At 42.8% G+C, this 288,358-nt stretch overlaps 4 protein-coding genes across 9 annotated transcripts; 1 reads left to right on the top strand and 3 right to left on the bottom strand.

Annotated features, from left to right (window-relative positions):
* Positions 1-2,829: 2,829 nt before the first annotated feature.
* LOC142499405 (uncharacterized) lies at positions 2,830-14,304 on the bottom strand. Its single transcript, XM_075608729.1, has 3 exons — positions 14,224-14,304; positions 13,181-13,270; positions 2,830-4,782 (listed from the first exon to the last, which is right to left on the bottom strand). Exons 2-3 carry the CDS (start codon positions 13,209-13,211, stop codon positions 3,752-3,754), a joined length of 1,062 nt encoding a protein of 353 aa, XP_075464844.1. The 5' UTR covers positions 13,212-13,270; positions 14,224-14,304; the 3' UTR covers positions 2,830-3,751.
* An 8,703-nt stretch (positions 14,305-23,007) lies between these two features.
* On the top strand, positions 23,008-97,355 carry WDR62 (WD repeat domain 62). 3 transcript variants are annotated; one of them, XR_012802664.1, is made up of 32 exons: positions 23,008-23,198; positions 23,780-23,871; positions 26,646-26,708; positions 30,743-30,800; positions 35,107-35,277; positions 37,311-37,448; positions 42,017-42,199; positions 43,119-43,279; positions 43,491-43,680; positions 44,633-44,767; positions 45,263-45,429; positions 48,420-48,511; positions 48,799-48,924; positions 49,591-49,661; positions 59,083-59,204; positions 60,251-60,323; positions 61,688-61,799; positions 62,809-62,872; positions 68,694-68,816; positions 72,888-73,009; positions 75,070-75,122; positions 75,896-76,120; positions 77,762-77,916; positions 81,744-81,838; positions 83,824-83,976; positions 85,427-85,547; positions 87,427-87,529; positions 90,778-90,832; positions 94,216-94,971; positions 95,105-95,184; positions 95,617-95,772; positions 96,419-96,554. XR_012802664.1 is itself a non-coding variant. In XM_075608725.1 (31 exons), the coding sequence occupies exons 1-31, from the start codon at positions 23,082-23,084 to the stop codon at positions 96,659-96,661; spliced, it is 4,419 nt and encodes a 1,472-aa protein (XP_075464840.1). In that variant the 5' UTR covers positions 23,008-23,081; the 3' UTR covers positions 96,662-97,355. The 3 variants fall into 3 exon arrangements, 2 of the variants coding, with proteins under 2 accessions (XP_075464840.1, XP_075464841.1); XM_075608725.1 differs by lacking the exon at positions 95,617-95,772 and having other exon boundaries at positions 96,419-97,355; XM_075608726.1 differs by lacking the exons at positions 35,107-35,277; positions 95,617-95,772 and having other exon boundaries at positions 96,419-97,355.
* A 15,449-nt stretch (positions 97,356-112,804) lies between these two features.
* LOC142499406 (olfactory receptor 8D1-like) lies at positions 112,805-113,777 on the bottom strand. The gene has a single exon (XM_075608730.1). It carries the CDS (start codon positions 113,773-113,775, stop codon positions 112,819-112,821), a length of 957 nt encoding a protein of 318 aa, XP_075464845.1. The 5' UTR covers positions 113,776-113,777; the 3' UTR covers positions 112,805-112,818.
* Positions 113,778-153,668: 39,891 nt separating this feature from the next.
* On the bottom strand, positions 153,669-285,209 carry LOC142499404 (uncharacterized). 4 transcript variants are annotated; one of them, XR_012802666.1, is made up of 5 exons: positions 285,099-285,209; positions 160,685-160,752; positions 157,944-158,118; positions 156,159-156,232; positions 153,669-154,778 (listed from the first exon to the last, which is right to left on the bottom strand). XR_012802666.1 is itself a non-coding variant. In XM_075608727.1 (2 exons), the coding sequence occupies exon 2, from the start codon at positions 275,581-275,583 to the stop codon at positions 274,339-274,341; it is 1,245 nt and encodes a 414-aa protein (XP_075464842.1). In that variant the 5' UTR covers positions 275,584-275,742; positions 285,099-285,209; the 3' UTR covers positions 273,603-274,338. The 4 variants fall into 4 exon arrangements, 1 of the variants encoding a protein (XP_075464842.1); XR_012802667.1 differs by lacking the exon at positions 285,099-285,209 and adding an exon at positions 264,854-265,293 and having other exon boundaries at positions 157,940-158,118; XR_012802665.1 differs by lacking the exon at positions 285,099-285,209 and adding an exon at positions 264,854-265,284.
* Positions 285,210-288,358: the final 3,149 nt, after the last annotated feature.

Raw genomic sequence — 288,358 nt, 5'->3', positions numbered from 1 at the left:
ACTTGATAGAAGACAGATACTGGGTTGCAGTCCCGGATGGTAAGCTCACTAATAAGTGACGCTGTTGTTAACAATAACACCAGGAAGATTGAGCATAATAACACCCTATAGCGTACCAATTATCTAAATAAAGTCCTGAACAGGAAAACATGTAGCAAGTGATTGACTCGCTCTGAGTGCTGCACAGTCCATGCGATCCAAAAGTGAGGGGTCCCCAGGTGCGCTTCCCTCCAAGGGGCAGGCTAGTAGAGAAGGAGAAAAACTGGAAGAGCACTGCTGTAGGTATCAAAAAAGTAGAAAGGAGGGTGCGTATCTCATAAAAAGATTATTTATTGGTCATGGAAAAACAGGGCAATGGAGAGCCCTACCAACGTTTCACGCTTCACAGAGCGCTTTCTCAAGGTACCTTCTTCTTACCTTCTCTCTACATCCACAACAGGACTGAAGCACGCTGAATGCCGAGATCTCAGAGATGCTGCCGTTTGATCACGAGTGCTTTATTACATTTGCTTCAGCAGCCCATGCTGTCGGGTTGACGTCCGTGTTCCTACGGGCACGCTGACCGCCGAGACCCCAGAGACGCTGATCCCCTGCCGGTTTATTATGGGGCTAGATGGTGAGCAGGACTTTATTGGGCATTGCTGATTACTGCTATCATGACATTATTGTCTCGGAATATTTATTGAGATCGGAATTCGTGGTGTCATACCTGTAGCACCAGTTAGGTGGAGTTTTGCACTTCTCCTAATTTCACCTTATCTACAAATTGTAAGTGACTCGAGTATTCAAATACTGAAACGTGGCTTTTGAAGAAAAGGGTAGGGTAGGGTACGCTACAAAACTTATCTCTCTGCCTCCAGCAAAAAGTCCTACTATAAGGTCTGGATTTCTTAGTCTAGAATTTGAACCAGACTTTCCTTACTTTAAAGTCAGTGCTGTCATGTAATATAATAATGTATTTAAATTAGTAGAGCTAAATTGATAGCCTTTTCTTTAGCTGTAATGATGTCATTAAAAGGAGGGATGGAAACCATACTCCAGCAATAATAAATCTCTTCAATGTGCACAAAATATGAGAGTTATGATATAGCCACATAAATGTTAAATTGTATTTGCCGTATGGCAACTAACCCAGGCAAAGTTAAATTTCCTTGCACTAGTAGAGAAAGAATGAACTTTTGGGCCAGTATGCTCAAACAATTGGGGAAATATTCAGTCCTCAAGAAGGCAAGAGGACAACAGCATTGTAACCAGCTGGCAATTCTTGGATGACACGTGGTGACGGAATGAATTTAGGCAGGGTTTCAGTGTTATTGTAAGGTGCCATGTATTCACTTAAAAGATGGCTAAAAAAAACCCTCAGAGACAAGATTTTAAAAAAGGTTACACAAAATATAGTATATTACCATTACAGACGAACAGGAATTAAAATAATTTCTGCATGTTATCAATTCTTTACACCTTAGCAGTGTCACTTTTATAAGTCAGTGTTCTGTGACTACATTTGGTCAGAGAAAAAGGCAATAGAACTCCACAGTGAAAAGTAGCAGATAATTGATTTCACCCGCGAGGTTTAAAAAAAAAAAAAAAAAAAAAAAAGAAGAAGGATGATCACAACTTGTGTGTACGACCAAGGGATTCTTCTAAAATGAAAGACACTGGTACCATGACCAATTACTGGGAGGGCTTTCTTGCGACTTTTATACTCCTTGCATGTGCAATAATTGTGATTTTACTAGACGAGGTCACAAGAGTGTCAGTTGGTTGCAGAACAGTTACAGATGAATGTGAGAACACCACTACAGGACAGGAAGGGTTCTGGATTCTCTCCCAAGATCAAACACAAATTGGGTATTAATATTCAGGTGTGAAAATCAAGAAATCAAGTTAATCTTGGGGATACACTATGTTTGTGGAACTAATTTTATTCCCACAATCCCATAGGGGAAACCTACTCTAAGTAATTTGTGTACTTATCAGATACTATATATTGGAGCATTATGTAAAAATATTTAAATGACTTAAAATTTGCATGATGATATCAATGGTCTTGGCAAATCAACTCTCTCCCAGATCAATATTCTGTCTATATTTTATCCTGATTAATCAGATTGCTCCCTGATCAATACTCTCGATCCACTTGACCTTCCTTACTTGCACACCTACAATGCCCGTAAATCTGCCAATATACCATTTCGATTGTAAGCTCTCCGTTGCAGTCTCATTAGTTGCCTTATGTTACTATGGGCTTCCTGCTAGTCGCTTTATTTTATGTTTTGGAACTTTGTAAATAACTGCATACACCAGGGCTCTTCAACCAGTTTCCCAAAGGGGCTGGATTAAAAAAAAAAAAAAAAAGAAATTAGGAGTAGAAGGGTAACAAGAGTATCGTAATATAATTTAGGACACAGTTAGATACCTTGAAATTATATAATAATTTTAACATCAGTACTAACTCACACACACAAAGTTTTAGTGTGAACAAAATTACATTTACCCAACTGGGCAACTACAATAAAAAATTGGAAGCAGACATTTCAAGGGCTATCTCAAGTCACTTTGCAGGCCGCATTTGGCCCACCAGTTGTAGAGACCTGGTGTACACTGTATAAATAGAATTATACATACTCTGCCTATACTGATACCTCACTGATTTATGCACTGCCTATACATTATCCTGATAAATCTGCACTCCGTGATCAATAGTTTGCTTATACTTTATACTGATCAATACGCTCTCTAATCAATAATTTTCATACATTTTATAATCAGAAAGAGTATTGTCGTTGTTTGCAAATTCACATAGATAGAAGCAAACACGAGTTCTTAGATAATGAGTAGTTTATTGCCTTACAGCATAGAGTATGATCATACACAAAAGTCAAATTAGACACTCTGCAAGGGGAGGTCCCAAGCAGGCTTTATATACACTTATTTTATGTCTAACATGGGTTACTAGGCAGAATATAATGACTATTCCCTATTCTAAACCTATCATCTTAAGGGTCACTAAAATAATTAAAAACTGGGTTAGATCAGCTCAGTACAACAACAAAGTATAGTAAGATACATTTTATCTCATTATTCTGTATAACTGAAGAAGAATTGGTACTACTGAGCATTGAGCCATAGGCCTGGCCTTGAGGGTCTACTGCGAACAAAACTCATACTTGCAACAAGCACATTCTTTCTCACAAAAATTAATCAGGAACACAGCATGAAGAAATGATTACGAGACATGACAAGTCAGACAAAATGGATTGTGAATACTGCTAATAATTCATCTCCAGAGACCGCCTCAGTCCATTTCAACAGTATGTCAATTTCAACAGTATTGTTTCAGAAGATAACTCATATATAGGCAATCGGCTCTCCCTGACCAATACTCTGCCTATGTTGTATCTGATCAGTCAGCTTTCTCCCTAATCAATACTCTTTTGTACCGTTAATTCTCTCTGCACAGTCAAAAATGTATATTTTCAGCATTAAAACACACGCAAAATGAAAGGGGTTAATATTTTTTTGTTTAAAAGGGGTTTATTTCAACGACAAGTTCAAGTTCATAGGGAACAGCAAATATGATTGGATACAGAAAATAGCCAATAAAATCCTTTCCCCTTTGCACCCCGCTGCCCCTCAGTCCTCCGTCTACATCCGCCTCACTCAGTCCCATGAGGTATATTGGAGGATAAAAAACCGCAGCGGAGCAAATCTTCACCAATGCTGCACTCTGGTGTCCTGCAAAACGTCCCTAAACCCCATCCCTTCCTGTGTGTTGCGATCCTGCATGGAACCTCTCATGGCGTGTGAGACTGGTAGTGCTTGGGAAACTTTTGCCACACTCCGAACATATGAACAGACGGCTCTTTGCGTGAGTCCGCTGGTGTCGGCAGAGGTGCGCGCTACGGGCGAAGCGCATGCCACACTCGTTACAGGAATACGGACGGTCACCTGTGTGGGTTCTGTGGTGCACAAGAAGGTTGGAGCTGCATGAAAACCTCTTCCCGCATTCTGTGCACGAATATGGTTTCTCCCCCGTGTGACTTCTTTGATGTAGGACCAGGGAGGAGCTGATGGTGAAGGATTTTCCACACTCCGCGCATGCGTACGGCTTTTCTCCCGTGTGAGTTCGCTTATGAACCGTCAGAGAGTTGCTGCCAATAAAGGTTTTCCCACACACTGAGCAAGTGTAAACCTTCTCCCCTGTGTGGGTTTTTTCATGGACTGCAAGGTTGTAGCTACTGGCAAAGCCTTTCTGGCACTGTGTGCAGGTGTACGGCTTCTCCCCTGTATGAGTTACCTGGTGTCTAAGAAGATGAGAGCTGGTGAGAAACCTTTTGCCGCAATCATCACATGAATACAACCTCTCCCCTGTGTGTGTTCTCTGGTGTATAACAAGGAGTGATCTGTAGGTAAAGCGTTTCCCGCACTCTGCGCACGCAAACGCTTTCCCCTCTCCGTCGGGAACTTCCCGATCCGATTCACCCCAGTTACATCCACTGAACTTCTCATATTCCTCCTGCGCAGCCTGATGCCTTGCAACAATGATCTTATCTTTATTACTATTAAGATCATACGCCCCTTCTGGGTTATACTCCTGGGTGGTTGAATGTAGTCTTAAACAAGGAGCGGGTAGTCCACACGTGTCTCCCTGTTCGGCTTTAACTCCGCAGTCACCCGTCTCATTGCAATATGGAGAATTCCTCTCTTCTTTTCCCGTGTCTGAAGACTTAACTGGATTCTTAAACTCCCACTGCGGATGTTCACTCCCAGAGACACAATCTGTTTAAAGACATACACAGTGAACAAAGAAAATTAACCAATTTGAGGATACGGTTCCACCTAATAAAAAAATATATATATTTTAATAGCTGATATTTTAAACTAAAGGGTTATTAAACATATGTCCAGAATTAGGAATGTTTTAAGTCTTTATCTTATCAGTCATCATTGTATATGTTGAATTTATCCATACAATGGTTCCTATAAATATGTTGAAGAGGAATTTATGGGAAAGATTATGTATTTTACGGTCTTTCCACCCTACATATTTTATTTGTTATACTTTAAAGGTTCTCTTGCCTATTGTACAGTAGGGTGTCTGATTTCACCTCTCTAGATTTACCCCCCCCCACCCGATTCCTAAAGTGTGTACTATATTCCTACCAAAATCTACATGAATAGGTTTTATACAATCTTATTTCAGCAGCTCAGGATAAAACAGGATGATGCCCCTGAAGTGTGCATGGGAAACAGCCTAGTTAAATGGAGTAGCAGAGATTGCCATGGGAACACTACTCGAGGCTTTTGATGCCTTGATGAAAAAGTATGTAAGATATAGATATATACACACACACCTCTCTCCACTCTCCACCCCCTCCATTCACCTCTCTCCGCCCCATCCATTCACCTCTCTCCGCCCCTCCATTCACCTCTCTCTGCTCTCAGCCCCCCCCGTTCACCTCTCCACCCGCCCCATTCACCTCTCCCCCAACCCCCCGTTCACCTCTCTCCACTCCCCACCCGTTCACTGCTCTCAGCACTTCTGTCCACTCCCTCCCCGTTCACCTCTGTCCGCTCTTAGCTCCCCGTTCGCCTCTCCGCTCTCAGCCTCCCCCGTTCACCTCTCTGCCCCCTGTTCACCTCTCTGCCATCCCGTTCACCACTCTCCACTCCCCCGTTCACCTCTCTCCGCTCTCAGCCTCCCCGTTCACCTCTTTCCGCCCCCGCTGTTCCCCTCTCTCCGCACCTTTGACCGCTCCCCCTGTTCACCTCTCCGCCCCCCCATTCACCTTGCTCCGCTCTCAGCCCCCCTGCTCACCTCTCCGCCCCCGTTCACCTTTCTCTCCGCTCCCCACCCCCTTCACCGCTCTCAGTCCCCCCCTTCACCACTCTCCGCTCCCCCCCGTTTACCTCTATCCACTCTCAGCCCCCCCACCCCGTTCACCTCTCCTCCCCCCCCCGTTCACCTCTCCGCTCTCAGCCCCCCCATTCACCTACCTCCGCTCTCAGCCCCCCCATTCACCTCTCCCCCAAACCCCCGTTCACCTACCTCCGCTCCCCACCCCGTTCACCGCTCTAAGCCCCCCCATTTACCTCTCCGCACCTCTGTCTGCTCCCCCATTCACCTCTCTCCACTCTCAGCCCCCCCCATTTACCTCTCTCCGCTCCCCCGTTCAACTCTCTCCGCTCTCAGCCCCCCCGTTCACCTCTCCGCCCCATTCACCTTTCTCTCCGCTCCCCACCCCCTTCACCGCTCTCCGCTCCCCCCCGTTTACCGCTATCCACTCTAAGCCCCCCCGTTCACCTCTCCGCCCCCCCCCGTTCACCTCTCTCCGCTCGCAGCCCCCCCATTCACCTCTCTCAGCCCCCCCACCCCCCGTTCACCACTCTCCCTTTACTGCCTCTCTCCCCATTGGTCAGAGCAGGGTCAAACTCCCTTGTCTCCCCAAGCACCAAGCTCGGGAGAGCTTACGTGCCCCTCACATGAGCGCGGGCTCGCAGCGTGAGCGTGTACAGGAAGGTGAAGATTGAAGGAGGTAAGAACGCCAAGCGCGCTCAGCGCCAGCGTGGACTTAGCTTTAGTCTTAGCAGTAGCATGACGGAGGAAAGGGCGGATCTTAGCAATATTACAGGGGAAGAAGTGACAAGTTTTAGCCATGCCGTGAATGTAAATGGAGAAGGAATGGGAGGAGTCAAATGTTACTGTTCGCCAACGTGTTTTGGCAACAGGATGGATGGTAGTACGGTTTACTGTAATGTAAAAGTGGGGTATTAGGCCAGATGTATGGGAAATAGGAGGGGCTCAGTTTTACACATTAAAGTTTAAGACAGCAGAACACCATCCATGAGGATATAGCCAGGAGGCGTCCGAGACTTGGGACTGAATTGCAGAAGTGAGGGTCGGGGTGGAGATATATATCTATCAGTGATAGTATGTAGAGAGAAAAGTAGAGGTCCCAGAACAGAGCCCTGAGGTACACCAACAGATCAACAGGAGATGGACATGTTAGCAACAGGGCCAGAGAATGTGCAATGGGAGAGGTATGAGAACGAGGATAGAACTTTGTTGCGGATACCAAGGGTGTTTAGAATATGAAGGAGAAGCGAGTGATCAATATCACTTATCAAAAGCAGCAGAGATAGGATTAGTAGGGAAAAGTGACCTTGGGATTTAGCTTCATGTAGATCATTGGCTACTCTAGTGAGCACAGTCTCTGTTAAGCAAGCTGTACGAAAGCCAGATTGTAAAGAGTCCAGGAGGGCATCAGAATGAAGAAAGTTAATCATACGGGAGAACACGAGACATTCTAACATTTGGAAGCAAACAGCAGGAGGGATACAGGGTGGTAGTTAGTAAGGCACATAGGGTACAAGTTGTTATTGAGAATGGGTGTTACCCCCACATGCTTAAAGGAAGAGGGGAAAGTGCCAGGGGACAGGGAAGAATTGAAGATATGGGTGAGAGTGGGGACCAAGACAGGAGCAAGAGTTCTGATAAGGAGTGAGGGGATAGGGGATAGGATTGAGAGGGAATGGGGTACAGGGAGAAGAGAAAATCATCTTAGAAACGTCCAACTCTGTAACCGGAGAAAAGATGTCAAGAGTGGAAGGAGGAGATTTAGGTAGAAGCCGAGAGGAGCGGGAACTGAAAGAAGGAATCTACTTGTGGTTAGCATCCACCTTGCCATTAAAGTAGTGGGCAAAGGCTTGAGAAGTGAGGGAAGGATGGGAAGTGAGAGAAGGGATTCAATTACAGAGAAAAGACAGCGTGGATCCGATTTGTGAGTGTTGAGGAGCAGTAGTGTTGTTTGGCCTTAGAGAGAGCAGAGTTAAAACAGGAGAAGAGAAATGTATAGTGTAGAACAGTGTTTTTCAACCAGCGTTCCTAGGAACCCTTGTGTTCCCCGGGCATCACTAAAGGGTTCCCTGCAATTTTCTGGTCATTTGAAAATGGTATCAAATGCAGAAGGATTTACAGTGCATCTGATCACAGAGTTACTATTAGAGAAGGTTGGGGTTCCACAGAATTTCACTTAGGGTTCCTTAACCAAAAAAAAAAAAAAAAGCTGTGTGTGCTGTGCACGCGCATAGTAAGTGAAACTTCTTTGACTTTTGTCACAGAAATTGTATTTGTATTGGTGATGTTTTAATTAAAAATCAAAATACAATTTAATTGACAAAACGCAAATAAATTTGACTTATAATGCACGTGCTCGGCACACATCCCCTGTATTAGCTATTTGCACTAAGTGTGAATTCCTTGTGTGTATGTGTGTCAGTCAGTGTGTGTGTGTGTATCAGTGTGTGTATGAGAGTCAGTCAGTGTGTGTGTGTGTGTGTGTATGAGAGTCAGTCAGTGTGTGTGTGTGTGTGTGTGTGTGTATGAGAGTCAGTCAGTGTGTGTGTGTGTGTGTCTGTGTGTGTGTATGAGAGTCAGTCAGTGTGTGTGTGTGTATATGAGAGTCAGTCAGTGTGTGTGTGTGTGTATGAGAGTCAGTCAGTGTGTGTGTGTGTGTGTGTGTGTGTATGAGAGTCAGTCAGTGTGTGTGTGTGTGTATATGAGAGTCAGTCAGTGTGTGTGTGTGTGTGTGTGTGTGTGTGTGTATATGAGAGTCAGTCAGTGTGTGTGTGTGTGTGTGTGTGTGTATGAGAGTCAGTCAGTGTGTGTGTGTGTGTGTGTGTGTGTGTATGAGAGTCAGTCAGTGTGTGTGTGTGTGTGTGTGTGTGTGTGTGTATGAGAGTCAGTCAGTGTGTGTGTGTGTGTGTATGAGAGTCAGTCAGTGTGTGTGTGTGTGTGTATGTGTGTGTGTGTATGAGAGTCAGTCAGTGTGTGTGTGTGTGTGTATGAGAGTCAGTCAGTGTGTGTGTGTGTGTGTGTGTATGAGAGTCAGTCAGTGTGTGTGTGTGTATGAGAGTCAGTCAGTGTGTGTGTGTGTGTGTGTATGAGAGTCAGTCAGTGTGTGTGTGTGTGTGTGTGTGTGTGTGTATGAGAGTCAGTCAGTGTGTGTGTGTGTGTGTGTGTATGAGAGTCAGTCAGTGTGTGTGTGTGTGTGTGTGTATGAGAGTCAGTCAGTGTGTGTGTGTGTGTGTATGAGAGTCAGTCAGTGTGTGTGTGTGTGTGTGTGTGTATGAGAGTCAGTCAGTGTGTGTGTATGAGAGTCAGTCAGTGTGTGTGTGTGTGTGTGTATGAGAGACAGTCAGTGTGTGTGTGTGTATGAGAGTCAGTCAGTGTGTGTGTGTGTGTGTGTGTGTATGAGAGTCAGTCAGTGTGTGTGTGTGTGTGTATGAGAGTCAGTCAGTGTGTGTGTGTGTGTGTGTATGAGAGTCAGTCAGTGTGTGTGTGTGTGTATGAGAGTCAGTGTGTGTGTGTGTATGAGAGTCAGTCAGTGTGTGTGTGTGTGTGTGTGTGTGTATGAGAGTCAGTCAGTGTGTGTGTGTGTGTGTGTGTGTGTGTGTGTATGAGAGTCAGTCAGTGTGTGTGTGTATGAGAGTCAGTCAGTGTGTGTGTGTGTGTGTGTGTGTGTATGAGAGTCAGTCAGTGTGTGTGTGTGTGTGTGTGTGTGTGTATGAGAGTCAGTCAGTGTGTGTGTGTGTGTGTGTGTGTATGAGAGTCAGTCAGTGTGTGTGTGTGTGTGTATGAGAGTCAGTCAGTGTGTGTGTGTGTGTGTATGAGAGTCAGTCAGTGTGTGTGTGTGTGTATGAGAGTCAGTCAGTGTGTGTGTGTGTATGAGAGTCAGTCAGTGTGTGTGTGTGTGTGTCAGTCAGTGTGTGTGTGTGTGTGTGTGTGTGTGAGTCAGTCAGTGTGTGTGTGTGTGAGAGTCAGTCAGTGTGTGTGTGTGTGTGTGTGTGTGTGTGTATGAGAGTCAGTCAGAGTGTGTGTGTGTGTGTGTGTGTGTGTATGAGAGTCAGTCAGTGTGTGTGTGTGTGTGTGTGTGAGAGTCAGTCAGTGTGTGTGTGTGTGTATGAGAGTCAGTCAGTGTGTGTGTGTGTGTGTGTATGAGAGTCAGTCAGTGTGTGTGTGTGTGTGTGTATGAGAGTCAGTCAGTGTGTGTGTGTGTGTGTATGAGAGTCAGTCAGTATGTGTGTGTGTGTGTATGAGAGTCAGTCAGTGTGTGTGTGTGTGTGTGTATGAGAGTCAGTCAGTGTGTGTGTGTATGTGTATGAGAGTCAGTCAGTGTGTGTGTGTGTGTGTATGAGAGTCAGTCAGTGTGTGTGTGTGTATGAGAGTCAGTCAGTGTGTGTGTGTGTGTGTGTGTGTGTATGAGAGTCAGTCAGTGTGTGTGTGTGTGTGTGTGTGTGTGTATGAGAGTCAGTCAGTGTGTGTGTGTGTGTGTGTGTGTGTGTGTATGAGAGTCAGTCAGTGTGTGTGTGTGTGTGTGTGTGTATGAGAGTCAGTCAGTGTGTGTGTGTGTGTATGAGAGTCAGTCAGTGTGTGTGTGTGTGTATGAGAGTCAGTCAGTGTGTGTGTATGAGAGTCAGTCAGTGTGTGTGTATGAGAGTCAGTCAGTGTGTGTGTGTATATGAGAGTCAGTGTGTGTGTATGAGAGTCAGTGTGTGTGTATGAGAGTCAGTCAGTGTGTGTATGAGAGTCAGTCAGTGTGTGTGTATATGAGAGTCAGTGTGTGTGTATATGAGAGTCAGTGTGTGTGTATGAGAGTCAGTGTGTGTGTATGAGAGTCAGTGTGTGTGTATGAGAGTCAGTGTGTGTGTATGAGAGTCAGTGTGTGTGTATGAGAGTCAGTGTGTGTGTATGAGAGTCAGTGTGTGTGTATGAGAGTCAGTCTGTGTGTATGTGAGTCAGTCCGTGTGTATGTGAGTCAGCCCGTGTGTATGTGAGTCAGCCCGTGTGTATGTGAGTCAGCCCGTGTGTATGTGAGTCAGTCAGTGTGCATGTGAGTCAGTCAGTGTGTGTGTGTGTGTGTGTGTATGAGAGTCAGTCAGTGTGTGTGTGTGTGTGTATGAGAGTCAGTCAGTGTGTGTGTGTGTGTGTATGAGAGTCAGTCAGTGTGTGTGTGTGTGTGTATGAGAGTCAGTCAGTGTGTGTGTGTGTGTGTATGAGAGTCAGTCAGTGTGTGTGTGTGTATGAGAGTCAGTCAGTGTGTGTGTGTGTGTGTCAGTCAGTGTGTGTGTGTGTGTGTGTGAGTCAGTCAGTGTGTGTGTGTGTGTGTGTGAGTCAGTCAGTGTGTGTGTGTGTGTGTGTGAGTCAGTCAGTGTGTGTGTGTGTGTGTGTGAGAGTCAGTGTGTGTGTGTGTGTGTGTGTGTGTGTGTGTGTGTGTGTGTGTGTATGAGAGTCAGTCAGAGTGTGTGTGTGTGTGTGTGTGTATGAGAGTCAGTCAGTGTGTGTGTGTGTGTGTGTGTGTGAGAGTCAGTCAGTGTGTGTGTGTGTGTATGAGAGTCAGTCAGTGTGTGTGTGTGTGTGTGTATGAGAGTCAGTCAGTGTGTGTGTGTGTGTGTGTGTGTATGAGAGTCAGTCAGTGTGTGTGTGTGTGTATGAGAGTCAGTCAGTGTGTGTGTGTGTGTGTGTATGAGAGTCAGTCAGTGTGTGTGTGTGTGTATGAGAGTCAGTCAGTGTGTGTGTGTGTGTGTGTGTGTGTATGAGAGTCAGTCAGTGTGTGTGTGTGTGTGTGTGTGTGTGTGTGTGTATGAGAGTCAGTCAGTGTGTGTGTGTGTGTGTGTGTGTGTGTGTATGAGAGTCAGTCAGTGTGTGTGTGTGTGTGTGTATGAGAGTCAGTCAGTGTGTGTGTGTGTGTGTATGAGAGTCAGTCAGTGTGTGTGTGTGTGTATGAGAGTCAGTCAGTGTGTGTGTATGAGAGTCAGTCAGTGTGTGTGTATGAGAGTCAGTCAGTGTGTGTGTGTATATGAGAGTCAGTGTGTGTGTATGAGAGTCAGTGTGTGTGTATGAGAGTCAGTCAGTGTGTGTATGAGAGTCAGTCAGTGTGTGTGTATATGAGAGTCAGTGTGTGTGTATATGAGAGTCAGTGTGTGTGTATGAGAGTCAGTGTGTGTGTATGAGAGTCAGTGTGTGTGTATGAGAGTCAGTGTGTGTGTATGAGAGTCAGTGTGTGTGTATGAGAGTCAGTGTGTGTGTATGAGAGTCAGTGTGTGTGTATGAGAGTCAGTCTGTGTGTATGAGAGTCAGTCCGTGTGTATGTGAGTCAGCCCGTGTGTATGTGAGTCAGCCCGTGTGTATGTGAGTCAGCCCGTGTGTATGTGAGTCAGTCAGTGTGCATGTGAGTCAGTCAGTGTGCATGTGAGCCAGTCAGTGTGCATGTGAGCCAGTCAGTGTGCATGTGAGCCAGTCAGTGTGCATGTGAGCCAGTCAGTGTGTGCATGTGAGTCAGTGTATGCATGTGAGTCAGTCAGTGTGTGCATGTGAGTTAGTGTGTGCATGTGAGTCAGTGTGTGCATGTGAGTCAGTGTGTGCATGTGAGTCAGTGTGTGCATGTGAGTCAGTGTGTGCATGTGAGTCAGTGTGTGCATGTGAGTCAGTGTGTGCATGTGAGTCAGTGTGTGCATGTGAGTCAGTGTGTGCATGTGAGTCAGTGTGCGCGTGTGTGTGGGGGGGGGGTTGCCGGAGCCCTAGAAGAGGCATATAGATCGAGAGGAAGAGAGGGTTCCGTTGTAAAAGTTAACAAGTTTGTCAGTTTCAGAGGAAGGCAGGTTAGAGTTTAGGGTAGATATCAAAGCAAAGAGGTCAATGGAGTGAAGGTCTCAAGAGTAGTGAGTAGAACAGGGGAGGGGAATGAATGGTGGTAAAGGATAGGAGCTGATGGTCAGAGAGCGGAAGGGGGGAGACAGATATATCAGACAGGGAACAGTTTTTAGTAAAGACCAGGTATAAATAGTGACCATCCTTGTGGATGCTGGAATTGGTCCATTGGTGGAGGCCAAAAGGAGGAAGTTAAGGAGAGAGAGGAGGCAAGGAAAGTTTAATTTAAAAAAAAATCATTGTGAAAATTAGACCTTATATCAACATATTGAAAATCCTGGCATGTGTACCAACATACTACAGCATGTGGATTTGTTAATGTCTGCATGAGCCATGTGCTGCATGGGAAGCTCAGCAGCTAGGAATTACACAGGACACCATTAACCCCTTCCATGCCTGAAGGGCCAGCACACATAGCTTAATGAAAGGGCCATTTATATTGCTACATAAAAACAAACAAACGCTCACCTGGTGACCGGGGTCCCAGTCCACTCGCCATCTTCACATTCTCAAGTCTAAATTGCCCCACTCCTTTCGATGGTATGGGTATCTGCAAAACTGGTTCACAGTATAAAAAAAACGTAGGATTAAATCTTAATCTGGATCAATCAGATTCCTCCATGATCAATAATCTGCCTCTACTTTATCCCGATGAATAAAAAGAAAAAGAAAAACTGTGCATCAATTGTGTGAAGATAAATGTGATTAAATATAAACATTCCAAGTGAAAACATTAAATTAAGAGATAGTTTGATTACTACAAAATAAATCAGTGATAAGGTATCAAGTAAGTACAGATAAAACTCAAAAGTATATAGGAGTCTGCTGCTCATCAAAATAGCTCGTCAGCAAGGAAATGGTCATGTAAAGAATACAAGACAGCGAACGGTCACACAGTAAATCCCTAAACACCGGCTATAGGGTTTGGTTCGGCGGCTATCCACAGAGCGGTGGACCAGCTGATTATTCAAGTGGTAACATGTACCCTGAACACTTGATTGATTTATTCTGTACGTGCACATATCACCTTCTATTATAGTTGCAATATAGTTACATTTTACACTATGAGTCGTGTGCTGTCTTTTCTTTACATGTTTATCCTGATGAATCAGATTTATCCATGATAAACAAACAATCTGCCCATGTTTTATCTGATAAATCAGATTGCTCGCTGGATCAATGCTCTAAGTATGTTTTATCATGTCCGGGTGCAATACGAATGACCAAAGAAGTGAAATCAAATCCCACCTACAATCTGAATGACAAAAGGCACACAATCAGATTTTATATAGATCTGAATTTCAAATCCCGCCCACAATCTGCATGCAATATCAATTACAAAAAGAGTAAGTTTTAGGGACACAGTCTGGATTCTCTCTTGAGTTACAAAAGAGACATATCATCTCCCACCTACAATCTGAATACAATCCGAATGACAACAAGAGTCAAATAAGATCCATCTACAATCTAACGCCATACCGAATTACAAAAGGAGTAAAATGTGCATTTACCTGTAACCGCTCCAGTCCTGTATGTACAGTATAACACATGGGTGGAGCCGGAATGTGATCACTAAAAGGCAGAACATGCGTTCCAGTGCACTTACTAAACCTCTGCTGATTGGCTAACAGCTGTGTGGCTGCAACAGATAACCAGTTGGATTCTGGGAGTTGTAGTTCAATTCCTAATTGACAGTAATGGCTGTTGTGAGCTGCGGGACAGTGTTCCAAGCGATCATCAGCACATTATTATCATCAATGTTATTACCATTATTGGTATTGTTACTAATATTATGATCCTTATTGTTATTATTCGCATAATTATTATAATCAGTGTTACTATCACTATTATTTAATAATAATAATAATAATAATAATAATTATTAACAATATTATAACAATTATAATCTGTTTTATTATTTTTATTATTATAATAATAAATACTATTGTTATCATTACTATTATTATTATTATAATTATTAATATTATTGATATCATCATTATTCTAAGTTATTTCATCATTATTATTATTATTTAATACCATCATAATCTTTGTTATTTTTTGTTTTGTATTTATGATCATTATTATTAATAAACTTTGTTATTACCATTATTGTCACTAGAATCATCTTTATTATTATTATTATTATTATCATTTTTGTTATAATTATCAACATTTTGTTATCATTATTATTGTTAAAAATTAATACCCCAGTGACATATTTAATGGGTTAAATATTCAGTTATATACATCCGTGTGCAAATACATATATCTATATCAGAAAATAGCCGTGTTAGTCCAGTTGCGATAGTGCAGAATAAATGAGTTCAGTATTAGGTGATACCTTTTTTATTGGACTAACAATTTATGTCATAGGACATAAATTGTTAGTCCAATAAAAAAGGTATCACCTAATACTGAAGAACATATACATATATACATATATACATATATATGTATATATGTATATATGTATATCCACCTTTAAGACTCACCTTAAAACACATCTGCTTAAAGAAGCATATGAATAGCATTGTGGATAATCATGGACACATGACACATAAAGCTTGGCCCCCTGCAGACGCACTTACTAGTATTCCCTCCTACTGTCTCTGTACGTTCTCCCTACCTACCAATTAGATTGTAAGCTCCTCGGAGCAGGGACTCCTTCCTTAATGTTACTTTTACAGTATGTCTGAAGCACTTATTCCCATGATCTGTTATTTATATTAATTGTTATTTATATGATATGTATTACTACTGTGAAGCGCTATGTACATTTATGGTGCTATATAAATAAAGACATACAATACAATAAATATACATATACATATACATATATATATATATATAATCTGGAGCTCCACTGTGTCACTATAAATGTCAGTGCCTGTAACACTGCTCTCTAGAGCAGGCAGGGGAGCGCAAACTATGAAGCTGCGCCCCCCCCCCCCCCCCAAACCTTGTATTCGCATCAAATGACGCTGCGGGGTCACCTTTTGCCTGGAATATCCATTCACATGGAGCCCACATTGTGTGCTCATTTGCATGTCATTTCCCAGAATCCTTTGCCGCAGTGGGAGCACTGTATGCTAGGTGATAATGGTTGAATGGTTGAAAGGCAGAGTTGCAGACCTGTCTAAGACATGTTAATGTGCTCACAAGTGATATTCTTTATTGGCTATATGTTAACGGTGGAGGTTTTTTATTACCTTTTTCATAACTTAAAATGTATGTGTATATATATATATATATATATATATATATATATATATATATATATATATTTATTTATGAATATGTGTGGATATAGATACATATACAAAAAAGAAAGTGCACCAAAAATTAAATTAGCCCATTAATTAGGGTGAAATACAGTATAAATAAACAATTAGTAAGATTTCCCTAATCCATTGCTACTATTAAATCCTTGATCCCACATCGGATTAACAAGAGGTAGTGCATGGGCTGGCAACCTTTTTCAGCCACTGCCAGAGGCTTATTTCGGGAGGCGGGCAATTTTCTCTGCCTCCAAAGCCCTCCCGTGCTTGTTTGTGCTCTGCGGCGTGCTGTGGCGGAAGTTTGGGCCAGTCGCCAGTCAGAGAGTGTCTGCAAATGCAAAGTGTCTGCAAACTTGAAACATCCCGCAAAATTTAAACAGCAAACAAAATATTGCTAGTTTATACCATAATAACAATATATCAAAGATGTTACCAGATAAAGGGGCCACACGTGTCACTTTTATAATAACAACAAAGGGACTTTAGTAGTGAAACAGTTTCTAAAGGATCCATATGATCAGACGATACTTGTAAAAAGGTGAAAGCTATAATAGAAAGCAGAATCATAGCACAGATCCAGAAAAAACAAATGTTCCAGGGCAACTCCAGATTGAATACAAAAATATTTATTGTAAAATCAGCTCACAATGGTGGTGAAGAAACGCACCTACGCATTTCGTCCGAAGGGACTTTATCAAGGTGTGAGTACACAGTGCAAATACAAACATTTTAAAGAGATCAATTCACGCCAGAAACCAATGTGAGTGACGTAATCATCACGCGGCCCGAAAACGCAATAAAGAGTACTCTTCTCTGATCAGGACAAAGGAGTCTTATTCAGGGCTTATACATATCATAGAAAAGCTGGCACACTAATCATTCTTACTACTTGCATTCTCTCTGTGCATGCTCCACATACCTCGCTTCTTCCATTACTGTATCTCCTTTGTTTCGTGTTATCTGTTGCTGGGCCGAGCTGTGTGGGATGCATGGTGTAAATCTCACTGTCCTGTGTCAGGAATTCCAAGGTTGGCTTTTTCATATTGCCTTGTCTCTGAAACATTAACTCATTATTTGCTGGATCCCACTGGCCAAGTCGTAAACAGTCTTTCTTCTTATGAACAAACACAGTCTCTCTTCTTACCCAGAATCCTCTGAGGGTAAAGTCTAGGGGTGTTTCAGGTCCAACAATACTCCTTCCATATTGGCCAAAATATGGCAATATCAACTCTGTGAGACTGAAATATAATCTAGAGAGAAGAGAGATTGTGTACCACCTCTCTGCAGCGGCTCGTTGCGAGAGTGTGTTACATGGTATATTAAATGTTAGTATACAGTTTCTGAGGAGACCAAAATCCTATTCATATTATTAATAACATTGATAATTTGTACTTCATTCTCTATATGCAAAGATGGCTGAGATCAACATGTGACAATAGACAACACTTGAAATAGTCTATATACTGTAAGGCAAGAGAGGACAAAACAAAGGTGAAGGAATATGAGTGGACCGGAAAGTGAGAGAGACCCGGACCGGAAAGTGAGAGAGACCCCTACACTCTGCTTTATGCAGCTGACCTCGGAAACCCAGGACCTTTGTGAACTGTGTTGTCTCCAGCAGTATTTTGCTGAGATGCTCCTAAGCACCTTTTCACAGCCAGATTGTATTGTGTACAGTACCGTATGTGGATGATGTACTTTTACAAATGGCCACAAGAGTGCAGCATTACTATTTTTTTAAATAACTGTTAACTTTAATCCTCAAAGCAGGATTTAAAGCAGCAGTCAAAGCTGCATTTTTTCTCCCCTTTAATATGTGCATTAATACAATCCACACAATGATAAGTAATTAGCTAAGTTGCCGATCGATCCGTTATCCTGTGATTGATTGGCGAAAATTCGGCTCGGGGGTTCACTAAATGTCTGTTAGTGCAGCAGAGGAGATGCAAAGTTCTGTGGGGAAGATCATGTGACCAGGCAGTCACTAGATACAATTGGTGCCCTGCTAGAGAGGGGGCAGGGCTCAAAAAGGGGTGTGCCAGCGCCTGTTTCAGAAGAGGAAGGGGATGTGTCTTTGTAAATGGTTGCTATAGAGGTCTGGTCCCCTTGTCTTGCTATCAGCATACAGTCCAGTCCTTCTGCAGCTCAAGACATCTGTTCCTCTGGTCAGTCCAGTGTGGACGAAGGAAAAATCTGTCTGTCCTTCCTTGGTTCAGCCCCCAATTGTGAGACTACGGAATCCTCCCTTCCTGTCTCAGAACAGGCTATTTCTGAGAGAGCTCTAATCAGCCAGGTGGAGTTGGTTAATTGCTGGTATGCAATTAACCAGCACACTGCTGGATTAGAGGCAAGTTTGTTAACCGGGATAAGTCCCTGTTACAAGGACGATTGGGCGGATCTCCTGCCTCTGGCCGCATTCACCATTAACTCCTTTTCCTAAGAGTCCTTGAAGTGCTCTCCCTTCTTTGCAACACTAAGGTAGAACCTAACTACTGTTCCCCTGTGACTCTTCAGCAGCAGTAGGTATCCCTGCATCTGATACCAGGGCCACCGATCTGCAGTATCTCTGGAAGGGAATACACGTGACCCGTAGCATGGCAGCAGAGACCCAGAAGAGAAGCACAGATAAACACAGAAGACCTTCACCTGAATACCAAGTTGGCGATGAGGTCTGGACAGAATAATAGCCGAAAACCTATCAGGGCTACATGTTATATCCAGCGGTGGAAGGTTCACGCAAACTCCGTGTGGTGATGCAAACTCTGTGCAAGCACAAGGAGGTGTCTCGCTGATGAACTAAACCTGCTGCAAAGAGAAGTAGATTCCTTACCATGAAAGCAGTCACTATGAAGATGCAGTCTCTAATGAGAATGAGACAGAAATGTGTCCGCGATCGTACGCTGAAAAAGAAGTCACTGGCTATCCAGCGATACTCCCGTCGGAGTAAATTAAATGGTCAAGAAAGAGAGTCCCAAATCTACATGTCTGTCGACTGTAAAAGAGAGGTACCATGGGGTATGCTCTGCCAAGGTTGTACTGGAGCTCAATAAGCAGGGCTGCTGACAGATTTCACGGGACCCCGGACTGGAGTTACGTCCGGGCCCCCCATGTGTCGGCGGTATTTCGAGTTCCCCTGTGTCGCGGTATACCGAGCCCCCCCCCCATTTCACACCTCACGAGCCCCCTCTTTCCCCCCCCTCTTCCCATGTATTTCTCTCCCCTGCGTCTCACTCTTACTCCCTCTATCACGTCACATGGCCCAGAGGCGTAATTTGATGCCACGTTGTCATGGAGACGAGTGAACACGGAAGCCGGGTAAGTGAGCCGCGCCCCCCCAAAAAGGCACGCCCCCCAGTTTGCGCACCGTTGACCCAGCATACAGTGCTTCCACTACAGCAAGGGATTCTGGGAAATGACATGCAAATGTGCACACAGTGCCACATTTTGTCTTAACTCCATTATTACATGGAACCCATAAGTCAATGCTCTCTGTTTTAAACACAGCTTTTAAACACAGCCTGGGATCAGATGCAAAGCCAGTAAACCCACTAACAGACAGCTTTAAAAAAAAATTTTTTATTTTTTTTATTCCCTTCCCCGTAAACTCAAGCCGCTTCAGCGGCATGTGTGCTCTTGCTTGAGACTGTCCTCCCGAAGTCGAACAAGTCCTGCTACTCCTCCCAAGAATCTTCAGCCGGATGGCCAGGAAGTTCTGAGGGCTCCTTGACGCCGCCCTCCATCCGTGTTCTGGATGTCCTCCTCTTCCTTTCTTCGGCCAGAAGGCCCGCAAGAAAGTCCAAGACTTTGGTTTTTGGCCGGAGCCTACTCACCCAGGCCTTTTTCTCTCCAAAGAGAGACGGTGACGAGCCGTGCATATCTGCATCTCCCCCGAACACACAAACACAAAATAAGTGCTGTGTGTAAAGTGGGTGCACTGCTACAGCGACCATAGCAGGACACCAAGTGCTGCGTGTCTGTGCACGAGAACCACGGCCCAAAAGGCCAGGCAGGTACAAAAATATTCATCTTCCTCCCAGCCCGAAGGCCAAGGGAGGTGCTAGTGCAGGAAACGTAAAAGTCTCGCCCAATCAGTCCATGCAGGTGCCACGTGCACTAGTCATGCCAGTACAACCCGAAGGTGCAGCGACCTGGACCTCCGCCAGGCTTACAAGACCTGGGTTGCCCCAGACTTAAAAAGCTCAAGCTTCTTTGTGTCCGCCTTCCCCGGCATGGCCATCGAATCAAGTGCATTCCATGTAGGCCTGTCCTTCACAGGACAGACCCTACACTTGATCTTAGCCAAAAGGCCGAGAAGCGGGTGTGAGGTTGGTTGTACTGGCTTTGCAGTTGAAGACTTGGGTAGGTTTTCACCACACATTATTTAGGTTATGATGGGTGAAAAGGTGACTGAAAACGCTCCACCATATAGCATGTAAAAATAATTCTATGCTAGGTGGTAATGGTGAAAGGCAGGGTTGCAGACCTATCTAAGACATGTGAATGTGCTCACAAGTGATATTCTTTATTGGCTATACTGTATGCTAACGGTGGAGGTTTTTTGTTGCCTTTTTCACCCACCATAACTTAAAATGTATATGGTAAACCTACCCAGCCTAGAAATATTGCAAAGCAAATATAAACCAACCTCACACTGATGATACCCACTAAGGTTGAAACATGTCTGTGAGTGGGTTGACTTGCTTTGCTAGTCCCATGCTGTGCTTAAAAGCTGTGTGAACGGCGATGCATTTGCTTAAATGGGCTTAAATGGGCTTAAATGGGCTCCATGTGAATGGATATTCCAGGCAAAAGGTGACACGTGTTCTCATTTGCATGTCATTTCCCAGAATCCCTTGCTGCAGTGGGAGCACTGTATGCTAGGTGATAATTGTTGAAAGGCAGGGTTGTTGACCTGTCTAAGGCCGAGTCCATACAAGGACAGGCCGTGCTGAAGCGTGCGGACGCTCAGCGCTGAGCCCCTGCATCCTCAATGAGGATGCCTTGAGAGGGGGCTCGCGCAAGCATCCGCAGGTGTGCGGAGGCTTTGGAGTTTTCAGCCGAACGCCAAGCTGTTTTTCAGCGCGCTGCCGGCTGAAAACCTCCAATGAGAGTGGGGCTGCGTCCAGGCAGAGAACGGGCGTGTTGGCGCTTGTGCCCTGCTCGGCCGGGCATCGGCCACGACGTCACGGAACTGGTTCGCCCTCATTGGGTCGAACCGCTGACGTGACGCGCTTGCAAGCGGAAAATTAAAATTTGCTTGCTCTAAGCGCCGAGCGGAGCAGGCGCTTGCTCACGCTGGCCACACACATTGCCGCAATGTGTTTCATCGCAGCCAGCATGAGCGCGCCCGCTCAGTGCCAAAGTGGCCGATGCCTATGGCCTCTCTCAGACGCTTAAGTGCGCGCGCACGATTGTCACTCTTTCAGAATAGTGGATAACAGTTGTTACACTAGAAACTGCTAGAAATTGAAATTTGGGGCTCCAGTCGCGTCACGTGAGCTGGTTCAGCCAATAAAGGCGAACCAGTTCTGTGACGTGTTCATTACGCACCCCCAAACGCTGCGACCCAACTGATGCAGTTTGAGCGCAGATCGCTGAACTGCAGGAGTGCGCGGCGGAGGCGCGCACGCAAGCGCGTGGACGAAGCAGCCTGTCTGAGCGAGGCCTTAGGCCTCGTCCAGGGTGATGCTTAGCAGGTGCGCACGCTCACGCTGGACACGTTACTAAAATGCACGTGGCCTGCGTGCAAGCGCATCACGTGACGCGCGTCAATGAGGGCGAACCAGCTCTGTGACATTGTGGCCGCGCCCCCAGACGCGCACGCACCTAGCCGGCCAGGAATCGCCCGGCCGAACAGGGCGCCGCGCTGGAGCGCCAGCGCGCTTGTTTCCACCCTGGACGAGGCATTAGGCCTCGGGCATGGTCAGCGCCGTGCTGAGGCGCGCGGCTGCTCGGCAGTGAGCCCCTGCAGCCGCAATGAGAGCGGCTTTAGCAGGGGCTTGCGCACGCTTCCGCAAGCGTGTGGAAGCGTGTGTCTTAGGACAATTTTAGTTCCTGTGCTCGCCGGAGCGCAGGTCCGGTCACGTGAGCGGTTTGCCCAATGAGCGCGAACCAGCTTCGTGACGTCACAGCCCCCGACGCCCCCTGACGGCGCGCGGTCTAAGGCCAGGGAAAGCACCCGCTTTCCCTCAGCCTTCGCGCGCCACCGCACGGCTGAAGTCTCTATGGACTCAGCCTTAGTCTGAGTCCATAGTGCCTCAGCCCGTGCGGAGGCGCGCTGAGGCTGAGGGAAAGCGGGTGCTTTCCCTGGCCTTGGTTAGCGCGCCGTCCGGGGGCGTCGGGGGCTGTGACGTCACGAAGCTGGTTCACCCTCATTGGGCGAACCGCTCACGTGACCGGCCCTGCGCTCCCATGAGCGCGAAAATGTAAAATTTGGCTAAGACTTACGCTTCCGCACACTTGCGTAAGCGAGCCCCTGCTAAAGCCGCTCTCATTGCGGCTGCAGGGGCTCAGTGCCGAGCAACAGCGCGCCTCAGCACGGCTCAGCGCGTAAGCGCTGACCATGCCCGAGGCCTTAGACGTGAATGTGCTCTCAAGTGATATTCTTTATTGGCTATATGCTAACGGTGGACGTTTTTTGTTGCCTTTTTCACCTACCATAACTTAAAATGTATATACATATATATATATTTTTTATACCACACACACACACACACACACACACACACACACACACACACACACACACACACACACACACACACACACACACACACACACACACACACACACACACACACACACACACACACACACACACACACACACACACACACACACACACACACACACACACACCTCCTGTGAAATGTATTATCTCCTATTAACATATATTTTGGTCAGAAGTGGAACTGATTCTTTAATATCAGAATAGCCTGTCTCTTCCAGGATTGGAAGTTCATCGACCCCTCCCCCTTTCCCCCTCGCCGTCCAATCAACACCGCGGCCGTTAGAAGTGAGATTTGTGGCGCGCTTTCCATCTGTGAGGAGCTACTGTGACTGAGTGCGTTGGGACAGCTGGGCTGCTCATGTCAGACCTAACCACCTGTCAGGGCCGAGGCCCCACGAGACTCCCTCCGCCCGGGCAGCGCAAGGGTCTCCGGATCACGCAACCGTTAGTGACAAACAGCCGGGCACCCAGACAGGTATGGGGAGAGACCCTTGGGGTGGGGGGTGTTGAGAGGAAAGGGACGCTGGGGGTTTGAGAGGGGAGAGAGATGTACTTGCAATGGGGAAAATACATCGCAGGGCGCTGGAGAGGGGAGAGATGCACTAGGAGGGGACACGACATTGCCGCTTGGGGAGGACAGACATTATTTCAGTTTAAGGCCCCATGTAGATTATGTAAAACAAGAACGCGTTGGTAGTCCCATAGCGCGCTGTAATGTGGGACTTAACTGTACAGGACAAGTTAATGTTTGGTGTTTATGCGATGTAAACTTCCAGAAATAAGGAAGCAGCCCTGTGAAGCAGGGAAACCCGGTTCCACACGGTGTCAGTTCTCCTTGCAAGAAGGTGGTCCCTTTATTTCCCTTTTAGGCACCAGATTTAGTGTGTACTCTCAGTACCTGAAAAAATCTGGGACTGCCCTACAGTACATTGGCAGTGCTACTAAGAGAAACTAGTTAAGTATTCATACATGTCCAAAAATAACTTTGATGCCATTACTGTAGATAAAAATGTGCATTTACATTGCATTAATCCTATATACTTTTTTTTTTTTTAGGTGGAGCTTGAACAGGTGTTGGGAATTACTGTATCCAGCAACAGCAGTATAACTTATGACCCAAACACTGGATTAATTGCCTATCCTGCTGGGTAAGAGTTGTAGATATCATCTGTAAAACTTTGTACCATTTGGTTTAATCTAATTTGTCTGCCAAATACACAAATTACCAATATGAATGATAAAATGCTAATGCACCCAGACCAGTTGAGTAGTTCTCTCCATGTTTTGGCAGAAGCCAAATTGGTACCTTATGAGTCATAAGGATGGATGCTCTTTTACAGACCTTGGTAAAATGTCACAAAGTACTGCACCCAGTTTTATAAGCTACAAAAGGTAGTTCAAAGAATTTGGACGTTGTTTGGCATGCACCATTTAGATTGGAAGTTCTGGAGGGCAATGATCCCTAATTCCCGTTGTTTAAGTTGGTTTTTAATGTACAGATCAACCATGAGTATTGTAACACTTGCCTTGAAAAATCTGGGGCAATCTCCCAGTAATGCTGCAACATTTCTGAGATTTCTGCAGCCAGACTAATGGCCCATCGGATTAATACAGCGGGGGTCCCTGACACTCCCATTCCAACTGAATGGGACTGCCAGGGACCCCCACTGTATTAATTCGATGGGCCATTTGTCTGATGAAATGTCACAGAAATGTTGCAGCATTATTGGAAGATTGCCCCAGATTTTCCAAGGCAAGTGTTGAGATACTCGTGGCTGCATCTGTACTTCTGAACATATATATATATATATCTATATCGCTCTGTAAGTTCTTGCCAATTCGGTAAACTGCTGCATACGTTGGTGCTATATCAATACAGTGTTCGACAAACCTATACATTTGCACGCCCCGTGCGAGTGGATTTAATATCGTGGCGAGCTCCTATTGGCCCAAGCAGCACACGTGTGGTACTAGGTGGCGAGTAGCTTTTTTTTGTTCGGTGAGTAGATTTTTTGGAGATTTGTCGACCACTGTCTATACATATATTCTTACTAAATGTCAAGTGAATGTATGGAAGAGAATATTGAGGCAGGTTCAACAAAGGGAAAAAAAACTTGAATAGACCTAATGAAAGACAAAAGATGTCTGAAATGCTGTTGTACATGGGGTATATAATTGTCAGTTGCCTATTTGGCCGTGCTTATACCCAATGCGGCTGGACGCCCAACGCCAAAACAAATGCATGGTTTGCACTGAGCACGAACGAGACGGCCAAGCGCGCTAATTTCGAGCAGATCCAAGAAATTGATTTTCTGGTGCGACGGCTGCGTCACGTGAGCGTTTCAGCCAATGAGGTTGAACTGCTCACGTGACGTTATGGGCACGCCTCCCTGTTGCCTCCCGCCTGCAGTGCAGGTTTCTTGCGGCGCATCGTAATGAGGGAGCACGCGCGTGCCTGTCCGCCACCGGTATAAATAAGGCCTTGGTCCTCTGCTGCTTGCTCACAGAATATACAGCACTATACTTGGCAGACATAATTGTAGGTCACCTTGGCATTTGATTAAAACAGTTAGTTACTGGGCATTAAATAATTAATTAATTGCACATATACAAGACATGAAAAATACCATTAAATATTACCTGTCAAGTCCCCATCTGGCCCAGATCATAAAAGATAGTTGGTGCTGAAGAGCTGTATTAGTAGCAGAGCTCTCAAATCACCACTTTTTATGAAAACACTACCACAATGTTTAGCATAGCACTGTAACGTATACTCTCGCTGACATGATTGTTTGGAAGGGGTTAACAAGAAACTACCTTCCAGTTTTTTGCTTGTCTCCCTGTAGTTTATCAAGGTGAGCAAGCATACCCCCAAATTCTTCACAATGCCCCAGTTACTCTGACACCACCAGGATTAATTTAAGGGCTTACACCTAAGGAGTGCCTGGTCCACTAGAAAAAAAAATGCACACATTTAACAGAACCCAATTGGTAACACGAGGATAAACACCTTCATTTAGAGCTTAAAGACCGTATACATAACATTTTAGTTTTAATATAATTCAAATATACAGTGCTTGTACAAAAGAATTCACAATTACATACTGTAAATAAGACAAGACCGTATTTTTTTGCCATGTGAAACTTTGACTGGTATCTTGGATGCTTGATGGGTTGCCCAAGGGGATTGTGGGGGAAAAAAACACGCACGCACGCATTCCCCAAGATGAATCTGATGTCAGATATAATTTAATTTGTTAAACCCATTTTCTCTTTCACGTGTGCTATAATCTCAGATCATATATTCTGTAGGGGTATTCCCTGACAGTCACATCTGTCACTCCCACCCCTGGCTTTTGTCCTCTTATCCCAGGTTGTAAAACTGTCGGTCACTTATTTTTAGGGCCATAGAGCATAGACAGTCCAATGCCCCCATGACATTTGATCCTGCTTGCTCAGGTACTCCCAAACACAACTCCACATGGATTTTACTTTAAGCGATTGGAGTGTTTCTCCCCCCCCCCCTTCCTCCCACTCAAAGAACACACTGACTAAAAGGTTAACACCCCACAGAAGGTGCAAGGCAATTCACTTTTTGCTGGATACCATACAGCATGTACAATTCTTAAGGCTATATCATGACGAGGACTATGCAAGGCTCCGTTATCAATGTAGCTCTACTGCACCCATAGTCTCTTATTCTGTGCTAGTTACCCCTCATTTTTCTTCTGTCTTGAACTATTGAATTTTTTGGAGGTGTGTGTGTGTGTGTATAGATTTTTCCTTCAACTGTCGTCCTCACTCCTACACAAACGTGCATTAGAAGCCGTAAAATTATCTTATAAAATACTACATGACATAATTTGTATAATGCATTTTCTTTATAATCAATGAGTGTTATTGATCTCTATTTCCTTTTCAGATGTGTCATCGTGCTTTTATGCCCAAGACGGAACAAGCAAACCCACATTTTCAATACATCAAGGTGATGTGCATATCTACTCAAACATGTACAGTAGGATCAGTTGACATCTACCTTTTTAAATCATCGATGGGTTGCAAAAATGTTTTTCAATTGCAATCTCACTTTGCTCCATGATCTATGTTCAGTTTTGTTCAACTCTTTCATAAGTTGCATTGTTACCTTCTCTGCAGCGCCCTGATGAACCGTACCTAATGCACGTGGGTCAATATTGACTAGTGGTATTTCATAAGACCCCTTCTGTTGCCGAGAGACACCTTAAAGCAGCAATACAGGATTCAGTATGTATGTATGTATGTATGTATGTATGTATGTATTCGACAAACCTATACATTTGCACGCCCCGGGCGAGAGGATTTAACATCGTGGCGAGCTCCTATTGGCCCATGCAGCACACGTTTGGTACTCGGTGGCGAGTAGATTTTTTTGTTCGGCGAGTAGATTTTTTGGTGATTTGTCGACCACTATATATTTCTTTAATGACAAGATTGAATTGGGCTGGGGGAGTCTCCGGGGAATCCCTTCTTTCAGAGACGCTTACGTCTGTAGGGGGCGCCGGTATCTGCAGCCAGGGAGATAGTGTACCTAACATAATGATGGCGTTTTAAATGTCCTGTGGGCCAATTGGAAGCTGTGATGTCATCCGGTGTGGCTTCCTCTGGACCCGTGTGATCGGGACATTTTAAACGCCACAGAGATACCGGCACCCTCCACGGAGGTAAGCATTTCTGGAAGCAGAGGGTCCACGGAGACCCCCTGCTTCAATCCTGTAATAAAAAAGACACCCGTATTGCTGCTTTAAAACTGGCCATTAAAGTGAATTGGCCATAATGTCTTATTTAATAGCACTGCCTAGTAAATGTGCTTTAATGTTTCTTTATGGGGAATATCTCATCCGTTAGATATCTGGTAAGACATCAAGTTTATGGACAACTATTTATATGACTAAAGTACTTAATTGACATATGAATAGGATATTCATACCTGGTGGTAATCCAAAATAAAACTGGTCAACTCGAGGTCCTTTAGAGAGCTTTGACATCACGGAATTTGGCTAATATCCACGTGGCCAGTGTTTTTGTTGGTGTTCTTGTCCCTGTATCACTTTTATTTTATTTTTTTTATCTTGCATTGAATGCCTATGCTGTAAACTGCTGCTTGCACAAATAACAATTTAAATAAAATAAATACCTGCAAAAGATAAAAGGCTGCACATTTGTTTCTCGACTAGGGTTGTATGACCCGTCAAGGGTAAGATGCTGCTGTCCTGAAGACCTGAGGGACAAGCGACTGCTGCATGGTACTTGAGGATTCATTAATCTCCGACCAGGGCAATTGCAGCGTGATCCTGTGATATCTGCCATTGACTTGAATGGCAGTGAACATGGAATCTCTGTGTGATGGCCAGTATTGGAGCTTAGTGAATCCTGACCACTTTGCTTGTATTAGTCATACAATAATAATATTGTCTACTCTACTTTTACCTGCCCTCAGAGAATGTAGGAAGGAAGCACGTGTGTAAGGCCTTTCACACATTTGTCTGGAAATACAATGGGGTTTACTAGAAGTGAAATCTATATATTTTTTTTCTTTCTCACAAGGCCTGCCAGTTGTTGGGCAAACTCCCATTATTGTTTTTTATTTAAATTTTTAAAAAAAAAATTTCCCTGACATGTTTTTCAAACTTGAAGCTATTAGTGAGTTATACTTATTAAAGGAAATATAAAGATAAACCAAGTTGAAATAATTAAGCTTTACCAGTTTGCTCTGATCAGGTTTAGGCAGACACTTTCTGCTGAAGGTGTCTGCGGCTGGAGAATGAGTAAGCTGCTGCCGAAAGTAACATGAACCCTGTTCACATACAGCTTCATTGGCCGGACATAATTAACTGGGTGGTAAATCAGATTAGCCTGCAGGTGACCATACATGACCTGTTTCTGTCAGATTTCATAATACTCCTTTTAGTCTTCACACTTCATTTGGGTTCTCCTTTAACACTAGACTTTATCCATGACCAACCTGATTTTATAGACATTCTAACAACTCCACATCTGTGCCCACAAGTTCAACTTTCTTCTATCTATTACAATGTGAAAACCATGGAAAAGGCTTCTCCAACTGATGGTAGATCAGAATCATTGGCTCTTGTATAAAGGAGGCATTCGTTCCACCAAGGCCAGTTATTCATAATGATAAAGCTGAAATTATAAATATAAAGAGTCCTCATACTTCACCTGCACGGTAGGGTCCTTTTACTTTAGCTCCTACGCCCCCTTTTTAAAAATGTTTGCCACCTATTCCTGAGTGAGGATAGCATGCCCACCGCCCCACTTTCGATGAAGAAGGTGAAGTACAAGATGTTTGTCGTGTTTAAACCAGAACGATAGTCACAATTTTGTGTCTCTAAACGTTCAGGATACTAATAGAGTATCCAGATGGGTGTCCCGGATAACGTGTGGGGGTGTGTTTTTTTTTTTTTTTTTTTTTTTGAGGGGGGCACCATCCAGGTCAGGTGTTTTCTAGAGGACCAATCCGTGATGGATGTGGTGTTCCAAAAATAGGTAACACCGACTAAAAGGATTCTCTCATACTGTCTCAAAGTTAGCCCTACTTGCCACTTAGATTGTAAGTTCTTCGGGGGAGGGTCTCCATTTCCTAATGTTTACTTTTATGTCTGAAGCTCCTATTCCCAATATGTCTCATCTTGTCACGTGTACACTATACAAATACATAGATTTTCTTAAATCTATTATGTGATAAAGCAGGTTAATATCATGGGAATGCCCCAAAAATTGATGTTACAATTTCAAGTATCACTCGATGGACCACTATCAGGAGGATATATCATCATGTAGTGATTATTAAATAGAAGGGATTTTCCAGACACTGCTGCGTAGCTAGAACAGTCGGAATCTGGTGCAGCAGTCGAAGAGGATATCACAAGAGGCACATCAAGGCAGAGAGGATCCTGGAGGATATTTTTACTCGAGCGATGCACTAGATTTTTCTTTGTGATGTCACCAAGCTTCTGGCAAGGTTAGCCCAGTAAGTAGCGGCCCATAGAGCACACTGGCTAAGAAGTTGGGCAGCTGATAATCGGATACCAAGGGGAATCTGGTATCCTTACCTTTTCAGTTTCCTTCCTCTTTGAAACATTGGATTCACTCATAACAATGATTCCTGGGGGAAGAGATATAACCTCTTAGATCTACAAGGAGAAGGTTCCAGGAAAGCAGATATTACAGACTCCATTCAATGAAAGCTAGGGCAGACTCCTGGGTGCAGAAAAGTGTATCTCCAGAAGAGATTTGTAATGCAACCATATGGTTGTCACGGCATACAATTATTAGACATAACAGAGGATTTTGTAGAAACCATATTTGCCAGACGAGTTTTACAGGTGGTTTCCTATGGTCAGTAGGCGAGTGATCACTCCCATTATGTCATATATGCTTTGATATATCCCATTATGTTCATGTTACCATAGGGATGCAAAAGAAACGGAGACATTTAATTACAATAGTTCCTTCATGGCAGCATGTATTTTTACTTAATTGTTTGGTGCGTTGAGGCCTCTTTCTATTTATCATTTCAGCTTTGTCAAAATAGCTAACTGGGCTTGGCGTGAATGCCTGCTTTATATCTGTCAATAATATGATTCTACCGCTAGCTGGAGAACAAGCCAAAATCAGTTTGATAATGTTATTGCATGATCAGATAATTAATTGGCCAGCCACATAAGTGGCATCTACTTTATCACAGGATTTTGTAACTAGTTAGTATAGTATATTCTAACCGACAATAGCAGTATCATTGAGTGAAAATGCTCCAAAAATAAAGTACAAAAGGTAAAACGAGATATTTCATTTATCATTTTCTGTGAGTTGAGGATGCTGATTTATGTACTGCTTTGTGACTTGTCTTCTGTGGCCCAGAAGTAGTGCCAGATGATCAAATCTGGCTTTCTGTATAAATTGAGTGACGCCCCTTGCTGTTCAAGCAGTACTTGTTAACGTTATTTATTTTTTTCTCCCTAGAAAACCACTGAGTGCTTTGTCGTTCTCACCAGATGGAAAATTTATTGTTACTGGAGATGTAAGTGCATCCACTGTGGAAAAGCCACTGTATTGGTACTGGATGATTGTCATTTTAAGTTTGACATGTCTTATGACTGTATAACTTTGTAGAACAGGGGTGTCAAACATAAGACTATGGCCCCAGTTACTGCGTCACGCACGTGTCGGAGCACTTGGCAGCACGTGCACCAGTAAAGGGCGCAGTCTACGGGTAGCGATGGGATGCGCGGGAGGCCATGTAAAAGTTCTCAGGGATGGATATCTGCACTACCATTGGTTGCCAGTCAACCATGTGACCACGTCACCGCACCGAAAGACAATTCTTGTCTTCCCTTCCAGCGGTCACGCCATCGCGCGCACACGCCGACTGGGGCCTCTCCCATAGGGGGTTGTACTTTGTGTGCGGCAGTTGCAGCCACCAGGGACGAAGCTTAAGGCCTGGGCTACATGCGGCCTGCCGAGCACTTTCGTGTTGCCCGCAGAGCAGAACTGCGGGTGCAGCATGGGGAAGCGGCTTCATCACCTAATTGTACCGGGAGATGGGGGAGAGCTGTTGCCTCCCATGCTGCTACCCACCTCCACTGCAGCATGAACTATTCAAGGCTTGCCAGGCTAGTAGTAGTGCCCGGTTAGTGATCGCATGTTCCTGCGACTGACCCCACGTGTCACACTGATTTCACCTCACCCGCTCGGCTCCTAATCAGCGCCGTCGGATCTGCTCTGTGACACTGCTGTTGAGGGTAAGTAAGAGGGGAGGGGTTTAGGGAGAGAAAGGAGTGTAACATGTAGGGGAGAAGCTGGCAAGGAGGGAGCTTGTGGGTGAGAAACTTGCTAGGAGGGGAGAAGATTGCTTAATGCTGACATCTAGCATATAACAGTACTACTACAGTATGTATTATTTGCTGATTTTTAAAATGTATGGCCGAAGGAAGTATAATGAAATCTAATCGGGCCCGTCATATAAAGGGAGTTTGACACCCCTGGTGTAGAGCATACAGTGGTCATAATCCCCAAATCACTACACTGCATATCTTATCTATGGTTTAGAAATTGTAACTTATTAATTCTTCACTGCCTTATTATATGTCCCTGAATATGCACAAATCATTTTTTATATTGTAGCTTCTTTTGAGCATTTACATCCTGTGCTCCAGTTTGTGTTGTATGAAACCCTGGGAGGCTACTATGGGTTTATGGAGAAAAAACAAAAAAACAGAAATACAACAAAACAAAAAACGTTAAAATATACAAGGCTGAAAAGATTAAGCTAATTTATTAAAAAATAATAAAAATTGCTACAATTGGAAATAAAGTGATGCAGCTGGTCCGTTGGGAGAAAAAACAGAATCCTACTCGCAGAATAGAGAGAGTAATCAGGCAGATATCAGCTTTGTCCTCCGTTTGCAGGGGGGCCTCTGTAGATGCACTCCGATGCTGTCCACACACTCCTAGAACTGGTGCAGAGGGCGGACCTTGGGGAGAAGAGCCTCTTGTTGCTTGTTTTAGTCAAATACCAAGCCTGATAAGCTGCCCACGCTTGTTGCTTCTAATTAGCTGATGAACTTCTACATAAAACGACAGCCGTGTCCAATTGGCAACCCCTGAGGAAGTCAGCTGTTGCTGGTGAAACGCATAGGGAGCGACGTCATCGTGCTACCTTGAGGCTGCGTGTTGTATACAGAGTGATTCCATGGCTGATGTGTAAGATGAACGCAGAGTTGTGAGGTGTGCTGTGCTGGATTGGCTAAGTGCTTGAGCTGCCTTCTAATTTACAACTGGAGACCGGCAGTGTTGACGGTGTGTGCTGGGGACGGAGGGCTCCAGCAGTATCTACAGCAGCCTATGGAGGAGCTTAGCTAATCATCTTATCACTGGGTTATTCCCTCAGCAGACGGTGATTAAATACAGCCACACCACCAAAAATACGCTATAATAATTTTTATATTTGTGGTAATGCACCAGGGTGCGCACTATTTCTTTTCATATATAGATACCATCCATTATATAAAGTAAAGTACCCCTGGAACAATGTTACCCAGAGTTTGAGTAATGTGGGGTAGCGCAGGTAACACTTAAGGATCACATAAATGTAACCCCCCCCCCCCCCCTCCCAAATCACAGCATTTATTACTACTTTAAAATTACTTAGGCTGTGGATACAGTAGGTGCACATGGCGTCACACGCGCCTGCCCCAGAGGCGATCCGTGGCCTTGGGTGGGAGAAACGCGACGGGAAGGCGTGCCCGTGACATCACGTGACCGGTTCGCCTTCATTGGCTGAACCGCTCACGTGACCCGGTCGTCGTGCGACAAAATCAATTTTTTTTTGTCTGCCCGAGAATCGCGGTCGAGCTTCATTGTGCACACGGTTGCACGCTCTATGGCCTGCCTCATAGAGAGGTACGGCCTTTGTTCGCGCCATCGCGTGGAGTACTGCACCGACACACTTTATTCGAGCAAATACCCAGTATGTACCTGGCAGATACCTGGAATGCGCCGCTCCTCACCTCTGACAAGCCCCGTTGCGTTTGCCTTCCCAGCCTGGGTTCATGCCTGGCTGACGGGCGGCTGATCTGTTAAATTATAATGATTAGGATTTAATAGGCTGCAATGCTTCGCGTGTCTACCAGATGGCATAAATTCATGAATTGTAATGCAGTATATATATATATACTGTGCAGTATTGCAGCCAGCGGGAATAAAATGCTTCAATCCCTGCCTGGAAAATACCTCAATGCACTCGGGCAGAAAACAGTCACAAACCTCAATACACCCGGGTATACCCGAATTCGTGGGACTAGCCGAGCTCGAATAAAGTGTGTCGCCAGTGTATGGACGCGGCCTTAATTATTATATTGAGTGAACTTAACTTTTATATCCTGTATGAGCACTGAGGGTGCCCTGCATTCGTGCGTAAGGCTTATGTGAAAAGAAAAGAGGCATACGGGCATACCCTGGTTTAAGGACACACTTTAAGTACACTCGCGAGTAAGTACATCTCGCTCAATAGGCAAACGGCAGCTCACGCATGCGCCTGTCAGCACGTACTGAACAGCAATACCAGCTCCCTACCTGTACCGAAGCTGTGCGCAAGCGGGGAGACTATAGAGCCTGTTACAAATGCCTTAATTACATCAGTTATGCACGTATATGATGATTGAAGTACAGTACATGCATCGATAAGTGGGGAAAAGGTAGTGCTTCACTTTAAGTACATTTTCGCTTTACATACATGCTCCGGTCCCATTGTGTACGTTTATGCGGGGTATGCCTGTATTTTTCTGAATCTTTAAAAATCAAACACTAAAGTGGTTTAACACAAAATGACTCATGACTGTGAGTAAAATGAAGAAATGCATATCACTGCCATGTCAGCAGATAATAATGTAGCAGATGTGTAGCATTTGGAGGTGAAAACAACAAATCTCAGATATTGGAAATATGGATAGTCACAACCCGAGGGAATACAATCTGAAATTCTACCCTATGCTGCACTTTGGTCTCTTATTCCGTTCTTCCTTTTCTCGTGTTTTGATGTCTATTCCGATTTTAAGCAAGTTTGGCTCACGACAAGAAGCCTCTATCTAGTGTATTACAAGTTGTAGTGGTCAGTATACAGGAATGACCTTGTGCAGGCTGTGCTTTGCATACAAAACATTCCGGACCCCACATAACTTGCAGACAGACTTCCCCCCGATGAGCTAGTTTTGTTTATACACTTCTCCCTCCACAGCAGAGGTAAATGAGAATGTTCACAGGTAGTGTTGGGACCTGCATACTGGTCATGTTGTGAAGTGGCTGCAGGCTTATAACGTTGTGACCTAAGGGTTTAACTAAATTATCCTTATTGATGAGAATAGTAACATTGAAGTATTTAACTACATTATGTATTTTGCCACATTGGATGTAGCATTGGGTATTTTTGTCTTTTGATTATACACTTACCTGATGTAACACTGCATATCACAACATCCCACCACAGGGAACAATGATCTGGCCTACATACATAGTTGCAGAATTGTTTGGAAAAGGGTACCTGAGTTTAAGGCGGGGACTACTTCTTCTAGTTTTATCTTTTATGCTCCACCTTCTGCTTTAGTGCACTATTTTTCTTATTTTACACTAGTTTCTGGCCTATGTTTATTTTAGTTTGAGCCTTCCCTTTTTCTGGTTGGTCTCTCGGCCAACCAGATGTCGTATTACCTGATTCGCTGGCTTTGGCAGCCAATCAGTTTAAGGCTTAAAAATATATCTAGTTTTTGTCATAACCAAGCCACTACTTTGTCAAATGATCGATGTACTTTTTTGAATATATTATTTTGTAGAGTGGGCACAAACCGGCCGTGCGAATTTGGGATGTGGCTGAGAAGGTCCAGGTGGCAGAAATGCTGGGGCATAAATATGGCGTGTCGTGCGTTTGCTTTTCCCCCAACATGAAGTATGTTGTATCTGTGGGATATCAGCATGATATGGTTGTCAATGTGTGGGACTGGAAGGTAAGAATATACACTAATCAAATACTATCATACTGTATATACTGTTTCGATGGTTACTAGAAATGCTCTACCCAGCCGAGTACCTTTTTGCTTCTCTTGACCTTTTTTGGATACTTTTCCAACATGTGTGTACGAGTATTACAGATTTTCTAGTGTTTACCATTGTTCTACATATTGATTTTGTTAGCATCTAGATGTCAGCAGGTGTATCATAAAAAGTTGGATTCAGTGTTATGTTAATTAAAGAAAAAACCATATCTTAATCTTCTGAAGATTCATTAACATTGGTATTGTGATCAGAGACCTGGATACATTTAAGAAAAAAATATATTGAAAAAAAAAGTGTACTTGGTTATACCAGTCCCCTGAAGGAGTAAATTTGTCCACCGCCAGGCTGCAGAATTAGAGTTGGAGCCAGTGGTTTTTGTTTTTTCGCAGCTGTGCCAGGAGAACTCGTGTAAACAAGGTTTGCAAAGCACTATGTAAGGCAATGGGGTCCGACTTCCACAAGCAGAGCAGTGGTTAACAGCTTTGACGCGGTTATTCTGCAGTCGTGGCCTTTCCAACACTACTTTTTTGCACCCTGTCCATTTATTTAACAATATCATTAATCTAATTATGCTAAATGTTATGGGTTATCTCTTTTTTTATTTTTTTATTTTAACTTCAATTACATCACACTGTCGTAAAAGACAATATTACTTTTTCTTAAGTTTGAGGTATACCTTTATGGTTATCCAAATGCTGACATATATGAAAAATGTTACAGTAACAGTTCCAATATACTTTTAAAAACTATCGCAAAAGACGGACCACACTCGCTATTTACAAAGCTTGGTTGGATTGGTGCATGGAAGAACTCCCTGTAAATGGTTAATGCTTTTGCAAAGCTTTATATCTCCTCTGAACGCTTGAAACGTCCATTTGAGACCCTTCTGTTTCTCTGTGTTTACGTTGGCCAACAATTACTCTTGGATACATATGCATTTAAAAATTCACTATATAAAAGAAACTGAAGTTACTGTCCTATGTCTAAGGCTGCGCTTATAGTGCCAGCGACGCAACGTTGCTTCAAAACTGCCTATAAGCCAATCACATGGCCGTCTGCCTTCCCCTTGCTGACGTCACTCCTCTTGTAACCAGCGACGTCTCCAAACCTTTCTCAATGGCGACGGGTGACGTCATCAGTCGTGTCGCCGGCACTATAAGCGCGGCCTTATACAAGCATGGTACATCAGAGGACATATTTGGCAATGTTACTTTTTCTAAAATACAGTACCAATTGCAATTTTCATCAGTCCAGTTTAAACTAAGCTTAAAATTAAATGTAAACAGTTGCATCATTTGGTACCACTACAGCCATTGTTTCTAAATGCAAGATGGTAAAAGAAAAATAAGGGATTATTAAATTGTACTATTGCATGGAAACGCCTTTTGACTTAAGTGGGGCTTATGTGCCCTAATGCCCTTATCTGCAGCCTTGCAGTTAAATGAGTAACCCCTTTAATGTTCCCTCTGTGTGGGTCAAGCTGAACCAAAGCTTGTCATGTCGCAATGAGTGTCCACCCTGAAAAATTGCCCTACATAAAATACCTCTTAAAAGGATGGAGAGGGCCTATACAATGCTGCACCTTTACTGCTGCGGAATGGGACAAATGGTCGCTGCCGGCGGTCGACCACAAACGTACCCTCTGCCACAGCTCATATGCCGCTTGAACCTCTGCTACCGACCGTTCCTATAATAAGAACTTTTTAGTGCTTAGGGGGTTAACTTTAGGGGTTTTAGTGGTTGGTGTAGGGGGTTAACTTTAGGGGAGGGGGTAGTGTTAGGGAGTTTTAAGACAAGGGTTAGGGACGTGGCGGCGACAGGTCTTGGTGGTGAGGTGAGTTGCGGCCAAGCGCCGGCTGTCATTTGGTCATAGCGAAATGGCCGCGACCAAATGTCCCACACCATACTGCATGACCCATAACTTGGCAAAAGAGTTACACTTCCGATTTGGATCAAATCTGGTTTGCACAATTTTGTTTTGCAGATCAACAATATTGTGGCTAAAAACAAAGTGTCCAGCAAAGTAACAGCAGTGTCATTTTCAGAGGACAGTAGCTATTTTGTGACTGTTGGCAGCCGCCATGTCAAGTTCTGGTATTTGGAGACCCCAAAAAAGCTTCAGGTAAGTGTATATAGATATATTGATTCATTCACTGAGTGATGCAGGAAAGTCCGTCACACAAAAGTGATGATAACTAAGTAATAGCATTCAACTGCAAATGACAAACACTCTGGCTGAAAAAATGTTTTGCACCAGTGTCTGCTCTACATGCCTGTACCCCTGAGATGTGGTTTCCACAAAATATAGTAGTTATATTACAGTCGGGGTAGGAGGTAGGTGGCTGTCATTACTCTGGAGAGCTGAGTATTCTTGCTGTTTTGTAATCCAGTAGCAATCAGATGTTCAACTCTTAAGTTACTTCATACATTCACAGAAATTATACTGAAGAAATACCATTTCCAATGATGGTAGTAGTGTGATTACCAAAGAGGCTATACAACCCATCAGCTTGAACATGTTCTAAAATGAACAAGGCTCTCCAAAGCTTCCATTTTGACATTTAAGAGGTCACTGCAGATAAGTGTGACTGACATTTAAATATAAACCCTTTCAGTGCTCTGCACTGCATTGCTATCCTATCTGGCAGCAAAAGTGTATCAATACAACACTGCATTCGTGGGGTAAAAGTGCTAGAGCAGCTAGCATTGAAATGGTCTAGGAACATTTGTTTGAGGCTGATTTACCACGACCAAGTCGCTGCTGACGTTAAGCCGCCACTCGCCTTGCCACCAAGGTAAGCCCCTAACCTTACCCTAAAAACCCCTAACTTAACCCCTAATCTACCCCCTACCTTAAAAACCTTGCACCCTTGCCCCTAATACCCCTTAAGTTAACTTACCAATCGACCGGTGGCCGAATGTCCAGCAGCGAAGGGTCCCTTGGCGACCAAACGCCGAGACCGACTTGGTTGCGGCAAAAGTGTCGCAACCAAATGTCCAATTCCATCATTGAAACGGTTGGTCTCAGAAACCTGACATCATACTGCCTTCACCATATTTTGTGTTAAATGTAATTACCCAATCTATTTATATAGATATATAAAATAGATTCTGTTTTTAAGTATACCCTTTGCTTGCTTCATTCATTGTAACATCACCGGAAGAAGAGATCAGTGTATCTCGAAAGCTCGTTCAAATAAAAGCATTTCGTTAGCCACAGAACGGTATCGTCTATTTATTTTTGATTATTGAAGCTCGGCTAACACGATACTGATACCTCTACAGAGACACAGCACAGAGACACAGCACAGAGACACAGCACAGAGACACAGCACAGAGACACAGCACAGAGACACAGCACAGAGACACAGCACAGAGACACAGCACAGAGACACAGCACAGACTTTTCACTTGTGCGCACATTCACATGTCTTAGACAGGGTCTAAGGCCTTGCCCCCGCTGCCTACTACGCTGCACGGACGAGAGCCCTCCCCTCAATGGCGCCGGGCCCGCTGCGAGGGGGGGCCGCAGCGCTCGGGCGAGAGCTGCTCCTGCGCTCAATAGAATTGAGAGCAGGAACTCGCGTCGAGCGATTAGGCACGCCCCCCGGCGGTTCAGCCAATGAGGGCGAACCTGCCGGGTGACGTCATGGCCGCGCCCCCGTCACTCCCCCGCCACGACCCCCCCCCCCCCCCCCGGTCTCTCCTCCTGCAGTGAGCTGCAGACCGGGGAATCGGCTGAACGCGCCGCCAATATCACGGGTGCGCGTTACAGCGGCGTGACCGGGGCCTTAGCCTAAGACATGTGAATGTGCTCACAAGTGATATTCTTTATTGGCTATATGCTAACGGTGGAGGTTTATTGTCGCCTTTTTCACCCACCATAACTTAAAGTGTGTATGTATATATATCTATATATATCAAAAATGAATAGACTGTACCGTTCTGTGGTTAACTAAATACTTTTATTTGTGCGAGCTTTCGAGATATCGATCTCTTCTTCCGTGAATAAAGCGAGCAAAGGTTTAACTTAAAAACAGTGCATTTAGGAATGTTATCTGTGACTGAAACCTAACACCCCCCCCCCCCCCCCGTGTAGTATGTGATTTTTATGACTTGAGGTGTTTATATATGTGTATATGTGTATATGTGTATATGTGTATATGTATATATGTATCTATCTCATCTCTATATCTCTCTCTCTCTCTCTAGATATCTCTCTCTCTCTAGATATCTCTCTCTAGATATCTCTCTCTCTAGATATCTCTCTCTCTCTCTCTCTCGATATCTCTCTCTCAATATCTCTCTCTCGATCTCTCGATATCTCTCTCTCTCTCTCTCTAGATATCCCTCTCTCTCTCTCTCTAGATATCCCTCTCTCTCTCTCTAGATATCCCCCCCCCTCTCTCTCTCTCTCTCTCTCTCTCTCTCTCTCTCTCTCTCTCTCTCTCTCTCTCTCTCGATATCTATCTCTCTCTCTCTCTCTCTAGATATCTCTCTCTCTAGATATCTCTCTCTCTAGATATCTCTCTCTCTAGATATCTCTCTCTCTAGATATCTCTCTCTAGATATCTCTCTCTCTAGATCTCTCTCTCTCTAGATCTCTCTCTCTCTCTCTAGATATCTCTCTCTCTATAGATCTCTCTCTCTCTCTCTCTAGATATCTCTCTCTCGTTCTCTCTAGATATCCCTCTCTCTCTAGATATCCCTCTCTCTCTAGATATCCCCCTCTCTCTCTCTCTCTCTCTCTAGATATCCCTCTCTCTCTCTCTCTAGATATCCCTCTCTCTCTCTCTCTCTCTCTCTCTCTAGATATCCCTCTCTCTGTCTCTCTCTCTAGATATCCCTCTCTCTCTCTAGATATCCCCCCCTCTCTCTCTCTCTCAATCAAATCAAATCAGCTTTATTGGCATGACGAAAGAGCATTTCAGTATTGCCAAAGCGTGAACAATAGGGGGTGGGGGACAACAACCACACGAACACCAGGGATAGGGTACAATGATTGCAGGGCATATGGGTAACAGTTTCACATAGGGGTGTGGGGGTTAATGTACGTCTCTCAGCTTGTGGCAGGTGCTGATATAGTGTGCAGCTAGTTCTGCTGTGGTTTCATCTTCTCCCAGGAGGATCGCCACTTTTCGGTTCTCCTCTGTATTATCAAAGTTCTGGACAACAGCAGCTAGCCTCTCTAGGTGTGCACTCCTCACTTCAGAGTATTGTGTGCAACGCAACAGGAAGTGAGTTTCATCTTCTACCTCACCTAGCTCACATCTTTGGCACAGTCTCATCTCCCGGGGCTTCCAGTTTTGTCTGTGCCTGCCTGTTTCTATTTCTAGGCTGTGGGCACTTATTCTGTTCTGGCTCAGGGTCTGTCTCTGTTTTGGGTCTTTTACCTTCAGTAGGTAGGGTGCCAGAGTGTATTCTCTCTTTAGGCTGTGGTAGGTCTCCAGCTTCTTTGAGCGTTGGATATCATTTTCCCATCTTGTCACATACTGCTTCTTCATTTCGTTGGCGATTGAGTTGATTTCTTTTTTCGGCAGGTTGTTAATCTGTGTGGGGTTTTGTCCTTGGAGTGAGAGGACAAGTTGTTTGATGGCACAGGGTCTAGTGAGGAGGTCCTGACTTTGCATTGCTCTGTAGCAGTAAGACTGTGGATGGCTGGTGTTTAGGTGAGCCCAGAATGTCAGTGCTCTCTTCTGTATCGTGAGCAGTAGAGGAAAGCGGCCCAGCTCCGCCCGGCATGCATTGTTTGATGTACTCCTGTGTACTTGGAGAAGGTATTTGCAGAATTCTAGATGCAGTATTTCTGTTGGGCTGGTATCCCATTTTGTGGAGTCTGGGTATGTTACAGGGCCCCACACTTCGCTGCCGTACAGAAGGATGGGTGTGATGATGCTGTTGAATATTTTCTCCCAGATTCTTATTGGTGGTTTGAGGTGGTACATCTGTTTCCTTATTGCATAAAATGCTCTGCGGGCCTTCTCCTTCAGTGTATTTATGGCCATCTCTCTCTCGATATCTATCTATCTCTCTCTCTCTCTCTCTAGATATCTATCTCTCTCTCTCTCTAGATATCTATCTCTTTCTAGATATCTATCTCTAGATATATATCTCATTCTGTGTAGAGCATCATATTCCTATTCTGGACGACTACTATTTAATATAAAGCAAAGTGTGTGTGTGTGTGTGTGTGTGTGTGATATAGATAAACACATACACAATACAGTATTACTAACATAACTGGTCCGAAGGGCTGGTCACTGGAATAGGTAAATAAATAAAAAATCCATGAGAGTTGTTCTGTCTTGTAACTTAATGAAATTGTTAAGTTATCAGATGTCATTCAAAAGAGCAACATTGTAGATCAGGTTAGATGAACCCGACATTAGTCTGGAGATGTCTTTGCCGTCAGTTTGTGAGGCTGAGACAAACTGGGAGTTCTTGGAGATTAAATGGCGGCCATGGAGTTTCCCTGACTGTGACGATCCTTAAAATTAAAATGGATTGTCAGTAGGTTTGGACATTTCTTATATAGCAAATTGTCACTTATTTACAGATCAAACACAAAGATTTAACTAATTAAACATTATGCCATTTGTTTCATTTTGGGTTTCCTTGAGACTACTGACAAATTACCAGGTGCTTTATGCAAAGTGATACAATGTTATACCTATTGTTTCTCTTTCACAGATTAATGGAACCGTGCCTCTCGTGGGAAGGTCAGGGTTATTAGGAGATCTTCACGATAATGTCTTTTGTGGCGTAGCTTGTGGGAAAGGCGGAAACTCTGGAAGCACTTTTTGCATTTCTCACTCTGGAGTCCTTTGTCAGTTCGATGCAAAGAGAGTACTTGAGAAATGGATCAAGTTGAAGGTAATATGGACATTTATTCTCATATGGTACATTTCTCATTGCACCCCAAACAAGTAATATTTTGTTTTGTAAATTGAAAATTAAAATTGATTTGGTTCAAACCGGAGAGTAACATAAATCATAAGTCTTCTGATAAAAGCTCTCAGGGATGTTGTGTGGACACAATCATAACAAGGTATTTTCTTATAGTGATGTTTGTTGATTGCCAAGCGAGTTTGCATGAAAACAGGATATGAATGGAGAAGATCATGTGTGGAGACATGTTATTATATCATTTAAATGCAAACACTGCTTTTAACTACTTGTAGAAAAAAGTCAAAAAAATTTCCAAATGTTATTTGAGCGCTACAATCCTAATAAAAATGGTAGATTTGATACAATGTAGGCTCAAAGCGGTACACTTGCAGAGGAATCCCTAGGTTTGAAAATGCATGTACAGTAGAATTGTATCAATTAAGAACCTTAATGTTGGCCCACTTAAAAGGTATCACAACCTACAATTAATCTACTTAAAGCAATAATATATGCCTTTCCCCTAACTTATTTTTTTTTTTTTTTTACGTTTGTGCTTGATCAGGGTGTACTCACAGCTCTAAGTAACCCTTTTCCTGCTAAATGTAACCTGGCATTGAGATTGAACCTGGTTCAATTCCCAGTGTCGGCTCCTTGTGATCTTGGGCAAATCACTTTATCTCCTTGTGCCTCAGGCACCAAAATCATAGATTGTAAGCTCCACGGGACAGGGACCTGTGCCGGCAAAATGTCTCTGTAAAGCGCTATGCAAGAACATGCTATTATTATTTAAATGTCCTTAGACAAAAATATGTTATGTTGAGTTGATTGCTACTTTAAGGATGCATGGATTGCTACTTTAAGGATGCAGCACAGTAAGTTCCCAGTACATCTCTGCTCCTTCTAGGTACCATTGTCAAATTGTCTCTCTGTGACAGAGAAGTTTGTTTTTTGTGGATGCGTGGAAGGGATTGTAAGGATATTTAATGCTCGGAATCTTCAGTACATTACAGATTTGCCCAAACCTCATTACTTGGGTGTGGATATTGCACAGGGACTTGATCCAAGGTAATTGCAAATATTCAGGTAAAGAAAAATTAATATAGATACTTTTAACTAAAATACCCAAATGGTTTGCATGGGGAATCATGATTATTTCTTTTTTATTTTGGATAAATCAATTATATAACCATAACAAATTAATATAACTTTTATTACTTCAGCGTTTATTCTGTAAAATGACCTTGCAAAACATTTATGTGTGGTTTCTCCTTCCTAGTATGCTATTTACAAAAAAGACAAACTCAAGCTTTCCTGACACCACTGCCTTAGTGTATGATGAGTGCAAGAAGTGGCTATGTTGTGTATATAATGATCATAGTTTGTACGTCTGGGACGTTAATGACACCAAAAAAGTTGGAAAAGTGTTTTCAGCTCTTTATCACAGCTCATACGTCTGGAATGTAGAGGTAAGTCGGAATTAACCCATTCAAACTTTGTTAGATAAAAATAGTATAGCGGGCCAACAGAGAGAAATTGCTTTTGATTTATTTTTCATCTGTAAGAGTGGCTGTTCTACAATTATAAAGAATGGTTTGACGTTCCGACTTTCTTTTTAACCTGCTTCTATTCCTGTGAACATTTTGAAAATACATGTAAATGACCAAAAAGTAAATAGAATGTTCTGATCAGTAGACAAGTGTGTATGTGGATATAATGTAAGGCCGAGGGCATGGTCAGTGCTGACCCGCTCTGAGCCGCGCGCACGCTTACCAGTGAGCACCTGCAGCCGCAATAAGAGCGGCTTTAACAGGGGCTCACGCACGCTTCCGCAGGCGTGCGGAGGCTTAGGAGACAGATTTAAATTTGCGGGTGGAGAGACGGTCAAGTGAGCGGTTCGCCCAATGAGGGAGAACCAGCTCCGTGACGTCACTGGCCCGTCCCCAGACCCTCCCCCGGACGGCGCGCGGACTAAGGCCAGGGAAAGCACCTGCAGTCCCTCAGCCTCCACGCGCCTCCGCATGTCTGCAGTCCCTATGGACTCAGCCAGTGCCAGGGCATTTATAGTCACTTGCAAGCTAAACTGACTTGTTGCCTCCCAGTTATGTTCAACCTAAGAAGCTGCCTGTAAATGGGATTTAAATTAGATTTAGCAGAACTGCTGCTCCTTCTCCAGCCTTGGATGCTTTTTCAGGATGTGCCTCTGTAATTCTTATGAGCGCAAACTGATGTTTTGGGAGACATCTTAAAATGTCTGGGCGAAAACTGATGACACCATGTTTTTTTGTTTTTATTGATTTATTTTTTATTTGCGTTATAATAAATCTAGCTGCAAATTATGAGAAAATGTAAAGTAAAGGGGGTTGTGAGTTGCGATTTTCTCCTTTCTTCATCTCTCCTGTATTTTTTATATACGTTTAGGTCTACCCAGAGGTTGAAGAAAAGCCATGCCAGCCTTCTGGATCATTTTTGACGTGTTCATCAGACAACACCATTCGTCTGTGGAACACAGAAAGAAGCTCAGTCCCCTGTTTAAAGAGGAATATCTATAGTAACGTAATAACTTTGAATTCTTTTCTTGATTTAGCATTTTAATGGCTCATTATAAAAAAATCATTACATCAGATGAACGTTATGGGTCTCCCTCAAACATGGTAGAAATTTTTAAAAGTATTATGAAAGTTCAGATCTTTTCACATCCCTATTTTTGAATGTTTACTAATGTTGGGCCTATGTACAGGTATTAAAATATGTGATTTGTCTGGATGAAACATTAGGAGTGATCTGGCTGTTGACTGTAGAGCTGTCAATTACAGCTCTGCTTCGTAAAATCACTCTCACAGTACTTTGCATAGTGCACCACAACATCTTTCCACTTTCTTATCCGTCCATCTCACGCTACTAGGGTGGAAAAAGGGTGAATTATCTTGTACTAGTGAGCCTCAATTATATTTTTTGTGCTGTCTGTATATTTAAAACACACGCTGAATTGTGACACCAAATGAATCCTTAATGAACAGGTATCAAAACAAATTCTGTTTGTATTTAAAGGACTTGCAGAAGGTGATTTATGTTGATAACAACATCCAACACCTAAAGGATGTCACTGTTACAATAGAAAAATCTGATGTCAGAGATGTAAAATCTGGTGTGCGTGTGATAACAATTTGTCCTGATGGTCAACACTTGGCTTCAGGTGACAGGGGAGGAAACATCAGGCAAGTATATGTATAACTGCTACAGCTGTCAGTAGGCAAAGGATAATTTAAATAAGCAAAGCATGTGCATCAAAGTACTGTAGCTTATAAAAGAAAATGCATTTGAGCGCAATATCACATAATCGGATGGACAAAGTCAATTGTGAGGGTGTATTTTTTTATTTTTTATTAAATGAACCCTTCCGCTACTTATCATAGCACTATGTAAGGTTCCAGAAGCCTCACGGGATCCCGCGGCATTACATTTTAATGCCTTGGGTAAGGGCGCAGGGCCTCGGCAACCGCCCGTGGCCTCCCGCACCCCCCTGAAAAATCTTGCGCCCCCCCAGTTTGCGTACCCGTGGAGTAGAGTACCATCTTTGTCCAAAGATGGTAATTTCTTCCTGCGATATGACTGGCCCACTGTCATTTTAATTTCTTCACCAGTGTGAAGATGATACAGACTTGTTTGGTTTCAAACCCATTCATTCTTTTTCCTATCTTTTTGAAAAATATTGTGTATGTGTTTTTTTTTAATTAGAGAAACGGAGTTTGTGTGGAAATGATCTAACTGCTTGAGCAACTACAATTTAATTGCCAGGAACAGACAGCCCAAGGGTCACTCCAAAGCTCTTTGGGGTGCAGTATTTGGCCCACAGCCCAGTTGGATAGTGTGACGGTCGGGGTAGCTGGCATCACAAAATAAGGGTGAAGCCCAGCTAGCTACCCCTAAAACCGTGTAACCTGGGTGGCTGAGTAATGTGGATTTCAGCCAAATGTATTTAATGTCTGGGGAGGGAATGCAAAAAACACTTATGTATAAATATATTGTCTTTAAAACACTTTATTGCCTATGTTGCAATTCCCCAGTTTATTGAATCAGTATTGTCCTGTGATGAGATAAAAATTTCAGGGCTGCAAAATGTAAATTAAGTTATGTGAATGATTAGTATCATTTCTATGGAGGGAGACTCAGCAATTCACAAACGTAGTGGACTGGTTAATAGAATGAGTTGCCGGCTCTGAGCCCCGCAGGCAATGTTTCTCCTGGGCAGTTTCAAATTCTCCGCTTTCCAGGTCTGGAGTCCCTAAGCCCGCTCCCCTCCTCCCATTGTTTGTTAGCTTGCTGGTTCACGCTGTGATTGAGCAGGAGCGACGGGCAATGTTAAAGATAGCTCAGGTGGGCTATGTAAGGGGCCAGCGCTCACAGCGTAGCTAGTTCAGTGTCCCAATTGGAGCTGGATGTTAGTGGGATTTTGAGAGTGATCCCACGGAGCTGACGGAGAGAAACTGGCGGAAGATTCATAAAGTTGCTATTGCGCAAATAGCATTTTGGATACTTGGAGAAGAAGCGGACAGGGTAAATCTATTTGAAGCAGGTCCCTGCACTTAGTGAGGCTAGAGACTTCCCCCAGGTCCCCCGTTTGGTGAGTGTATGTGATATTGCGTATTTTGTGCATTTGCTGGTTATGCCAGAATAAACCCTGTTTATTCAATTACTTTGTCCTGTGCTTGGTGATCCTGATCCATGAAGGTTTTGGTGTTAAAAGTGCTGGTCTCCTGTGGCAGATAGTCCTTACCTAATGGACCACAAAGAACAAGCAAGTTCATAGCCAGTTATTTTATTTTGTACTGGCCATGAAAATTATCATCTGCAGCCTTTCTCTTCCTCTGTAATGAGGCACGAATAGCAATCCTTTTGAGTAGAAGATCTCTAATGAAGTCCGTTTCAGCAGCATTTGTTATTGTTTTCAGAGGTTAACTGTATACATTCAGTACCATGAGTTTAGGATGAGACCCAATGTATCTATGTGCTGCCACAATTTTGTTATATACCGCTGTGCTTCTGTGCAGTGGGTCTCCGTAAAGCACGTTTTAACTATTTTATACTCTTGGGGTGGTTGGGGGAAGGGGGGGGGGGGTGTACACGTGAGCTTTCACACTTTCACACTTTCACACTTTCACACTTTCACACTTTCACACGCGTCTAGCTAGTGTTTCTGTATTATTCTTTTTTTAAATTTTTTTTTGTTTCATTTTTTTTTTATTGTTTTGCATACATAACTTCACATTATACATTTCAATCTTTAACAATAAGATTGGTATTCATACAGGTACTTGGTCACATAAAACAGCAGTATAAAGAAGATTTATCTTGACAGTTTAATGATTTATATTAACTATATGGCTCTCCATATGTTTGAGTGTTGCATTAATGTGACTTCAGATTTATATCGTTAAAGTTGTCAACTCTTAAATTCTGCTAATTTTGTTGGATAGGATAGGTTAAGATTAGGGGATAGATAAAGAGAGGGTCGTGGGAGGAGGGACGGAGAGGGGAAAGGAGGGGGGGGGGGAGGTGGAGGCACACATAAACAGTATCCATGGTTCTGATCTGTTAATCGTGGAGTCCCCCTTTTTTTTTTTCCCTTCCCTCTCTCCCCCCCCCCCCTTTCTGGATTGAGGCTAGGCTGGGGTCCATAGATCCCAAACTTTGTGAAATTCCTCTAGTTTTTGATTAAGCTTGGCCGATAGTTGTTCCATCATTTTGACTTCTTTCAATCTTTTTATTTATTGTTTGTTTGGAGGGCACATTTATATTTTTCCAAGCAGCTGCTATTGAGCAGCGTGCTCCTGTAAGTATGAATCTAATCAGTTTTCCCACTGGAGAGGGAACCTCCTCAACAGGTTTACCTAATAAGTATATCACAGGGTCCAAAGGGATTCTCTGCTCCGTGGACTCCTGCAGCATATTTTGAATATGCGTTCAGAATTTTTGTGTGTTTGGGCAGGTCCACCATATACTGTATGTACCATATCTCCTCTCAGACCACACCCCCTCCAGCATAGATCAGGTGTGCCTGGGAAGATCTGGCTCAGCCTACTCGGGGTTAGGTACCACTGGAATAAGATTTTGTAAATATTTTCTTTTGTGGTTGTGCAGATTGAGGTTTTAACTGTATTATTCTTATTGTACTATTGAAATACTTTTTTTGTTTTACCTTTTTAAGAATATATGACTTGAAGATCTTTGATGAGTTGGTGTCGATAGAAGCTCATGAAGGGGAAGTTCTGTGCCTGGAATACGCCAAGCCTGAGACTGGTAGGTATTCGTTACCTAGCCAGCAAGAATTACAGCAAACTAGTTATTATTTTAGGATCAAATGTGTAGAGGCCACCCTCTTTATTTACCCTCACTGTTTTTTCTTAGAAATGTTACCATCTGTGCGTTGGCTTCTCTTTTTTGGAAAATCAGCATGATTTTCGTTTTTATTTAGGTCCTCTGAATGGGTTTGAGTTTTTGCTGGAGAGTTTCTTCATACAATAATGTGAAACGTTTAAGATTATATTTTCATAGGATAAAAATGTGGATCCTTTCAATCCCTACAGGTGTGACACTGTTGGCCTCTGCTAGTAGGGACCGATTAATCCATGTGCTGAATGTGGAAAATAATTACGTGCTTGAACAAACGCTTGATGATCACTCATCCTCCATTACAGCGGTGAAATTTGCAGGTAATACCAAGTTTTATATTCGGTTCTCATACAGTGCTGTATGTATGCTATACACAAGAAAAAAGAAACTGCTATATTTTTGTGGGAATTGGAACTCTTGGTATGAAGTGAGTTATTGTCCCAGAGTGCACATGCCCTGGTTAGATCTTAGAAAAAAGTAGTTTATTTTTGTAGAAATAAGGCCAATAGGTTTACGTGTAGATGTAATCTCTAGAGGTATTGTTTAGTTGACCATGCCTCTTGCTATATCTTCATACTGTACTTTGCTGTGAGAACTTGGTTATACTAGTGCTGATTTGCAGATTCAGCATCAAGTGATGGGAAACAATGCTAAGTAATTACAGCTTTCTAACATTCGTCAACTTAAAGTGCTTTATCCCTCTTTTTTTTCCCCCTTCTTTTACATTTTTCTTTCCCTCCTTTTTAAAAATAAATTTCTTCCATTTCTCTCTTAGGTTGTGAAGATATACTGTCTCGATGCTACTAGAGAAACGTATATCTAACCTGTATTCTTACGTACAGGGGTCTGTAGCCTTGTACCTTTTGGGTGGGAGATCTACATGTACATAGGAGTCAATGTAAATGATGCTGGCTTGGTTATTCTTGCTGCATTTGTCTCTTTCTACCAATCATCAGTTAGTTCTAATAATCTCCACTCCCTTTTAGGTGACAGAGAACAGATGCATATGATAAGCTGTGGAGCAGATAAGAGTATTTATTTCCGTCCAGCTCAAGTGGTAAGTGTGATTTTTATTATAGAACAGGCGTTTTAGGGCTCCTTTAAAAATCAGTGTTTGCTGTACTTGAGCGAGTGGAGTACTTGCAAATAACTATTCCCTTTGAAAGCAAGCTTACACCACCTAGGTGTAGACTAAACAATGTATTTACAAAATAAGGTATACAACAAGAAACAAAAAGTCCAGAGCAACATCCAATGTGACAAAAATACACAGTGAAATACCTGTATATCTCTTGAAAAAGGGTCATTTAGTTAACGCTTTGGCCAAAGTGTATAAGCCTGCGAGCCAGTTCAAGGCATGACCAATTTGCAGGTCCTAACACTAACTGATTAAAATTCTTATTTACCTCTAAAATAAGAGGAAGAATGGTCCCTGGATTGAACCTGTCACAACCAGACACATGAAAAGAAAACCTGCTTACTTGGAAAGTGGGGATGGGCAAGCTTAAACCCGGGGAAGGAGGAGCCATTGACCTCCAAAACAGCTGAGACCAGCTAGAAAAAATATTTTATTTTATTATAGAACAGGCGTTTTAGAGCTCCTTTAACGATCAGTGTTTGTTGTACTTGAGCGAGTGGAGTACTTGCAAATAACTATTCCCTTTGAAAGCAAGCTAGACCTAGGTGTAGACTAAACCATTTCTTTACAAAATAAGGTATACAAATATTTCAATATCCTTTTTTTTCCCCCTCCTTATGGAGAGTCAAGTTTGCCATTTTGTACAGTACGTGATGTAATTCTTAACACTGGACAAATCAGGAAGGCTAAAGTGTATTGAATTTCTGCTTTCTTGTTCTAGTTTGTGATGCCTTTTAGGGGATTAACGGGAGAGCTTATCGAAAATGAGAAAACGGTATATAGACCTGTGAGGTTTTGAAAGCTCTGTGCAGTATCATTACATCTATGATGAACTCTCATGATTGTCTCCTTAAAGAGTGGGTAAAACCTGACCTATGAAGGGCCTTGGAATGGCCCTTGGACTGTCTGCTTATGCTAATTTCTATGTAGTTGGTCAGCTTAGTGACGTTTTACACATTTATGCTCATTTGTAAGCCAAGGTAACGTAAATATATACTAAACGGATGTTACAAATCATTATACTTCTACACCTTGCCAGTATTTGTGAGTCTTTAAATGTATTCAAAATTACTGTGCAATAATCTAGTCGCCCTTCTACTCCAAAATTGGTTTGCACTTCCAGTCCTAAAGAAAAAAAATTGTTTATAAGACATGCCCTAAAATATATCACAATCTACAAATCCCCAGACCAATACGTCTATTGAAAACTACAGAACCCTTTTCCTTTACATGGTTTTAAAACTGCTCCTGATAAAGCAGAACCTGTGGGGTGTTAACGTGGAATTTCAATGTTCTACACTTGCAGTGTCATAAAGAACATTACTTGTATTTTACTCCCAATCCATCAGAAAGTATCATAGAATTATAGACTCCACCTCCTGAGGTAGGACAGGAAGAAACTTGCAACTGCTATATAAAGGGCACCTCACAATTGACCTGTGCAGGGTTTATTTTTGTCCTACCCAGTGGTAGGAGCTTGTGCAACATTTTGTTTGTTATATCAGGCTCCCTCAGGCGGTTTACAGCCCGACATAACACCTGGAGATATGGGGACCTTGGACACTCTGAAGGAGTGTACCAGTGAGTAAAAAAACTGACTCTGTAAGCAATAAAAACGGAAAAAATGGGGGAGCATGGGATTAGGAAAATACACAATGCAGGTACAAACAGTGTAAAGCTGATAACGTTCTTCTATAGTGGTTATGGGACCAAGTTTAAAATATATAATATACTTACACGGCCTTGTGAAAGCAAAAGCTAAAAATTGGTATCTTTCAGGTTAAAACCTGACTTCTCCAAATACTGGTGATGAAAATCAATAGGATATAAGTGATATGTTAATACATATGTACTCACACGGCCCAGTGTGAGTAATGGTGAAGGTGTTGGTATCTTTATGGTTTGTTCAACCCGTCCAAGCCTTTAGACCGGACGCAGGGAATAGCTCTCCAACGGTGCTTCAACAGGGACTCTCTCCCTGGTTGCTTGACGTCAGTGAGTGTCCCTCCCCGGTCCCGCAGTGAAAGGGGGACAAGTGATGCACGATCTCAGTATAGGTTTAAAAATAACATTTATTAATAAAGTGCAACAAAAAAGGAACTCGCATACACAATAATCTTCTGGCCTTTCCACGTAGCCCAGTCACGAGCCCTTGCAGCAGGTAGTTCCGCCCCGCGTCCGGGGTGCAGAGTGATGACACTTCTCTGCTTTGCTGTAGTTGCGGCTAGTAGGAACTGGGTACGGAAGCCTCCGTGGGACATAAAATGCCACCAATTCGAGCAACGCGTTTCGCCGAGTAATCGGCTTCCTCAGGCTCATTCTGCCAGGGGACCCAGACTCCTATCTCATTGAAAGCTGGTAAGAATCCTTGGGCCGCAATTATAGTAGGCGCTGCGGTGTGTGCGATTTCACGCGCTGCGCGAACAAACTGCAGCAGCCATATAAGCCCATCCATAGTGGGTCGATGTAGAGCAACAGCGCAAAAACATTTTCCAGCTACAAATTAATTTGTTTTTTCCGCGCTGCGTCTCACTTGAGCGGTTCAGCCAATGACAGCGAACCAGCCTGGTGACGCGTCCACCACGCCTCCCCAATCACTCCCTCGCAATGCACCCATCACTCGGTCGACAGGCGCACGACTCCATGCGCTCCATCGTATGTGCCTACTATAATCTTAGCCGGTCCCCAGTCACTTCGCAGGGCTGTGACTGCCGGTACTACAGCTGGCTGACGGGCTGGGATGAGGGGGGACTTAAATTGCGTCCACGCACGTGAAGCCGGGCAATGTCTGCTTGATATTTTCTTACTCAACACATGACAGGATCTGACATCACTGCCGGGTGTCGGAGCCCACATGAACTACGTACAGGGTTTTTAGAAGACTGCTCAGGCTGCAGATGAGCAATGAGTGGCGACAGACGTATACAGAGCAGATAGCGTGTGGATTTAACCCTTCACATGCTGACCGACTTCTGCCACAGGACAGAAGGGCAAATAGATCCCGGACGTAGTTACTTTGTTAGTGGCATCATTTGACAACAGATAGCTGTGTCCAACAATTGATAGAAAGGGTTTTTTCTATAGTTTGCAGAAAGGCCCACATAAAGATTAATGATCACGTCTTTGCCAGTGTGTTCAGTCAAACAAAGGAGACCTCGGTGAGGCGGTACAAAGGTTCAGGGTAGCTGAAGTAGTCAGCCCTGTTCCAAAGCATCAAGAAAAAGGAGCAATATATTTCATCATGTTGGTTCCAAATGCGAGAAGAGGATTCAGGCCAGTCTTGGATCTGAAATTCATAAATCAGTATGTTCGCCAGGAGCATTTCAAGATGGAGTCAGTCTTCAACACCTTAAATTCAGGAGATTTAATGTTTGTAATCTGAAGGATAATAAGTACATTCCCATCTGCTATGGTCTTCAGAAGTTCTTAAGACTTGCTATACTAGAAGAGGACGAAGTAAAATGCTTTCCTTTCAGGGTTCTGTCCTTCAGCCTTTCAGCCGCCTCCAGAGGTTTTACAAAGGTGATAGTAGCAGCCGCTATTGGGTAGCAGCGCATCTCGGCAGTGTCTTATCTATACGACTGGCTACTAAAAGCATCATAACAACATATCCTGTACATTCACATCCTGTATGATGTTGGATCATCAACTGGGAACAATGAAAGTTGACCCCAGCATAGAGCATGCAGTTTTTAGGACTACAATTTGACACGAACAACAAGAGGGTCTATCTGCAACTGGATAAAAATAAGTGATAAAGGTCAGATATTTAAAAACTGTCCCAAAGGTATCACTACATTGGTCCATGAAGGTGCTAAGACTCCTAGAATCAATACTGTTTGCATGACAACGCATAAAACCACTTCAGACATAAGTCTTGAATGTGAGACAGACACCTCAGGTTCACTCACTCCATACCAGAACTTTGCTACGGTGGTGGCAGCAGAAAGAAAACCTCTTAGAAGGGTTGTTCCTTAGACACCTGACGGTTTGTATTGGGTGCACACTGGCAGAAATACACGGTGCCGGGACAGTGGCATCAAACTGAGAAAAGGTTTCCAGCAAATCTCTTCTAAGCGCTGATAGCATTCTAAGCTCAATGGAGAGGCAAATCGATCAGAATTCAAACAGACAATGTGGTATCGGCCAATTATATAAAGCGCCCAGAGGGGCACAAGGAGACTATCGCTCCTAAGACGCCATGAGGATACGGTCATGGGCAGAAAACAGTCTCCATCTATCAGCAGTTCACATTAAAGGAAAGAAGAATGTTTTGGCAGATTTTTTTCAGCCGCCAGAAAGTTCTGCATTGTCAGACTGGACATTTTTGATCTGGTTGATTCCACTAGATTTGTCAGATTGTGAGAAATGTTGTGTAAGGCACTGCAAGAATGGGCATCACCAGAGCAAACGGCATTATTCCAGCAGCTATATTAAGTGCTTAGATCCAATCTGATCTTGGAACAATGTGGTTATGTAAGGTTGAATTATTAGGCAGGTAGAGTGAGTATTCTGCTACCAACTACTTGTTTACTAGGTTTTCTGGCTTTGTGTACGGAGAGAAAAAAATGGAGATCTTAATAAATATAATTAGGGATTTATCTCTCAAATTGCAATTCAGGACCGAAGTGCTGTTTCCTAAAATACTACTAGTGCCAAACACAAACCGAGAACTAGTTGGAGATTCATTCAAGGCCAAGAAAATATCATAGGAAGGCGAGATTAGCATTTTACAGATCTACCGTATACTGTATAAATTGGTGAAGGGACATCAAATAATTAATATTAGCCTGGACTGAATTGCTAAGAAATGGAAGAAATATGAAACACAGTAAAGCGACGGCTCCAAAAATGAGGTAAACCGATGATACACGAATAGTGTTATCAAAACAAACTTTGCGTGCGTTCAGGTTAACAAAAGGAGATCCAGAACCAGGAAAAAACGGAGCACAGCAGTTTAAAAAAAATCTAGGGCTTTCAAGTGTTGAGTTAACCGTTGATGATTTGATTTTACATAACAAAGGGTTACATTTTACACCCCAGGATAATTTTGAATTATTCTCCACTGTCCTAGATCTCCAGAGATTTGTCAGGAAGTTGTCACTTAAAAAGTTTTTCTCTACTCAAGATGTGGGTTTCCTTGACTCCTCCACCTGAGGACTTGGGCCCATTTTGGTCCAACTCCTCCGGTTGGCCATGTCAGTGAGTACCCACTTTCCTTCTATGATCAAGACGTTTTACAAGATCTTAGTGATCTTATTCCTGAACAACTAGAGGGTGATCCAGTGGATGCAATGGATCCTTTTTTCCTTTCTTACTTATATCAAACATTCTCCATTTAAGAATAAATCCTTTTTTTTCCCCCTGTTTATAATAATGGTCCTCATTTAGAGACATTCGAGAAATTGGTTGAACATGATCTCCATCTATTGGCAAGGTATACCATCTCATCTGTTGCACACAATAATATTTCTAAAGAAGAAAAGCTAAAATTGTACGAATTAAGAAAAAATAATAATCTTGCTATCAAGAGCGCAGATAAAGGTGGCGCTATTGTTGTCATGCTTACTGATGATTACAAAAAAGAAGTCATTTGACTGTTGACTGAACATAATTCATATTGTACACTCAAAACCAATCCTACTAATACTTATCTTGCGGAGCTCCTGGGTTTGATGGACATGGGGAGGGAGTTGCGGGTACTTAACCATCGAGAGGCCTCTTTTCTCTCACCAATGCACCCTGTCATGCCTATTTTTCACCATCTCTCAAAGATCCATAAGTCTCTAGTCTGCCCTCCTGGCAGTCCAGTTATATCAAGCATTGGGTCTTTGGGAGATAGTCTATCTAGGTATGTTGATTATTATTTACAGCCACTTGTTCAATCACTTCCTTCATTTCTTAGAGACTCCTTAGATTTGCTCACTGCTATCCAATGTGTCACATGGTCCAGCACGTACACTTGGGTTACGTTAGATGTCGCCTCCTTATGTACCATCATTGATCACAAACTGGGTATTAAGGCTATTTCACATATTCTCAATTCATCTGATTTATCCACAGCACAATGCACATTTCTATTAGATTCTATATTATTATTACAACACAATTATTTTCTGTTTGACGAACAGTGTTATTTACAGACAAGGGGGATGGTTATGGGTACTTCATTTGCACCCTCTTATGCAAATATTTTTATGAGTTACTGGGAATCTGTTTTTGGTGACACCAATCCATATCTACACATTATCTTTTATCGGCATTATATTGATGATCTGTTAATCATTTGGCAGGGAGATACCCAATCACTATTATAATTTTTCACTTACCTTAATACCAATTATTACAATTTACATTTCACATATTCGTTCCACAAACATTAGTTATTTAGATCTTTATATCGATATGAATTGTTGTATTCAAACTGACCTTTTTTGCAAATCTAACGCCCGCAACTCCTTCCTCATGGCCAATAGTGGACACCCCAAATCTCTTTTGAGGAGTATACCCAAAGGCCAACTTTTAAGACTAAAAAGAATATGCTCAGATAATTAACCATTTCTCAGTCAATCCGAGGAGCTCACCCGTAGATTTAAAGCTAGGGGATATGTTGGCCAGGTGATTCAACAAGCCTTCGAAAAAGCTCTACATACTGACAGATCAGATCTATTATGTATCAAGCAATTTCAGCAATAAAAGGGCCGTTGCATATCATTCGGATGTGGCTCTTCTACTTATTACCAATTTTAGCAAACAAGCTAACCAAATCCGCAGTATTGTGGATAAACACTGGGGTGTTCTAAGATTGGATAAAGATCTTAAGTTTACAAAGAATAACCCCAGGTTTGTTTTCCGGAAGGCAAAAACCATTGGTCATTATTTGTCCCTCCCCAAGTTTACTTAAAACTGACACTAAAAAGATCACAGTGTCAAATGGCTTCCACAAATGTGGTTTTTGCACAGTTTGTAAATATGCTCATTCGATTTAATCAGTTAAATGCTATCATACCAAGATAAAATATAAACTAAAGTCTTTCATGATTGTAATACTAATTATGTAATTTATGTGCTCAACTGCACTTGTGGGAGCAGGTATATTGGTAGAACGATTTGACCTTTAAAAATTAGGATAAGAGAACATCTTAGATCCATAAGAAATAGTGATCAGAGATTTTGCGGCTTGTCAGCATGGTTCTTTAAGTGGTTTATATTCAGTGCACTTGAACATATCCCTATGCCCATCAGAGGAGGTAATAGAGAAGCTACATTGAATCGCCGTGAAATGTACTGGATTTATACTCTTGGCTCTTGCCCCAGGTGGTATGAACACAGACTGGGAGTTAAAACATTTTTTGACATGATTACATATATTAGTCGAACAAAGCCATCTGCTCCCACTATTTATATAGATATCATGTATACGTGTATTTCCAACCATTTATAACATTTATGGTTATTATAGTCATTTTTTTTTGACACTCGATATAAAGTTCAATGATACATTGTTTATACATTTTTTCAGGTTGGATTATACATTTACACAGATCTCGCTTGTTATTTCTTGCACTATCTAGACCTCTATCTATATGATTGTGTAAGAGTTAATTCAGTGTAATTATAACTTAGAGCTGTTATGTCATTTTTGCTGTCATTTAGTTTAAACTTTTTGTTGCGTTTCTTATAGGTTCACCAGTAATGAGGTCATAAATGTTCCTTGTATTTATTATATGAAAGAACATTTATCTTGTGTTTTTAAGAATGATCATTTGTTATGCAATTAACTATTGCATTCACTGGAATATTCATATATAAATATTAGAAGTTCTTTAGACTACATATATTCTAATGACATGTTTAGTTAAGTTCAACCTATATTTCAGGATATGTGATTACATGCATATATATGTGTAGATGTAATTCAATCTAGTTGCCGTATATCTATTTTCTTATGCTCTGTTGGTGTTTTGATAGTATAAATCAGTTACTTTGAGTTTTAGATCATAAGAATCGGGATACAGAAACAATTATGCGTATTATGAAGAAAATGTCCTTTTTGTTCCATTATTTTTCTGTTTTCATTACATTTTGATCTATACATCACTCCTGAGTGATTTATGGTTCCTTCTATTTGTTTTTAAATGTATTGATATGTGAATATATTTTTTTCTACCACAAGGGGTCGCTACAGACTAGGCATTGAGCATTACCCCAAATTTACCATAGACATGGCGCTTTAGCATGTTACTTTGTTTCTGGTTGTGGGAATGTATTTAAACTGTAACAACTCTAACTAGCAGACACTTTCATAAAGCGCTATTTTTAGCGTGAAACAGAAAAAACCTGATCCTGTGAGATTCACGTCTCTATTTTTGTTGTGTTCAGATTAAGCCTTCTATTATTGGATTGCTTACACTGCCCAGAATCCATGATTTTGTTCTGTGGCCAGATGAACAGGTCATAAAGGAGCAGAGAAGTCATTAAAATCAACCAAAGTTATTTTCTGTTCTTTTGTTCACTATCATTCTAGTGTCAAAGCTATACAAGGGTAACAGATCAGCAGTGCTTCCTAAATTACTATTGAACATTGTATGCTACAATTTCTATTGAGTGATATGTAGCTCTTATATTGAATGCAGGTTTTACATCATCAATCATTTTTAAAAAAATATGTATTTATTTTATTTTTTATATAAACACTCACTCTTCCCAAAAAGTACACACATTCCTCACAGCTACCATCTCTTTGAATACCTTTCAGACACTAGCAGAGATGAACACAGTCCCTCACCTTCGCAGAATACTACAAATAAAACCAGGTGTTCCTGGATCGCAATCACGTGGCTGCGGTCAGGCCCCCAGTGGCAGGAACAGAGTTGAAGCACCCTTCACTTTCATGCCGAGCATATTCACCACTAAAGTGGATTGATAAACGTGAACTCTGTAGACAATTGGCAAAATCACATGACGTTCAGGGATGGTCATTAGGGACCCTATTGGGACGGCCCTGATGATGGTCCGTGAACGTTACAAGGGCACTCTAGGAGTTAAGCGGATAAATGGATTTTGTATTTTCTCTACCCATGGCACAATTTTTGTGGTATCCATGATAAAGATTTTCTAAAGATTTTGCAAAGTTAGAAAGCAGAGGAAAGGAGGTGTTCAAAGAAAACAAATCCATGAGGCCCCACGTTTATTTGTTTTGTGACTCCAAAAGGATTTCTTGTTACAATTTGGAAGCTCACATTTCTGATGAACAGATTCAAAGCAAATTTGTGTAAGCAGGGAATAGAAAACAAACTGTAACAGTCTTTATAAAAAAATTTTTTTTTTTTAAATTTAGTTTCCAGATAGAGTACATTTCACAAGAATGCATCACGTTGTAGAGAAAACGTCGTTGTATGACATGGATGTGGATATGACTCGGAGAACTGTAGCTGTTGCCTGCCAAGATAAAAATATCAGGTGAGCCTTGATCACTAGTTGAGGCCTATTCAATAAATGCGGAATTTGTACTTGGCAGAGATATATATATACATATATATACATATACAGATACATATACAGATACATATACAGTGTTCGACAAACCTATACATTTGCACGCCCCGGGCGAGTGGATTTAACATTGTGGCGAGCTCCTATTGGCCCAAGCAGCACATGTGTGGTACTAGGTGGCGAGTAGATTTTTTGGTGATTTGTCGACCACTGTATATATATATATATATATATATGTATGTATATGTATGTATATATGATAAGGCGATGAAAACATTGTTAATTGCATCAACACACCGCCTATCCATGTACATCACGTGAGAAAATAGCAGTTTGCCATGAAATGATTTGCAACATTCAGGGCTGGGACATTGAGTAAGATGCACGGTTAAAAAAAAGTGTTGTTTTTTTTTTATTTTTTTAAATGTATTAATCACATTAAAATGTCAACAGGATTTAAAACAACATGCTTGGAGGTAACAAAAAAAAATAATCAAGCTATTGTTGGGTTAAATTAAACTATTACAGCTCCTAGTGTTTAACTAAAAATGAATGTTAATGATTTATTCAAATCGGTCACCAAAGTAGCTTTAAACTATTAAAAACATATTACTGACATTTGGTGTGCAGTACATGGGAGACTGCACCTCTATTCCCTCATGTAGAATATTATATATCTCTATCTCTATTTGTGTGTGTTTGTGTAGGTAGATAAATATATATTCCCATCTATCACCATATATATCTATTGTGTGTATATGTATATATTCCCATACATTATTGAATAGCATGTGAATACTTAATTTTGAAAGATTTTCTCATTTACATGCCAAACGTGCATATCGCACAGAACAGACGAGCCAAAATGAAATCTCACTTTGTGCATTGATTTATAAGGGTGTTGGGTAATCACCTTGTTTATATTGCCCCTCTTATTCCTTGTAATGTTTGACCTCCAAATGGTAACTACTGTCTAATGGTTAGAATACTTACTCATATTTTATTATATACAGATTGTACAATGTTCTGACTGGAAAACAAGAAAGGTCCCTTAAAAGTTCTCCAGGTGGAGGAGCATTGTTAAAGGTGAATACAAAGGCTGTTATTTGATTGCATGTTGATCCCTCTCCATACCTGCCACCTGACCTTGTTTCACTTAAATCCAGAACTGGAATATTTTTTTTTAACTGGCATACCTGTTATGGTCCCTATACATCTACAGATGTAGCCCAACTTACTGTCCTTGTGGCCGCGGAGACTTTCAGCCCCTCTGCAGCCACAAGGACAGTAAGTCTTGTGGCCCGGAAGGATTAACGCTGCGGGGGTCCATGCTTTTGAATGGGAGCCACAGCATTAATCCTTTGCTTGATAAGCCATCCTGCAGGAAGCAAATACCGAAACTCCCCTTTCTGATGAGCTGCGCAGCAGTGTTTGGTTACTGCCTCGGCTGTCTGGATCCCTGTCCCCCTCGCTGAAGGTAAGAGATGCAACACCCTTGATGTAGATGACCGTATATGGCCATATACTGTAGCTTCCCCTCATGATGTAGCGTCACATAAAAGGGCACCTACATCATCCAGGTGGAGGAAAATACAGCCTGCATCTCATATATTCAGCAAGGGGGACACGGATCCGGACTTTAACCCTCCGGGGTCCCATTCAGGAGCATGGAACCCTGCAACGTTATTTCTTCTGGGCAGCTTACTGTCCTCTGGGCTGCGAGTACTCTAGCTGCGATGCTGCCGCACTGGCACAGTGACAATCGTGGCACCAAGAACAGGAAATCTTGCTACATCTGTACTTTTCCTGTTTAGAACAGATCTCCAACTTGAGCAACTTCCAAAGCAGATCAAAGATGAGCTAAATGCATAGCAGTGACAGTTGTTTTTGTAAAAGCAGTGATTCTCATTCATACTAGTGCTCCGTAAATATGGGCCATAATTTCCCAGAGAAATACTGTTTCTTGTTAAACTACGTCTAGATCGTGATTGTGTAGCAGTATCAGTTGTGCTGGTATTTTATTTCAATCTTTATTTCATCTGTGCCTTTCATTCACGCTCTCTGCTCACATTTCACTTTGATTTGATGTTTAGCCCCTATTTATTATGCTATGACGCAATCTTCCCGGTAGTAAAGGAAATATCCACTACATTCATATTATTGCGATTTAAAATCTTTTCCAGCACAGGTAGAGGTATTCACAGCATATTAAATAAGGGGCATTTGAATTCTGTTAATCGGGTGGATAATCAAAAATGATTGCTTATTTGCATGTCATTGCCCAGAATCCATGGCTGCAGTAAAAGCATTATATGGTCTGTGTGAGTGGGGGGGGGGGGGGCGGGGAGGAGGGGTAATTCAGGTTTGGGGTACCCGATTGAGAAATAAATGTGTTCTTTATTATTACTGGTCAAAAAATAGTGATTTGGTTTAAACTTCTGTTAATACAGGTGCAGATGGATCCATCGGGAACATTTTTAGCAACAAGCTGCTCTGATAAAATTATTTCCATCTTTGATTTTCAAACTGGGGAGTGCATTGCCGTCATTTTTGGGCACTCAGGTTTGTTTTATTATTCAATCCACAGGTTGATCTCACCTTCAATCCCTTCCCAAATCCTCTCAAAAGTTTGGGCAGATGCGGAGAGAGGCAGAGAGACAAATCCAGCACACAATGACAACTTTGAAATATAGATCATGCTGGGACATAAATGTAACTGGCAACAAACAAAGGGTTTCTTTGCAGAAAGGGCGTTGAACATGTTGCATTTACGACTTGTGCAGACTGCGACTGCAAATACTGTAGATATGTTAATGAAAAGATTAAAGATACGTTTTTTTTTTTCCCAAGGAAGAATATTGTAGATATACAAAGATATGCTAAACAAGTTAAAACATAGGAAGATCAATGATCAGAGTAAAGGAAGGAACCTACCTTATTGCAATCACATTAGTCTCTGTTTGGCAAATGCTTAATGTTTTTTTTGTTTACATGTTTTATATATGCTTTACTCAATATAATTGCTAGATTATTGCTATTTGAGTTACTCACTTTATATTTATAGAGGTTGAACTTGATGGACGTACGTCTTTTTTTTTTTTCTTCAACTTAAGCTACTATGGTAACATCGTAGATTGCTTACAAACTCTTAAATATGACATTGACTGAAATAATAGCAACTTTACCTACTATGTTGCAAATGTCATGTGGACTTTTAAGTACCTAGACTTAATGGGGAACAGAATGGTACGGTTAGGGTTAAAATGTCAAGAAATTGTCGTAATCTGGCACCTTTCGATTACCAGTTTGAAAAGCGTTAACCAATAAAGAGAGAATTATAGGCCTGGCTGCATGATTCTGTGTTCAAATTTGTTTTGTTTGTTTTTTTACCATTTATGTTTTTTTTGTGGGGATTTCAAGCTTTGATTGAAGTTTGCTGTGTTTATTGGAGTTCCTGGGTTCTTCCCAAGACACTTCTTTATTAATTTTATTAGAGCATTTTTATCTCTCGTTGTTGTTTGTTTCTTTTGTTCATCTCAAATGTAATTTTTTTTTGTGTTTTTTGATGCAGATATAGTGACTGACATGAAGTTTACATATGACTGCAAGCGATTTATCACGGTCTCTGGGGACAGGTTTGTTATGAAGATTTTGTTGTTCATTCCTGTGTTTTTTGTTTTTTTTAACACTAACAGGATTTCTTCTACATGTTTCTTTCAAACAGAGCTAACGGCACATTACTTGTTTGTTTTGTTCTTGAAGATTCTTTTTGTGTAAATTGGCACATAATGCCAAGTGTATAAAACTTGCCGTATTTAAGTCTGTACATCTGACATCTGATTCTCAGCTCAAATTTGCTTGGTTTATAACCTACTATATTTGAATTCACTTCTGTAGGCTGTACTTATAAAGGCACAGTCTCCACTAGGACCAAAATAATCTAATAGTAGTGGATATGTTCAAGGGGATCTCTCTGATTCAAGAACACTTTTTTTAAATTTTTTATAAAAAGTTGATGCCTATTTTTTCCCCCCCATTTTTTTCAAAAGTGGTGTGTAAATATGGTACAGTAAGCTGTAATAATAGAGCGGTTTGACTTTTAACTTCTCCTTTTGTGCGATATCACTGTGTACTGATCAGGAGTTTAAACGGGCAAATCGTCCTTCTACTTCAATATCTTTTCTGGCCCTCTAACATGGGCTAAGGATAATGAAAACACTTAATGGACAAGCACTCGTCCATGTAGAGACAAAACTGTGATGTACGGTTTATACAAATGTAGTTCTGATTAAGGAAGACCATTACATTATGTTGATGATTTTTTATTTTTTATTTTTTACATTTTTGGGCATATAAAGAGGATGGTTTCAGCTTTGAGTGAGATCTCACAGATTAGGTATTGTGTGGTTGTGTCATACACAAGATCCATACAGAAAGATGCCAAGTAGATAGAAGAAAAATTAATTTTATTCATCTTTAACAGACAGTACCAGGGACTTCAGAAAGGGTTGTGTCACCCGAAATTGACACACTTTTCATTGCACTCATGTTCAAGATGAATAAACGTATTTTTTCTTGCAACTACTTGGCATCTTTGGAGTCGTAAGTACCCACTTTTAGTGTGCTTTTTCTTACTCCTTTCTGTATGTATAGAAGCAGGGAAGCAGCGCTCCTGCTGTCAAACGTGGTGGTAGAAATAAGCCTTACTGCTGGATGCGTGGAGGTACTTCCAATTACTCCTGCGTGAAAACACCCTAGGGCATTTAAACCATGTAACGAAAAACAAAAAGGTGCACACAGCGCACCGGGGGTTAAATAACAAATAACACACAAAAAAATGTGTGCGTCTTTAAACAAATATACTAGTAAATAGTGAGTAAAGGGTGAACAATGTCACCAAAAAGTGAATATAAAACTCCATAATAAACACCAAAAACATATGTATAGGAAATGCTAACTGATATTTATTAAAAATACATATAAGGAAATGAGTGATTGATAAAAACCAATGACATAACCTTAACACACAGTAACAAACACAATTGGATAAATAAAAAATAAAACACTACAGTGAGTACATTAAACAACTAAGTAATAACTCGGTTAGAAACACACAAAGTATAAATAATGTTCCTCCGCTGATGTTATTGTCCGGACTGCACCGATCAAACAGCTGATGTTCCTTCGCTACAGCTCCCCGGCGCTACAGCCAATGGGAAGGCGCGCTAGACAGCCTCACGTGACCACCCCTGACGAAGCACGTAGTTGTGAAACGCGTAGAGGTCACGTGAGGCTGTCTAGCACGCCTTCCCATTTGCTGGAGCAGGAGTGCCAGGGAGCTGTAGCGGTGGACCATCAGCTGTTTGATCAGTGCAGTCCGGACAATAACATCAGCGCTGATCACAGCAGTCCTGCTTTTTGAAGTGAAACTTCTTTAGTGGCACCTCATTCGTGATGGGGCAAAAATGGATTGTGGAGACAGAAATGAAACGGATGTGACGTCAGTGCTGGCAGTTGAGGCCGGGCTGTGTTCTGGCTCAGCCCGACCCCAACACTGACATCACACCCGCTCCACAAATCAGATGCGCCGCCGCTCCTAATGGCCACCGCACCCCCCACACAGCCGCTGACATGCGGCGGCGGCGATAGCCGCGGCGCCGCTCATAACGGCCACAGTTCCCTGCCCGCTGCCTACTGCCGTGCATGCGCGATGGCGCCAGTGACTCCAATCACCACGGGAGTGGGGAGGGGGTGGCGCGCAGCCGCTATCTGCCCCCGGCGGGTGCATGTGCCGCGCATGCGTGCACAGACGTTACAGTGCGCTCCTGGCTCCTGCTCGGGTAAAGTGGAAAGCGGGGGGGGTTTGAGCGCGCCGCTTCCCACGCTTTCGGCGGGCCCGGTGCGGCCGCGTCTCAACCTTCCCCCACCCCTCTCCCCCCAATTACCCCCTCTATTCCTCCCCCCACACCCCCCCACCGGCATCATGGTGTTCTTCCGGGGGGGGGGGGGGGCCGTCACACTCACATGTGCCGTCCTCCCTGCCCTGATCCCCGGCACTGCGGGGCAACACAACCTGTGCCCATCCCTCCTCCTACCACACTGCTCTGCCGCCGTGCTCGCAGGTGCAGGGGGTTAGGGGAGGTGCAGGTGAGGTGGTGAAGGGGGGTGATGTGAGGAGGTGAAGGGGGGGTGATGTGAGGAGGTGAAGGGGGGGTGATGTGAGGAGGTGAAGGGGGGGTGATGTGAGGAGGTGAAGGGGGGGGTGATGTGAGGAGGTGCAGGGGGGGTGATGTGAGGTGCAGGGGGGGTGATGTGAGGTGCAGGGGGGGTGATGTGAGGTGGGGGGAGGTGATGTGAGGTGCAGGGAGGTGGAGGGGGGTGATGTGAGATGCAGGGAGATGATGTAAGGTGCAGGGAGGTGATGTGAGGTGCAGGGAGTTGATGCGAGGTGCAGGGGGGTGATGCGAGGTGCAGGGGGGTGATGCGAGGTGCAGGGGGGTGATGCGAGGTGCAGGGGGGTGATGCGAGGTGCAGGGGGGTGATGCGAGGTGCAGGGGGGTGATGCGAGGTGCAGGGGGGTGATGCGAGGTGCAGGGGGGTGATGCGAGGTGCAGGGGCATATGCGAGGTGCAGGATGGGTGCGCATACATCACACACGCGCACACTACACAGTCACACGCACGCGCACACTACACAGTCACACGCACGCACACACACACAGTCACACGCACACACACACAGTCACACGCACACACACAGTCACACGCACACACACACAGTCACACGCACACACACACAGTCACACGCACACACACACAGTCACACGCACACACACACAGTCACACGCACACACACAGTCACACGCACACACACAGTCACACGCACGAGGAATTCACGCTTAGTGCAAATAGCTAATACAGGGGATGTGTGCCGAGCACGCACATTCTAACTCCAAATTTATTTGCGTTTTGTCAAATTGTATTTTGATTTTTAATTAAAACATCACAAACACAATTTCTGTGACAAAAGTCAAAGAAGTTTCACTTACTATGCGCGTGCACAGCACACACAGCTTTTTTTTACTCTCCTTGGTCAGTATCTTGTCTTCCCCCTCTCGGTTTGTTTATTTATACTTTTTGTGTGTTTCTGTGCGTCACGTACGACCCCCTGCTAGCACGTGACCTGCATACGGAACAAGGGTTAATACCGACGCTCGCAAGCGTACCCACTCAGGGGTCCCTCAAATGGGTTGTATCTCTCCTCAAGCCATCCCAATATACCACCGCCACGAACAGCACACAAGTGAGCACGTGACTTTAGTTATGCAACCAGGGTCAATACACAAAGGCTTCTCTAGCAACCCCCCTTTCTCCTCTGCAAGGAACCAGCGAGTTAGTATTAACCCCCCACTCAATTGCACATCATAACCATCCACTGCCACCACCTGAGGTTATGCAGATATGATAAAAGATCTTAGACTAAAATATCCGCCAGGGCCTCAGGTCCCTGTTTATTATAGGAAACACTATGCACTCTAACACACAATCAGTTGTAGTAACATGTGCCTGAATTTAGCGAGTTATTCTCTCCAGCGTGCACAAAGTTCATTCAGAGCCCAAAGCATTACTTATTAAATGGTTTAATATATATAAAAATACAGTGCTTGAATTACAGAAAAGGTATTACAAAATAAACATACAATTACAATATAAGGCAGAGCAGCTTCTTAAAATAAATGGGGTAAAACAGAAAATCCTATACAGTACATTACCACATGCTATGGATTTTTCCCAGAGAGGCACTGGTTCAGAAGATGAGGTCTGCTATGCTTTACAAGCATGCCCCTGGTCAGATCTGATGTTTTATAACATGGCCCAGACTTAAGTACAATTCTTTCTTAGGGCACCTTCATGAGCCCACCCCTTCTACAGAATACTTTGAAGCTGCTCTTCTTTGATTAAAACAATTGACACCTTGAGTGGGCTATCCAGGATGGACCCCCGCCCCAAGTAAGTTCCTTTGAAATTCAGAGCAGACAAACAGTCCTGACCCGTTTCAAACCCAGCATTTGGTATTTTGTTAAACAAGTGTAGCTCATTAACCCCTCAAGCACCAAAGGGATTAAAATACCCAATATCTCATGACATTATCAGGACACTGTGTTATTACTTAGTTGTTTTATGTACTCACTTTTTTTTTTTTTTTTTTCATTTATCCAATTGTGTTTGTTACTGTGTGTTAAGGTTATGTAGTTGTTTTTTATCACTCATGTCCTTATATGTATTTTTAATAAATATCAATTGACATTTCCTATACATATGTTTTTGTTTTTTATTGAGTTTTATATTCACTTTTTGGTGACATTGTCCACCCTTTACTCACTATTTACTAGTATATTTGTTTAGACACATTTTTATAGAGCGCACGCTCAACCCTGTTATAACGCGAATCCGCTTATAACGCGATGCAAGCGTGGCTCCCAATTTTTGTATTTATGAATACTTTAAATCTAAATAGTCCTAAAGGATTATTATTGTTTATATAAGCTATTGACTCTACATATAGGGCACCACACAGTCTTCTACAATATGAATACTTCACAACACGATTATTGGTATCTTAAATACTTTATTGTACAATGCATGCAATTGTACATTATTTCTAACGCGATCCGCTTATAACGCGATGTGATTCTTTGGATCCCAAGCACAGCGTTATAAGGGGGTTGAGATATATATCTATGTATGTGTTATTTAACCCCCGGTGTGTGGTGTGCACCTTTTTGCCTTTCTGTATGTATCTTAAATCTTAAAATAACAAGGGTTTTTGTTTCTTTGTGATTTAAGTAACCTCCAAATTGACTGTGCGTGTGTGTGTCTATTGTTGTATAACACAATTGTGTTGCCTAATATGGAAATAAATACTTGAATGTAAGGTAGTCATAGTCATTCAGAGTTTCTGCTTTTTAAACATCAAGTACTGTAAATAATTCAGTAATATTTTGAGGCAAAAAATTGTCAATAAAATTTATTGGGTCATTGCGCCGTTTTCTTGATGAGCTAAGAGTAGAACCACACTAATCCATAAAATGATCTGATTATTTCTGGCAAGTGATCTTCATTCATTTTTGTTGCATGTGAATATCATTAATCATAAGATATGTAAACAGGAGAAGACAAAAGCACCATCAACTTAACTTCAGTGAGTTTTATTTGCCATGAAGTACCAGTAATTTATGATGATTAAAATTCACTGAAGTTATCTCCGTGATGCCTTCGTCTTCTGTTTACTTATCTTGTGGGGCATATGGTCGTTACAGGTAAGCCCTTTTTGGAGTAGTTGGCACAACTGTTACAACCTGAGACTGCATTTACATGGAGTTTCTGGGAGAAATCTTACCTTTCTCAAGAATATTAATCATTCCAGGCAAAAAAAAAATGTTTGTTTTTACTGCAGTTGCGTATTTATCTGGCTTCTGGATCCAGTGATGACTGCCTGCATGCAACATCGTTTTGATGAAATGGCTCCACTAGAGAAACACAAGATCGCAACAGATGGAGAAAGCACCGTTAATATCTGGTACTGGAATAGAACGAACATAGAAATTAAGATAACAACTTGTGGTGGTGTTAGATTCGATTAAGATCACACCTTAAAGGGCAGTTGTCCTATAACATAGGCTTAGTACAGTGTCCTGTAAAGCACACTTAAAGTCTTATTTTTATCCTAGCTATTTTTTTTTTTAAATCTTAATTATTTAAAAAGGTCCAAAGTCTTCAGTAGTCTCCATATCGCAACCATTGATATTTACGCTATTGTAACTGAGCAGAGGGAAAAATAGGTCAAAATACTATACTATAGTACGGTCAAGAAATTATAAAAAAGTGATTTTAGATTTTTAGTATAGCTTTGTGTCTGTACCAAGCATTATTTTTATACCCCTGTTTTATTGGCCTCAACCACCTTTGCTGGAAGGCGGTTTCACAAATCTTCAACCCATTCCGTGAAGGATTTACTCTCGTTATCCTTAACCACCCAACCCCCAGCTTCATAGCACAACCCCTTGTTATAACATTTCTTTCTTTGTCATCCAAACGGAAGTGCACTGCTATTGGGATTACTCCTCCCCTTTTGGTATGACAGATCTGGGCTTTTTTGGGACCGATATAAGGATATTTTAAGGGTCTCTGCCATAGGGGAGCCTTCCTTCAGGCTAGTCCTCTATGTAATTGGAAAGAGTGGCAAACCTCAGCTATAAAGTGTCTGGTGTTTTCAGTAATCTTATCTCTTTCAGACAGAAGATTCTCAGAGGTAGAATAAACCCTCAAAGGTAGACTCCGATAGCCAGACTGCCAGAGTATGACCCTTTCTTTAGAAGATGGATCAGAGTTCAGAGATATTGTGAACACAAAGAGGGAGAATGCCTTCAAGAAAGCTTTTTTTAACATTAGAAATGGCTTATAGACTGGCTATTCCTCGGCCTGCATTTACAGGGCTTTGAAAGCTTGCTTAGCAGGTATGGAAGAGGAGTTGGCCTATGAAGTACTGAGACAGAAGATTCTAACGATCTTTCCTGTTCTTAAAATGGCTATAGATTTCCTGTGTGATGCCTCTTTTGATATTGTTTGCTTAATAGAAAGAATGCTGACTTTCTCGATTACATTAAGAAGTGCTTTTGGTTAAGCTCTTGGGTAGCTCACTGTATAAAAAAAAAAGTTAAATTCTCTGCGATGGATTTGGCGCAAATAATAGAATTTCAGGAAGAAGAAGTAAATTCCTTCTACAAGATAGAAGGCAATTTAGGGCTATGCAATCTAGTTATTCATTTAGAGGCTTCAGTAGATAAACAAGAGGATGAGATGTTTTAGAAATGAAAGAGGTATGTCTGTCGTTTCGAACTAGAACAGGAAGATGACGTGATCAGGAATTTGAGTTTTTCACTATCCACCACAAAGTACAAAGTTCCCATTACAGAGGTTGTATATGTCAGCGGTGCCATTGAGCAAGATTCAGAGGAAGGCCTTTTTTCAAGTGTTATCAAGATTCTTTGAAGCAGGAAAAACTCTAGTACCAGAATAGTTCTTATGGACTTATTCAAATTTTTCTGGTTCCAAAACCTTGAGGAGACTTTCGTCCAGTCCTAGATTTACGGTTTGTAAACACTTCTAAAGAGGATTCACTTCAAGAAAGAGTCACCGATAAATATCCTGGCAAGAGAGAATTGTGTGGCCATAGACCTAAAAGATGCCTATTGGTCAGTCACCAAAGATTTCTTAGGCTGGCATTTAAAAACAGACAAGCTATTACATTTCTGTGGGAACTTTTCTTGTTGCCACACCAGACCTGAACATATTGAGACTAATGGCCTAGAAATAGAATGGACCACCATAGTTAACCAATGCTTATCTGAAAAAGTTGTTCAAACAATATTCTAGTCAAGAAAACAGTATATTTCTAGGATTTACGAAAGAATGTGGAAAACATTTATAGCTGATATCTACAGCTTCAGAGGGTGACCTGAAACTGCTTCAGTAATACAGATACTAGATTTCCTTCCAGTAGGATTTAAGAAGACCTTATTGTCCAGATAATTGAAAAATACTAATAGCAGCAATTGGTGCGCTTTAAGAGGTTTTTAAAAGGAACATTGAGAATCAATTATTATACCTCAATATTGAAGACATTGTTTCTAGTGGCAATCGCTTCAGCGAGAAGTGGGGGGAAACTCAAGCCCTTCTTATTTAAACGTCTATGAAGATAAAGTAATCCTAAGGCTGCGCATATAGTGCCCGCGACGGGTGACGTCGCCGCTAGCGAAAGTTATATTTCTCTTTGCGGCGGCGTCGTGGGTGTACTGGCATTTGATTGTTTATGGAGCTGTCACATGAGGCGACAGCCCTTGAAAAATCAAATATTGCCAGCTACAAAAATTCGCAACGCGACGTCGCATTGTTGACGTCGCGCTTATAAGCACGCGCGGCGGCAATGCATTTGTTTTTGGGCGACGTCGCCCGTCGTAGGCACTATACACGCAGCCTAAAGCAGCACCAAATTTCAAGTCCAATGGTTTTTCTTAATATCACATGCATCAGGACATTGTGTTACTATTTTTTGGCCTAAGCATTATAATGAGAAAAAGAAAAATAATTTCACAACCTCGAGATAGTAAGATGTCTTAATTCATACAGAAAATCGGTTTATCCTGTTTGGATTAAAACATTGAGATGAGGCTTCTAAAGCTTCAATTGCGATATGGCCAAGAGATACCATTACAATGACTTGCCACGTAGCAAACAAGATTCCACTGAAAAAATTGGAAGCTCATTTGACTAGGGCAGTCACATCTTGGGCAGAAAGAGTTGGGGCATCCCCTGATGAAATAGGTGGAGTGGCCACTTGGAGGAATTTCAGTATATTTCTTAATCGCTACAAATTTAATGTAGCATCGGCCAAATAAATATTCTGTTGGAAAGTCCTTTTAAGCACTAATTTCTTAAATACTACCACTTACTCTTTAATTGCTGAGGTCCATCCCCACAGTAGGGCACTGCCGTTTGGACGACGACAAAGAAAGAATGAATGCCTGTCAAATTCAATTTCTTCTAGCCCAATTACAATAGTGCACCAAATATCCCTCCCAATTTTTTTTTCGTTTGTTTTTTGTTTTTCTCTCTCGAAGTAGTGTTGCTAATCGGGGGTAGTATATATATATTTTTTGGAACTGCTATGTGATCACACTAAGGAAGGTACTGGATGCAGACCATATATCTGTCCAAACAAAGCTATGTGTTTGTACCTGTCCTACCAAAAGGGGGAGAATAACCCTACAGTAGTGCACTGCTGTAATTGGACTTGAACAAATTGCATTTTTGACAGGTAAAATTATGTATAGATGAAATATGCTTTACTCCAACACGATGTTGAAACCCTTGATATATTTGAAAATTTCAATCATATTCCACCTCTGCTTTCTCTTCCAGCTGCACATGTTGTACTGACGTCTGGTATAAGTAGAACACATATGATGAATACATTAGGCTTAGGAATGGTTCTGCTGGCTGGGGAAATGTTGTCGATTCTTTATAAAGCTCTTCCTAACAGAAACAGACAGAAGACAAAAAGCCCCCCAATTACCAGCACACTAATCGAAGATTCACATTTTAACTAATTTAGAAGTATGAACCACTAAATAGGATGGAGAGCTATAACCGTATATTGTTTAACATCCCGGATGCATATCTGGTATAGAATGATTATAAGTATGAAGGAGCGGCCCAGTGAATAAAGACACTGACCGATCACCATGACACTGAGTTTTAAGCAGTGGAAACTGCCTTGCGCCCCACTTCCCCCCACCTGCTCGGCCCCGGCGTCACATGACACCTGGGGTCATGTGACATCACGTCGCCATGGTAACATGACGTTATTTGACGCCGGGTTACCAGAACGCCGCGTCGCTGGAAGGGAAGTGTATTATAGAGGCCTCACGCGTCCCCAGGCATTTAATTTAAATGCCATGGGTTGAGAGCGCAGGACCTCTAACTACCACTCCCCACCCCCCCATAAAATCTAGTGCGCCCCTGATGTGCTCCGCTGACTTAAGGATCCAATAACTTTTGTGTTGAGATTTTACATTTTATTTTGCTCTAGGAGCGAAACCTACATTGCAGAGTTTGAGGACACGAGTCAAAATGGCAACCTATCAACAGATAAAAGTAGCGAGAGCGGTGAAATCTCAGCGCAGACACCTCAGAAAAACAGCTTTGAAGAAGGTACGCGTGTTCAGCTATAATATACTTTGACATGCCCTCTTAATGTGCTTAACTGTTGCTGCGATGATTGGGCTTGCAGATTCATTGCAGCGTGTGATACCTTTTACAGGACTAATATTAGAATTCTTCACATGTACAGTGCTTTCAAAACTTCTTGGGGTTCTTCATGTGTTTGGGCTTGTAATGTGATCAAAACTCCACATACTGTATGGGTATACACTGTAAGGAAAGATTTGACTAGAGGCAATGGTAAGTCTTTGAAGAGTACTGAGCCAGTTTAAATCTGTCACCACCTTGTTACAAGCCTCTGCAAAAATTGTATTTGTAAACTATTGCCTCTATATATATATATATATATATATATATATATATATATATATATATATATATATATATATATATATATATATATCACACATAATGTACTATGTAGTGTAGTTACTATGCAACTATGTATATTACATTGTTCAGGCACACGTCACTGCCCAATAGTTTACAAATACAATTTTTGCAGAGGCTTGTAACAAGATGGTGACAGATTTAAACTGGCTCAGTACTCTGATATATATATATGTTCTTCAGTGATACCTTTTTTATTTGGACTAACAATTTGTCATAGGACAAGCTTTCGAGAGTTCTCCTCTCTTCCTCAGGTCAGCAATAATGATTAACAAAGGAATCTATGCCTAAAACAGGGGTTCGGAGAGCAGGGGGATGTACTGTAGATAAGGTGGGGTGAGAAAGGGGTGTTTGAAGACATTGGAAGGGTAATAAAACGGTGACAAGGAACAGCATGGAGGGGAAAGGTTATGCTGTGGGGGGGGGGGGTGGAGGTGTGGATAAAAACATTGGCAGAGAGGCAGGCAGGCTAATTACAGTTGTGATAGTGTGTGAGAAACCCCATATCCGCATTAAGTCCTCTTGTTTTGGTGTCAGAGTCTTATCATTCTCAGTTCAAATGTGTTCTGTTCTTGGGTGCGTTTAAACATTCCATTGAGGATTTTGATTTTTAAATCATTGATGGAATGATCTTGTAGTGAGAAATTATGTCCCACTGGTGAGCAGTGTCTTCCTTCTTCGTGGTGGAGTATAGTGTCTGTGCATATTTATTCTGCCTTGAAGTTTTAGGCTGGTTACCCCAATGTAGCATCCTTGGTCACATTTGTTGCATTGAATCATAAAAAACTACATTCCTGGATGTGTAGCAGTATGATCCTTTATCATTGAGTGTTCCATGGTTGTGACTGGCTGTGGTCTTGGCATATATGTTTGCAGAGTTTGCAACGTGTGTTGTTGCACGGTTTTGTCTCTGTATCTTCCCCCCCCCCCCCCCAATCTCTCTCTACTCCCCCCTCTCAGATTCTTCTCCTCCCCCCTCTGACTCTTCCCCCGTCCCCGTCCCCATCTCAGATTTCTGTTTAGCAGGATCTCCATGTTGTGAATCCATTCTAGATCTGAATGGGGCAGGAGGGACCGTCCCCTGCAAAGCTTTTACATGTTTATCTTCCCCATCGCCAATACCTTGAGGTCTGGGGGATAGACACTTTATGTCTGCCGGTTCTACGTCTCTTATCAAACCTATTCTCCATAGCTCCAAGCTCCACTCACTTCTGCTGCAGGATACATTCTTCATATTCTTTGGTTCAAACACCTTAGAAATATATAACTACTTCTTACTTGATGTGTTACTTTCATTCTGTGTTTACCAATGTATCATACATATTTCACCCTTGTATATTGTACTCTGAAGTTAAATGGTGCAAAACAGCAATAGAATGTGTTTCCTATGCCCGAGTGCACTGGTAGCGCCAGTCAGATATGTGTATATTTAGATAAGGGTATTGGAAATTGAACCACCTTTGCAGGGCTAGTGTCAGTCATAGCCAGGACATTTTGTCAGTACATAATGCAACATGTATGTTGCTATACAAAGGTAAAATCTCGCTATTTTAACCCTTCCTTTTGCCCAATAATTTGCTGATAACCAATCTTTGACCCTTGAGGCTCTACAAATAATAAAATCTTGATGAAAGTGTAATACTTATGTCTATATTTCGTAGATCCAACCTTCCTCCAGACAAATGGGAAACTACCCTTATGGATGAAAAAACTGGTAAGCACATGTTGCCTCTTTTTTTATAGTGTACACAGGTAGGTTACCATTTAGATAACTCATGTCATCTCCTTGATGAAGGTCCGTGTTTGACCAAAATGGCATCTGTTTCTCAAACAAAACATAACTAGTTTTTTTTTAATGCAGTATGGTGTATCCAGACCTTTTGGATACTTCATACTGATTGCAGCAATACATAAGGCATAATACATACTTGAATAAAATCTTTCATTCATTCACATGAAGACAGACATTAGCATGTGTGGTGTTGATAAAAAATGAAAATAGTGTTGGAGGACACTGGGGGGGAAGTTACTGTCTTGTAAATTATAGTTTGACTATACCACTTCCATGACCCAGGGTATTTGATGATCATTAGTTACCGTCTTATTGACTTCTCTATAGAGGATACTGTGTGCCAATCTAGAATGGCTGTTCTTGAGAAGTCTTCTGTGGAAAAAAAATCATTATACTGTATCTGCATGCAATGCACTAAACCTGTGAACGTCAACGGAATCCGTGTCAGATACTGGATCAAGAGCCAATGGTACCATAGCAGTAATAACTCAAGTTTAGATTTACTATAAGGTAATGAGCCGTATAGCACCATATTGCCCATTCATTTGTATAGTAAAGAAAGCTAAAGTCTCCTATTCTTTCCCCCAATGGTGCATTGTGGAAAAGCCTGCAGCTGTGACTATTTAAAATCTGCTAGGTATAGGAATGTGGCAAAAAATGCAAAATACATCTCTACTTCATTTTCCTTCTAACAGGATGGAGACCGAGAAACGGGTCTTCAGGTCAATTCAAGACATAATTATCAGCCGCGTGGGCGCTGGGCACAGTGTGACACAAACAATTTAATGAGGAACATTTTGGAGACACAAGATCGGCGTTCTGCTTGGACTCCATATCCTGGAACAGCTGAGAACAGTTTTCTGCATGACCAAACAGCACTAGAAGATGTTGAACCTAAGAATTTGGAACATCTTTTGGCGGTTAGTAACATCTTAAAGGTGTGCAACCACACATAGTTGGCTTAAATACCCTTGGGCCCATCATGTCCTAATCAAAGAGACAATAAAGCTTTGAGGAGGACAAGAAAGAGAGGCTCTGCCTCTACAAGGTCTTGTTTAACACTGATATTAGACACACAGTAAGGTAGCAACCAGAGTATATCCAAATCCTTTCCAAGCCCCAGCTCGCTGTTTACAAATTAACTTGATATTATTAAACAAAAATGATGAGTGTTAGATTTTGTTTAAAAAAAAAAAAAGGGCATCAATCACCCAGATGTAAACGGGTCACTGCCGTTAGTACACCTTGGTCCTAGGAGGGACTGTCCATTTTAATTATGGAGATTGAGCTCATCAAGTCCATGCATAGCTTTATTTGCATAGGGTCATCCATGTACGTAGCACTTCTGCGGTTATAGATGCCACAAAATTAATATAAGCCCTTTAAACATAAAAAAGCATTTGGGAAAAGGGTCCCTGTCCAGACGAGTTTACAGTCTAAATGTAAGATGATGGTACAGTTGGCTGCAAAATATGTAGCAACATTTACTTCCCTAACCCTATAACCACTACACATAATGCTCATGTACGCAAACATAGCAAAACTGGAGTACAGCCTTTTTGATAAATTGATGGAGTCAAAATTAGGCAATTTCAAAGTTTAATCCACCAGTTTGTAATATTTCATACCGTTTCCCCAAAAGACAGAAGAGACCTGTTGGTCTCAGGATCCTCATAACTTCTTTTTCTTTTATATTATCTGACGAGTAGCAAGATCCCTGTATCGCATCCCAATTCTCTGGGACGATACTAACAAACAAGTTCAAATGTTTTTTGTTTGCATTCAAATTGCTAAGGACTTATTAGCACTTTATCCCTTCAGGGGTCTGTTCGCGACCACATGATTGCTAGACCAAGATCACGTGGTTGAAATCTGGAAGACTGGTGGCAACCAGTTGCTTCTGATGTTCTTTCGCTCGAAGGGTTAAAATCTGTACACGCAGGGGAAAATAAAAATTGTCCGTTCCATCCATGTACAGACTAGATTCCTAGCCACTAATCTGAAACGTCTATAAACTAGAGCAGGGGTGCGCAAACTTTATGCGCTGCGCCCCCCTGCCTGCTCAGCCCCAGTGCTCGTACCCCCCTTACCTAGGAACCAGCGTCAATTGACACAGTGGGGTCATGTGATGTCACGTGACCTCACGGAGTCATTTGATGCACGTTGCCATGGTGATGCGTCGCCCGAAGCCAACGTAAGTACGTTACAGAGGCCTCGCGCGCTCCCCGGCATTTAATTAAAATGTCTTTGAGGAAACGCTGGGCCTCTATAACTGTCGCGCCTCCCCCCATCCCCAAGAAAGTCTCACGCCCCCAGTTTTGCACCCCTGTACTAGAGTACACTCCATTCAACCGCCAAAGGCGAGGAGAAACGGACATGGACACTGTACTACCCACTGGCAGGGAAGGGGATAATGTACTGCTACCATGGTGACAGAAGAATCACAAACACTATGGTTAAAGTAATGTAGGCATCCAAAACAAAACAGGCCATGCAGGTTTTGGCTATTTCATCTGCTTTTCTTTTATTCACAAACCTTTCTAACATTGAATTCCTTGTAGACCGAGGATCTGAATCATGAATATCTATTCAGTAGGACCTTTATGGACGAGAGGTCCACTGTTTTAGAAGATTCTGAGGGGAATTCTGACTCTTCACAACCAAACGGGGGTATCATCTATCCTTCTGCTCTGCAGATATCCCACCCAGAGGAAAGGTTAGTTTTACTTTATTCTGACCAATGATGTACCGTACATAAAATAATAATGTAATAATTGGGGTTTCAAGAAGCTAATGATTCCTCCACTTAAAGCAACGTCTCTTTAAGATCTTATCTGATTATTACTCCTGAGTGTCTTATCGCGTGTTTACGAATATGCTTTTTTATTTTTTTTAACTGAGCCGGTAATAAGCTCATCTAGGAAATAATCTAATACCTTGTGATGTACCGAGTTCCCGGAAATTACCCGGTACCCGGCGCTTTTTCAGCTACCCGGACCCAGCCACAGGGGGCTGGGACCGGCACCGGGTTGGAATCAGTGTCGGGTAATTTCAGAGCAGCTGAAAAAGAATTCAACACTTACCTGCAGCCGGCGGTGGAGGGTGAGGAGGACCGCGGCGACATCGTTGGAGCAGCAGCAGCAGCAGACGTCCTGGTGGTGGTTAAAAAGTAACCAGGACTGGCGCTCAAGTGTAGATACTAACACAGTGAACAGGAGAAAATAGTACTGGTAACCAAGAATACTAAATAAATGAATGAAGTTACCCACAAAAATGCAGATGACAGGATGAATATATGCAGTATACCCACTCAACCTAGGAAAAAAAGGAAAGTCTTCGTTTCCCTTGAAGTAGGGAGCGGGAAACCATATAAAAAGAAGAGAAGGGAAAAAATAGTACAGCAGTTTTTGGCAAAATATGTAGCTTATGAGCAATAATCTGCACACATTATACTCACATGCAGACAGTGAGTTAGAGCATGTCACACATAGTGTACAGGAACAGTGGTCCCACGTGGAGGAACCTCTGGAAGGATAGGGTGCAAATAGAACAGTGAAAATCAGGCAGTGAGAAACTGGGAGGTACAGGTAAGATACAATCTCACCGCTCCTTCCTCTCTCAATCTCTAACGCGTTTCGGGCCGTCGCCCTTTGTCAAAGGGCGGCGGCCCGAAACGCGTTAGAGATTACTCATCCCATACCATGATGTCTACCATGGATTAAAGGATTTTTAACCTCATACTCACCGGTGTCTAGCCCCCGTACTTCGCTGCTGTGCTCCGCTTCGTTCCATCGTGGAAATCTTCCTGCTATTTACATTTACGTGATGCACGCTGACGGACCCACCACTTCTCAACTGTGAGTACCCCACTCCTTCAGTTACGTTTGGGTGTTTATACTATATTTGTGTCATTCTCCAGGGAGACGTTCATTACTGTTCATTACTGTGGCATATATCATGGGGTCAGGCATTCATACCTGACCCGTATTTAATACCACAGGTCCCCCACATTTTAGGAGATAGCAATAGACACACTGGAATTTCATATGCTCGAGAGTGGATTCAAAGTGGTTCTTCTAAGAATTGTTTTATTACTCAAGACACTATCACTTCTACAGTGATTCTCCACAGCTGAACATCGATTGTTGGAACCCTGTTTCCTACTACTTGCTATCTCTGGAGAGGAAGGAGCGGTGAGATTGTATCTTACCTGTACCTCCCAGTTTCTCACTGCCTGATTTTCACTGTTCTATTTGCACCCTATCCTTCCACCTGGTCCCCAGAGGTTCCTCCACGTGGGACCACTGTTCCTATACACTTTGTGTGACATGATCTAACTCACTGTCTGCATGTGAGTATAATGTGTGCAGATTATTGCTCATAAGCTACATATTTTGCCATACAGTGCTGTACTATTTTTTCCCTTCTCTTCTTTTTATATGGTTTCCCGCTCCCTACCACATCCATTCGTCCTGGTGGTGGTGACAGCAGCAGATGTCCTTGTTCAGCCGACCAGAGCAGCAGAACACAGCACACAGCTGATTCTGGTCCGAGCCGGGGAACCATGTGACCGGAGCAGGAGTGTTGCTATTGGACAGCCAGCTCCTCCCTGGCTGTCAAATAGGAACGCTCCTGCTCCGGTAACATGGACCCCCGGCTCCCACTTACATCAGCTGTGTGCTATGTTCCGCTGCTCCCGCCGGCTGAACAAGGTCCTCCTCACCCTCCACAGCGGTCTTCCTCACCCTCCGCCATCGGCTACAGGTAAGCCAATGCTACCCCGGCCGGGTACCCGGCCTGCAAATTGGCCCATTTACCTGGTACCTGGCAATCGTCAGGACTCAGTACAACACTAATAATACCATTATTATTGTTAAACCTTATTGCCTTATAGCTAATCCAGGGTTCACATTATGGCTGCTTTGTCAAAGCTTCCGGGCTCTGCAGGACAATAGGAAGCCGTGACATCACCCGGTGTGGCTTCCCATTGGCCCATGTGACGCGGGAGCTTTAAATGATAGAAAACTGCTGGCGATACCGGCATCCCTTTTGGAGGCAAGTATCTGGAAGCAGGGGGTCCCCAAGAGCTGAAATTAAGGGGGTTCAGCTCCGGAGCCCCCCTGGTTCAATTCTGTATTTAATTGTATCCCGCCATGGATTGCTCCTTTATGTGCCCTTCTGTGAAGTGGCTACATCTATACTATTAACACTCCTCATAGTACAAGTAAAGTAAAGATAGGTGCAAAGCTGCATACATAGAAAAGGTTAGCAAAAGATAGCTTAGGATTTCAGCTTTTCTAGTCCTGAGTAGTTATATATATATATATATATATATATTACTGAGTTAAGTTATGGTGAGTAAAAAAAGTGACAAAAACCCTCCACAGGAAAGCAAATATGCAAATATAGCTGTATGCTCATCTGCATGTCTAAGGCAGGTCTGCAACCCCGCCTTTCCCCATTATCACCCAGCACACAGCACTTCCACTGCAGCAAGGGATTCTGGGAAATGACATGCAAATGAGCACACAATGTCACTTTTTGCCTCAATAACCATTTTTAACATGGTTCCCTATAGGCTTAAGCTTGCTGCATGGTCACAGCTTTGAGCACAGCCAGGGTTAAGGTGCATACCCAGAAAACCACCCACAGACAGCTGTTTCGACCTTGATGGGTCTCATCAGTGTGGGGTTGATTTTACTGGGAATGCAAGAGAGGCTATGGGATAGGCTAAACCATAATACTGAGTTAAGTTATGGTGAGTAAAAAAAGTGACAAAAACCCTCCACCGGACAGGTCTGCAACCCTGTCATTCACCATTATCACCTAGAATACAGTGCTTCCACTGTAGCAAGGGATTCTGGGAAATTACATGCAAATGAGCACATTGTCACCTTTCGCCTGAAATCCATTTTTTACATGGAACCCATATATATATATTATATAAACACATCAGCTTAAAAAATAAAAACCACTTTGGAAAATGCAAGCAGACCTAAATCTTCATTTAAAAAAATCTAAATTAAGTGATCAGTACGGCTTTGGAAAACATTTAGATACAATTTCTATCATTTTGTTAACAGATAGTAGTTACAAGTTGTAGTAGCCATATTTGGTTCAGGATTAAAAGCAGATTCAATGTAGGTAGTGATACCTTTTAGTGGACTAACAGCTTTTGAAACCTCACAGGCTTCCTGTAACACTACACTTGAAGAAACCTATGAGGTTTTGAAAACTATGTACACTAATTTTAATTTATGTACAACTCTCTACAATCTGCATTGAATATGCTTATCAGATAATAGTCATTATCAGTACAATTTGCAGTGTCAAACCTGAATAATATACGCAATTCTCTTTTCATGGGATTAATACTTTTACTGGAGCTTCAAGTAATAAAATATTCATTGCACAAACCTCAATAACTGGAGACATGAGATATTGTTGCATTTGTTCATAGGATTTTCTTGTTGACAAATGTAGTGTAGTAATATTGAATTGTATAATGCACTGTCTGTCCTTGCTTTTTTTATTATTTTTAAGTGATTTTTCTGTGGAAGAACATCATAGATTTCAGGATGGTTTTGAGATGGGCGATGCCAATATAAACAACTTCCTGTCAAGCTCACAAGATGGAGGTAATAATGTAGAGCAATCTTTTTCAATCGGGTATCCTAGGAACCCTCGGGTTCCGTGCAATTTTTATGTTTCAAAATTGTACCAAATGCAGAGGAATTTACCAAATGCATCTGATCTCAGACGCGCTATTAGAGAGGGTTGGGGTTCCTTACAATGCATCTGATCTCGGACGCACTATTAGGGAGGGATGGGGATCCTTACAATGCATCTGATCTCAGACGCGCTATTAGGGAGGGTTGGGGTTCCTTACAATGCATCTGATCTCGGACGCACTATTAGGGAGGGATGGGGTTCCTTACAATGCATCTGATCTCGGAGGCGCTATTAGGGAGAGATGGGGTTCCTTACAATGCATCTGATCTCGGATGCACTATTAGGGAGGGTTGGGGTTCCTTACAATGCATCGGATCTCGGACGCACTATTAGGGAGGGTTGGGGTTCCTTACAATGCATCCGATCTGGGACGCACTATTAGGGAGGGATGAGGTTCCTTGCAATGCATCTGATCTCGGACGCGCTATTAGGGAGGGATGAGGTTCCTTGCAATGCATCTGATCTCGGATGCGGTTGGAGTTCCGCAGAATTTCACAATATTGTTACAGGGATCCTTAAGCAAAAAACGTGGAACACCACAGATGTAGAGAGTTGTATAGAGCGAATACAAGCTTAAGGCCTCGGGTGCTTTCCCTGGCCTTGCGGTTGCTTACCGCACACGCCGTCAGGGGGCGGGCACGTCACGGGCCGGGGGCGGGCCAGTGTCGTCACGGAGCTGGTTCGCCCTCATTGGGCGAACCGCTCACATGACCGGCCTGTCGCGCCCGCAAGCGGGGGAATTTTAAATTCCCCTAAGACCTACGCTTCCGCGCGCTTGCGGAAGCATAGGTGAGCCCCTACTAAAGCCGCTCTAATTGCGGCTGTAGGGGCTCAGTGCTGAGCGAGAGCGGGCGTTAGCGCGCTTCCGCCAGCAAGCAGGGAACATGGCCGAGGCCTAAGGCATAATACTGGTGTGACATGCTAGACACACAAGCCTCAACTGGATCGTCAACATGAAATACAGGGTATGTCTAATGCACTCTAACTTTAGGTTATGCAACTAAGTTCTTGTACAGTCCATCTTGGCTCACAATAACAAACATTTTGTAGCACACATGTAATTGGCTTTCCGAAATAAATGTAATCATGTTTAACCCTTTCACTGCCAGGGGCCAGCAACGCATTCCTCTACAATTTGTTACTGGCCCCTCAAGGCAGTAAATTAGTTAAAAAAAAAAATTTTTTTTAAAATGTAATTAAAAAAATTGAGGGTTAGATTTTGTTAAATGTTATCTTTTACAAACTGAAATTCTGTGTTAATAGTAGGATGTGATGTTATGTACCCTTGCTGCATCTGTTTGTGGCTCAATTATACGGTCTGTTCGTTTACTCGGAACCCAGATTATAAGAACAGGTAAATGAAATATAGGTAGCGAGTGGTATCAATATTGGGTTATGCTCAGTCAGATAAAAAGTCCATCACTCCAAAAACAAAATGACAGTTGGTAGATGAGGTTTAAAAAAGACATGCGGCAATCAAGTTCAACCTATACGAAATTTAGAGAACAGATACTTTATCCTATATCTGTACATGCTTCCAGAGGAAGGCAAACAAAAAACCCCAGTGACATATCATCCAATGATATCTCATAATGGGAAAAATTCCTTCCTGACAGGTAAAGGTTACAGCCCATATGCATTTTGTGGGTCACTCCAGCTGCACGAAGCCCCATGCTACTGCTTCAATGTCACTTGTGTGGGGTATTGTTGCAATAAATCTGTGTGAAAGGAAAACCTGAATTGTCACTAATGAAATTGAAACTAAATGTGTGGTTTCTTTTGGAGTTGTTTTTTTTAAGGGAGTAATTTGTTTACAATATACTTTTTGGGAAATAATGTTTCCCCTTAGCTTTTTAACTGCTGTTTTATAGCTGTTTAATCCTTTTTGTAGATGAAGATTCACGAACATCAGAATGCGGTTCTGAAGCAGAATCTGCTGATTTGGATAGAAACAATTTGCAGACTTCCTCTCTGTCACAAACACCTGAGCAAGAGGGATTCTTGATGAAACATTTTGACACATTAATTGATTCTTTTACTGAAGGTGAGGTTGTTATACCTCTGTTTAGTGTGGTATAGTAGATATTTACAGAAGTTTACCTCTGTTTAGTGTGGTATAGTAGATATTTACAGAAGTTTACCTCTGTTTAGTGTGGTATAGTAGATATTTACAGAAGTTTACCTCTGTTTAGTGTGATATGGTAGATATTTACAGATGCTGGCAATCAGAGTGACAATGATGCAATGCAGAAATGTAAAATATTGCTTAAGTTTAAAAACATAACCAAAGTTGTCTGTTCACTAAAGTCTCCTGGCTGCAAAACTGGGGCAAAAGAACGGCACCAGCTTTATCAACGGACAATCACCAATTGCTTTTAATGGGAGTCCCTTAAATTTGGTGCTGTTTTTCTATCACACATTTGTTTTTTTATCCATGAGACTTGAATAGACGCCACAGAGGAAATTCGATGTAAAACTGATTAGATCGAGTTTTGGAAAAGAAGTTAATCAAGTTCCTGATTTACAATATTTACAGTATATTTTAACTCTGGCTCTGGTCAGAAATTGCATTATAAACCGAGAACATTTTCACTTAATTAATCTGTAATTAACAATGATACGTAAACAGGAATTTTTATGCCAGTGATTCCCAAACAGGGGCTTGGAAGGTGTCTCCAAGGCAGGCCTGCACAACTCCGGTCCTCGAGGGCTGCAAACAGGCCAGGTTTTCAGGATTTCCCTACTTCAGCACAACTGGTTCAATTAGTGGCTCAGTCATACTGAGCCACTAATTAATCCAGCTGTGCAGAAGTAGGAATATCCTGAAAACCTGGCCTGTTTGCGGCCCTCGAGGACTGGAGTTGTGCAGGCCTGCTCCAAGGGGTTAGCAGGTGTCTCCAAGGGATTAGCCAAAATGGCGAATGATGGATCCCAGGCAGCATAGTGTGTTCCTGAGCCTGTGGGAGGATTGAATTTAGTAAGGTATAGCAGTCCATAACAGCAACAAAGTCGCTCCTCACAGTGCTTTACGTTGTGGGGTGACTTTGGAAGCTCTGGCAGTCATTGACTGCCACACCACCCATATCTGCACACACCGGAACCATTTGGGGCCTTAAGCATGCTTTCCTCCACGAGCACAGGACACTAAATGGCTAGTATTGGTCAAACTGTTTTGTTAGCAATAGTCTGAGTAGGCAATACGGTATATTAGTTAGGGGTTTGCAAAACAAATATTTTCTCACCGGGGGTCACAAAAAAGACTGTGAACCACAGATGGATATAATGGCAAATCAAAATGTTTTTGTTCACAAACGCATGGACGTATACTATAATCTACTCTCTTGCCTTCCACATCATACTGTGCTTTACGTGTTATGTCTCTTAAACTAGTAGTTACACGTTGTTCCAGAAACAATAATTGTTCCATGTTCTCTTCTACAAGTAAATTAAATAAGTATTTTATCTTTAATTGTTATCTAATGTATTAAATGCAGAGAAATTTGATAACTCGTTGAAAGATGTAAAGCCTTCTGAGGACAGTGACGAAGATTTGTTCCTGAATTCCCGTTTAAGTATTTCTGCCAGATTTCTTTCCCGTTGCCAAAAGAACAGCAGGTACAGCATTATGTTGAAGAGGTCTCTACACAATATTTGTAATAACTTTTTAAAGCAGCAATACAACACCCCCCCCCTTCTATTTTAATATTTAAAGCATGTGACCATATATAATCCTACATTCCTGCCTAAACTGGCAATCATTTGGTGTTATTGTTATAAATCTGTAAAAATCCTGATTGTGTGCATAACATAACGCAGTTTCAATCAATCCTTCAGTCCGTGTAGCTCAGCAGCTACAATGTATCCTGATATTACTAAGGTAACATTATCTACGGTTATCGTTTACAGCTTAAACTGCTGGGAACATTGGCAAAAAATTATCACACACAGGAAAGTGTTGCAAAGACCTTGCACTGCTTGGGAGGTGGGCTAAAACCTGGTACAGTATAGAAATAAGGATGTACTCATTAAAAATGACCATTAAGAGTTGAATTAAAAAAAACAGTCCCTATTATCTAACCGGTTATTCAGAACTGATTATTATTATTATTTTTAAACCCATAAGATTACACATGTTTTGCTGCTTTAAAGTTATGTTTTAGATGTTCAGTAATAAGCCATGTGTGTGCACCATTCTAAAGGGGGTACTCTCACTTTGATGATTAATTTTTATAATAACGTCCCAACTAAGATTGAATATATTACAGAGCTAAACACAACCGAACGCCACCTAAACAAGCAGGTGCAACTGTGGATGTAGTGTTCGTGTTCCCCCAGTTAATACAACATATTCCACTGTAACTCAGAACATCAGAGTTTCCGTAGGATTCAGTGTTAATGTTGGTGCAGTATATTCCAACATCTCACCAGAGAGGACAATAAAGCCTCTATAGCAGTGGTGACCCCTTTTAGGGGCTGAAGCACCTAGTCTATTGTCATCTAACCGCTCTCTATAACTCCTCCTAGTACCCCATGTACCATCTCATACTCTCGCTGTCTGTGGTGATCCATCTCTCTCTCCTTCTGCTGATATCTTCCCCTGTTCCCTCCCCTCCTCTCGCTGTTTTTCCCCCTTCCAAACAAAATTATTTATTATAATTTAAGTAAATCAATTAAATTAGTAATCAGTGAAAATCTCGCTCTTACAGTTTCATCACTTTTCAAGTATGTTTATTAATTGCTTTAAGGTGGTTTAAAGGCTTACTAACCCTAATGTACATGTTCATAACCACAAGGTAGGCATAAGAGAGCAAAGTCTCCATCTTTACTGACGGCACTAAATTAAGTAACATAGTAGGATGCATTATGTAATTTCCCTAAAAGACTGGAAGTGTCGGCAGATAAATGTCAGATTATGTTTAATACAATAGTATGCATGTGGGAAGCAAGAATAAGATTGCTACAGTAGCTACAAACTGAATGGAATAATATGTGGTCACTCCTTTATGGGGAAGATTTAGGACTGCTTGTCGAAATTATTTTAGCAATAGTGCGCAGTTACAGGCAGTACAGTAGCTACAATGGCTAATAGAATATGCCTAAAACAGGGTACAGATGGAAGAGAAAAGAGCATCATTTTAAATCCTTACTAAAATGACACCTTGAATATGGAGTACAGATTTGGGCATCTACTATATCCATAAAAAAAAAAACACATTCGGAAACTGGAAGGAGTAAGATAAGAGACCCAAAATTAAGAAATAGAATGGAAGGTCTGATTTTTGAGGAAAGGTGATCAAAATTAGGATCGTTTACATTTCTTGCCATTTTCTGGATCAATATAATTCAAAATATAGAAGGAATATCACAGACGATTACATTGAAACAGAGTTTAATAACCTTTCTTTGTTTTTCCTTTTCTTTTAAACCTCATCGACAGTACTTTGTAACTGTTCTAACTGGGTGACTCGGCCTTTCTTTTCCCTGTTATTGTTAGGCTTGCAAACTCAGTCCTTCCCTGCAGTCAACAGATGAGTGCTACAGACACAATGGTCGAGAGAGAAGAGGAGCAATTGAGTAATTCCAGGAAATCTACTGAAGTAAGAGTACTACAAGTAGAAACATCATCTGAATGTTGAGTCTTTGAGCCTTTCAACTTGCTGGTGTTGGGTTGCCAACATGTCGGGACTGTAAAATAAGCATTGCAATTAAATCAATAATTATCATTAGAAACATATGGTACAGCTGTAGCCAACTTTATAACCACTGTAGCAGAGAAACCCAGCCCTGACATTCCCTGGGGGTGGGGGGGGGAAAAAATAGTAGAGGCAGCCTGTAAACCAGGCCTGCCCAACTCGTAAAGTGAGAAGGGCCGAACTGCTCCAAGGAAAAAAAATTTGGGCCGCACGGGTTAAATCATCATTATCATCTCTCCTCCAGCACCTCTCATCATCATCATCCTCCTCATATCTCCCCAAGAACCCCTCACTATCAACCTTTACGATACTCCCCATCTATCTCTCATACCCCCATCTCTCCCCCTCACCTACACAATACCCCCCTCCACATCAAACACACAATACCCCCCTCCACATCAAACACACAATACACCCCTCCACATCCCCCCAGCCCATTCCATGTCAGCACCCCCCCCACAAGTCAGCATCCCCCCATGTCTCTCTTCCCTCAATATGACACTCTCTCCCCCTCCCCTAAATTACACTCTCTCCCCCTCCCCTCAATATGACACACTCTCCCCCTCCCCTCAATATGACTCTCTCCCCCTCCCCTCAATATGACTCTCTCCCCCTCCCCTCAATATGACTCTCTCTCCCTCTCCTCAATGACACTCTCTCTCCCTCCCCTCAATATGACACTCTCTCCCTCCCCTCAATATGACACTCTCTCTCCCTCCCCTCAATATGACACTCTCTCTCCCTCCCCTCAATATGACACTCTCTCTCTCCCTCCCTTCAATATGACCCTCTCTCTCTCCCTCCCCTCAATACGACGCTCTCCCCCTCCCCAAATGACACGCTCTCGCCCTCCCCTCAATATGACACTCTCTCTCCCTCCCCTCAATGACACACTCTCTCCCTCCCTTCAATATGACCCTCTTTCTCTCCCTCCCCTAAATGACACGCTCTCCCCCTCCCCTAAATGACACGCTTTCGCCCTCCCCTCAATATGACACTCTTCCCCTCCCCTCAATATGAAACTCTTTCCCCCTCCCCTCAATATGACACTCTCTCCCCCTCCCCTCAATATGACACTCTCTCCCCCTCCCCTCAATATGACACTCTCTCCCCCTCCCCTCAATAAGACGCTCTCCCCCTTCCCTAAATGACACGCTCTCGCCCTCCCCTCAATACGACGCTCTTCCCGTCCCCTCAATATGACACTCTCTCCCCCTCCCCTCAATATGAAACTCTCTCCCCCTCCCCTCAATATGACACTCTCTCCCCCTCACCTCAATATGACACACACTCCCCCTCCCCTCAATATGACACTCTCTCCCCCTCCCCTCAATGACACTCTCTCCCCCTCCCCTCAATATGACACACTCTCCCCCTCCTCTCTATATGACACACTCTCCCCCTCCCCTCTATATGACACACTCTCTCCCTCCCCTCTATATGACACACTCCCCCTCCCCTCAATATGACACTCTTTCCCCCTCCCCTCAATATGACTCTCCCCCTCCCCTCAATATGACACACTCTCTCCCTCCCCTCAATAAGACACTCTCTCTCCCCTCAATATGACCCTCTCTCTCTCTCCCTCCCCTCATTACGACGCTCTCCCCCTCCCCTCAATGACACATACTCTCCCTCCCCTCAATATGACACTCTCTCCCCCTCCCCTCTATATGACACACTCTCCCCCTCCCCTCTATATGACACACTCTCCCCCTCCCCTCAATATGACACTCTCTCTCCCCATGCAACTCACATCACTCTCTCCCACCCTGCCCCTCACATGTCAGCAGCAGCCCCCCCTCACATGTCAGCAGCCCACCCCCCCACCAGCCCGTTTTTCACACCCACCCCCCCACCAGCCCGTTTTTCACACCCACCCCCCCACCAGCCCGTTTTTCACACCCACCCCCCCACCAGCCCGTTTTTCACACCCACCCCCCACCAGCCCGTTTTTCACACACACACCCCCACCAGCCCGTTTTTCACAAAGCCCGTTTTTCACACCAACCCCCCCCCCACCAGCCCGTTTTCACCGGTACAAAGCCCCTCCCCGGCATGCTCTGACCTCCCCGGCATCCAGCTATTGGAGAAAAAAAAAATACTCACGGCTGCCGCATCTACCTCATGCTGCTGCTCCCCCATGCACCGCAAAACCCGGAGGGGGGGAGGGAGGAAGGGAGGAGGGTGGGGATGAATCGCCGCCATTTTTTAAAACTATTTTTTTAAACTTTTTTTATTTTTATTTATTTAATTAACTTGCGCCCGGCCGGAGTCATCGCGGGCCGCACAGAAAGGCCAGGCGGGCCGCATGTTGTGCAGGCCTGCTGTAAACTAATATTGAGCTGCTTGTTCCATGACAAGAAAAAAAATGTCTATGCCAGACTACCCTAGCGACTCTAGAATTCGTAAACTTCCTGCAGGTTTCAACAAAACTAATTTACATATCTTACCACAAATTTGCCAGCAGCAGACTGAATAAATTGAATTCATGGCATAAATTTATTTAAAGGTGCAGTACCAAGTAGCCAACCAGAAAACAGCCTTTGGTGAAGAATGTAACTGTTTAATGTACATCAAGAAATCTATCAATACTAATAGCAAAGACTTGGTTGCTTTAATTTTCTTAGAAATTCATTACAAATTATATTTCTCAGTGGCCTTTGAATTGGGAAGTGTTTTTCAGTTACATTTTTTCTTTGCCCTTATACCACCCACTCCTCATCAGACAATAAATGTGGAAGGGGTGTTCTGTCGTGGCAAACTCCTGTTGAAGACTGGTGCATTAAACAAAAAGAAGCAGCCAGAGGAAATCAAATCCCTGCCAAGTCTCAGCTCAGCATGTTTACTAACTAGAGTGGAGATATAACACAACTGTCAGTGCTAGTACAACAGTAGTCCAATATATGTGGATATTTACAAGACTGTACCAAATATTTTTTAAATGTCCAGAGTCTTGCTGCCCAGATGACTTTAGGATTAGGCTACTGGAAGACACCTTTTTAGCATATATAATTATACATTTTGTGTTTCTGTATTCTTTATGATAAATGCTTCTCTTAACCCGTTTCGCATACATTTTTTGAATACTGTAGGTCGTGTTATGCTTATTCATAACATCTTTATGCAAATTTTTTTCTATTGTTTTGAAGAAACCGGTTAATGACAAGACGGAGAGAAGGGAGAAGGTGAAATCAATGGAAACTGGTATGGTTTGTTTAATTGATAAATGTGTACAATTGAGTACCGTATAATCGGGTAACAATACAAAAGTGTCTAGAAATATACAAAACATAAACAATGTAATTGTCTCTTGCACAAAATGTTAACTTCAACATAATATGAAAAAAAAACATTTGCTGTACGCACCTGCCTGGGAGTGACGTCACGACGGTGATGCCAACATGGTGAGCCGGGTCTGAACGATTTTCCACACAAACGGTTGTATGGCGCTTTTTTACGAACTACTAGTACAGGGGTGCGCAAACTTACCTTCATACGCCCCCCTTTCTCCTCTCCCCTCCGGCTCGCGCTCACCCCCTGCACAGCTCCAGGGTCAAATGACGTGCTGGTTGCTGTGGAGACGTGTCGTTGGAGCCAAGGTAAGTTAAAAAGTAACAGAGGCCTCACACGATCCCGGCATTTATTTAAAATGCCTTCGGGGAAGCGCGACTTTGGCTGTGTCCACGCTAGCGCTGAGCGTGCGGCGGTTGCCACCAAGTTTATTTCGTGCAATATTAATGCTCATGTCCCCGCGGGCACATAAGTTCACCTAAGCTTGGTGCCTTGGGAGATACTTCAATTTGATTTTTGAGCGCAGAGCCGGGTCACATGACCGTGCTCTGACCAATGGGAGGAGAGAGGCACTATAGGCTGAGCGGAGAAAGATGGAAGGGGGGGGCGGTGAGCAGATAGCGGTGCAAGGAGGGGTGAGCGGTGGAAGGTGGGGTGGGGCGGAGGGAGGGGGGTGAGCTAAGAGAAGTGGACGGGGGGGGGGAGTGGAGAGAGGTGGAAGGGAGGAGAGAATGGAGAGAAGGGTAGAGGGAGATAATGTAGGGACAAACACACAGCCCCGATTCAGCCAATGACACGCCCCCTCCCTTAATAGCCACAGCCGATCGCTCATGCTTGGAGAGTTGGTAACGTCACCGCTCTCAAGCATGAGCGGACTCAGCGGCATCTTGGCCGCAGCTTTAGGATATAGATTTGTGAATAGATATACCTGCCACACACTTATACACTACAACCAATAGATGGCAGTGTTCCTATATGTGAACTGACTGCATTGACTCAATGACCCTGCAATCACCATAGAGGATTTTAAACACACTATAGTAAATATATATGTCATTAATTTGTACACTTGTTAATATGTCATGGCATATTGGTTGAATAAATACTATGTTTTTGATTTTAAGAGTAGAGTAGGAGTTTGAGCTATAGCTCAGAGATTCTATTTGTTCTCAACATCCAGCTGTAACCCATCTGTAAGAGTGCATTTATATGGGAATCTTTTGTGCTTCCCTGATTAGGGAAACATTTATGTGTTTTATGTCTATTCATATTCTCTTTGCACCTCAGTAACTCTACATCGTTGATGATTAAGAGGTTGAGCGGTAGGACATCTGTCTGTCTTTATATTTGCACCTGGATCAGATAAGAAACCTGGGTGTATGAGGGAGGTCATTTACAAAAGTCTCCTGACTGCAAACTGTTAAATCTGACACGGTTTTGCAATAATTTTGTCCCAAAGAAAAAACTTTGCTTTCAACGGCATTCCTTTTCTTTGATAAATATGATGCTATTTTCTGCACTCGTTTTGCAGCCGGGAGCCCCTATACAGTTTTACATTGCACACATCCTTCATTGGAGGAAATTGCATACAGTCAGATGAAGCTAAGAAATGGGAGTGAGAAACTATGATCCAATCACTCCAAAATATTGCACATTTAGGAGTTGCACTTGCTTCTCCTATAACTCCCCAAGCTTGTGCACCAGGGACAAAAGCAGTCAAATCTGAAGCAAAGTACTGTACATTGATGCTTATCCAAAATTGTCCTCCTTAGCAATAATTTAATATACAAATGCAGTTGATACATGGCTCCTATAGTGTGTTCAAACCTGTTACAGCACTGTTGCATTCGATGTGCTAGCCACAAATGGTCTACAGTAAATAGAACGTTGGTACTTTTAAAGCTATCAATGATATTTTAGAGATCCAAGATCTTGGCATAAGATACTAGCAGTATGGATACATCTGGAGTTGGAGTAATGCTGTATGCTGTATGCTGTATGCTGTATGCTGTATGCTGTATGCTGTATGCTGTATGCTGTATGCTGTATGCTGTATGCTGTATGCTGTATGCTGCACTCTCCCAGAGGCTTCCAGTACTTGCCACTGAGAGAGACTAAATACAGTAATGAGCTTGATGAACCATTTCGTCGGACCAGTATTGGTACAGCAGTTCCTATGAAAACTGGAAACACGACCAGGTTCAGTGTTCAGGTAAGTGTTTACCTAATGAAGGGCTACAGGTCTGCCATAAACATTGCAAATGATTATAAAGCCTCCCAAACGGAAGGGAATTGAAGCATTCTTATTTTAGAACCATGTATTCTTATGTCTCTGCAGGAAAAATTATTTTGTTGCTTCAAGTTCTGAAAGAGTGAGCAATTTCCCTGACACCATACTTTATCTTTATATGACCTCTAAATAGTGGGTAACTGCTATAAATTGCTGTTTTTTTTTTTTTTAGTGCTATTGAGTAACTATTCTAATAGTATTGGACTCTCCCATCTTATACCCCATATCCCCAATACCACCTAATCAAAGGAAAACCAGAACTGGGGAAGGGAGTTCTGCAATGTTTCCCCTTCTGTTGGGTCTAGGAGACTTGCAAGGGGGGTTCAATGGCAAGAGAGATGTACACAATGAAAGATACAGAAAGAAAAAATCAGATTGACAGAGAGAATGAAACATATACACATTAAGGTTGGTTCCTGCTAGATCTGCCACGGCATATTATCTTGTGCCCATTTTAGACTTTCCAAATTATGCCATTAACCAGTTAGACTAAGGTTCCTTATGTATATGGTGCAAAAAACAAAAATGACTAGGGTTTCAATCCAAAATAATCTCCTGTATTAGATTAGGTTGGATTATTGATGCCATTCTTTTCTACATATAAGGAGTATAGAAATATTATTCAAGATGCAGAAATGAAAAAAGTGGCACTCCAGTGGTCTTTCACAATTAAATAGATTTATTGGTACAGTAGTGATCACGGGAGTGAAAGAACACTGAAGTGCCACTTTTTTTTTTCATTTCTGCATCTTGGATTATCAGTGGTTTTGTGCTATTGCACTGGATCGCGTTTGTCGCGTTCCTGTGGCAGTTTCCTAAAGTACTGAGAGTGCACCACTTTCTGGACTAGAAATATTATTCTACATTTATTTAAAATGATATAGCATGTTTACTTTCAAACAAGGTTTTTAACTTTCAAATATAAATTCTGCTTTGAGTAACCACAGAATTTTTGGAATTGGAAATAATTTTCCCTAATGCTATATCTTTCTTTTTTTCTTTTCAGACTCATCCATTTTTCAGAAATTACGTGACAGTGAGACTGCAGCAAAGCGATTTACATTTCCTGGCTGTCTAAACAAGGACAATACATTAAGCAAAACCAGTAAAGGGAGATCTTACATGGAAGCCACTGCTAGCTCTAAGGCTAAAATATTCCGCTGCGTGTCAATGGAAGAAAATATGAATACAACCCAAGCAGTAGACCAAAAAAGGTTGTCTAATCTAGTCAGACCAGTGTCTAGCATTGACTTGTACTTCTTGGAACAGAACAAGAGTCAATTTGCAGAGGATAATGCCTGCAAGCTGCTCTTATCCTCTAGAACATCTGAACAAATGCCGTCTTCTGGAAACCAGGAAGCCAAGGCAAAATCTGCTCTTGGCATCTCCAGTACGTTGTCTGATAATATGTTAATGCCTCCTCCATCCACCTGTGGGATTATTCCTCGTTTAAAGAAAAAAGCTAAATCTGTCAATAACCTATCTAAACTATTAGGAAGGGAAGAGAAAAACAGCATAGCAGAAGTCCTGACCAACAAATGTGGAGAAACTACAAAGAGAGAGGTTACCACAGGCAACATTATACTAGACTCGCAGGACTTCGCCCAGAGACTATCTCCATCGGCATTTCCAACTCATGCATATCCCTCACATCAAATTGATGTTCCTCAGAATCCAGACAGGGAGGACCAATTTACCTTTAATGTCAGCCATATGTCGGAACCTGGAGCAGTCCCATCCCCCAGTAACATTAATGCATCTAGTAAGTAATGTACATTACATAGTCTTGCCTTAGAAGCATGTTTTACTTTGAGGTTTTGTTACAGTATTAAGGAAAGTCTTAACATATTGTGATTTGAGGAACTAAAGAACTATATTTTTTGCTTTGCGTTAAGGTGTTCTGTTGAGTAAATGTGAAGTGATGATTGAAGAGTTTCACAGCGCATTTCAAAAGACACTGCAGCTGTATAATGAGGTAAAATTTTAAAGTACACTTATTACTCAATGATACCGAAAAATAAATTGTACGTCTTGTGTTCTTGGTATTTGTCTATCTCTAGGAAGTCATAGGCACTCATATTTTAGTCCTATTCATTTAAACAGAGCTGATAAATTCTCCAGCCCAGAGAAGCAGCTTTACAGCATATTGAATATGGGCCATAGTGACAATCTTACATAAACATTCTAAATTTCCCCAATTGCATTTAAGACTGCCAAATTCAAAAATAGAATAACCCTTCCTTAAGCACAAGGACACACACACATACACACACACACACACACACACACACACACACACACACACACACACACACACACATACACACACACACACACACACTATAATGATGTTCCATTTTATATTGGTATTTCAGGCATTTGATTTATGTATAAAATGTTTTAATAGGAAATAATACATTGAGAGTTGGCTCTTGTTTTCAAGTATGTCCTGGACATGATGTTCTAACTCTAAAAGGAATTGAGATGTAAACTAACCACATTGCTGGTAACATAACTCAATCTTTTAAATGGGCAGTCCCTCATAGGACCAAAGTATATAACGGTGAGTGACATGTTTAAGGTGTTAAATCTTAGCGATAGATTTTAGTGAAAAAGTCAAACACCTCTAACTAATTAAAAAAAAAAAAAATCATTTTAAGTTGGTTTATAAACCTAGCGAGTTGAGGCTTGGTAGGGGTTTGATTTACTCTGGCTGCTGCCTTTTGTTTAATACCAATGTGTGTTCAGTAAGTGTTTGTGCAGGCAGAGCCCTCGTTCTTTCCCTCTCTTACCTTTACTGTCTCTTTGATAGACAGGGTGGGGTTAAGGCTAGAGGAAACACTTGATTTACAAAAAAAACAATTCCGAGGCCCCAAAGTTACAGTAAGTTTTGTGTGCATAAAGGGGAGAAAATCAGCCAGATATTAAAGCACAGTTACACGTGGTTAAGAGTGCCAAGTACATTGTTAAATTCCTTAAATAGTTTTGTCAGATACCAGGGATTGCAGCTTAAAATAATGTTGCTTTAATCCTTTCAGTGCAGTTAAACTACTGAACTGGTCTCTATGCATCTACTGTATTACTTCTTAATTTCTGCAATGTCAGCATTACTTTGCTGCTTTCCCTAGAAGCAAAAGTGAATTTAGGAAGTATCGGTCACTTAAATCTAAGCATCTAATTTACCATCCTGCTATATGTTTTCTCCAAAGATCGAATGTTCTGAAGGCTCTTTTGAGGAGAAGCTACAGATGAAGACTCTATTTTCTGAGGCTTTTGATCACATTCGTAGCGAGATGGATTTGGTGGGAAGTGCTCAGAGCACAAGCACAGCCTGTAACCACAGAATACCCTTGATAAGGGAGCAAGGAATGAGCAATCCTACTCTTCATTTACTGGAACATTATTCGGAGATGTTGCTGAAGCTGATGACAGAGAAGATTGACAGCAAGTGAAGAACACTCCGTGTTGAATTTTTTATTCATATCCCAAATGCATGATTTTTATGCTAAATACCCCTGCATTGGAAACTGAATAACCCCACCTTCTGGGTGTGTCCTAAACTCCTACTCATCAATTTCTGACAAGTTTAATGCCTGGGGAGAGATTTTTTTTTTAAATATGTATAAAAATACCCCATAACTTACTTTCTATAACACCTACAAGGATACCACCTTTGCAAACAACATTTTTTCAATTAAAATAATTGTGTGGACACCCATGTTGATAGGGTAACTTTAATGTTTACAGGGGAAATATGTATCTGATAGATAACATAGACCAACCTGTCATGGGATACCTATTTAATCAGCTGAGCTCCCTTGTAAGAAATACATATTTCACATCCTTGTGAATTATATGGAATCCCAAATATCTTACATTTAGTAAACTAGTACTGACTTGGAATGTCTTCCTGGTCACACTTCTTTTACCCAGATCACTTAAGGAATTCATTTTAAGCTACATAAAAAAAATGCTCTGGTTATTTCCACTTTCAGATATACAGAAAATATTCTACCGCCCAACCTATTTATCAGGATAATTGATAATGAACAAGCCAAGTTGGATTCGGAACAAGATCGATGAGGGTACATAAATGTTTGCCCAAGATGGGCAAACAGAAAATAATTCTGTGTGATTTGCACTCGTTTGGCTATTGTATGGTAAATGGAGGACTTCGTAGCCTCTGAGCATAATAGTGGAATCACAATAAATAGGTAGCCAAATTTCCCATGTACTGAAAGAAAACAATACAATTGTATTTAACATATATACTGTACAACAAATGGTGAAAAAATATTTACAGTGTGCATCTAAATTCCCCAGTGGTGAATGAGCGGACAAAGTAGATGGATTGCAACTTTTAACTTGCGCACCCCCCCCCCCCCCCCCCCCGGCCTCCTTACCTTCTGCCTAGCGCCCCCTCTCCGGCGTCAAATGACATCACAGGGTCATGTGACATTGCATGACCCCGCGCCGGTTACCATGGTGACGTATCGCCGAAGATCGGGTAAAAGAAGCTGCACAGACCTCACACGGTCCCTCCAGCACTTCATTTAAGTGCCTTGGGGGAGAGCGCGGGACCTCTGTAGCTTCCGCCCCCCCCCCCCCCCCACTTTATGCACCGCTGTGCTAGTGGATGCTGCCCTCTCCAGGATTCAATATATAAGCAGAGTAATATACCAAGAGTGTACAAAGTCTCCACAGATGTAAGTGGAGAAAGTAAATGTATCTGAGTTATTGTGTATCTAATAAACACAAATAACATCTAGGTAAAAGGATACAAAATGACCAACCTGAAGCAACATTATTAAGGTTGTTATATCAGTGTATACACTATAGGGATACAAAGTAACGGGTCTGAATACCCCAAATCTGCTTAACCCATACAGAAACTGTATAAGAGGTAGGCAGAATGAGTGCTAGTTCATCACAAAAGATGGTCTATACATGCACAGTCAGTAAATACACATGCACTCCAGGAGCAAGGATGTAAAAATGCACTGATGGCACAGATACTGACTATCATGAGACGTCGGGAGTAAATCTATATGTATAGTGTGAGGTAGATAAACTGAGCAGATATCTAATGCTGTAGCTGCCAAATAAAAAGGGATATTTTATTTGGCAGCTACAGCATTAGATATGTGCTCAGTTTATCTACCTCTTATACAGTTTCTCTGTGGGTTAAGCAGATTTGGGGTATTCAGACCCGTTACTTTGTATCCCTATAGTGTATACACTGATATAAGAACCTTAATAATCTTGCATCAGGTTGGTCATTTTGTATCCTTTTACCTAGATGTTATTTGTGTTTATTGGATACACAATAACTCGGATACATTTACTTTCTCCACTTACATCTGTGGAGACTTTGTACACTCTTGGTATATTACTCTGCTTATATATTGAATCCTGGAGAGGGCAGCATCCACTAGCACAGCGGTGCATAAAGTGGGGGGGGCGCACAAGCTACAGAGGTCCCGCGCTCTCCCCCAAGGCACTTAAATGAAGTGCTGGAGGGACCGTGTGAGGCCTGTGCAGCAGCTTTTACCTGATCTTCGGCAATGCGTCACCATGGTAACCGGCACGGGGTCATGCAACGTCACATGACCCTGTGATGTCATTTGACGCCGGAGATGGGGCAGAAGGTAAGGAGGCGGGGGGGGGGGCGCGCGCAAATTAAAAGTTGCAATCCATCTACTTTGTCCGCTCATTCAGCACTGGGGAATTTAGATGCACACTGTAAATATTTTTTCACCATTTGTTGTACAGTATATATGTTAAATACAATTGTATTGTTTTCTTTCAGTACATGGGAAATTTGGCTACCTATTTATTGTGATTCCACTATTATGCTCAGAGGCTACGAAGTCCTCCATTTACCATACAATAGCCAAACGAGTGCAAATCACACAGAATTATTTTCTGTTTGCCCATCTTGGGCAAACATTTATGTACTCTTATTTCCACTGTCGCCAAGAGATGTGGATATATGGTTTAAATCATCCCACAATCCCAGATTAGGTTGATCTTCTCCAACCCCATTTTAGACAAAGCAAAGAGGCAGGGTCATTCTGACCTGATCCCAAAAAAACATAACTATGTATGTTTCAGATGTAATTTGTACTCAAATTAACCTTTGGTGTGCTGAAGTGGTAGAATACTGAATATAGATAGGGCCTATCGTCACAATAGGGGATACACAAAACTGCAGATATTGCACACAATAAAGTTTTTCCCGACAAATTAATTTTTTGGCCTTTTACAAAAATGCTTCGTTTCATTCTTTATTAGCCAAAGGAACTTGATGCAGCTAATCTATTTTGATTACGTTTATTTCTCGCGTTCAAGGGCTAAGAAGCACAAAATAAACTGCTTTAAGAACAAGGTGATCTGAATTACTGAATAAAAAATGTAAAATGGCATGACAAGGGGTGAACAATGTCGCCCTTTTAAAATGAATGTGTTCAAAAAGACATACCCTTCCCTCTTTGTGTCTTGTTTGACATTGATATGAATGTACCTCCTTACCAACATATTATATTACATTGGGTAGGTTTTAACATGGAGTCTCTAGCTGTATATTATGCTGCGCTTGTAGTGCCAGCGACACGACATTTCGTCAAAACAAATGTATTGCCACCGTAGCATGTGCTTATAGTAAGCGCGACAGAGCGACGGCTTGGTCGCTATTGCTGGAAGTCATCTCAATTTGATTTTTCCAGCAACCGCAGCCTGATGTCGCCGGCACTATAAGTGTTGCCTTAGGCATCTTAAATGCTTCTTACAATGTCATCGTCATAGCTACAATCCAGAAATCTCAAACTGATTGGAGTATGTTGTAGCCAGGTGCTCAGAAGAAAGTCCTTCTGTAAATAAATTACATCCTGCTCTGATTTTACTACCTTACACAATTTAGTATCACCAGCAAAGATGGAGACTTTGCTCTCTATGGGCAACCTCAACGTAATTAATAAACATGTTAAAAAGCAGAGGTCCCAGTACCGATCCTTGAGGTGCTCCACTTACAACTTTAGCCCAACCTGAGAAAGTCCCATTTATGACAACACTCTGCGGTCCACCCTTCAACCAGTTTTCAATCCAGGTGCAAATATCTTTTTACCCAGACCAATTTCTTATTTTGTACACTAACCTTGTGTGTCACTATCAAAAGCCTTTTCAAAATCTAAGTGCACCACATCAACTGCATTAGCCTGACGAAAATTGTTGTAATGCCCTCATATTTTATAGTAAATCAAACTTGTAGACCACTATGGTCAGAAGAACACGCCACTCTGGAACACACTGCTCACTCGTGTCGGCACTCCGATTTTCAGTCAGGATGCTGTGCAACATTTCCTGGTATATGACGTCAGATGCTGGGGATGGAGAGTTGTGCTCTGGCGTCTGGGTAGAGATGGCCTTCCCAATCTGTTCCATGGGGTTCAATTTTCAATATTTTCCTCCTCAGGGAAAGCTCATTGTTGAGTGAAACACATTGGGTGAAAATATTTAACACTGTGGAACTGAGTGAGAAAGGCCATTTCCACCCTCTGTGCACAGATTCCCGAGCACGACTCTACTGTACGTCCCCAGCATCTGACGTCATCTACCATGTCAATTGCTATTTTAAATCCATCATTTAAAAATTGAATCCTTTAAAAGCATTCATGTCAGCGGTATAGCAAGGCGATTACTTCGCATCAATCGATCTGAGATGCTTATCTATATATACTGATTTGTCGGGCTCATCACAAATGCCTTTGTTTTTGCACAGCAGCCAGATGTTTTCAGTTCAATACAACTTCATATTCAGCTGGTCCGCAAAGAACCAATAAGACCATGGATGAATAATAAATACAAAAAACAATATGATTCCTGTTCATATTCAGTTTCTTGGGCTCCTGTTCAATACTTAACAGGGGATAGTGTCCTTACCCCCGTTAAAAGCAACCAACATCATTGGAAAAGTTAACTCTTTCCTAAAGATAAATTCTCCATCCCGACTCCAGTTTGTGCCTCATTGGGCTTCTAAACTCGGTCATAGACATAGTTCCATGGGCCAGATGCCATCTCAGATGGCTATAGGTCGACATTATTTAATACAGCAGGACCAAGTTCCGAACACCACGAGACAGAATTCCTCTGTTGGCATCCACAAAACAAAAGTCTTCATTAGTGTATCAAGCGTAAGAACCTTCAGAAAGGAAGGTCCATGGTCCACATACATGGATTCTGCTTTCCAGATGACAGTCTAACAGAAAAGGGGGGGGGGGGGGCACGGGGGACTTTTGCCAAAACATATTGGTCCAAAGTCAATGGTTACCAGCAGATACCAAGTTACTTATCAACATTCTGGAGATACGCGCAGTATTGTACGTGATTCAAACAATGAGTTCAGTTCTAAAGGACCTTCCACTCAGAATTTTGTCGGACAATGTCACAGCAGTGGCCTATATCAACCGAGAAGGGGGCAACCGTAACGTAAAACCTCAGATCTCAAAAATCCTGAAATGGGCAGAACAAACCGTTCCCCATCTTTCAGTGACCCATTTCCAAAGACAAAGATATAAAGGCTGACTTTTTGAGCAGACCAGCAGTCCTGCCAGGAGAATGGGAGTTGTGTCCACAGATATTCATAGAAATATTACATTGATGTGGCCTTCCATCAATAGACCTGATGGCTTCCAGAGCAATCAAAAAAGGTTGCTCCTTTTTGCTCTAGATGGCCAAATCCCAAAGCCTCTGTAAATCATGGAGGTTCCCTCTCATTCCATGATTACCAATGGTGATAACCAAAATCAGGAGAGACTAGGCAAATGCTATACTGATAGTGCCTTATTGGCCCAGATGGGCATGGTTCGCAGACTTAATGAACCTTTCTATAGACACTCCATGGATACTCCCTGCTGACGCAACGTCTGATCCTCCATCCCAATCCTGGATTCCTTCAGTTGGCTTGGAGGTTGAGAAAAGACATTTGAGAGCATGGGACTATTCAGACCAGGTGATTGATACCTTACTTCACTCCAGAAATGCTGTCACCTCAACTATATATTGTTATAGAATATGAAAAATGTTCTTTTTCTAGTGCCACAAGGAGAATCTTACTCCACTTTAGGCAATAATTCCTCAGATCCATCAGTTTCTACAACTACGATTTAAAAACGCTTAAACCAGCTTCATCAAAAGTACAGGTGTCAGCCCTGGGCACTATTCTTAATAAACAAATTGCTCTCAATCCAGATTTATCAAGGCAACCAAGAATCAAACCATGGATACAAATTCCCATGCCTTCATGGGAACTCAATCTGGTCTTGGAGGACTTCAGCTCTATTGGACATTTTGAAAGACCTGTATATTAAAACACTCACCTGGCAATTCCTAACCTCCTTAAATACTTCCAGGTCTCTAGGTTGAGTCAGATCCTCCTCTGGAATTCTGCGAGAAACTCAAGGTGCTGGGTGGATATTGAAAACTATTTTGCTCCCCGACAAAAATCAATTCTCTCCTATGGCTATCTCGTAAAGATAGACCAGCAAACTATAAAGCCTTCCTCCACCGTAAGGCACACTATCCATGTCGGACCATCTTAAAAGTAGATATGTCCTCTTCAAATAATTCAGGTATGATCCCCTTTTTCGGTAACCCGCTATTTGCCCCAGTCGTTGGGGGGGCCACCCTTTTATATCCAGGTTTAAGCTAGGCTCACTAGAGTTGATGACCTTATTGTTGGCACTCATAGGAGTTTCACCAATTTTTAAATGACAAGGGCAAATGAACCTCCACAATATTTAACTTTCTAAAAGTTAACATTTTTATATCAATCTATTCCTCACAATCCCCCTACTCCACAACCTACTTCGAACTCCTATATAAGTCTACGTACCTGAAGTGTGGGCTGATTTCACAGATATATCAAATACTACTAAATATCGACCACGCTAGCAAGTGTGCGTATATACTGAAGTGGGAGGACGAATTAGAAGACACAATAGATATTGATGCTTGGGATGAGATATGCAAAGTAACAGCTAAAAGCTCAATTTGCACAGTTTTCAAAGAGAACAATTATGAGATGCTATTTAGATGGTACCTAACCCCGGTAAGGCTACACGCTATTAATAGAGAATGGTCTCCTGTAGGTTTCAGAGGCTGTGGACAACTGGGATCCCAAACACGGTGGTATTCGGTGGTTATGCCAAATAATAACACATCTGTGGAAACATATTCTGTGTGGTTGGCATGGTGTTGTAGTGGTGTGAAGATGGTCAGCGCGAACCTCGTGGACCTCACGAATATAGTGGATCCGGATGCAGTATTAAGACAAGAATAAAAGAATAAAACACGATATTAGTGTATCATGTCCACATTGGGGGATTGGGGGGAAAAAGGGAGTGGGAAGGGGGAGTGGGGGGGTGGGGTAGGAGTGGACGGTGGTGGGATGGATGGTGGGTTCCCACTAACTAATCACAGAATACATAGAATATATGGATCCAGTGACTCACACGGGCTTGTGTGGTGTCTCTCCCTCAACGCTGACTGGAGTGGGTAAATACAGACTCATATACTGGAGTCTCAGATATACATTAAACTCACACGGCCTGATGTGAGTCCTTGCCCTCAGAGGGTAATGTCCTGTATGGATGGTGTCCTGTTGTTTCAGCAGAGTTGTCCCCCGATGGGTGTGGTGTGTGAGTGTCTCCTCTCCCCGTATCCCAAATGACCAAAAAGAAATGTGCAAACCAAAAGTCAAAATGAATTGAAAGGTCTTTAATGGGTTAACAGTGAAGACATGTGCATACACTATGCATACATGTTGTGGTGCTTAAAAAGTATAAAACAATATATGACACGATAACACAATGAACTAAACAGTATGTGATGTACTGAAGCAAACACAAAAAAAGACTCACACTAAACAAATATACAAAATCACTTGCCCAGCATCATCCGCTCAGAGCACTCCTGCACGATCTCCTCCTCCGTTTTTTGCTCCAACTGGCGCGTCCGGCAGCGGAACCGGAAAGGGGGATCTGAACCGGATGTCCTGCAGTGTGCTGGGTCCCTCTGTCAATGAGCTCCGGCAGGGAACTACGCGTTTCGCAATAAGCTTCGTCAGGTTCCTCCAAAACGGAGGAGGAGATCGTGCAGGAGTGCTCTGAGCGGATGATGCTGGGCAAGTGATTTTGTATATTTGTTTAGTGTGAGAGTCTTTTTTTGTGTTTGCTTCAGTACATCACATACTGTTTAGTTCATTGTGTTATCGTGTCATATATTGTTTTATACTTTTTAAGCACCACAACATGTATGCATAGTGTATGCACATGTCTTCACTGTTAACCCATTAAAGACCTTTCAATTCATTTTGACTTTTGGTTTGCACATTTCTTTTTGGTCATTTGGGATACGGGGAGAGGAGACACTCACACACCACACCCATCGGGGGACAACTCTGCTGAAACAACAGGACACCATCCATACAGGACATTACCCTCTGAGGGCAAGGACTCACATCAGGCCGTGTGAGTTTAATGTATATCTGAGACTCCAGTATATGAGTCTGTATTTACCCACTCCAGTCAGCGTTGAGGGAGAGACACCACACAAGCCCGTGTGAGTCACTGGATCCATATATTTTATGTATTCTGTGATTAGTTAGTGGGAACCCACCATCCATCCCAGCACCGTCCACTCCTACCCCACCCCCCCACTCCCCCTTCCCACTCCCTTTTTCCCCCCAATCCCCCAATGTAGACATGATACACTAATATCGTGTTTTATTCTTTTATTCTTGTCTTAATACTGCATCCGGATCCACTATATTCGTGAGGTCCACGAGGTTCGCGCTGACCATCTTCACACCACTACTGCCATGCTGAGAAGGACACGGTATTCCCTTCTCCAAGGTCAAGCAGCAACCACAAAATCAACTAAAAGGGCCAGTATATGTTTTTCTACACACCCTTTTGCACCACAAACACCAAAACCATATTTTATATTTTATCATTTTTTAACAGAGTAAGGCGTTACAACAACTTTTTAAGCCACAAAATTTAGGGAGCGCCCCAGTCCAAATAACCTCCTGGCATGGTGTTGTGCAGGCCCCTTACCCCAGACAGCTGGTTCACCCTACTGGGTAGACCCCCCTCTTCCCCCCCCCCCCAAGACCTGACCAAATGTGTATGTAAACTCGCCTAGCAGATTATCCTAAGGAGATGTTCCATTACGACCTTGTGGGATTGAATTGGATCAGACAAAAACGTCTACAGAGTATCTGTCCCCGTCCAGATTGGTTTCCTACGTAGGTAGTGCGTGCACTGAGAAAAATCACACTGTCACAAAGTTCAGAATGATAATGCTTCTCTTTATTGCTACAGCCCGCGTTTTTTATATAGGGGCTAAGGAGGTAGATTGTATGCAAAAAGGAGCTGTCTGAGGTCTAAAGGTTGTGTGCCAGTGCACAGGTCAGTGTCTCATTGGTTCTTGTTAGGTCATGTCCTTGTATGGTCTTGTTATTGCAGTTTAAGACACATCAGCTTTTGGGTGGAATTCCTGGGTTGGGTGCCATCTTCCATACTTGATGGGAGGGGTAGCTGCGGTAGCCATTTTGAGTAAGGAACATAGCAAGGTATTACAGATGAAGAAATAGGCATTTTATCCAATCCATCACAGAATTAGCCAGCGTTCCCAGATATTAACACAATCAAAAGTAGGATGTGGTACATTCTTTTTATGGAAAAAATTGCGGCATTCCTAATGGAAAAATCCCAGAAATTCTCACCAATATGAGAGCCATGGCTGGTTGAGCAGGAGATGAGGCCTAAGCCTATCATAGATCCAATGTGAGGTATTTTAAACGATAAGCGGCTGCAATGCAGGTTCTGGCCATTGGTTTATTACATAGGTTTTCGTGAAGTTGCAGGTGGGCCAACGGGCCCAGAAAAGTAATTTTTTAAGTGAAACTTCTTTGCTGGCACCTACCTGTACAAAATTTTGCTGGAGCAAATTACCTTCATGGTGACGGAAGAAAGGGAAGTAACTTCACTGTGGGCAAAAAAAAAGCTGTGTGTGCTGAGCATGCGCATAGTAAGTGAAACTTCTTTGACTTTTGTCACAGAAATTGTATTTGTATTGGTGATGTTTTAATTAAAAATCAAAATACAATTTCATTGACAAAACGCAAATAAATTTGACTTAGAACATGCGTACACATCCCTTGTATTTGCACTAAGCGTGAATTCCTCGTGTGTGTGTGTGTGTGCGTGACTGTGTGTGTGTGTGTGCGTGTGACTGTGCGTGTGACTGTGTGACTGCGTGTGACTGTGACTGCGTGTGACTGTGACTGTGCGTGTTACTGTGTGACTGTGCGCGTGACAGTGCGTGTGCGCGTGACGGTGCACGTGACAGTGCGTGTGTGCGCGACTGACTGTGTGCGCGACTGACTGTGCGTGTGACTGTGTGTGTGCGTGTGACTGTGCGTGACCATGTGCGTGTGTGTGTGACCGTGTGCGTGCGTGTGACTGTGTGACGTATGCGCAGCCCCCCTGCACCTCACACATCCCCCTAACCTATTCAGTCAGTGTGTGTATGTGTCAGTCAGTGTGTGTGTGTGTGTGTGTGTGTGTGTGTGTCAGTCAGTGTGTGTGTGTGTGCATGTGTGTCAGTCAGTGTGTGTGTATGTGTGTGTGTGTGTGTATGTGTGTGTATGTGTGTGTGTGTATGTGTGTGTGTCTGTCACTGTATGTGTGTCTCTCTTTCTGTGTCCTGCCCCCTCTCTCCTGACTCCCCCCCCTCAAAGGCAGGCAGAGCTGCGGACCCGCGGCGGCTCTGCCTGAGATTCTCCTCCTCCCCTCACACCCCCTTACAGACAGGCAGAGCTGCGGACCCGCGGCGGCTCTGCCTGAGACTCTCCTCCCCCCCCCCCTCACAGACAGGCAGAGCTGCGGACCCGTGGCGGCTCTGCCTGAGTCTCTCCTCACGCCACCCCCCCTCACAGACAGGCAGAGCTGCGGACCTGCGGCGGCTCTGCCTGAGACTCTCCCCCCCCCCCCCCCCCTCACAGACAGGCAGAGCTGCGGACCCGCGGCGGCTCTGCCTGAGACTCTCCTCCCCCCCCCCCCCCTCACAGACAGGCAGAGCTGCGGACCCGCGGCGGCTCTGCCTGAGTCTCCTACTCCCCTCACAGACAGGCAGAGCTGCGGACCCGCGGCGGCTCTGCCTGAGTCTCTCCTCACACCCCCCCCCCCCCCTCACACCCCGGCGGCGCTCAGTCAGCGGGACGCAGGAAAGTGGAGGTAGGGAGGAGAGAGGTTGCGCGGCATGGCAGCGGCCGTTAGGAGCGGCGGCTATCGCCGCCGCATATGTCACAGTTTGTGGGGGGTGTGGGGCTCGGGGGGGGGAGGGGGTGATTAGGAGCAGCACCGCCGCATCTGATTTGTGGAGCGGGTGTGATGTCAGTGTTGGGGTCGGGCTGAGCCAGAACACAGCCCGGCCTCAACTGCCAGCACTGACGTCACATCCGTTTCATTTCTGTCTCCACAATCCATTTTTGCCCCATCACGAATGAGGTGCCACTAAAGAAGTTTCACTTCAAAAAGGCCGTCGGCGGGCATCACTGTGGGCAAAAGAGGCCACACACCACCTTGGCGTGCATGCGCAGCACCGCTGGCTCGGCGCACATGTGCAGCACCACCAGCTCGACGCGCATGCACACCACCCACCGGCTTGGGAGCAGCAGCAACCCCAACGGATACCATGGAGGCCACACAGACACACACACACGCAGAGACACACAGGCAGAGAGACAGACCCACACTAGGAAATCATAGTTACTATAAATGTAGGAGTGCAAACAGCTAAAACGGGATATGTACCGAGCACGTGCGTTTTAAGGCTACAGCCCTAGTGAGTGCGCCGCTTCCACCTGAGCGATTTGAAGGAGTTCAGATCAGTTGCAACTGGGGGGCATAGCCATGCGACTGGTTGCCCTCATTGGCTGAACCGCTGCCGTGACGTGGCTGTCGCACAGCCACCGCGCCAAAAGGCAAATATCTTGACTTTACAAAATCTGGTGGCACCACTCGCGCTTGTTTACCTGCACACACTGAGGCCTAAGTCAAACTTCTTTGCGTTTTGGCACTGAAATTGTGTTTAAAAACATCGCCATCACAAATACAATTTTTTCTGTGACAAAACACAAAGACGTTTCACTTAACATGCGCGTGCTCGGCACAGTTTTTTTTCTCCCAATTTCTTTCATTTCTCCCCTATCTCTCCTCTCCCCCTCTCCAATATGCTGTAATTCAAAAGTTGTTATATGATGCAATTTTCTATGTTTGTAATTTTCCTGCACCCCACTCCGGGCTTTTTTTTTTGTATACTATGGAAAATAATTCTACAATAAACAGTTGAATTTTTTTCTTTTATTTACTCACCTGAAATCATGTAATTAATCATCTTCATACAATCTGCACATTTTTTTGTTAGTATGTGTAGGGAGTGCTTAATTTGCATTTGTCTTTTACGCCAAGAAAAACTTGATGGATAATTGTCGCATGTACAGTATGATGAAAGGTCCATATGGGGCCTGAAACATGGATAATTGTCGCATGTATGATGAAAGGTCCATATGGGGCCTGAAACATGGATAATTGTCGCATGTATGATGAAAGGTCCATATGGGGCCTGAAACATGGATAATTGTCGCATGTATGATGAAAGGTCCATATGGGGCCTGAAACATGGATAATTGTCGCATGTATGATGAAAGGTCCATATGGGACCTGAAACATTGTCTTTCCACTGTTCCTGGCTGTCACATTAAATGAAAAATTATGAACTTTTGAGTAGAGGTCTACTTTGTATCTCTGCCTTAGACAAACAATGTCTTCAAAGCACAGGTCTCTATGTTGTGTTGGCTGCACAAGCAGGATTCTCCTCGCCTGAGGCTGTTTCCCCGCACTTTGGAATTGTATTTCTGACGCACAACATCCAAACTCTGCCTCTAATTCCACCCCAGAGAAGCATTTTGTTCTCTATGAAACATGTTGACGCACACACTGCACAACACATAAAAAAGTATTCATACATTCGCGCACGTAGACACACTAATTTACTATTCTTGTGTGTCTATTTTTTTTAGATAAAATCGCCTATAGCGATGCTTTATAGTAGTAGAGTCCTCACAAGAGGGATGTGTAGAGCACAGCAGGCAGAGAAAAACGGGGATACGGCACACCCAGAATTGGTCAAAACCAATTTATTTGGGGATAGACAAGGGAGACATCAAAATAGGGTATGTGATGCTTTATACATAGCCACCAATTGGTTGAGCAGAAGAATGGCTCAGTGAGCAAAGACACTGACTGGTTCAATTCCCGATGGCAGCTCCATGTTACCTTGGGGAAGTCACTCTATCTCCTTGTGTCTCAGCCACCCAAAACATAAGATTGTAAGCTCATCTGGGCAGCGACAGTGTCTGTAAAAAAAATCCTGTGTACTGTGCACTATACTGTACTGTAATTGTGAAGCACTTTGAGTCCCATTGGGAGAAAAGCACTATATTAATGGTACTAGAGGTGTATAGATTACTATTTTCAAAACCGAAGTACCAATACTTTTAATTTATTCTTCCAAAAAATAGAGTGAAAGGTGTATTGACACCCTCTCTCTAGCTAGAAGCTCATTGGTAGATGCACTCCGGGACTATTAAAACATAGCATTTATTAAATGATGTTTCTGGTGAGGCACCTAGTAGTATCAGTTACCCTATCAATTGATAGGTACCTTCAGGTGGCAACATTGCACATTTATTCACTACATTATGCAGTAAATACAATACCATTAATTAGGCAATACACCTTGGGGTTCATCTTACCACTCCTGTTCCACCCCCACCCTATTTTTTTTTTTTAACATACAGGCATACCCCGGTTTAAGTACACTCACTTTAAGTACACTCGCGAGTAAGTACATCTCACTCAATAGGCAAACGAAAGCTCACGCATGCACCAGTCAGCATGTCCTGAACAGCAATACCGGCTCCCTACCTGTACCGAAGGTGTGCGGCAAGTGGGGAGACTATAGAGCCTATTGCAAATGCCTTATTTACATCAGTTATGCACGTATATGACGATTGCAGTACAGTACATGCATCGATAAGTGGGAAAAAGGTAGTTCTGCACTTTAAGTACATTTTCACTTTACATACATGCTCCGGTCCCATTGCGTAAGTTAATGCGGGCTATGCCTGTATTACACTTTTTTTCATTACATATATTCTTTAGTGTAGACCTTTTTTAGAACATCATTTAATAAATGCTATGTTTTAATAGTCCCAGAGTGCATCTACCAATGAGCTTCTAGCTAGAGAGAGGGTGTCAATACACCTTTCTCTCTATTTTTTGGAAAAATATTTCACTTAGCTCATTTGATGCACCCAATGCCAATCTAGACATTTGTGGGCGCAACTCATTATTTCATACTACATCATATACTATTAGTGAGCAGCATATCCCCTTAGTGTTTTTCTTTTAATTTATTCACTTAACAGTTGAACTTTCTTTTTAACAAAACATATCCTGTTATAACATAGAATATCACTGACAACCTTATACAATTGATATGTAGGTCCATTGAAAGGCATCACAACGGCTGGGAGTCATGAAAACTCGTTCTCCAGTATTTCAGCTGAATCTACGAAGTTTTGGTCTTAGTCAACAGTAAAAGTGTGGTCCTTTTTGGTCCAGGACCATCTTACTATAGTAAAAAGAACAACCGTATGTATATCTTTATTTATATAGCGCCAACAGTGTACAGTGCTTTACAAAGACAATACAGTACAGGAAATTATAATACAATAAGTGCAACAAAGTCAGAGAATAGGAAAGGAAATCCCTGGCCAGGGGATCTTACAATCTAAGTGTTATGTTGGCAGACTCCCAGGATGGGAGCGCGTGCGCTGGCGCTCGAGCGCCGTGATGTCATGCACTTATCTTGGGCATGCGATTCCTGGCCATCATGTTGCGTGCGTATTGGGGGGCGCGGCCATGATGTCACAAAGCTGGTTTGCCCTCATTGGGCGAACTGCTCACGTGACGCGCCAGCGAGTGGCAGAAACAAATGTACTTGTCTCTGCAAGCAGCTGAGCGCCATGTGCTCACGGGCATGCGCACGCTCACGCAGGCCACACACATTGTAGCAATGTGTTTCATCGCAGCAGCAGAGAGAGGACAGAAGGAATCTCCTTGGGGATGGCATCCACCTTACCTTTAAAGTAGTTGGCGAATGCTTGAGGAGAAGTTAAGGAAGGATAGGAAGTGGGAGAAGGTCGGAGGAGGAGGGAGTGAAGTACAGAAAAAAGATGGCATAGATTAGATTTCTGCGTGTTTATGAGTAAGGAAAAGAAGTGTTGCTTGGCCTTACAGAGAGCAGTTAAAACAGGGGAAAAAAAACATTTATAGTGCAGAAAATCAGCCAATGTGAGAGATTTCCTCCATAGGCGTTCAGAGGAGCTAGTGTAAGTGCAAAGGGAGAATATTTGTGAATTTAGCCAAGGCTTTGGGTTAAAGGGAAGGGTGTGCCAGATCTGAGAGAGGGCATATAGATCAAGCGAGGAGGAGAGGTGACTTGTAAGAGTTGACAAGTTTGTCAATTTCAAGGGAGAAGAGAGGTTAGTGTTTAGGATAGATGTCAGAGCAGAGAGATCAATGGAGCGGAGGTCTCGAGAGTAGTGAGTAGGACCGATTGGAGGAGGAAGGGGAATGATGAGTGGTGGTGAATAACAGAAGGTGATGGTCAGAGAAAGAGAAAAATCAGAAAGAAGTTTTGAGTAAAGACCAGGTCTAACTAGTAACCACCATTGTGGGTGCAGGAATTGGTCCATTGGTGGAGACCAAAGGGGAGGTTACAGAGAGAAGGCGAAATGCCCAGGATACTGAGGGAACATCATAATAATTGAAGCCCCCCTAGTAAAAGGATAGGCGAGTCAGAGGAAAGAAAGGAAAGTCAGAGAAAAAAGAGGAGGTAGAGGATGTAGAGGGTTGGCGGTCTGTAGATGACTGCCACATGCAGAGAGAGAGAGAGATGGTAGAAAAGTTAGACAGCGGGAACCTCAAAAGGAAAAGAAAGATACAGATGGAGGCATAGTGAGGAGGTGATAGTGGCAGCAGGAGGAGATCTGCCCCTCCACCTTGGCCACTGGGGCGTAAGTGTGAGTGAGATTGCCATAGGAGACCGCAGCCTCCACAGCAGAGACATATAGAGTATATATTCAATATTGGGTTATTTGTCTATTGTTGTATACTTGAGGTCACTCTCCCATTAGCACTCCAATTGGCACAAACAAATATATACAGTACGTATATAAAATACTATGGGTCTGGTTTTGAACTTGCAAAGATTGCATAGTAAAAAGAATAAACAGTATATATATATTTATATTATTATGTAAAGATATTTAGAGCCAAGAACAGATACGTATTCAATTTCCAGATAAAGCAAGCTTCATTGTTTCTAGCATATCCCGTTATAACTTAGAATAACCGTTACCATGGGTTTCAATTGCAGTGATAGCACCTAATATCACCAGAGGGAACAATAACGCTGGCTAAATCTCTACCTGTAATACTTTATACTGTTTTAATGCCCGCCTCAGAGCAGACTTTACATCTTTATTTTTCAAACTGTAAATCAATGGGTTGAACATGGGAACAATGGCAGTATATACAAGGGAAAAAAGCTTATCGGAATCCAATGAGAACATTGACGTTGGTCTCAGGTACAAGCATGAAAGGGTCACATAGAAGAGAATTACAACTGTAAGGTGTGAGGAGCACGTGTAAAAGGCTTTATGTCTCCCAGTGGCAGATCGGATCCTCAATATTGTGCTAATTATGTAAATGTACGAGATTAAGGTAAGCAGAAAAGGAGTGAGACCTGAAAACACAGCTTCAATTAAGATTGTATGCTCCAGCAGTGACGTGTTGTTACAGGAAAGCTTCATAAGAGCAAGGAGATCACAGAAAAAGTGATTAATCACATTGGATATATAGCATGAGAATCTGTAAACTATATAAGTAAACGGCAGAGTGTCTGTAAAACCCAGGACCCAGCAAACAGTGGCCAACACAATACAGACTTTACTGGTCATGACCACTGGATAACGCAAGGGGTTACAGATGGCAACATATCGATCATAACTCATGGCTGTTAGTATCAACAACTCTATGCCTACCAAGGACATAAAAAAATATAACTGTGCAAAACATTCTGAAAATGAAATACTGTTATCCCCAGAAATAAATGAAAACAGGATCCTATGAAGAGTGACCGTGGTGTACATAATATCCAGGAAGGACAGGTTGCATAGGAAGAAGTACATTGGAGTATGCAGCAGAGGGTCCTTGAAGATCAGTAATAAAATGGTTATGTTTCCACCAAGAGTTATCATATAAATGAGCAAAACCAGGACGAAAATTGCCACTTGCATCTCTGAGGAGTCAGAAATACCAGCAAAGATGAAAGACGTCAACGTTAGATTTTTCTGCTCCATCCCTCTTGCCATGTTTGCTGAGGAAGAAATAATAAAAGTTATTTGAGTGTATTAATTTGAGTTTTTCTCAGTAATGCTTCTGTCTTGACCTTACCAAAGAACACAGTGGTAATGAGAGCTACAGGAGGGAAAGTAACGCAGCAAACCCATACAGTAAATACCTGTTCCTTAATTAGGAGAGCAGGTGAGGGGAATTAGAACCATTATAAACTCTGGCCTGGACTTTCTATCCACCAGCCTCTGTAAATGTGAAGCTGTGGAATGGATCCTTTTACACTATTTCTGCACTTTCTGATCTAAATCGGACAGAAAGCTGCCTAATATCCTCGGACTATTTCACAATCTGTATTTCCCTTAGTGCACCTTATTTTTTCTATGTCCAGGGGTTGAGCGAATACATTTGTATTGTTATTTTGATCTTGATAAATACTTTTTTTTTTGCAAGGACAGATAATCTACTTGACTTATCTACAAGCAGGGCCCCCAACAGAAATCATGGGGCCCAGGACAAATGAAAGGAGCAGGCTCCCCCCCACCCTCCACAACCCATAGCGCACCTACCATGAAAAAAATGTTTTAAGCACACAACTTTTACTTAACTGTTTTCTTCTTATTGTAATACGGAAAAAAACCATTACAATGCAATCTGTTTATTACACCCCCACAATACATATAAAAATACACCCCCACCCCCCCCAATACATATATAGGTCCAACCCCACACATCAATAAGATAATGAATAACATTTGGCAAACACTTCACTACAAGAAGATAACAGCTTACCTTAACAACTGGGGCTGGGGCAGGAGGCTGGCACGTGGGGAGCTGGGATGGCGGACGCGTGCTCGCCATGGCGCTTCCTCTCCGTCACATGTTGGACGCTACTCATCTCACCCCTGCAGGCCGGACACCCTGCGCATGCGCACGGGCAGTGCTTGATGTGTGTGTGTGTGTATGTTGGATGAACTCACTAATCTAGAAAAAAAAACCCAGATGTGAATGACTAATTTCCTGAACCCCTTAACCAGTGTCTGGATGCCCCCGATGCACAATTTTCAAAGGCAGCCATCCCGCCTGGGATCTTACCTGATCCGCAGTCCCTCAATGTCCAGGTACCTTCATTCCTGTAATGATATATACTGGAGGGGAGGTGTTCCCTACCTGTCTTCTGGGTTAGGGGGGATGCTGCTGTCTCCCGTGGGAAGCTTGAGAGTCAGATCTGGAAGAAAGCAGTATAGGTTATTCCGGTATAGGTATAGGACAGTTAAGATATATAGGGTAAATAAGATATCCAGAGTGTGAGACAGAGAGTGTGTGTGTGTGTGACAGAGAGAGCGCGAGACAGAGGGAGCGAGACACAAAGAGAGCAAGAGACAGAGAGTGTATGTGACACAAAGAGACAGAGAGAGAGAGGGAGGGAGACAGGGTGACAGAAAGAGTGGGTGGGTAGAGGACTGACTGGAGACAGGGAGGAGGCCATAGGAGACCAGGGGGAGGGCTAGGGGAGACCAGGGGAGACATGGGGGGGGGCAGGGGAGGCCAGAGGTGAACCAGGGGAGGCCATGGGGGGCCAGAGGAGAACCAGGGGAGGCCGTGGGGGGATGAGAGGAGGGCGTGGGGAGACCAGGGGAGGGTGTGGAGAGACGAGGGGAGGGCGTGGGGAGACTAGGGGAGTCCATGGGGAGGGCATGTGGGGTCCAGGTGTGGGCGTGGGGAGACCAGGGGAGGCCAGAGGAGACCAGTGGGGGGACCAGGGGAGGCCAGAGGAGAGGCATGGGAGGACATGGGACATTGCTTACCTGCTCTGTGCTGGATAGAAGAAATGGTGACTTCACAGCTCAGAGTCTGGCTGTGAGCCCCAAAAAAATAAAATCCTGGCAACGTGCCAGCCAATCAGGTTGTGTGTGTGTGTGTGGGGTGGGGAGGAGCAGGGGGGGGGGTTCCGGCAGGGGAATTGTAGGGATAGTCAGCGGGCACAATCTGGTTGCCAGGGGCGACTGGAAAGCCGGATTTGTCAGCACTGTGCACTGGGATTATTTTTTTTAGACGGGCCCTGACTCACGGGCCCGGGACGCCAGTACCTTCTGTCCACCCCTGTTGGTGCCCCTGTCTACAAGGCATATTGCAATGTTAGATACATGATAGCAGTGTAATCTTCAGTGGAAGAGTTGCAGAGCACAGCAGCAGGGGGAAAATTGGAGCATCAAAAATAGGTAGGTGTATGGAACAACTCTGATGCGTTTTGGGCGTAACCTGCCCTTTGTCAAAGAGTATAATATAGTATTGTACTCTTTGACAAAGGGCAGGTTACACCCAAACGCGTGAGTGAATGGATCATTGATCAAGTCTGCATGAAGAAATCATTTTAACTTCAATGAACATATTGCATCATTTGGCTCTATATAAGGGACTTGAAGATACTTATACATGGATTAATCCTGTTCAATTTTCTGTTGCACTGATCTTGGGACTGCCTGGTCCAATTCTTCTCTTAGATACATGCTATGTTGGTCCAAATAAAAAGCAACTCATGCAATAAATAATGAGCTATTTTTAAGAGTAAACATACAACAAAATAAATAGTCCTGCACATATTTGTAGTCCAAAAACGTTTTACTATACAGTAGCAGTGCTCGTACACAAAGAATTACAAGAGAAAATGCCACTTCTTTGTTAGCATGAGCCCTCACGCACAAAGTTTATATACTTCTGTATTATTGCATAAGGCAGTTACAGAGCCAGGTAGAAACATATTTCTATAAAGTTCCAAAGAACGTTGCAGGGGATAGAAGCTTCCTCCATGAATTTCCCTGATCATAGATACATAAATACATACAGTAGGAGCACGTGCATTAAGTGCCGGTACGGTTTACTCCACCCATTCATGCGTTAATTCCCATTTAAATCATTGGGAGTGAACGCCGGAACGTGCGAGATAAATCGTACCAGCACCTGATGCATGTGACGCATGTGTAGTTTAGGTTGAAAAACAAGACGTCCATCGAGTTCAACCTTTTATTACATTCTTGCACCTCCACATCTACACCCACACCAGTGGATGAAAGCTGTTTGCAAAATGTTTGGCTGGCCAAACAAAAGCTCTCAAACTGTTATCACAGGATGAATTTAGTCCATTTTCTAATTGAGAAAAAAAAGATGAATTTTCTTTAATAAACAGGATCAAATAGGCCAGGCATTGTGACATGTATGTATTGAGGTGAAAGATTAGGCAATTGTAAGAAACTGATTTACTGTTTAAAGTTATAATCCCTGCCCGTCTTGTGAAGCCCTAAACTTTCAGATTTAATTTGTTTTTAGATTTGTGAGGGGCTTTTTAAAATTACTATATATACACACACAAGGAAGCTATTTGTACGTTTTTTGCTATCGCTATACTATTACCCCGTTATGGGTGTCGCTGGGGGGGGCTTGGTGTCGGGAACTCAACAGCAAGAGTTGTCTTGTCTCTTGTTCAGTATGAACATACTGGCTTAGCTAATAGAACCTCCATTGCAGCTCACTGTGTTCTGCGGCTCATCTTGACACTTTAGTATTTTAACAGGATAGAGATACTTGTAATTAGGGGATACAATTATGGGCTGTCTCTGTTTCTGGTCTATTTATTAAGCTCTGCAGAAAAATGATGTCATCAATTTGGTCATAGACATAATAGTTACATAATAAATGAGGTTGAAAAACAAGACATGCCCATCGAGTTCAACTTCTGTTAAATTTAGATGACAGATACTTATTCTATATTTGTATTTACAGTATATTGATACAGAGGAAGGCCAGCAAAAAACCCCCAGTGAAACATGATCCAATGATGTCGCACAAGGTGAAAAATAATAATCGCCGGGTGAAAGCAACAGATGCTCCGCTCCTCGTGTCGTCCGACAGGAGGAGCGGAGCATCTGGGGCTTTCACGCAGCGGTTTCGAACAATCCAGAGTGGCTAGTGTTCTCTTAACACACTCATTGCGCCAAACAGACTGGGAGTGTGTGAGTGCATCCCCCTACTTTCCCTGTTCTGGCATTGCATATTAAATGTACTGTAATTGTCATGTTCTTCTTATGGTTTATCATCTGAGGAGGACTTCAGCGTGCAGTTATCATAATCTAAATAACGGCATTTTGGTCATTTGACTAATACGGAGCAGCTGTGAGTGCTTCATTTCACTTACTGGGCACTGCACAGGATCACCTTGTTCACACTTATTTGCGTCTTCATTTTATGTATCATTTGTTCACACGTACTAGTGACTGTTTTTTGTAGGCTGCACAAAGTTTATAGAGTTATTTTGCACCAGCAAAACCACTTGCGCACGTGAGGGATTTCATTTGCGCTCCTTTATTGTTATTCAGTACTACTATTGAGACATATTTCCACCTTAAATTTTAACTGCAATGATCTACTATTCAACTGATTGCTCTGCTCAGTTAAATGTATTATTAAGTATCAGTTCCGATTCTGTCCGCTGGAAGAGATGCTGGAATCATGCAGGTTAAATCAGTCGGATTGCTCTACAGTCCAAAATTTTTTTCTATAATTGTTTAAATTCGGTCATAGAGAAAAACAATGTATTTACAGGAGGACAGACTCTGACTTTTTAAATTCCAGTCAAAGCCATAATTAACTAATGGGATATTCTTGAGTGTGCTTTTCCATTGCAATGAGATACCATAGATGGCTGCAGATAGATATACAGTAGTACCATATAGCACTAGTAGTAAGAAGGGTAATTAAAAATAGAGGTAAATGTAAGTTTGAATATAATCTGGATGCTGTTGGCTGAAGTACACCTAATATGTCATACTCCGTTGAATTTCACAACAAATGAGTTAAGGTACCGATCATTAAACAGGATCAAAATAAGAAGGGAAAAGATCAGCATTATAATGAGAATACATTGATCTGTAGATCTGAACGTGCTCACATACCTGCTCTGGTGTTTTGAATCCGATTTTGGAATGGGATTCATTTAGGGCTCTGAAAGTATTATATAGTGGTATACTTGGGGACATGTCTCTAGTGTTTATCATGAAAAACAGAATACATCATTAAGGGAATGATGACATCTAATTAACACAATACATCAGTATTATTAATTGAAATAATCCAAGGTCTGAACTTTACTGTTAGGACTATTCATTATAATTCCCAATATAGCACTAGTGCTGCACTGATACATACACTATGCAGGGGCTGTCCTAATTACACAGCTATAGTATGTTAAGGTACCTGTATGTATCAAGATGCTAATTAATGCATTTTTTTTTCTCCCATAAAGAGCACTGCGTTAACTAAAATGAACATAAATGATTAGGTGCAAATGGCCACTAAGGGATAAATCCCTTCTCCCCGCCCCCACCACACTTTGCATACAAGAGGGTCTAACTAGAGATGGACGAAACTGACAAAACCCATTAAGCGGAAGTTCCCGAGCTTTCCATTCAAAATCCTCACCGCGGTGTAAAATCCGTCTACGGATTGTTCCAGTTTCCATCTGTGTGGATTAATCCAAAACCGCTCTAGGATACAATCCGCACGGATTCTGCCAATCTAATCCGTGGATTCCGCAATCCATTGGAGCATTCTAAGAGTACAATCCGCGGAATTCTGCAATGCAATCGAGGATTTTAAGAGTAATATCCGTGGATTCCACAATCTGTTGGAGGATTTGTAAAAATCCCACGGATATTACTCTTAAAATCCTCCGGTGGATTGCAGATTGAGCTTTTAGAATCCTCCCACGGATTGCGGAATTGCAGATTGGATTCTCAGTGATAAAAAAAAAATTGTGTGTGGGCCGAGCACGCACATTTTAATTGAAACGTCTTTGTCTTTTGTCACAGAAATTGTGTTTGTGATGGTGACTTTTTAAATTAATAATCAAACCACAGACAAAACACAGACTTCGCCCGTAGCCCATCTGTACTTTCGGGAGGGTGTCCGACATTGGAAAGCTGCAGCTGAGATTTAGCACCTTCTTTCCCCGTTTGATTACATCACCTGCTCAAACGGCCGTAGAGCAGGAGGAGCGGTGCTGCTGTTTGTTCCCATATGTGACCCTGGGTGGTCTGAAAGCCTTTCCCAAAGCTACTTATGCAAGTGCATTACTTAGTGAAGATTGCTTTATAAATGAATATCACAATTACTGCTTTGTCTCTTTCTATGTTGGATTCCCCTCCCTCTTTGTTCTGAATTGATACTGGACCTACCACGCTTTGATGGGTGTTTGCAAAGGATTCTTGTACAGTATATCTACAAGAGTTGGTTACTCATAATAACCTCACCGCCTGATAGCTGCTGGCGCCACCCGGCTGCCCGGCCGATGATGAGGTACCTGGCAACTTGTGAGAGGCGGCGTCGTCGGTTACGGCTTCCCGGCCCGGCCGCGTGCGGGGGGATGATGAGGTACCTGGCAACGTGTGAGAGGCGGCGGTGTCGGTTACTCGGCGGGAAGCGGTGTGTCGAGAGGTGAGGTGGAGGAGAGGGGGCGTTTGAGGTGAGGCTGTGGCGCCGAGGAGCGGGCGCCGCTGGCCCCACGGTGCAGAGGCTGGGGTTTGCTGTGGGTGTGGGGAATGTGGGGAGAGGTGAGGCTATGGCGCCGAGGAGCGTGCGCCGCTGGCAGTGGGTAGCGGTGCAGAGGCTGGGGTTTGCTGTGGGTGTGGGGGGGGGAGAGGGAATGTGGGGAGGGGAGAGGGAATGTGGGGAGAGGAGAGGTGAGGCGGCTGCACCGAGGAGCGGGCAGCGTGGGTGAGTGTGACAAATGAGGCGTGCGGGGCGGGGCTGGTCCACGGACCAATCTGATTGGCCAGAGGGTGAGTGACAGACCAACTGACCAATCAGATTGGCCTTATCAGATTGGCCTTTGGGACAGACATACAACGTTTTGAAAAATATATAGGTAGATGGACAGGACTCACTGTGGTTGTTTCCCCTCATACAGAGGTAAAAGGAAAGGTTCACAGTTTAGTGTTAGGACCTGCAAATTTGGTTATACCTTGACGTTGGTGTGCAGGCTTTTGACGCTTTGGCCAAACGTTTAACTAAATAACCAAGAAAATGTTATTATTGAAGTATTTAACTTTATACAGGTAAACCCCGTTATAGCGCGGTCCTCGGGGTCCACCACGTTAGTAACGGGGGCACGCTAATTAAAAAAAAAATGGCCGCCGTGCGCCTGATCGGGAGGGAGGGAGTGAGGAGGGAAGGAAGAGGTGGCTGGAAGCCCTACAAATGGCGGCGATTCATCCCTCCTCCCTCCCAGCCCCCTCCCTCTCCCTCCCAGCCCCCTCCGGCAGCCGTGTGTTTTTTTTTCTTCAATAGCAGGCTGCCGGGGAGGTCAGTGTGTGTGGTTGGTGAATAGAGGGTGAAAATAAATGAAAGTGCAGTTTGTAATAGACATTTAGTATTACACATATAAGTTGCTGAATGTAATTAGAATATAGTAATACATGAATAAGGGTTCCGTTAGTAATCGGTATAACATAGTAAAAACTAGGAATATAGAAATGTATGATACAAGGGTACAGTATGTAATAGTTTTGTATTACATTATTACAGGGCTCAGTGTGTAATATGACATTACATAAGTACAAGTAAAACAGGACAATGAGGCTCTACGTATCGGCTGCGGACCTCACAATTTAACATGCACTTCCCTTATTAACTCTAATTGCCCAAGGCTTTGTCTTGTGGCCCTGCTTGCGTCCGTATCAGTACAGGGATTGGTTGCACAGAGCGAGTCGAGATGTACAGAACTTCTACTCGCGTTCGCTAGCCTTGGCGGTATTTGCCTATTTTCCCCCCCTGCGCAATCTGAGTTCCCCCTCCACTCATGGCCCTATGGTGACGTAACGATCAGTGCCAAGCACGTGATCGTGACTTTTTGGAGGGGGCGTGAACATGTGGTACCCCCTGCCCTCAGGCAATTGAGGGGTCATTTATACTGAGCAGATAGGATTAACAAGTGTCTTACAGCCAATGTACTTGGGTTGGTCGTAGAATGTACTCTGGGAGGGGACAGACGCTCTGTGTCTGTGTGTGTGGGTGGAGGGGGGCACAATGACGCAGAATGTACTCTGGGAGGGGGACGGACGCTGTGTGGGTGTGTGTGGAGTGGGAGTGTGTGCATGCAGTGTAGAGTGTGTGCAGTGTGTGCAGTGAGAGTGTGTGCAGTGAGAGTGTGTGCAGTGTGTACAGTGTGCAAAAAAAAAAAAAACGCGTTATAACGGGGTTTACCTGTACTTATTACCATATATGTTTTGGCAATTGGATGTAGCATTGGACACCCTGTCTTTTGTTGTATACATTTGCCACGCTCAGTAGCACTCCTTTTGACATAAATATATATATATATATATATATATATATATATATATATATATATATATGATGTGGTGGGTGTTGGAGTTTGAGCTAACTGGGAATGTGTGTTTTAATTTATATATAACTTTATTATATTTTTCACTATATTCACTTTCTGAGTGTTATACACACTTTGTCACATTAATCACTCACTAGTGCTTTTTGCGCTTGCACTCTGTTTGTATGCTTCTATAGTTTGGCAACAGTTTATGGATCTTACATGCAGGGCTGCCGACAGGGAGGAAAGCCGGGACAATTGGCTGCATGGGGTCCAGCTGTCGGTCCTCTAGTTGCCGCCGGAGACCCGGCTCTCCCCCCGCTTCGGGCCTTCCTCGCTGACTGTCCCATGCCGAGCTTATGATGCTGGTGCGCGTCGCCCTCTCTGACGTTAGCATGCGCCAGAAGTAAGCTGTGCTCAACTTCCGGCTTGTACTGGCATGAGAGGGAGGCCTGGCGCGTGCCGACATCAGAAGTTCAGTGTGGGACAATCAGTGAGTGAGGCCGACAGCTGGGGAGAGTCGGGCCCGGCGGCAACTAGAGGACCGGCTGCCGTGGAGGGCCAGGGCAGCAGATACCATCCCCAAAGTAAGTCTGTATTAATTTGGTGTTTTTAAAAAAATATTTATTTGGGGGGTGTGTTTTTTTGTTATATGTATTGGGCGGTGAGGAGTTTGGTATGTATTTGGGGGGGGGGTTGGTATTTGGCGGGTGAGGATTTTTTGTGTATGTATTTGGGCGGTGGGGTAGGTTTTTTGTGTATGTATTTGGGGGGCTAGTTTTTTTGTATTTGGGAGATGGGGTTTTTTGATATGTATTTTGTGGGGTGGGGGGATTATCTTGTTTAATTAAATGTTCAGTGCATTCTGCACCTACTGTTGTGTGTACTCAAGTTAACAGCTATAAAATTGGATATATAAGAATATTGTTAATAAGAAGCAGTCCTTCAAGAGTGTGTGTGTGTGTGTGTGTGTGTATCCATCCAAACGAAAAAGAAAAGCATCCCTAAAGAAATCACTCTGCTATACTAGAAAAATAACAACATTTATTAATAAACATCACACGAAAAGACACTCAAAATGTTAAAACAATCCTCAGTACCCAAAAGATTAGATCATATGCAGCTGACACCTAATAAGTGTAAGGTCTAGTTAACCTCTGAACGTACTGCCATGGACTGAGAATTCATCTGTACCACAAACAACCGGGTGTGGAGGCAAACAATTAGCCTCCCACCACTGTGACCGGCCGGTCTATAACAGAAACCTGCTGGAACAGTAATGCTCCCTGTGTGATTATACTCATATTATTATTATTAAAATACTGACACACTATCAGATATAACAGACAAATGACCGCGGGGTATAAGGCTGACAGGGAATATGAACTGGAGTTAAAATGTTATTGCACTAGACTGGCTAGAGTCCCCCACTGAGCAACATATAAGTGAGATCAAAGAAATGAATACTCAGCCTAAGCCAAGCGCTCAAGATTAGAGTTGCTAGGTCCAGTAGTACTATCCTGGTGTTGGTCAAAAACACAGGAGCAGTGTCAGCATCCTCCGGTCACGATTAGTCAGATCCCTTGGCAGACTTTAAGGCAGAGAGATGGATGTAGCAGCCAGAATGGGTCACGAGGAGTACAAACAAGAGAGAGCCCCAACGTGCACTTTTCGCCCCTTGCTTAAAAGTTAGTGACCAAACAGAGTCTATTTGAGGTCGCAGAGCCCGTGACGCTGGACCAATAGAGAGACAACAGCGATGAAGCTGCCACGCTGATACGTCCTCTCGCCAACACGCCCACAGGGAGGAGGATCCCATCAGCTGTGCAGCAAATGCCTATATAATAGAACAGATGCATGAATATACAGGGGGATACTATTGATACTTTTAAAAGCGGAACCTCATTAAAGTACCACAAATCACAGGCACAACCATAGTATTATATTAGCAGCAGAAAACACATAACATCAATACATACGCTGTTTCAATTCGAAGTCACATGAAACATAATATACCCTATTTCTAATCAGAGGCATGGAGATACAAGATGAGATCAAAATAGACGTACATGTAATCTTGCAATAGCAATGGACACAAGCTGCGGCCGCAAAAAATAATACTAGATACTCACAAAAATATATTAATTCATACTAACGGAATGAAGAGAGATGAGCCCTGCATGGATTAAATACCAACCCACAACAGCTTTATGAGACAAATTAAATGTTGTAATAAACCTCGAAGCTGAATGCTCATTAGCTCCCCTTCTATCTAACAATTGAAATGGACCATTCTAACCATTTTTCCTTTGATTTATTCAGTAGGGTCACACGATCCATTGGAAAGACACCCTACCAAAGGGGATATTGCTTCTCCTTCGCTTACTAGTAGTATCTGGGACTGTTTTTTTCATGTTATGTATTGTTTGTGTTGTGTTTGTCTCTCTCTTGCTTATCTATTGTACTTGTATATGTGTTGTCTGGACCCATATTTTCTATATTTAGCTTGCATAGTGGGCATCAGTTTGTATTCCACAATTAAGGTTATTGGTCTATTTTTATACTATTGTTTATGTAGGATTAGCGCTACTATATTGGTCTCGTTTTACATATATATATATATATATATATATATATATATATATATATATATATATATATATATATATATATATATATATATACACACACACTGCAGATACAGATGTAGATATATACAGTATAGTATATAGATATATAAAGCAATATATACAAATGCAGCAGCCATTATTTTAACAAATCTCGAAAAGGAATTTCAAGATATGCCCAAGATCCTTGGGAGTTGCGCCGCGACAGACAAATGGCCCGCTGGAGTAACATAGCATGGGTCCCTGCTGTGTGAGTCCTACCGGGGTCTGGCTCTCTGTAATAGACGCGCAGTAAGAGGCTGAATCAGTCACTCTAAATGCGCGCCTCTCACAGGCGATCGCGAGGGTTTTATTAAAATTCTAACATTACAGTAATGTTACTGGGGATCTCTGGAGCTGAACCGCATTGCTTTCAGTTCCGGGGACCCCCTACTTCCCGAGATACAGGCCCTGTTATGGGGTGCCGGTATCCCCATGTTAAAATCCTGTGGGTCACGTGACCGTGGGATCTAAACAAAGCAGAGGGGATACCGGCACCCCATACCGGGGCCTGTATTTCGGGAAGTAGGCGGTCCCCGAGGCTGAAATCAACTTTGTACAACTCAGGAGACCCCCTGCTCCCTGTACCCATTGATTGTTATAGTAGTGCATCATACCCATATAATAATATGGGCATGATAAGCCACTATAGCACTCAATGGGCACCCTAATCAAAATACATTAATGCTCAAAACACACAATAATAAAACATTACAAAACTCCAAAAAAACACAATTCACTAAATAAAAACACTAGCCAGCTAATGCAATTAATAAAGCAATAACCAAATCAACAATGAATTAATTAATCCAGTAACCAATCAAACCAATTAATTAATAAAACAACAATGAATTCATATTACCAGTAACCAAAGCAATTAATAAAACAACAAGGAAGTAATTAAAACAGTAACCAACAAAGACATTAATTATTTAAAAATATCGCCAAAACAACAATTAAAAGCATTAGCCAACACAACACATCATTAATTAAAAACGAAAATCAATCGCCAATTTTTTTTACAATAAAGCAGCAAAATGACAAACAATTACATCCACATAAACATACATAGAAAAAATCACCATCAATACAAAGCAAGTAATTAAAAACAATTATTACTGATTAATATATAATCAGTCAATGTGCAAATAAAAAATAAAAATACACATCCAATCGAAAAACCTGTAAAAAAAAATATACATTTCATACATTAAATATATTACTTACCTTTAGAAGCGCTGGCTCTCCGACTTCCGGGGAAACAGGAAGTTCACGTACCGCGAAGGCCTCAAACACCATCCGATGCCATCCGCCATGAAGATCCAGATCAGGTACCCAAATCTTCTTTCTTCTATCTTTAATCAGCTTCTTCTATCTTCATCTGTCATTATTTCTTGATCTTCTTAATCTTCTTCTTGTAATCCAAAAAGCCCCATGGTAGATCACAACCGATGTTGTCTCGTCGTCTTCTTGGGCTCAAATGAGGCGTCATGGCCTTAAATAGGGCTTGTGACGTCACATTTGGGCGGGAACTGGTTCAACAGCCATCTGATTGGCTGTTAAAACCATGTGCCGACTTTAATTTTTTTTAATGACGTTATTTAAAGGGAATGATGCCAGACAATCAGAATGGCTGTGCTTCATTTCCCTTTAACATGATGTTACTAAGCCGGCGTCACATGGTATTTCAGCCAATCAGATCGTGGTAACCAAAATTAACATCTAACTGGTATGACTGGGGTGATTTCCATCTAACAATTGAAGGAACTTTAATCAAATTAACATCTAACTGGTATGAGCTGAATACGCAGACCCGTCCCTTAATTGTTAGACAAGTGAATGTGTTCAAGTATATAAAGCAGGCTCTTTTGGCTGTGAGTAACATCTTAAAGTGTGGAGATAATTTTGGAGATTAATTTAGAGGTGAAGATTGGAGGAAGATCTTGACTCTGCACAACAACTATGCAGCTGTGAGAACTTGATTTTCTAAATGCTCTGATGCTTTGTACTCTTCCTATCCTCCAATACCTGGCCTGTCTCTCCTCCTGCATCTCACAATGCCCTGTTTACTGTTTCCTCACTCCTTTGTGAACATCTCTGTTCTCTCCAACTTCCCCACTCTCCACTGCACCATTATTTATACACCTCTCTCCCAACAACTTATTTACCCCTCAATAAAAAACACCCACACAAATCCTCTATTCACACTCTCTATCTACTCCTTCCTGCTGCTGGAGATCTCCCCTAGGCCTGAACCCAGACATACACACCTGAACACACCCATGCATCCCTGCCATCTCTTCCCCTGTAAATGGTGTTAACCTTCTGATCTAATACTCACTAACCTTAAAACTCACCCCACAAGTTAAGCATCCCAACAGCCTGCACTCATGGTTACTATCCCACACTCAGCCACTCCTACCACCCATTGTGGCCAAGCACTGCCATACACAGCACTTATTACCTCACCTGCTGTCTCTGTAAGTCTCCCATCAAACATCTTAGATTGTAAGCTCTTCGGGGCAGGAATTTCCTTTTCTATTGTCTGATTTTGCTGCACTTACTGTATTATTATAATTCCCTGTACTGTATTCTTTGTGAAGCGCTGAGTACACTTTTGGTGCTATATAAATAAAGACATACAATACACTTATAACTGCCATGGAGGATTTTAAGAAATGGAAAAATTCATTCAAACATTCACAGTACTTTTAACAAGTTTTATGTTTCTGCAAACCTTACCCTTATTTAACACATATTGCATTTAATGAATGTGTCATTGAACCTGATTATGGTCACAATCTGCACATTTACATTCAGAACAGTATAATGTACCATATATCCATGCTATAGCAAATCAAATATTTATAATAAAACGATTAGTAGAAATTGGAGATAGAAGTAGCACACAGGAGACTTTAAATGGAGTTCAAAAAACTTCTGCTGCATTTAGTACATCAGATCAGTAATAATGCAGTAACGTTTCAGGACAATCCTGTCCATTCCTCAGACCATACATAAAGGTGTGCTACCTCTATCTCCAATTTCTACTACATTTATGTGGATAAAGCCTTGAGACGCCGGGGTCAACAGAGGGGGAACAACAAGGAGGAAAAATCGTTTTATTATTTATATCTTTAAGCATAGGTGTGCCACGTATATACCTTCATAATAATAAAAAGATTGCAACCAGATTTACTGGTGCATAACTTACAAATTAAAATGAATGGATATGGATTCCACTGAAGAACAAAAATGCAAATGAGAAACAACCACTGATAGAAATTCTCCCTTGTGTACAAACATAAGCATGTGTAAAAGTACAAAAAGCAAGTAGAGTAAAATTGATTATATCACAAATGTCAGTGCCAATGGTCAACTTGTATGACAATCGATTGTAAGTGTAAATAGTCAGTCACTACTGTATATACAATGGATTTTGAATGCCTCAGTGTGCTGCCCCATACATCAGGAACACCAATCCTCTTCATAAGCGAATAACCTCAAAAACAAAAAGGAGGCGCAGACATGGCATAAAATCCTTTATGTGAATTTATTTAAAACAAATAAGAATGCACTCTCAGTACATAATGAAAAATTGCCCGTTATCAGAGAACTGAGTCTCCCACTGCTTCCGTTGGTGGCAAGGTTTGTCCTTCCGAAGTGTCCCAAGCATTGGGAATTCATGCAGCTGGAGCTTAGTGTGTCCACAGATGAGAAGATATTCTCCGGTCGAAGGGGCAACCTCAGTTTGTAGGCAGAAGCTGTCCCTCCACTCAGAGGAGTCTCCCAGACTGGAGACCTCGTTGCTGCGGCAACTGCCGAAGTGACGTCTCAAAACCGGAAGTTCGTCTTCTCTGTGTGCACTGGAGTATGGTGGTGTGACTGGTGCAGTGTTCCAAGGCTGAATGACCGGCTAGTATTCAATCAGATGCGGGCCAATGCTTTGCCAATTCCTTGCTATATCCTATGTGTTTCACCACAGCGTGTGGCATCCCTGACGAAACCACACGCTGTGGTGAAAAGCGACTTCGCAGCACTTGGGGCACTTTGGGATAACAGACCTTACCACCAACGGAGGCAGTGAGAGATTCAAATCTCTGATAACAATCCATTTTTAATTATCTATTGTGAGTGCAGTCATATTTGTTTTGAATCCATGCACGTAAAGGATTGTATGCCATGTCTGCACCCCCTTTTTGTTCCCTTCTTGCAAACTTACTGGAATATTTTTTTTTACTGGTAAGCAATTTTAACATTAAAATATTTGTTTGCATTGTACTGTATAGGAAAGAGTTACTGTAATGAAAGGAAACACCTGATTGCAATTAAGACATACCAGTTTTTATTTCTTGATGAATGATTTTAGATCCCAGTAGACGCTCGTCACAGAGGTAATGTCCCCTGGGAGATACTAACTACTGTATTTTAGCAATGTACAGTAATATTATGGAAGTTATATATAACTGTAACTTGTTTGTCTCATTGTAATGGGTCTCACAGTGACTCATTAAACGTGTGTGTTAGTTCCCACAGGCGACTGTCTTTATGGGAACTGTTTGTTTGATATTGCTTTAGCGTTACATACACAAAGAAAAGATAATAGGGCATCATTGGACAATTGCTCTGCCAGACCTGTCTGAGAGATGCACCACAAGTGGTATTTTTATTTACTGTACTCTATACGGTGGAGAGTTTTGTCACTTTTGTTTAACCACCATAACTTTTTTAATGTCTGTCAAATGGTAAATAAATAAATGGAATACTCTGGGACCTGTGTATCAAGGTAATTTTTTTTTGCTTTGAAGCACTGCAATTTAGTTCTATTTTCTGCTGTAATCTGCATCTACTGTAATAAGCTGATTAAATCAGTACATCTAAAGCAGATCATTAGTTAGAGAGGTCTATGTCACCTCAGACCTGGTCACATTTTCTGACACCAAGGGTTTAATTCTATATACGCCAGAGCATCCGATCGGGACGTTTACATCCGAAAATACTCAAGGCGTTCAATGGTAATCTTTCAACAAACTACCAGAATGGCTGCTTCGGTCTATAGTATTTAAAATAAGGTCCTAAGAGTCAAATAATTTGAACCATCATATTATAAGGTATATGTCCGTTATCTGACAATCCCTGAGGCACAAAATACATTATCTACTAAGACACGAAGGATAAAAATGTCTAAGTATTAAATTAACAAAATAACACTGTTCTTTTGCTTTAATACATAGACTCTGAGGAATTTGAATAACAGCCATTAAGATATAACCAACAGATGCAAAGCACTACTTATCTCTAAGAATATCCAACAATATAAAGGTGGTGTTACAAACACAGGTGCCGTCAAATTTATTGTTGCCTTGGTAATTGTGGGAGGTTACCTCCCCCTCCTCCCTCCACTGCATTTAATGGCTGCTCGCGTGTGACACGGCAGGGACCATGGAGTTTTAGCGTTGGTTGCAAAACCAGCCAATGGCGGAAGAACTAATTATAGATGAGATTACACCAGTAAGCCCACAAGTGTTCAGTAACATTTTCACTAAAAGACTCTTACGAAACATCGATTTAGAGAGAAGACTAATAGTCAATGAAGAAAGCGATCAGAGGAAGCTATCCTAGATCGAGAATTTGAAAAACTCAATAGACTTCTGATAAAGGATTGTAGAAAGTGGCTAGACCTAGTGTTTTTAGAAAAATACATCAACACTAATAGAGGCCTTAGGGTTTCCAAAAAACCTTTGTTTGATCTGGAGGAAGTAGAATTTAGCTGTGCCTGGGATGATATTCTAGACACATGCTCGAATAAATTAACGAAATTATTGATTCGACATCACACTCAAACTATCAAGGGCATAGATCTAGAAATTGATCTCATAAAACAGAAAATAGAACCTTTATTAGAAAGTGAGGGTTTTATTACTAGAGCTAAATAACTGACAGAAGACCTTGAAAAGTTAGAGAACATCATTCTTATTTCAAAGAATAAAAAATTTAGAAGGGATGAAGAAGATTATCGCCTAGGGAGACAAAAGAAGTGGGATAAGACAGGTAACGATAATAGAAGTGCATCTAGGGATAGGAGGAATTCTTCTTTTTTCACCAAACCCTATGGCCATTTTGTAAGTAACGACACTCCGTCAGGGAGATTTCAAAGAGGGAGGGGATACGACGGGTTTAGAGATCAAGACAAAAGTCATAAGAGAACCAGATTTGAAGAGACTAATTGGAGAAGAATAGGAGATGATACTAAAAGTAAGCAACCTGAGGGAAACTCGAGTGACCCACATAGGAAGGACCATAGAGAGTATGATCCGCCATCACCAGAGATTAGAAGGAAAGAACAGACTGAGGAACCTCGTCACCCCAAAATAGTTAAAGAGCTATCACCACCTGGCAAGGGGGAAAAAAAGAGAACCCCCTAAAAATCATAGGGATAGACTAAGGGAGGAAAGAAGACCAAGTATTACCATAAGAAGCCCTAAAGAATCTCTATCTAGGGCCGAAAAAAGGGAGCCACCCAAAGAACAAAGGGAGAAGTACAGAGGAGAAAGAAGCCCACGTATTAGTCATAAAAGTCCAAAAGAACTAGGAGCTAGAAGGAGAGAATCCAGCAGGTCTAGAGAAAGGGAAAGAAGGGCAAGAAGTGTCACTCCCCCGAGGGTGAGAACTGGTGGAGTACAGAGCAATGTACCTTTTTTAGGACAAGATCTGTCTCCACCAGTCCACACTCACTCAATATTCAGTTTTGAGAGATCTGGGTCCACATGGGCATACAGAGGAGAAAAATCGAAAAAGAAGGTTAGAGGACAGAGGGGACGAAGAAAACCTAAAAAAACAGGAAAATTAGGTACTAAATAGTATTTTTAATCTCAGTACAAAGAATTTGACAAGTACTGAGAACAATTTAATTGCTAAGGGGCTTAACTTTGCACCAACAACAAGGGCCAGTGGTTTTAGCCTTTTATTGATGCAAACAAATTTATCCGCCAACTAACGCTAAAGCGATTCTTTTTAAATAAGGACGCTCTGCAAAGAGAGAGTCACATTCCAGTTACGGGATTAAGAAGTTCAGCTATTAATAATCACATGATAAGTACTCCTTTAGAGGATTCCATAGAAAACGTAGCCTTTGTACATACAAATCTGAAAGAAAGGTCAAAATGTTACCCTAGTGGCAGCAAGGGGAACCACTTAGAAGTGTTTGCCCAATCTATTTTTAAGGATTTCGAGACCCTTGCAGGCAATAAAGTAAAATTTTAAAATAATCTTACAAAATCCGAAAGATCCACCCTTGAACTGCTCACAAAGGATGACACTATAGTCATCAAACAGGCAGATAAGGGTGGAGGAATTGTCATAATGGATCGGGCTTATTACATTACGGAAGCAGAAAGGATATTAAAAGATGAAGTAACATATGAAGTCATACAGTGGCGGCCGCCTTTATCCTCATGCGGCTGCCACCGCGGGAATTTTAAAATCGCGGAGGCGCGCGGCTTTTTTCCGTCAGGTTTGCCGCGCCGCTGGCGCTTTCAATGATAAGCGCCATTAGCGCTTATCTGATGATGCGGCCGCCGCGCGGGAAACTCCGGAAGAAACGGAGAAAACCCCTGCATTTATCCCGGCAAGTAGGAGGATAAAGGCGGCCGCAGCAGTAGGTTCAGACCCCACAGTTCGATATAAAAAAGAGATCTTAACATTATTAGAGAAAGGTAAATCATTGGGGATTTTAAAAGATACAGAATTTAAATATCTATTTTGTGAGAACCCAGCTATGGCAATATTTTATTTCTTGACGAAAATCCATAAGGACCCGTTAAATCCCCCAGGGCGACCGATTATTTTGGGTATCGGTTCCCTTACATCAAATATATCCGAATATATTGATGTATTTTTACAAAAATATGTAATTTTAGCAGAATCATATTTGAGAGAAAACACATATTCTAAATTGTTTAGCAGAGATCAGATGGGAGGATTATATTTTAGGCACTTGCGATGTAACCAGCCTCTATACTTCAATAAGACATACAGATGGATGCAACGCAATTCGCAATACTCTTGAAAGAGACATCACATTGAAATTAGAACAAAGACATTTTCTTTTAGATCTAATCTCATTTGTATTGGAACATAATGTGTTTTTATTCGATGGCATTTTTTATTTACAAAAGTGGGGGACCGCAATGGGGACCAAGTTCGCACCTTCCTATGCTAACATCTTTATGGCAGAATGGGAGTTGGAGCATATTTGGTCAAACAACCCATTCGGTGCGGACTTGGTCCTATGGAAGCGTTTTATTGATGACGTGATTTTTATTTGGAAGGGAGGAAGGGATAAGCTACCACTTTTTTTTTTTTTTAGAATATCTGAATAATAACAATTTAAATCTTAGATTCACTTCAGAATTTAGTGAAAAAGCTATAAACTTTTTGGATTTAACTATTTTTGTGGAAAAGAATGTAATCAAAACTAAAACATTCTTCAAGAAAGTGGATGCAAACAACTTCCTATTAAACAATAGCTGTCATCATAGGCAGTGGTTGGATAATATTCCTTACGGTCAGTTTCGAGGTATCCGAAGAAACTGCTCTTACGAAACAGCTTTTCAAGATCAAGCCGATATCCTTAAAAACAGATTTCTTAATAGAAACTATAACCCTGCTCTAGTAGAGGGAGCTCTTGCAAAAGCTTCTTCCCTAAATCAAAAAGATCTTTTAAAAACAAAAGTTAAAACTGATAATATGAGGCAAGGTGTACCTTTTATTACAAAATACAATAAAGATGCACATAAAATTATGAAAATCATAAACACTGGCATCTCCTTCAGATGGATGCAGTGCTGTCAGAGTTCACAAGAGAAGCACCTAGAGTGATCTTCACGAGAGCCAAAAATTTAAAGAATAGTTTAGCCCCTAGCATGCTGCCCAAATTAAGGATATCAGACCAACAAAACTGGCTACCTAAACCGGTGGGATTCTTTAGCTGTTTCAGTTGCAAAGCCTGCTCCCAAGCATCTAAAGAAAAAAAAAGTCTTTTAAATCTAAATCTACGGGACAAGAGTTTAAGACCAGGGGCTTTATTAATTGTAGAAGTATTTATGTGGTCTACCTCTTGGAGTGCCCATGTGGTCTCCAGTACGTCGGACGAACATCACGATCTCTTAGAGTCCGGGTACTGGAGCACATGGGCAACATCCGCAGGAGGTTGGCCACACATAGTGTATCGAGACACTTCGAAGTTGCACATAATGCGGATCCCTCTGGTCTAGTATACAGGGGGATAGAAAGCATCCCACAGAGCCAGAGAGGAGGGAATAGGCTTACAAGACCTAGTAAAGCTCATTATCCCTACATCCCCCTATCAGTTTTTCATCAGTAAATACTGACACCTACCTTTGGTACCTCTCTTTCACTTTGGGGGTAACTTCCTGGCAATGTACAGGTTATTAAGAATCTATATTAGTGTTAGGGACCCTTGAAACGTGGTCTGCCATGCAGTTGGCTCAAGGGCTTACAACAATTTGGCCAAAATGTTAAACTAAAAGACCATTTTATTTATTAGTTATTTATACGTGTATATTTAGGCACTGTACCGTATATAAGTTTTTCTGTATGTGCACGGAGCTTTGTCTGTGTTTTATGTTATGTCTCTGGTTTTAAATATATATATTGCCATGCTCAGTAGCACTCCTCTGTGAAACTTATATGCTTATATATATGTTGTGGTTATTTTGGGGGTTCAATATGAGCTTGTAGGTGTTCTGTATGTTGGGTAACTGAATATCCTGAGGACCTGTGTGCTTACCAGCAGCTAAGGGGGAGGCACGTGACTCCAGGAAAGAACTTTCTACATAGTTAAACCCCGAGAGACATTTGCTTACACAGGCCCATGTGAGTACTTAGAGCTATTTATTCCATTTCACCATCTTGGAGTAATTCACTTATTCCACTTCACCATCCTTGACTCTCAGTCATTGTATAAAGTGTTTTATTTATCTGTATATTGTTGTTGTTCTGTGCTGATCTGCACAGAACAACAACAATATACAGATAAATATCTTCTATTTTCAGAAATCATAGTAGGTGCTAGTGTGCAATTGTGTAATCAAAATCTAAATGCAATGTTACCTGTCCCTTATTCCCATTCATTTTCGTACGATCCGATATTCATACTATACAGTATGTCATGTTATTGAAATGTAACCCACCACTTATTCACCTAAAAACTTGAGATGACTAAAATGTACTTTAAAATAAGAAATATTTTTATAAGATAACAGCAATTGACTATGAAGAATGCAAAAATACAAATTTAATTGCTCTTCTTTCTGCGTCTTCCGCTGTCTGGCTGGCTCTTGAACATCTTCACCTGTCAAGAGAGAATATTGTATATTAATAATCGGCCATAAATATAGTATTGTACTCAGGGCAGCCAACAGAAATAATGGGGCCCAGGACAAATGAAAGTAGCAGGGGAGCAGGGCCCCCCACCCCCCGAACCCGTAGCGCACCTACCACGAAAAAATATTTTTTAGTGCGCAACTGTTACTTAACTGTTATCTTCTTAATGTAATACGGAAAAAAACATTACAATGCAATCTGTTTATTTTTATATTTTCAACAAAAAACAAAGATAACCAATGCTACATCCAATGTGACAAAAGGCCTGGGGGGGGGGGGGGAGTTGGTTAAGTATGGGCCTGGGGGGTTAAGTATGGATGGGTGATTGACTGTCTGGATGGGTGACTGACTGCCTGGGTGACTGACCTTGACCGGGTGGGTGCTGCTTCCTTGTCCACCAGACTCTTCCCCCCCTGCCCCGATCCCCGTGAGAGGTAGGCTCGTGGGGCGGGGGAGCGGGAGGTAAGCTGAAGGGGGGGGGCGAGACTGGTCACCGCGGTGCGGGGGAGCTGGGTGGGCGTGGGCTCACCAAGGCGCTTCCCCTCCGTCCCACATTGCGAGCGGGGGGGGGCGGGGTTGGGGGAGCGGGCACCCTGCTTTCCCTGTGCGCCGAAGCCTCTGCTCTGCGCATGCGCACAGGGAACACCGGCATTTTTTCCCCCTGATTTTGAATTTTTTTAAATTAAACGGGCACGGTCGCCCTAACTCAAGGGGCCTGGGGCGCCAACCCCGGCAGACCCCACTGTTGGGTCTCAGGTGATCTGTACTGCATGAATTACTTGTGTGGTATAGTACGTGTATTTCTGTGTATGAAGGGCCGCTGACAGATTTCCCGGGGCCCAGGATTGGAGTTACAACCCCCCCTTCAGTGGTATTGCGAGTGTCGTTTGTAAACTCAGAAACACGGGTTCGTGGATAAGTAGTTTATTTCCTGTACAGATTCAGATTATGATCATACACACAAAAGTCAATGAGGCTCTCTGCCAGGGGAGTGTCCAAGCAGGCTTTATATATGTAGCCATGCCATCTATGGCTACCAGTCTGCCCTCCTGGCAGTAAGTCATGATAAGAACAGGCCTGCCAGTAGTAATCATGGGTTTTCCCATGGCGTATATGTCCATGTGTCCTTCATTGACAGGGGAGGCGGTGTCATCTAGGCCTGAGTATACCCAATCAGGGCCGTGAAAAAAGTGGTTTTAGGCGCTCCTAGACAACGAGGATGCCCCAGGGTATCCGAGTACCCCGATGATCCAAGAAAGCTCAGAGGATGTTCCAGACCAGGTCCCCGCAGAGGAACCAGAGACGGTCACCGAGCCGGAGCCAGTCCGAGAGCAACCGGGTAAGGTGACTGCCTGGGGTGATGAGGAATCGCTGTTGCCAGAGGCACAGACGCCGGTACAGGCCCTGCTGATTGTTCCTGATGACTGGGAAATTATCCGGTGTCTCTCCCTTGCGGATGTGTCCCTACCTTCGTCCAGTACCAGTAGTCGGAGGCCTTCCGTGGTGTTCTGGCTGACGCCGAGTGACCAGACCGAGGTAACCAACCCTTCTAAGTGGCTCCGATCTACGGCGGAGTCCAACCGCGATGACGGCGACCGTGAGACCTGCGAGGCGGCGGAGCATCCCGTTCGTGGATGTGCCCAGTGGCCTAACCAGGGATTCGATGGCACTCCTAGAGAATTCCAGTGTGATGGTACCTTCTTGTGCAGAGGCCCACACGGAAACAGGTGTCGGCGATGAGGACACATCCGGTCTTTGTACGGGCATCGACGCACTACTGGTGCCGGACCTGGAGCTCTACCAGGACCTCGCGATATCGGCTAGTGATCACATCACCACCAGAGCGACCGCTGGGGCAGAGGCGGAACAGGAATCGATTCCCACTCTGGTGAGTACTGCTCCAACCCCTATCAAGGGAAAGGCCTTTATGGACTCTCTCCAGGAGCGCCTAGCAAGTAAGCACTAGGATCTAAGCAGCCATTTTGTTCACATCTAAGCAGCCATTTTTGTCTGTCATCCATTTTGATGTGTTTATGTTTCGGTCTGTGTCACCCATTTTGTCTTCTGTCTGCATGAAAGCTGCATAAAATGGAAGTTTAAATTTGAAATAAATATTTTTATTTTTCTTGCTCGCAGAACATTTTGTTGATAGTAAGTCATCTAGCTAGCTGCAAACCTTAAGAAGGAGATAAGCCATTGTGAAACTGGAATAAAGATAACAGTCACTTCTCACATTTAAAGTGGTAGAAATACAGAGGGAGGGTCTCATGGTCAAATGTACCCCTGTAATAAATATATAAACGACTTCCGGTGACGTCACCACACAAGGCAGTCTAGAATCTTAGCTCCCGACCCCTTCTATCAAGTAGGAGCTAAAACAAGCAAAAACCAACCCAAAGAGTTCGGAAAATATTCGGAACAGAACCAACTAAAGGCCAGGATGGCTAACAAGCAAAAAAAAATAAAAACGCAAAGCGTTTCAACGTACTTCACTGCATCGCAGTGATCGGCAGAAAGATCCCCAAAATGGCGCTGAAATCCGTGCGTCAAGCGCTCCCGTCCGCGAGCAGCTGCTGGAGGAGAAAGCCAGCACTGGACAGGAGATAACAAAAAAAATTCTTAGCTGAATACATGGATCGCATGTTTGAAAAAATGAGGAAGGGTTTAAAGGAAGACCTGGCTAACTCAATTGACAATCTCAAACTTGACCTCAACATATTGACCCAAAGAACGGAGTCCTCAGAAACAAAGGTGGAGGAGATTGAGGCTGGACAGTCCTCGGCCGAAATAAACAGATTGCATAAGGAAATTGCGATGCTAATAGGATGGACTTGAAGACCAAGAAAATCGGGACAGGCGTCAGAACCTGAGATTTAGAAACATACCGGAGTCCATAGCACCAGAGGCCCTAACTTCCTACCTGAAAGAGCTCTTCCAATATCTGGTACCGGAGCTGAAAGATATGGAGCTTGACAGAGCCCACAGAGCCCCTGGTCCCAGACAAGAGGATCCCAGGAGGAGGGATGTTATTGCTCGTTTCCATTCCACGTGACGAAAGAAAAAGTACTCCCTAAGAGCAGAGAAAGGAGCCAAATATCCTTCCAGGGTGAAGAGATTCAAATATATAGTGATCTATCCAGAACAACGATTTTCCGGCAAAGAGAGCTAAAACCCCTAACCCAACACTTAAAAGATCAGTGTTCGTTATAGGTGGGGATTCCCGTTTAAGTTAATTGGGCACGCCGATGGAAATTTCTTCACTATATCTCACCCGGAGGAAGCCCCCAGGTTCCTGCGTTCTCTGGGACTCCCTGCTATTAAGGGACAGGGGCAAGAAGAGGATGAAGAGGATCACAACAAACCTCAGAGACATAGAGGCCGCAGGTCGTCTGAGAGGCTTCCCAGTGCAGGTGAAAAGGATACATTAGTTATTTTCTCTATCTCCTAGCCTCCTGGAAGTGGTTGCTATGACAACCCGTTATTCCCCTGGCATAGTGGACTGTACCATTACCCCCTGCCTGTATTCACAGTTTCCTCAGCCCAGGCTCTGTTGCTGTGAGACACCCTCCATTTTCCTTCCTTTCAATCTCAGCAGGCTAAGCAAGCACTACTCATGCCTTACAGCTCTTGGTAAGAGTATTGTTTTTACTTTTTCCCCACTATAAGCATCTTACTGTAGAGAAGCCCTCTCTCACTACACCACCATCTACAAGTAACTTTGTAATCTGCTGCTTTTCAATAAAGTGAAGAAAAGACAAATAACTTGTGGAGCTTTTAAAAGGAAACTAGTTAAGCTGCCTGGCCATACTTTACCCAGCGTAAACCCTTTGGCTCCAGAAGAGTAGCATTTGTTTCCAACGCTCTGGATGAAAGCAAGATGAGTGTAGGGTACAATTTCTGTCCGTGGGCTTCCTGTAAAGATCACTATGTAACTCTCCATTTTCATATGTTAAGAGTACAACCAGATTAGAGCTGGCCTAGCCCATATGGGTGGCAACAGCAATTGACCGGGGGGTGCGCCCCCCCCCCATCTGGTCTGGTGGTCGCGAGCGCGATCGGGGAGTCAGTTAGGGCGGTTGGGTTTCAAATTAGAGCCAAGGAACAAGCAACTATCACTTGTTCCTTGGCGTTGGAGCAGTTTAGACCTCTCCTCCTCCTCTCCTCAATTTAGTAGGTTTAATTATTTTTGGTCGGCACAGTGGGCTCCCCCCCCCGGGGTGAGGGACCTCCCTCCCCCGTGGTGGGGGACCCTCCACCCCCCCTCTGGGTGTTTTTTTCCGGCTTTACTGGGGCAACGGTTGCTCGGGGGGGGCGGGGGAATGAGGTAGGTAGGGCCCAATAATGCCGGGTGTTTCCCCCCTTTCATATTGGCCGCGCTGTTTGGGTTAGCAACAGCGGCGGGGGGAGGAGGCGGGATATGAGGAGAGGGACTCCTACCTGGGCTTGTGCGTGGAGGAAGGCGCATGGCTCGGAGTCGGAGGTTTTCCTGGGTAACGCCGCCTTCCGAGGGTGGTCTGGGGGGGCTGGCGGCGATGAGCCCCTGTCCTTGTCCTCCACGTAATGGAAGAGAGGCTCTCCCACCCCACGCTTAGCCGTGCGGTTGGGCTAGCGGTGTGTGGGGAGGTGGGGCAAGGGAAGGAGTGTGATTTCCCCTGCTTGGGTTTGGGCAGAGGCGGGGCATGGGTCTCATGCGTGGTTCCGCCTCCTGAGGATGATGGGGGGTGTCGGGAGGGCTGGGGGCTAGGCTGTTCTTACGGCTGGGGGGGCAGTTGGTGGTTTGGCTGGCATGGGGGGGCTATTGGCCCCCCCCTCCCCCCCCGGGGATCTATTGGCCCCCCCCTTTTTTCTTTTCCACCCCCTCTACACAGTGTGATGTGGTCAGGTGGGGCTGTTAGTTGGCCATGAAAAAAAAAAAGTCAGCAACGCTTGGTTGGCTGTTAGGGCACCAAGGGGATGGAGGTTGGGGGTGTTAGGGTGCTCAGCATACAAGCATTAATGCGGGATTTTTGTGTTATTACAGCCTAAGAGCGGTTCTAAGACTAATTCAAGTGAACTGGTTTTCGTGGAAAGATCGGCCAGGCAAGAGTTCAAGAGTAGTTTGCTGGCAGGTTTTAGGTGGTCAAAGTAAACCAGTGTTTAACAAGCCATTGGCTAAGATACAGCGCTAGTAGCGATGTCCTTTCAGGTCAGCACCATGCAGCTTTTGGTGGAGGTGCACAACCATGAGGAAGGATGGTTTCAGAAGCAGATGTGTGCACTAGTGCTGAAAGCTGGGAGTGACCAAGGAGTTTTGGGCAGTCGTGAAAACACGAGAGGACAGGGCGGTTCCCATGCTACCTGCGCTGAGGCGTGGCCATCATCAAGTGATGAAGGGGGTCCTAGTAACGGAGCACGAGAAGCGTTGGTGGTGCAGAAGGGTATGTTATGGTGGAGTTTTGGAAATCACAGCCTATTTGGTTAAAGGCTGGGGGATTTTTGGGATGAGCCTGGAGGGAGGCGAGCATTAGGCGACTAAGGGTTCCCCTCTCCCCCCCCCCCAAAAAAAAAAAAGATGGTTGGTCAGTGTATATATATATATTAAAAAAAAAAATGTTGGGGGGTTTGGTCCCAGCCTAGAAGGTGAATGTAAGGTTGAGGATTGGTCCTTAAAAAAAAAAAAATTGTCTTTTGCAGTTTATTCAGGAACAAAGGTTAGCCCAATTGGGGATTAACATTTGCTTCCTCATTTACAGGTAAATCTGGAACGGCCGGGACGCGGTCGACCTCGCTTCATGGCGCTGGTACGTCGTCCACGGCTCGCAAGCGGTCCGGGCCTCGGGTTGAACTTGCTGTCAGAGGCTTGGAGGACAAGGGTCTTGGGGCAGGTCCCGACAGGCGGTTCGAATCACCGCCGGGGACTGGGGCATCAAAGGGTAAGCGTAAAAGAGTTGCTTGTTTGGGAAATAAGGGTGTTACTTTGCCGGGCATCGTTAGCTCCCCTGGGCCACAGGTGTTGGATTTGGGGTTACCGGGCGATGCTGAGGCAAGAATGATTAGTGCAGTGGTTAAGGGCGTTCAGTTAGCTTTACTGCTGATGACAACGTTATTATCTACTAAGCAAGCAGTGGGGGCATGCAAGTCAAGCGACTGGCATGGGGGGTCAGATTCAGTGCTTAACGGGGGGAGCAACCGCGGAACAGTGGGTGGAGAGGTGGCTCAGGTGTCGTTGGGTGTGGAGAGCACTGAGGGTTGTACCCCTAGCACAGTGCCGAAAGTTATTCAAGATGCGTTGGCATCGGCCACAGCATTGCCGGTGCAGGTGGCGGGACAAGGAGCTGATTTAGCGGCAGTAGTTAGTTTGTTAGGCTGTTCAGGAAGGCGGGAACGCCAGTTTCAGCAGAGGCAATGGCGCCTTGGCTGGAAAAATACCCCAATAGATGGGCAGCTAGCTTATTACGAGAGGGGTTTAGGGAAGGATTCAGGATCCCGTTTGATTATCAGGAGGGATCGGGGGGGGAGAGGAATTTGATGTCGGTCAGGTTGAATGGGGATGTGGCAAAAGAAAAAATTGATAAAGAGATTGAGTTGGGCAGAATCGCGGGTCCTTTAGTTTCCCCGCCCCTGGCAAACCTTAGGGTTTCACCATCGGGGGTGGTTCCGAAAAAGGAGGCGGGGGCTTTCAGGTTAATTCAACATCTGTCTTACCCAAAAGGGTCGTCAGTTAATGAGGGGATAGATAGGGATTTATGCTCGGTAAGCTACGCCACTTTTGATCAGGCGGCGGCTTTGGTGGGACGGATGGGGCAAGGGGCATTGATGGCGAAGGCTGACGTTAAGTCAGCTTTCAGACTCTTGCCGGTACATCCAGATTGTTTTCATTTATTGGGCTGTATGTTGGAAGGGCGTTATTTTGTTGACCTTTGTTTACCTATGGGTTGTGCATTGTCTTGTTTTTATTTTGAAACATTCAGCACATTTTTGGAGTGGGTGCTCTGCAAAAGGGTGCAGGCAGCAGGGATCATACATTATTTGGATGATTTCCTTTTCGTTGGTCCACAAGGGTCTGATTTGTGCACAAGGTGGCTTTTTCAATTTTCAGCCATGGCGCGCGAATTTGGGGTTCCTTTGGCGAATGAAAAAACAGTGGCACCCACAACCACTCTCAGTTTTCTGGGCATAGTAATTGATTCAGTGAACAGGGAATATAGGTTACCTCCTGAGAAGTTAGTTGTTTCGGAGAGTATAATCAAGGATTTCATGCTGCTTAGGAAGGCCTCATTAAGACAGTTTCAGGTTTTGCTGGGCCATCTGGTGTTTGCAGCTCGCATTATGCCGTGGCGAGTGTGTTTTCCAGGCGCTTGTCAGCAGCTACAGTGGGGGTAAAGCGTCCCAACCACTTCATTCGGGTCACAACTGAAATCCGGAAGGATTTGGCGGTGTGGCTCGAATTCTTGGAGAATTACAATGGGAGGACGTTGTGGAGGGGGCGTCCAGCGCGGAACGCTGATCTGCAGCTACTTACGGATGCGGCTGGGTCAGTAGGGTTTGGTGCATATTTTAATGGAGCTTGGTGTGCGGAGGAATGGCCAGAGGATTGGCGAGGGACTCAGCTTATCAGGAATTTGACATTTTTGGAACTTTTCCCGTTACTAGTGGCTGTACATCTTTGGGGGGACAAGTTTGCTAACAGGGAGGTTACGTTTTGGTCCGACAACCTGGGTGTGGTGGAGGCTGTGAATAATTTTGGTTCACGGTCCCCACCAGTGTTGGTTCTTTTGAGGCATTTCGTGTTACGGTGTTTACAGCTTATTATAGGATTCAAGGCTAGGCATGCATTATCACGTTTGCAGATGGAGCTGTTTCGGAGGTTGGCACTGGGGGCGGAGACCCAGGGCGAACGGTGCCCAGCAGTCTTGTGGGAACTGGTGATGGCGGTGTGACTGAATTAGTCAAGGCTTCACTCGCCCCGGGTATGTGGGGTGCTTATGTAGCTGCTTGGCGAGAATTTCGGGAGGCGGAAAAAATGGCGGGAGGAAAGATCTCGGAGGTAGACATTTTGCTGGGTCACATGATGAGTTTGAGGGACAGTGGGTTAGCTGGCGGATCCATAGGGAGAAGGATGGCGGATATATCGTTCTTCCTTAGGCTGAATGGCAGGGATGATGTGTCCAAGAGCTTTGTGGTAAGGAGGGTGCTAGCAGGATTGGTAAAAGGGATAACTAGCAGGGATGGCAGAAGACCAGTGATGCCGGCAATTTTGGAGGGTTTGTTGCGGGCCACAGACGTGGTATGCTCTTCCAGTTTTGAGGCAGTACTATTTAAGGCCACATTCATCTTAGCATTTTTTGCAGCTCTGTGAGCAGTTGAATTGGTTTGTGTATCCAAGAAGGGAGGGGGTGGCTTGCAGCTGGCTGACGTGAGTTTAGGAGAAGGTTTGGTGAGGTTGCTGGTACGGAGGTCTAAAACGGATCAAAAAGGAAAGGGAGCGTGGATCTTGTTGAAGGGCTTACCTGGAAGTGCGGTGTGCCCAGTAAAAGCGTTGGAAGATTATTTGGCCGGTAGGCCAGAACAAGGGGGTCCACTGTTAGTGCACAAGAACGGGGGGCATTTTCAAGGTTCCAATATTTGAGGGTCTTTCGGATGTGTCTCAAGCAGCAAGAGTTAGAAGGGGGGCAGTATGGAACGCATTCTTTTCGCATTGGGGCAGCACGCGTAGGGCTCGCGGTAGCAAGGATACGGAGGATTGGGCGCTGGAAGTCAGACAGTAACCGGACATACATCAGGCCGGATTTGGTAGGGAAGGATGTTGCGCTTGAGTAGACACCCTGCTGTTTGTTTTCTTTTTTCCCACCATTTCTTTGCCTCCTCAGATTCCGTGGTAATTTGGATCGTGGGGGACTCAATGGTACACTGGGCTGGGAAGAGGGCGAATTCGCGCCCCTACGGAAAGAATTTAGGTTTGAGTATGGAGCAGGTGGAGGTAACGTGGTGGGGGATGAGAGGGATGCGGTGGGGACGGCTTTTTCCGCTGCTAATTTCTAGGGCCAGGGGTAGGAGGGCACCGGACATCATCATTATTCATGTTGGGGGTAATGATGTGGCAAAATTGCGGTCGATTGATTTATTCCAGCAGATTAAGCAAGATTTGGCGCGTATGTTAACGTTTTGGCCAGGGGTGCAATTAGTTTGGTCCGATATAATATGCAGGTTGGTTTGGAGTGGTGCGCATATCCCGGGGAGAGTTAACAAGACGCGGAAGAGGTTAAACAGGAAGGTGGGGAATTTCTTGGTTCAATGTGGGGGTTGGGTCATTCATCACCCGCAGTTCAGTTTTAAATTGAGTGGCTGGTTTAGGGAGGATGGGGTACAGTTGTCAGATGTTGGGGTGGACATGTTTAATAATGATTTACAGGAAGGATTGGAAGAGGTCATAAGGGGTATGGCGGTACGGGTCTGATTTAAGAAGATTAAACAGGCCCGTTGGTGGCGGCAGTTGGGGGGGGGGGGGTAGGTGCTTGTTCCGCCAGAAGTGGCTCGAGGCTGGTAACCGGGGGGTTTGAAGCGAGGGGGTAGGTCACCGGGACGTACTTCCGGGTGCCCCCTTTGCGTTGCCCAGCTCTGAGCATTCTGGCACGGACAGGTGGTACGCTATCCCTATTTGTGTGTTTTATGTAGAGGGGTAATAGGAGAGGGGGGGGAAGTTCGCGCCTCCTTGGTCATAGAAAAGGGGAGCAGACCGAGACCGGTGATAACTCGCTTTTTGGACTGGGCAGAGGAAAAAAATATTCACAGCCTTTAAATCCAAAGGGTCAATCGATATAGATGGGAACAGAATCCTGATCTTCCAACATTTTTCTACACAGGTGTCACAACAACGGTAAGAATTTTCAGAAGTATGCACCGAGCTATACAAGAAAGGGATAACATTTGCGCTCCTGTGTCCAGCCAAGCTACGGATCCAAACCGACAAAGGAAGTGTATTTATGAACAGTCCAGCAGAAGCAAAAGAGTTTGTACATATGCTTAAGAATGGCAAAGACACGGAAGATACCTAAAAGACCAAAGACTTAGAGCTACCAAGTTTGAGAAGTCCTTAATTGCTACCCAGAAGGCTCAAAATAGAGGAACATTGGGACTATAGACAAGCCGGTAGCCCCCCCTCTTCGCATCTCTTCCCCCTCCACCCCTCCCCCCCCATCTTTTTCCCCCCCAACCCCTTCTGGGCTGTGAGGAACCAAAACATCTAAGAGCAAATAGATGAATCAGGATTTGTGATTGTATATCACAAGAATTAGGAAATTGATGTGTTTGTTTGTTATTTGTTACTGTGTATTAATATTGATTTGTTACAGACGATCTCTACAATACAATTCAGGCGGTCCTGAGAAAGTGATGAATCCCAGAGAATTTATGACTTTAAAGTGGCAGAATGAGAAAATGTATGGTAGACGAAACCCCCAGAAGAAGGAGGCCGACGGCGCGCATGCAGACATTTAAGTATAAAAATCGCAAAGCACACATCATAACAATACCCAATCATATAGTACACGGGTAACATGAATAAACTTAAATATCACATGGAATGTGAATGGGGTGCATTAGCCTATAAAGAGCAAAGATACTACAACATTAAAAAAATTTAAAGGCAGATGTGGCGTTTCTGCAAGAAACCCACTTAGACGAATCAGAACACAAAAAAATTAAAAAGATAATGGGTGCAGGAATGCTGGTCGGCCTCCTTCGATGGGAAGAAGAGGGGAGTTGCTCTTGTAATCAGGAAAGGGTTGCACTACAGTGTAAATAAGGTAGACCGCGACCGTAAGGGTAGATACAGTATATTATAGTGGATGTTACGCTGGCAGGAAAGAGGGTCATCATGGCTAATATATATGCCCCGAACAACCTCGACGCAAGTTTCATTTCTGAAATACTGATGAAAATAACTATATTGAACCAAACTACAGCTCAGGGGATTTTAATCTGGTTTTTGATGAAAAAAAATAGACAGAAAGAGTAACAAAAATGAGAACACAATCAGATACCAGAGAAACACACAGTCCTGAAAAAATTTAGTCATACGCTGAGCACCACAGATATATGGAGGCATTTGCATCCCACAGAGCGGGATTTTACCCTTTACTCCAATCCACACACATCCTTCTCTAGGATAGACCATTTTCTGATCTCCAACAATTTAGTAAATCAGGTCAGCAGAGCGGAAATAGGAATCCTAACAATCTCAGAACATGCCCCAGTGCTCTGTATGATAGGATGGAATAAAGAACTTACCTCCCAGGGCGGATGGAAATTTCCAGCCGCTTTGGCAGCAAACAAATAATTTAAGTCCTTTCTGCAGACAACATGGAAGAACTTTGCTACTAATAACAAACAACATAGAGAACAGGAAAATCTATTCTGGGAAACCGCTAAAAGCAGTATTAAGAGGAAATATTATAAGCTACAGTATGTAAGTTTCAATAAAAAGAAGGCAAATTAATCAATATTAGCAGCTGCAACGACACTCACAAAGGCCGTTAAAACCTTCAAAACATACCCCTCAAAAGGGAACAAAGATAAATTTCTACTAGCAAAGAGAGAGAATGAGCCGATTATACATGTAGCCATGCTGTAAAATGGCTAACAGTTATCTCTCCTACTGACAGTAAGGCCTGGTAAGTTGTGGGCATGCCAGTAGTAATTATGGAGGTTTGCCCTCACACCCTGGTGAGGTGCCCTATGTGAGGATGGGAGTGGCTACATACTCTGAGTCCACCCTTAGTGACATCAGAGATGTGCCCGCCCCCTGACGATATAAGGCACAGCACTGCTCAAAAGTTAGGTTCGGTTCTGCAATGTTATGCAAGGAGTAAAAGTAGTTGGTGTAGTTAGACACTGCAAAGTGACGAGACTGTGACCAGGGACCTGGCACAGGAAAGACATCCCTGTGGGGATAGGGAATCCCCAAATCAAAGACAGAGATATACCTTTCATAGGGAAGCAGCTGAATAATTATGTGTGGCTAGAAGATCACTGTGAGGGGCAGTTAGCCCACAACCGTCAATAAAGATGTTCCTGATTAAAGATACTCTCGTGTGTAAGTGTGGAGTCATTACACCGAGAGGAGCACCACGGAGGAGTTCCTCACCAGGACCATCGACAGAAGGGATCCTGATGAGGTGGAGGCGCTGCACTGGATATAGGTAGGACTCAGCACACTACCTCAGCTGCCTGTCTGGGTTGGCAAATCCCCACACACCATCATGCGGGAGAGTCAGGAGTCCTGTTGCCAACAGGTGCACCACCAGACATCACACTGTAATGGGGACTGGTTAGACCACAGGATCCAATATGAGATTGGGTGGGTCAGGCCAGTCCAGAAAACCCGTTACATTCATTATTGATTAATTTCCTTGTTCCACTAGTTGAAGGCAGCATGCAAACTACAGTGACTTTAACATCATTATTTTTCATGTATTTGACACTCTACATAGGTTATTACTATTCATGTCTAGTGGTATAAATGTTACATGTGAACAATTCCTTTTTGTATAGTTATGTATATGTGTTTTAATGTCGCCATCTGTATACATACATGATATACTATATATTCCCCCATACACAGCATATATCTATATCCATACTGTTACTCTCCCTCTGTGTACACACACAACACATTCGCTATACACACACAAAATGGTGGTACACAGAACATAATAAACGCACACACCACACCTCAATTTGAAAATGGAGTTGTAACAGTTATCATAACCATGAACCCCATCCCCCCACCCCACCCACATATCAACATAATGTTACGTACAAATGTTGCATTAATGGAGGGGAGGAGTCCAATTGTGTCTGAGTTATTGTCCAATCCCCTGTCGTGTAACTGTTAGGCCTCGTTTAGGGTGCTTCCTTTGGAGGCAGTGCGTGGGACATGAGGTACAATGTATTTAATCTGAACTGTGGTTGTCATGGTAGCAGCTGGCCTGTCTCCGAAGTATGGAGTTTATGCAGGCTAAAGTTCAATGAAGCAAACCATACGTTTATTTAAGCTGCTGCAGCGTCACTGTGACCTAGGCAGCCAATTTCATCATTCTTGAGAATGAGTTCAAGAGTGCAACTTCTATCCCTAACCTGGCGTCTGTATCCCCTCCCTGCCTCCTCAACACTTGATTAAATCTGCTGACAGTATCAACACACATTGGCCATCACACTGCCACCCTCCCTCAGTAACGCACTCCCTCCAACTCCTGGTTTTGCCACCCTGAACGAGGCATAATGCTGAATGTATGAAATAAAAAACACATTTTAATGTTCTTGAATGTGCCACATTCATGCATGATTAGAACACATAACATGATGTAATCCTACTTCAGTGCTGCTCAAATAATGATGAAGTTACCCACATAAATGGTATGTTTCAATAAAATTACATGTTCACGTCAGATGGATCAATTAGTGGCTGAGTTTTATTAATTTCTTCTTTGAGGCAGCTGTGCACAATTTTCTTGTGAAGCAAAACATGCACTGTTTGCTGCGTTATCACCCTGGGGTTCTGCATGTCTGTGAAAGCAGTCTTTTTAAAGATGGGTGTATTATGACATCTTCTGACTATCATTCTACATTTACACCATGATGTCTATATTTTGATGTACACCAATGTATGTTTTATTTTATGTGCCACAGATTTCAAATTATTTGGCATATTCTAAAAGTTTACACTATTGCATGCATTGATGAAAACTGAATTTAAAACATTCATGATTGTACTACATTATTCTATTCTATTTAAAGGCAGGACCAGTTCCACAATTCACCGTCAGTTATGGGAGGATATTCGGGTTTCGGTCTCAGCATGTGGAAATCAGGTCCGGACATTGAAGAATTGTAAAAAAAAAATTTGATAATATACGGAGAAATTTGAAAAATGCCATTCAATTTGGCCGCAGGCATGCTTCCGGGACTGGAGGTGGACCACCAGCATCACCTATTACATTCACCCCTTTGGAGGAGATGTTGAGGGAAAAATTATTACCTGTTGTCATCTCTGGATTATCTGGAGACAGAGACATAGGCGTTTATCCACAAACTTTTCCACAAGATGATTAAAGTCTATATATGTCATGTTGTTTATAAGAATGATTATTATAATGTGACAGTTGAGAAAACATTAGATTCATGTTTATTTTAAAGTAACATATAGGGTATTCAAAATCTGGCCAATAACCTTTTTATTTAAATTTCTTATGATAAAATAATGTTTGAAATTCATTATCGACTAATTTGTCACAAACGTAAGTAGTTAGGGTTAGTTTTTTTTACTCTGTAGGTGCATTATTGTGTGACCTTACACATGATATTTGTGAGGATGTGAATAATTAAAATAACCCTTTATGCAATCCACTACATGTTATTTTTCTAATATATTTCTCATTAACCTTATAACATTCAAAATTGTAATGTTGATTATTTTTTATTTGTTACATTCATATAGTTACACCTGTGCCTCAGAACAACGAAGAAGAGGTGGTCACATCCGATTCATCTTTTGCATTCTCACTTTTGGAAGGTGAGGCTATCATGTTTTCATTTTAGAATGTGTGTTATTTTCATTAACAAAAACACTATGTTTGAACATACATAACATGCACATGTTGCTGATATGGTCATACTTATTTATATAAACCTGACTTATGTAGTTGCACTAATAAAAATAGCAACACCACATCACATAGTTTGTGAATTTATGTGTCACAAATAATGCAAGAAACATTATAACTGTTGCTAGTACAGGCGGTCCTCGTTTTACGACGCTTCGTTTTACGACGAACGGCTTATCCGACGCTTGTCAATGCATCCCTATGGCCCGTTTTACGACGCCCGAACGGCTTATCCGACGCTCTTACGACGCTTTAAAAAATTGCTACAAATGAACAACCAGACGGCTGCAGGTAGGGAGATCATTCTGAACAGTCTGTGTGAAGGTTTGGTGGTGTATTTTAGGCCCTAAACCATGGCTGATCAAAGCAAAAAGCAAAGTGCTGTTACTCCAAAATGGAATAGAAAATCTATAACTTTGGAGACCAAGCAAAACATCATAAAGCGCTCTGAGAAAGGAGAGACGAACACAGAAATTGGACGTTCCTTGGATATACCTCGCACAACTATTGTGACTATAATCAAAGACAAGGCAAGAATCCTGGAACAGATCAAGGGCTCAGCACCTATGCAAGGTACGACAATAAGGCAACGTGCTGGTCATATTGCTGAGGTGGAAAAACTCCTCATCATATGGCTGGAAGATCAATCCCAGCGTCATGTGCCCATTAGTTTAGCCTTAATTCAGGCCAAGGCTTTGAGTCTGTATGAGGACATTAAGCAACAGCATGGAGAAGGGGCCACTGAGGAAACGTTCACTGCAAGTAAGGGCTGGTTTATGCGGTTTAAAGAGAGGGCAAACTTGCATAACATTAAAGTGACCGGTGAAGCTGCTAGTGCTGATGAGGAGGCAGCTAAAACCTTCCCTGTTACATTGGCCAAAATTATAGAGGACGGTGGCTATTGCGCACGTCAAGTGTTCAATGTTGATGAGACTGGGCTATACTTGAAGAAAATGCCCAGTAGAAGCTACATTGCAAGAGAGGAAAAATCTATGCCCGGGTTTAAAGTTGCAAAGGACAGGCTGACTCTTCTGCTTGGATCAAATGCTGCAGGTGATTTCAAGCTAAAACCTTTTCTTGTTTATCATGCAGAAAACCCTAGGGCATTCAAGGGTTATGCAAAGAACACACTTCCAGTGATTTGGAAGTCCAACCGTAAGGCATGGGTAACAGGGAGCCTTTTTGAGGACTGGTTCCAGCATCAATTTGTTCCAGCTGTGCAATTATATTGCATGAACCAGAACCTCGATTTCAAAGCATAGCTGCTCCTGGACAATGCTCCTGGCCATCCCGTGTACCTGGATGACCATCATCCAAACGTCATGGTGGTGTTCATGCCCCCCAACACCACCTCACTGATACAGCCGATGGACCAGGGGGTTATCGCTTCCTTCAAGGCCTACTATCTTACGCGAACATTTGCCCTGGCCATCAGAGCAACCGATGTGGAAGGTGGTCCAACCTTAAAATAATTTTGAAAGGGTTACAACATTCTTCATGCAGTGAGAAACATCGGAGAGGCATGGAATGAGGTGAAACAATCCAATCTAAATGGAGTTTGGCGTAATTTGTGCCCGGATTTTGTGTCTGATGTCCAAGGCCTTACAGAGACTGTTGCAGAAGTTACAGAAACTGTTGTGCAAATGGCCAGAGATCTCAACTTGGAGGTGGAAACCGAGGATATTGAGGAGTTGCTCGCCTCACATTCTGACGAGTTGAGCAATGAAGACCTCATGCAATTAGAAGAGCAAAAAATTGCTGAAGAGGAGGCCCACCAATCTGCTGATGTGGCACAGCCACAGCCACGTAAATCTTTGTCAAGCAAAATGTTGGCTGCGGCATTCAAGCACATTGATAGCGCACTGGCCATATTTGAGGACAATGACCCTAACATTGAACGGAGTTCAACAGTCAGTCGTGGGGTGTCTAACCAAATCAGCTGCTATAGAGAGATCTACACGCAGAAAAGGAAAGGATCTGTCCAGACTTCAATGAAGAGGTTCTTCAAGAGGCCGAAACCTTCAACTGCACCTACATCACCTCCAAAAAGTCAGTTGTCTATTGAAGATTCCCCCCCCCCCATCATCTTCCTCCAATAATTGATGTGTTTTTTTTTTGCTCATGTACATTTCTGTACAGAATACAGCATAGTTTTATTTTTATAGTTTTATTTTACAGTTCTGGAATCAATAAATATAATGTTTACATCATAATCTATGTGTGTGCAGCATATCTTATTGCTTGAGTAACATTTTCTGTGTATTTTAGCATTAAAAATGCCTTCAGGAACGGAACGTTTAATTTAAACAGTGTTCCTATGGGAAAACGGGTTTCGCTTTACGACGCTTCGCTATCCGACGCCATTTTGAGTAACGCATTGCGTTGGATAACCGAGGACCGCCTGTATGTAAGGTCACTATGAATTTTACCCATCTCAAATACATATATTGGTACATATTTGTGGCAATTCAGTTATTTCCTACAGTAACTTTAGTATTGTATGTTCCACATGACATACACTGGCGACACACTTTATTCGAGCTCGGCTAGTCCCACGAATTCGGGTATACCCGGGTGTATTGAGGTTTGTGACTGTTTTCTGCCCGAGTGCATTGGGTTATTTTCCAGGCAGGGATTGAAGCATTTTATTCCCACTGGCTGCAATACTGCACAGTATATATATACTGCATTACAATTCATGAATTTATGCCATCTGGTAGACACGCGAAGCATTGCAGCCTATTAAATCCTAATCATTATCATTTAACAGATCAGCCACCCGTCAGCCAGGCATGAACCCAGGCTGGGAAGGCAAACACAACGGGGCTTGTCATAGGTGAGGAGCGGCGCATTCCAGGTATCTGCCAGGTACATACTGGGTATTTGCTCGAATAAAGTGTGTCGGTGCAGTACACACAAGTAACTATTTTACTATGAAATCCTACTAGAATTGGTATAGTACCATGTCATTGAACATGTTGTATGTCTCATGGTCTTAGAAATAGGACAAAAAAAATACCTATAATTTTCATCTAATATTACATAATATACATGTGTAAAAAATATTACTATGTTAACCATACTTATGACATGAAACTGCAGTGGGCACAATCTTTTACTACGCTGCCCTGGAAATGGTGTTTGTATAGGGTTTTCTCTGCTTGCAGTGGTGTTCTTTGTGCATGCATACACAAGCAACCCATCTTGTCCTATATTAATTTTTTTTTTGTCTCCAGTGTGAAGAAGCATGCATGTATGTAACTTCAATAACACTATTAACTGTGTGTACTGTATGTGTGTTGATTGTTAGTCCTGTGGATTGAAAACGGTGGTAAATAAGTGTAACACAATGTGTGCTTCTGTAGTCTGTATGGTGTCCCTTGCACTGTTGATCCTTGTATGAAGTTAACACACATCAAAATTACATCAGACACTTAGATAATCCATGGCAGCACTGTTCTTTTGGAAATGATGCTGTACAGCCTGTGTTTGTGCTTTCATACATCGTTATGTCACAACTACCACATCCAGCAATATAATGTTGCTAATGAAATATGTCACTACTATGTATAGACTTTAAAATAACTGCTATTAACTTTCAACATATGTTCATAATGTATGTTGCAGGGTGTGTCAGAAACACTATTTCTAATAGTGTTTATGTGCATAATTATTAACATCATCACACATGTCACCATTGAGTCAAATAATTATGTTTAACTGGTGATGAATAATGCAACATACAAACAAATCTAGGAAAAGAATAGTAATGTTTTATTTTTTAAGATGTCAAAATGGTTCATTTTTTACAAACACATGGAGACATGAAAACATGTTAAGAATGACAATTGTTAATGTGATTTTTTTGCATCCAAAAATAGGCATTGCATCTGAAGAACATCAGAGTCCAGTACTAACACAACCACGTCCATTAGCACCTGCAAATAATCAACAAGACAGTTTGGCAGCAATTGATGCGTCCGAATCAAGGATGAGCTTACTCCAAAAAAAACACCATCAGGAATTAATGGGAGTACACCAATGTATGGCATTAGAAATGCACCAAGTTCAACAGATAATAATTAAAATCCCAGAAGAATTGCATGTAATGAATAAGACATTCAGAACGCTTGTGACCACTCTACAGCAAGTGAATCATCTTCTTCCACACTCTGCTCGAAATGAAGGATATTTCAGCGGCAACAATGAAGGTATTTTCCATGGAGGCATTTTGTCATGGAACAAGAACTGCATTTCTGATTCACCCCCCTCTCTCCTTTGCAGCTTCTGCCTGTCAGTTCTTATTTTCAGCTGCATGGAGTCTGCACACACATACTGTGCCTGTGTGATATGCAACAATGTTGCATTTCTTGCCTCTGGGCATGTAATCAGTGAGCTGCTACTGCAGCCTCTCCAATCCTCCCAGGTAATGGGCTTTCCCATTCCCCCCCCCCTTGTCCTTGCTGACAGTTAGTATAGTCTCACTTCCCATCTAGTGTGACCCTTGCTCCTCACTTCCTTTTCACCCTGGACTCTGAGTGAGTAACTGCCTGCTATTTACCCCAGCAAGGCCTTTTTGTTTTACACTGTCTCATCATTGATACACTGCACACTTCAGACAGAGAAGCACTCTCTCCCAACATTACATCTACAAGCACCCATCTCCCTGTGATTTTCCCTCAATAAAATCAAGAAAGAGAAAAGGACTTGTTTGTGCTTTGGAAGAGGTGAGACATGAGTTAAGCTAACTGGAGTCATTCATACACCATTCGTGACCCTGGCTTCGGTATACATTTTGTCTCCACAAACAGAGGTGTTAAATGTATCTAGTGATTACATATCCCAAGTAAGAAGCTTTCATCTGGAATCACCAACGACAGCTGAACAAATGCAGACATCTAGTACAGATGATAATCTTACACACGCACCTAAAAGGACAACAAAAAGGAAAAGGTCAAATACAGAAACACAACGACATTCACTTACCTGGAAGACATTGACCAATAGTGCTCAACACTGTACCCAGCAAAAAGGTATCCATGTCTATAACCAGCCTCAAAGTCTTACTGTGTCTACTTAGGTCCAAGGTACTGATGTCTATAACCAGCCTCAAACTCTTACTGTGTCTACCCAGGCCCATGGTACTGATGTCTATAACCAGCCTCAAACTCTTACTGTGTCTACCCAGGCCCAAGGTACTGATGTCTATAACCAGCCTCAAACTCTTACTGTGTCTACCCAGGCCCAAGGTACTGATGTCTATAACAGCCTCAAACTCTTACTGTGTCTACCCAGGCCCAAGGTACTGATGTCTATAACCAGCCTCAAACTCTTACTGTGTCTACCCAGGCCCAAGGTACTGATGTCTATAACCAGAATCAAACTCTTACTGTGTCTACCCAGGCCCAAACTGCACCTGTTGTTACACAGGCCCACACTGCACCTATTGTTACACAGGCCCAAACTGCAGCTCTATTTTTACAGGCCCAAACTGCACCTGTTGTTACATAGGCCCAAACTGCACCTATTGTTACACAGGCCCAAACTGCACCTATTGTTACACAGGCCCAAACTGCACCTGTCTTTTCACAGGCCAAAACGGCATCTGTCTTATTACATGGCCAAACTGCACCTGTCTTTAGCATGGGCCAAACTGCATCATTGTTTACCCTTGCCCAAAGTGCACCTGTCTGAACCGTGGCCCAAAGTTCACCTGTCTGTACCCTGCAAAAAATTCCACCTGTCTATAAGGATACACAATTTCTTCCACTGTCTACACAGGCACAAAGTGGACTTGCCTGTAACCAGCCTCAATTTGTTCCAGTGTATAGCCAGGCCCAAACTGGACTTTACTCTAACCATCCTCCACATCTTCCAGTGTCTACACAGACACAAAGCGGATTTTTGTACAGCCATCCCCAACATCTTACAGTGGCTACCCAGGCCCAGAGCGGATTTTTGTACAACCATCCTGAACATCTTACAGTGTCTACCCAGGGACAAAGCGGATTTTACTACAACCATCCTGAACATCTTCCAATGTCTACCCAGGGACAAAGCGGATTTTACTACAACCATCCTGAACATCTTCCAGTGTCTACCCAGAGACAAAGCCCATTTTTCTTTAGCCATCCTCAACTTCTTACAGTGTCCAACCAGGGCCAAACTGCAGGTGTGTCTACCCATCCTCAACTTCTTACAGTGTCCAACCAGGGCCAAACTGCAGGTGTGTCTACCCATCCTCAACTTCTTACAGTGTCCAACCAGGGCCAAACAGCAGGTGTGTCTACCCATCCTCAAATTCTTACCGTGTCTAACCAGGGCCAGAGTGGTGCAGCAATTGTTCAGACACAAACTGCAGCAGTCATTATTCCAAAGAAATCTGTAAAAAAAAGAGGTGTTAATCCACAAAAAAATGTACGTGCACCATCAAACAGGCCACTTACCCCTTCACAAAATAAATAAAAATAAAATTAAGTACATTTCAAATCTTTTGTTTTGTGTTTTTATTTTGTATAACAATGTAATGTTCAGTTTATGCTACAAAAGTATGTTGTGAATAGGTTTTTTTTTTACAAAGGCTTTTTTTTGGTGTTACACATGTAATAGCATTATGACACAAACTGTACATTTGTACAGGTGTAAATATATCAATGTTCATCACAATGTACACCAACACTCATGAGCACATATACTAGTATAATGACCTACTGTACATCTTATACAGTCTTTATACATTATTCACATACATTGTATGTGAAAAACATATGTAGTCATTACACATGCTACAACATTGTTTAAAACTACATATATTTTACTTCACATTACATGATGGTCATATTTTTGGCTGCCTTTAAAAAGTCATATGTACATTCATTAATAGTACACTTTATATGCCATATGCATGCAATTGTTAAAAATATTATTTTCATACTTACAACTAGTTTCTTAAAAAGTTCTTCACATAGTTTGTGTTACAAATGTGTTCATTGACTGATGGTTATAATGAATGTGTGTGTGTATATGTTATATATATCAATATATATATAAAAATAAATATATATTTATGTGTAAATATATATATATATATATATATATATATATATATATATATATATATGTGTGTATAGAGATACCTATATAGAATATTTAGTTCTGTTAAATATATGTGTATATATATATCTTTTTATGAACACATACAATCAAACACGTGTGGGATCTAAAATTCCTTAGTGTATATTGACCTTCAGTATCTGTGTAAGTACAAGAAGTATGTCTCAGTTCTTCTGTATGTATGTTATAATGGCTAGTCAAACACATGGTTCTTAGTTCACACGCTCATTAAAATTAAATATAACAATTAAAACAATTTCATACAACATTAATTGGGACAACATAGAATAACTAATCTTAATTATTTACATAAACATGTGTTAGTGAAGTATTTGTTGATGGTGGGTTTTTTTAACACCTGCTTGTGGGAGTTTTGAATGCAGAAAAACTGCCTTCTGTTTTTTAACCTTCAAAATTACGTAACATTGATAAAAAGTATCAACTTGTTTATTTGCTTGAAAACCTTATAATTTCTCATTACTCTCAGCAATTTACAACGGACAAGACATGGCGTCAAGTGTTAGACATCAAATGAAATTTTTAATATTTGAGGCCATAGAATTTCAGCAAGATAAGAAAGCGAATTTGCGTCAAATTTATGCTTTCATACAAGACAAATATAATGAAGAACAACAAACAAGAAACCCTAAAAGATGGAAATTATCAGTACGCTACAACTTAACAAGGAATGAATGTTTTCAAAGAGACTACCCCCGGCCTGGAGAAATTGTCACTTGCTGGAAAGTTGCTGATTCTAAGAAGATTACTTTAGAACATGGAACATATCTCCTGATAAACAGTTATTTTTTTACCTAATCCCAATTACAATCAACGGCCACAGAGTGCTGTCTGTTACCCAAACCAACAGCAGGGCGTACCACAATCTCAAATGCAATGTGGAGGTAACTACAATGCTATGCTGCCTACTGTACATGGTACAAACATGTGTGTATTGGAAACCACAGAACCTGTGTACCTGCCTCAGTCCGTGTCCTGGCAAATAAATGGGGAACAACCATATGACGGCGTAACAGACATGTATGTGCCTCAGCATCCCAGGATTGATTGGGATTCGCACAATCAGTTTCTGTCTACCATCAGCGACGGAGAGGGACACAGCGCCGGCAGCAGCTGCAGATTCCAGCAATCTCGTTTCTAAATAGAAAGACAAAGGTAAACATTGTTAACATTAGCCCATTACTAAACTATGACTAATTGTCAATAACAGCATCATGTACACCATTTCATCAACCCACGCTAAAGACTACCATGTAGTGTTAAAACACACTTATTGTATAATGTGTACAACTTTAGGATTGCTGTGCAAAATAAACCTGCATTCGAATGACACACATGCAACGTTCAGTTACATATCAGTGATCCGGTAGTTGGCTAATTACACACATATATATATATATATATATATATATATTTATATATATATATATATATATATATATACACACACACGAATATGTTAATAAAGTAGCTTACAATTACACATTGTCTATGGTGTTAGTCGCGTCCATCTGTGACGTGGCTCCGTGATCATGTGACAATGCTGACTCATAACTATGACGATAAGCATGTATTAGACAATATGATGTGAAAACGCTCTCTCACTTGCGTGTGCACACGCATAATGTAAACATGCTCAAGCACACAACAACAGTATTGTGAAACGTTAGGACTTACAAATGGTTAATTAATAACATGCATCAGTGTGGTACGCGTGGAGTTGTGCGCATGCACATTGCTAACCGTTATGTTACTTGACCGGAGATAGGGCGAGCTTGTGACGTGAGGGGGCGTGTTCAGATGTTAACGGGGGCGTGTCCAATGATACGTCTCAACTGAAACACATAACAAGGCAGCGGGGCCACTAATGTGTGTCATATGCGCGTGTGGGGGTGTGGGGGTGTGCGCGTGCTAACCGAGAGCTGCAGTATGTGAGTGAGATACTGATATAGCGACGGGAGGGGGCGTGATTGTGCATGTCCGGGGGCGTGGCCATTACATGACGCGACAGAGTCGCAATTATTGTGTGAGATGACGGTGGGGGCGTGGCCACGCACCAGTCGAACACTTAGAAAAAACATTTATAACACTTTAAATAAACCGCTGCACTTGCACATTCAGTGTGACGGCCCATGATGTGCCTACCAACATTGAGTTGCGGTGTTTACACGCACAGCGCAGCCAGCGCCATGCACGCAAACATCAGTGTTAACGCTACTGTAATTTGAACAATGTGTTAGAAAATTCTAATACAGCGGACATGTTAAATGTGCACGGACGCATGTAGATGTCCATAAGTCACTGTGTGCCATGTGTTACAGCGCCCTATGCACACACATGCGAGCGGTATGCAAGTCACTGTGACCGCACCATACCAGTACTTGTAATGGAACAATATGTGTACCTTATGCGTGAACATGTACAGTGATGAACATGATAATACAACATATTCATAATCTAATAAAAATTGCGATGCAAATGTACAAAAGTCTGTCCTTTGTATTTCAGAAAAATCACTATGACATGGACTCACAATGAATGCATGTTCCAGTCAAGACAAACAGAGTTTGCTGATTTTAGACGTGTCACATTTTCTATGAATGGTCCTATGTTTCCAAACAATGATGCTTATGTAATTGTGAAGCTTATTTCTGCTTGTAGTAATTGTAACATCATGAAATTAGTATTATTGTTGTTACATTTAGTTCTTCCTAACATTCATGACATTTAAAATCTAAATACATATAAATGTATAATTAACTTTTTTAATGTTTCTGTTAACTTATGTTGACGACATGTATTAGTAAAGCTTGCATTACGTATATCATTTCTATAAATTGCACATATAGCTTTAACTATAACAAATCATTAGTATGTTGTTTTTGTAACATCATGTTTATACAGAAATCAATAAAATAAGGAGACACATGCATATTGTTTTACTACATCAATGTTGCTATAATTATGAGCAAATATTTGCTAATGTTGAGCATTACACATGACAGCATGTAACATTTGACAGCAGAGATTACAGAACATACATTAGGTACAATGTTTCACTATTTGAAGTTAGTTCATACACCTTTTTATGTTGTCTTACAAACACGTACATAATATGTAATGTTACAACACATATGGATACATAAGAGATCAATGGAATCCTAGCATTTGATAGTAATGAACATTACAATTAGTTAACGTGTGGACAACTAAGAACAAGCACTTACATGTGTACAGCACACGTTAGGAGAATGATGCTGAATACTACATAAATATGTATTTTCAACACTATGAAAGGTTTACATTGTATTTACTTAGTTTTAGTCACATACAGCAGCAAATGAGATTAACAAAGGCTACACACATGAAATTTGTTCATTAACACCAAAAATACACACAACGAGGTGAAATGATGTAGAGTTTGCCAACAACACACTACTCATGTTACATCACCTGTTGCTGTATCCACGTATTGGTTCATATATGCATCCCTTAAGCATGGACTCATTTTTTGTGCAGTTATCGTATTTTAGAGCACAAATGAGCATGAATGTTGTCATGTAAAGTATAAAAAAATTTACACAAACATATGACTGAAAACATTTACACATTAGAACTTTGTCAATATTGATCATTAATGCATACATGATATAAGCAAATACTGTGACATTAATTAAAAATGACATATTAAGAATATACATACCATATCAAGATGTGCTTGACCAAAATACACAGATGTTTAATGTGAGGAGCAGGGTAAGAAACACTATCCTATAATGATAAGAAGGTGACACGTTATGAAAACACACTTTCATGACAGAATGTAATAAAATCCATATCTATGTTGTTGGTTACCTGAGAAATAGGTGTCGATCACATTCTGACGTGTTTCGACACCACTGGCTGTCTGCTCATTGTCACCTGCAGCAATTAGGGGATGCTGTTCGTCAAGCCCCTCCCCAATGTCGCCTTCTAGGTTATGACGCAATGCAATATTGTGCAGAATGCAACAACAAATGACAATGTCAGAAACCTTCTCAGGCTTATACTTTAATGTACCACCAGTTTTATCTAAACACCTGAACCGACTTTTCAACAGTCCAAATGTACGCTCGATAACTGACCGAGTGGATATGTGTGCAACATTATATCTGTCCTCTGCAGGTGATTGCGGATTAGCCAATGGTGTCAAAAGCCACGGTCGGATACCTTACCCTGAGTCACCTAAAAGACAACGTGAAAATTAATATAGAGATTAAAAATTTTCTTAATGTTGTCACATATGTTTGAAGGTCTATTTCCAATATTATTGTAGGCAAAAATACAACAATTGTACATTTCATGTACCATGTGTGAGATGATATGTAATCATGGACATATATCATGTTCACACAAACAAATTTAAAACCAATAATAAGTACTTACACAATCATATGTAGTATATGTTAAATTTGCATTTAATGTAGAAATAAATGTTGTATTACAATATGTGAAATCATATCTTTACAAGAACACATGTATTGATGGCCACTTGTGTTGTACTGTTATTGTGGGTGTGGGTGTGGGTGTAGGTGGACATATTACTGTATGAAATATATATACCATGCATTATTAGGCGAATTGGAACATTAAACGAGCACAATCATTATGTGAAATCTAAGTTACCATTATCATAACAATTTTTTTTAAATAGAACAATTATAAACAGAAGCAATTAAAAATTATGACATATGTATGTTAGCACTTCACAATATGTACTCACCCACCAGCCAACCATGCCCAAAATGCCCATTTTCAAATGTATGGAAAACTGATGAGTTTCTAAGGATAGATGAATCATGGCTGGAACCACAGAATCTGGCTACAACATTCATTATCTTCATCGTTGCATCGCATACCACCTGCACATTCAGGGAATGGTAGTGTTTCCTATTACGGTATGCATGCTCACTCTGACTAGGTGGGATCAAGGCAACATGTGTGCAATCGATGGCACCCATCACACATGGCATCCCTGCTATGTTATAGAAGCCATTTCTGACTTCCAGCCACTCTGTCTGGTCACTAGGAAACTGAATATAATTCCTAGCGCGTCTAGTCAGTGCACATAGAAACTGGCTAAAGGCCCGCGAGAATGATGACTGCGAGACCCCGCCCACTATGCCCACAGTTGTTTGAAAAGACACAGAAGCCAAAAAATGTAATGAGCACAGCATTTTAACAAGACCAGGGACTGCACGACCTCTGCTTGTTACACTATCCAAATCTGGTCTTAGTTCTTCGTAAAGAGCTAAGATTGCTGCTGAACTCAATCTATAACGACTTATTATCTCCTCCTCACTCAGCCCATCTAAAAGTGTTCTTTCACGGTACACACGTGGACGGGCTACCAACACGTGTCTCCTCTGTCTTCTCCTCCTATCCCTCTCCTGTCCCTCTCCTATCACTATCACATCCTGTCTATTTTGAGCCTCCTGCAAAACAAGCATCCGCCTTCTCATCAGCAAATGTCTGGTCTGCATATCCATGTCGACGTCACGAGGGTTGATTGTTCCTCCTTTAAATACATATGTTATTATGTCACGTGTCAGATGCCAATTAACCTGTTGACTACATATAATCGCTGTAGCAAAACTAATTACTGTTGATAAACAATGAGTAACTGTTAATATGCACATAAAAACATGCGACTAATATAATGAGCCATGTTTGATAATGACTACACAAAATGTGGAACAACAAGCTTACAACACAATCAAAATCCATTCAATTGCTATGTACACAAGTGTGTGCGATTAAATTTGTTAACAATAATTTTGTCACATATATGACAGCACATAGCACGATGAAGGTGTTTATTAGCAATCATTTGAAACATTAACACACTTGATTGTGCTTCACATAAGATCAAGGGAAAAAAAAAAATATTAACATATCCATATCTCATTTGTGATTTAATTGCTGTCTGAAGAACAGTAGGAACATGCAAGTGTAGCAGTGCATTGTGTCAAACGTATTAATGGAATGTTATTGTGTGAACATAATTGGTAACACGATTGTTTCAGTACTAAAGACAGGTATTCACTATAAAAACATGTAAATATTATAAACATGCATAATGTGTGACTTCAGACATGCTTTTAACATTAAAATCATTATGAAATACATGCAAACATTCACTAATATGTAGTTGCTATTACTATAATGTATTTCATGTTTCTTAACTATATAATTTGTTATCTTGACACACATGAAGCATCTTATATGAAGTGAAGTGTTCCTTTAAGACACTAGCCAAAGACTTAACATTAATAAGACATTGATCTATTCTTTAATTATTCATAGCAGTGAAAAATCACATATTTAAAACATTATACACGTAAAAGGTTACACTATTCTGACAATTACATGAAGTACTTAATGTCACTAATCATGTTTTTATAACACAGCACAATGAACAATACAAAGTAATATGTGTTAGCCCCATTGACATCATGCTATCAAAATATATATCAACAAGCATTTTTTTTCAAAGTGCCCATCCGCCGCTCATCCGCTGCCTCTCAGCAGCAACTTGCCATCTTTTTCTTGCGTGGCTGATCCGCCAGCAAAACGCCATTCTAGAGTGGCGAATAGCTCCGCTTAGCTACTCGCCTCTACTAGAATACAGCGTGGCGGAAAATGTTTCATTTTTAGGCGGAAAGTGCCTTCTCGCCTCGCCACCGGCGGAAAAAAAAAAACGCCAGACAAACTGGCGTTTTTTTTAAATCTCGCCCCTTACTGAATACGGATAGGCTTTTTTGGCGGAAAAGTGGTGAGAAGTGCCTTTCAGCCGCTTACTGCATGATGCCCTTAGTGTCAGTAGCAACTGTTACGGTAATTTGTGATAGGATATAATATACACCAAATAACTGGGTTGAATTGAACACGACTTAGATATAATAAAGAGTTTATTCCTTAGATAGGTGGACACACAAGATAGTACAAACAGACAAGAAATAACACTTACTTAGGGATTGGGATGATGAAGTAATCAGGAAACAGGATTAACAATTCATACAGCAATCAGGCATCAAGTAGTTGGTAAAATTGAAGACAATGAGCATAGGACTGACACTGGTTTATATGTAATTCCAGTCCTATACCTTATCATTGAGTGCAGGTCATTGGAGACCAATCACCTGCACCCAATCTCTAACGTGGAAACATTGATAGATCATGCCCCCAGCTAGTTGGCACAAGCGTACTTCTGACCCTGTGGGTCTCATTTCTTTAGCCCCACACAAAAGTCAGGGCGCCTACATGTCAACCAGACCTGGATCTGGTCAGGAAACCCTTTGTCTGTAAGTTTGAATTACAGCACTTACAGACCACTCAAGCCCTGCGTTTCTCCGCCCTAATGTATACAGCCAGAGTGGCTGAACCTTTGATCAGGGGGTTTGTTGTAGACAATGGGTCGCCCCCCTGAGCATTTACATTAAACAGATTCAGAAACCTTCGCGGGCTTTTATCCCAGCTTTGAAATACAATACATTTTTCAATATAAAGATATATTAAAATAATCCGTTCGGCTGGGCCAAGCAGGCTGAAACTTGCCAGTCCCTCATGCCAGAGGTGACTCTCCATGGTGGCCGAGCCGGAGATACAAAAATACAGTTTAAAACCCTTATTAACTTTAAGGCAGGATTCTCCGCTCTAACTAAAATAAATCTCTGCTTTTCACTCTCCCATTGAAATCAACGGGCTCCGCCGCTATAGGCTTTCAATGGAGCAACTCCGCCATTGAAGTCAATGGGCTCCGCCGCTATAGTCTTTCAATGGAGCAACTCAGCCATTGAAGTCTATAGGAAAACCACAATTCTTTACAGTTGCCCATACTCCGTCTGGTTGATCGGAGAGGGCTGGAAATGGCCATGAAGTCATGCCGGAACAGTGACTACAAATCCCAGCCCTCTGGTCTGCACAGAACCGGAGATATGGGCTTACACATTTTACCCTTTCGGACTTAGCCGTTGTTTCGCGCTGCTCTTCCCTCCTCCATTGGAGTCAATGGAGCGACCCTCTTGGCGAGCGCAGCCCTTTACGGGGGCCCTTAATCCTCGGACACGGTGGTGGTCGAGTGTGGGGGTTCCTAGGATCTAGGGGCAAAACGAATTTTATTTCTGGGTGCCCTAGAACCTAAGTTTCCCACGCCAATTGTGTTTGAACTTGAACTAGTGTGATAAAAGCTCTTTTTCAGATATTGTATCCGCTTCTGCGGTTTGGATGGCTGCCAACCCGTTCCTGGAGGTCGGCGTCGAGGTATCCCCATTGAAATGAATGGCTCCATTGACTTACAATGGGGAACCGCCGCTGCTCCTCTCGAGCGACACCTGCTGGTCTTCTATGGAAACGGGCCCAAACCGCCAGATTCCATAGCATTGAATGGAGCTGCAATGGCGACCTATGGGAAACTGCAAAATGGAGTCTGAAAAGGCGGGAACATGGAACAAAGGGCTATAATCACTTCCTAACTATTAACCCTTCTCCTCCCGAATGGATCCCAGTGTGTGTGTTGGTGCAGACACTGGAATGGTGACAATACATTATTACAGGGGAATCCCCATTTGGATGTTGCAGCAAGGTAAAACCACATTCCTGGACCGCAGTCCATTTAACCCCTTGCCTCCCTGGTGAGGTCAGGGGGTGGCCATATGGGGTGCAACCCCTTTAATACCGGGCCAATCCCCCTCTCCCTCTACAACAACACGTTTAAATCAAATGTTACATCAAAGGTGTATAAAATCAAGACACATATTGACTGTCATACCACATTTGTCATATTTGCTCCAATGCCCCTGTGGCCTACAATATGTGGGACGCACGGGGAGATCTGAGAACGGTGAGTATATGTACATATTTATAATGTCAAAAAGGGACTCAACTCATAGTGTTCCCCATCATTTTCTGATGCATCACAATCAGGACCCCAAAGGTCTTATATGTCAGACCATAGAGACTCAAACAGGTAATTGGAGAGGGGGTGATACCTTCAAAACAATCAGTAGGCTTGAAGCCTACTGGATTTACAAACTTAAAATCCCCTCCCCTGATGGATTAAACATAAATTTTGACCTGGGTCTCTTTCAGACAGGTTGAAGAAATCTACTATCCTTCTCATCATTCGCTTATCATCCTATGGTGGTTGAGCGCAAAATAAACCATCTAGAAACATATCTTTGGGCTTTTTCTATCCTAAATGTTGCAAATATTAACCCATTTGTAGGCCCTCTTTAGACTACCAAAAATAAATATACAGATATGAAGGCTTATGTGTTTACTGACAATAGAATATGCTTTGGTGCGTATTTGTTAGAATTTTTTCCACTCCTTCATAAAATTAATCAATTAATTTAATCTATAGGTAGTACATTTGTTTTTTGGATTTGTAAGATTTTTTATTAATATATGGTATATATAATTTTATGCATTTATATATTAGGTAACTTTATGATTTTAGATTTGTTATTCATTAGTGTTGTGTTAATTGTATTTTAGAGTCTTGTTTATCTGCTGATCATGTGTGATACGTCCAACAAATCAGGGGAGCTCGTCTCGTAGTTATGAAATAAAGAAACACTACATAGTGTAATACTGTTATGAATAAATTTGTGCAAACAAAGCTCAAAAATGAATACTCACAATATAGCAGTCAAATTCAGGCAGTCATCCAACTTAAGGGGTGAATGTTCCCTGTGTATACAGCAGCCACCAGCCCCCAACCTCCAAGGAGAAAAAAAGAAGAAAAGAGACCATATAGTGCAGATGATATTTAGTATTAAAAGGGGATTAAAAAAATGCAGGCTTTTACACTTCATATGATCGAGGTAGGCAGTATGATATTATAGGTAGTGGGTGCTCATCTGGTCGCGATCCTTTTGAGTTCCTCACTATCCTCTGCTCCACCGCAAAACTCTCGCGTCCACGCCAGGCACTCCCGTTGCGTCACTTCCGGTTGTTCAGCGAACTTCCGGATCTGATGGCAGGGGTGGACCTCAGTTGTTCTTCCTCTTCGGTATGGGCTGAAACACTCTACATGTTTCGCCGTTGTTACGGCTTCATCAGGAGTGTCTGTTGGCTGCTAAACTGAGTATTAAATACTCTAAGGCCCTCACTCTCTGTAACATTCTATTGGCCAAACAATTATGACTCACAGGCAAACAGAGATAGTGGCGTTGATTAGGTGCATACACCTCCATTCATTTAAAAAGGGGGCATTGACTTCCGGTGGGCGGGCCTTAGCAATGGCTGCATGTTAGAAGTTCTGCCCAAAGCCCCCTGCATAATACCCCCCCAAAAAACACAAAATCCACCCCAAAATATCAACAAAGCAGGAGGGGAGCAAGAAATTAAAACAAAGCAAACAAAAAGAACAGAGCGATTCACCGGGAGTCAGATCGGGCAGTCTGCCAAGAAAAAAGGAGGACCGGAGAGAGCTCAGAGGCAAGCCACGCTGACACAGGGTTAAGGAACCAGCTGCAGGAGGAAGCAGGCTGCCGAGGACAACCTGACAGCAGAGCCAGCAAGGTGGGAGGTCTAGTAGCGGAGAGTCACGGACAGCAGTACAGGCACACAAACACAAGCAGGCTCACAACCGAGGGACACGCTTCAGACCCCCCTCCTCCCCCCCTCCCAGACACAAGAGAAACCAGGAAGTGAGTTCTCCAGGCAGCAGTGCGAGGGAGGCTGGGGTCTGCTGCTGGACAGAAGAAGAGGTAAGGAGGGAGCCCCTGGGAATACCCCCCTCACCCACAACACTGAAAACAGCACTGAAAACAGACCAGCTGGGCAGTCCAGGAGCAGGCAAACGTGTAACAGGGTCAGGGGGGAGACAGGAGGAGGGGAAAACATAAGGAAACATACAAAATACATTTGGCTGCTACTATCCTGTGTACCTCAAGAAATCAGTGATCATCGAAATCATCGCCAAATAGATCTGAAAGAGTTAATACACCACCAATACCCCAAGAACCGGAAATGACTTCGGCGGAGGCCATAGCCAGAGAGGTGCTAAAGCTGGTCTCCCCTCTCTTCGAGGAAAAAATATCCGAACTTAAAAATGTAATACAGGAGACGCTCGCACGGGCAAAGACTAGAAGAATTGGAGAGCAGAACCAGGGTTTGTGATACAGAAGTACAGCAGCTGCAAAGCAAGCTAGAGGCACAATCTAAAACCATAGTATCTATACAGGAAAAACTGGATGACCTTGAAAATAGAAGCCGTAGAAACAACCGGCGCATAATAGGGATTCCAGAAACTGTGAGGGGGACAGGCCTGACCCAGATGCTATCAAAATGGCTGCCGCAGGCACTGGAATTGACAGGCCCAGCAGAAGATCTGAAGATTGAGAGAGCTCACAGATTAGGACCAGAAAGAGACCAAGACAAAGCCAGACCGAGACCGGTCATCGTGAGGTTCCTAAACTACGCAGAGAGAGCAAACGTGCTAGCAGCCTACAGGAAAAGGTCCGATCTGCACTACAAAGGCAACAAGGTAATCTTTCAAGATTTCTCGGCCCAAGTATCACAAAAAAGGAGAGAGTTCTCCCGATTATGCAAAGAGTTATACCAGAAAGGGAAACAATTTGCATTTTTCTACCCGGCCAAACTGAGAGTCACAGAAGGCTCCAAGACCTTTCTATTTGAGTCACCAGAATTAGCGCACGCACACTTTAAAGAGGGACCAAATCCACGACCAAACGATTCATGAACTAAACAAAAGGCAATCTTGGCAAACCTAGGCCAGCAAAAGACAACTACGTCAGCCTGGTTGGTGAGAACCCACAAGAATTGCCACACAAAGCCCACAAACACAGCCTGTTGCTGCTTGTCAAGCTGGACCAAACACGACATGACAGGAAAAGTCCACCAAAACTCAACCAAAATCAAAACTTCTTTCAACTCCAAAATACCAAAAACCCGGAGGGGGCCGCTCGCTGGGACGGCTCACCTCCAATGGAAAGCAAACAAAACAAAGATTATAACCCCACAGAAGGAATTTGATAGATGCAGCCTCAAGATGACGCTAAAGTAGAAACCGAGGATTCCCAAATCCGGATAAACAACCTCAAGATGGTCTCCTGGAATGTCGGGGGCCTGAATTCACCAGCAAAAAGAAGGAAGATACTCTCCCACATCAAAAGATCCAAAGCACAAGTGAGACACACCTCCTGAAGGAAGATACCAAAAGACTAAAAGCACCATGGATCCAAGAAATAATCGCGGCACCATATACGGGAAAGCAAAGAGGAACTGCAATACTAATAAACAAAAATGTGAACTACACCATCCATAAAACTCTGAAAGATCCGGGAGGCAGATATCTCATGGTCGACATCACCATAGAAGACTCGAGACTGTTGTTGGTTAATATATATGCTCCGAACTTGCCTAACCATTTGTTTTTCAGAGATCTCTACCAAAGAATTTTGGAGTGGGACGCAGGGACCGTTGTTGTAGGAGGTGACTTCAATGTAGTGGAGGACTGGACACTTGACAGATCAGGAAACAAAAGAGTACCGCACCACTCACACGCACACCGGGGAACTTTAAAATCCTTCAGGGAGAACCTAACACTGGTAGACCCCTGGAGAATTTTAAACCCGCTAGAAAAAGATTTCCCTTTTTTTTCCACACGCACACAATATGTTCTCAAGAATAGACCGGTTCCTAATCTTAACCAATTTAATGCAGAGAATAAACTCGGCTAAAATAGAAAATATAATAATTTCAGACCATGCACCAATATGGATCAACTTAAGACTCGGTAAACCCAAAAATATCTCGCGAAGCTGGCGCATGCCCACGTATCTATCCGACTCAAAAGAGTTCAAAGCGTATCTACAAAACCAGTGATCCAATTATGAGATGGACAACCAGCAGCATACTGTAGAACCCATTCTGTACTGAGAAACATCTAAAGCAGTACTTAGAGGCCATATAAGTGCTTACAGTATTAGGAAAAACAGAACCCTAAACACCAAACTGAACAACCTAAACACACAGCTAACACAGGCATTCCAAATATACAAGGCAGATAATACAGAACAAAATAAGAAGCAGTATTTAGAAACCAAAGAGTTGTATGAGGCACTGCTGACTGAAAGAGCACAAACCCAACTTATGTATCAAAAAAATATCTATTTTAGATGGGGCAATAAACCGGGGAAATTGTTGGCCAATCTAACAAAAGAAACCATAAGTACTAATCAAATAGTGTCCATTAGCACCAAGGAGGGTGGCAGAACAACAAATGCCAAAGAAATTTGTGCAACATTCCTAAATTACTACAAAAAACTCTACACAACAATCCCAGATGAAAAAGAATTAGGAGAAAAAGTTATACAAGAAGCAAACCTTCCTCAGATCTCCCAAGCAAATAGAGAGGCCCTAGATCAACCTATAACAACCCTAGAAGTACAGGAAACTATAAACACACTTAAAAATAACAAACCACCAGGACCAGATGGCCTTAGCGCAGAATACTACAAATTATTAAACCCAGAAATAGCAAAATCATTAACCAACGTATACAACCATATAAGGGAGGAAAAACAAATGCCGCAAAATTTGAATCTAGCGAAAATAATTGTCATCCCAAAACCAGGCAGGAATCTGGAACAACCCTCGTCACACAGACCCATTTCCCTCTCAAACCAAGATTTTAAAATTCTAACAAAAATTTACACAAACCGTCTAAAAAATATACTCCCCAATATTATATCTCCAGAGCAAACAGGTTTTGTCCCCGGGAGGCAGTCAGTTACGAGTATAAGATCAGCTGTGGCCGCGGTGGTGACAGCAGGACAGTCCAAAGGCAACAACATAATAGTAAATCTCGACGCTGAAAAGGCATTCGACAAAATTACATGGGCACACATTACCAGGACTTTCCAGGCACAAAACTTTGGGGAGAATTTTACAACATTAATCCAAACTATATACAATTCCCCCAAAGCCTATATTACAGCTAATACACTAAACTCAGAACTTTTCACGTTACAACGGGGAACAAGGTAGGGCTGTCCCCTATCCCCAATGCTATTTGATATAGCACTAGACCCCCTAATTCGACACCTAAAACAGATGGAGGAATTCAAGGGCATTCAAATAGGTGGCAAAGAACTAAAAATCGCAGCATTTGTGGACGATATGCTCCTTTTCATTTCAAACCCTCAAAAGGCAATACCCGCTATTATAGAAGCAATACAAATGTATGGCAAAGTCTCGGGCCTAACCATCAACTATGAAAAATCAGAGGCACCAGCTCTAGACTGCAATCAAAAGATAGAGTGGAAGGGCCCCTTCCCATTTAAATGGGCAAAAAAAACACATCAAATTTCTGGGGGTACTCATCCCGAGTGATATCCATCAATTATATAATATTAATATTAGACCCCTGATAGAAAACATCACACAAACGCTCCGAAAATGGCAAAACTTAAGCGTAACATTTCTGGGGAGATGCCATCTGGTGAAGATGACAATCTTCCCAAAAATCCTATATATACTGCAGATGTTGCCAATTATAATAAGAGACAAAGACGAAAAAGCTCTAAACAAAGCATTTCAAATTTTTATATGGAAAAACAAAAAGCCTAGAATTAGTATGGCAAAACTACAGCAACATAAAAGAAATGGAGGTGTAAACCTCCCCTCACTTAAAATGTACAACTTGGCCGCTCTCTTGAGATATGCGGGAGACTGGATAAACCACACAAACTACTTCACAATAAATGAAATTGACCAACAAATGAGTCCAGATATAAACTTGGCATATTTGTTACATACTGTATGCCTTCTCACGAGGTCCCAAGAGCCATAAAAGAGAACCCATTACTATTCAGCACATATAAAGCGTGGTATAGAGCCAGGAAAACACTCTCTTTACAAAGGAACAAATCGCTATTTCTACCATTCACTAAGAACCTGCGGTTTCAGGAAGGGAAGGCGAATTACCCTTTTGATGCCTGGGAAAAGAAGGGAATCCGTGGAATAGGGCAGCTCCTACATAAACTAAATCACACAATTTACTCATACCAGGAACTGAAAGATAAATACGCACTACCTAACACAATTCTTTGCATACCTACAGGCCAGGCATTACGCATTGACATCACTAAACGACTTACCAACAGCAGATAGAGACAATCAACTTGATGCTCTCTTCCAAAGGGCAAAATATGGGAAAATCTCAATATCAAATTTTTATCAATGTCTGAAGAAAACATTACGTTTTGATGGCAACACACCGGGAATGGGAGCTTGGTTAACAGACTGCCCAAACCTAAATATGGAGACTATCATGAGACAGTTTGAGAAATCGTTGAAAATCATCCCATCCACAATATACCAAGAAATGCACTACAACATTTTACATAGAACATATACTACACCCAAATTCAGATACAAAGCAAAATTATCGCTAGACAGTAAATGTACAAAGTGTGCAGCCCCACTGGCAGATCTTACGCACTGCCTATGGAACTGCCCAGTGGTCCAAGAGTTCTGGTCACGAATTGGCGAGTACTGCAAAGATTCCCTGAATACAATAATCCATATAGATCCCGAATATGCGACCCAATAGGACTATGGACGATACCATAAGACTACCATAAGACTAGTGAAATAAATACCTCAGGATATCATAGAAGTGTAGGGGTCGAACAGGAGTGGCGAAAAGAGTACAAACATACTGTAGGAGGGAAGAGCCCTTATATAAATGACTTGGTTAGTTTGTCAGAGGGTCAAAACAGATGAAGCAAAAGCTGGGGTATACTATAAAGAGGGAATAAGTTGAAGGTAAAATGATATAACGGATTGACATAGTACAAGTAAATGTTTACAAGTTAAGTTGAAGGTTTAAGTGTTACTATATTTAAACAAAAAAAAAAAAAAAGGAAATAATGCAAATCAAATATTGTATAGAACATAAAGAGATACCTGTATAAGAATCTGCTACACTATGCATGTTAAAAATATACTGTATGTACAAGTCTGCAGCATTCCCAATAAAAATATTTTACAAAAAAAAAAAAAAAAAGGGGGCATTGTTTATACATTTTGCCTAAATTGGCACATATAATAAAAACAACCTCTTTTTATGATTCCAAAAAAGGAGGTACAATTTATACAAATAATAGCCTAATATGGCATATAAAAAACAGCATAAAAAATTATATTAAATTTTTATAAAATATTAAAATGATAAAAACTCAAATCTAAATTTAACTTTATTTTTAACTTCATTTACGACGATAGTGGTATTTCTCAAAAAAAAGGAGACAAAAGAAAACATAATTAATAATTAATATAATGTCACACATAATGTATATTTATAACATCATAAGAAATCTTTATATATCAATCCTTAAAGAAACACTCCCAATTCAATGTCCACATTGAGCCCCCTGGAGTTAGGGTTTTCAATGTGAAAATCCAATAGGTTTCTCTTTTTGTTAACTGAACATTGCGATCCCCTCCCCTCCAATGGGGTAAAACTTTTTCCTGGACCGTAAATGTCAACCCTGTGGGATTTCCTTGATGGTACTTAATGAAATGTTCTGACAGGAGATGTGTATTAAACCCCCCGCCTGATATTTCCTAAGTGTTCTAAAATTCTAATTCGTACATCTCTTGAAGTTTCCCCTATGTATTGTAATCCACAGGGACATGTGATCATGTAAATTACATGATCAGTTCTACAGGTGACATGTTGTTTTATATGGTATTTTTCTTTTGTCAGTAAAAGTGAATTTCTCCATTGTCCTGTGTTTACAAGCTTTACAAACTGTACATCCATAAAAATCTTTAACTTTAGGTAACCAATTGTTTTCTATGTTTTCTTTTATTTTAGGTAGCGAGCTGGGAGCCAAAAGATTCTTCAAGCTATTGGCCTTTCGGAATATAACTGTAGGCACTTCAGGAACTATGTTACCTAATAGCGCAGGCCTGCCCAACTCAAAGTGAGAAGGGCCGAACTGCTCCAAGGAAAAATTTGGGCCGCACGGGTTAAATCATCATCATCATCATCATCCTCATCTCTCCTCCAGCACCTCTCATCATCATCATCATCCTCATATCTCCCCCAGAACCCCTCACTATCAACCTTTACGATACTCCCCATCTATCTCTCATACCCCCATCTCTCCCCCTCACCCACACAATACCCCCCTCCACATCAAACAAACAATACCCCCGCCACATCCCCCCAGCCCATTCCATGTCAGCAGCCCCCCCCCTAAGTCAGCATCCAATGTCAGCATCCCCCCCATGTCTCTCTTCCCTCAATATAACACTCTCTCCCCCTCCCCCCTCCTCTCAATATGACTATCTCCCCCTCCCCTCAATATGACACTCTCTCTCCCTCCCATCAATGTGACACTCTCCTCCTCCCCTCAATATGACACTCTCTCCCTACCCTCAAAATGACACATTTTCTCCCCCTCCTCCCAATATGACACTCTTTTCCCCTCCTCTCAATATGACACTCTCCCCCTCCCCTCAATATGACACTCTCCCCCTCCCCTCAATATGACACACTCTCCCACTCCCCTCAATATGACACACTCTCCCCCTCCCCTCAATATGACACACTCTCCCACTCCCCTCAATATGACACACTCTCCCCCTCCCCTCAATATGACACTGTCTCCCCCTCCCCTCAATGACACTCTCTCTCCTCAATATGACACACTCTCTCTCCCTCTCTTCAATATGACACACTCTCCCCCTCCCCTCAATATGACACTGTCTCCCCCTCCCCTCAATGACACTCTCTCTCCTCAATATGACACACTCTCTCTCCCTCTCTTCAATATGACACTCTCCCCCTCCCCTAAATGACACTCTCTCCCCCTCCCCTAAATGACACTCTCTCCCCCTCCTCTCAATATGACACTCTCCCCCTCCTCTCAATATGACACTCTTTCCCCCTCCCCTCAATATGACACTCTCTCCCCCCTGCAACTCACATCACTCTCTTCCCCCCCTGTACCTCACATCTCTTCCCCCCCTGCACCTCACGTCAGCAGTCCACCCCCCCACATGTCAGCAGCCCACCCCCCCTCACATGTCAGCAGCCCACCCCCCCTCACATGTCAGCAGCCCACCCCCCTCACATGTCAGCAGCCCACCCCCCGCCTCACATGTCAGCAGCCCACCCCCCCTCACATGTCAGCAGCCCACCCCCCCTCACATGTCAGCAGCCCACCCCCCCTCACATGTCAGCAGCCCACCCCCCCCACACGTCAGCAGCCTACCCCACCACCTCTGCACTAGCCCGTTTTTCACACCCACCCCCCACCAGCCCGTTTTTCATACCCACCCCCACCAGCCCGTTTTGCACACCCACCCCCCACCAGCCCGTTTTTCACACCCACCCCCCACCAGCCCGTTTTTCACACCCACCCCCCACCAGCCCGTTTTTCACACCCACCCCCCACCAGCCCGTTTTTCACACCCACCTCTTAGCTCAGCACATCCTCTCCCCGGTACTAAGCCCCGCCCCCGGCATGCTGCTTTTCTGCTGCTGCCCCCGCGCACCGCAAAACCCGGGGGCTGGGAGGGAGAGAGCTGGGAGGGAGAGGAAGGGGGCTGGGAGGGAGAGAGGAGGAATGAATCGCCGCCATTTTTAAAAACTTTTTTTTTAAACTTTTTTTTTTTTTTAATTTATTTAATTAATTAACTGCCGCCCGGCCGGTGTCATCGCGGGCCGCACAGAGAGGCCAGGTGGGCCGCATGCGACCCGCGGGCCGTATGTTGTGCAGGCCTGTAATAGCGCATCATTCCGAATAATGTGCCAATGTTTTCTTATGATGTTGGCAATTTTATATGAATCTCTGTTAAAATTTGTCAAAAAAGAAAAACTGAATTTATCCTTATTGTTTTTATTAGATGTTTTTTCAATATTCCTGTCTGTATATATAATACATTTTCCCTATTGAGGTTTCGTGCTTTTGTCAAGGCTGTTTTTAAATTGTCCGGATTATACTTTCTATCCAAGAATCTATTTTCCAATATCCTGTACTGTTCCTCAAAGACATTTAAATCTGTGCAGTTACGTCTTACTCTTCTAAACTGGCCATATGGCACATTGCTTAGCCAACTGGAATGGTGACAGCTAGAGGGCAGGATGTAATTATTACTGTCAACCTCCTTATAGAAAGTTTTAGTTTTCAAACATCCTTCTTCCACAAAGATGGTCAGGTCAAGGAAGTTGACAGACTGTCTACTAAAATTACACGTGAATTTTAAGTTAGAATCATTGTCATTGATATAATCAATAAATTTCAGAAGACCTGCTTCTTTACCTCTCCAAACAAAAAACACATCATCGATAAAACGCCGCCATAGGACCAAATTTGCACCCAGTTCAGGAATAGACCAAATATAGTCTTCTTCCCATAGTCCCATGAATAAATTCGCATAACTGGGAGCAAATTTGGTACCCATGGCGGTTCCACGCTGCTGTAAATAAAATGTATCCTCAAACCAAAAATAATTGTTACGTAAAATAAAAAGGATACTATCTAAAATGAAATTAGCGTGTTCATTGGGTAAATCATCATCTTTGGCTAACACTCTATCGCCTCAAATCCCTGATTATGTTCTATCGATGTATATAATGAGGTAACATCCCCAGTAACTAGAAAACATTCCTCATTCCATTCTTGATTTTCCAGAATTTTCAATATACTGTATCTGTTGTGTCTTTTAGATATGACTTCAACTTCGGTACATATTTCTGGAGATAAATGTCAATATATGCTGACAAATTTGATGTTAAAGAGTCAATACCAGCAATGATGGGCCTGCCTGGAGGATTAGTTAGACTTTTGTGTAATTTTGGAAGGTAGTAGAATATCGGTTTTATAGGATTTTCTTTCCACAAAAATGTATATTCTTGCTCTGACAATATTCCATTCATTCTACCTTGATCTAATAATAACTTCAATTTTTCCTTAAATTCACAGGTAGGATCTTTTGACAGTTTTTTATATGTCATACTATCTTCCAAAATTCTATTAGATTCTTTTATGTAGTCACATCTATTTAAGATGGCTACCCCTCCTCCCTTGTCAGCCTGTTTTATGACTATATCTCTATTTTCTGTTAGATCTTTAAGGGCTTCTCTTTCATTTTTATTTAGATTATGACAGTATCTTTGATCTTTTTTCTTTAATTCTTCAAAATCTTTCATAATCAATTGTGAAAAGACATCTAAATGTTTCCCTTTTATATGTTTAGGATAGAATGTCGATGGAAGTTTAAGACCTGAATGTTTTAAATAAAGCTGTGTATCTGCTTCTTCCATGTCATTTTCTTTGATCTTTTTATTTAAGTTCTCTTGTGTTCTAATCTCTACTTCTTTATTTTGAAAAAATCTATTTTGAAAAAATCTTTTAATGGTAAGTTTTCTTAGGAATTATTGAGCATCAATAAAAAGTCCAAAGCTATTTGGGCCCACTGTAGGGGCAAACTTTAGACCTTTGGAAATAAGACTTTCCTCATATTTTGTTAACATATTAGAACTTAGATTAAAAATGCTGTTCTTTATTTTATCATCTTTCTGTTGTATCTGTGGTTTCTTTCTCCCTCTTCTTGTTTTTGGGTCTTTCTCCATCAGTGGGTGAAACCGATTCGAGGAAGACCCTTCCCCTAAAAAATTCCTGTCTTCTCTTCTAGATGTATTATCTGAGAACACGTTTTCCTTACTTGCTTCTCTCCTTTCTGCTCTATTTGCCCTATCTGAATCTCCTGCATGTGTATTATCTTGACTGTTAGTCCTTTTTGGTTTTTTTTCTGGGTGTCTCCCTGGTTTATCTGAAGATTTATAAAGCACTTTTCCCTGTTTAACTGGTGATCTTTTCTCCCTTTCAGTGGTTCTCCAATTACCTCTATCTTGATTTATTTTTTCTGGTATTTTCTTTTTCTCTCTCTCTTTCTCTATCTCCTTCTTATCCTCAATTTTATCTTTTGACTTCTCTATTCTGATTCCTTTTTTGAAAATTCTTTTGAAAATTGAGTCTTTTAATGGGTTTTCTAGGTGGTCCATTAATATAGTCCTCCTTATCCCTTTTATATTTGTTTGCTTTATTTATAATGAGTTCTTTCTCCAATTGATCAATTTTAGTCTGTAGTTTTTTTATCCTTTTCTTTAAAGGAAGCTGTTTCTGCTAGCGTACCAATCCTTTCTTGAATTTCATCTACCTCCTTGTCAATTTCAATCAAGTGTTTTTTCTGTTGCTTAATTATAAGGCCCATTAAATCATGAGAACTTTTTTCTAGGATTTGGTACCATTTTTCCAAAAAGGATTCATCCTCTAGGTCAAAAGAAGGATCTTTATATAATCTTAGCCCTCTTGGAATTCTACCACTTAGGAGATACTGTTCTGTAAAAGTTAGATCCCAGAATTTTTTGGTGTCTCTAATCAGCAGTTTTTCCAACTTTTCAAATTCTACTTCTAAAATATTTTCATCTCCTACAATGGGAGCATTATCTATATTAAGAATACTGTTGAAGTCAGCAGTACTCAACAGTCTCCTTGAAAGAATGTTGGCAAAACTGCTATCTATATCTGTTTCCTCCATGTCTATAGGGGTGGATGCTGTTTTTTATATGCCATATTAGGCTATTATTTTATTATTTGTATAAATTGTACCTCCTTTTTTGGAATCATAAAAAGAGGTTGTTTTTATTATATGTGCCAATTTAGGCAAAATGTATGTAAACAATGCCCCCTTTTTAAATGAATGGAGGTGTATGCACCTAATCAACGCCCACTATCTCTGTTTGCCTGTGAGTCATAATTGTTTGGCCAATAGAATGTTACAGAGAGGGAGGGCCTTAGAGTATTTAATACTCAGTTTAGCAGCCAACAGACACTCCTGATGAAGCCGTAACAACGGCGAAACATGTAGAGTGTTTCAGCCCATACCGAAGAGGAAGAACAACTGAGGTCCACCCCTGCCATCAGATCCGGAAGTTCGCTGAACAACCGGAAGTGACGCAACGGGAGTGCCTGGCGTGGACGCGAGAGTATTGCGGTGGAGCAGAGGATAGTGAGGAACTCAAAAGGATCGCGACCAGATGAGCACCCACTACCTATAATATCATACTGCCTACCTCGATCATATGAAGTGTAAGCCTGCATTTTTTTTAATCCCTTTTTAATACTAAATACCATCTGCACTATATGGTCTCTTTTCTTCTTTTTTTCTCCTTGGAGGTTGGGGGCTGGTGGCTGCTGTATACACAGGGAACATCCACCCCTTAAGTTGGATGACTGTCTGAATTTGACTGCTCTATTGTGAGTAGTCATTTTTGAGCTTTGTTTGCACAAATGTATTCACAACAGTATTACACTATGTAGTGTTTCTTTATTTCATAACTACGAGACGAGCTCCCCTGATTTGTTGGAGTTTCACCTGGTGCAAGACGAGTGGAACAGTCTTTATCAAGGGTTGCAGTTTGTTTCGAAGTTTCTTAAATTTTTTTCTTTAGATCACTTGATTGCTATTATTATCACATTGTTTTATTATTCACACGTGTGGTTGAATTGTATATTTTCACATTTAGGGTGTGTTAGAGCGCTATTGTTCGTTTATGAAGTGAAACTTCTTTAGTGGCACCTCATTCGAACTGGGGCAAAAATGGATTGTGGAGACAGAAATGAAACGGATGTGACGTCAGTGCTGGCAGTTGAAGCCGGGCTGTGTTCTGGCTCAGCCCAACCCCAACACTGACATCACACCCGCTCCACAAATCCGCCGGCACCGCTCCTAACGGCCGCTGCTCCCCCCACATGCAAAGATTGTTTCCCCTTGTTGCGGCAGTTTGTAATCTCCAATGAAGTTGATTTCTCTAAATCTGTTTTTGAAGATCACCTATCGCAGATTATCAAGTGGTTTGAAAAGTTCTTTCAGGAAAATGATATGGACAAATTCGCATGGATTCAAGACCCATTCAAAGCCCAAGCTCCATCTGAATTTACTTCTTTAGAAGCAGAAAATCTTAGCGCTATCTTGCGACAATACACTGAAGACAAAATTTGGCAGCATGGATCTTACTGAATTTTGGCTATCAGTAAACGATGAATATCCGATGTTAAGTAGTAAAGCTCAGCGAATCTTAATTCCATTTGCAACATCATATTTGTGCGAAGCTGGGTTTTCAGCGGTCGCTATGATAAAAAGCAAATACCGTGCGAAAATCAACGTGGAACAGGAAATGAGGGTGGCTGTATCGTTTGATTCCGAGATTTGAAAAGATGTGTAGTGAAAAACAGGCTCATCCATCTCACTAATAATTTCCATCAATACATTGTTTTTGTGGTTTTTACATTTGCGTTTAATTTTTTTAATTTACCATAACCGCACCAAGCCACCAACTCCGCACTGCAACTGTTAGGTATGTATATACAAATTTGGTTTCACTTTGGGCGCTATGGAAAAATCTTGATCGCCTTTTGGGAGCCTTGAACCGAAAAAGTTTGGGAACCACTGATCTTCTAAATCATGGATGTTAATTGTCAGCGGTGCCTTTGAAATGTCTCAACATACAGTGCGAGAATTTTCCAGTTATAACGGCAATCCTTATTAGAAGGTTGCTTGACAAAGAAAAATCTTCATAGACCAGCTCATCTGCCAGCTAAAGATGATCCTTCTTCTGCTATAAGGCAGCCCTTTGTTACAACTACAATGGACAGGGAGAATTAAAAGTATAATAGACAGGCATTGGCATTTAATCAATAAAGATCCAGTACTGGGAAGTCACATATCAGATCGCCCAAAAGTGATTTTTAAGAAAGCGGTAAGCATTAAAGCCAGACTGGCACTGAGTGTTTTTAATAAAAAAGGCACGAGATCTCGGAGTTGGCTCACTAGACCAACTGGATTTTTTTAGTGCCACATATGCAAGGCATGTACACACGTGTGTAATGAGAGGACTAAATTCACCTCGCATTCTACAGGGGAAGACTTCACTACAAAGCATTTTATTAACAGTAGAATGTCTTATGTGGTGGTATACCTTTTAGAGTGCCCATGTGGACTCCAGTATGTGGGACGTACCTCGAGACCTCTCAGCATTTTTCTATATCCCATGCAGGTAATATAGCAGGACTAACCTATAGAGAGATTGAGGCAGTACCCGCAAACTGGAGGGGAGGATTTTTAATTTAAAAAAAATCTAAATTTTAATCTCAATTCCTATTTTGACCAGTTAATACTGGGTATTCTCGAAGTCCAAATCTTATATTTTACACTTAATTTCTTTTATACATTTAACGTATCACCATACGTAGATTGTATTATTCGCTGTTTTTAATTTAATTTCATATATGTGTTTGATTGTTCACAAACAAATTACATACCAATCGCCTGGTTTACAATGTAGCATTATGTATGTCGCAACAACGTATCAGAGACTGAGAAAAGACCCCACCTTTGATTATACAGCGGAGTTAAAAACACTATTAGATGGAGGTAAAGATCTGGGATTTTGAATGATAATGAATATGCTTTATTATTGAAGCTTAAACCAAAGATACTTATCTTCTACTTTCTCCTGAAAGTCCATAAGAACCTAGAAAATACGCCAGGAAGGCCTATCATATCCGGGATAGACTCATTAACTTCTAATTTGTCATCATATATTGATTATTATTTACAGTCCCACGTTAAGAGACTCAGATCATATGTGAAGGATACTACTGCCATCATTAACATATTGAAAGATCTAAAATGGAAACAAGAATACTTGATGGCGGTAATTGATGTAACATCGTTATATACCTAAATTGAACATAGGAAGGGCTGTGAAGCAATTAGGATCATCCTAATGAAAGATGGAAGTGTGTATGAGTCACAGATTGACTTCCTAAGTGAGTGTATGAATTTTATCCTTAATAAAAATTATTTCTGGTTTGAGGATACGTTTTTCCTTCAGAAATGTGGGACCGCCATGGAGCCTAGGTTTGCGCCGAGCTATGCCAATCTCTTTATGGGAGATTGGGAAGATCATAACATTTGGGCTGAGATGGGGCCCGGCGCAGACCTAGTACTCTGGCGGCGATATATTGACGATATTATTGTGGTCTGGCAAAGAGACATAGATGGCCTCACTAAGTTCATAGCAGGTCTAGATGACAATGATAGAAATCTGTGCTTCACATCCAAAATTAGTAATAAAGAGGTGGATTATTTAGATTTGACTGTGTACTGTCGCGGCCGAGTTTATTCTAACACTTACCCGGTCTCGGCCGCGACAGATACCGGGCGCGCGCCGAGGTGTCCCGTGCGCGCGCCGGAGCCTCGGAAGATCGGTCCTCTGATCGGGGCATCCCCCTCCCCTCTCCGGGTCCGCCGGGTCCCCCACCGCCATCCCCCACACTACAGCAACCCAGGGCTCCCCGAGCATGCGCGCCATGCGCGCACGCTCCCGATGAAGCGTGACCGCGCACCTGCCGATGGAAAAAAACGAGCAAGCCGGGAAATCTCCCTGCTTGCGGCACCAGCCAAGTTAGAATAAAGTGTGCCGCCTCTGTATATTGAGGATGAAAAGGTTAAAACTAAATCCTTTCTTAAACTTGTTGATACTAACAATTATATCCTCGGATGAGTTGCCACCATCCTAAATGGATGGATAATGTTCCATATGGGCAATTCCGCAGGATAAAGAGGAATTTTACTGACGAGGGAGTTTACGCAAACCAAGTAGAAATTTTGAAGAAGAAGAGGTTTGTAGAAAAGGAGTATAGCGAGAAGCTACTTGTAGACTCCCTGGAGAAAGCTTCTATAAAAAAGCTCTAACAGGTAATATGGTATAAGATACATTTACGAAAACATAGGCCCCTTTATAAGGTGGCTTGTGCGTCATAAAAATAACGTAATTATATAATAAAAGAAACAAAATGAATATATATAAATCAGCAAAAATCATACCTGCTTCAGTAACCTTTCCTCTACATTACTATTGATACTTTGTTTCAGGGTTACGATGTGAGAAACTGTGCTTATCTCAGACTCCAACTAATTCTACCAAGGTCTCCAATTCTTGTCTGGACCTTTCCTCTACCTCCCATTACTACCACAAACTCCTTTCCCATCACCCCATCATTTGCAGCTGGTAAAAGATATCGACAGAGCTCAAACATCTTGCTTCTCACGTTCAAACACACAAGCTTGCTTTGCTTCACAGAAATCAGCACATTACAACATGGAAGACAGACACAGCTTATAACAAACTGAATGACAAACAACTTATAGCAAACAAGACAAAATGGCTGAAAAGAATAGTCTGCCAAAATGGCTGCTTAGATCTTAGTGCTCTTTACGTCAGACCCCCCTAATGACCAATTTTCTCAACATTCTCAAGCGCTACTCTTTACACTTTCCGGTGGGCTGGACACTGGGAAAGGGACATCAGGGTATTGGTGCCTAGCACCCAATGTACTTTGGGACACTCAATGGTGGTACTGGGCGGGGTGTTCATTATACTGGGAGGTGGTGTTATGTTATATGTGCTGTCAGTAAAGGTTATTATATACTGTGTGTTTACTATTACTATTGGTTCCTGTGAGGGGCTTCTCCCACTATGCCGGGATTCCTCGCAGGTGGAGGCGCTGCACCGAGACGATAATTATACCACCCCAGGCTCCCTGTGGCGGAGGCTTGGGACCTCTGTGAGCCAACAGGTAACAGCAGTACCGTTAGTCTCTTTATTTAGGGGAAAAGAGGGTTACATATAAATGTATTACATTTAAATGCTTATTTCCAATTCATATTTGTGCACCCTTTTTGGATGTTGTCGTGTCTGCCACGAGGACGAGTTTTGACAGACAACCACTGATCCATACAGACCACAGGTCAGTCCAGAAAAGAATTAAAAAAAATATATGTGTTTCTTTTCATTCCTTTTTTCCAACTGTTTTAGAACACACACACACACACACACACACACACACACACACACACACACGAACACACACACACACACACACGAACACACACACACACACACACACACACACACACACACACACACACACACACACACACACACACACACACTCCCTGTGCCAGAACTCTGATTTAGGGTGTAAATGTATTGCATTTACATGCTGATTTCCTGTTCATATTTTTGCACCCTTTTTCATGCAGCGTGAGCACTCACAACGGAAGTTGTCATGTCTGCCACGAGGATGAGTTTTGACAGACCACCACTGATCTATACAGACCACAGGTCAGTCCATGTAAATGATTATCTTTTTTTTAAATAACATATATAAAAAAAACTGTTACATTAAAAAACATATTTTCATGTAGATCCTAATGTAAAAAGAAAGATGCCTAAACAAAAATGCTCCTTCACCGACGAGCAACAGAGAGCCTGTTTTTGAGTGAAGTAGGGGGAAAGTGACAGCAATGTATTTTGCAAGCACTGCAAATCGACATTTTCCATTAGTCATGGTGGAAAAGCAGATATCAATAATCATTGTCAAACAAAAAACATAAATTATGGATCAAATCCGCAGGGGGGACAGCAGCAGTATTGCAAATTTCTTTGGTAATGCAGCTTCTAGATCAGCTGAATTAGATTGAGGTTATTGATCAATTGGGGGTATTGTTGGGCTTGGGGGTATTGTTACATGTATTGTGGGGCTCAGATTACAGGAGAATGCCGGGCCGGAGATTGGAGGAGGATAACAGCAGAGAATGGCTTCTTCAGCTTTTGATTGGAGGGTAGTGTTGTGGACATGCCATCGCGCAGAAGAGACGCCACCGCGCAGTGTACCCATACCCAGTGATGTCACTGACGTGATTGACTGTCACGAGATCAAGACAGAACTTGAAAGCTGAAAAGAGCTGCTGCTTTTGAAGGATATCTACCCATCTCCTAGAAGAGCTACTAAAGTAAACAACAAATAATAAACAACCCCATATTTCCCCAATCTTACAAAGGCTGTAATATACACAAGGTCATGAATGTCACATTTTTTAAATGTCTTAATTTTTTTATTATGTACAGTACCGAAAGTACATTTCAGATTTCAGGCTGCAAAGTTTTATTTCTGATAATGAAATCCATTTACTTAATAGAATTTGTTATGTTGAAGTTAAACTTTAAAAAAGGCATCCTTTGTCGTTTTTTTCTTCTTTATGCTGCTCGTCTAGAAATATAAATTTATTACATATTAATGCTGATTTCCAATTCATATTTGTGCACCTTTTTCATGTAGCGTGGACGCTCACAAATGACATTGTCGTGTCTGCCACGAGGACGAGTTTTGACAGACCACCACTGATCCATACACACAGGTCAATCCAGATAATAATTTTTAAAAATGTTTATTTTCATTCCTTTTTTTCAACTGTTTTAGAAAACACAAACACTGTATAATCCCTGGGCCATACCTCCGATTTAGGGTATAAATGTATTGCATTCAAATGCTGATTTCCTATTCATATTTGTGCAGCCTTTTTCATGCAGCGTGGGCACTCACAACGGACATTGTCATGTCTGCCACGAGGACGAGTTTTGACAGACCACCACTGATCCATAAAAATATTCAGAATAGAAGACATCTCTAAATGGATCCTATATAGAGATCCTATAAGCCTGATTTTGGGAGCAGAACAGGGGAAGATAGCTGAAAAAACAAGATACCCTAGGCTTATTCAACCAATTCTGTTGATAACCAAGAGATGTATTGCCCTAAAGTGGATAGACATAGAACCACCAACTTTGGATCTAGTAGAGCGCAAAATGCTGGACCTGTTCAAATTGGACAGGTTGGATGCATGGTTTGACAAAGTGCAATTCCTGCACGAAACGCATCAGAGGTTCTCTTCAGGATCCTTGTTTTTATTTTGTATGCTGCTAAATGCTCAATAAAATCATTTTTGCTACTGTGATCCAGCATCCGTCAGATTTCCTTCAATTGGAACGCATCATGTATGTATTGACACGCAGTGCACCGCCTATACCCTCCCCGCTGGGAGGGATCTCCTTTCATATCCACGTGGGGCTGATGCATGCTGGCTTAAGTATCTTATCTTATGAAGATTGTGAGTACTCCTTTATGACTTTTTTTCATCAATATTGAGTTTGGAGGTCTAGCTCTAAGGGTATTTTGGACTTCTGTGTTTAGGGCAACAAGGTCTCCCTTATTATAGGGGACTCCTGTTGCCTTTATATACCCATATATTGTCCTTACCTGTTAATTGCGAGCATCAATGACCATGCTTTGCTAGCTTTACTCACATTTATATACCTGAAGGATACAAATACATATCTATCTACAATCAAGATCCTACATATTGATTATAGTTATAATGACTATTATCTTTGATGCCTGCTTTTAGGATTACCCCCCTTGAGCACTGGATTAGGGGATTTCTTCTCCATTTTTTTCTCTGGATGCATGGTTAGAAGGGCCATCCTCAAAAAATAGGATGATTGAGCATTGGAAACAGTTCCTTACAAACACCCAATTTATTAATAGGAAAATCTGGGAGGAAATACTAGTAACTAATATATAAGGTACACAAGGATTCACCAGTATAAAGTGTTTAAATAAACTAGAGAGATTCAGTTAGAGTGACTTTTAGTTAAAGTTAAAATTTAGAAAACGATTTTATTTCTTTTTTGTATTTTCTATGTATGTTTTATGTGGAGTTGGGCCTTCCTCCCATATAACAAAAATGTAAAGGATAGGAATAAATTGTATCTTCTGAAGCAGGAAAAAGGGCCGAAAGAAAAAGGGAAGAATATAATAAATCACAACCAGGTATGAAGCCCTTTCAAGATCGAAAGCTAAGCATAGACAGAGAATTGAGAACAACAGACATGAGTATAAATTATACTATGTGTATTGTATAACCAAAAGCTGTATAAGTAGCAAATGCACCAATATAAGATATGATCAATGCTGTACTGTGAAAGTTGATATTCTATGTGTGTGTGATCGGAATAAAGTTTAAGAAAAAAAAAGGTCAAATCAAAACCCCCCTTGACTGTTTCAGAAAAGTATTCCAGGATGTCGTCAGTGTGCAAGCGTATTTGTGACTTAGCAAGCAAACTCAGTAACGAAGATTTGAATCGGAAGCTGGCTTTTATGCAGCAGATTTTCTTGAGCTGGAATGAAGAAGGCTTTCCATCCCAAACAAGGAAGCTGTGGTTGTATATGAAGATTCTAGGATTCCCAATTCAATAGAAAGCGAACAGACAGCCAAAGAACCCCCCACTGATTGAAAATAAACACCAAGGGGCCTATGCAGAGAGGAGCGCCAATAAAAGTCGCCATTGTTAGAAAAGCTCAAAATTGTGGCGTATTTATTGTAGCATATGCAGAAACGACAAAGTGGCAATAAACTCTCAATGTGTAGTAATGGCGAGTGCTAATGTCGCCATTACTGATGGAGGTACTTAGATTTGGCTACAATTTGAATCACTGTGGTTCTATGTTGCGCGCGCAAGTCTCGCGAGACTTGCATTCAAGTAGGCGGGCAATTTGTAAAGTACATACCAGATTCATGTCAACGATGTGTGTTGGCCGATCACAATTTGAAATGATGACGTGACTTAAAGGAAACGGAAGCACAGCCACTGAGAATGGCTTTGCTACAATACCTTTTAACATGACGTCATTACAATTGACATGCCCGTAGTCACACCGGCCGATGGTCAGTCACAGCGTGGGAACTAGATTCCAGCTGTTATTGTCTATAGTATAGACTGTGACACTGTTTGTGTGGACGATAAAAATTATGTCACTGCAATAATGTCACATGCAACTTTAGCGAATCAGATACGGGATGTCATTCACACGCTAACATTGGGTAACGTACCATGTGAGTTAGGACTTGTTTATTATCATGACGTAATGTTAAAGGCAATAGGAGCAAACGGCTTATGATTGGCTGTGCTTAAAGTTCCTTTAAGTGACGTCAGCAGTTGTTGTATTTGTCGGACAAAACACATCGTTTGCATGGAATAAACAGGCCCGTGCGAATCAGGACGGAAATGTCACGTCATAGGCCTTTAACAGCCTATGTCGTCACATTTGAAAGCCAGTCGACAATGAGGAAGGACCACCTACAAAATAAATAACACATGGCCGTGGACAAAGACGGAAATAATAACCTAGATGCACGTGGAATCATTCGGACAACTTATGAATATGGATAACTCTGTACAGATCTGTGGATAGTTTCTATTTTTCTTTGTACAGTATTTCTTTCTAATGATGCTTCCTGTCTATAGTCACTCTGACTCGTTGTTTACCACGTTAGTCATGAGCTCTACAGGAGTTGATGGGACAAACACATGGTAAGTGTACATAAGCATTTGTTAACAATGCTGTACAAGGTTTGGAATCCACCTTTTTTTTATATGTACTATTCTTTAATTTGCATAAAGTTTTTATTTAACATCAATCTATTGTTATGTGGGTTTATTGCAATAGACATAGTTGTTGCCCACTTACCTATGGTGTTTCAGGTGTGTGATTTTATGTGCTTCATTGATATTTCCATTTGAAACAATAACTACATGCGTGCATTATGTTTTCACCTATTACATCGGTGTGATCGTTGATAATCGATGTTGTATTTCAGATGTCGTTTGACGGTACTGTCATGTTTTGTATGTTTGTCGTAACGGAAATTTAAATAGAGTTTACAAATATTTAACGGCTTGCATAACTTACCCGCTATTATTTTAAAATGGAGTGTACATGTATCATACTGCACCGACACACTTTATTCGAGCAAATACCCAGTATGTACCTGGCAGATACCTGGAATGCGCCGCTCCTCACCTCTGACAAGCCCCGTTGCATTTGCCTTCCCAGCCTGGGTTCATGCCTGGCTGACGGGCGGCTGATATGTTAAATGATAATGATTAGGATTTAATAGGCTGCAATGCTTCGCGTGTCTACTAGATGGCATAAATTCATGAATTGTAATGCAGTATATATATATATATATATATACTGTGCAGTATTGCAGCCAGCGGGAATAAAATGCTTCAATCCCTGCCTGGAAAATACCTCAATGCACTCGGGCAGAAAACAGTCACAAACCTCAATACACCCGGGTATACCCGAATTCGTGGGACTAGCCGAGCTCGAATAAAGTGTGTCGACAGTGTACATGCCATCAATGAATGCTACTATACTCTGAAGGGCGGTATTGATTAGTATGTGTCCGTAGCTTTCTGATTTATGAGTTTTGCTAGCACTGTGACGGTCAAAAATCAACGTCATTATTCACGTTGCTCATGCATTGACAGCGTCTTTTATGATTGTTCCCCCAATGTATTCATAGCGTTATGAGTAGTTACATTGTAATGCAATTGTGGTATCGCTTCGTTCATTAATGCATATTGTGTGCCTATTGTTTCAGTCTTTAGTGCATGTAGGGAGGGCAGATATTTTGCGTACCGCATTTTTTCATTTGCACTTCAACATGTATTTGTACATTATTTCGCACTAGCAGTGTGGCAATATGTTTAATTATACACATTTAAAAGCAACGAAATATGATTACATGTGTGTTTATATTTCAATATATATCAGTACATGATGAAGACTGACTGAAAAGCCATCGCAGAGGATGGGTTAACCCATTGTTCACCTATGCATTTGCAAGGTACAATACTGATTAGGGTTCTATTTTTCATTGTATTGCCTTCCGCGATACTTTTCCCTGTGTAAACACACATGTTGCGCATTACTATGTTCTGCAACAATTGCTGTTCTATAGTTTGTAATTCTAACAGAAACCATAAATTTGTTAACTCTCTTTTTTGTAAGTGCACATTACAACATGTTCTGTACCAATATCCATTTGACTCCCCTGGTACATACCTGTTACAAGCTCATTCAATAACACCACGCATCCACACATATTTAGCGTGTGGCAACTCACAAGCAAAAGGGCACACAGAGAACAAAACAACATATTTCAACAATACCAAACATTTTATTACTTCATATGTGCTAGTAACGCTTTCACCGTTGTATATCATAGTTTTGAACCCGTAACACTGACAAACTCCATTGTACACACGGAACGGAAAGGTTCAAAGTACTAATCCATGTATTACACTGTGAAAAGAGAAAAAAAAAAACATTACTTTACACACACTTTAACCTCTGTATAACAACATAACAACATTTTCTGACCTTTGCTTACCTTCGAAATACGTCTCTATGACATGTCTTCGAGTCTCCACTCCACTTGCTGTGCGCTCCTGCTCAGCAGCATGATTTTCCATTTCATCTTCCTCTACACCCTCTGACACAGCGCAATTCACATTGTGACGTAACGCCACATTATGTAGGATGCAACAGCAGATGACAATCTGTGACACCTCTTCAGGCTTATATTGTAATGCGCCTCCAGATTTGTCTAAGCAACGAAAGCGACTTTTCAGTAGTCCAAAAGTTCTATCACGCAACGAGTTGCTATATGTGCAGCGTTGTACCGCTCCTCAGACAAGGTGCTCGGGTTCAGCAGCGGTGTTAACAGCCAATTCTGTACACCGTAGCCAGAGTCACCTAGAAATAGGAAAACATAATGGTTGCATTGTATAATTGTGATATAGTAACCATTATGTATGTACCTCACAAGAACACATACTACATATATAGACATTGAACACACGCATGTCAATATTGCTCTTCCACTGCACACACTTACCCACAAGCCATCCAGATGGGAAAAATCCTGTTTGGAAAGCATTGCTGACAGAGGAATTTTTCAATATTGATGCATCGTGGCAGGATCCAGGATATCTGGCCACAACATTCATCATTTTCATTTGATGGTCACATATGACCTGCACATTAATTGAATGGAAATGTTTCCTGTTACGAAACACATGTTCATACATATTTGGAGGTATTAATGCAATATGTGTGCAGTCAATGGCTCCCAGAACACATGGAAGGCCTGCAATTCGGTAAAATCCATTACGCTGGGCAAGCCACCCTGTGTGCTCATTAGGAAAATGTATGTAACTTCTGGCACGTTTACACAGTGCATTGAGAAATAATGATAGTGCCCTTGAAAAGGCTGACTGTGAAACGCCACCGACTATCCCAACGGTGGTCTGAAATGACCCTGATGCAAGAAAATGCAGTGCACAGAGAATTTTAACTATACCGGGAATGGCATGACCGCGGTTTGTTAGTGTCTAGATCGGATCTTAACACTGCATAGAGAGCAAGTATTGCTGATGACGACAACCTGTATCTGCTAACTATGTCTTCCTCGCTTAACCCCTCCAAATATGTACGTTCCCGTACAAAACGTGCCCTTGGCACCACATTTCTCCTTTCCTGTCTCCTATCCTCTCTTATCCGAAGCCTCTCCTCTCGTCTGGCCTCCATCATGGCCTGCATCCTCCTATTTCGTCTGGGGTTTCCCCACTCCTGCACCCTCTCCTGTGCTATAACATGTCTCCTGTCCTCCACTGTGTCCACTAGTATTTGATCCTGTCGCTGAAGTATCCTCTCCTGCCTCCTCATTCTATCCTGAAATACTAATCTTCTTCTTCCTAAAATAAAATGCATTATCAGGTCATCCGCCATGTCCATGGAACAGCTCTGTGCATGAGATGAGGTAACTGAAAGTTCACATTCACACAAGTGAGGTACAGTGAACAAAACAAACTTTATTTAAAAGCACAGCACAGACAAAACATGTTCCGTTTCATTACAGTCATTACAGTTAGTACATGGTATTATACATGTGACATAATTATTAAGAGCATGCAACATACGAGGACACATTGCAAACATTCCAATTGTTAAACACATATTTTTCCCATGCTAATCTGTATTAACATACACAATGGACGAGTCACACAGATGTGAACATCACATACATGTCTGTATTATATTCACTGTATATTATGTTGCCATTCCATTGCCTTTTGGTTAACCGCATGTCAACATTGTAACAACAAGTTTCAGAATTATGTTACGTTCCTATACTAGCACATCTTATGAAACATGTACCATAACAGCATAATACAAATATATATCTATGCAAAACTCACTTTTGCTGTATGTGCACTCAGTAACTATTGAGTTGACACTAGCACAATGATGACAGTGTTCTAATGCTTGTTGGGTCCATTTTGTTGCAGGTAACAAACGTGATCAGACAATCGTCTTCAGCAGTCATGCTTTTGGTTCAATAAGTTGTGATTTGCGCATAACTATAATGAATGTGCTGTTATGTTACGTACATGTAATGCCACTAAAAAAACGTATGACTGGCTACTTGAACATTGCCCGCAACAACACAATGACACATTGCCTAAATATACTTTCTGTTTCTGTTCTGTCATCATACACAACATTAGCTATGTTAACAACATGACATTTTTGATCTACTAAGACACATAACTTAGAGAACATAAAATAGTGGCCAGGCGCACTGCAGCCGGCACATGTCCCAGAATATTGTATGTGCAACGACCCGCTGCAAAGTTCACACACAACACTGAACAGTGCAACGTGTGCATTAGGTAATCATACAGTAAACCATCTTGTAATCATGGAGATATTATTATGCATGTATGCCTACTGTTGTAAAAGATATAGGACTGCAAGTCACGGGGCAAGTTACAATTATTTATGACGCAAGCAGCATCACATTGGGACACGGAATGTAACTATATTGAAGGATAGACACATTTTATTCAGGATGCTTTGTGAAAACTTGATGCCATTCAAGGAACGGAGTCAGGGAGGGGGGGTGAGTTAAGCTGCAGATTTAATTGCTTATGCTACCGATCAGCTGTTGCCCTTGGTGGGAGGGAGTGGGAATGGTGAGGGGGGGTTCATTAATGCAGCATGAAGAATGCTGGCAATAATGTGTAATTGGACCTTCATTTCACTATTTTGTACTTGCATTCATCACATAATTGGAGGGGACAGGGTCAACACATAGTAGACGTATTTTACACACGTCCGCTGCTGAATCATGTGTTATGCTAACTGACAGCACTTTCCATGGAACGGGACGGCTACTGCCGTTTTTTCCTGGCGTTCAAATTTGGCGACTTCAGCGCTGAAACTTACTACACACATGGCGACAATATCAAATTCTCCTTTCCTGCATAGGCCGCAAATATAGACATGGCGATCTGGTACAAAAAAACGCTTCTCGCCAACACTTTGGCGGAATCATGCCACTTTAAAAATCTCCTGGCGAAAAATTCAAAACTCGCCACTCTAGCCCGCCTCTCTGCATACAGGAAGCAACTTCTGGCGAATACATGCCGAACGGCATGTATTCGGACCTCTCTGCATAGGCCCCCAAGGGTCACCAGTTTCACCTTCTGTAGTGCAACAAAAACCAGATTTAAGTTAAATTTTCTTTCGTAAGCAACGGAAAATTGTGGAAAACGTCAGGGGGCTTCTCAACGATCATACAACCGAAAGAAGAATTTGTCCAATATTAAGGTGACGGATGTTGAAGAAAAATCATTGAAAGTGGGTTCAGCTGTTCTTGATACGGTAATTGCGAAAGCTGCGGAATTGATTAAACTAGGGCACGGTCGCAGTCATCCTCAGGAAACTCGCAAGGCTTTTTTCAAGTAGCTCTGAGCCTGTTGTGCAGATTATACCTTTTGAAAACATGTATGTTACTGTTAAAACCAGTGGAGCCAACACAGTTTGTACTGTGGCAAAAAGCTAGATGTGGCTGATTGTGACAAACTTTGTAATAGGTTCATGAGTTTGTACTTCAGGGCGGCTTCCTTGTTGACCTTTCCTGAATCGCCTGGTTCGTGCATTGAATTTATTGCCTGGCCCACAACTGAATCAAACTGATCTCGGGAACAGGCACTGAAAGCTGTAGCATGTGCGGTTGATTTATGTAGAGGGGCTGATCAAAGTTCAAAAGTGTATAACCTTGGCAAAAAATTATCCGAATATGCCATGCACTGCTTTAGGCACTCGCATTTTTTAATCTTTCCATCGTCGAAAAAGTTGGAGAGGATATCACAACTTAGTTGAGTTTGAATAGCATTTTTCTGCATTTGCAAACAACCTGATACGGGCTTGTCAAAAATGATTAACTGCCAAATGGGTGATGATTGGTATCATCCAGAATGCATGGATGTGCCTCCTACACTGGCGACACACTTTATTCGAGCTCGGCTAGTCCCACGAATTCGTTATACCCGGGTGTATTGAGGTTTGTGACTGTTTTCTGCCCGAGTGCATTGAGGTATTTTCCAGGCAGGGATTAAAGCATTTTATTCCCCCTGGCTGCAATACTGCACAGTATATATATATATACTGCATTACAATTCATGAATTTATGCCATCTGGTAGACACGCGAAGCATTGCAGCCTATTAAATCCTAATCATTATCATTTAACAGATCAGCCGCCCATCAGCCAGGCATGAACCCAGGCTGGGAAGGCAAACACAACGAGGCTTGTCAGAGGTGAGGAGCGGCGCATTCCAGGTATCTGCCAGGTACATACTGGGTATTTGCTCGAATAAAGTGTGTCGGTGCAGTACGTCCCATCCTGTTTGGCATGATTTGAGCTACCCTTGGGTATTCAAATTTTGCAGTGATGAGCCTCACGCTAAAAAAAAATATTGAACCATCATGTGCCCTGCTCCCCTACACTAGATTTGCCGCTATTTGGTCAAGGGGGAATATTTACAGCTGCTGGCAAAAGTATAGTGATGCAAAACACTTGCAGTATTGACGCTTGCTTTACCCCCTTTCACGTGCTTAATATTGAATCATCATGGGCCTTAGAACGTTACGTATATCGCATGCAAATAAGTCTGTGGAAAAACTGGGAGAAGCTTTATCTCTGGCAAGTTTAGGGCGATTCAGTGAAGCCAAACTGTGCTGGTTGAATCACATAGGAAAAACCCTTGTAGGAAATGTGATTGACGCATGGGGCGATTTGGATAACAATTTTACTTCATTTTTTCCTGATTTCGTTCAGACAAAAGTTTACAGCGTTTGCACAAATTCTGTGTGCAACTTTTTGGAATATGAAAACATTGAAAAGGGTATAGCAGTGGTTCCCAATCTGTGCGCCGCGGCGCCCTGACGCTGCGCGAGTTTGTGGTGCATCGTCTTCATTTTCAGTTCTAGCGTGCGCTTATTAAACTTCAGTAAAAACTTGTCCATTTTTAATCATTTCGTTCCGAAATAATAAGCCACTGACGAGACCGCGCAGTATAGTTTCGCCTCAAGACGTAAACATAACGTGTCATCACGTTTATAAAGCGGAAATATCGTAAATATGATAAGTTATTTGGATTTTGGCTTTACATCAACAAATGTCAACAGTGAAGAGAAACCGCAGTGTGTACTGTGTTTGAAGATTTTGGCGCCAGAGTGCATGCTTCCGAATAAGCTAAAACGCCATTTACAAACCAAGCATTCAAACATGGTTGGTAAACCACGCAACTTCTTTGCCAGAAATGTAAAAGAATTAAAACAGTAAGGTACGTTTTCTCACCATTTATCAATACCAAACAATGCTTTGCTAGCATCATACAAGGTTGCATATAGAGTTGTGAAGTGTAAAAAGCCCCATACTATCGCAGAACAACTAATTCTACCGGCTGCTATAGAGCTGGTGAACATTATGATCGGCGAATCTGCCGGGAAATTGCTTTCAAATGTGCCTTTGTCTAACAATACTATCAGTCGCAGAATTAAGCACATGATGGAGGATCTCAATGATCAGTTAATTGAAAAAATAAAAGGAAAGGAATTTGGCTTGCAGCTGGATGAGGCCACGGACAATAATAAGGATGCACATTTGATTTGCTATGTACGGTTCGTAGATGGCAATGACATTGTGGAAGACCTGCTCTTTTGTAAAAGTATTACTGCAAGTACAAAAGCTCAAGACTTGTTTGAGATCCTGGATACATTTATGGTTGAAAATAATTTGGAATGGACAAAGTGCGTTGGTGTCTGTACTGATGGTGGACGTTCGATGTCTGGTCGTTACGGAGGATTACAGGCGCTTATTCGAAAGAAAGCTCTGGATTCAATGTGGACCCATTGCATCATTCACAGAGAAGCACTCACATCAAAGTATTTGAGTCCTCCGCTGAATATGGTTTTAGAACGTGAGGTGAATGTGGTAAATTTTATAAAACCTCGGCCATTGAAAGCAAGGTTTTTCTAAAAATTGTGAGAGGCTATGGGAGCCGAACACACATCTTTGTTTTACTACTGCCACTCACGATGGCTCTCTCGTGGCAATTTCTTATCCCGTACGTTTCAATTACGGCAAGAAATGTACATTTTTCTTGAAGAAAAACACGAGTATGCCAACCACTTTGTGGAAACTGATATTTGGTGAAACTAGCATACTTGTGTGATATCTGACAAGTTAAATGCGTTGAATCTATATCTTCCGCTACCAGATGACTACGATGTGGTAACATTGTGCTGATGTTGCACAGAAATGCTCTAATTGTTCTACATTGATGTACGCCTAATACTTACCATTTTAACACAATATAATTGTATTTAAAATGCTTCACTACTTGCGTTTTGCGCTTTTCTTTTGTTTTTTCTCAGTGTATTGGAGTGCCGAGCGACTCTCAGATTCAGCAGCATACGCCACAACAATTATGGTTTGATTACTTGCTCTCACAGTAGAGTAACACACATATTGCACATTATACTAAAGTTATTTTTAGGTGCACTATAACACTAATTAGTGGAACACTATTGTAAGGTGGATTTTGGGTTGCGCACTTATTCTTTACTATCTATCCAACTATTGTACCTGTACCACGCCCAAGTGGGAGGACATTGGTTAAACAGCACAAGCCTAGGGTGTTAAAGAGGACTGCACAGTCAGGATTAGATTAGTTTGAAGAACTAAAATAATTCTTACAATAATAGAATGGACACCATTTACTTTAATATGTTGCACGTACAGGCATTTACCTACTGATGTTAACTGGTAGGTCGTAATTCAATGTATTTTCTGAGTCTTTATTCAACCTCTGTTACCCGTAAATGAACCATAAATGGTGTTGAATTAAGATTCCAGTTTATGCAGGTTAATATCCATTATAGTGTGTAATTCGGTAACCTAGAGAGATGATTCAAAAGCCTGTTTATTTTCTATTTTAACCAACTTTTGAGTATTAATTGCTTAAATCTCTCCTGGATTCATACAGAGCTGAAGTAATTATCAAACTGATAGAATACATACTCACGCTTGACGACGTCAGCTTCAACAAGGAAATGTACCTACTGTACAACTAATAGGGACTGCAATGGGCAGCAGGACGGCACCGCAATACGCCAATCTTTTTATGGCAAATCTTGAACAGATGCCTAACTACATGCCCCCACAAACCATACAAATATTACAGATACATTGGTCTGTTTATAATATGGACAGAGGGCAAAGAAAAACTAAAACAATTTTACGAGTCCTTGAATTAAATTCACCCATCAATAAAGCTCCAAATAGATTATTCGGCAAAGTTAAAGAACTTTCTGGATACAACAGCAACACTGAAGAATGGCAAACTACACACATCTGTATACAAGAAACCCACAGATGTAGTTGCCTCCATAACACTCATACAAAGCGAGCCATCACACAGACAGGCTATAAAGGCAGCCCTTTGTTACAATTACAATAGACAGGGAGAATTCAAAGTATAATAGACAGGCATTGGCATTTAATCAATAAAGATCCAGTACAGGGAAGTCACATATCAGATCGGCCAAAAGTGATTTTTAAGAAAGCGGTAAGCATTAAAGCCGGACTGGCCCTGAGTGTTTTTCATAAAAAAGGCACGAGATCTCGGAGTTGGCTCACTAGACCAACTGGATTTTTTGAGTGCCACATATGCAAGGCATGTACACACGTGTGTGTAATGAGAGGACTAAATTCACCTCGCATTCTACAAGGGAAGACTTCACTACAAAGCATTTTATTAACAGTAGAATGTCTTTTGTGGTGGTATACCTTTTGGAGTGCCCATGTGGACTCCAGTATGTGGGACGTACCTCGAGACCTCACAGCATTTTTCCATATCCCATGCAGGTAATATAGCAGGACTAACCTATAGGGAGATTGAGGCAGTACCCGCAAACTGGAGGAGAGGATTTTTAATTTAAAAAAAATCTAAATTTTAATCTCAATTCCTATTTTGACCAGTTAATACTGGGTATTCTCGAAGTCCAAATCTTATATTTTACACTTAATTTCTTTTATACATTTAACGTATCACCATACGTAGATTGTATTATTCGCCGTTTTTAATTTAATTTCATATATGTGTTTGATTGTTCACAAACAAATTACACACCAATCGCCTGGTTTACAATGTAGCATTATGTATGTCGCAACAACGTATCAGAGACTGAGAAAAGACCCCACCTTTGATTATACGGCGGAGTTAAAAACACTATTAGATGGAGGTAAAGATCTGGGGATTTTGAATGAGGATAGACTCATTAACTTCTAATTTGTCATCATATTTTGATTATTATTTACAGTCCCACGTTAAGAGACTCAGATCATATGTGAAGGATACTACTGCCATCATTAACATATTGAAAGATCTAAAATGGAAACAAGAATACTTGATGGCGGTAATTGATGTAACATCGTTATATACCTAAATTGAACATAGGAAGGGCTATGAAGCAATTAGGATCATCCTAATGAAAGATTGAAGTGTGTATGAGTCACAGATTGACTTCCTAAGTGAGTGTATGAATTTTATCCTTAATAAAAATTATTTCTGGTTTGAGGATGTTTTTCCTTCAGAAATGTGGGACCGCCATGGAGACTAGGTTTGCGCCAATCTATGCCAATCTCTTTATGGGAGATTGGGAAGATCATAACATTTGGGCTGAGATGGGGCCCGGCGCAGACCTAGTCCTCTGGCGGGGATATATTGACGATATTATTGTGGTCTGGCAAAGAGACTTAGATGGCCTCACTAAGTTCATAGCAGGTCTAGATGACAATGATAGAAATCTGCGCTTCACATCCAAAATTAGTAATAAAGAGGTGGACTATTTAGATTTGACTGTGTATATTGAGGATGAAAAGGTTAAAACTAAATCCTTTCTTAAACTTGTTGATACTAACAATTATATCCTCGGATGAGTTGCCACCATCCTAAATGGATGGATAATGTTCCATATGGGCAATTCCGCAGGATAAAGAGGAATTTTACCGACGAGGGAGTTTACGCAAACCAAGTAGAAATTTTGAAGAAGAGGTTTGTAGAAAAGGAGTATAGCGAGAAGCTACTTGTAGACTCCCTAGAAAGCTTCTATAAAAAAGCTCTAACAGGTAATATGGTATAAGATACCTTTATACCCTAAAAACGAAAACATACACCCCTTTATAAGGTGGCTTGTGCATCATAAAAATAACGTAATTGTACAATAAAAGAAACAAAATGAATATATGTAAATCAGCAAAAATCATTATACCTGCTTCAGTAATCTTTCCTCTACATTACTATTGATACTTTGTTTCAGGGTTACGATGTGAGAAACTGTGCTTATCTCAGACTCCAACTAATTCTACCAAGGTCTCCAATTCTTGTCTGGACCTTTCCTCTACCTCCCATTACTCCCACAAACTCCTTTCCCATCACCCCATCATTTGCAGCTGGTAAAAGATATCGACAGAGCTGAAACATCTTGCTTCTCACGTTCAAACACACAAGCTTGCTCTGCTTCACAGAAATCAGCACATTACAACATGGAAGACAGACAGCTTATAACAAACTGAATGACAAACAACTTATAGCAAACAAGACAAAATGGCTGAAAAGAATAGTCTGCCAAAATGGCTGCTTAGATCTTAGTGCTCTTTACGTCAGACCCCCCTAATGACCAATTTCCTCAACATTCTCAAGCGCTACTCTCTACACTTTCCGGTGGGCTGGACACTGGGAAAGGGACATCAGGGTATTGGTGCCTAGCACCCAATGTACTTTGGGACACTCAATGGTGGTACTGGGCGGGGTGTTCATTATACTGGGAGGTGGTGTTATGTTATATGTGCTGTCAGTAAAGGTTGTTATTATATACTGTGTGTTTACTATTACTATTGGTTCCTGTGAGGGGCTTCTCCCACTATGCCGGGATTCCTCGCAGGTGGAGGCGCTGCACCGAGACGATAATTATACCAGCCCAGGCTCCCCGTGGCGGAGGCTTGGCACCTCTGTGAGCCAACAGGTAACAGCAGTACCGGTAGTCTCTTTATTTAGGGGGAAAGAGGGTTACATATAAATGTATTACATTTAAATGCTGATTTCCAATTCATATTTGTGCACCCTTTTTGGACGTTGTCGTGTCTGCCACGAGGACGAGTTTTGACAGACAACCACTGATCCATACAGACCACAGGTCAGTCCAGAAAAGAATTAAAAAAAATATGTGTTTCTTTTCATTCCTTTTTTCCAACTGTTTTAGAACACACACACACACACACACACACACACACACACACACACACACACACACACACACACACACACACACACACACACACACACACACACACACACACACACTAAAATCCCTGTGCTAGAACTCTGATTTAGGGTGTAAATATATTGAATTTACATGCTGATTTCCTGTTCATATTTTTGCACCCTTTTTCATGCAGCGTGAGCACTCACAACGGAAGTTGTCATGTCTGCCACGAGGATGAGTTTTGACAGACCACCACTGATCCATACAGACCACAGGTCAGTCCATGTAAATGATTATCTTTTTTTAAAATAACAAATATAAAAAATACTGCTACATTAAAAAACATCTTTTCATGTAGATCCTAATGTAAAAAGAAAGATGCCTAAACAAAAATGCTCCTTCACCGACGAGCAACAGAGAGCCTGTTTTTGAGTGAAGTAGGGGGAAAGTGACAGCGATGTATTTTGCAAGCACTGCAAATCGACATTTTCCATTAGTCATGGTGGAAAAGCAGATATCAATAATCATTGTCAAACAAAAAACATAAGTTATGGATCAAATCCGCAGGGGGGACAGCAGCAGTATTGCAAATTTATTTGGTAATGCAGCTTCTAGATCAGCTGAATTAGATTGAGGTTATTGATCAATTGGGGGTATTGTTACATGTATTGTGGGGCTTGGGGGTATTGTTACATGTATTGTGGGGCTCAGATTACAGGAGAATGCCGGGCCGGAGATTGGAGGAGGATAACAGCAGAGAATGGCTTCTTCAGCTTTTGATTGGAGGGTAGTGTTGTGAACACGCCATCGCGCAGAAGAGACGCCGCCGCGCAGTGTACCCATACCCAGTGATGTCACTGACGTGATTGACTGTCACGAGATCAAGACAGAACTTGAAAGCTGAAAAGAGCTGCTGCTTTTGAAGGATATCTACCCATCTCCTAGAAGAGCTACTAAAGTAAACAACAAATAATAAACAACCCCATATTTCCCCAATCTTACAAAGGCTGTAATATACACAAGGTCATGAATGTCACATTTTTTAAATGTCTTAATTTTTTTATTATGTACAGTACCGAAAGTACATTTCAGATTTCATGCTGCAAAGTTTTATTTCTGATAGTGAAATCCATTTACTTAATAGAATTTGTTATGTTGAAGTTAAACTTTAAAAAAGGCATCCTTTGTCGTTTTTTTCTTCTTTATGCTGCTCGTCTAGAAATATAAATTTATTACATATTAATGCTGATTTCCAATTCATATTTGTGCACCTTTTTCATGTAGCGTGGACGCTCACAAATGACATTGTCGTGTCTGCCACGAGGACGAGTTTTGACAGACCACCACTGATCCATACACACAGGTCAATCCAGATAATAATTTTTAAAAATGTTTATTTTCATTCCTTTTTTTCAACTGTTTTAGAAAACACAAACACTGTATAATCCCTGGGCCATACCTCCGATTTAGGGTGTAACTGTATTGCATTCAAATGCTGATTTCCTATTCATATTTGTGCAGCCTTTTTCATGCAGCGTGGGCACTCACAACGGACATTGTCATGTCTGCCACGAGGACGAGTTTTGACAGACCACCACTGATCCATAAAAATATTCAGAATAGAAGACATCTCTAAATGGATCCTATATAGAGATCCTATAAGCCTGATTTTGGGAGCAGAACAGGGGAAGATAGCTGAAAAAACAAGATACCCTAGGCTTATTCAACCAATTCTGTTGATAACCAAGAGATGTATTGCCCTAAAGTGGATAGACATAGAACCACCAACTTTGGATCTAGTAGAGCGCAAAATGCTGGACCTGTTCAAATTGGACAGGTTGGATGCGTGGTTTGACAAAGTGCAATTCCTGCACGAAACGCATCAGAGGTTCTCTTCAGGATCCTTGTTTTTATTTTGTATGCTGCTAAATGCTCAATAAAATCATTTTTGCTACTGTGATCCAGCATCCGTCAGATTTCCTTCAATTGGAACGCATCATGTATATATTGACACGCAGTGCACCGCCTATACCCTCCCCGCTGGGAGGGATCTCCTTTCATATCCACGTGGGGCTGATGCATGCTGGCTTAAGTATCTTATCTTATGAAGATTGTGAGTACTCCTTTATGACTTTTTTTCATCAATATTGAGTTTGGAGGTCTAGCTCTAAGGGTATTTTGGACTTCTGTGTTTAGGGCAACAAGGTCTCCCTTATTATAGGGGACTCCTGTTGCCTTTATATACCCATATATTGTCCTTACCTGTTAATTGCGAGCATCAATGACCATGCTTTGCTAGCTTTACTCACATTTATATACCTGAAGGATACAAATACATATCTATCTACAATCAAGAACCTACATATTGATTATACACTGGCGACACAGTTTATTACACTGCGGCCAGATCCGCAAGCCGGGAGATTTCCCGGCTTGCTAGTGGCCGCCCCTCGGCGTGCCGCGCGTCATAGACGCGCGGTCACGCGTCTTCGGGAGCGTGCGCCCCCTGCACGCGCGTCCAGGGGCTCCCCGAGGGACAGCGGCAGGGGGTTCCGGGGGACCCGGCAGCGGTAGGGAGAGCGCCCCGATCGGAGGGCGCTCTTCCGCTGCTTCGGCGCGCGCCCGTCACTCTCGGGCGCGCGCCAGGCTACTGCTGCGGCACAGAACGGGTAAATGCTCGAATAAACTGTGCCGCAGCAGTAGTTATAATGACTATTATCTTTGATGACTGCTTTTAGGATTACCCCCCTTGAGCACTGGATTAGGGGATTTCTTCTCCATTTTTTTCTCTGGATGCATGGTTAGAAGGGCCATCCTCAAAAAATAGGATGATTGAGCATTGGAAACAGTTCCTTACAAACACCCAATTTATTAATAGGAAAATCTGGGAGGAAATACTAGTAACTAATATATAAGGTACACAAGGATTCACCAGTATAAAGTGTTTAAATAAACTAGAGAGATTCAGTTAGAGTGACTTTTAGTTAAAGTTAAAATTTAGAAAACGATTTTATTTCTTTTTTGTATTTTCTATGTATGTTTTATGTGGAGTTGGGCCTTCCTCCCATATAACAAAAATGTAAAGGATAGGAATAAATTGTATCTTCTGAAGCAGGAAAAAGGGCCGAAAGAAAAAGGGAAGAATATAATAAATCACAACCAGGTATGAAGCCCTTTCAAGATCGAAAGCTAAGCATAGACAGAGAATTGAGAACAACAGACATGAGTATAAATTATACTATGTGTATTGTATAACCAAAAGCTGTATAAGTAGCAAATGCACCAATATAAGATATGATCAATGCTGTACTGTGAAAGTTGATATTCTATGTGTGTGTGATCGGAATAAAGTTTAAAAAAAAAAAGGTCAAATCAAAACCCCCCTTGACTGTTTCAGAAAAGTATTCCAGGATGTCGTCAGTGTGCAAGCGTATTTGTGACTTAGCAAGCAAACTCAGTAACGAAGATTTGAATCGGAAGCTGGCTTTTATGCAGCAGATTTTCTTGAGCTGGAATGAAGAAGGCTTTCCATCCCAAACAAGGAAGCTGTGGTTGTATATGAAGATTCTAGGATTCCCAATTCAATAGAAAGCGAACAGACAGCCAAAGAACCCCCCACTGATTGAAAATAAACACCAAGGGGCCTATGCAGAGAGGAGCGCCAATAAAAGTCGCCATTGTTAGAAAAGCTCAAAATTGTGGCGTATTTATTGTAGCATATGCAGAAACGACAAAGTGGCAATAAACTCTCAATGTGTAGTAATGGCGAGTGCTAATGTCGCCATTACTGATGGAGGTACTTAGATTTGGCTACAATTTGAATCACTGTGGTTCTATGTTGCGCGCGCAAGTCTCGCGAGACTTGCATTCAAGTAGGCGGGCAATTTGTAAAGTACATACCAGATTCATGTCAACGATGTGTGTTGGCCGATCACAATTTGAAATGATGACGTGACTTAAAGGAAACGGAAGCACAGCCACTGAGAATGGCTTTGCTACAATACCTTTTAACATGACGTCATTACAATTGACATGCCCGTAGTCACACCGGCCGATGGTCAGTCACAGCATGGGAACTAGATTCCAGCTGTTATTGTCTATAGTATAGACTGTGACACTGTTTGTGTGGACGATAAAAATTACGTCACTGCAATAATGTCACATGCAACTTTAGCGAATCAGATACGGGATGTCATTCACACGCTAACATTGAGTAACGTACCATGTGAGTTAGGACATGTTTATTATCATGACGTAATGTTAAAGGCAATAGGAGCAAACGGCTTATGATTGGCTGTGCTTAAAGTTCCTTTAAGTGACGTCAGCAGTTGTTGTATTTGTCAGACAAAACACATCGTTTGCATGGAATAAACAGGCCCGTGCGAATCAGGACGGAAATGTCACGTCATAGGCCTTTAACAGCCTATGTCGTCACATTTGAAAGCCAGTCGACAATGAGGAAGGACCACCTACAAAATAAATAACACATGGCCGTGGACAAAGACGGAAATAATAACCTAGATGCACGTGGAATCATTCGGACAACTTATGAATATGGATAACTCTGTACAGATCTGTGGATAGTTTCTATTTTTCTTTGTACAGTATTTCTTTCTAATGATGCTTCCTGTCTATAGTCACTCTGACTCGTTGTTTACCACGTTAGTCATGAGCTCTACAGGAGTTGATGGGACAAACACATGGTAAGTGTACATAAGCATTTGTTAACAATGCTGTACAAGGTTTGGAATCCACCTTTTTTTATATGTACTATTCTTTAATTTGCATAAAGTTTTTATTATTAAACATCAATCTATTGTTATGTGGGTTTATTGCAATAGACATAGTTGTTGCCCACTTACCTATGGTGTTTCAGGTGTGTGATTTTATGTGCTTCATTGATATTTCCATTTGAAACAATAACTACATGCGTGCATTATGTTTTCACCTATTACATCGGTGTGATCGTTGATAATCGATGTTGTATTTCAGATGTCGTTTGACGGTACTGTCATGTTTTGTATGTTTGTCGTAACGGAAATTTAAATAGAGTTTACAAATATGTATGTTAACGGCTTGCATAACTTACCCGCTGTTATTTTAAAATGGAGTGTACATGTATCATACATGCCATCAATGAATGCTACTATACTCTGAAGGGCGGTATTGATTAGTATGTGTCCGTAGCTTTCTGATTTATGAGTTTTGCTAGCACTGTGACGGTCAAAAATCAACGTCATTATTCACGTTGCTCATGCATTGACAGCGTCTTTTATGATTGTTCCCCCAATGTATTCATAGCGTTATGAGTAGTTACATTGTAATGCAATTGTGGTACCGCTTCGTTCATTAATGCATATTGTGTGCCTATTGTTTCAGTCTTTAGTGCATGTAGGGAGGGCAGATATTTTGCGTACCGCATTTTTTCATTTGCACTTCAACATGTATTTGTACATTATTTCGCACTAGCAGTGTGGCAATATGTTTAATTATACACATTTAAAAGCAACGAAATATGATTACATGTGTGTTTATATTTCAATATATATCAGTACATGATGAAGACTGACTGAAAAGCCATCGCAGAGGATGGGTTAACCCATTGTTCACCTATGCATTTGCGAGGTACAATACTGATTAGGGTTCTATTTTTCATTGTATTGCCTTCCGCGATACTTTTCCCTGTGTAAACACACATGTTGCGCATTACTATGTTCTGTAACAATTGCTGTTCTATAGTTTGTAATTCTAACAGAAACCATAAATTTGTTAACTCTCTTTTTTGTAAGTGCACATTACAACATGTTCTGTACCAATATCCATTTGACTCCTCTGGTACATACCTGTTACAAGCTCATTCAATAACACCACGCATCCACACATATTTAGCGTGTGGCAACTCACAAGCAAAAGGGCACACAGAGAACAAAACAACATATTTCAACAATACCAAACATTTTATTACTTCATATGTGCTAGTAACGCTTTCACCGTTGTATATCATAGTTTTGAACCCGTAACACTGACAAACTCCATTGTACACACGGAACGGAAAGGTTCAAAGTACTAATCCATGTATTACACTGTGAAAAGAGAAAAAAAAAACATTACTTTACACACACTTTAACCTCTGTATAACAACATAACAACATTTTCTGACCTTTGCTTACCTTCTAAATACGTCTCTATGACATGTCTTCGAGTCTCCACTCCACTTGCTGTGTGCTCCTGCTCAGCAGCATGATTTTCCATTTCATCTTCCTCTACACCCTCTGACACAGCGCAATTCACATTGTGACTTAACGCCACATTATGAAGCATGCAACAGCAGATGACAATCTGTGACACCTTTTCAGGCTTATATTGTAATGCGCCTCCAGATTTGTCTAAGCAACGAAAGCGACTTTTCAGTAGTCCAAAAGTTCTATCACGCAACGAGTTGCTATATGTGCAGCGTTGTACCGCTCCTCAGACAAGGTGCTCGGGTTCAGCAGCGGTGTTAACAGCCAATTCTGTACACCGTAGCCAGAGTCACCTAGAAATAGGAAAACATAATGGTTGCATTGTATAATTGTGATATAGTAACCATTATGTACTGTATGTACCTCACAAGAACACATACTACATATATAGACATTGAACACACGCATGTCAATATTGCTCTTCCACTGCACACACTTACCCACAAGCCATCCAGATGGGAAAAATCCTGTTTGGAAAGCATTGCTGACAGAGGAATTTTTCAATATTGATGCATCGTGGCAGGATCCAGGATATCTGGCCACAACATTCATAATTTTCATTTGATGGTCACATATGACCTGCACATTAATTGAATGGAAATGTTTCCTGTTACGAAACACGTGTTCATACATATTTGGAGGTGTTAATGCAATATGTGTGCAGTCAATGGCTCCCAGAACACATGGAAGGCCTGCAATTCGGTAAAATCCATTACGCTGGGCAAGCCACCCTGTGTGCTCATTAGGAAAATGTATGTAACTTCTGGCACGTTTACACAGTGCATTGAGAAATAATGATAGTGCCCTTGAAAAGGCTGACTGTGAAACGCCACCGACTATCCCAACGGTGGTCTGAAATGACCCTGATGCAAGAAAATGCAGTGCACAGAGCATTTTAACTATACCGGGAATGGCATGACCGCAGTTTGTTAGTGTTTAGATCGGATCTTAACACTGCATAGAGAGCAAGTATTGCTGATGACGACAACCTGTATCTGCTAACTATGTCTTCCTCGCTTAACCCCTCCAAATATGTACGTTCCCGTACAAAACGTGCCCTTGGCACCACATTTCTCCTTTCCTGTCTCCTATCCTCTCTTATCTGAAGCCTCTCCTCTCGTCTGGCCTCCATCATGGCCTGCATCCTCCTATTTCGTCTGGGGTTTCCCCACTCCTGCACCCTCTCCTGTGCTATAACATGTCTCCTGTCCTCCACGGTGTCCACTAGTATTTGATCCTGTCGCTGAAGTATCCTCTCCTGCCTCCTCATTCTATCCTGAAATACTAATCTTCTTCTTCCTAAAATAAAATGCATCATCAGGTCATCCGCCATGTCCATGGAACAGCTCTGTGCATGAGATGAGGTAACTGAAAGTTCACATTCACACAAGTGAGGTACAGTGAACAAAACAAACTTTATTTAAAAGCACAGCACAGACAAAACATGTTCCGTTTCATTACAGTCATTACAGTTAGTACATGGTATTATACATGTGACATAATTATTAAGAGCATGCAACATACGAGGACACATTGCAAACATTCCAATTGTTAAACACATATTTTTCCCATGCTAATCTGTATTAACATACACAATGGACGAGTCACACAGATGTGAACATCACATACATGTCTGTATTATATTCACTGTATATTATGTTGCCATTCCATTGCCTTTTGGTTAACCGCATGTCAACATTGTAACAACAAGTTTCAGAATTATGTTACGTTCCTATACTAGCACATCTTATGAAACATGTACCATAACAGCATAATACAAATATATATCTATGCAAAACTCACTTTTGCTGTATGTGCACTCAGTAACTATTGAGTTGACACTAGCACAATGATGACAGTGTTCTAATGCTTGTTGGGTCCATTTTGTTGCAGGTAACAAACGTGATCAGACAATCGTCTTCAGCAGTCATGCTTTTGGTTCAATAAGTTGTGATTTGCGCATAACTATAATGAATGTGCTGTTATGTTACGTACATGTAATGCCACTAAAAAAACGTATGACTGGCTACTTGAACATTGCCCGCAACAACACAATGACACATTGCCTACATATACTTTCTGTTTCTGTTCTGTCATCATACACAACATTAGCTATGTTAACAACATGACATTTTTGATCTACTAAGACACATAACTTAGAGAACATACAATAGTGGCCAGGCGCACTGCAGCCGGCACATGTCCCAGAATATTGTATGTGCAACGACCCGCTGCAAAGTTCACACACAACACTGAACATTGCGACGTGTGCATTAGGTAATCATACAGTAAACCATCTTGTAATCGTGGAGACATTATTATGCATGTATGCCTACTGTTGTAAAAGATATAGGACTGCAAGTCACGGGGCAAGTTACAATTATTTATGACGCAAGCAGCATCACATTGGGACACGGAATGTAACTATATTGAATGATAGACACATTTTATTCAGGATGCTTTGTGAAACCTTGATGCCCTTCAAGGAACGGAGTCAGGGAGGGAGGGGGGTGAGTTAAGCTGCAGATTTAATTGCTTATGCTACCGATCAGCTGTTGCCCTTGGTGGGAGGGAGTGGGAAGGGTGAGGGGGGGGTTCATTAATGCAGCATGAAGAATGCTGGCAATAATGTGTAATTGGACCTTCATTTCACTATTTTGTACTTGCATTCATCACATAATTGGAGGGGACAGGGTCAACACATAGTAGACGTATTTTACACACGTCCGCTGCTGAATCATGTGTTATGCTAAAACAAATATAATCACTGCGCTTCTCCATGTAAAGAGCATGCAGCTAGTGAAGGAAATGGCCATACAAATGTGCAAAACAGAAAGTGAATCCCTGCGCTTCTCCCATAGGGATAGCAATCAATGGGGAATATATATATATATATGTATGGTGTAAATATCTATAAGAAAAAAGGAGACTTTTGGTATACATCCTTTGATCAAATAATGCCAAGCCTGCTAACCACGTCAAGGTAAGTCTCTTTAGCAGGTCCCTACGCTAAATGCATACTAGTGTTATGTGAAATAAGCCCAGAAGGGGTTAAAATATGAAAGCATATGCTTGTATAACCTAGTGCAATTAAAAACTGGTATATACCAGTACAGATACTCACATGTAAGTGAAGTGGAATAAGGGGACCTTGCTAGGAGATTATATACCTAGAAGAGGAGGGGCTGGCCTGCCACAAACTGCTCAATAAGCAGTTGCAGGTGATTGGCTAAATATATTCAATTACACCATAGTAGTGTTGCCCTCTAGGAGCGTGCTGCAAAGGATTAAAATCGGCCCAACAAATAATGTAAAACAAATATAATCACTGCGCTTCTCCATGTAAAGAGCATGCAGCTAGTGAAGGAAATGGCCATACAAATGTGCAAAACAGAAAGTGAATCCCTGCGCTTCTCCCATAGGGATAGCAATCAATGGGGAATATATATATATGTATGGTGTAAATATCTATAAGAAAAAAGGAGACTTTTGGTATACATCCTTTGATCAAATAATGCCAAGCCTGCTAACCACGTCAAGGTAAGTCTCTTTAGCAGTCACATAACACTAGTATGCATTTAGCGTAGGGACCTGCTAAAGAGACTTACCTTGACGTGGTTAGCAGGCTTGGCATTATTTGATCAAAGGATGTATACCAAAAGTCTCCTTTTTTCTTATAGATATTTACACCATACATATATATATATATATTCCCCATTGATTGCTATCCCTATGGGAGAAGCGCAGGGATTCACTTTCTGTTTTGCATCATGTGTTATGCTAACTGACAGCACTTTCCATGGAACGGGACGGCTACTGCCGTTTTTTCCTGGCGTTCAAATTTGGCGACTTCAGCGCTGAAACTTACTACACACATGGCGACAATATCAAATTCTCCTTTCCTGCATAGGCCGCAAATATAGACATGGCGATCTGGTACAAAAAAACGCTTCTCGCCAACACTTTGGCGGAATCATGCCACTTTAAAAATCTCCTGGCGAAAAATTCAAAACTCGCCACTCTAGCCCGCCTCTCTGCATACAGGAAGCAACTTCTGGCGAATACATGCCGAACTGCATGTATTCGGACCTCTCTGCATAGGCCCCCAAGGGTCACCAGTTTCACCTTCTGTAGTGCAACAAAAACCAGATTTAAGTTAAATTTTCTTTCGTAAGCAACGGAAAATTGTGGAAAACGTCAGGGGGCTTCTCAACGATCATACAACCGAAAGAAGAATTTGTCCAATATTAAGGTGACGGATGTTGAAGAAAAATCATTGAAAGTGGGTTCAGCTGTTCTTGATACGGTAATTGCGAAAGCTGCGGAATTGATTAAACTAGGGCATGGTCGCAGTCATCCTCAGGAAACTCGCAAGGCTTTTTTCAAGTAGCTCTGAGCCTGTTGTGCAGATTATACCTTTTGAAAACATGTATGTTACTGTTAAAACCAGTGGAGCCAACACAGTTTGTACTGTGGCAAAAAGCTAGATGTGGCTGATTGTGACAAACTTTGTAATAGGTTCATGAGTTTGTACTTCAGGGCGGCTTCCTTGTTGACCTTTCCTGAATCGCCTGGTTCATGCATTGAATTTATTGCCTGGCCCACAACTGAATCAAACTGATCTCGGGAACAGGCACTGAAAGCTGTAGCATGTGCGGTTGATTTATGTAGAGGGGCTGATCAAAGTTCAAGAGTGTATAACCTTGGCAAAAAATTATCCGAATATGCCATGCACTGCTTTAGGCACTTGCATTTTTTGATCTTTCCATCGTCGAAAAAGTTGGAGAGGATATCACAACTTAGTTGAGTTTGAATAGCATTTTTCTGCATTTGCAAACAACCTTATACGGGCTTGTCAAAAATGATTAACTGCCAAATGGGTGATGATTGGTATCATCCAGAATGCATGGAGGTGCCTCCTACGTCCCATCCTGTTTGGCATGATTTGAGCTACCCTTGGGTATTCAAATTTTGCAGTGATGAGCCTCATGCTAAAAAAAAATATTGAACCATCATGTGCCCTGCTCCCCTACACTAGATTTGCCGCTATTTGGTCAAGGGGGGATATTTACAGCTGCTGGCAAAAGTATAGTGATGCAAAACACTTGCAGTATTGACGCTTGCTTTACCCCCTTTCACGTGCTTAATATTGAATCATCATGGGCCTTAGAACGTTACGTATATCGCATGCAAATAAGTCTGTGGAAAAACTGGGAGAAGCTTTATCTCTGGCAAGTTTAGGGCGATTCAGTGAAGCCAAACTGTGCTGGTTGAATCACATAGGAAAAACCCTTGTAGGAAATGTGATTGACGCGTGGGGCGATTTGGATAACAATTTTACTTCATTTTTTCCTGATTTAGTTCAGACAAAAGTTTACAGCGTTTGCACAAATTCTGTGTGCAACTTTTTGGAATATGAAAACATTGAAAAGGGTATAGCAGTGGTTCCCAATCTGTGCGCCGCGGCGCCCTGACGCTCCGCGAGTTTGTGGTGCATCGTCTTCATTTTCAGTTCTAGCGTGCGCTTATTAAACTTCAGTAAAAACTTGTCCATTTTTAATCATTTCGTTCCGAAATAAGCCACTGACGAGACCGCGCAGTATAGTTTCACCTCAAGACGTAAACATAACGTGTCATCACGTTTATAAAGCGGAAATATCGTAAATATGATAAGTTATTTGGATTTTGGCTTTACATCAACAAATGTCAACAGTGAAGAGAAACCGCAGTGTGTACTGTGTTTGAAGATTTTGGCGCCAGAGTGCATGCTTCCGAATAAGCTAAAACGCCATTTACAAACCAAGCATTCAAACATGGTTGGTAAACCACGCAACTTCTTTGCCAGAAATGTAAAAGAATTAAAACAGCAAGGTACGTTTTCTCACCATTTATCAATACCAAACAATGCTTTGCTAGCATCATACAAGGTTGCATATAGAGTTGTGAAGTGTAAAAAGCCCCATACTATCGCAGAACAACTAATTCTACCGGCTGCTATAGAGCTGGTGAACATTATGATCGGCGAATCTGCCGGGAAATTGCTTTCAAATGTGCCTTTGTCTAACAATACTATCAGTCGCAGAATTAAGCACATGATGGAGGATCTCAATGATCAGTTAATTGAAAAAATAAAAGGAAAGGAATTTGGCTTGCAGATGGATGAGGCCACGGACAATAATAAGGATGCACATTTGATTTGCTATGTACGGTTCGTAGATGGCAATGACATTGTGGAAGACCTGCTCTTTTGTAAAAGTATTACTGCAAGTACAAAAGCTCAAGACTTGTTTGAGATCCTGGATACATTTATGGTTGAAAATAATTTGGAATGGACAAAGTGCGTTGGTGTCTGTACTGATGTTGGACGTTCGATGTCTGGTCGTTACGGAGGATTACAGGCACTTATTCGAAAGAAAGCTCTGGATTCAATATGGACCCATTGCATCATTCACAGAGAAGCACTCGCATCAAAGTATTTGAGTCCTCCGCTGAATATGGTTTTAGAACGTGAGGTGAATGTGGTAAATTTTATAAAACCTCGGCCATTGAAAGCAAGGTTTTTCTAAAAATTGTGAGAGGCTATGGGAGCCGAATACACATCTTTGTTGTACTACTGCCACTCACGATGGCTCTCTCGTGGCAATTTCTTATCCCGTACGTTTCAATTACGGCAAGAAATGTAAATTTTTCTTGAAGAAAAACACGAGTATGCCAACCACTTCGTGGAACCTGATATTTGGTGAAACTAGCATACTTGTGTGATATCTGACAAGTTAAATGCGTTGAATCTATATCTTCCGCTATCAGATGACTACGATGTGGTAACATTGTGCTGATGTTGCACAGAAATGCTCTAATTGTTCTACATTGATGTACGCCTAATACTTACCATTTTAACACAATATAATTGTATTTAACTTGCTTCACTATTTGCGTTTTGCGCTTTTCTTTTGTTTTTTCTCAGTGTATTGGAGTGCCGAGCCACTCTCGGATTCAGCAGCATACGCCACAACAATTATGGTTTGATTACTTGCTCTCACAGTAGAGTAACACACATATTGCACATTATACTAAAGTTATTTTTAGGTGCACTATAACACTAATTAGTGGAACACTATTGTAAGGTGGATTTTGGGTTGCGCACTTATTCTTTACTATCTATCCAACTATTGAACCTGTACCACGCCCAAGTGGGAGGACATTGGTTGAACAGCACAAGCCTAGGGTGTTAAAGAGGACTACACAGTCAGGATTAGATTAGTTTGAAGAACTAAAATAATTCTTACAATAAGAGAATGGACATCATTTACTTTAATATGTTGCACGTACAGGCATTTACCTATTGATGTTAACTGGTAGGTCGTAATTCAATGTATTTTCTGAGTCTTTATTCAACCTCTGTTACCCGTAAATGAACCATAAATGGTGTTGAATTAAGATTCCAGTTTATGCATGTTAACATCCATTATAGTGTGTAATTCGGTAACCTAGAGAGATGATTCAAAAGCCTGTTTATTTTCTATTTTAACCAACTTTTGAGTATTAATTGCTTAAATCTCTCCTGGATTAATACAGAGCTGAAGTCATTATCAAACTGATAGAATACATACTCACGCTTGACGACGTCAGCTTCAACAAGGAAATGTACCTACTGTACAACTAATAGGGACTGCAATGGGCAGCAGGACGGCACCGCAATACGCCAATCTTTTTATGGCAAATCTTGAACAGATGCCTAACTACATGCCCCACAAACCATACAAATATTACAGATACATTGATCTGTTTATAATATGGACAGAGGGCGAAGAAAAACTAAAACAATTTTACGAGTCCTTGAATTAAATTCACCCATCAATAAAGCTCCAAATAGATTATTCGGCAAAGTTAAAGAACTTTCTGGATACAACAGCAACACTGAAGAATGGCAAACTACACACATCTGTAAACAAGAAACCCACAGATGTAGTTGCCTCCATAACACTCATACAAAGCGAGCCATCACACAGACAGGCTATAAAGGCAGCCCTTTGTTACAACTACAATAGACAGGGAGAATTCAAAGTATAATAGACAGGCATTGGCATTTAATCAATAAAGATCCAGTACAGGGAAGTCACATATCAGATCGGCCAAAAGTGATTTTTAAGAAAGCGGTAAGCATTAAAGCCGGACTGGCCCTGAGTGTTTTTCATAAAAAAGGCACGAGATCTCGGAGTTGGCTCACTAGACCAACTGGATTTTTTGAGTGCCACATATGCAAGGCATGTACACACGTGTGTGTAATGAGAGGACTAAATTCACCTCGCATTCCACAAGGGAAGACTTCACTACAAAGCATTTTATTAACAGTAGAATGTCTTATGTGGTGGTATACCTTTTGGAGTGCCCATGTGGACTCCAGTATGTGGGACGTACCTCGAGACCTCTCAGCATTTTTCCATATCCCATGCAGGTAATATAGCAGGACTAACCTATAGAGATTGAGGCAGTACCCGCAAACTGGAGGGGAGGATTTTTAATTTAAAAAAAATCTAAATTTTAATCTCAATTCCTATTTTGACCAGTTAATACTGGGTATTCTCGAAGTCAAAATCTTATATTTTACACTTAATTTCTTTTATACATTTAACGTATCACCATACGTAGATTGTATTATTCGCTGTTTTTAATTTAATTTCATATATGTGTTTGATTGTTCACAAACAAATGACACACCAATCGCCTGGTTTACAATGTAGCATTATGTATGTCGCAACAACGTATCAGAGACTGAGAAAAGACCCCACCTTTGATTATACGGCGGAGTTAAAAACACTATTAGATGGAGGTAAAGATCTGGGGATTTTGAATGATAATGAATATGCTTTATTATTGAAGCTTAAACCCCAGATACTTATCTTCTACTTTCTCCTGAACGTCCATAAGAACCTAGAAAATACACCAGAAAGGCCTATCATATCCGGGATAGACTCATTAACTTCTAATTTGTCATCATATTTTGATTATTATTTACAGTCCCACGTTAAGAGACTCAGATCATATGTGAAGGATACTACTGCCATCATTAACATATTGAAAGATCTAAAATGGAAACAAGAATACTTGATGGCGGTAATTGATGTAACATCGTTATATACCTAAATTGAACATAGGAAGGGCTGTGAAGCAATTAGGATCATCCTAATGAAAGATTGAAGTGTGTATGAGTCACAGATTAACTTCCTAAGTGAGTGTATGAATTTTATCCTTAATAAAAATTATTTCTGGTTTGAGGATGTTTTTCCTTCAGAAATGTGGGACCGCCATGGAGACTAGGTTTGCGCCAATCTATGCCAATCTCTTTATGGGAGATTGGGAAGATCATAACATTTGGGCTGAGATGGGGCCCGGCGCAGACCTAGTCCTCTGGCGGGGATATATTGACGATATTATTGTGGTCTGGCAAAGAGACTTAGATGGCCTCACTAAGTTCATAGCAGGTCTAGATGACAATGATAGAAATCTGCGCTTCACATCCAAAATTAGTAATAAAGAGGTGGACTATTTAGATTTGACTGTGTATATTGAGGATGAAAAGGTTAAAACTAAATCCTTTCTTAAACTTGTTGATACTAACAATTATATCCTCGGATGAGTTGCCACCATCCTAAATGGATGGATAATGTTCCATATGGGCAATTCCGCAGGATAAAGAGGAATTTTACCGACGAGGGAGTTTACGCAAACCAAGTAGAAATTTTGAAGAAGAGGTTTGTAGAAAAGGAGTATAGCGAGAAGCTACTTGTAGACTCCCTGGAAAGCTTCTATAAAAAAGCTCTAACAGGTAATATGGTATAAGATACCTTTATACCCTAAAAACGAAAACATACGCCCCTTTATAAGGTGGCTTGTGCATCATAAAAATAACGTAATTGTATAATAAAAGAAACAAAATGAATATATGTAAATCAGCAAAAATCATTATACCTGCTTCAGTAACCTTTCCTCTACATTACTATTGATACTTTGTTTCAGGGTTACAATGTGAGAAACTGTGCTTATCTCAGACTCCAACTAATTCTACCAAGGTCTCTAATTCTTGTCTGGACCTTTCCTCTACCTCCCATTACTCCCACAAACTCCTTTCCCATCACCCCATCATTTGCAGCTGGTAAAAGATATCGACAGAGCTCAAACAACATCTTGCTTCTCACGTTCAAACACACAAGCTTGCTTTGCTTCACAGAAATCAACACATTACAACATGGAAGACAGACAGCTTATAACAAACTGAATGACAAACAACTTATAGCAAACAAGACAAAATGGCTGAAAAGAATAGTCTGCCAAAATGGCTGCTTAGATCTTAGTGCTCTTTACGTCAGACCCCCCTAATGACCAATTTTCTCAACATTCTCAAGCGCTACTCTCTACACTTTCCGGTGGGCTGGACACTGGGAAAGGGACATCAGGGTATTGGTGCCTAGCACCCAATGTACTTTGGGACACTCAATGGTGGTACTGGGCGGGGTGTTCATTATACTGGGAGGTGGTGTTATGTTATATGTGCTGTCAGTAAAGGTTGTTATTATATACTGTGTGTTTACTATTACTATTGGTTCCTGTGAGGGGCTTCTCCCACTATGCCGGGATTCCTCGCAGGTGGAGGCGCTGCACCGAGACGATAATTATACCACCCCAGGCTCCCCGTGGCGGAGGCTTGGCACCTCTGTGAGCCAACAGGTAACAGCAGTACCGGTAGTCTCTTTATTTAGGGGGAAAGAGGGTTACATATAAATGTATTACATTTAAATGCTGATTTCCAATTCATATTTGTGCACCCTTTTTGGACGTTGTCGTGTCTGCCATGAGGACGAGTTTTGACAGACAACCACTGATCCATACAGACCACAGGTCAGTCCAGAAAAGAATTAAAAAAAATATGTGTTTCTTTTCATTCCTTTTTTCCAACTGTTTTAGAACACACACACACACACACACACACACACACACACACACACACACACACACACACACACACACACACACACACACACACACACACACACACACACACACACACACACACTAAAATCCCTGTGCTAGAACTCTGATTTAGGGTGTAAATATATTGCATTTACATGCTGATTTCCTGTTCATATTTTTGCACCCTTTTTCATGCAGCGTGAGCACTCACAACGGAAGTTGTCATGTCTGCCACGAGGATGAGTTTTGACAGACCACCACTGATCCATACAGACCACAGGTCAGTCCATGTAAATGATTATCTTTTTTTAAAATAACAAATATAAAAAATACTGCTACATTAAAAAACATCTTTTCATGTAGATCCTAATGTAAAAAGAAAGATGCCTAAACAAAAATGCTCCTTCACCGACGAGCAACAGAGAGCCTGTTTTTGAGTGAAGTAGGGGGAAAGTGACAGCGATGTATTTTGCAAGCACTGCAAATCGACATTTTCCATTAGTCATGGTGGAAAAGCAGATATCAATAATCATTGTCAAACAAAAAAACACAAGTTATGGATCAAATCCGCAGGGGGGACAGCAGCAGTATTGCAAATTTCTTTGGTAATGCAGCTTCTAGATCAGCTGAATTAGATTGAGGTTATTGATCAATTGGGGGTATTGTTACATGTATTGTGGGGCTTGGGGGTATTGTTACATGTATTGTGGGGCTCAGATTACAGGAGAATGCCGGGCGGGGACGGAGATTGGAGGAGGATAACAGCAGAGAATGGCTTCTTCAGCTTTTGATTGGAGGGTAGTGTTGTGGACATGCCATCGCGCAGAAGAGACGCCGCCGCGCAGTGTACCCATACCCAGTGATGTCACTGACGTGATTGACTGTCACGAGATCAAGACAGAACTTGAAAGCTGAAAAGAGCTGCTGCTTTTGAAGGATATCTACCCATCTCCTAGAAGAGCTACTAAAGTAAACAACAAATAATACACAACCCCATATTTCCCCAATCTTACAAAGGCTGTAATATACACAAGGTCATGAATGTCACATTTTTTAAATGTCTTAATTTTTTTATTATGTACAGTACCGAAAGTACATTTCAGATTTCAGGCTGCAAAGTTTTATTTCTGATAGTGAAATCCATTTACTTAATAGAATTTGTTATGTTGAAGTTAAACTTTAAAAAAGGCATCCTTTGTCGTTTTTTTCTTCTTTATGCTGCTCGTCTAGAAATATAAATTTATTACATATTAATGCTGATTTCCAATTCATATTTGTGCACCTTTTTCATGTAGCGTGGACGCTCACAAATGACATTGTCGTGTCTGCCACGAGGACGAGTTTTGACAGACCACCACTGATCCATACACACAGGTCAATCCAGATAATAATTTTTAAAAATGTTTATTTTCATTCCTTTTTTTCAACTGTTTTAGAAAACACAAACACTGTATAATCCCTGGGCCAGAACTCCGATTTAGGGTGTAAATGTATTGCATTCAAATGCCGATTTCTTATTCATATTTGTGCAGCCTTTTTCATGCAGCGAGGGCACTCACAACTGACATTGTCATGTCTGCCACGAGGACGAGTTTTGACAGACCACCACTGATCCATAAAAATATTCAGAATAGAAGACACCTCTAAATGGATCCTATATAGAGATCATAAACAAGATACCCTAGGCTTATTGAACTAATTCTGTTGATAACCAAGAGATGTATTGCACTAAAGTGGATAGACATAGAACCACCAACTTTGGATCTAGTAGAGCACAAAATGCAGGACCTGTTCAAATTGGACAGGTTGGATGCATGGTTTGACAAAGTGCAATTCCTGCATGAAACGCATCAGAGGTTCTCTTCAGGATCCTTGTTTTTATTTTGTATGCTGCTAAACGCTCAATAAAATCATTTTTGCTACTGTGATCCAGCATCCGTCAGATTTCCTTCAATTGGAACGCATCTCGAATGTATTGACACGCAGTGCACCGCCTATACCCTCCCCGCTGGGAGGGATCTCCTTTCATATCCACCTGGGGCTGATGCATGCTGGCTTAAGGATCTTATCTTATGAAGATTGTGAGTACTCCTTTATGACTTTTTTTCATCAATATTGAGTTTGGAGGTCTAGCTCTAAGGGTATTTTGGACTTCTGGGTTTAGGGCAACAAGGTCTCCCTTATTATAGGGGACTCCTGTTGCCTTTATATACCCTGCAGCAGTTGATTCTAAGCAGAAATGCTTTTAAGTAGAAATCTTTAAAGTAGTATGGAAGTTTAAAAAGGAAGTTCGGTCCATTGATCTGCCTCTCATCTCTTGTCTTTTCTCAGGTAAAAACATCTCAAATTGTCTGTGTGTCCTGCAATCATCATACCCTGCTGTGTCTTAATTTAATTCGTCTTTCAAACCATTTGCTGTAATGTCCCTCACATGTGCTAATTAAGTTGTTTAGTCCAGCCAGGTGACTGTGTAAGAGTATATAAGTAAACTCACAACAGCCATTGCTGCCTGCAGCAGTTGCTTCTAAGAAGAAATGCTTTTAAGTAGAAATCTTTAAAGTAGTGTGGAAGTTTAAAAAAGGAAGTTCAAAAAGAAGTGGAAAAAGTGGACCCCATCTACTGCTTCTGATTCCTGCATTTGAACTACGCTGGAAAGGAGTATATCATCCCAGACTGCACATCTCAACATATTGCTGTGATGCCGCCTTTACTTTTTATATTTGCTGTAACCTCAGTTATTTTCAAATTATGCATTTCCTTCCACCAGCCTCATCATGTCTCTAACTCTATTCATATTGCGCCATCTCTCCTTACTTCCCCACTTCTCAGTTCACATGAACTCTCTTACCTGCGCCCTCTGTCACCATACAGCTATACCTCCTGCACTAAAACACACCCCTACAAATCATCCTCACACATTCTCTTTCTGTCCATGCTTCTCCTCGCTTCTGGGGATATCTCTCCCAATCCTGGTCCCTGCCTTATTTTTACTTGCTCTCGTCCTCGCCTTCCACATGCAACTTCTACTCCTTCTGGTGTAAACCCCTCCAACCTCATACCCATCCCCTGCCACCCTCCCTCCTCTCTCCCTTTCTCCTGTGCCCTTTGGAATGCTCGCTCCCTCTCTAACAAGTTCCTCTCTGTGCATGACTTCTTTCTCTCTCACTCTCTGCTCCTATTTGCCTAACTATAACTGAGACCTGGCTCACTCAGTCTGACTCTGCTCTGGAAGCTGCCCTCTCTTATGGTGGCCTTTCCTTCTCCTACACTCCGCGCCCTGATGGCAGGGGTGGAGGCGTGGGGCTCCTGCTCTCCACTCTCTGCCGCTACCGAACCGTTCCTATTCCTCCCTCTCTTGCTTTTCCCTCCTTTGAGGTTCACACAGTCCAGATCTTCTCTCCTCTCCCGGTCCATGTGGTGGTCATCTATCGCCCACCTTCCTCTACTCATCTCCCTTCTGCCTTTCTCTCTCACTTTGAATCCTGGCTCTCTTTCTTTCTCTCCTCAGACTCCCCTGTTCTTCTCCTTGGGGACTTCAATTGCCACATTGATGACCCCTCTCTCCCTTGGGCTTCCCGCTTTCTTTCTCTAACCTCTTCTTTTGGCCTTCAACAGTGGACTGAAGCCAGCACCCACAAGGATGGACACTACCTAGACCTGGTTTTCACTAAAAACTTCTCTCTCTCCGATTTCTCCATTTCCCCTTTTCCTCTCTCTGACCATCACCTCATCTCATTTTCGCTCTCTCGCTTCTCATCTCCACCTCGCCCTTGTTTTTGCAGAAACCTGCGCTCTATTAACCTCCTACGCTCCTCCCTCTCCTCTCTCAGTTCTGCTTAAGACCCTGACAACCTGGTCAGGAACTACAACTCTGCCTTATCTTCCTCTCTTGATCTTCATGCCCCGCTTTCTCTCTGCCGTCCTCGCCCTTCTAACCCCAGACCCTGGAAAAACTCCCACACACTCATGCTGCGTTCCTCCACTCGTTCCTCTGAACGCCTCTGGAGGAAATCTCATACGCTCGCAGACTTCATTCACTACAAATTTATGCTATCCTGTTTCAACTCTGCCCTCTCTCAGGCTAAACAAACCTACTTTTCATCACTAATCAACACACACAAGTCTAACCCACGCCGTCTCTTTTCTGTCTTTGACTCTCTACTCAGACCACCCTCAGCTGCCTCCTCTTCTTCCTCCATCTCACCTCAGGACTTTGCTGACTTTAAGGAAAAGGTGGAATCCATACGGCAGAACATCCCATCTGTTGCCTCCTCCCATCCCACAATGCTTCCCAACTCGCCTCCTGCCTTTCTTGACTCTTTTTCCGCTATCTCAGAGGAGGATGTGTCACTGCTGATCTCCTCTTCTCCCTCTACCGCTTGCCCTCTTGATCCCATTCCCTCCCATCTCCTAAAACCTCTTGCTCCTTCTATAATCCCTATGCTCACACAGATCTTTAACTCTTCCCTCTACTCTGGTACCTTTCCATCCTCCTTCAAGCATGCAACCGTTATACCATTACTCAAAAACAGCAAGCTTGACCCTACCTGTCCTTCTAACTATCGACCTGTCTCCCTCCTGCCTTTTGCCTCCAAACTCCTTGAACGTCTTGTATTCTCTCGATTGCTACACTTTCTCAACACCTATTCTCTCCTAGACCCTCCACAATCTGGCTTCCGCACTGCTCACTCTACTGAAACAGCCCTCACTAAAATAACTGACGACCTCCATGCTGCCAAAGACAGAGGTCATTACACTCTGCTCATATTACTCGACCTCTCTGCAGCATTCGACACCGTGGACCACCCTCTTCTCCTTCACATTCTCCATACTCTTGGTATTCGGAATAAAGCTTTATCCTGGATCTCCTCTTACCTCTCCCATCGTACTTTCAGTGTCCCTTTTGCCAACACCTCCTCCTCCATTGATCTCTCTGTGGGGGTACCCCAGGGCTCTGTCCTGGGACCCCTTCTATTTTCTCTTTACACACTCTCTCTAGGTGACCTAATCACATCTTTTGGGTTTAAATATCACCTCTATGCTGACGACACACAAATTGAACTTTCAATCCCTGACCTTACACCTGCTATACAGACCAAAGTTTCTGAATGCCTCTCTGGAATATCATCCTGGATGGCCATCCGCCGACTGAAACATAACATGGCAAAAACAGAGCTCCTTATACTTCCTCCCAAACCTGGCCCTACTACCTCCTTCCACATTGCTATTGGAAATACGATCATTCACCCAGTAGCCCAAGCACGCTGCCTAGGGGTTACACTTGATTCCTCTCTCTCATTCTCCTCTCATATTCAAAACGTTTCTAAAACTTGTCGCTTTTTCCGCCGCAATATCACAAAGATACGCCCTTTCCTCTGTTACTCAACTGCTAAAACTCTGACTCAGGCCCTCATTCTCTCACGTCTCGATTACTACAACCTCCTGCTGTCCGGCCTTCCTGCCTCTCACCTGTCTCCCCTACAATCTATCCTAAATGCTGCTGCCAGAATCACTCTACTCTTTCCTAAATCTGTCTCCGCATCTCCCCTCCTAAAATCCCTCTCCTGGCTTCCGATTAAATCACCTATCTCACACTCAATTCTCCTGCTCACTTTTAAACCTTTACATTCTTCTGCCCCTCCTTACATCTCAGCCCTAATTTCTCGCTATGCACCATCCCGACTCTTGCGTTCTTCTCAAGGATGTCTTCTTTCTACCCCCTTTGTATCTAAAGCTCTCTCCCGCCTTAAACCTTTCTCACTTTCTGCCCCACACCTCTGGAATGCCCTTCCCCTCAATACCCGACTAGCCCCCTCGCTATCCACCTTTAAGACTCACCTTAAGACACATCTGCTTAAAGAAGCATATGAATAGCACTGGATAATCATGGACACATGATACATAAAGCTTGGCCCCCTGCAGACGCACTTACTAGAATTCCCTCCTACTGTCTCTGTACGTTCTCCCTACCTACCAATTAGATTGTAAGCTCCTCGGAGCAGGGACTCCTTCCTTAATGTTACTTTTACAGTATGTCTGTAGCACTTATTCCCATGATCTGTTATTTATATTATTTGTTATTTATATGATATGTATTACTACTGTGAAGCGCTATGTACATTTATGGCGCTATATAAATAAAGACATACAATACAATACAATATACCCATATATTGTCCTTACCTGTTAATTGCGAGCATCAATGACCATGCTTTGCTAGCTTTACTCACATTTATATACCTGAAGGATACAAATATAACATATCTATCTACAATCAAGATTCTACATATTGATTACAGTTATAATGACTATTATCTTTGATGCCTGCTTTTAGGATTACCCCCCTTGAGCACTGGATTAGGGGATTTCTTCTCCATTTTTTCTCTGGATGCATGGTTAGAAGGGCCATCCTCAAAAAATAGGATGATTGAGCATTGGAAACAGTTCCTTACAAACACCCAATTTATTAATAGGAAAATCTGGGAGGAAATACTCGTAACTAATATATAAGGTACACAAGGATTCACCAGGATAAAGTGTTTAAATAAACTAGAGAGATTCAGTTAGAGTGACTTTTAGTTAAAGTTAAAATTTAGAAAACGATTTTATTTCTTTTTTGTATTTTCTATGTATGTTTTATGTGGAGTTGGGCCTTCCCTCCCATATAACAAAAATGTAAAGGATAGGAATAAATTGTATCTTCTGAAGGAGGGAAAAGGGGCGAAAGAAAAAGGGAAGAAAATAATAAATCACAACCAGGTATGAAGCCCTTTCAAGATCGAAAGCTAAGCATAGACAGAGAATTGAGAACAACAGACATGGGTATAAATTATACTGTGTATTGTATAACCAAAAGCTGTATAAGTAGCAAATGCACCAATATAAGATATGATCAATGCTGTACTGTGAAAGTTGATATTCTGTGTGTGTGATCGGAATAAAGTTTTTAAAAAAAAGGTCAAATGAAAACCCCCCTTGACTGTTTCAGAAAAGTATTCCAGGATGTCGTCAGTGTGCAAGCGTATTTGTGACTTAGCAAGCAAACTCAGTAACGAAGATTTTCTTGAGCTGGAATGAAGAAGGCTTTCCATCCCAAACAAGGAAGCTGTGGTTGTAAATGAAGATTCTAGGATTCCCAATTCAATAGAAAGCGAACAGACAGCCAAAGAACCCCCCACTGATTGAAAATAAACACCAAGGGTTACCAGTTTCACCTTCTGTAGTGCAACAAAAACCAGATTTAAGTTAAATTTTCTTTCGTAAGCAACGGAAAATTGTGGAAAACGTCAGGGGGCTTCTCAACGATCATACAACCGAAAGAAGAATTTGTCCAATATTAAGGTGACGGATGTTGAAGAAAAATCATTGAAAGTGGGTTCAGCTGTTCTTGATACGGTAATTGCGAAAGCTGCGGAATTGATTAAACTAGGGCACGGTCGCAGTCGTCCTCAGGAAACTCGCAAGGCTTTTTTCAAGTAGCTCTGAGCCTGTTGTGCAGATTATACCTTTTGAAAACATGTATGTTACTGTTAAAACCAGTGGAGCCAACACAGTTTGTACTGTGGCAAAAAGCTAGATGTGGCTGATTGTGACAAACCTTGTAATAGGTTCATGAGTTTGTACTTCAGGGCGGCTTACTTGTTGACCTTTCCTGAATCGCCTGGTTCGTGCATTGAATTTATTGCCTGGCCCACAACTGAATCAAACTGATCTCGGGAACAGGCACTGAAAGCTGTAGCATGTGCGGTTGATTTATGTAGAGGGGCTGATCAAAGTTCAAAACTGTATAACCTTGGCAAAAAATTATCCGAATATGCCATGCACTGCTTTAGGCACTTGCATTTTTTGATCTTTCCATCGTCGAAAAAGTTAGAGAGGCTATCACAACTTAGTTGAGTTTGAATAGCATTTTTCTGCATTTGCAAACAACCTTATACGGGCTTGTTAAAAATGATTAACTGCCAAATGGGTGATGATTGGTATCATCCAAAATGCATGGATGTGCCTCCTACGTCCCATCCTGTTTGGCATGATTTGAGCTACCCTTGGGTATTCAAATTTTGCAGTGATGAGCCTCATGCTAAAAAAAAATATTGAACCATCATGTGCCCTGCTCCCCTACACTAGATTTGCCGCTATTTGGTCAAGGGGGGATATTTACAGCTGCTGGCAAAAGTATAGTGATGCAAAACACTTGCAGTATTGACGCTTGCTTTACCCCCTTTCACGTGCTTAATATTGAATCATCATGGGCCTTAGAACGTTACGTATATCGCATGCAAATAAGTATGTGGAAAAACTGGGAGAAACTTTATCTCTGGCAAGTTTAGGGCGATTCAGTGAAGCCAAACTGTGCTGGTTGAATCACATAGGAAAAACACTTGTAGGAAATGTGATTGACGCATGGGGCGATTTGGATAACAATTTTACTTCATTTTTTCCTGATTTCGTTCAGACAAAAGTTTACAACGGTTGCACAAATTCTGTGTGCAACTTTTTGGAATATGAAAACATTGAAAAGGGTATAGCAGTGGTTCCCAATCTGTGCGCCGGGGCGCCCTGACGCTCTGCGAGTTTGTGGTGCATCGTCTTCATTTTCAGTTCTAGCGTGCGCTTATTAAACTTCAGTAAAAACTTGTCCATTTTTAATCATTTCGTTCCGAAATAATAAGCCACTGACGAGACCGCGCAGTATAGTTTCGCCTCAAGACGTAAACATAACGTGTCATCACGTTTATAAAGCGGAAATATCGTAAATATGATAAGTTATTTGGATTTTGGCTTTACATCAACAAATGTCAACAGTGAAGAGAAACCGCAGTGTGTACTGTGTTTGAAGATTTTGGCGCCAGAGTGCATGCTTCCGAATAAGCTAAAACGCCATTTACAAACCAAGCATTCAAACATGGTTGGTAAACCACGCAACTTCTTTGCCAGAAATGTAAAAGAATTAAAACAGCAAGGTACGTTTTCTCACCATTTATCAATACCAAACAATGCTTTGCTAGCATCATACAAGGTTGCATATAGAGTTGTGAAGTGTAAAAAGCCCCATACTATCGCAGAACAACTAATTCTACCGGCTGCTATAGAGCTGGTGAACATTATGATCGGCGAATCTGCGGGGAAATTGCATTTCAAATGTGCCTTTGTCTAACAATACTATCAGTCGCAGAATTGAGCACATAGCGGAGGATCTCAATGATCAGTTAATTGAAAAAATAAAAGGAAAGGAATTTGGCTTGCAGCTGGATGAGGCCACGGACAATAATAAGGATGCACATTTGATTTGCTATGTACGGTTCGTAGATGGCAATGACATTGTGGAAGACCTTCTCTTTTGTAAAAGTATTACGGCAAGTACAAAAGCTCAAGACTTGTTCGAGATCCTGGATACATTTATGGTTGAAAATAATTTGGAATGGACAAAGTGCGTTGGTGTCTGTACTGATGGTGGACGTTCGATGTCTGGTCGTTACGGAGGATTACAGGCGCTTATTCGAAAGAAAGCTCTGGATTCAATGTGGACCCATTGCATCATTCACAGAGAAGCACTCGCATCAAAGTATTTGAGTCCTCCGCTGAATATGGTTTTAGAACGTGAGGTGAATGTGGTAAATTTTATAAAAACTCTGCCATTGAAAACAAGGTTTTTCAAAAAATTGTGAGAGGATATGGGAGCCGAATACACATATTTTTTGCACTACTGCCACTCACGATGGCTCTCTCGTGGCAATTTCTTATCCCGTACGTTTCAATTACGGCAAGAAATGTACATTTTTCTTGAAGAAAAACACGAGTATGCCAACCACTTCGTGGAAACTGATTTTCTGGTGAAAGTAGCATACTTGTGTGATATCTTTGACAAGATAAAAGCGAATCTCCCTACAGGGAGGCAACATGCACATTTTTAAATTGGCTGAGAAGATTTCAGCTTTCAGAACAAAAATTACTATTGTGGAGAATAAAAATGAATGAAGACGGTGGCAAAGATTGTTTCCCCTTGTTGCGCCAGTTTTGTGATCTCCAATGAAGTTGATTTCTCTAAATCTGTTTTTGAAGATCACCTATCACAGATTATCAACTGGTTTGAAAAATACTTTCAGGAGGAAGATGATATTGACAAATTCGCATGGATTCAAGACCCATTCAAAGCCCAAGCTCCACCTGAATTTACTTCTTTAGAAGCAGAAAATCAGAGCTATCTTGCGACAATACACTGAAGACAAAATTTGGCAGCATGGATCTTACTGAATTTTGGCTATCAGTAAACGATGAATATCCGATGTTAAGTAGTAAAGCTCAGCGAATCTTAATTCCATTTGCAACATCATATTTGTGCGAAGCTGGGTTTTTGGCGGTCGCTGTCATAAAATCAACGTGGAACAGGAAATGAGGGTGGCTGTATCCAGTTTGATTCCGAGATTTGAAAAGATGTGTAGTGAAAAACAGGCTCATCCGTCTCACTAATTATTTCCATCAATACATTGTTTTTGTGGTTTTTACATTTGCGTTTAATTTTTTTAATTAACCGTAACCACACCAAGCCACCAACTGCGCACTGCAACTGTTAGGTAAGTGTATACAACTTTGGTTTCACTTTGGGTGCCGTGGAAAAATCTTGATCGCCTTTGGGAGCCTTGAACCGAAAAAGTTTGGGAACCACTGATCTAAATCATGGATGTTAATTGTCAGCGGTGCCTTTGAAATGTCTCAATATATAGTGCGAGAATTTTCCAGTTATAACGGCAATCCTTATTAGAAGGTTGCTTGACAAAGAAAATCTTCATAGACCAGCTCATCTGCCAGCTAAAGATGATCCTCGATGCATACATCCAACTATTGAACCTGTACCACGCCCAAGTGGGAGGACATTGGTTGAACAGCATGAGCCTAGGGTGTTAAAGAGGACTGCACAGTCAGGATTAGATTAGTTTGAAGAACTAAAATAATTCTTACAATAATAGAATGGACACCATTTACTTTAATATGTTGCACGTACAGGCATTTACCTACTGATGTTAACTGGTAGGTCGTAATTCAATGTATTTTCTGAGTCTTTATTCAACCTCTGTTACCCGTAAATGAACCATAAACGGTGTTGACTTAAGATTCAAGTTTATGCAGGTTAACATCCATTATAGTGTGTAATTCGGTAACCTAGAGAGATGATTCAAAAGCCTGTTTATTTTCTATTTTAACCAACTTTTGAGAATTAATTGCTTAAACCTCTCCTGGATTCATACAGAGCTGAAGTAATTATCAAACTGATAGAATTCATACTCAGGCTTGACGACGTCAGCTTCAACAAGGAAATGTACCTACTGTACAACTAATAGGGACTGCAATGAGCAGCAGGATGGCACCGCAATACGCCAATCTTTTTATGGCAAATCTTGAACAGATGCCTAACCACATGCCCCCACAAACCATACAAATATTACAGATACATTGATCTGTTTATAATATGGACAGAGGGCAAAGAAAAACTAAAACAATTTTACGAGTCCTTGAATTAAATTCACTCATTAATAAAGCTCCAAATAGATTATTCGTCAAAGTTAAAGAACTTTCTGGATACAACAGCAACACTGAAGAATGGCAAACTACACACATCTGTATACAAGAAACCCACAGATGTAGTTGCCTCCATAACACTCATACAAAGCGAGCCATCACACAGACAGGCTATAAGGCAGCCCTTTGTTACAACTACAATAGACAGGGAGAATTCAAAGTATAATAGACAGGCATTGGCATTTAATCAATAAAGATCCAGTACTGGGAAGTCACATATCAGATCGGCCAAAAGTGATATTTAAGAAAGCGGTAAGCATTAAAGCCGGACTGGCCCTGAGTGTTTTTAATAAAAAAGGCACGAGATCTCGGAGTTGGCTCACTAGACCAACTGGATTTTTTCAGTGCCACATATGCAAGGCATGTACACACGTGTGTAATGAGAGGACTAAATTCACCTCGCATTCTACAGGGGAAGACTTCACTACAAAGCATTTTATTAACAGTAGAATGTCTTATGTGGTGGTATACCTTTTGGAGTGCCCATGTGGACTCCAGTATGTGGGACGTACCTCGAGACCTCTCAGCATTTTTCCATATCCCATGCAGGTAATATAGCGGGACTAACCTATAGAGAGATTGAGGCAGTACCTGCAAACTGGAGGGGATTTTTAATTTTAAAAAAATCTAAATTTTAATCTCAATTCCTATTTTGACCAGTTAATACTGGGTATTCTCGAAGTCCAAATCTTATATTTTACACTTAATTTCTTTTATACATTTAACGTATCACCATACGTAGATTGTATTATTCGCTGTTTTTAATTTAATTTCATATATGTTTGATTGTTCACAAACAAATTACACACCAATCGCCTGGTTTACAATGTAGCATTATGTATGTCGCAACAATGTATCAGAGACTGAGAAAAGACCCCACCTTTGATTATACGGCGGAGTTAAAAACACTATTAGATGGAGGTAAAGATCTGGGGATTTTGAATGATAATGAATATGCTTTATTATTGAAGCTTAAACCCCAGATACTTATCTTCTACTTTCTCCCGAACGTCCATAAGAACCTAGAAAATACGCCAGGAAGGCCTATCATATCCGGGATAGACTCATTAACTTCTAATTTGTCATCATATATTGATTATTATTTACAGTCCCACGTTAAGAGACTCAGATCATATGTGAAGGATACTACTGCCATCATTAACATATTGAAAGATCTAAAATGGAAACAAGAATACTTGATGGCGGTAATTGATGTAACATCGTTATATACCTAAATTGAACATAGGAAGGGTTGTGAAGCAATTAGGATCATCCTAATGAAAGACGGAAGTGTGTACGAGTCACAGATTGACTTCCTAAGTGAGTGTATGAATTTTATCCTTAATAAAAATTATTTCTGGTTTGAGGATGTTTTTCCTTCAGAAATGTGGGACCGCCATGGAGACTAGGTTTGCGCCGAGCTATGCCAATCTCTTTATGGGAGATTGAGAAGATCATAACATTTGGGCTGAGATGGGGCCCGGCGCAGACCTAGTCCTCTGGCGGCGATATATTGACGATATTATTGTGGTCTGGCAAAGAGACTTGGATGGCCTCACTAAGTTCATAGCAGGTCTAGATGACAATGATAGAAATCTGCGCTTCACATCCAAAATTAGTAATAAAGTGGACTATTTAGATTTGACTGTATAAATTCTTTCTTAAACTTGTTGATACTAACAATTATATCCTTGAATGAGTTGCCACCATCCTAAATGGATGGATGTTCCATATGGGCAATTCCGCAGGATAAAGAGGAATTTTACCGACGAGGGAGTTTACCCAAACCAAGTAGAAATTTTGAAGAAGAGGTTTGTGGAAAAGGAGTACAGCGAGAAGCTACTTGTAGACTATCTGGAGAAAGCTTCTATAAAAAAGCTCTCTAACGGGTAATATGGTATAAGATACATTTATACCCTAAAAACTAAAACATACGCCCCTTTATAAGGTGGCTTGTGCGTCATAAAAATAACGTCATTGTGTAATAAAGAAACAAAATGAATATATGTAAATCAGCAAAAATCATTATACCTGCTTCAGTAACCTTTCCTCTACATTACTAATGATACTTTGTTTCAGGGTTACAATGTGAGAAACTGTGCTCATCTCAGACTCCAACTAATTCTACCAAGGTCTCTAATTCTTGTCTGGACCTTTCCTCTACCTCCTATTACTCCCACAAACTCCTTTCCCATCATCCCATCATTTGCAGCTGGTAAAAGATATCGACAGAGCTCAAACAACATCTTGCGTCTCACGTTCAAACACACAAGCTTGCTTTGCTTCACAGAAATCAGCACATTACAACATGGAAGACAGACAGCTTATAACAAACTGAATGACAAACAACTTATAGCAAACAAGACAAAATGGCTGAAAAGAATAGTCTGCCAAGATGGCTGCTTAGATCTTAGTGCTGTTTACGTCAGACCCCCCTAATGACCAATTTTCTCAACATTCTCAAGCGCTACTCTTTACACTTTCCGGTGGGCTGGACACTGGGAAAGGGACATCAGGGTATTGGTGCCTAGCACCCAATGTACTTTGGGACACTCAATGGTGGTACTGGGTGGGGTGTTCATTATACTGGGAGGTGGTGTTATGTTATATGTGCTGTCAGTAAAGGTTGTTATTATATACTGTGTGTTTATTATTACTATTGGTTCCTGTGAGGGGCTTCTCCCACTATGCCGGGATTCCTTGCAGGTGGAGGCGCTGCACCGAGACGATAATTATACCACCCCAGGCTCCCCGTGGCGGAGGCTTGGCACCTCTGTGAGCCAACAGGTAACAGCAGTACCGGTAGTCTCTTTATTTAGGGGGAAAGAGGGTTACATATAAATGTATTACATTTAAATGCTGATTTCCAATTCATATTTGTGCACCCTTTTTGGACGTTGTCGTGTCTGCCACGAGGACGAGTTTTGACAGACAACCACTGATCCATACAGACCACAGGTCAGTCCAGAAAAGAATTAAAAAAAATATATGTTTCTTTTCATTCCTTTTTTCCAACTGTTTTAGAACACACACACACACACACACACACACACACACACACACACACACACACACACACACACACACACACACACACACACACACACACACACACACACACACACACACACACACAATAATCCCTGTGCCAGAACTTTGATTTAGGGTGTAAATGTATTGCATTTATATGCTGATTTCCTGTTCATATTTTTGCACTTTGTTTCATGCAGCGTGAGCACTCACAACGGAAGTTATCATGTCTGCCACGAGGATGAGTTTTGACAGACCACCATTGATCCACACAGACCACAGGTCGGTCCATGTAAATTATATCTTTTTTTTAAATAACATATATAAAAAAAACTGTTACATTAAAAAATATATTTTCATGGGAAAGTATTTGGGAAGCAGCCTCAGGAATTTCCATATGTACCACAATCAAGGAAAATATTTATAAAATACTGTTCCGCTGGTATCTTACCCCAGTTAGAATAAATCAAATCTACCCCCTGGCCTCCGATCTATGCTGGAGAGGCTGTGGACAAAAGGGAGACATGGCACACATTTGGTGGACATGTCCGGCAATTCAGAAATACTAGGAAACCATAGTCTATAATTAAAGAGGTCATAGGCCTCACCATACCTATTGATCCGCTGACCTACTTGTTGGCCAGGCCAATAGAGAATATTGACCGCCCAACAAGGAAATTAATCTCCTTCATTCTCACGGCGGCTAGATGTGCGGTGGCTGCCTCATGGAAGAAGGTGCCTCCCCCCTCCAAGCAAACAGTCATGAAAAGAATCCAGGAGGTAATGCTCATGGAGCAACTTTCAGCCTTCTTGAAAAGGACTCTTTCTACAAAGTATGGGAACCGTGGCTGATACGTCCAGCTAATTAACCCTGCCCCAACTCCCCCCCACAACTAAGGATGATCAGGTCAAAGGAGAGACTCCATACGGGACACTGAGGAGGATGGGACACCCCCCACCCTCCCTGTCCCGCCCCTCCTACCCTCTCTATTTCTGTTTCTTCCCCCCCCCCCTCACTAGCCCCTACGGTCCGAGAAGGGCCGGGGGCATGTTGAGACTGTGTCAAGGAAAAAGAAAAAAATCCTGTATTAGGCTAAGATATAACTGTCACACTGTATGCTGTATCAATGCCTAATAAAAAAAATTGAAACAAAAAAAAACATATTTTCATGTAGATCCTAATGTAAAAAGAAAAATGCCTAAACAAAAATGCTCCTTCACCGACGAGCAACAGAGAGCCTGTTTTTGAGTGAAGTAGGGGGAACGTAACAGCGGTGTATTTTGCAAGCACTGCAAATCGACATTTTCAATTAGTCATGTGGAAAAGCAGATATCAATAATCATTGTCAAACAAAAAAACACAAGTTATGGATCAAATCCACAGGGGGGACAGCAGCAGTATTGCAAATTTCTTTGGTAATGCAGCTTCTAGATCAGCTGAATTAGATTGACGTTATTGATGAATTGGGGGTATTGTTACATGTATTGTGGGGCTTGGGGGTATTGTTACATGTATTGTGGGGCTCAGATTACAGGAGAATGCTGGACGGGGCCGGAGATTGGAGGAGGATAACAGCAGGGAATGGCTTCTTCAGCTTTTGATTGGAGGGTAGTGTTGTGGACACGCCATCACGCAGAAGAGACGCCGCCGCGCAGTATACCCATACCCACGTGATTGACTGTCACGAGATCAAGACAGACAACTTGAAAGTTGAGCAGAGCTGCTGCTTTTGAAGGACATCTACCCACCTCCTAGAAGAGCTACTAAAGTAAACAACAAATAATACACAACCCCATATTTCCCCAATCTTACAAAGGCTGTAATATACACAAGATCATGAATGTCACATTTTTAAATGTCTTAATTTTTTATTATGTACAGTACAGAAAGTACATTTCATGCTGCAAAGTTTTATTTCTGATAGTGAAATCCATTTACTTAATAGAATTTGTTATGTTGAAGTTAAACTTTAAAAAAGGCATCCTTTGTCGTTTTTTTTCTTCTTTATGCTGCTCTGGTCTAGAAATATAAATTTATTACATTTAAATGCTTATTTCCAATTCATATTTGTGCACCTTTTTCATGTAGCATGGACGCTCACAAAGGACATTGTCGTGTCTGCCACGAGGACGAGTTTTGACAGACCACCACTGATCAATACAGACCACAGGTCAATCCAGAAAATAATTTTTAAAAAATGTTTATTTTCTCTCTCAAAATAGCAGTAGAAGAACAGAGTTCATCAATAGTGCTCTAAATGACTATGGATAATGAAAATAACAATGTCTATACAAATATTCTTGATAGAAGATGTCTTGATGCAGGCTAATGATGTACAGGTGAGTATTGGGTATATAGGTGAGCGCTGTGTAAAGGACATATATATTGAAGTCCTAGAGGTGTTGTGAATGAAGAGTGTTAAGCTCCATCACATCACTCCTAATGAGGACAATGTCACACACGCTTGAACCACCCTAGTGTATACCTCCAAAATAGAATAAAGGATAAACTCACATGAAAAAAGCCTGGTTTCTTCTTGTTGGTGGCGTGCATCCGGAAAAGTGGTAGATAGGTGGGTATTCTGCTGGAGGCAGTGTGTCAGAGCACAGCCATAAATGATCAGGAAAGCAGCTTGTGGTTAAAAGATATTCTTTATTCGGACATCATGGTGCAGTCAGGAAAATGGAGGGAGCTCTTACGCCAACGAGGCGTGAAACGCGTAAGAGCTCCCTCCATTTTCCTGACTGCACCATGATGTCCGAATAAAGAATATCTTTTAACCACAAGCTGCTTTCCTGATCATTTATGGCTGTGCTCTGACACACTGCCTCCAGCAGAATACCCACCTCTCTCAAAATAGCTAAAACACCGGGCCCAGATGGGTTCACTAACGCATATTATAAAAAATTCGCAGCATCCCTCTCCCCCTACCTTCTGGATATGCTCAATTCTTTCTTAGAAGGTGAACCAATCCCAGGTACTATTTCGGCCGCCAACCTTGCCATCATCCACAAGGAAGGAAGGAATCCGCTACAATGCGGTAGCTATAGACCGATCTCCCTACCTCAAGCTTTTCAGTAAGATCCATGCAAACAGACTGAACCCTATTCTCACCAGATTGATTCATATAGACCAAGTGGGCTTTGTCTCAGGAAGACAGGCATCTGACAACACCCGCAAAATTTTCGACATCATAGACCACGTCCACCTTAGCAAGTCCCAGGCCATTATCCTAAGCCTTGATGCCGAAAAGGCATTTGACTGAATCAAATGGTCCTGTCTTGACCAAACCATGCTTCGGTTCGGTTTCTCAGGGCCATTCCTTGAAGGGGTACGAGCCCTCTACAACAACCCCACCGCTCTCCTAAAACTCCAGGGCGGGCACTCAAACCCAATAACAATCAAAAATGGAACTAGACAGGGATGCCCTCTATCCCCCTTACTATTTGCCATATCGATAGAACCATTGGCAGCCCGGATCAGAGCCGAACCCAGCATAAAAGGCATCCCAATTGCAGATAAGGAGTATAAAATCTCCCTCTTCGCCGACGATGTCATTCTGACCCTTGCCGACCCATATACCTCCCTCCCCAATCTACAGAAACTGTTGGACCAATTTAGTCTAGTGTCCGACTATAAAATAAATATGGACAAGTCTGAGGCGCTCAATATCTCCCTCCCAGACCCTGCATGGAAACTTCTGCAAGCCAACTATAAATATAAATGGAATAACTCCCACATTAAATACTTAGGAATAAAAATAGCTAGCTCATACAGCTCGCTATATCAAGCTAATTACCCCCCCTCTTCCGCCAGATCAAAAGAGACCTGGAGACTTGGCATACCCACCAGATCTCTTGGTTTGGTAGAATTGTGTCCACTAAAATGAACATCCTCCCCGGCTTACTTTATTATTTTCAAACCCTCCCAGTCCCGCTAGTAGAGCTTCGGAATATGCAGGCTCATATCCTCTGTTTTATATGGAGGCAGCGCAGACCAAGGGTGCCGCGATCGGTGCTGCTGGCTTCGAGGACGAGAGGGGGTTTGGGGGCCCCGGATGTGGTCAGATATTACCAGGCGGCCCAGCTGAGGCAGGCGGTGGTCTGGAATAATCCCTCGACCTCCAACTGCTGGTTGGAGATAGAAACCCACCACGCGGCCCCCACCCCCCTCCCGGCCTTACTATGGTCTCAGGCTCACAAAGAAAGGAGGCCCCTGAGATTTGAGCTTGGGGCGATGAGGTGCACGTGGTCTACTTGGACTAAAACCAAAGGGAAACATGGCTTAGCTTCATCCCCCTCACAACTCATTCCCATCTTCGGGAACCCGGACTTCACAATTTGTGCTCCCGTACCCAATTTGGTCAATTTCGGGACCAAAACATCAGAGTGGTTGCGGATCTGCTGGAAGGCGATGAGGTTCTGTCCTTCCAAGAACTCAAAAATAAATTCTCCTCCCCGGACCTCCCCATCTTCAAATACCTGCAGATAAGGCACTTCCTGCGAGCCCTATCTCCAAACCATAAATTCCCAGCATGCACCAGATTCGAAACCCTCTGCCTAAAGGGGGAATACTGGAGAGGATTAATCTCTGAAATCTATAGAACAATAGAGGCCTCCCACCCCCCACCCTCACATACATATATGCAAAAATGGAGTGCGGATTTAAACGTCCCAATAGATATGGAGGACTGGGAGGATATCTGGGAAGCTGCCACCAAAACGTCAATCTGCTCAATCACCAAAGAAAATATATATAAAATCCTATTCCAATGGTACCTGACCCCGAGTAGACTGAGCCAGATCTTCCCAGGCACCACAGATGTGTGCTGGAGAGGATGTGGTCAAAGGGGGGACATGCCTCATATTTGGTGGGCATGCCCAGAGATCCAGAGGTTCTGGACCAGGATCCAGTCTCTTGATCGAAACCCTAGGACTGGAGGTCCCCCTGGACCCCCTGACATACTTGCTGGGAAGACCAATTGAAGACCTCCCCGCCCCAGAGGCCAGACTGACCTCGGCGATCCTAACGGCCGCTAGATGCTGTGTCGCGGCGGCCTGGAAACAAATAAAAGCCCCCTCCAGAAGAACAGTAATAAAGAGAATAGATATGGTCATGAACATGGAGAGACTGACAGCCATGCTGAAGCAGAGAATGCCTCAGTTTTACAATACCTGGGAACCCTGGCCAGGCTCAGGCGCGCCTTCTCTACTACAAGTCCTGGTCCAGATATGATTTCCCCTGGGCTAGGGGGGGCCGGGAGCCCCACCCACTCCAGCCCCCGCTCCCTTTCTCTCCCCCCCTCCTCCCCTCTTCATCCCCATGTCATTCCCAACTATCCACCCGACCCTCGTTGTCTCCCATCTTTTCACTACTAAAATAGGGAAAAAAAGGTTTATTGAGTGTCTCAAAGTACTTCACTGTCATGTGCCTATGACCTATAATCATTTACTATGCTGTGATTGTTATCTGTATTTTCTACATGTATGTACCTTGCAAGATGCCAATAAAGGAAAAAAGAAAATTTAAAAAAAAAAAAAATGTTTATTTTCATTCCTTTTTTTCAACTGTTTTAGAAAACACAAACACTGTATAATCCCTGGGCCAGAACTCTTATTTAGGGTGTAAATGTATTGCATTCAAATGCCGATTTCCTATTCATATTTGTGCAGCCTTTTTCATGCAGCGAGGGCACTCACAACGGACGTTGTCATGTCTGCCACGAGGACGAGTTTTGACAGACCACCACTGATCCATACAGACCATATGTCAGTCCATGTAAATGATTATCTTTTTTTAAATAACATCTCATATAAAAAAACCTGTTACATTAAAAAACATTTTCATGTAGATCCTAATGTAATAAGAAAGATGCCTAAACGAAAAGCCTCCTTCACCGACGAGCTACAGTACAGAGAGCCTTTCTGTTTTTGAGTGAAGTAGGGGGAAAGTGACAGCGATGTATTTTGCAAGCACTGCAAATCGACATTTTCAATTAGTCATGGTGGAAAAGCAGATATCAATGATTATTGTCAAACAAAACAACACAAGTTATGGATCGAATCCGCAGCGGGGACAGCAGCAGTATTGCAAATTTCTTTGGTAATGTAGCTTCTAGATCGGCTGAATTGAACAGAGCCGCTGCTGAAGGTCGGCTTGCGTACCATGTTAAACACAACCACAGCTTTCGGTCAATGGACTGCACATCCATCTTAATTAGAAAATGTTATGATGAAAAATTCTACTGTGCTCGAAGACTGAAGCCTTGGTTACGAATGTATTGGCGCCTCTGGCAATAGAAGGCCTGAAAAGTGACTTCAGAAACATCGATTTAGTATCTGCAGCGATCGATGTTTCAAACAGAAAAGGGGTGAAGTTTATACTTATTGTCATTCACTACTTCAAGTACGGCGAGGGAGTGAAAGTGAAAATTGTAAACTTCGGGGGGAAGAAGAGGGCAGGAAAAAAAAACAACGTCTTCTTCAAGCTTAATGAAGCTGTGTCTGGCAACACGTGATTGGTGTTGGATGAGCAGCACACATTGTTCACAACGCAGTACAAACGGCTGCTGACTGTCTGCCCATTGACATCGAGTCGGCTGTTGTAAAGATTTACAAATATTTCCATATTTTTACTGTTCGCACACAAGAATAGAAAGAATTCTGCCACTTTGTAGATTTGGAATATCAGCAGCTTCTGGGTACTAGCAACACTCAATGGCTATCACTGATGCCAGCACTGAAATCCTATTTTTCCTCACTAGGAAATGACCCAACAACAAGTGGCATTTTTTGAGAACCCCGTTGGGGAAGCCTGGCTCTGGTTTTTGCACAATCAGCTATCCCTGTTAAACGACACAATTAAATCCACGGAAAAACAAAATTCAAGTGCAACTGATGTTGCTATAAAACTGATAAACCTTAAAGAAAAACTGATAGAAAGAAGAAAGGTGTACTTCATGCGTCTAAAAGGTGAAGAGTCTTCTTTGCGCTCCGCAGGATGAAGGTACAACACAAGAAAGTCAATTCCTTCAAACTACTCAAACATTCTATGACATCAACGTTGATTACCTGAATGAATGGGGCGAACTTAATTGAACTGCACATTTTTACATGGTCACTGCTAAACGACGTCCCTGCTTGGGAAGATGTTGAAAATTCGTTACAATTTGTAATGTCACGGTTGCAAAAATGTGAGATCAGTGAAACCGAGCTATTTGATGAAACAAACTGCGTAATAAAATACACAGGCGAAAGGATAGCAAAGTGGAATGAGGAAAAAATGCCAGCAGAAGAACGGTGGGTAGAGATTTTCACTCATTTCAGAAACAAAGGCATTACATTCCAAAGCAATGGCCTAATCATTCAGTTTGTAATGTGTCTGCCCGGATCTAATGACCCAGTGGTGGAAAGGATATTTTCCATCATGAACAACACCTGGACAGATGAGAAAAATAGAATGGAACTGGCAACACTAAAAGCCTTGCTCATCACGAGAGTCAACTTCGATCAAAGCTGCACTGAATACCATAACCAAATGCTGAGAAACAGGAGTGTGCTGGAGAAGATTCATTCCTCTGACAAGTACTCCAGTCGCCAACAATAGAGGTAAGATTCTATCATTTAATTACACGATGTATTAATATAAACCAAACCGTCATTTTGCTACACGATTGTGTTATGGGGACGTTAGAGAATAACCATTATAATTTTTTTTTTTTTTAGTGCTTTCATTTATTTTTTAAATATATATATTGATTAATTGAATTAAGTTTCATCTTTTTTGTGGGAGATGGGGGGCATAAGAGATACAGAAAGTAAAATTGGGTGGTGAAGGGGGGGGGGGAATCACCATATCTTCACACTTAGGTACATTAAATACAATACACGTGGTTAGGACTTACAGCATTAACAGGTATACTCAAATAATAAATTACTGTTATCAGGAATGAGAGTACAGATTGGGTTATAGTTTGTTGCATCTATGCCAGAACATATGATACAAGTCTAACTTTTTCCCAGAGGAGGGAGTCCCTCACCTCTTCAGCCACACACCAGGAACGTTGGATTGCTTACAGACGCTCGGAGAGGCTGACACAGTCGTGGATTGCAGGCACCGATTTATCTAGTAAGTACCGCAAAGATGCTTGAGCAAGGGCCTAGTGCTTTATACGTAGCCCCCTCAACAGAATGGGATATTTTAGTCTCATACCTTGTGTTTTTTCTCACTTTTAATTTGACGGTTTATCATTGTCTGTGGTTAGTTTTTGGTGTTAGAAGGGGTTTTTATCTGGTTTCCTTTCTTTGCACATATCCCTGGGCCTTGATTATCTTGATGTCTGTGTGGAGTATTGAGATACTAATCTTTCTAACCATTTCCCATAGGATGCTAACCTTAGGGCACATCCACCAGATGTAAAGAAAAGTGCCGGAGCCCAAAACGCCTCAGTTCCTCATGAAACAGTGAAGTTAAAAAAATGCCTTCAAAATATGTGCTGGAGTTGTCTCCTATTTCTCTCTCTACCCTCTCTATGAGACAGAGGCCCGGAACGGGGTCGTAGGCTCCTTAAGGGCTGCGACGTCCTGATTGGTGTGTGCTGGGGGGTCAGCTTCTCACATAGAGTGGTGAAGGCTGCTTATCCCCTCCCATGTAACGGGAGGGGGGAGAGGGTATAAAGAGTGGGTCCTCAGAGGGGAGAGGCAGCCTCCAGCAAGACCACAGCTACACTGTTTACCAGAAAGAAGATCTCCCACCCAGGGGCCACGTAATGTGGGGGAACATTACCTGCGCACAGGGACAGGCGTCCTACTATTTTACCAGGGGTGGGATTCAATGCGACCCAGCCCCTGGATCCTGCGTGGGAACCGCAGGCTGGGTCCTCTCAGTTTCCACAGGAAGCTGCGGCCAATGACTGGTCATCTCATGCCTGGGATTTCGACCTGAACCCCTACACCCTTTCAATGGCGCATAGCGAGAACAAACACTGCATCCAGTCGGCGCACGCTATTTCCAGGTCAGCGCTGGGTGCTGACCAGAGCGACAAGATTCTGGGTAAGAAAATAAATCCTATTTCAAGTACTGATAATAGTGTTTCAGACAGTGACATTTCTGAGTCAGAGAGCGCAACACAATTACACAAAACCCCTATGTATACATTTCTAAAGAAAACAAAAAAAACAAAAAGTCCCATACCATCTGTAGGCTTTACCATATTATATCAACAACCATGGCATTACTCATTCAGACCCCCTGGATGGCGTAAGGAGGGATTTCCGTTTCTATGAATTTGACAATCTATTGATAACGTGGGACAGAGGTACCTGCCTAACCCTATCGTAGCAAGATGATCATCATCTGGAGGATATGGGACCAACGTGTGCACTCGCGCATGCGCAATGACGGGATACCTAGATCCCGGAGGAACCAATCGGAGATCGCGTCATGACGTAATGACGTCATTGGGAGGACTGAGGGACCGTGATGATGATGAGCGCTCGCGCATGCGCAGTTGAAGGGATACCGATCACCCCCTGATGTGGATGTACGCATGACTCTCTGGGAGGTGGGACTGTCTACAGATGATGTCATCTGAAGATGACGAGGACCCGGATGTGCGCCTTCAAGCGCAATACAACATGGACAGAGACTTTACACTGGGGAGTAACCGGATGTTTTTAAGTGCTTTCACCTGGGTTGGGGGCGATATATGTTGGACATTTTCACTGTTGTTGTTATCTTCACTTGAGAAAGACCACTTTTTGTTGGTTGAAACGTTGTGTATTTGATTAATAAATTCTTTAAAATCCATAGAGCCCTGAACCCTCCGTTTTTTGTTGACTTTGGAGTCTGTCTTTCACAGGGACCCCCCTGGATCAGGAGCACCGGTAACAGCAAGTATCATTAGATTTTCATTCGTGGTGTGCAGCATTTATTCTAAAGAGACAGCTAGCGCTGATCAAATGGTCACTTAAGGCTAGGCCAAGCGGGGCAACGCAGGAGGCAGTGGAGGAAAGCAAGGCCCCAAAAATAAAGAACGACAGCATCAGCACCATCGCAGCAATGAAGGGGAAGGGGGCGTACGCCTACGCTATGGCCTCTCTCTCCAGCCAGTTACACCCAAAGTGAGAAAAGCAATAATAAAAGGAAAGCTCATGGACGTATATGACCTCTCTCTACTGAGGGGTTACAGGCCAAGAAAAAAGCAAAGGCTGCAGGCGATGAGAGCGGTAGCAAGTACAAAACAATGGACAACTGGCTAAGAGGTTACCTAGTGTCAGCCAGGTGCCTGCTAGAGAAGCACCCAGAGGGTCTGATCGTCCTTAAATACATAGAACTTATATACGACACATAAAACATATGGGGGAGCAGTGTGGTACGAATATGATGAGTTTAGGCACAAGATGCATGGGAACCCCGTTTTGAATTTCGGTACCAAGTCAGTGGCGGAAGTTGGGGGGTAAGTGCTTGACTGTCTGCTGTCGTCTAGTGTCCTCAAGTACATCATCTTCCGTTGGGGCTACTCCATTATCTCCCCCTGAACAAGAAAAACGAGGTAGAGGACATCGAGCACGTGGCGCAAGAAGGCGAGGAAGAGGACGTGATAGAGGTTTATTTGTGGCTGGGCAATATGTGGAGAATATGTATGCACCGGCACATTACATGCACTACGCCCCTGCACCGTACGCACCTGCCCCCTACGCGCCATACCCACCGGCACCTCTAGCACATGCACCCGCGCACCATGCCCCTGCGCCTTATGCACCCGCCCCTGGCGCACAGGCACCAGCCTGGGATCCATTAACGGCAGCCCCACTGCCCCTGGCTGCGGGGTGCCCCCCAGTGTCCCGGGCCCCCCCGGCAGATGCGTCGGCGCCAATGGCGCCGGGAAGCATCGCCGATCCGGGGAGCAGCAACAGGAGCCGTGCAGCGACCAAAAGACCCAGGACCGGTCACCCACGTGCCCAAGCCGCAGGATCAGGTGAGCATGATAATGCAGCATTGGAAAATAATGAGGATGATGTTGATGTTAGTGATGGGGGGTCGGTTAGGTCAGGGTCGGACTGCGAGTCCCAGGGGTCAGACAGTGACAATAGTGAGAGCGCAGGAGCGAGCAGCGAGTCAGACGCAAGCAGCGGCGCAGACAGCGACGAGACCCCAGGGGTAAAACGCATAAGGAAACAGGTAGAAGGGTTGAGCAAGGTGGCAAAGCGGAGTAGGATAGATAAGGCAAAACGCAAAGCGCGCAAAGACAAAGGGGCGGTTTCCACCCACAGCAAGGAGGATTCGTTTGCAGTCGAGACTAGCTCCCTGTACACACACCTGCCCAGGAGAACACAGAGAGACATAGGTAATAGGAAGTATGTGGATATGTTTAAGCTGTCTGTAAAGGGGCGAGCAGAGAGGAAGCGCGCGCGAGAGGCGTGCGAGAAAGGGCAGGTAGTGCGGAGTAATGCAAACTGGATTCTGGGTTTCACTGTGTTCGGGGACTGTTTCCTTTCAAAGCATCCAAAACAATTGCATAATGTGATGAAATACCTGAATGTGATACAGACTATACATGACGAACACGGCGGGTCAGCGTGGCGAGATTATGATGAGCAGTTCAGGCAGAGGTGGCAGGGGGATACACTGTTGAGTCTGGGGAAGATGGACATGGAATTGTGGATGAGGCTAGTGGGAAACAGGAAACAGGGGGGGTAACGTGCCCTTTCCCAAGGGGCCGGGCGGTCGGCCCGGGTGTCATTCAGCAAGCAGGGGCAACAAAGGGGAGTGGTGGGCATTTAACGATAAATACTGCAAACGGGGGGCGAGTTGCAAGTTTAAACATGTGTGTAGCCAGTGCGGGGGTAGCCACCCCGTTAAGAAATGCTTCAAAGCCCGGGGCAACCGCAACCAGGGGAGAGGAGGGAAGGCACCTAACACAGGCCCCAACACCGGTCAGCCTTAGCGGTCTGAGCTATTGGTTAAGGGGGTACCAGACCGGGAGAAAGCAAGGTTCCTGGAAGGGGGGTTTAACATACCAGTGGGGGGGAGGGGAGGTGGTACAAGCTAGGGGAGTTAGCCGAAACTTGAAATCCGCTACAACACACAAACACATAGTTAAAGAAAAAATAGAGGAGATAAAATTGGGGCGTATGGCGGGCCCATTCATATCCCCCCCTATCGCCCAGTTAATTATTTCCCTGCTGAGTGTGGTGCCAAAAAAGGACCCGGGCAAATTCAGGCTAATACAACACCAACACCATACAATACAACACAGGGGGGGGGGGGGGTCTGTGAATGATGCCATAGACCCGGAACTATGCCGGGTACAATACCAATCATTTGACACCGCCATAGGGATAATCAAAACATATGGGGAGGGAGCACTATTGGCAAAAATCGACATAGAATCAGCCTTTCGGCTGTTACCTTTGACCCCCAGCAGCTTCAGATTCACAGGGTGTAAATTTGAGGGTGCGTATAACATTGATAGATGTCTCCCCATGGGTTGCGCCATTTCATGTGCCTACTTTGAGGCTTTTAGTACTTTCTTGCATTGGTGCATAGTCAGTAAGACAGGGACTAGCACAGTTGCGCACTATCTGGATGACTTCCTGCTGGTGGGTTCCCCGGGTTCACTGCAGTGCAACAGTTTGCTGGAGAGTACTAAGGGTATCATGAGGGAATTGGGGGTTCCCATAGCAGAGGAGAAAACTGAGGGCCCAACAGAAATAGTAATTCCTCGGCATAGAGATTGACACGCTGGCGAGGGAATCACGCTTACCTGCAGACAAAGTCAGAAATCTTAGAATTAGCCTAGGTCAGGGAGGCCAAGAAGGTGACCCTGAAACAAATGCAGTCACTGCTGGGTCTGCTAAACTTCACCTGCAGAGTAATCCCCATGGGCAGGATATTTAACCGCAGGTTAGAAAGGGCCACTGCGGGGGTAAAAAAAGCCCCAACACCATATCCGAATCACTAGGGAGCTTAGGGCAGACCTGGAGGTATGGGAGGGTTTTCTCAGGGAGTTTAATGGGAGAAGGCTGTGGGTTACGGACAGCGAGACCAGCGACGCCTTGCAATTATTCACTGACGCGTCAGGGGGGCACGGGTTCGGGGCATACTTTAGAGGGGAGTTATGTGCGAGTCCATGGCCAGCTGACTGGGTGGAGACGGGGCTAACTAAGAACATGGCTTTCCTCGAGTTGTTCCCCATTGTAGTAGCAGTAGAGTTATGGGCCAAGGAATTAGCAAACACATAATATTCTGGTCAGACAATTTGGGGGTGGTGGGGGCAGGGAACGGCCTATCGGCAACGTCACCACCAGTGAGTGATAAGGTTGTTGCGCAGGCTGGTTCTGCAGTGCATGCAGGGGAACATAAACTTTAAGGCAAAGCTTATACCCCGGGAAGTGTAATGTAATTGCAGATGCAATATCCCGCTTTAACTGTCTTGCATTTAGGCGGGCAGCCCCAGACGCGCAGGAAAGAGGTTTGACCTGCCCAAATTATCTGTACCAGCTAGGGCAGAGGGAGTGATGGCTTTGGTGCAGCAATCGCTAGTCCCCCGCACGTGGAAGACGTATAACAACGCATGGCGGCAATGGCGCAGTTTCAGGAAGGCCTCCAAGGGGAGTGGTAAGGTTAGCACAACCCATCAGCTAATCAATTTTTTACTAACCCAGAAGCGGGCGGGCATGTCACGGGCTAAGGCGGGGGGTACGCTAGCGGGTATTGCATTTTTCCTGAAGTTGGGGGGGCAGACAGACATCACCAAGGACTTTCTCCTCAGGCGAATACTGATCGGGGGATAAGAGGGAGCCGGTAACGGTGGAGAGGTTACAGAGCTTGAACAAGGCAGCAGTCAGTATGCGCAGGACCGTTCGAAATAAATTTATTTAAAGCGGCTTTCACTTTTGCCTTTTCTGGAGCCTTTAGAGTAGGGGAACTGGTAGCAGCGTCAAAAACTAGCAGGGACACTGGCCTGTTGCTAGGAAATGTGATTATAGGGGAGGAGACAGTAGCATGCCGCATACACAGGTCAAAAACTGACCAAGCAGGGAAAGGGGCCTCGGTGCACCTGAGGCAGCACGAGAATAGGAAGGTGTGCCCGGTGAGGACGGCAAAGCGCTACGCCAGGCAGCGATCGCAAGGGGGCGAGGTTTTCCTGACACAAAGATTCAACTCCCCTACCCAAGTTTCAGTTCAACAGGATTTTTAAACGTTGCCTGGAGGCAGGAGGCATAGATGCCACCAATTTTGGGACCCACTCATTTCGGATTAGGGCTGCAACGGTAGCCTCTGAGCAGGGGCTGCCTATAGCGCAGATTAAGGAACTGGGGATGTGGAAGTCAAACGCCTACAAAGGGTACATTAGGTCCCAGCAGGGGAGTAATTAGATAATCGTGCAGTTCTAACATGTTTTCTGTCTTCACAGTGGGAGAAGCAGGCGCAGCGCGGGAAGTCTGGCTGATCGGTCATTCTTTCATGTACTGAGCCCGGGAGCGGGCGGCGAGCACGCTGGGTCTGCAGCTGGGAATCCCACAAGGGAGCATGAACATACGATGGCTGGGTAAGAGAGGAATGTGCTGGAGAGATTTGGTGCCAACCACCACAAGCGAGCTAGCAGTCTACGGCAGGAAGCCCCACGTGATAATGATCCACCTGGGCGGGAACGATATGGTGGCCACCAAGTCTTTAGACTTAATCCTCCAGATACACGCCGACTGCGCCAGATTTAAAGCCCTCTGGAGTGACGGTCATTATTTGGTCAGAGATTATACCTCGGCTGGTATGGAGGGGGGCGCGCAGTTGGGTGGGCATAGAGAAGGCAAGGCGAGAAGTTAACAGAGACATCCGTAAGTTCATCCTCTCTTGTGGGGGGCTGACTGTGAAGCATGGGGAATTCGAAGACAGGGGGCGCAGTTGGCACAGGAGGGACGGGGTGCACCTAACGTATGAGGGCCTGGATATTTTTATTAATAACAACAGGGTCACAGCTTGGTGTGTGGGGTGAGTCCCCAGTAAGTGGCCTTAATGGGTCCTCCGGGTGGCGGAACTGTCAGGCTAGTCATCGTAGGGACACCATAAATACCTGAAATGGGGCTCCACCCGATGCGGATGGGCCGCCAGGTAACGGTCCCCCGGAGAAGATCGTGCGGGCTGGAGGCGCCGACGCAGACGGTCGGTCGCTGTACCCCTGGCACCAATCTTAGGTAGCTGGGCTCCTCCCGCCGGAAGATATCAAGAATAGGGATGACAAAGGACTAAGTTTATGGCTGACAGTTATTTGATAGTATTGTTAAGCAATAAAGCTGTGACCATTTTTACTTCCACAAAAAACTGTGTCGTCTAAGTTTGTAGGGTGGGGTAAGTAAACCACGCAGTAGGCACTCTAGGCCGTTAAGAAGGGCAGAGGTTCCAAAATGGACCCGTCGCCCACATAATGGCCACCGTGCGTCCAGTGTTTGCATGGCTTGGCTTTCTCCTCCCTTCCCCCTCACCACGAGGTGGCGTGGAGTTGCGCGCGCAGCAGCGGGGGGAGGAGGGCGGGCTAAACGCGTCGCGCGCGAGGAGTTCATTAATCCTGTTTTTCCCACCCATCCATCCCATGAAAAATGTTATGTCTAACCATTTCTTATGAATCTGTTAGCAGATCCATTGTTACAGCGTTGGCGGAACTGTCCGGCCTGTCATCGTAGGGACACCGTAAATACCCGAAATGGGGCTCCACCCGATGCGGATGGGCCGCCAGGTAACAGTCCCCCGGAGATCGTGCAGGCGGTTGGTTGCTGTACCCCTTGCACCAATCTTAGGTAGCTGGGCTCTATCCTATGCGGGTAGGCCCAGGCGGCCATGAAAAGGGGGACCTAGGGTGAACGGATGACGGAGCCGTGAGATAAGGGGCGAGAGTGTCCCTCACGGCGGAGTGTGTGTCTCCCGGTTGACGGTAGAATAGGGCGGGCAGAGGAAGGCTCCTCCCGCCGGAAGATACAGAGAATAGGGATGACAAAGGACTAAGTTTATGGCTGACAGTTATTTGATGGTATTGTTAAGCAATAAAAGCTTTGACCATTTGTACTTCCACAAAAAACTGTGTCGTCTAAGTTTGTAGGGTGGGGTAAGTAAACCACGCAGTAGGCACTCTAGGCCGTTAGAGAACCTGGCTCAAAAACTCCCGAAATTGGCTTTGGAAATGTGGGCCAAAACAAAACTGAAATATAAGTTTTCATCGACCAGCTTCCAGTGACTGAGCGCCTGATTAGAACCAACGCTAACACCACCCTAACACCTGTCACTAGTTTTTTTTGTTTCAAATTTTTTTATTAGGCAGTCATTACAAAGTATTGGTAATACAAACAGTATATAAGCCTAATGCACATTTTTATTTTTTAACTGGGAAGAAAAGAAAAGAGTCTCAACGTCCCCCTGACCCTACGTGGTCTACCGGGGCGGCGTGAGTATGGAAACAGAAAGGGAGTTGGGAGGGGAGGGAAGGTGGGGGAGGGGGGGGGAAAGGGGGCGTAGTGGGGGGAGGCCTTACTCCCCTTCTCCTTGACAACTCTGGCTTAGGCCTTGGTTCTATTTGTTCCCCAACACTGCTATGGGGCGTTTCGACATAGGAGCGCCATTTGGGTTTGCCAGGGGTCCCATATATTATTGAATGAGGTAGTGGACCTTTTCAAAAAGGCGGATAGTCTCTCCATATCCATCACTTCTTGCACCCTTTTTATTATTGTTTGTTTAGAGGGGGGAGACACTTTCACCTGTCACTAGTTTTAAATACCTGGGCTTATGGTTTCACTCCCACTTAACATTCGGGATGCACATTGATACCCTGACAACCAAGACCTATGCCAAACTAGGGGTACTTTACAGGAACAAATCCTCCCTAAGTCTCCTGGTCAGAAAGCGTATCGCACAGCAGATGCTAATGCCAATTATTGACTATGGGGACATAGTATACGGCTCGGCTCCTCAAACCCACCTTAGCAAACTTGACACCTTCTACAATTCAATTTGTTGTTTTGTTCTCCAATGCAACTACAACACACATCACTGCGAAATGCTCAAAGAACTAGATTGGTCAACACTAGAGTCTAGGCGCAAAGTTCACCTTTCCTGTCTTGCCTTTAAATTCTTCATGGGCAAGCTACCCAGCTACCTGAACAAGCTCCTCACCCCTACCACTTGCAGCACTTATCACCTGAGACCAGACTCCAAAAGACTATTCATGGTCCCAAGGCTCAACAAAGTATCCGGACGTTCCTCCTTCTCCTTCCGTGCACCCCAAAACTGGAACAACCTACCAGAGACTCTCACATCCACCACCAGTTTAAGTTCTTTCAAATCTAAGGCTGTCTCACATTTTAACCTGGTCTGTAACTGTTTCATACGCTCATAATATATATTTTCTTTAACTGTGCACGCAATGTCTTGTATATAATGTACTTATACCCTGTTCATTTAAGTAACTGTACTTGTAACCATGTATTATTTGTTTTACTCTGTGCCCAGGACATACTTGAAAACGAGAGGTAACTCTCAATGTATTACTTCCTGGTAAAATATTTTATAAATAAATAAAACTCCCAGCTCACACATATTCTATCATTCGAATTTCCCCCCATGGTGCCACACAAAAAACTTGAATAAGTTAAAAAATAGAAATTTGAAGATCTTATATTTTCTCCAAAAAGGGAAAATAATCAAATTTTAAGATCTTCAGGTTAAATACAATGCACCAGACCTTCATCTATTTGAAAATGTACAGATTAGGCACTACAGTATCTTTACCATATCTCCAGGAAGCTTGACTTCCCAGAAATCTCCAATTTCAAATCGCTGTGTAAGAGAGGGATTTACAGTACCAGAATAAAAAAGAGGGATTTACCAGAAAAGTGTGATTACAAAGGTATATCTGGGGAGACTTCCGGTGACGTCAGCGCTAATGGCGGCTTAGGGACAGAGCTCCTGAGCCCTCCGGATAGAATAAATGCATAAAAAGGCAATAAATCAATAAAAAGAGGGAAAAAAAGGAAGAATACCGTAGCGCAGTGTGGTGGGCTGGCTCCGGTTTCGCTTTGGGTCCGGTGAGGTCTGATCCGGCGCCCTGAAGAGAGCGAGCGGGGACCGCGGGTCCACCACTGCCCCTGGAGCGCGTCCGGTCCCACTGCAGACTGGAGCGCATTGGATCGCCGATCGCGGCGCACAGCCGTCCCAGAGTGTCGGGGGAAGCGAGGAGGGAGCCTCCGATAGCCCCGATGACTCGGGAGAAGAGAGGAGGCGGCGGTCCCCGCGTGCGGGCCCCCCTTCCTGTGGAGTGCGGGGACTCCCTGCTGCAGCCGCCGGAGGCTAAGTGGAGGACACGCGGCCCCCCCGAGAAATAAACCCATCTCCCCCCCACAAGGACGGCAGGAGGCAAAAAGGTAATACCTAAATACCCAGACTCAGAGCCCTGCCAGGGGGGGGGGAAAGGAGAAAGCAGGGGAAGAAGGCACAGGCCCCAGAGGCAAGATGAAGAGGGAGGGAGCGGCCATCTTGGAGAGTCAACACGTGGAAGCCCCAGAGCCCCATAGGGGTGCCTAAAGAGCCTCTAATAAAGTAACTGTGAACCCCATTCAAAGTCAGGGGGAATAAAGCGGAGCCCCCCTACTGGGCTATGAGCAAGAAGGCAAGAACCCCTGCCCAGCAGTGTGGGTAGTTATTTCAAGGTGGCAAATAAACCCCCTGCTAGAGCCGAAATGAGTAAAAGTGGAGGCCCACAGCGAAGCCCAGCAGGCACCCCAGAAAGACCATAACGCAGCGCTGAGAAAGAGGCGCATGACATGCTTCCGGACGCAATGAAAGCGTATCTGGAAGAACTATTCATAAGAATGCGTACGGGGTTTCAGGAAGATCTGGCCAGAGCTATTACAGAGCACAAGTCTGAAATGAATACCTTAAAGGAAAAAACAGACACTATCCAGAAAAAGGTGGAGGATGTGGAGCAGTCTTATTCTCTCGCGGAGGACGAGATAAACAGACTAAACTGTGAGATCCGGGCCCTAAAAGAAAATGCGGAGGAACAGGAGAATAGGGACCGACGCCCAAATCTCCGTGTGCGGTACATCCCGGAGTCGGTTGAGCCGAGCCAACTACAGCCCTGCCTCAAAGAACTGTTCACAGACCTGGTCCCTGATCTCACTCCGGACCAGTTCGAGTTGGATCGAGCACATAGGACCCTGGGTCAAAAATCGGAAGACCCCAGAAGAGCCAGGGACGTAATAATCCGATTTCACTCTTACACGACAAAAGAAAAAATCCTCACAGCTAGCAGAGAAAGGGGGACCATACAGTTCCACAATTCCCAACTGGAAATTTACAGCGACCTGTCTAAAGCCACAGTGGACAGACAAAAGGAAATGAGACCCCTGACGCAGACTCTGCGGAATCATAAAGTGCGGTACAGGTGGGGGTTTCCTTTCAAATTGGTGGTGCAGAGAGGAGGGAAGTTCCATGCGGTATCTTACATGGAGGATGGTCCCCAATTCCTGAGGGGTCTCGGTTTGCAGCACAGAGAAGAAGAGGAGGAAGCGGAGCCCGACAGACCTGAGGAGGGACAGAGCAGCCGGACGCAGGCGAAAACTCCAAGGGCCTCGCAACGCTTGGCTTCCCAGAAGACCCTAACGGAAGAAGAATGAGGACAACCAGCGGAGCCGGGGTGCTTAGGTTTCAAAGCAAGGTTAAAGTTAAAACGTTAAAATGTTTATGTCTTTTAAAAACAGAAGGGGACAAAATTTGCTATGTTAATGCAAAGTTATATCTCTTCAGTGTGTTTTTTTTCAACAGGTTGATCATCCCTGACACTCTGGCACCACCCCGTGGCCAAACGGAGGAAGTGGTATACCCAGGTCTCTACAAGTAAAGAGATAGGGAGGAATGGAGGGATAGCCTCCAGGGGCTTAGAGGCCCTGGGGGGTTCACAGAGTTTGCGACGGGCCAAATTAGCGTACCACTAGACGTTAAAAGCTATGTTTTATATGTATGGTTTGATGTTGTTAGCCTTATCGGAGAGCTCTGGGCTTGCCCCGGCGGTTGCCAGGACGCGACAAATTGGAAAGTCTCCAGAGGGCAATATGCCCAACTCTCTCACCCTTAGCGCGGTGGGGGTCTCTACTTTAGGGCTCGTTTGTAGCCAACTTTTTCTTTTCTTTTTCCTCTTGCCTATTCTCTCCCCTACCCCCCCCCCCCCCATGTCATCCCCTGTCCCCACCACCCCTTCTATCCAAATGAACAACATCCGAGTAAGACCCGGAAGACCTAGAGCATTAAAGAGTTCCTGTTCCCCACAAAAGTTGAATATAGGAAATCCCAGCAAGAAAAAGAGTAGGTTCCCCTTTCACCTTGGGAAAGTGAAGGGAAGTAGAACTATCCTCCTCAAAAACAAAAGAAAAAAATGGCCAGTAAAACAACTATAAAAATAGTGTCCCTAAACGTTAAGGGGTTAAACTCAGTAAAGAGAAAGCTAGCCCTGCAAGAGCTTAAAAAAACGAATGGGGACATATTATTTCTACAAGAGACCCACTTCAACACCTCATCACCCAATAATACGTTTGCTAGAATTTTCCCACAAGCGCACTACGCCTCATATTCAACTAAAAAAAGAGTAGCAATTCTTTTTAAACACAACATCCCGTTTATTTTGGATAAAAAAGTGGCGAACCCAGAGGGTAGATATCTAATCTTGTATGGTTCTCTTTCAGGAGTTAAAATTACTTTGATCAACGTCTATGCACCGAATGAAGGCCAGTCAAAATTCCTGAGAGATTTATGCGTGAGCCTGCCTGCGCAGTCCAACACTGCACTACTCCTGGCAGGAGATATGAACATGGTAGTATCTCCAGAGCAGGATAGAGCAAGTGTAACAGCTACCCCGCACCCACGCACCACGGTGAAAAATGCCAAGGAATTTAAAAACACACTAAAATAGTTTTTACTAACTGACATCTGGAGGGCACAGCACCAGGGACAGAGGGATTACACATTTTACTCGCCCCCGCACCAGACCTACTCGAGGATTGACTATTTATTAGGTACCAAAGACATTCTACAAGCATCCTCCCAGTCGGATATAGGGACAATATCATGGTCAGATCATGCTCCTGTCTCACTGATACTCTCTCTCCCCTTCTCTAAAACTACTCGGTACAATTGGAAATTAAACGACTCATTAAATCAAGCAGACATAGTGAAGGATGTTAAACAAAAATTAAGAGATTATTTCAGGCTGAATAAGGGCACAGTAGAGTCACCAGCTATGTTATGGGAAGCCCATAAGGCGACAATAAGAGGAACGATTATCTCCATAGCATCATATAAGAAAAAAGCTAAACAAAAATTATATAACGAATTGACGGAGAAAGTACAGCTCCTGGAACAAAAGCATAAAAATAATCCCTCTAAAAAAGTATTCAAGCTATTGGATAAAACAAGATCTGAACTTAAACAGGTCCAACTGGACGAGGTGGAGAGAGCGTTAAGGTGGACAAAGCAGAAATACTATGATAAGTGAAACAAAGCAGATCGCCTATTAGCATCTAAATTAAGAGGTCTCAGAACCAAATCTCAGATTTCAGCCATCCGGACTAAGACCGGAGAAAAAACATTTGACGAGAAGCAAATAGCAAAAGAGTTCTCAGATTTTTACTATAAATTATACTGTATAACTTGAATTTCCCGAAGAACCAAGCATCAGGTTTGGAAGCTATTTCTAAATATCTAGAAAAATGTAAGCTCCCTGCACTGTCAGAAGGAAATGTTTCGGAATTGAATAAAGACATAACTCAAGAGCAACTATTAGATGCTATTGCCCAATTGAAAGCGAGTAAAACGCCAGGCCCAGACGGTTTCTCAAATCAGTATTATAAGAAATTTAAGATGATATCACCATATTTGCTGGATGTATTTAACTTGTTCCTAGATGGGGAGGCCATTCCGTCATCTATGTCCAAGGCAAACCTAGCCATCATCCACAAGGACGGGAGAGACCCATTACAATGTGGTAGCTATCGCCCTATAGCCCTTCTTAATTCGGACCTAAACCTTTTTAGCAAAATACTAGCAAAAAGACTCACTCCAATTCTCCCCAGCCTAATACACATAGATCAGGTAGGGTTTGTCTCGGGAAGACAGGCCTCTGATAACACTAGAAAGATCATTGATATTATCGAACATGTACATCTCTCAAGCACGAAAGTTATCTTATTGAGTCTGGATGCTGAAAAAGCATTTGACAGAATAAGGTGGGATTTTTTAGACCAAACATTGACTAAATTTGGATTTAATGGCCAGTTTTTGGAGGGAGTAAGAGACCTCTATAAAACTCCCACAGCAGTCGTGAAACACCCAGGAGACTCAACCCCTATACAAATTAAAAATGGTACTCGTCAGGGGTGCCCCATATCTCCGCTCCTGTTCGCCCTCTCCATAGAACCCTTGGCGGCTACAATTAGAGATGAAGAAAACATTAAAGGAATAAGAATAGGAGAGACAAATTACAAAATATCACTCTTTGCAGATGATATTATTCTAACCCTGGCCAACCCCTTGACCTCCCTCCCAAATTTACAACATCAATTGGATCAATTTAGCAAAATATCGGGTTACAAAATCAATACGGATAAGTCGGAGGCATTAAATCTTACACTGACAAGACCCGAAGTAAAATTATTACAAATAAATTTTAACTACAAATCGAGCTCAACAAGAATTAAGTATCTGGGAATACAGATATCTAGCTCCTACAAAACCCTATACCAGTATAATTACCCCCCATTATTTGAGAAGATTAAAAAAGACCTCCAGAGCTGGAATGAATATCAGATTTCTTGGTTAGGAAGAATAGCCACAGTTAAAACTAATATTCTACCAAGACTTCTATATTACTTCCAAACTCTACCAATAGACATTCCACTAAATGAACTTAAAAATATCCAAAACAGGATCTTCCAATTTATTTGGAGAAATAAAAGACCAAGGGTGGCTAGATCAATCTTGCTAGCACCAAAAGGATGCGGAGGACTGGGAGCCCTGGATATCATTAAATACTATCTGGCGGGCCAACTAAAGCAAGTCATAATGTGGAACAATAATCCGGCCATGTGTTGCTGGCTTGGGATTGAGTCTACCTATGCGAGTCCTCTCTCTCTCCCGGCCGCGTTATGGACCGAGAGGGGGGGAGAGACCCTAGCGGGAAAATTAAAACTGGGAGCAATGAGATGTACACTGGCGACACACTTTATTCGAGCTTGGCTAGTCCCACGAATTCGGGTATACCCGGGTGTATTGAGGTTTGTGACTGTTTTCTGCCCGAGTGCATTGGGGTATTTTCCAGGCAGGGATTGAAGCATTTTATTCCCGCTGGCTGCAATACTGCACAGTACATATATATATACTGCATTACAATTCATGAATTTATGCCATCTGGTAGACACGCGAAGCACTGCAGCCTATTAAATCCTAATCATTATCATTTAACAGATCAGCCGCCCATCAGCCAGGCATGAACCCAGGCTGGGAAGGCAAATGCAACGGGGCTTGTCAGAGGTGAGGAGTGGCGCATTCCAGGTATCTGCCAGGTACATACCGGGTATTTGCTCGAATAAAGTGTGTCGGTGCAGTACATGGAGGATATGGTCTAGAAACAAGGGGAAGCATGAGTTATCATCTCCTCTTCCCTCTCTATTGACCCCCTTAATCAATAACCCAGAGTTACCTCCAGGCTGTACTCCAAGGGGCCTTGAGAGATACAAAGAGCTAAATATGGTAATAGCCGATGATTTTGTAGCTGAAGGTAAGATTTTACCATTCAATGAGATTCAGAAGAAATATCAAAATCACTAACCTCCCAATCTTCGGCTTCTTGCAAATTCGCCATTACTTACAAACAATTACAAAAAAACTCAGCTTTCTCGTCACTAACAAGATTTGAGAAAATATGCAGAAGAGGCTATTATTGTAAAGGCCTGATTTCGGAGATCTATCTGGGACTGGCGATTAAAGCTACACACTCTAACCATAGCTATATGCTAAAATGGGCAGCAGATTTAAACCTGGATATAGATAGGGACGACTGTGAGGATATTTGGGAAGCAGCTTCTCAAACGTCAATTTGCACCACAACAAAAGAAAACATATATAAAATTATTTTCCATTGGTACCTAACCCCGAGTAGGCTGAGTCAAATTTTCCCCGGATCCTCAGATTTGTGCTGGAGAGGATGTGGACTCAGAGGAGATATGGCTCACATCTGGGGGGAATGCCCAAAAATTCAGGGGTTCTGGATCATGATACAAACAATGATACGAGAACTCCTGAGGCTGGAGATAGAGGTTGATCCACTGACCCTGGTGCAGTCTAAACCAATAGAGGGCCTACAATCCCACGAGAAGAAAATGATAAGCCACGTCCTAACAGCGGCCAGATGCTCGATTGCCGCAGCATGGAAAAAAAATAAACGCCCAGTTCAGACAGACAGTGCTGAGACACATCAGAGGGGTAAGAGTAATGGAACTCCTCTCAGCGCAGTTAAACCAAAAGGTAGATAAGTTCCACAAGGTTTGGTCAGTATGGCCAGACAATTAGCAAAGGCACAAATGGGTCATATAAAAATTCGGAAATAATAAGAACCTACCCCCCCCCCATCTGCCCACTCCCCACCTCTCCCCGCCCCCCCCCCCCCCCCCCCACCCTCTTCTTTCCTACTTTTCTCTCTACTATCCTTGGATCTCGTTAAGAGAGAAATGACGAAGCGGCTGCTTCCCTAATAGGCAGTAAAGGAAAAAAAAAAAGAAAAGTTCTGTAAGATACAACGCTCAAAAATTAAAAAAGTAAGAAATGAAGACAGCAAAAAACAATAGATGTTGTAATGGAATGTTTATTAAGGATTCTTGCTGTAAAGGTTGAATGTGTTTCAGTTATTTGTTAAAACTTGTTTTGTTATAAGATGTCATTCTTTCAAAAAACAATAAAAAAAATTGAAACACAAAGGTATATCTGGGTTTGGAATCAGCTGGGAATACGCCCGATCATGCTTATATGATCAGGTGGGCCAAAGATCTAAACGTAGATATAGATAGGGAGGACTAGGAAGACATATGGGACAATGCTGCTAGAACTTCCATCTGTACCACGACCAAATAAAATATCTACAAGATACTGTTCCAATTGTACCTCACCCCAAAGAGACACAAATATTTTTCCAGAGGCCTCAGATCTTTGTTGGAGGGGATGTGGACAGATGGGCGATATGGTCCATATATAGTGGAACTGCCCAGCCATCCAAAAATATTGGCCTGTAATCCGATCAATTATCGAGGAGACAATGAGGTTTATAATCTCCCTAGACCCTCTAATTTATTTGTTAGGAAAACCAGTGGAAGGGGTAAACCACGCCACAAAACGCCTAATTTCACACATACTAACCGCCGCTAGATGCACGATAGTGGCTGCATGGAAAAACCAACAACCCCTTTCAAGATCAACTGTAGTTAAGATGATTAATGATGTAATGTTAATGGAGAAACTCACAGCCTTTCTAAAACACCACAAAAAGTTTTTATAGGACTTAGGACCCAAACCTACATGGCTAGAGGGTTAAAATTAAACAAAACATAGAAAAAAAGTAAAGAACAGTATAGTAAAATAAAAGTAAAGTAGTGTATAGTTACAGAATAATAAACTAATAGAGTTATAACAGCAACACAAGCTAGGAGTGTGGTTTTCTGTACTTTTGAATGTTTCTATTTAACAATTGCGTTTTCCAATCCTGAGAAGGACCGAGAATTGAAACGTGGAATCCTATGGAAACGTGGAATCCTATGGAAACGTGGAAACCTATGGAAACGTGGAAACCTATGGTAACATCCCCTCCCCATTTTATTTATCTGTGGAATCTCGCTACCTAAAACCTGTTAGGATATCTATGTAAAGTATTTTTACCACTTTTTGTGAAAAAAAAATAATAATAAATATTCTATTACATTTAATATCAGAAAGTGGGTCAACTAATTTCGATCAATTGGTCGATGTGGAGGCCCAGATAGTGAGGCCAGTAATGGTTTCACAGATTCTGGCATATGCTTGCAGGATCCGGGATATGTCTAGATCTAAACGTTCAGAACACCTACAAGCTCAAATTGAACCCCCAAAATACCCACAACATATATATAAGCATATAAGTTTCACAGAGGAGTGCTACTGAGCATGGCAATATATATTTAAAACCAGAGACATAACATAAAACACAGACAAAGCTCAGTGCACATCCAGAAAAACTTATATACGGTACAGTGCCTAAATATACATGTATAAATAACTAATAAATAAAATGGTCTTTTAGTTTAACATTTTGGCCAAATTGTTGTAAGCCCTTGAGCCAAACTTCACGGCAGACCACATTTCAAGGGTCCCTACACTAATATAAATTCTTAATAACCTGTGCATTGCCAGGAAGAATGATTTATAATAAATCTGTCAATATAAGTTGCAAAAGTTCTAAGTCTGATTGAAGCTTTTATTAACCTGTACATTACCAGGAAAAGCACTCTGTAATAGATTTGTCACAATCACACTGCATGCAGGCAAGTTCCCCTGATAGTTGGAGATGCCATGGAGTAAGCTTTTAACTATTTAAATGTGGGAGGGAGTGAGCTTCAATTGGATAGGAGGTTGCCACCCTCCAAAACAGCCAAGACTAGCTGCACAAGAATTATAAAACATACAGAACACCTACAAGCTCAAATTGAACCCCCAAAATACCCACAACATATATATAAGCATATACGTTTCACAGAGGAGTGCTACTGAGCATGGCAATATATATTTAAAACCAGAGACATAACATAAAACACAGACAAAGCTCAGTGCACATCCAGAAAAACTTATATACGGTACAGTGCCTAAATATACATGTATGAATAACTAATAAATAAAATGGTCTTTTAGTTTAACATTTTGGCCAAATTGTTGTAAGCCCTTGAGCCAAACTTCACGGCAGACCACGTTTCAAGGGTCCCTACACTAATATAAATTCTTAATAACCTGTGCATTGCCAGGAAGAATGATTTAATGGCCAAAATGTTAAACTAAAAGACCATTTTATTTATTAGTTATTTATACATGTATATTTAGGCACTGTACCGTATATAAGTTTATCTGGATGTGCACTGAGCTTTGTCTGTGTTTTATGTTATGTCTCTGGTTTTAAATATATATTGCCATGCTCAGTAGCACTCCTCTGTGAAACTTATATGCTTATATATATGTTGTGGGTATTTTGGGGGTTCAATTTGAGCTTGTAGGTGTTCTGTATGTTTTATAATTCTTGTGCAGCTAGTCTTGGCTGTTTTGGAGGGTGGCAACCTCCTATCCAATTGAAGCTCACTCCCTCCCACATTTAAATGGTTAAAAGCTTACTCCATGGCATCTCCAACTATCAGGGGAACTTGCCTGCATGCAGTGTGATTGTGACAAATCTATTACAGAGTGCTTTTCCTGGTAATGTACAGGTTAATAAAAGCTTCAATCAGACTTAGAACTTTTGCAACTTATATTGACAGATTTATTATAAATCATTCTTCCTGGCAATGCACAGGTTATTAAGAATTTATATTAGTGTAGGGACCCTTGAAACGTGGTCTGCCGTGAAGTTTGGCTCAAGGGCTTACAACAATTTGGCCAAAATGTTAAACTAAAAGACCATTTTATTTATTAGTTATTTATACATGTATATTTAGGCACTGTACCGTATATAAGTTTTTCTGGATGTGCACTGAGCTTTGTCTGTGTTTTATGTTATGTCTCTGGTTTTAAATATAGATCTAAACGTTGACTTATTTAGAAAGCCCTAGTTCCCTCTGGGTCAAACCCAGGAATCCGGTTATAAGTGGTCAAATAGGGATGGAGGGGATAGACGTAAAGGTATATCTTTTCTAAATCTGTAATTCGGTCATTTGAAGAGCATTGTGATTACAGAAATCTGACCAGCATTTTTGAGTAATCTACAAATCCAACCATTGTACTCCAGAACGTATATTTATTTTTTTAAGAACAAACGACAAAAATACCCAATGCTACATCCAATGTGACAAAATACATAGTTAAATACTTCAATGTTGGTATTCTAATGAGCAAGTCATTTAGTGAAACCCTTTGGCCAAAGCATTATAAGCCTGCAGCCACTTCACGGCGTGACCAGTATGCAGGTCCTAACACTACCTGTGAAAATTCTCTGGGGTTAGAGCTTGCTGGGATTGTGTGTTCATTAATTATATAATTTTTGAAAGTCTTTTTGCATCCCGCTGACCAGTGTAAAATTGACTTCACACCTACATATACCACATTTTAGAGAACAGAAAATACACCCAAGTATCATTGTTTGATTTGGAATGTGAAATAGGTAATGATTTAGACCTTGAATGGCAAGATATTTAGGATTCTGCAGCTAAAAGTTCCATTTTGTAGTACAATTGCATTTCTATAAAAGATTTCACAACAAAACTACATTCAATGTGCCTTATTGTCTCCTACATTGGTGTGGATGTGGTCACTGGTTTTTTTTTTCACATTGAAAAGGTTCTGGGAACAAATTTTGCATTTTGTTTAGAGAGGTGGAATTGAAGCTAATAATGGGAATATACAGAATAAAAATTACGTATTTCCCATATTCTAACGGTTACAAGGTGTGCTATCGTAGCAGTGCATAATGTCTATCGAATGCTTGACTAGTTACGTAGAGTAACAGACAATGTCTTAAAGCTTAACAGTCTGAGAATGGTGGTCCCAGTAAATATTTAACTTTAGTATTTGTATTTCAAACATTTTATAACAAATGTCATTTATTTTTATTTTTAATGATGCACTGGCCTCCCTGTATTTTTTTTCTCCCCCTCAACCACAACCATTAACAAATCTATTATCTATGATCTATAAAAGGTATGTTTTAGCAACAAAAACAAAAAAAATGTAAATTGGCATCAGAGGATATGATTAACATTTACAAATATTTACTATTTCCAAGGAAGTTTAATGGGAACTTTTCATCCAAAAGACAGAACAAATGACATGTTATCGCCGGAGATCAGAGTAACAGAGAATTCACCAGCAAGTGAAAGGGTTCTTTACAGTAAGGGCAGCCATGTGCAATGTATTCCCCATTGAAACTAATGGGAGATACAATAGATACCTTTAAGAAAAAGATCAGACTTTTTAGAAAGATCTACAGGGATATGCCAAATAAATTAAACATGGGAAGAGCATTGATCCAGGAACACATCTTATTGTAATTACTGAAGTCAGGAAGGAATTGTTTTTTTTTTTAATTCACATTTTATGTGCTGTTTCTATAGATCTGTAAAGATGATTCTCTCACTCAGTAAGATAACAAAAGTTGAACTGGATTTACATCTTTTTTATTTAACATACTATGTATATATCATGGATACATTAGGAAAAGGGAGGTTCAAAATAGGAGCTTACAATCTAAAAGGAAAGAGAGAGGGCTTTGGAGGAAATGTTAAACACCTGGGTCAATGTAAACCCTACTCTAAACTTCTGTACTTGTAGTTACCAGCGTTATTGTGCTCTGGATCCTACATAAAAAGTGTAGATAATTACAGAAGGAACAGGTGAGCACAAAGCTAGAGTAGCTGCCCCAATCAGTTCACAAGGAAGATCGTGTAACCAGCATCCTCATTTCCACTAGTGCAATATTCTTCTAGTGGGGTTCTCTGGAGATCCTCAGGGTGGTCTTGGACCCCTGCAAAAACAATGTGTAGAATAATCTTCCACCATGTGACTGCCCCCTCTCCCCCCTTGCTGCCATAAAGCCAAGTTTAAGACCAGGAAACACAAGCCCTGCTTAATGCAGTGACAAGGCAAAGGAGAGATCACAGATGTCAGACCTCTCCCATGTATCAGCTTCTATTCACCAACATTGAGAACACAACATATTTATGTCTGACTTAAAAGAATTAACCTCCTAAACTCATCACCTCCCCCTTCTTCCTAATCAAGGGAAAGGCTGTACTTTTAACCCCTTTCCTGAAAGGTAGGCCAGGACCACAGTGCTTTTCAAGTTGTATTTTCTTATAATATTCTCAAAGTGCTCAGAGCATATTAACACACAGGATTCAGGTAGGATTTAGACTCATTGACCTCAAGCTGCCAGAGCTGCTCAGTTAAATGCAGAGGCCCCACACATACACCCAAACACAACTACCACCTACAGAGCAGAACAACGCTCCTTGATATAATCGTATCAGCTTCACCATGTTTAAAAAGCAAATATAGCAACAACAAAAAAACCTGTATAGGGATGCTTCACAATCAAAAGATCCTGTGGTCTGGGCAGTTACACAACAATGCTCTGCAGAGCTGGGAGGAGCCTGCATCACATCACACTGCACAGCAAGGTTAAACAGCACAGGCAGTTTATCAGACTGGGAGGAATCACAATGATAAAGGTTATGAGCAGTGTGACTATTGGAGCAAACACTGCTTATAAACAGGACAGTAACTACTTTACTTATTCGTCATAACGTTTAAAAAAAAGTTTGCATTTCTTTGACACTGAACGCAAGCAGATCAGCTACTTTTTTCAACACCGAATGGCTGCCTTAAATATTTTTTACCTCTAGATAAGACTGGATTAGTCTCATCACAAAAAGACAAGATTGTCATTGTCTTGGTTCCCTATAATCCCAGGCAGGACTGACCCTTTATTAAGATAATTTAGTGTCTATGTTTGTATGTATGTAGGGAGAGTTATACAGGGATAACAACCACGTAAAAGTAACATTGGTAGAAAAGGTCTCTCCCTATCCTGGTGAACTTACAATCAAACACTATATTAAAGATGAAACATTTAGGCGCATGTTCCATTTCCCAGCACCTTCCAGAACTGGGACGATATATACATATAGATATTAAAATGTGAAAAAAATTGCTGTAATAAGCATTTTAGTACTTTTATGCAGTATGTTGCAGAAACCAAAAGGGATGATCATTTAATATAAACCCTAATATATTTAAAAATATATTTATTTCCACAGAAAAAAAAGTATTGGTGCTGTCTCATTTCACTTAATCAAGTCAGGGTCTGTAGAGCAAAGGTTTAAACACTAAACATGGAAATAAACAAAATCTTTTATCCCCAAGGTAATCTTCAGTTTTACATAAACCTTTACACCTAATTATATGTTTCAAGGCTGACAATACAAAAAATAAAATAAAAAACAGATTAAAGGTACTCGGTTTACTTTTTTTTAATCCTAAAAGAACCCTTTATCTAGGAAAAAGTATTTTCAGAAAATTCTAAATGATGTGTAGAATACAGCAATTTGCCATTTTCCTTTCCCTAACAGTATTTGTTGAAAGATTTAGGGGAGAAGGGAGGGTGGGCAATGAAGTTTGGGATTAGTATTTCTGCTTTTTGTGTAAATATGAACCCCTTAAGCATAAAAGAGACATCAATTGCAGACTGTTTCCCAACATCTCTAGGATATGCTCATATAAACAGGAGCAGCACCTGTCTGTAATACAATTTAATATAAGCATGCCCTGTCTGTAATTCAATATAAAATACGAGATCTTAAACTTCTCCCAGACATGAGGGAAACATGGCCAACCACGCCACAGACCCAGCCCCACCCAACAAGAAGGAAGTGGAAACTGGCGTTTCTATTTCCTCCTAATTACCAACAAGATCGCAACAATGAGGGAGGGAGTGACAGAGCCCTCTACTGGCAAGGAGGAGAAATCCCCTGACATTTGAAATCCCCTGACATTTGAAATCCCCTATAAGGCCTCGGCCATGTTACTTGCTTGCTGGCGGAAGCGCGCTCAGCACTGAGCCCCTACAGCCGCAATTAGAGCGGCTTTAGTAGGGGCTCACCTGCGCTTACGCGCGCTTGCGGAAGCGCAGGTCTTGGGGGAATTTAAAATTCCCCCGCTTGCCGGCGAGACAGGCCGGTCACGTGAGCGGTTCGCCCAATGAGGGCGAACCAGCTCCGTGACGTCACTGGCCCGCCCCCGGCCAGTGACGCGACCGCCCCCGGACCGCCCCCTGACCGCCCCCTGACGGCTGCTGAGAGCGCTTGCGGTAAGCAACCGCAAGGCCAGGGAAAGCACCCGCTTTCCCTGCGCCTCAGCGCGCCTCAGCACGCCAGCAGGGACCGTGGACTCGGCCTAAGAGTGGAGCTTATCCTTTACATGCCTCTCTCCTAACACCCCATCTACTCTGGGGCAGTCGGACACTTTGTGAACAACCCAAAATCTACTGTGTATAAAGAGGAAGATCAGTCCCAGAATGCTGAGGGAAGGAACATGTAAACCTCAGGACTAGACTTTAGGTGTTAGCGGATATGTGCTTAGTTTGGGGAGGAGGTCTCATTATATTATAAATAATAGTTTATAACAGCATGTTTACCCAAAGCATGTATTAAATATTCTCTCTCTATATATATATGTAGCCAGGTCTCCCCTGCACAGTAGCACCCCCCTCACCTCGTGTCCGATCGCGGGTGCCGCCGAGTCCAATGGCGGCCCCGCCCGGCGATCGCAGAGGTGAGGGCGGTCAGATCCCGGATCGGTGGTTGCCGGGGACGCGTGCGGCCGGTTGCCAAGGCCGCACGCGCATCACGGGACTCCCAGCGATCCCGGAGCCGGGCGGTGAGGGCGCCGCCATTGCCCCTTAGCTCGCGCATGCGCAGTGGTCGCGCATGCGCAGATAGACCCCCAGAGTTAGGTAAGCATCGCGCGAGTGTAGGGCCAGAACAGGGAGTAGCGCGCTGCCCCCTAGTGCAGGCCAGTTACCGGGGACGCGATCGGGCCGTCGCTAAGGCCGCGATCGCGTTACCCCGGTCCCGGCGGCTCACAGAGCAGGGCGCCGCCAGTGAGAGGTGTGTTGCGCATGCGCAAGGGCTAGGAGCGCCGGGAGGACTCCAGGGAGCTCGCGCATGCGCAGAAGAGCGTAGGAAAAGCCCGCAAAGCCCTAGCCTATTAGGGGAGGCACTAAGCAGGGACTACAGATCCCAGGTGCCTCTGCGCGCCCCATGTGATGCCAGGGAGCCAATAGGGCTTAGGATCTCCAGGCAGGCAAGTGGATACAATTCGCGCGCTGAGCCCACGTTAGGCAGTCAGAGTCAGGAGCAGCCCAGGGAAGGAGGTAGGGTACAGGAGTCAGGAACTCCCTGTACCAGGCCAGCACCCCCAGGGCCCGAGATAGCTCTTAGTTACCCCATTAGAGTGAGTGTTGCCAGGGACTGCGCTAGGTTAGGGACCCTGTCACTCAGGTTTGTCAGTTGGAGTCAGGGAGCTGTGAGGGAAGGAAGGGTGCGGGGAGTGAGTGCAGCTCCTGCACCCAGATAGGTACCCACACCCCAGGTAGGCCCCAACTCCCCACTAGGTTAGTGGGTAAGTGCTGAGGGAGGCCCAAGATAGGGACGCTGCCCTTACTGCGAGAGTGTGCTTGCTTATCAGGATCACGGCTGACAGTGCTGTGAGGCCTGACAAGAAGGCATAGGGTTAGCGTGCAGCTAAGTCGCTGTACACACCCAGTAGATTGCAACGCGTTACGGCTAGTGCTGCGAGTGCTAGTGATTAGTTATTCAGGACTGCGAAGGTTAGTTGCAGGGGTAGAGTAGAACTGGGAAGAGTAAGGGGAAAGGAATAGGTTATTAACCCCGTAGGTCCCAGATAGGTTCTCACCCCCAGTTTGTAGTGTTACAGGGACAGGCCCTATGTTAGGGATCCTGTCACAGTAGGGTAGATTAGATAGAGACACAGCGGACGCTGCGGTTCCTGCTAAGAGGTTCGGACCCAAGTTGGGGTCCACAGAGACTATTTCCAGGGTGGGATCGCCCTCGGCGGTCCGCGTGCAAAGAGTCAGGTTGGGGATCAGATGACGTCATCCTACGACTGATCCTTTGTGAAGTTGTTGCTGATCCGAGCACCGGAGTGCTCGGCAGGTACTATACGATCATAAGTGCACCAACGGGCCCTTAGTGTAATAGTGACTGCGCAGTCACCCATTGCCTCTCTCTGCAAGAGTGCGGGACATTGGATGGGGTTCTTTGGACACTGGGTGGGATCACCTGGTGTTGGGGAAGCGTCCTGCGCGACGTCGCAGTAAGTGTCTCCTCGAGAGAGGGACACCTGTCATGATATGTTGCATGGTATTGTGTTATATGCTGTTCCCAGTAAATGGTCTTAGTTATTATATATATCACTGTGTGTGAGTATTGGTTATTTGTATGTGTCCTGCGAGGAACCACTCCCCCTATGGTGGGAGCCATCGCAGGTGGAGGCGCTGTATCGAGTAAGTGGTTACCCCTAGTATAATTGCCCCAGGTTCCCCGTGGCGGAAGCTCAGCCCTCCTGTGAGCCAACAGGTAACGCACCACACACCTGGTAACACGTATGTTCCTTGCACCCACACCAGATCTGCGATTGGGGGGGGGGGGGGAAACCCGTTACATATATATATTTCTGCACAGTGAGGGACTCTCAGTGTTTGCTGAAAAGTGTAGAATTTAATCTCTAATAAAATAAATCCCTTCACCCTAATAATAGCATGTTCTTGTATAGCACTGCTGGTTTTACATAGCGCTTTACAGAGACATTTTGCAGGCACAAGTCCCTGCCCTGTGGAGTGCGACAGTGCGCCGCCGTACCCACGATACCACCGGGTAGCCTGCATTGTAGGCAGAGGCCCACTACAGTCTCGGTGCCCGCCACCCGAATCACCAGTACTCCTCCCGGTATTGAATATGGCTGGGTGGATACCATGGCAGTCACTTCTTGTGGACAGGCCATTGTCTTTGTAGGAGTCACTTGCAGCAACGGTCTGTTCTGCGTGACTGACAAGCAGGGGTTGAGTTGCCGGCCACTCCCTTGACTAGCTCCACCCTCATCTGACACAGCTGGAAACCACCCCCACTAGTAGCAATTATGGGCGGGTCCCACAGCTCGATAGGATGTCCTTTAATTGAGGCCGCACCTTTCACAGTCCTGGAGGGTGCGGCCACAGCTTTCGCGCCCATATCCCCAACAGGGTGGGGTTCTTTCTTTGGCGCCAATCCCGGCCAACTGTCTGCAACTTTTGCAACTGCAGAATTCTCTGCAGCTAGCCCACGCGGTCTCCCAGGGAAGCGGGAGCCGCCATCTTGGTTTGCATGTCCAATCACTTCAGCTACCGAGGTAGCTCTTTGTATAGCGCTCACCGGCTGGCAAGCAGATCCTTCTTTTTCACCACACATTACAACAATGTCTTCAACACTGTCCTCCAGGGTAGTACCCTGCGATCCTAGGCAGGACCAAAACGGTGCGGCCACAGCCTTAGCACCACTCCACAGCAGGCTCGTGAAAGTCATTTCCTTAACATGCTCTTCACCCGCACACACGCCATGTGCTCTCTCTTCATTAGCCTCCGTCCGCCATCTTGGACCTTCCGCATCGCGCGGATCCTCCATTCTTGCGGTCGCCATTCTATCACTGTACTTAGAATTATTGTACATGGAGCTCCTCTCTGCGGGGCAGCTACCACACCGGTACAATAAAGATTACCTTGATGCACCACCTTGTGTACCTAATGTAGGCTGGACTCGTGTTTGCACTACCTCAGGCTAGGCTCACTCTCTCTGTGTCTGCTGTATCTCCTTCCTCCCAGTCTGTGGTCCCTTCGGTAAGTGGTCTGGAATGGGCTTGAGTACTCTGGCTCTTCCATGCAGTACTTGGGCGTCTACCTACTGTTGGCTAGCCTAGTGCAGACCCTCTCCAGGATTCCTGACCACGTTAACAGGCTATCCCTTTAGGCATCCTACCAACTAGCACTGCCTCAAGGTGACTAGGACAGCTATAGCCCGGCTCCAAACCCCCAACTCCTTTCAGGCCCCTAGGTCGTCCCTGCGAACTGACAATACTCCATCAGCCCCCTGACTACCCCTAGGTCCGTCCCAACGCAGCACAAAGTGGCAGCAGACACTCTCCCTGTTTCCAAGTGACCTAGCAAAAGCCTGTCCTGTTGACAGGTCTCTCTCAGCAGCGCCTCCAATTGTAACGGATTTTCTGGCCTAGCCTGACCCACCCAATCTCACATTGGCCCCCGTGGTCTAACCAGTCCCCATTACAGTGTAGTGTCTGGTGGTGCACCTGTTGGCAACAGGACTCCTGAGTCTCCCGCATGATGTTGTGTGGGGATTGCTAACCCAGACAGGCAGCTGAGGTAGTGTGCATGAGTCCTACCTAGATCCAGTGCAGCGCCTCCACCTCATCAGGATCCCAGCGTCCGCTTGTGGATGGTCCTGGTGAGGAACTCCTCTGTGGTGCACTCCCCTGTGTAATCACTCCACACTTACACACGAGGGTATGATTTAACAGGATCATCTTTATTGACTTGCGGCGGGCCAGCTGCCCCTCACAGTGGGTGTACTTAGCCTCTCATGTTCACCGCACTTCCCTTTGAAAGGTGTCCTGAAAGGTGTCCTTTCCCAAATTGGTGGATTCCCTATCTCCCCTCAGACTTGCTCCTTGTCTCATAACAGCTTAGCAACAACTCAGCAACTCCTGAACAACTTCCAACAACTAACTTTTTGATCAGTGCTGTGCCTTATGTATCCTCTGGGGGCTGGCACAACTCTGACATCACTAATCATGGATTCAGAGCATGGGACCACTCCCATCCATACATAGGGCACCTCACCAGGGTGTGAGGGCAAACCTCCATAATTACTGCTGGCATGCCCATAACTTATCAGGCCTTACTGTCAGCAGGAGAGATGACTGTAGCCATTTTACAGCATGGTTACACATAATAGTCGAAAATAATACTAACAATTTAAAAACAAACCCAATAATCATAAAACTAAAGTTAACATAAAGGACCTCCATTTGGGTGGAAAGGCCCAGGGTGACCAAATAGGTCAGACAACTAGTCAAAAAAACCTACAGTGAGAAAGAAAAAAGTGTTAAATGAAGAAGCACAATGAAAATGCAAATGTGCAAACAACCTCGTTCAAATAACCAGGGAAGGGTAAGTGGCTGGGGGACTAATGTAGAGTCCATAAGGTGGAAGAACATTCTATCTAATCCATCTATATGAACGCCCCAATATCCAAGTCTACATTAAGTCCATGGGGGGCCAACGTTTTCAACTGATAGATCCAGAACGTCTCTCTTTTACAGAGACGTCTGATTCTATCGCCCCCTCTCCAGTTCTCCGCCACTACCTCAATCCCCCGGTATACCAATCCTGAGGGGTCGCCCCCATGTACAATACTAAAGTGATGGGAGACACTGTGGGTGGCAAGGCCTCTGCGAATGTTGCCCATGTGCTCCAGTATGCGGACCCTCAGAATCTTGAGTCAGTGTGTTTCATACATATAGCTGTTTGCTTCACCACACTGGCCACATGAGGTTTGGCAGTGATATTAGCATGTGTGCTAGGCCAAGAGACTTGATGGAGGCATGATTAGCCTTTTCTCCTCCCACTTTGAGATAGGTGCGAGCAGTTTGTAATTAGCATTGGGGTTCATATAATGTGTACGGACCCTCCTCTGGATATCTTTGAGCCTGATGAAGCCGAAGCCTCGGCGAAACCCGTAGCTCTTCCTAGTTGGCCGTTTTTGACCCGTGGAGGCTTCCGTAGAAGTTGCGAGCAGCCGCACGAAACCACCACACTTTCTTGTTCTCCGGACGCGGCGGCAAGGACTTTCGTTGCAGGGCTTACGACTCCACTATGGGTGCCGACCTGGGAGTTTTGTACATGAGTGCTTTGTTTATCTACACCAATAAATGTGTTGATTTGTGCCTAATACACTTGCCTCATTATCTCTGTACCACACCACGCGGGAGCCATTGGGAAGCGTGGCACAGTGAGGATTTCACCTAATAGAAAATTGACTGCCAGGAACCACTGTTCCCTGCTGTTCAGATCGTTGTAGGAGGGTTGGACTATTACAGATACCTCTCGTGTTGTCTGTACTTGCACTTGGCCGTGTGAGTATTGTGGATTATATATTTATATATCCCCTCCCCCCCCCCTGTTGTTCCCAGCCTCCTTCACATTGGAGGGTCGGATGTGCGAGTTCTATTCTAGACCTCTGACCGTTTTTAACCCCTTGTGCCCCTTTTTCTTGTTTTATCTCCTATGTCAAGGGTCTTGGATAGTCCCTATTGGGGTTGAAGCAGAAGGGATCCTCATCCATATAGGTCTCCCCTTTTCACTTTATAGGAGTACCTATCACCGTTTGTTGGTAATATATATCCATTGTTATCATTTTGTATGGGTCACTTTGCTGGATCTGACTTTATAGTTAGCGCCAAGGTTTTTCTGTCTTACTTCTTTACAGTAAAGGCAATAAAAATGTGGAATTCATTGCCCATGGAGACTGTGATGGCAGATAAAATAGATTTGTTTAAAAAAAAAGGTTGGGCATCTTTTCTGAAAGGGAAGGTATACAGGGATATACCAAAGAAGTAAACATGGGAAAGATGTTGATCCAAGGAGTAATCGGATAGCCAATTCTTGGAGTCTGGAAGGAATTAATTTTTCCCCTTATGAGATATCATTGGATGATATTTCACTGACGATTTTTGTTTGCCTTCCTTTGCATCAATATACTGTAAGTACGGATATAGGATAAAGTATCTGTTGTCTAAATTAAGCATAGGTGGACGCTTGATGGACGCATGTCTTTTTTCAACCTCATCTACTATCTAACTATGTAACATGACGTCTGATTGAAAGCTGAGCTCAGGGAATACAATTTTGTGGTAGCTACGGGAAGCATACACTACCGACACACTTAATCACACTGCGGCCAGATCCGCAAGCCGGGAGATTTCCCGGCTTGCTAGTGGCCGCCCCTCGGCGTGCCGCGCGTCATAGACGCGCGGTCACGCGTCTTCAGGAGCGTGCGCCCCCTGCACGCGCGTCCAGGGGCTCCCCGAGGGAGCCCTGGTGTCCCGCGATCGCGGGACAGCGGCAGGGGGTTCCGGGGGACCCGGCGGACCCGGCAGCGGTAGGGAGAGCGCCCCGATCGGAGGGCGCTCTTCCGCTGCTTCGGCGCGCGCCCGTCACTCTCGGGCGCGCGCCAGGCTACTGCTGCGGCCAAGAACGGGCAAATGCTCGAATAAACTTGGCCGCAGCAGTAATAGTTCAAAAAGCCCTACGTGTTTCACTGGCTCTGCGGCTTCCTCAGTTAATATTAATGACCATGGTTCTACAATACCGGAAATGTAAAAGGCACAATATACACAAATGCCAGCAGAGCGTGTAATAAGAATGAATAAAACTACTGACAAAAACTCACCGCATATACAGTCATTTATTTTTTTAAAGTCTTGAGAGAGCTCGTACCTTAAAACATAACATATCCAGAGGGATTCGACTCATATTTAAGCACTTTTGGTTGTTTAAATGTGATGACATTCTTACTTCTGTGTGACAGGAGTTGAGTTAACAATGTGTAATGGACTGGGATCCTGCTCATGGGGATATTACCTTGTGATCATGCAACAACTTTATATCCTACAAAATATGTTTTTCCCATGTGTACAGGTGGTAACTAATTAAGAGGAAGGTATGTTGGACTCCCAAGGCATTCAACCCACCCACTTCCAGATGAGCAACTGTGTACAAGAACCTTCATGTTTCACCTGTAAACGTGATGGTTGCATTGGGTGAAATGTGGAACACACGGGGGAAGGGGGGGAGGGGGCGGGTATGTGGTATTGGCAGATTTGACATTCTTTTAGCGCCATGTCTAGTGCTATGTTTATTTCCAGGGAAGATCATCGACAGCACAAAGAGAGCAGCCTCGAATCTTATTCCTCACTGTGTACCAATACAAGCCAGCTTCTGCCTGACACAACTACAGGTTATATATATATTATATATAATCAAATAAGTGCCACAAACTCCATAAGGAGTTTGTGGCACTTATTTGATTGTTGGGGGAGCATCCCCTGTACTTGCAAATAGGTAGGGTGACTAGATGTCCCAGTCCTGGTTTTTCTGGCTCTGTCCTGACTTTTTCGCGTTCTGTCCCGGTTTTTTGTTCCACTGGCGTGTGCCAACCGCACATGCGCAAAGAGCGTTTGTCGACTGCACATGCGCGATCGGCACTTCCTGGCCACTCGTGCACATGCGCAATTGACACTTGCCAGCTGCTCTTGCGCATGTGTGACTGGCAGGCTCCGATTGCGCATGAGTGACCGGCAAACGCTGTTCACGCATGCGCAGTCTGCAAATTAGGTATTTCTGGGCAAGGGAGGGAAAAGCGTAACAGAGGGTGATATGGCAAAGAAAATATCACAAAGGAAAGATGGGGGGAGAAAAAAAGAAAGTACAGGGGATAGTAAAAAAGAAGAAATGGGGGAAAAGGCATAGATAGACAAACAGCAAAGCAGAGAAAATCAGGAAAGAGTAAGAGGCACTGAGGGATATAGAAATGGGTGCTGAAGGCAGAGGGAGACAGAGAGAGCTAAAAAGGCTTAATGTAAATTAGAAGTTGGCCTGTATGACCTTTCTGTAGAAACTCCAAAAGTTGCAGCGATCAGGGCTGAGTTACAAAGAAAAGTTTAGAAAATCACATTATAGAGAAAATAGGCTAAAGCGCTCCAATGCCAGGAATAAAAGAATATTGTAAGCCAAAACCACCAATCCAAGGTATAAAAAATGAGTAATGGTATTAGTACATAATAGCCACTAGTATGGGTAGTATCCTCCTGAAGACAGCGCCGGATTGTTCTGCGCATGCGCGATGACGCGCATTGCGTCATGACGTCATCGTGCTTCCGTTTCTGGCGCGAATCTGCTTGCAGGTAAGAGGGTATTTAATGGATGTTATTACACTATGTTTTATCCTTGAAAAAGAACGCTGTGACGTTCGAAACGCGTTGGATGGGTCTTTTGTCACATTAAAGTGCCCTTTTATTCTATTTTTGATTCTGGGTCCTTCCTGCTCCGTTTTTGCTTGTGCGCTTTGTTTCTCCATTTATTCCTGTTTACTAGAAAATCACATTAGTCAGATTTCTGAGTCCTGCACACCACGTGTTTTTACTGCAATATTCTTTTCAAAAGTATTTGCTATTTCCTCCTACTTAAATCTGTACAAAACATTTTGTTTTATATATATATATATATATATATATACAGTATATATATATATATATATATATATATATATATATATATATATATATATATATATATATATATGTTCTTGCGTTATCTGAGGTAAAAACGCTTACTACCTAAAACAAATACTTTTGTACCCCCACAAAGTTTAAAAATAAAAGTATAAAACTAAATGTAAATTTCTCCTAAAATTTCAACATAAAAATACAGCTGTAGTAAGCGTTATTACCCCTGATAACACAAGAACGAACATGGTCAGAATTGCGTTCAAAGCAGTTAACTATTGTTTTCAATATCGCTCGCCAAAAAATGTGCGGGTTATTCACCAACTGCTTTAGTGCCGATCGGGGCACTATCGCATGGAAAATCCCATTGAAGTCAGTTTAATGAAGAAAAAAAGAAAAACATAGTTGGTGAATCTAATTCCTGATCAAGAGTCATACATTTGGAGAACATGCACAAACTCATCTTCATTTGCATCCGTGCCTAGCAACTGTAAAGCTTCAGTGTCCAAACTCCAGTCGGTCTTTTGCCTCTTGATTTAATATAATTGAGAAGCTCTGGTTTGTCTACATAAGTGTTTAGAATATTTGCATTGATAGTTTCAAAGTTTTTTTTCCATTTGAAGTAAATCAAATTGGAGCCAACTACCAAGTATTGAGGCTCATAGTATGGCCTGTTATTGGGCTGGTGTTAGAGTTGCCACAGCCGAATCCTACATGCATAATACCATCATGTGAACTATAGAACAGGACTTTTAATACGTTTTTTTTAGTTAATCTTTACTTAAATAGAAGGTCTTAATGTTAAAATACAGGTATATCTGGTTATTCTAAGATGTTTACCAAGCCTAAGTAGAGCTGTGAGGAAAGATTTTCCCATGTTCAGACTTCTCTCTTCTGTGTATCAATTGATGCTTAATAAGCGTAGAATTCAAAGTAAATCTTTTGCCACATCCAGTACATGCATAAGGCTTTTCTCCTGTGTGAGTTTTTTGGTGAGTATTAAGAGCTGAACTGCGAACAAATCGTTTCCCACATTCATTACATACATATGGCCTCTCTCCTGTGTGGGTTCTGTGGTGATCTACAAAGTTTGAGTGTCCAAAAAAGCTTTTTCCGCATATTCCACACTTATACGGCTTTACGCCTGTGTGGAATTTCTTATGTTGACTAAGATATGAACTGGTAGAAAATCGTTTCCCACATTCAGTGCATGCAAATGGCTTCTCTCCTGTGTGACTTATTTGGTGACTAATAAGAGCTGAACTGCAAATAAAGCTCTTTCCACATTCCTTGCATGGATACATCTTCTTTTCAGTGTGGATACCCTGGATGCTTAGATTTGAACATTCCGGCTTCCTTGTATGAATCATTTTGTGTCTAATAAGACTTGAACTGCAAGTAAAGCTTTTTCCACAATCATTGCATGAATAGGGTTTCTCCCCAGTGTGAACTCTCTGATGACTGGTAAGCGCTGAGCTGGTACTGAAGCTTTTCCCACATTCACCGCATGAATAGGGTTTCTCTCCATTGTGAAGTCTCTGGTGGATCTTAAGATATGAACTGGTATGAAAGCTTTTACCACATTCACTACATACATGTGGCTTATCGCCACTGTGGATTTTCTGATGAATCTTAAGGTATGAGCTAGTATTAAAGCTTTTCCCACATTCAGTGCATGCATAGGGTTTCTCTCCATTGTGGACTCTCTGGTGAGTGTTAAGAGCAGAAATAGTATAAAAGGTTTTCCCACATTCAATGCATGCATATGGTTTCTCTCCATTGTGGAATCTTTTGTGAATGTTAAGATGTGAGATTCTTACAAAGCTTTTCCCACATTCATCGCATGTATATAGTTTCTTTTCAGTGTGAATTTTCTGGTGATTAATATGAGAACCACGAGTAAAGCTTTTTTCATGTTCTTGACATGAATATGGCTTCTCCCTTTTAGTATGAATTCCCTGGAGATTATTGCGATCTGAACTGCAAGTGAAACTCTCTTCAAATCCAGGCTTCTCTCCTGCATGGAGTTTTTGGTGTTTACAAACATTGGAGCTAGAGGTTTCCTTGCACTCAGTGCATGCATGAGTCATATTTACTGACTCAAGAAGTGTGTCACTATAAGTAAAGCGTTGCCCAGATTCAGTGGATTTGCTTGTTCCGCAGTGGTCTATGTAGTCTTCCTTTCTGTGGAAACAATTTCAGCAGCATGTGAGATTCTTCCTCTATATTCTGTAGTCGGGGTCCACAATCTTTGAAAAACACAAAGGGTGCAAAGGTTATTCATAAAATAAAAATATTTTAACATTTTTGCTATAACTACATTTATACTATCTGTGGCAACACAACATTCATAGTGTTAAAACATACATAGTTACAGGTAAAAGGAAGCTCACTAAAACCTTCCACACAACGGGACCACTGTCAGGGAGGAGGCAAGAGAGGGTACCCTGCTACACCTACGTAGACACACCAGGTCCCCGTAACAGTCAGAGGAGGTGTCGGTGCTACTACATCAGACGCTCGGGATCCAGGCTGTTGGGGATTAAAGATCACTCCGCTTAACTGATCGAAGGAGTTCCGTCGGTGACTGCCGAGGATGTGAGAGAATACTGTGTGCTAATGTGGTAATATGTACCCTTAACATGACATGCTTTTAAAGGATTTTTGATGTACGTGCGATACTCACCTGCTGTATTTACAATTGAAATGATCATAATACTACACTATGAGAGTTGTGCGCTGTCTTTTTCTTTATTTTTACTAGTATCGGAGATGACAAGCCATCTTCCTATGGACTAGCAGCATACTCCCTGTCAGGAATCGGCGTTCTCCACGCTCCCCACACAAAACACCCCCTTCCCGCAGGGAGTCCCTGGACACACAAAACAAACCTGCCTTACCGGCTTCCACGGCTCCTCGCTCCTGCCGCCGTCGCGGGATCATGCCCCTTGGCGATTCCTCTGCTCAGCGCCGGGCGCGCCCACGCCCTCCTGCACGCACACACCTGCACCATCCACTGGCTCGGTTCACGCGCGTACACGAGTTACGGAGCACGCTCAGTCTGCACACTCTTCTTCCCGTCCCCCGGACCTCAGGCTCCGCCCCCGCACACTGCACGGGCATACTCAGGTTACCAACAAGACTCACCTGGCCTGTTATGCCTGCACCAATCTGCAGTGTCTCCCTGTAGCTCTTCCTGTCCCGCCTCCGTTCCTAATTCCTGCTTTATCTAGCTCCTCTCTGCTCTCAGTCTTTGCTCGACATAGTCTCTGTATGGAAGTACTTCTGGATTCTCTCAGTGTTTTCACAGGTTCTGACGCGGCTTGTACGACTACCCCCTCTGGCTCTCGATCTCGGCACTCCTTGGACAACGCTCACTCTGGTAACCCCTTGAACACGGCTTGGACAACGACCTATCTCCACTCTCCACTCCCTGACTTCGGCGAGGCATCCTTCACTCTATCTCTACAACCGGTACCGGCAAGTATTGTCTACCTTACTTCACCTGGCCTGGCAACGCTTCATACCACACTCCGGACACGCTCCCTTTGCTGTGGGTGCGTGTATTACCACTTCCCCCTTCAGCTCAGGGGACGGGTCTGGTCTGCGGGCAGCACTGGCGTAACACTCCCTTAGTATTCTAAGTTCTGTATATTTTGTTGCAATTCAGTTTGTCACTAAGTGGTCTTTGGGCTAGTGTTTACATACCCCTGTACAACATATTATCTGTCTAAGGCTGCGTCCAGGGTGAATGGAGCTGTGCGGAGGCGCGCTGAGGCTGAGTGAAAGCGGGTGCTTTCCCTGGCCTTAGACCGCACCGTCCGGGGGCGTGTCGGGGGGGGGGGGGGGGGAGCTGTGACGTCACGGAGCAGGTTCGCCCTCATTGGGTGAACCGCTCACGTGACCGGCCCTGCGCTCCCTTGAGCGCTTGAATTTAAAATTTTGCTAAGACTTACGCTTCCGAAAGCGAGCCCCTGCTAAAGCCGCTCTCATTGCGGCAGCAGCGCGCCTCAGCACGGGTCAGCGCATAAGCGCTGACCATGCCCGAGGCTTAATATTATTCACTTCTTTACAATTAGTGCGCAGGATTATCTTTCACTATTATAGTTACAAGTAACTAATAAGTACCCCTTCGGTTTGACCAAATAAACCTACTAAAATGTTTGCTCCTTTTAACTGTATCACTGTTATTCATTCAATCCTGTAGTTTGTGGCACTGCACCTTAAATTTCGTCAGTGCAGTCTTAGATAGGATCTATGTCGGGCTTCTGTCTCGCTGGGATGCGGCCCCACATAGTACCTATAAGACAAGGGGGGAAGCCTCCCTGTATCTTGTGGGTTTTAGCGGGACTCCTCCCCTTTTGAGTTTTGTGGTTACACACCCGTTTGAGCTCAAGAAATCAATAGGATCTAGTGGTATTCCCCTTCGGCTGCTTTGTGCAGGTGGTGGCTCCCATCTCAAGCACCCTTATGCCTTGTGGAACACTGAGGGAGGTGACACCCAGTGGGTGGGATTCCATTCCATCAATTTGGGGGGGGGACGGATGACAACATCCTCTATGCACCATAATCTCCCTGGGGGTCTAGTGGTATTTCCAGGTGGTTGCAAAAAGCAACTTGCTGGGGAATTGAGGGGGAGGGGGGGGGGCTTGCAGGGGAATTGATGGGGGGGAGGGCCCCTGTGCTTGTAGGGGTTAGAGAAGGGAAATATACTATCAATCTTGGGGGTGACAGCCCCACTTGAACCCCAAAATATCCCTGGTAGTAGTGGTGGAAAAGAGAAGCAGCACTAAGCTGCTTCTCTTTTACCTGTGAGTTAGCTCTGTCCCTGATGGGGTAGAGAGCTAAAATTAAGCTTGGGGGTAGGATTAATGTTTAGAATGAGGGCTAGGGTCAGAAGTATGTTAATGTTGGGGTTTAGGGTTAGAATTTGTAAAAAGGCTTTTGGTTACGAATTTGTGGTGAGCTTTATTTTATTTTAGGGATAGGGTAATATTTTGGAGTAGAGTTTAGGTAAATGTTTTGTTTTAGGGTTAAGGTTTTGGGGCAGGGCTACAATTAATATTTTGGATATGGTTAGGGTTAGGATTAATGTTTTAGTAAAGGGTTAGTGGGAAGGTCATGGATTGTGTTTTGTGGCAGGATTTAGTTTTTTTGTTGGTTTAAGGTTAAGTGTTTCATGTTTACCCTCAATAAAGTATCTGGCAGCTTGGGTTACCCCTGGGCCATCAAGGGAATCCATCACTGGCTGCGTTCAAATCAACAAAGAAACCCTAGCCTGAACCCACCAAGATGCATCCAAATGGAACTCCCGGGGGGTGGGGGTGGAGGGGGGGGGAGGCCGAGCATGCCACCTCTCAGGACTGCTGACGAAATGATCCCAAAAGCACAGCCTAGACCTCCGCACTCTGCAGAAGTATATATCAACAAAATAATGTACCCTTTGATCATACATTGATTTGAGAATTTCTCCGTGGAATTGTACAAGAACACAGATAACACAGGGCATAATCCAGCAGAGTAAGAGTGATAAGCAATGTAGTAGAAATCCTTTGAATCAGCGTTTCCCAAATGGTGGGTCGCGACCCGGCACCGGGCCACGGCATCAAAATTGCCGGGTCGCAGCGAGGCTGGCCGCACGGTGTCTCCCCCCCCCCCCCCCCGCTCAAGTTAAAAAAAATATGGCGGCGATTCCCCCCGCGGTCCCACGCGCTTGCGCAGGGCAAGCAGGGCCCACTCCCTTCCTCCCCCCCGCTCCCAACGTGGGACGGAGGAGGAAGTACCAGCTCCTCTGTGGCCCGCACGTTACATGGGGGAGGGTGGAAGTACAAGCTCCTACTGCAGCCCGCTTCCCCCCGCGGCCAGCTTCCTGAGCTCACCTCCCGTGGCACCCCCTCCCGAGCCCACCTCCCGTGCCCCCAAGCCCACCTCCCGTCCCGGACAGCAGGGGATATCGGGGGCAGCAGGGGAAAGCGTCCGGCGGCAAGGTAAGTCACCCCACCCAGTCACTGCCTCCCACCCAAGTGTCCCTGGCCCCCTCCCACCCACCCAAGTGTTCCTGGCCCCCTCCCACCCACCCAAGTGTCCCTGGCCCCCTCCCACCCACGTGTCCCTGGCCCCCTCCCACCCACTTGTCCCTGGCCCCCTCCCTCCCACCCAAGTGTCCCTGGCCCCCAAAAAGTGTCCCTGGCCCCCTACCTCCCACCCACCCAAGTGTCCCTGGCCTCCAAAAAGTGTCCCTGGCCCCCAAAGTGTCCCTAGCCCACCCACCCAAGTGTGCCTGGCCCCCAAGTGTCCCTGGCCTCCAAAAGTGTCCCTGGCCCCCTCCTACCCACCCAAGTGTCCCTGGCCCCACAGCCTCCCACCCACCCTAGTGTCCCTGGCCCCCTCCCTCCCACCCACCCTCCCAAGTGTCCCTGGCCCCCTACCTCCCACCCACCCACCCAAGTGTCCCTGGCCCCCTCCCGATTTATGTAACTGTATTTGTAACCATGTATTATTTGTCTTAACTCTGTGCCCAGGACATACTTGAAAACGAGAGGTAACTCTCAATGTATGACTTCCTGGTAAAATATTTTATAAATAAATAAATAAATAAAATCACTAACTTTTTACAAGGATAGTTATTTACTTCAACAGACCCTGGACTTTGTCCAGCCTAGAGAAGAAGCAGGATTTCACAGCTGAATAAAAGAAAATTGGATCAAATCCAAATTTGTACACGTTATGTCCCAAAGTTATAAATTTGAGCTACCACTCAGTTTACATTTCATATATTATGAAAAAGCATTTGATTCTGTCTACACCTCAGCCTTTTTAAATGCATTAAGAAGCATCGAAGCATACATTGATATTATAAGAAACATTTATGGGAATGCAACATAAACCATTAGATTACATGAAGATACAAGCACGATAAGGATCAGCAGGAGGGAGCCACAGAGATACACCATGTTACCAACGCTTTTCACAGCTGCACTTGAAGAATTGTTTAATACCTTGAATTACGACACTAATCAGAGAACTAGTCAAAGTAAGCAAGAAGGTGGGCCCTCCATATGAATCACAGTAAGATCATGTCCAGCAAATGTGCCAACTCTAGAAAGATCAAAATATATGTAGAAGCAGACGTTGTAGAAAACTGTGTCTACCTTGGCTAGCGAGTAAAAATGGAGGGGAACCTTTTGAATTGAATAAATAGGAGAATCAAAATAGGATGGAGCATGTTTAGGAGAATGACAGACAATGTTTGAAGGAAACCTTTCGCTGTGCCTCAAGAGGGAAGATTTCAACTTGTGTTTTGTGCCTGTGCTCACATATGGATGTAAAACTTAGACACTAAATGCAAAGAAAATTCAGAAGCTTCAGACAACTTAACGTATGGAGAGATGTATGCTGGGTATTACCCAGAGACAGGAAAGCCAATGAATGCGCTTGAAAGTAAAAGTCAGTGACATCATCACAATGGTGAAGGAATTGAAATGACAGTGGGGTCGCACATAATGCACGAAGAAATTCATGGTTGGACAAAGATGGAACGCTTAAATAAATATTTATATAAATGTTTGTCTGACTTGGTTTAAAATTGTGTAAATAATCTACATTTAACCTAAAGAGCATGTCATTGCTATTAGTTCACTTTGGCCCAAAGAGGAACTAACCATTTTAAACTAAAAAGTGTAACCAAAGTTTGCTGGGATTCTGCAGCAGTGAGAGGTACCATTGATCATTTAAGTACAATTCTACACAAAACTGCCATCTTTATTCATGGATTTATGGAAATCTCCTCTTACCCAGTGAGTTGATGGTGTGGTAATTTTCCATTCTCACACCCTGGTAAAACTCCTCCACTCTGAGCAGTAAGCGGTATCCTCACCCTACTCAGTATGCCACAGGCTCAGGCAGCAGGCGTAGCAAGAGTCACTTTGAGGGCAGGCAAGGAACGAGGATCATCAGCTGCGGCGGTGGAGGGGGCTAAGGACGTGGGAAATAACATTCCAGAATCCAGTTTTAAAGAAGCGTACTTTTGCATAGCTTGTCCCCTGGGGTTTCACATAACTCCTGCGGTAAAGGTGCGTATCTGGAAAGGGGAGTACGTTGATATTCTCATGTTGCCCGACTATAAGGAACTTCCTAAGTCAGAGACTTCCTAAGTCACATCCCAGTAATGTGAATACAAAGAGGAGGGGAGTGCTGGTAAAACAACAAAAACAATAAAACCACACTATAAAAATATTATTATAATACACAGAAGGTCCTGTTAAAAAAACCTTAAGATGTGAGGAATGCAGATAGAATAACATTACTCACACGGCCATGTGTGATCACACATATGATAAAGGTATCTTTCTGGGGTGCTTTGCCCAGTGTCCTCCCCCGTCTGGAATATGTCCCAGGGACAGCAAATACAGCCACGGATGGACCTCCTTCACATCAAAACTGGCCTTAGGGTTCGAGGTATAAACCCTCCTCAGATTGGACCAAACACTATGGTGGTGAGTGGCTGGCCTCTCCCATGTTTCCAATAAGGAAGAGACGCAAATCAAATGTATACACGGTTTATTAATTGTATACACGGTTTATTAAAAAGACAAGCAAATCAAACACTCACACTTGAAAAAGCACTATCAGCTCCGGTTCTCACATTGAGTCCTCGGGTTCGCGGTATGCTCCTGCATACGTGTCCGGCAGCAGGACCGCTTGCAGAGAGCTCATCGGGAGTACGGTGGCTGACAGTGGACACACTTTGAGCACGCACTGGCAGGGAACTACGTGTTTCGCAGATTGCTTCCTCAGGTTCCTGGCAGCTGCGTGCAGCTCTACTTATACCCTGTTTACTAATCAAGAGGTGTGTATATTGTAGCCATTCTAGTGCTTATGAAATAGAGACATCATCCCATATAAATAGTAACAATAAACAGAAGGGTTTCAAAATAAACCCAAAGAGCAGAGGGGGATTTGTAGTGTACCCAATTCAAAATACCAAGTATAAAAGATAACGAGTTTACAAAATGCAATCACACTCCTGATTGGCCAATGTGCAAAGTGTGTGTAGCCATGCATAATAATGGACTGCAGACATCTTCCCTGTTGGCAGTACGCCCTGGTAAGTACAGGCCTGCCAGCAGTAGTTATGGAGGTTTTCCCTCACACCCTGGTGAGGTGCCCTATGTATGGATGGGAGTGGCTGCATGCTCTGAGTCCCTGGATAGTGACATCAGAGATGTGCCTGCCCCCTGAGGTATATAAGGCACAAGACTGTCAGTTAAGGTTGTTGTTGCTCAAATGTTTGGCTCCTGTGAAAGGGATTGCAGGATAGCTTTGTGACCCTAGTGCTGTAACTAAGGGCACGAGTTTCCAGATCAAGCCTGTCAAGGCCACACTGTGTCCAGGGACCTGGCACAGGGGTGATCTCCCTAAGGGGAGAGGGGATCCCACTCCAATAAGAGAGGGCGTACCTGGCAAAGGGACAGCACGGAGAAATGTGCGGCTAGAGCCGAGAGCTGCATGGGGCAGTCTACTACAATCAGATCGTCAATAAAGATGCCCTTGTTAAAGATACCCCCACTGTGTGAGTGTGAGATTACTCTACAGTGGCAGTCACCACCAAGAAGGAGTTCCTTACCAGGACCATCTCCCTGCGGAAGCATAGATCCTGATGAGGTGGAGGCGCTGCACATGATGTAAGTTGGACTCGCACCCACTACCTCAGCTATCTGTCCTGATGACATCCCCTAATACCATCAAGCGGGAGACTCAGGAGTCCTGTTACTTGCAGGTGCACCACGATACACGATCACGTAATGGGGACCGGTTAGACCACACGGGCCAATGTGAGATTGGGTGGGTCAGACAGGAGGGAATACCAGTTACATGTGTAATAACTGTTGTGCACATAAAAATACACAAATGGTACTTATAACATTACAATCAATTACTATTTGGTGAAAGCTAGAACTATAGCTCATTGATACTATCATGGTCTCAAAACTCATCTTAAAAAAGTTAATATCCATACACTGTAGTGTAATTGCTCCCCCTAGTGGTTAGCTCACAGATTTATGTACACAATCTGACAGTCAGTTGTTGCCTCAATAAAGGAATCTTTTTTCTGGACCTCTGCACCATAACTATGCTCAAAGGTCCACACTGCAGTTATATAAATTAGCATGATCTAATAAATATTATTGGGCTAATTATTATGCGCACTGCTGCATATACTGTTACAAAACAATTTATACTTAAAAAATATTTTATACTTAAAAAATAAAAATCAAAGATGGTTTATCTTGATATTTCCCCATAATTATATACACAATATAATGGATCTGCCATTCTTACATGGGAAATATAGTCTGAAAGCCAAATTGTCTCCAAGTATTTTTAAGAAAGAACCACAAGCGAAACCTCAACATTGGCTTCCAAGCCCTGTGGTTTTTTTTTTAATTGCTTTAATTGTAAAGCTTGTACACCGGCTTCCAAGGAACGTATCGGTTTTACATCGCATGTGACCGGAGAAAAATTGTAAAATTAAAAAAGTTTTATCAATTGTAAAAACGGAAATCTCGCGAGACATGAGGTGAACTCTCACGTGACGCGGAAGTGATCCAGGTGCACGGAGGTGTCGGTAGAGAAGGACGCGGGACATTCCTTTGATCTACCGAAGCCCTGGTGTGTCGTGGAACAACCCTGTGTAGGACGAGACCGTGGGAGAGGAACACAGGACGTTTTTCTTGACGAAGCAAGTCGGAGGATTTCGGCTAATGTTTGCAGTAATTCTTTTTATGTGTGTTTGTTTTTTTAGCTCAATAAATTGTTTGTACACCCGTACAATCCTTTCTTTCCTTATCTAATGAATTCCTCTGAGAGCTGAGCCATTTTACCCAGCCCGGGTTGAGCCCAGCAGTTGCACCTTTGAAGTGTAGCCCAGCTGAACCTGACGGAGAGGATCTCTTCAATACAGCTGAAGCAGCTAAGATGAATCAATTTTGCTGATATTGATTTACTATCCTTTAAGTGTAACCATTTATAGCAGGATTTTTGCCTATACTATATACAGATTACACTATGTTTTTTTTTTTTCTCTCTCTCTCTCTCCTGTGCGCTTTAGGTCCTACTTTTCCTTACACATACAGCCCATTATAATCTGGCAAAACTCAAGCTGGGCTGTATTACCATTATTGTGGCTTTTCACAACATCAAGAGTAATGTGTGATTGGGACAGTAGGAGTGGAGGGGTATGGTGCTATGCGTCTGCAAGGAGTCATGATAAATGCATATGGGATTTGAGACATTTTCAGTCAATTACACTGTCCACATTCAAATGTAAGTGAGAATTGTCATTAAGACATGCAGTAGTGGTCAAGCCTATGTTAAAGGTCAATCAAACCTGTTATGAGCAGCTCCCGTGAGGCACGACTGAATCCAGTGACAGACAATGAGCTAACGACACAGCCTGTTACTGGGAGCTGAATCACTGCATTTCGGTGCTTGCTTCTCACCCTTCATCACAGTTTTACATAGTAACAAACCACACAGAACCCAGCATACAACAAGATGGGCAACTGCTGCCAAATGTAAATCATACAAGGTTAATATCAGATACCTGGAAGTCTGCAGATCTTTGTGTCAGGAGATAAATGGTAGAGATTCAGATTGCCTGTATGAAATAGGAAGTAATAAGAGAAAGAATCAAAGGTTAAGACACATACTCCAATTCAATCCCAAAATGTCTTTCTGGTTGGCTGAGGCATGTCAGGTGCTATGAGCTTTTATCAGCAGGGCATTCTGGGAGTTGTAGTTTTGTACCAAACAGCAAAGACAACATAGAAAAGCAGGATTATTTGCAAGTCACAGTAGGTTACCCAAAAAGGAATGCAACCTAACATAATATTACAAAATGAAATTTTATTAAAGACAATCCATTTTACAAAAATACACATAAATACAAAAAAAAACATTAATATTTTTTTTTTTTTTAATCTGTAATGGCCAAAATAAACAGCAAACAGGAATAAATATCACCTGCAGCCCTCCTGGACCAGACAGACAAGTGTTCTATGGAGAAATACTTCTCCAGGCAGAGACCAATGGCACCGAAGCAGCAGAGGCAGGAGAAGGCAGACAGGCGGAGAGAAATCTCCAAGATGGCGGATGAAAGCCACGAGGCAAGTATATCTAATACCAATGCAGATAGTGAAGAGGAGCGCACGATCCGGTGGGAGCAAGGAAAGGACCCAAGTAGTGAAAAAATGAAAATTTTATTTGGTCATGAGACCTTTAAAATCCAACGCGTTTCGAACGCATGTGTGAAATTATCCTTGATAAAGTGCGCATATGCGTTCGAAAAGCGTTGGATTTTAAGGTCTCATGACCAAATAAAATTTTCATTTTTTTACTACTTGGGTCCTTTCCTTGCTCCCACCGGATCGTGCGCTCCTCTTCACTATCTGCATCCTACTTACCTATTGGAAGCTGCACATCCAGCCAGCCACACTGAGGAATTGTGAGTAATTTTTCTGCTAAAGGGGTACCTGCCAATGAGATGGATTGTGGGGGGTTCATTCCCACCTATTAACTGTCTTCAGGAGGAATATACCCATTATTATTAGCTATATTGCTGCTACTACTCATCATTATTTTCTTCCTTATATCCACGGCTGTTGGTTCTGGCATATTGATTATATTACCTGGCATTTGAGCGCCCTGCTACTTCCAATCATATCTAATACCAATACTGAAAAATCAGACCTATGTAACATGGTTAGTCTACTCTGCCTCTCTTTCCCCCCTGTCACATAAATCCTTAGCAGTCTAGGCTGTGACAGGCAAATCATGTGGGCTTTTGACCCCCCCCCCCTTCATGCTCTTCTCTGAGTGACAGAAGTGGTGGTGACTCAGGGTCTGTGTACAGGGTACAGGCCTTGAGCCCTCCCCTTCTGGTTCTTCATAGTTAAGTACCAAATCTAGTGAGTTCTCCCCCACCCTTCCAAGGGAGTGGAAGTGTATGCTGTCTCCTCCCGGCTGGGGGGAGAGGCCAGTCACCCAAGGCTCCACACTGGGAGAGCCAGCACCATCCAGAAGCTTGGGATCCTCTGAGACCCTGCATACGCTGTGTGAAAGAACTGCAGTGACTCAATAAATCCCTTTTGCATAATATACTCCTGCCTGAGTTCCAGTCTGTGGGGCAGAGGTGGCGGAGTAGCCCTGAAACATTGGGTCCCACCACTTAAGGGGTTCCCCGGACTGATTTTCCTCATGTGGAATACTGGACGTTGTATCCATCTGGGAGGACACACCAGAAGTAGCAGATTGCTGGGACAGGGATGAGTCCCTAAATGACTTAAATGACTCAGGGGACTTAGCTACCGGTATCCGGTTTGCATAGGATATTTCTCCCTCATAATCATCCTCTGACCACCCATCTTTTCCACCAAAGTCCCAGTCCCTCTGTCCATGGACATACCAGGGGACAGGTTAACACAAAGGGAGCGGTAGCAGCGGCCGAAATATTGGGATTAGGAGCCAAGGGTTGAGGCCTAGGATGATCCGGGAAATAACGTACGGGGTTGGCCTTGCCCTTACTCCCAGAGGACGGTGTTGGACTGGGTTCAGGGGTTGGTGACAGGGCATGGGCAACTGTTGCCAGTGAACTGGGCCTAGCAATGTCCATGACCAGTCCAGTATGTGTACCTTTAGGATGGCCACGACCTCTAGGGGATGGTATAGGGGCCGCGTGAATGAGCATCGGGTCCGATGACCTCTTCCCTGGAGTGGGATCTGTGGAGAACTGTTGGGCACTCACCCCAGTCTCTGAGTCAGGTTCTGCAGTGGAAGTGGCGGCCATCTTGTTGACGTCATAAGAGAGGACCAACCTCGCGAGAGCCTCAGGCAGGCACAAGTTCGGCGATGATGACGTCACATCCGGCTGCGTTTGTATGTATTAAGGTATCGCCGGGCATCAGGCTCTCCTTTGTCCCAATAAAGCGGGAAACACCAAAATCTCAGTGAGACAAGGGAGAATCACACTCAGAACACTACATACTTCTCCCTCTAGTCTACCTTCAAGGTTGATGCTGTCTATCAAATTGACCAGTGAATCCTTCGCGGTCAAGACACGGGCCTTTCTGGACTTCGGGTCAGGCGACAGTTTCATCGACCAAAGTTTTGCGGAGAAGCATGGCATTCCGTTGGTGCAGAAAAAATCACCGGTAACTTTGGAAGCGATAGATGGCAGACCGTTGCAACCAGTGTTCATTTCCTTAGAGATTCGACTGGATGTAATCCACTGTTCCAATATTTCCGTCATTCTGTGTTTACCGTGGCTTCAACTTCATAACCCTTTCATGGACTGGGCGGAGTCTCGGCTCGTCCATTGGAGTTCACGATGCATAAGTGTTACGCTGTGCTCACCACGGACAAGGAGGGACCCCGAAACTGAGGTGAGATGGGTAACAAACTGCACCCACAGCTACGGGGACACACGCCTGGAAAGTGGAAAATAGGCGTCTGGAACCGTCTGGGAGTATAAGATAAAGTAAGATACTCGCCAGACGAGAAGGGAGGTTCCAGAAGATAGGTGGTACCGAGAGCCTGGGGTCCAGAGCCGGGAGGTAGGTCGGAATCCGCAAACCGAGGTAAAGGGGTCGGGGAGTCCAGGAGGTCAGGTTACAAACCAAGGGTAGAAGACCAGAGCAGATCCACAGCCAGGCCGGTTCGTTACGCAAGGGATCACTAAGGAGACAAAGAGACAGGAACTGAGGCAGGCACGAACGTGGTTAACACAGGTCATACAAAGCTATGCTCAGCCAAAGAATGAATGGCTGAGCAAGTTATAAGTAGGAGGAAGGACCAATAGGGAGAGGG

Source organism: Ascaphus truei, chromosome 7, assembly GCF_040206685.1.
Source record: "Ascaphus truei isolate aAscTru1 chromosome 7, aAscTru1.hap1, whole genome shotgun sequence".
Lineage (NCBI taxonomy): Eukaryota > Metazoa > Chordata > Amphibia > Anura > Ascaphidae > Ascaphus > Ascaphus truei.
This window is presented reverse-complemented; position numbering and strand designations above follow the sequence as displayed.

Coding starts and splice junctions, on each gene's coding strand:
- LOC142499406 (XM_075608730.1), bottom strand. CDS start 113,775: ATGGCAAGAGGGATGGAGCAGAAAAATCTAACGTTGACGTCTTTCATC.
- WDR62 (XM_075608725.1), top strand. CDS start 23,082: ATGTCAGACCTAACCACCTGTCAGGGCCGAGGCCCCACGAGACTCCCT. Junction 37,449..42,016: donor AGACCCCAAAAAAGCTTCAG/GTAAGTGTATAT, acceptor TCTCTTTCACAG/ATTAATGGAACCGTGCCTCT. Junction 49,662..59,082: donor ATTTCCGTCCAGCTCAAGTG/GTAAGTGTGATT, acceptor TTTTAAATTTAG/TTTCCAGATAGAGTACATTT.
- LOC142499405 (XM_075608729.1), bottom strand. CDS start 13,211: ATGGCGAGTGGACTGGGACCCCGGTCACCAG. Junction 4,783..13,180: donor ACTGGGACCCCGGTCACCAG/GTGAGCGTTTGT, acceptor GTCTTTAAACAG/ATTGTGTCTCTGGGAGTGAA.
- LOC142499404 (XM_075608727.1), bottom strand. CDS start 275,583: ATGACTCATGCATGCACTGAGTGCAAGGAAACCTCTAGCTCCAATGTT.